A 288,358-nucleotide genomic window follows, 5' to 3' on the forward strand; every position below is an offset into this window, starting at 1 on the left:
AAAATCTACATATGATACTGAAACAAAAATTCTAATGACTCCTGTATCTCTAACACAATTTCATCTGATGTATCTCTAATGTAACACTAATGTATCTCTGACATAACATTATTATGAAAAATAATTTCATTTACTTTTTTTAAGAAAATAGCAGTTTATTCTTGTAATGAAGTAATCAGAACATCCACTATAAATTTTGCAAATAAAGAATTCACTTTTAGCAATATTTCTCCCCCATCTATTAGCAATATTTTAAGATGTTTACTTACTCTTCTTTTTGGTTTTTATAAAGCTTAATAGCTCACATGTTGTGGTATGTTGGGGTAGTGTCTAAGGTAGAGGACCTAGGCTTTATTCCCTAGTGCTTTATATTTTGTAATGTGCTGGAGTAACTTTTGTTTGCCATTCATATGGCAAAAACCAGTACATTATCTGTAAAGAATGTTCCATTTGCCTAGGGCAGCTCTTTGATGAGAATAATGGGGAACTGACTATGTACCCTAGGTAACTGATGGTAACAAGGACTTTTTCTGTTCTCTTTAGTGGAAATTTTTTGGTCAGATTGTAACTAACATCATATTTATAATATACAAGATCTCTTTTCTTTACTCACATATTTCTCTACTCATAGGAACCAGCAAATTCAACATGTTTCAAATTTTTAAAAGTATAGTTTCCACAGGTATGTTACTTAATTTAGAGAAAAATAAATGTAAGTCAGCAGACCACATATATAAAATTTATAGTAATTTTGAACAGGATTATATCTCTCCATTCCAAAGGGAAGTGTGAACTGAGGCAGGGCCATGATATGGACAAATGATGTAGACCTATGTATTTCCTTATTAGCTCTGTTATTCTTTATAGCATTCATGTTTTTGCCAAAATTCAACTTTATATTTAGGCTACTGATGGTACTTTCACCATCAGTATATTATTGAAACCATATACCGTGTAACATAGGATTTTTATTATTGAAACCATATACTGTGTAACATAAGAAATGACCCCTGGGGCACCTGGGTGTCTCAGTCAGTTAAGCATCCTATTTCAGCTCAGGTCATGATCTCACAGTTTGTGGGTTTGAGCCCTGCATGGGGCTCTGAGCTGATAGCACAAAGTCTGCTTGGGATTCCCTCTCTCTCTCTCTGCCCGTCCCCTGCTCTCTCTAAAAAATAAATAAACATTTTTTTTTAAAAAGGAAATGAGCCCCTATGTCTTCCATCTTACTGAAGGATATTGACATGTTTAAATAAATGCTTTTAGTATAGTAGCAAACACTGTGTTAGTGGGGTCTAATCATTCATAAATATTTTACTTGCTTACATGTTGACCCTTGAACATCAGGGATTTGGACCACAGGTCTACTATATATGAGTTTTTTAATAGTACAGTTCTGTAAATGTATTCTCTCTTCCTTAGGATTTTCTTAATAATATTTTCTTTTTTCTAAGCTTACTTTATTATAAGAATATAGCATATAATATATATAACCTAACAATATATTTTAATCAACTGTTTATGTTATTGGTAAAGACTTCTGTTTATGTTATTGATAAGACTATAAGTAAAGTTTCCAGGGAGTCAAAAGTTACACATCAGCATCCCTGATCCCCAGTGTTCAAGAGTCAACTGTGTTTTATTGTATATATAAACTTTACAAATATTTGACTTCCCAACTATTCAGATATTGTGTGATGTTGGCTTGCAGTTAAGCAAAGGCATCAGGTCCATTTGTTTTTTGTTTATTTACATTGTCATTAAAGTCCATAGTCTATTTAGAATCCCTGGGTTTTTACCAAATTTCCTTTTTCAGTTCCAGGATACATGCATTGCATTTAGTTACCTTGTCTCTTTAGACCACTTCTGAGTGGCAGTTTCTCATACTTTTCTTGTTTATGATGACTGTAACAGTTTTGAGGAACATTGGCCACATGTTTTATGGGATGGCATGCAATAGAAATGTATCCAATGTTTTTTCTCATGATAAGACTTGGTGTATGAGTTATTAGGAGAAAGACTACAGACAAGCCATTTTTCTAATATATCAATGCTACCTCTTGTCAACATGGTTTATGACTATTGATGTCCATAATCACGTACCAAGGTAGCGTCTGTCAGGTATTCTACCATAAGGCTATTCTCTCTTCCGTCTTCCAACCCTATACACTTTGGAAAGATGTCATGATGAATAGCTCAAATCAAAGGAGTGGGTATATATGCCCCCATCCCCTTGAGGGAGGAACATCTACTTAAATTATTTAGAATTCTGCATGGAGGATTAGTCTCTCCCCACACACACCAATTTATCAATTTAGTAAATTATTTATATCAGTAGAGAATAATAGTTATTTAATACTTTGAAGTTATAATCTAGTACTACTTTATTTATTTATTTATTTATTTATTTATTTATTTACTTACTTACTTACTTACTTATCTATCTATCTATCTAATGAATCTGGCTTTGTCCCTTAGGAGTTCTTTCAGTTGACTCCAGTATACTTTTGTTTTGGGTTTTATTTCTGGTCCTAGCCCTAGAATCAGTCCTTTCTTCAAGAGAATGGTATAAACCAAGATCTGGACACAAGTTTTTCTCCTTGTTAGTGGGGTGTCATTTCTTTTGGCGTCCTTAGCTAACAAAGCAATAACTCTATGGATTTGCACCAACTTTTGTATATAGAGATATCTAAACATATTTCCATATTTAACTCTCTATATTAAGTCAAGATGGAGTTGCTATTCATGTTTCTAACTCTTATCTATTACCAACCACATGAATCTTTTTGGCCTCCTTTCCTTACTTATCTGGAAACTTCTCTTTAAACAGTGAGGAACCTGGCTCCTAAGATTCAGGCTCTTAAATTTTTAGTCTGATGTATATGGGTGGAAGTATCACATTTGTTCACCTCGACTCCTGTTGGATGCAATTTTATCAAAAATTGAAAAAAAATCATTATGCACAAATCCTTTCCTTTTTGTTTTACAGATTCTACTCATTTCTAGAGTTATTTAGGTCACTACCTTTTCCCCTTTCCCATCAGTGAAGCTGATCCATATATTTGGAATACAGTTAGATTCTCCTGTCAGTCTGGCTCCCTTCTGGGGACACCCCAACTTCCTAAATGATTTTTTTTATATTTTGCATACATTAAGGTTCATTTTTTCTGCTATGAAGTTCTAAGGATACAGAAAAAAGCATAAGGTCTTTTATTCACCCTTACAGTATTGAACAGAATAATTGTACTGCTCTAAAACTCTCCTGGGCTTGACTTCAGCCTTCTACTCTGACCTCAAACACGGATTCTTTTGCTGTCTCTTACAGTTTTGTTTTTTTCCAGAACATCATTTGAATCTTACAAAATGCAATATTTTCTCTTTCTTTCTTTCTTTTCTTTCTTTCTTTCTTTCTTTCTTTCTTTCTTTCTTTCTTTCTTTCTCTCTATTTATTTATTTTTAAATATGAAATTTATTGTCAAATTGGTTTCCATACAACACCCAGTGCTCATCACAACAGGTGCCCTCCTCAGTACCCATAACCCACCCCCCATCAACCCTCAGTTTGTTATCAGTTTTTAAGAGTCTCTTATGTTTTGGATCCCTCCGTCTCTAACCTCTTTTTTTTCCCTTCCCCTCCCCCATGGGTTTCTGTTAAGTTTCTCACGATCCACATAAGAATGAAAACATATGGTATCTGTCTTTCACTGTATGACTTATTTCACGTAGCATAACACTCTCCAGTTCCATCCACGTTGCTACAAAGGCCATATTTCATTCTTTCTCATTGCCACGTAGTATTCCATTGTGTATATAAATCACAATTTCTTCATCCATTCATCAGTTGATGGACAGTTAGGCTCTTTCCATAATTTGGCTATTGTTGAAAGTGCTGCTATAAACATTGGGGTACCAGTGCCCCTATGCATCAGCACTCCTGTATCCCTTGGGTAAATTCCTAGCAGTGCTATTGCTGGGTCATAGGGTAGATCTATTTAATTTTTTGAGGAACCTCCACACTGTTTTCCAGAGCGGCTGCACCAGTTTGCATTCCCACCAACAGTTCAAGAGGGTTCCCATTTCTCCGCATCCTCACCAGCATCTATAGTCTCTTATAGATGCAAAAAATGCATCTTAAGAAATGCAGTCTCAAAAAATGCAATATTTTCATACTCTTCTTTTACTTAGTGTTGTGCATTTAATGGTTCTCTCTTAAACATTATGCTGTGCTCACTCCCTGCATTTTAATGGCTCATTTTTTAAATTGTTGAATAATATTCCATTGCATGGATGTACCACAGTTACTTATCAGTTCACCTTTTGGGGGACATCTTTTTTGCTTCCATTTTTTGGTGACTGTAAATAAAGCTGCTGTAAACATTTGTGTGCAGATTTTTGGGTGAACATGTTTTCAAATAAACTGCATAAATTAGTAAGGCTTGATTACTAGGTCATATGAAAAGAATATGTTTAACATTGTAAGATACTGCCAGCCTGTCTTCAAAAGTGGCTATAGCATTTTATATTTTTCTCCAAAACGAATCAGTGTTCCCCTTCCTCCATATTGTTAGCAGCATTTGGTCTTGTCCTTTTTTTTTTTAACTTTAAGTCACTTTATTTTTTTCCGTTTTTTTAAATTAACTTAATTTTTTTTTAACATTTATTTATTTTCAAGAGACAGAGACACAGTGCAAGGGGGGAGGTGCAGAGAGAGGGTGAGACACAGAATCCGAAGCAGGCTCCAGGCTCCAGGCTCCAAGCTGTCAGCGCAGAGCCTGACACAGGGCTCAAACCCACCAACATTGAGGTCATGACCTGAGCTGAAGTCAGACACTCAACCGACTGGGCCACCCCGTCACCCCTTAAATTAAAATTTTAATTTAAGTGTAGTTGACATACAATGTTTCATTAGTTTCAGTGTACAACATAGTGATTTAACAGGGTTTTTTAAAAATAATTTTTGTTATTGTGTTTACTTATTTTTGAGATAGAAACAGAGCCTGAGTAGGAAAGGGGCAGAGAAAGAGGGAGACACAGAATCCAAAGCAGGCTCCAGGCTCTGAGCTGTCAGCAGACAGCCTGACGCAGGGCTTGAACCCATGAACCGTGAGATCATGACCTGAGACGAAGTCGGACGCTTAACTGACAGCCACCCAGGTGCCCCAGTGATTTGACAGGTTTAAACATTATGCTGTGCTCACCACAAGTATAACTACCATCTGTCACCATACTCTGCTATTACAATGCCTTTGACTGCTTTCTCTATGCTGAACTTTTATTCTTGTGACTTACCCATTCTGTAACTGGAAACCTGTACCTCCCACCCCTCTTCACCCATTTTGTCCATCCCCCCATTGCCTCCCATCTGGCAACCATAAGTTAGTTCTCTGTATTTACAGGTCTTATTCTGGTTTTTGTTTGTTTGTTTATTCATTTTTTTTTTAGCTTCCACATATAAGGGAAATCATATAGTATTTGTCTTTCTCAGTCTGACTCATTAACACAATACCCTTTAGGTCTAGAAGAGAAGAACACAGGCAGAAATTTCTCTGACGTTGGCCACAGGAGCATTTTTCTAGATATGTCTCCTAAGGCAAGGAAGATAAAAACAAAAATGAACTATTAGGGCTACTTCAAAACAAAAAGCTTTTGCGTAGTGAAGAAAATTACTAATAAAGTGAAAAGGCAACCTACTGAATGGGAGAAGATCTTTGCAAATGATATATCCAATAAGGGGCTAATAACCACAATATAGACAGAATTTATACAACTTAACACCAAATCCCAAAGCAAAACAACCCAATTAGCACACAGACAGAGGACCTGAATTGACATTTTTCCAAAGAAAATGGCCAACAGACACATGAGAAAGTACTCAACATTGCTAATCATCAGATATTTCAGTCTCTTCAATACGTGCGTAGTAGTATCAGCCTGTTGTTTTAATCTGCATTCCCTAATAAATAATGATAAGCACCTTTTCATTTGATTGTTTACCATCTGTCATGAATATATCCCCTTGGGTGAAGTTTCTTTTCAGGTCTTCTGCCCACTTTAAATTGGGGCATTTCTTCCCTAGTACTAAGTTTTAAGAGCTCTTTGTATATTTGGATATAACCACTGTATCAGATGTGTTTTATAAATATTTTCTCCCAGTTTGTGTTTAGTTTTCTCATCCTGTTGATATTGCCTTTCACAGACATTTTTAATTTTACTTAACAGTTTATCAAATTTGCTTTTCTTTCACAGATCATGCTTTTGGTGTTTTATCTAAAAGCTCATTGTCAAACCCAAGGTTCCTAGACTTTCTTCCATGTTTTCTGTAAATTTTATAGTTTTGCATTTCATATTTAGGTCTATGGTACATTTTTCGCATAAATTTTATGAAACCTTTAAATTCTATCTGGATCCTTTTTTTTTTTTTTTTTTGATATAGATACCCAGCTGTTCCACTATAATTTGTTGAGAAGACTCCTATCTCTATTGAATTCCCTTTGCTCCTTTGTCAAAAATCTCTTGATTTTGTCAGATATCAGCCCAGTATATTTTTGTGTATATTTCTGGGCTATCTATTCTGTTCCATTGATTTATGTGTCTATTCCTTTACCAATAACATGGTCCCTTCATTAATGTAGAGTAATAGTAAGTCTTGAAGTCCGTAGTGTCAGTACTCCAACTTTCTTCTTCTTCAGCATAGTTTTGTTTTGTTTTGTTTTTGTTTTTGTTTTTGTTTTTGTTTTTGTTTTTGTTTTTGTTTTTGTTTTGGCTATTTGGGGTCTTTTCTTCTTTGATATCACCAGTTTTGTCAATATAAAAAATATAGGTTTCTGGGAGTTGGCTTAGGATTTAATTAAATATATAAATCTCATTGGGAATAATTGATACCTCAACGATACTGAGATTTCTAATCCATGAACACAGAATATCTATTTATTTAGATTTTCTTTATTTCTTTCATCAGAGTTTTATATTTTTCCACATGTGTATCCTGTTCATATTTTGTTAGATTTATACCTGATTATTTCATTTTAAGTACTGTTATAAATAGTATTGTGTTTTTAATTTCAAATTGCAGTTTTAATTGTTTGATATATAAGAAAGCAATTGATTTTCTATATTAACAAACTCTGACCTCATTACAATCATTTATTAATCATTTTTTAATCATTTATTAATTTTTTCTTGTCTTATTAATTATCTTAAGTTATTGTCTTCTTATACTAGGTAGTACTTTCAGTGTAAGAGTAGTGAGAGGAAACATCTTTGCCTTCTTAATTCTAGGAAAAAAAGCTGTCAGTTTTTCACCATCAAGTAAGATTGTAGCTGTAGGGTTTTTCTTGGTTTTTTGCTTGTTTGTTTGTTTGTTTTTGTAGACTTTTTCAAGTTGAGAACATTTCCGTCTAATTCTACTTTTCTGAAAATTTTCATCAAGAATAAAACAGTTTTCTGCATCAATTGATACAATCATGACTTTTCTTCTTTAGCTTATTCATGGGGTAGATTACATTACTGGAATATGTTTTACTTGATCAAGGTGTTTAATTCTTTTTATACATTATTGATTTTGATTTTTTAACATTTTGATCAGGGATTATATGTCTATGTATTTTTGTATCTATGAGAGAATTGATCGGTAGTTTAGGGTAATGCTTGCCTCACAGAACGTGTTAGGATGTGGTTCCTCTGGTTCTGTTTTCTGGCAGAGATTGTACAGCAATGTCATCATTTCTTTAAATTTTGTTGTCAGAAATCACTACTGAAACCACCTGGGCCTGATGTTTTCTTTCTTATAAACTTATGTAATTAATGATTCAGTTTCTTTAATAGGTATAAGTCTATTCAGATTATATATTTATCTGCTTGTGTGAGTATTGGTAGCTTGTGTCTTTCAAAAAATAGTTCCATTTTATTTGTTTTAAAACGATAGTCATGGAGGTTTTTTTTAAACATTTTTCTATTATTCTTTAGATGTTCATGGGATTAATAATGATGGTCTTGTTTTCATTTTTTAATGTTAGTAATTTGTTTTTGTTAGGAATTTTTGTCTTTGCTAGTCTAAATAAAGATTTATTCATTTGATTTATCTTTTAAAAAAGCTTTTGATATCATTGCTTTCTTTTATCATTTTTCTGTTTTCAGTTTCTTTGATTTCTGCTATTTTTTTTCTTCTTTAGGCTTAAATTATTATTCTTTCTCTATTTTTCTAAGATGGAAGATTTTGATTTTAGATTTTTCTATTTTAAATGTATTTAGTGCTATAAATTTTCCTCTAAGCACTGCTTTCACTGCATCTCACAAATTTGGACGTTTCATTTACATTTAGTTCAAATACTTTAAAAGTTTTCCTGAGTAGTATTTGATCAATATTTTATTAGAATTATATTGCTTAATTTCCAAATATTTTTGGGGGGGCATTTCTAACTATCTTACTGTTACTGATTTCTGGTTTAATTCTATTGTGTTCTGAGGAGAATCATACTTTGTATGATTTATATTCTTTTAAAACTATTCAGGTGTATTTGGGGGGGAATAGAATGTTGTTTTTCTTGGTTAGTGTTCTATATAGGTCTGAGAAGAATGTGTATCCTAAATTATGGAATGAAATCTTCCATACATGTCAATTAAATCAAGCCTATTGATACTTCTGTTCAGGTCAACTATATTCTTACTAGTTTTCTGCCCCCTTAACTTATCAACTATTAATGAGGGTATTGATGTCTCCAACTGTAGTAGTGGGTTTGTCTTTCATTCTTGTTCTATAAGTGTTTGTCTCACAGATTTTAACACCTTGTCTTTAGATGCATAAATGATAAGAACTTTTGTATCTTCTTGGATAACTGACCTCTTTATTATTATGAAATGTCTCTCCTTATCCCTGATAATTTTCTTTGCTCTGAAATTTGTTTCATCTTTATATAGTTACTCCAACTGTCTTCTTATTATTGTTATCAGGGTGTACCTTCTCTGTTTCTTTGCTTTTAACCTATCCATCTCTTTATGTTTAAAGTGAGTTCCTTGTAGAAAATACATAGCTGTACCTTATGGGATTTTTGAATTTCTATTATTCACTCTGACAATTTCTGTCTTTAAATTGGTATATTTATACAATGAACATTTAAAGTGATTACTGGGGCACCTGGATGGCTCAGTTGGTTAAGCATCTGACTCTTGGTTTCGGCTCAGATCATGATCTCATGGTTTATGAGTTCCACACCTCCATCAGGGTCAGTGTTGTCGGTTTGGGATTCTCTCTTCTTCCCTCTATGCTCCTCCTCCATTTGCACTCTCTCTCTCTCAAAATAAGTAAATAAACGTACAGTAATTTTAAAGTGGTCATTGATGCATTTGGTTTACTAACCACCATATTAGCACCTTATTTCTCTTACTTGTATGTATTCTTTTTCTCTCATTTTCTGCCTTCTCTACTTTTAGTTCCTGATTTTATATGATTCCATTTTTTTTTTCTCTTTCAGCATGTCAATTGCCTATTTATTTATTTATTTATTTATTTTGAATTAGGAGTTTTGTCAGGCTTTGCACTATGCATTCATAACTAATCTAAATCCTTTATCAAATAACACTACTACTCTTCACAATTTGTGCAAATACCTTATAACAAAGTAGCCCTAATTCTCCCCTCTCATCCCTTATAGCATTGCTGTCATTCATTTTACTTACCCATGTAGTATATTCACCTGATACATTGTTACTGGCTATTCCTTTGAGAAAGGAATCTTTAATTTGGTCTATTAATGAGAAAATATTTTATTTATCTTCATTTATTTCTTCTCTGACATTCTTTCTTTTTTATGTAGATCTGAATTTCTGACCTATATAATTCTCCTACTCCCTGAAGAAATTATTTTAATATTTCTTGTAGAGCAGGTCCAGTAGCCATACATTCCCTCAGTGTTTCATGTGAGAAAGTCTCTATTTCTCTTTCACTCTTGAGGGATAATTTCAGTAGATATGGAATTCTAGGTTAGTGGGGTTTTCTTTCAACACTGTATTTTATTTATTTTTAGCATTACATCCAGATCTCAATTAATAGAATTTTAAACTTAGCCTTTGAATATATTCAAATATATCTCATTTGCTTGGCTGATGCTGTTTCTCTGAGTGACTCTTTACCCGGAGTGATATGTGAATGGGTCAGCTCTGGAATCAGGGTAAATATTCAGGTCACTCAACTCCAGCCCAGCGTTCTTTTTTTTTTTCTTTGTAAACAGTATTTTATTGATAAGAAGACTTTTTTTTTTTTTTTAAGGGTGAAGACCAGATTAAATCATAACTCAAAAATCGCAATACAGGTTTTTTTTTTCTGTCATCACAATTAAGATATGAATAGTCCTACGTGGCTTCCAATTGTACCACATGTTTCTCTTCGCTGCCCATGAAGTTCAGTGCCATCTGAATCATAAGTTTCAGTATTCTTTTACATGTGAGTATCCAATTCTCCCAGCACCACTTCTCAAGACTACCTTTTCTCCATGGAGTATTCTTGGCTCCCTTATCAAATATTAGTTGACTGTATATACATGAGTTTGTTTATGGGCTCTCAACCCTGTTCCTTTCTTTTATGTATCTACTTTTATGTCAAAATCATATTGTTTCATAACTACAGTTTGTAGTATGGTTTGAGATTAGGAAGTGTGATTCCTCTGGTTTTGTTCTTTCTCAGAGTTGCTTTGGCTACTATTCAGGATTTTTTGTGTTTCCATACAAATTTTTGATTTTTTATTTCTTTGAAAAATGCCATTGCAATTTTGATATGATTGAATTGAATATGTAAATGGCTTTGGATAGTATGGGAATCCATTCTAACAATATTAATTCTTCTAATCTGTGAATGTAGATGTCCTTCCATTTGTGTAATCTTCAATTTCTTTTATCAAAGCCTTGTACCTTTCATTGTACAGGTCTTTCATTTCCTTGGATAAATGTGTTGATATTTGTGTGTGTGTTTTTCTTTATAATTTATTTTATTTTATTATATTTTTAAAATTTCCATCCAAGTTAGTTAGCATATAGTGCAACAATGATTTTAGGAGTAGATTCTTTAATGCCCCTTACCAATTTAGCCTACCCCCTCTCCCACAGCCCCACTAGTAACCCTCTGTTTGTTCTCCATATTTAAGAGTCTCTTATGTTTTGTCCCCTTCCCTGTTTATATATATACATATATTTTTTTTTTGCTTCTCTTCCCTTGTGTTCATCTGTTCTGTGTCTTAAAGTCATCATATGAGTGAAGTCATATGATATTTGTGTTTCTCTAATTTTGCTTAGCATAATACCCTGTAGTTCATTGACGTAGTTGCAAATGACAAGATTTCATTCTTTTTGATTGCTGAATAATACTCTAGTGTGTGTGTGTGTGTGTGTGTGTGTGTGTGTGTGTGTGTGTATCACATCTTCTTTATTCTTTATTCATTCATCCAACGATGGACATTTGGGTTCTTTCCATACTTCGGCTATTGTTGATAGTGATTCTATAAACATTGGGGTGCATGTGTCCCTTCAAAACAGCACACCTGTATCCCTTGGATAAATACCTAGTAGTGAAGTTGCTGGGTCGTAGGGTAGTTCTATTTTTAATTTTTTGAGGAATGTCCATACTGTTTTCCAGAGTGGCTGCACCAGTTTGCACTCCCACCAGCAGTGCAAGAGATCCTCTTTTTCCTCATCCTTGCCAACATCTGTTGTCTGACAGGTGTGAGGTGGTATCTCATTGTGGTTTTGATTTGTGTTTCCCAGATGATGAGTGATGTTGAGCATTTTTTCATGTGTCAGTTGGCCATCTGGATGTCTTCTTTGGAGAAGTGTCTATTCATGTCTTTTGCCCATTTGTTCACTGGATTCTTTGTTTTTTTGGGTGTTGAGTTTGATTAAGTTCTTTTTAGATTTTGGGTGCTAACTCTTTATTTGATATGTTGTTTGCAAATAACTTTTCCATTCTGTCGGTTGCCTTTAGTTTTGCTGATTTTTTCCTTCACTGTGCAGAAGGTTTTTATTTTGATGAGGTCCCAGTAGTTTATTTTTGCTTTTGTTTCCCTTGCCTCCAGAGACGTGTTGAGTAAGAGGTTGCTGCAGCCAAGATCAAAGAGGTTTTGCTTGCTTTCTCCTCGAGGATTTTGATGGCTCCCTGTCTTACATTTAGGTCTTTCATCCATTTTGCGTTTATTTTTGTGTATGGTGTAAGAAATTGGTCCAGGTTCATTCTTCTGCATGTCGCTGTCCAGTTTTCCCAGCACCACTTACTGGAGAGACTGTCTTTATTCCATTGGATATTCTTTCTTGCTTTGTCAAAGATTAGTTGTCCATACATCTGTGTGTCCATTTCTGGGTTCTCTATTCTGTTCCATTGATCTGTGTGCCTGTTTTTGTGCCACAGCCCAGTGTTTTTTATGGAACTTCTTTTCCTGTTGCCAGCTTACTAAACTGTTTTTGTTTATCATTTTCCCTTATCCTTAGCTCTTATATCTTGTGGTAATATAATACAATCACATTTATAACAATTGCATTTTCAATACATGTAAAAATAAACCATACAAGTAGAAAAGATATAGTTTTAACTGTGTAAACTATTTGCTTTGGTAATTGAAGTCATGAAGTACAGGATAAATTTACTTTTTGGAAAAAAATGCACCTTTCTAAAAATACATCTTTATTTTCAACTGTAAGCTTAGTAATTTTCATCAAGAATAAACCTAGTATGCTTCCCTCCTTTTGATGACTGGATTGACCTTTAAAATGCAGCAGTACATGACCATTCTAAGGCCATTCACTTTTCAAATGTTTGTCCTTTCCCTCTGTTGTTAAAATCATCCTTCCACCAAATTATTTTCATCTCATCAAAAATATGAAACAGGTGATGCTTACTCAAGACCTCTAGCTTAGAATGAAAATTTTGGAAAAACACTATATTATCTAATGTTCTGCAAAGAAGCATTCTCTGGGAAGGTCCCTGCATATTTGAAATAAAGTAATTAGTTGCTACCAGCTAGTGGGGTTCACTTGTTTTATTGTATATAATTTCTCATCTAGAAGTAGCCAATATTTACAGGTTTGTGGAAAAAAATGTACTAGTATTTCAGTCACAGTATGAGCAGATAAATACTCTTCTGCAGAATGCCAGGTATGAGTGGTTCTCAAAACTTGACTATATATTGGAATCATCTGGGGAGCTCTGAAAATATTGTTACCTGGATTCCAGCCCCAGTGATTCTGATTTAATTGGGCTGGACACTGGTTCCTGGGCATTGCAAATATTAAAAGCTCTCCAGGTAATTTTAATGTGCAGTCAAGTCAGAATCATTCTTTTCATACTGTTAACCAGCAATTGTAAATGTGCAGGTTTCCCTATAGCAAGCATAAAATATTTTTATTGCTTCTGTAACAAATTACTGCAAAATTAGTGAATTAAAACAATATAAACCTACTGTGCTATACTTCTGTTTACTGAAAGTCCAGTGCACACCTCACTGAGCTAAAGTCAAGATGTCAGTTGGTCTGCTTTTCTTTCAGAAGGCTCAAGGGAGGAGAATGTTTTCTTATTTTTCCACTTTAAGAGGCGACCCACAGTCACTGGCATGCGGCCCTTTTCTCCATCTTCTAAGCCAGTAATGAGGAGAAGAGGCAAGATGATTCCTTCTCAGATTGCTATTTCTCTGGTTCTTTGTGGCCTGGAGAGACTCTCCATGGTTAAGGACTCTTGTGATTAGATTGGGTCCCCTGGGATGTACTCTTCCCATCTCAACATAAAGTTTGCCATGTAAAGTAACATTCACAAAGTTCTAGCAATGGGATATGGTTGTGAGTCCCAAACTAAATCGGAGTCATTTAGGAGGCATTGGGGTGGTATCTTCTGATGTTGGACATACTGGCCCACTTGAAATATGTCTGTGTCCTTGCAAATCTGAGGCCCATGCTTTAAAGACTTGGAAAAATATTTCCAAAATAATGACAGTAAACCTACATTGAACTGAAAACTAAACCTGCTTAATAGGCTTTTCTGCTTCCTTGTTCCATGAATGAGTCAAGACTGGGATTCGAGTGTTGGTTTGAGTGATGATCCTGATCACTAAAGGGGAATACGTTTTTTCTACACCATCGAGGCGAGAGAAATATGGAAGAAAACAAATCATCTGAGCAGAAAGTGAATGAAAAAGAAGGGTACCGGTGATGTGATCTTAATCGGCCAATATCTGGGACCACTTGTTATTGCATTTCCTAGTTCCAGTGTTTATGGACATTCAGTAATAAACCTGGGGTCAGTCTAATAAATTATTTTTATACTAAATTATTTTTTAAATAGTTTGAGTAATTGACAACTATAAAATCTAACGTTTACAGACAATATTATGTATTAGATAGTGAATCCATGGCAAGGATGCCAGTCCCATCTGTTAGCACATTAGAAATACAGAGAAATGCACTATATTGCACACCTGAAACTAATATTACATTGTGTGTTAACTAACTGGCATTTAAATAAAAACTTTAAAAAATACAGAGAAATGAAGTCAGAATTTAACTAAACATCGTAGAAGGGTGGGGAAGGAGGGAAAAAAAAAGAAAAAAATGAGATAGGAGTTGAGATTATAGGTACAAGTTTCTAAGTGTCAGAAAAAGACCCATGATGGAGTTTACATAAGAATGGAATAAAGACATTGATTTTGACTCCAAGCAAGTGCTACCAACTACTGGGAAGTTTAGAGTGCTTTGGTGCAGTTACTACAACTTGCATTGCCACAGTGGTGCTACATTATAGGTTTTGCTCTAGTGTGGGTCACAAAGAGGAAGTTCACACAACTGTTCATCCAAATGGCAGCATTGTTAAGAATAAGAGGTGGTTCTATTAATAATTACACTGTTGTCATAGCATAAACTAAGATTGTCTCTGGCAAACCGGTGTACAAGGTCACCAGTTATTCAATTCAGAAGTTCATCAGAATTCTTTATTGAATACCTTCATATCTAAATAATCATGGCACTTGCAAAGGTAAATAACAGGTTACAACTATCTGGGGAAAACATAATTTCTAACAGAGGAACCAAGCAAGTGAACAGTAAACCAATAGGAAAGGCAGAAATTGATTGAAATTATAAGAAAATTGAAATTTTAGAGGGAATAAATAACAATTAATTTTAAAATTGATTTTTTATAACTGAAAACATTTTGATTCTAAAAAATTTTATTCTTCTGTATGGAAGAATACAGAAGGGAGGGAGACTATTAGAATGGTAAGGAGAGGGGTTAGAGGAGGTGTTAATTGGTAAGGTAGAGAGGTGAAAACATTGGATTTTGAAAGAAGTTGAGTATTTTGGTCATTTTTTATCTCCCATCACTTTTCACATGATGCCTTTTTAAATATAGCTACATGAAAATCCACATAGGAAATTCACACAAAATACTACACTTTTGTATAATTTCTCCATTCTTAATCTCACAACACCCCATCCTGTCTTGATTGCCTAAATAATTTCAGAATGACTATAATATGTTCCATTATGTACTCATGAAATCATTCAAAATGTTCCTCCTAACACCTCCTTGTTTAATACAGCTTCTTTTGAGCTTTTCTAGTACCTTTTGCAAGACTTTTTCCATATATGTGTGACTAGGGTAGAAAGTGTGGTACGCGTGCACACACACTCACACACACACACATACTTGAAAGTGGCATCCAAAAAGATTGTGAAATGATGATTATTTTTACATGGATTATTATGAATGAGAATAAGCTATAAAGTATTTGTATCCATCAAAATGCATTAACGATATGTTTGTAGGAATCACATCAACATTTGGTAATCTATATAGAAGAAATATTTTGAAATTTAAAATTTAAGAATAAATTGATGCTCTGATATGGATCCCTAAAGAAAATTGGGTATAGAACTAACGTCATTTATTTATTAAAGTGTATGTATGTATGTGTGTGTGTGTGTGTAGGTATATATATATATATATATATATATATATATATATATATATATTCATGACTATGAGCTGTCTGCTGTTCAGGATAAGATAGAATGTTAAGGGTCTATAAGTGAACAAAAAGAAAAAAATAAAATCTTTGACAATATTTTTCAAAGAGTTTATATTCTATTGTAAGAGATAGATATTAAACAGAAAATGTGATAAATTCAATTGATTTGGCAAGTGTTCTGGATAAGGAGAAACAATGGAACAAAGTGGGGAGGATTGAGAGTGTTGTCAGAAAGGGATTGCAAACCATTTATTCGCTTAAGGATAGGCATCTGAGAAGTTGACATGTGAGCAAAGACTTGAAAGAGCCAGAAGGTAGCTAGGAAGAGCGATTTTTAGAAGAGAAGAGAGCCAGTGCAGAGTTCTGTGCTAGGAGCCCTTATCGGATATTCCAGAGGGGGAAGGAAGCTTGTGAGCTGGGGCACAGCAGTAGGAGATGAGGTCAGAGAATTTTAAAAATAGGGAAAAAAATCCAGAAGGCCTTGTAGACCATTAAAAGGCTATTGACTTTTACCCTAAATAAAATGAAGAACCATGGAAAGTTGCTGAGCAGGGAAACATGACCCAGCCCACGGTCAGTAAGGTTCACTTTGACTATTTTATTGAGGACAGACTGCAGGCTGTAGGGGTGGAAGTAGGGAGACCTGTTAGGAGCGTGGCCATTGTGGCCACCATGCTGGCCCTCTCTAGTGCATCTATGTGTCCACTATATTTGCTCATTTGCACTCCCAGCCCAGGGCTTTTTCAATGAGTTCTGCAATGTCGCAATGCAGTGACTTTCTGCTTATTCTCCCCTTCTCTCTCTGCTCCTCATCTTTTCAGCTTTTCTTTCCCTTTGCTTTTACTCTCTTTGCATCCACTTCTTACCACCCCTGTGGCCTCTTATTCTCCTCTCCTTCCTCCCGCTCCCTCCCCACTGATTGCTTCCCTTCTTTCTTTCCTGTTCCAGGCATTTAAAAAGAGATCTGGCAGGGGCACCTGGGTGGCCTGTGCCCGTGGGTGTCTCAGTTAAGTGCCTGACTCTTGCTTTCAGCTCAGGTCATGATATCACAAGATCGAGCTCCATGTTCAGCTCTGTTCTGACAGCTTTCTGGCTACTTCTGTTTCTTGTTTGTGTGGGTATCTGTGAAATTATCTGCTACCTTTAATTAAGGGAGTTACATTATTTAAAAATAACAAAGCCCAATATATAACTGTTGTCTTATTTGATTATCCCATAGCTCCATAAGCACAATAAACCATAATGTATTGATCTTAATACTTCTATCTGATGATATGCTGACACACTGTAGTTGCTCATTTAAGTTGATGAACTAATGAAACCGATATTTTATTTAATTATGCCCATCTTGTTTCAAACAGCAAATTAAGGGCTTGTTCTCTACTTAAAATGATCTTGGTATTGTCAGCATGGTGATCATTTCATAGAGATATGAAAACACAACATTACCCTTATTATGTAGAACAAATTGGTGACAATTTAAAGAGCACCTACTGTAAAGTGATTTGGAGTTTACAATTCACTTTTGGAGTTTAGAATTCACAAGTCTTAGGCAGAAATATATTTAGTGAGACCGGGATGTTCATATCCCTTATTTGGTAATATAAACTCGTATGTAATCTAATTTAGGCCATTTTGGTAGACTCCTCTGAATAGATGTTTGGGTGTTTTTCTTAATCATATATTTTTTCACATTTCTTTTATTTTTAAAGTGTGTTTCTCCATGTCAGGTTTTTATTTATATTAATTTTTAGTGTCACCAGAAATATTTCTGTATTTTGTGGAAGCCTAAGTGTCTTTAACAAAACAAATGATTTCTTTGATCTCCCAGGGGAAGTTCTGTTTCCTTCTCATGTACTGTTATAGAATGCTGTCTGTGGCTTTTGTTGCCTTGTATCCAATGTAATTGTTCAACTTGGCATTGAGCTCCAAAGCCAAGATTATATTGGTTTTTAACTGAAGGCTAAGATGGTACAGAGTAACTGTTTTTGATATTTTTATAAAGAAAAATATATAACTAACAAACATAAGTAAGAAAATGACAATTTCCTGTATATATATATGTGTGTGTGTATATATATATATATATATATATATATATATATATATATGTATATATATGTATGTATGTATATATATATGTATGTATACACACACACACACACACACACACACACACTGTCAGGGAATTCTCATTATACAAACACACACACACACACACATACAAAAATATAAGCTAGCTGGAGTTTAAAAACTCAAGATTAGGGACACCTGGGTGGCTCAGTCGGTTAAGCGACAGACTCTTGATTTCGGCTCGGGTCATGATTTTGCGGTTCATGAGTTCGAGTCCCAAGTAGGGCTATGCATGACAGAAACACAAACAAAGCCTGTTTGATTTCTCTCTCTCTCTCTCTCTCTCTCTCTCTCTCTTTCTCTGACCCTCTTCCCTGCTCAAAACAACTAAATAAACTTAAAAAAAATAACCCTCAAGTTCATTGTCTGCCTATTATTTGCTCTGACTTTCTTCTTGAAGAATGGGGCTACCCTCTTTCTTGCATTAGTGCACATAAGGAATTCAGCTGTTAACAGCTGTGCAGTTAGTAGCCATGAGCCCTACTTCATGCCAATGGTATATAACTGGAATTTCCTGGGTGTGGCATTTGGCAAAGTTCTTGCTTCCCTGATAAAATGAGACAGACCTGTCTGTCCTGGCCCTTTGATTTAGCCCTCTTTATTTCTTCCTGCTTGGAATCTGGGGTGATGCTTAAAAGTAGAGCCATCATCTTGTGACACAAGGGAATGTGCTTTCCCATTAAATAAGGAATGGTTTATAAAGACTGCATCTCTGATGAAGTCATTAATCAGCTTCATCATCTACAGACCACCTGTGGGCTTCTTGCCCTGCAAGTGAAATTAACTCTTATTGAAGCTAATTTTGTAAGACTTTCCATTACTTGCAGGTAAGTATAACATTAACTGATACAACTCTCTTGCTGATTAGATTTTATAGTTTGTAGCTTCTATACTTTTTTTTTTAATGTTCTTAGTCTATAATAACAGGCTGTTTTTACTTTGCAAACAATGCAAAAGATGCATCTTCCAAAGGGTATAATACCCTTTATTAAAAAAAAAAAACAAAAGAAAATCTCACCTCCATTTTTTTTAGTAATGTGAAAAGAAAATATCAGGACCCACATTTCCAAGTTCAGCCAAAGTAGTTGGCTGTTCCTTTTGTTTTTCTTTTTTTAACAATTTTTTAATGTTTATTTATTTTTGAGAGACAGACACAGAGTATGAGTGGGGGAGGGGCAGAGAGAGGGAGACCCAGAACCTGAAGCAAGCTCCAGGCTCCGAGCTGTCAGCACAGACCCCGATGCAGGGCTCGAACCCATGAACTTTGAGATCATGACTTGAGCTGAAGTTGGGACTTTTAACTGAGTAAACCACCCAGTTGCCCCACTTCCTTCTATTTTTAACAAACATAATGCTAAAAAACATTCAAATAACACCTGTTTCCCAATTGTTGCTAAATGGTTCTTTGGTAATAAAAACAACTATCTTGGACCTCAGAGGTGGTGTGCCTCATTTGCAAGTGGGAAGGGCACAGAGAGGGAGAGCTCAGTCCATGGTCATGTCTCTGCGGGACAGATCACTGCAAGTGGGCCCAAGTAACTTCGTATAACTTGCTTAACACAGTGGCTCCTGTAGGGAAACTATTACAAGGCAAGGCAGGAGTTAAGGGCCCATAGAGTGGGATTTGACTGAAGATATCTACAATGTAATCCTTTCATGACTTGAACCTCTTTCAGTTCCTTACATTCTGTCCCTCCTTTCTCATCAAGTCCACTGAGGTGACATTTTGCTTTTGTTTCAAGTAGGCCCTATCTACTCTTAAACCTTATGTGATAAATTGCCTTGCCTATGTGCTTCAGGCTCCTGAGGTGAACTTGTCTCTTAGTTGCTCTCCCTAAATAAATAGAGTCCAGTCTCCTGACATGTAACTCTTGAAGTTTGGTGAAACAGGAAAAAAATATATATACATATATGTATATGTATGTGTGTGTGTGTATATAAAGAAATGGAAGTGATTTCTAATTTTTCTGGTTTCCAGTTGGATGTTAAATTGTGTTTTCCCATCCTCATAATGTCAAAGAACAGTTTCACTCAGATAAAACATAAAAAGCCAGATTATAGATGGAGTTTTAACAACAACAAAAAAATGTTCAGTTCAAAGTTATTTCTCCCAACAGATGCATCCTGAGGTACCTGGAAGTTTAAAATGATTATAAGATGAATGGTAACATGAGTGGGAAACTGAACCTTCTCGTTTCATTAGGGATGGTTTAATCTGTAATGCATAAAGTCAGCATCTCTAATCCCCTAACCCCTCACCTTGAAAGAGACATTGCATCAAGAAAGTGATCTTTTTTTTATATTAGTAAATTTTTAAATGACCATCGTGCTTGAATATACAACCATGCTCTGCTATAGTTAAGAAGATGTATGCTAGAAGCAGGATGTGGTCTATGTCTTGTATTTTCGGACTAATACAAGATTTTTACCAAAATCCCTATATACTCCCTAAAGATTGTAGTTTTAAAATGGATGTAATAAGTTTTTTGAGGGGATGTCAGTCATCGTACACTTTACTGTTTTAAATTTGCGGAGTGTCTCCTTTTATGTTCTGGGTTTATAGAAATGAATAATGTATGAGATGTCAGAGCCCTTGGAGATCAGCTAGTCTAACCCCCTCAGTACCCAGATGAGAATATTGAGACATCAAGACCCACATAACCGATTTTGGTGTCATGATGCCCTCTATCAAACGGAAAACAATTTCAAGCACCAGCCCTCCTCACCATACCTACCATAAATCACTGATATAGGAGTAAATTTGACAAAAGCCTTTGAATTACTGAATTAGGGAATGATATCCAGTAGGTCCCTTGGAGTTTTAAAGTTGCACAGATTTATATCCTCTATATAAAAACAGCAACATATATAAAGAAAATATTTTAAAAATATTTCTAATACCAAATTCCTTAAAATCACACACATATGTCAACACCTGAAAATAACATATAGTATACAGTATACAGTTAAAGCAGCCTGCATTTGATAGTATTAGTAAAATCATTTACTTAGATTTATCATTTATCATTAGATTTATCATTTATTTATGTAGATAATTTTTCAAAAGGAGATATTCCTATTTTTTGTTGGAGATTCTCTTTCTTCATGATATGTAGTTTAGTGTATTATCCATCCTTAATATATTATTCATTCTGTTTTTTATATATATTGCCTGAAAACATAACAGTAAAGTAGTTGGATATATGATCTGAGGTTAAAATGCTTAGTACATGGAAAAGTAAAGTTTTTTTTAAGGCTTTATGTCTTTTTAAAAAAAGCTCACAAATTGTGTTTTACAGTATAAGAGCTAAAAAGTCCTATTAATGACACTTGAAGTTTTATAGTAGCTGCTACTTGCCAGTGATCATTAAGTGAATAAAGCATCCATCAGTGGTATGGAAATCAGCCCTGTTCATAAATCATTCTACTCAATCTGTTACCAGAGGTGAGCTAAATGAACATTTTAGGAACATCTATAAAAATTTAAGACCAGGAGAGATGATTTTCTCAATCTATTTAGTAGTCAGTACTGATAGAAGTCTTCTAAGAAAAAAATTTGTCAATTTCTTCATTTTACGTAACATATGATCTAAACAAGTACATTTCTTCTTGAAAATGCCATGATTTTAATACAGACTAAATTTTCTTTGCCTAAACAGACTAGTTTTATGAGTGAGAAAAGTGTTCACTAGGGGAGGGAATGGCACACGCCTCTCTCTGTGCTTAAGTTACTTTTCCTTATTTGTGACTTCTACTCGACCCCAACCCCCATCCCTGGCACCCCAGTGCCCTCATACATTTTTGGTTTGTATAGAAGGTACTTCTTAGGTCCCCAGAAATTCCAGTTTACTTCTACCTCAGAACATGCTTTATAGGATTTTGAAATTGAGCTCCTCATGCTTGCCTGGTCTAAGTGGTACACATAATCTAGCTGTGCAGATTATGAGAGAAAGATGGCCTGACAGTGTGCTAGGTGGGCTTACACTTCCTACTGAGAAATTACAAGTCTCCTTGTGGTTTTGCTTGACTTTTCTGTCCCAAAACTTCTGGGCATCTTTCTTGACTTTACTTCAAAGACATTCTGAATAGAAACTGGACTAGTCCCAACCATTCTTAGATCATTTGCTTCAACTTTCCGAAGTGATATAATTTGTTTTCATTATTTTTACCAAGCAATCAAAACGTTTTTTTCCTTTTATTTTTCTTCTCCTATTTTCCATAATCTGTACCTTTTCCTCCCTCAACAAAATCCCACATGATCTTCACCTTTCCTGTCCACCAGACTTCAGAAGGAAGGATTCGATATCTTGTCATGAGTTCTTAGAGAGTAGAAATCACTGGGTCAGCTAGGTCCTTTCCAATTAACACTCCAAATTACATTTGTGAAGTGTGAGCTTCAGTGCTATGTTCTCTGCTGTCAGACCTGGTAAAAATATTCCATCAAAAATAGCCTCAGAGATTCACATGACCTTGGGTATCATTGAAGATGTAAATGCTTTATAAGGTGTTTAGAAAGAATTGACAAAATGCTTCTCTGACTAGAGCTGAAACCAGTAAATCATGATTTTATTTTATTTCATTCCCTTGTGTGATTTTTTTTTTTTTTTTTTACAAAGGCTGGGGTAGGAGGGAGGAAATAGCCCATTCCCAGGACAAGCAAGAAATGACAACTATGATGATCAGAAATGAATAAATAAATAAATAAATAAATAAATAAATAAATAAAATTTGGACCTGAAGAACCTCCATTTTATGAGAGTAGTTTGGAATCCCAATTTAAAAGTGAAATGTTTTCCTCACAAATAGGCAAAATGTTTTATGGAGTAATGAAGAGGAGTAGAGTGTCCTGTAGCTGCTGGATTGAATTACATTACTCTTGCTTTATTGCTTTGAGGAAGTATTAGCCAGATTTCTTCTGTATATCCTTGAAAAAGAAGGATTTTTTTTCTTACTACTATTGGGGGAAAATTAGAGAAGGAAAAATTAGTATGTGTCCAAACAGAATAAAAAAGCAATATGCCTGGATTTATTCAAATCGCACATATCTGTATATATTTGTAACACATTGTCAGATTGATCTGCATGTGATTTTCAGTGTGTTTCAGTCTTGTACCCCTCTGTGCCTTTGCAAGTGCTATTTTCTTTCTCACATTGCCTCTTTTCTTCTCTTTTTTATGCCCTGTGTGTTCTTTATTTTAGACACTGCATTCAAGTATTTTAACATCTGTGAAACCTTCCTTGCCTCTCTGTAATAAATATCCTGCACACTCCTTTTCCTATACTGCCATAGATTGTTATATAAATCTTGATCAAAGATTGTTTATTGTATACTCTAATACTTTTTAATGTATTCATCTCCCCACCCTGACACCAAGCTCCACGAGGCAAGACTATATCTCATTTTCTTTTATGTGTTTTATTTCTAGCACATAATACACATTTAATAAATACATTTTTGAATGTCTACATAGAGACATGCAATTCAATTGTATCATGTAACCTTTTATATGCAAATGTGTGTATACATATATACATATAAAAGGCATTAGAAAGAAGATGCTAAGATAGTGATATAAAAATACAATACAAAAGATATATAGAAACCTAAAAGGACAAAAGGAATACATGTAGATAATTTTAGATACATCATTGTTGCTTAACTAAAGCTTGTAAAAATCTATCACAATTCAGAGCAGAATGCTATAGTTTAGAAACATCACAGAATCAGGTTCACATTCTATTTCTTAGAAAATTACATTTCTCTACATCAGATCAAGGAACTAATACTTGGTTTTCCCACTCATACATTTGTTTTTTCAAATGCTCATACTATAATTTGTTACCACCATCTCTCTATTAACTTAGATAAAATACATGTGTCTAACAATCTCCCTAAGTAATCAAATCAGTAGGTAATATGACAAAGACCCAACTCAGTTACTTCTGGTCCACCCTTTTTTCCCCAAATTCCACTGTTTATTTTATATTTGGTTGCATGCTCTGCTCGCTCAATGTGCCTTTATCTGTTTCCTCTGATGTTCATAGTTACCATGGCTCGTCTTCTATTCCATAAGGTGTACACCTTATATAGAATACATACTACAGAGTTAATATGTAATACGCCATATTTCATTCTGAACCAGGAACAACCTTCCATCCTTGTTCCTGTGTAGCACCTAGCCCATTTATATTAATCTTAACAACTGTTGCTTTTTCTCTTTGTTCAAATGATTGTGAAGCAGAATATTTTAATGGAGATATATATTTATCAATTCTAATGGTTGTTCTCATTGTGTCTTGATGATAATTTTCTTTAGGGAAATCGTTTTCAGCTATTTTTTCCTGTGATATTTTTTTCTACTGATTCAGAGAATATAGATTGAGCACCTGCTCTGGTGTAGGCAGCATGCTAGGAACTAAGGAAATAGATATAAAAGTCCAATCCCTACACACCCAAAAGATTTGCCTTCCTGAGGGCCACAGGCAAGCAATTCTATGTTTAAAAAAAGAAGTATGATATCACCTAGGAGAGAATGTCAGTTAAGGCTTCCTAGGGGAGTTGATTATTTTATTATCATGGTGTTTTTACTTACAGAGCATCTTTTATCAGATGATGTTATTTTTAGTAGTGTTACAACTCTTTTTGTGAAGGACAAAAGCTAGTGGAAGAAACAGGAGTGTCTGAAAACTGTACCATTAAAATCAGATGCTCTTTCATGTTTTTAGTATCTGACTTTATCATTTAAATGTCTTCCAGGTAAATTCTAAGAGTTTTAGATAAATCATTGTTGAAAATTTTGAAAACCACTTTTATTTTATTTTTTATTTTTTTTTAAATTTTTTAACGTTTATTTATTTTTGAGACAGAGAGAGTCAGAGCATGAACAGGGGAGGGGCAGAGAGAGAGGGAGACACAGAATCTGAAACAGGCTCCAGGCTCTGAGCTGTCAGCACAGAGCCCGACGCGGGGCTCGAACTCACGGACCGCGAGATCATGACCCGAGCCGAAGTCAGACGCTTAACCGACCAAGCCACCCAGGCGCCCCAGAAAACCACTTTTAAAAACTCTGAACCACTGTATCTATAGCTATAGGTACAGTCATAGCCATCTAAAATATCTACGCACACATGTATCTACATGTACACTTACACAGTTTAAGTCTATGCAAAATATTATTGATTACAAAAAAGAAAACTAAATCAACATGTGCTTAGGTAAATGCATTGGCACTGTTGCACATTTATTTTTTATGAAGACCAAACGGTAAAACAGAAAACAAAGAAAAGCATGAGCACATGTGCTCATACACACACACTCACACACACACACATAGACACACACACACACACACAACTACACATGTACACACATACAGGTCGGTACCTAGATACTGGCCATGCATGAGTTTTGTTACTGATTTATAGAGATCATGTTCCAAAGCTGAAATGCTCTGAATACACTTGGCCTAGATCAGTTACTGTTTGATGGTAATTTGTGCAGTTTAATTTTGTATCATATGTTGGTTGAAATCAATGTTAAACAGATCAAAGGCCAAGGAAAATCTTGTATTGATATTGATGTTCTTTCCAATATATAAGAGACATGGGTAGCAATCTAAAACAATATAGAAAGATTACTGAAATATATAAATTCATATGGTCCTGAAAAAAGTCAAAATTTCAGGGTATATTGAGTGTGTTCTACAAGATAATTTGTCCTCTTTTCATATTGTGTTAATGACCAGCACTGTAAGATAAGCTAGTATAACCTATACTATACTGAGTGTAAAATATTTTAATTGCAACGTTCTGACTTATGGGTGTTGGTTGGGACATGCTTAATGGTGTTGTAAAGGAAATGTTTTGACACAGCTCCCATTTTTTCATTTTTGCCTCTAATCAGGAAAATAGTCTTCTCACAAATTGTTTCAGCACCTTAGCATTGTAATGCTTGCTATGAGAACAGAGGGTGGCCTAGTTGAAGAATGGAGTTCATTGAAGAGTTTACATTTAGAGGCAGATTTATGTCATAAAGCAGCCATTATGACTATTATAGTCAGTGATTGGAAGTTCTAGTTTGAGTCAATGTAAAGATAAAGTCTAAGACATAGAAAGAAGGGTCTGAAGTAATATGCTGATTTCTCAGACAGGCCACATGGGCAAAACTAGCATGAGAAACAAATCAATATCCAGAATGGATCAGAGTTATCAATAGGTACTTGAAATATACACTAGGGAGAAATAGCATTGATAAGAAATTGTCTATATGTAGTAATCTATAGCTATGGACAGTCAAATGTATAATAATGTTTCAATCAAATTCATGGATGTTTAACCAAACTTCATACTTACTGTGTAGTATTAAAATCTTTAGGCACACCTGGATGGCTCAGTTGGTTAATCATCCAACTTCAGCTCAGGTCATGATCTCAAGGTTCATGGATTTGAACCCCATGTCGGGCTCTGTGCTGACAGCTCAGAGCCTGGAACCTGCTTCAGATTCTGTGTCTCCCTCTCTCTCTGCCCCTCCCGACTCATGCTTCCTCTCTCTCTCTCTCTCTCTCTCTCTCTCTCTCCCCCCCTCTCTTTCTCTCTCTCTCTCTCTCTCTCTCTCTCTCTCTCAAAAATAAACAAACATTAACAAAATAAAATTAAGAAAATCTATAGAATGGATGGTACCCATTTTCTTTTTAGAATTAAGATTCTGGTGCTCATCTAAACAGGTAAGGAGAACATTTCAGAATTGTTTCTCAGTACAGCATTAGTTACAATTAAAGCAATGAACAAAGATTCGTGTTAAATATTCGAATCTTTTTTCCACAGTCTCTTGTGGCCAAGACTCTATTATATAGGAGAGAAAAAAACTTAACTTGAGGATTTAATATGACTAAGAAAGAGAGAAAAGCTAACTAGTCCGTATAGAAGGCCAAACTAGCACACCTGATTTAATTGCTCTGTAAACTAAGACAGCTAAGATAATTAGAAAAACATACATTCAAAATGCAAGATTAATGGTGAAAAAAATCACATTTTGTTGGCTTACAACTTGCTTAAATTTTGGCTGATAACTTACATGCAGTACTGGGAATACAAAAAATTTAGGTATGTTCCCTATTATGAATAGTTCTCACAATAATGTTCTTTTTGTTCTTTTTTTTTCTGACACTAATGTTCTTATATTTTTATATTCCATGCTATGTTAGAAAAAAAAACCGTGAAAGATTTTGAAATGGAGTAAAAGATTACCAGGTATTCTCTCTAATATTCCAAATTATCCATACCTTTCATTATATTTGAGCTATTTCAAAACTCTGTAAGTTGTAGAAAATTGATAGTAATGCCAATGATTAGTTTTCATAAAAATGAAAATGGATGTGTCCAATTGAGGTATGATTGGCCCTTCTCACATCAGTTTTGAATTTATAACCAACTTATTTCTTGTGAAACCATTCCTGATTTTCTATGTATGTGTGCTTACTTTGAATTATCTTTCAAACTAGTTTTAACAGTATAGTTTTAATTTTAACTAGTTTCTTACTAGGTAAATAAAGAGTTAAACACAATCTTTGAAATATATTCACTTTCTGTTTGACCAGAGTCATTATTTACCTTTTAAAAAATATATGGTATGAATAGATAATATCTAGGAGCTATTATGAAATATATGCATGACTTCAACAGATTATGAACAGCTACTATATGCCACAAAATTTTAAGATTTTATGATTTCATGGAGCTTATTTTCTAATGAGAGAGACAGATGATAAAAATGCAAAAATATAATATATTTTAATTTAGTAATAAGTTTAGTGAGGGAGAGTAAAGGAGGATAGGAGGAGAGCAAGTGTCAGTAAACATTATTAAAGACTTTGAAGTGGGAAAATAAAAAAGATTACTGAGTGTCCCATCTAGCGTATTCTTCCAAGTAATCTCTTCCTTTCATTGCCTTTGAGCTAATTTGCAACTCTAAAATGTCGAAAACTGGTAATAATAAAAATTGCATTCATAAAAATGCAAATAAATCATATGTGACACAGTTCTATTGATCATTGCCCCATGGGTAGACTGGTTTGGCATCTATTTATAAATTTATTTAAGAATTCCTTATTGCATATATATGCATGATTATTTAAATTCTCCTTTGAACTGCTTATAACATTTTGCTGATCCCTCCCTAATTAATGAATTAAATGTAATCTTTGACATGTTTTTATAGTTTATATTTTTATGAAAGTCTTTATAAAAGTATGAATGGAGGGCGGGATCATGGTTTGAGATATAGCTGAGTAAAGATTTACAAGAAATGGGTGTGGACTATGTGGATATCTATGGAAACAACATTTAAGGAAGAAGTTAGAAAGTAGAAAGACTCTAAAGTAGAAAAAAATAGGTATGCTTGAGAAGCATCAGGAAAGAGTCAGTTGGAAGAGATGTAAACCATAAAAAACAAAAGTAGGGAGATGGTTTTAGAGAGGTGAGCACCCGCTAGGCCAAGCTAGTCATTGTATACCAACATAAAGAATTGGCATTTTCTACCTGTGATAGGATGGAACAAAGGAAGGATTAGATCTTCCTTGCCTTTGAAAAAGATCACTGAGGAAAACTGTGCTGAAAATAGATTTCAGATAAGAATAGCGGAAGAAAAAAGACCCATAGGGACCTATGTTTGTATTTCACAAGAACTGTGGTTGTGTCTTAGACTAGGGTGGTAATACATGGAAAGAGGTGGTCTCATTTGTGGTATATTTTGAAAGAAGAGCCAATCGTGTCAAAAAATTGGATGGGGTATGAGAAGGAGAGAACAAAATGTGACAGTGTTTCCTAAGTGTTTAGACTGAGTCACCAGGTGAATGATGGTGATCTTTATCGATTAACAGAAGACCCACGAGGGAAAAAAATAGTTTGAGGGTAGCTTCAAGAGCTGTCCTGGCTATGTTCAATTTGGGATATGTGTTAAACTTCTGAGGACAGATGATAGGTAAGTAAATGCACACCTGAGCCTGGAGGCCTGGGCAATGACATCCAGGTTAGAAGGGGGAAAATGTGGTAATCAATAGCATGTACAAGTAGCATAAAGCCATGGGAATGAAAATGATGACTCAGAGAGTGAACACAGTGAAGAAAAAAGGGCAAAAGATATTGAGAAGGAGCTGACAGCAAAGGAGGACTGACAAGAGTGTGTAGTGCCCAGGATGCTGAGTGAAGCAGGTGTTTCAAGAAGGGGAAGGAAATCAATTTGTCATCACTGCTGAGAGGTCCAAACATATTGGCAAGATGAAAATTCTTGGCTGCAATTACAAGAGCTCTCCCTGGCTTAGTAGTGTTATTGGGATGGAAGCATAATGCAACTGACTTTTGAGAGGAGTTGGACAGGTTGGTAGACAACACTTTCAGTAAGTGTTGCTATAAATTGTACTAAATAAAGAGATAGGAGCTAGAGGGGATTCTATGAGAACTAAGAGTGTTTTTCTCCTCTACATGAGAAATATTGCAGTATGTTTATATGATGGTAAGGATAGTCACAGTGGATGCACTGATGACAGGAGGAGTAGAAGATAGCTGAACGATAAACTGGAGAGATAGAGGGTGGTAATTTTAGTGGGTACTTAAAACTGCTCGTATGAGACATAGTGCTGTCTCACATGGGAGCAGGTAGATGATAAACGGTGGAGGTAAATATTGCTAAAGGTGGTCAACTGAAGGAACTGAATCACTAAGGTGTTGGGTGGGTGATACAGTTGAAATTATGAGTCACTAAAAGTACAACAAAAATAGTGCTGGAGAGAGAACTGGATAATATAATTTTTGAGAAAGGAGGGGGAATGATTTGGAGATTAGCAGATAACCACAAAAGCATACAGTGTCTCAGTAGTATAGTGTGAACTCATGCCTTTTAGAAAGGAAATGGCATTTTGAAGAACAAGGAAGACACCTGGTCGACCCCAGGCTCCCTGGTAGGAGAAATGTTGGAATAATCTACACTGGAGGTGTTTGCAGGTAGGTTTCAGATTGAACAAAATGGTGAAGGCAGCAGAGTTTGGGGTATAGGATACAGTTCACTGATGACGCCTCACATACACTCTAGAGGGCATAGCAGAAGGGTTTGAAAAACCCAGAGGGTAGAGCCCCACAGATATTTAGTTCAGTGGCTAGAGACATAGGAATAAAGGCCCATTTGATGAGGGGCCATTATTGGTAGAATGTACATATGTCTGTTTCCATTTATGCCTGCGCCTATTCATTGTAGTTCTTGATAGTGTTTCCTCCACTTTCCGAAGTGGCCTCATTTGGAAGACAAAGTATAAGATTGCTGTACTTAGAAATGAGTGAGATACACAGGAATAAAAAACCTAATAAGATTTGTGCTGATACTCTTTTGGAAATAAGTGGTAATCAACTCTAATTATAGATTCCTTTTTGTAATTGGTCCTGTAAGTGGTTGATTTGCAGTGATTGAGCTGGAAGTGTCAACACCAGGGAAGGGGTGGTCCCAGCTAAAGCACATGGAGTGCTAGGGTGTCTCTTACGTGCTGCCATAGGTAATATGGGCATATCTGGTGAGGGCAAATCCTAGTGTTACTAGGATTTAGTGGAAAATGGACGATTGAATTAATATTAGCTTTTAAAACGATTTGTCTGTAAGATTCATTTTCAGAAGTGTTTCCGTATATAGTCTTCTACTTTATAGATGCAGATTATAATGGTATCCCCCCAAATTCATGTCTACCTAGAACCTTAGAATGCAATATCTTGGGGACATTCAGTGCTTGCGTATGTGCCCAGTCAGGAAGAGGTCTTATTGGATTCAGTGGGCCCTAAATCCAATGACACGTTCTTTAGAAGAGAAAATAGAGGGAGATTCAGAAAGAGAGACATGCAGAATAGAAAGCCACATAAAGACATAGAAAAGAAGGTTGTGTAAAGACAGACGCAGAGATTTAGCTTGATGGTGGTTACAAGCCAAGGAATGCAGGGATTTCTGGGAGTTGCCAGACGCCAGGAAAAGGCAAGGAAAGATTCTTCCCTAAAGCCTTCAGAGAGAACATGACCTTAAAGATGCCTTGACTTTGTACTTCTAGTCTTCAGAACCAAGAAAGAATAAATTTCTGTTGTTTAAAACCACCTGGTTTGGGACTCCTGTGAGGCTCACTCACTTAAGTCTCCAACTTCAGCTCAGGTCATAATCTCATGGCTCATGGTTTGTGGGTTTGAGCCCCATGTGATACTTTGTGCTGAGAGCTAAGAGCCTGGAGCCTGTTTCAGATTCTGTGTCTCCCTCTCTCTCTGACCCTCACCTGCTCATGCTCTGTCTCTCTCTCAAAAATAAATAAACATTAAGAAAATATATTTTTTTAGTTAAATAAACACATAAATAAATACATAAATAAAACCACCCAGTTTGTGGTAACTTGTTATGACAGTCATAGGAAACTAGTAGAAAGGCCATGAGCTATTTTTTAAAGCCAAATTATTTGAATTTGTATCCCTTTTTAGACATTGTTTTCATTTCAAGGAAAAAGACAACAGTCTTGTTTTCCTATCTTTAAAGAAATTGCCAAATGTTATTATGAATGTAGTTTCCTTATCACTGTGCTTATCTTCAGGAAAATGATGTATGGTGTAAATATGGCTTATGGCAAAGGGAATTCAGTATATTAATTAGGTTTCTTTCAGATGCACATTTAAATATTTTGTAATATTTATTTTTGAGAGAGAGAGACAGAGTGTGAGTCGGGGAGGGGCAGAGAGAGAGGGAGACACAGAATCCAAGGCAGGCTCCAGGCTCTGAGCTGTCAGCACAGAGCCCAACATGGGGTTCCAACCCATGAGCCATGAGATTATGACCTGAGCCGAAGTCAGAAGCTTAACTGACTCAGCCACTCAAGTGCCCCCAGATGCACAGTTAAAAGAAAGAAACTTTGAGGCACCTGGGTGGCTCAGCCGGTCAGGCTCTAGGTCTAGCAACTTAGGCTGAGGTCATGATCTCACCCTTCGTGAGTTCGAGACCCCATGTCCGGCTCTGTGCTGACATCTCAGAGCCTGGAACTTGCTTCAGATCTATGTCTCCCTCTCTTTCTCTGCCCCTCCCCTGCTGGCACTCTGTCTATCTCTCTCAAAAATTAATAAACATGAGAAAAAAATTTAAAGTAAGAAACTTACAGTCAGTAATGCTTATAGACACTAAATACTGTGGAATTTTAGATAAACTAAAAGCTAAATACTATAGAATAGAGATACTTTGTTACTCCAAACGTCAAACTGAATTATAGTATTTATAAGCCAATAAGTTTTGAAGCTCCAATCCCAAATTGAAAGCTATTCCTTAAGGTGTTATCCTAAGTAAGGATAAAAGAAAGGTTTCCTTTAATTACAAGAATATTTGCTTCTAAAAATCAGAGCATACTCACTTATCAGAGGGTGAAGTTCTTGGGGCTATAGTCAAGTATATTTGAGAGCTAAGGCCATTTAGTATGCTATGTGTCAATCAAATCAGGAGAAAACATAGAAATTTAAAATATGCCAATGCTAGAGGTAACATAATGTAGTTGTCAAGAAAAATTAGATTCCTGATGTGTTTCAGTCCCTTTAGCATGCAACCACATGTGTCTGAATTCAAAGGATATGACAAATTACTGAGGGTGGTAAGATTAAGCAAAATGGAAAAATAATTAATGACATATGAAATGTCAGAAAAGTCACCTTGCTAAAGGAGCAGCAAGGTGGGGGTTAGCATCAAAAGTATAAGGGAGGAAACTTTCCTCTACAGGGCATGCCCGTGCTTCCTTGGGCAATGACTTATTAATAGGACATGGAGTGGAAATAATTCTTAGAATATTCTTTGAAAATATAACTGCAATTTGTTTTTGGTCCCTTAACTCCATTTTGAGCTTCCTAATGTACAGCGATGAATAGAAACCAAGGGTCTGATGGTTAAGATTGTAATTTCTTTTTAGGTAGCAGATTTCTATGGCCTAACAAATTTCTTTATGTGAATATATATTTCATAAAATGGAATGTTCCCTTAAAAATTATAATTAAATTTGCAACAATGAGAAATAAAAGCGAGTAGACTCAATTCAACAATCACAAATGACTGATTGACTACATTTTGGATTGTAACCCAAAACAAATATTACGCAATAATTCTACTGAAAATGTATTGGACAGTAAATCATAGGGCACAGTTAGAGGAAGAAGTGATGAAGGGAACAGGGGAGCAATGGAGAAATTGAGAACTAATAAGATTCATCAAGCTCTGCATTCCCTAATTTTTGTCATCTAATACTAAATTAGTGTTTTAGGAAGTTTGCTCACATTCTTAAGAAAAACACCACCATATTTATGTGTCTGGGCATCCTTTCACACCCAGTTAAAGATGCAAATGAATTGTATTCTATATTAGAAGAAAGTCCTACAGCAATTCCTCTTAGCATATGTTGATACATTAAACAAACTACGTATTATTTTATAAATATCAACTTCCTCAGTAGTACAATGCTACAAACATTTTCTGTTTTTCTGTCCATGTTTTCCTCTACTTTTTAGTCATTATTTAATTGATGCAACAAATATTTCTTGAGCACTCACTAAGTGCATGGCATTCTTCTAGGCTCATGAAATATTAGTAAACAAAGCAAAGATTTCAGTCCTCTGTATCCTTGATTCCTGAGTCACCGCATGGAAAGGGCTCCATGGAGGGCAGCCTGATCTGCCTCAGACATGACCAACAAATAAACTTTATTGTGATATTTCAGGGTAGTTTATTATAATAACATAGTATAGCTCATTCTGGTTAATATAGGAATGAAAAATAATTTGTAATTCTACAATTTTAAAACATTCAAATTTTCATTTAAATTTGAGAAGGTAATAAAGATGTTCTAAGGCATCTCAGATGTTTGAATGTTTGGCAAACAGAAACCTGTATTGAAAATACTCAAATATGAAGTTTTAAAAACCAGTAATTCAGGTGTGAAAAAAGATATAGGATTAAAGGTTGATCTAATAATTTATGAAAGCATATTGTTGTTGTCCTAAAACCTCTGATTCCAAAACAAGAAATTATGTCCATAACAACTCAAAAAACAAAACTCAAATTTTTCAGTATGAAAGTTATAAGTGAAATGAGAGAATATTCTTGTAACTATATTGTTACACAGTATAAATATCAGTGGGTAAAATGACTATGTAAGTATTAAGAGATAACTGAGAGAAAAATAATATAGACCTAAGATAGAAGAAAACTTGACCTAATCAAGACAAAAAACAAAACAAAACAAAAGACAAACAACAAACACAACAAAAAAGCAAGGGAACAGAACCAAACATGTTCAAAGTGAGTTTTGATATATCAGTCCTTATATGAATACAGAAAAAACAAATTTATGTACTAAAAAGTCTTTCAAATTAATTTTAAGCTTCAACAATATGTTGTCAAAGATGAAAAAAAAGAACAAAATTTGATAAAAACTGAAAATTTAGAAAATAGTATAAAGGTGGACAATACAAAACAAAACAAATCTGGGTTTCTGATTGTATCATGTGTTATTATTTTATTCAGATAAAAAGGGAAAAATCAGGGAAGAATGAAATAGAACCTAGTAAAAGAAAGAACTAAATAAAACAAAATCATCATAAAAATAATTGTAATTAACAAAATATTATCTCATGTATAAAGCATCAAGAGACAAAGCTCCAGGGGAAATACAGATAAATTAAGAACTTTGAAATAGTTACAAATTTTTAACACAACATTCTCTGAAGCTAGTGGATGGAGAAGAAAAAAGGTGGGGACGTTAAAGATCTGAATAGCAGTATAACATTAAGACTTTATTTTTATTTAGAGTTCTACACCTGATAATATGCATACTTTTGAATATTCATGAAACATGTTAAAAGATCTTAATTTGATAAAATAAAAAATACATACAAATAGAAAAACTAGATAGTAAATCAAAAGAGACCAAAAAATCTGTGTTAGGAACCAACTATTATGATATAACTTGAGTTATCCAGGAAATTATAAAAGAAATTAACAAATGCAAGAATAATACATGAAATGTTAATGAAAAACATGTCAATGTAGGATACCGCTAAAACAGAATTAAACATAAATAAATAGTTTATGATCACAAATAATACTAGTTTTTTGTTTACTTTTTATTTTTTATTTTTTATTTTTTTTTTAACGTTTATTTATTTTTGAGACAGAGAGAGACAGAGCATGAACAGGGGAGGGGCAGAGAAAGAGGGAGACACAGAATCTGAAATGGGCTCCAGGCTCTGAGCTGTCAGCACAGAGCCCGACGCGGGGCTCGAACTCACGGACCGTGAGATCATGACCTGAGCCGAAGTCGGACGCTTAACCGACTGAGCCACCCAGGCGCCCCTTGTTTACTTTTTAAATAACATATGCTGAACTAAAGGATCTGGGGGAAAAAAGCAATAGAATAAAAATAAAGTAATTATGGGGTGCCTGGGTGGTTGGTTAAATGTCCAACTCTTGATTTCCACTCAGGTCATGATCTCAAGGTTTGCAAGTTTGCCCCCTTCCCCTGTCAGCTCCCTGCACACAGTTTGAAGCCTGCTTGGGATTCTCTCCCTCTCTCTGCTCCTCACCCTCCTCCCTGCTCCCTGTCTCCCAAAATAAAGAAATAAACTTTAAAAAAATAAAGACATGAGAAGAAAAAGCATTGGTATGATTTATATTATTAATTATTATTTATATTATCAATGAAATAAAGACCCTCCCAGCCCTGAAAAATAGTGAAGTTTAATAAACTGAAATGGATCTGTACAACAGATACTTCAGATACCTTAAATTCCAATACTGAAGAAGAGATGGTTAAATAGGAACAACACTCACAAAATATAAAATACGATTCATTTATTGAATCTCTGAAGAAGGAAATGCTAAACCACAAAGCCACTGGAAGAACATGGAGTAAGACTCCAGTAAGACTCTGAAAATATCTGGGAACAGGGATTCTACTGTTAACAGCATATTCTTAACTGTTAACATACTGTCTCCCTGTTTTTGTATGTTTAGCTTCTCTTATTTAGCATTAAATGATTTTTTGTTAAAGATAGGCTATTTTCTTTTACTTTTTTAAGAACCTATATAATCAATTATTTTTTTTCTCATTCAAGAATCACCTACCACCAATTAACTCTGCCCCCCCCAACCATTTTCCAGTTTGAAAACCTTAAAGACTGCTCATTTTAATAACCACTCCTTGATGACTATGTCCCAGGTTTTATCTGAGTTCATCAGATAAAAAAATAAAGGAGAAGTTCTCAGAAGAGACTGGATGGACGCTGGTCAGACAGTCCTCAAATGTCTGCTCTAGGGGTTTTCATTTTCTTCCATACAAATTAAATTGTGTGAATAAGAATGTTATTCTTTGTATGAAACCATTTTGAAATAGCTCTATCCACACAAGCCTCTCTTATGCTCATTTTAACTCATTCATCTTTTCAAATTGAATACCCATTAAAAATATAGTTTCCAAAGTATTTTAAATAACGATCACATTTTCTCTCTTTTTCATTGCTCTACAATCATTGAACCAATGTCGCCCTATAACCTGGGGGTTAACAGTCATAAGAATTTCCTCACAAAGATGTTTACCTGTGCTTGGTCACCCTTAGGAAATTTGTCCTGCTTCCATAATGGCTCTGGAATTATACAGTCGACACTTTCAAAGATGAAACAGTGCTTTCTAGCTAATTCTCTTCCATCTAAATGGTTCTGGGAACTCCATGGTCTCAAGTCCAGAAAGTTACGATACCCAGAAGCTTCAGTGTTTTTGGTATGACCTTTGACCTCTAAACTAAAGAAATGAAGAAAAACGAAATGGCAACAAAACTTTAAACCTGAGATCAGTTCAAATCCTAACACAGATTCACACGATAATTTGTTGACCTGATGTATCGCTGAAAGTGGATGCTCACTCTGTTTATGGTTATTCAACATGAGAATTCTAAAGACAACTGTAATGCACCATTAAATAAGAGAACAATTGTGGAAAAATTACAGCTGGTCCACTAATTTTCAAAAATTATATCTTAATCTAAGCAAAGTTGCTTTATATTGTTGATTGTGTGAAACTAAATTTTAAAAAGCAAAAATTTCAGGTAGGCACCGAAGTTGACTATGTGAAATAAAGTTTCAAATAAAAACTAAGTTTAAAACAAATGAAAATGAATGCCTAATTTTATCTCAGTCAACAAACTCAAATATCTTAAAAGCACCTAGACTTAAGGGTGCCTGGATGGCTCAGTTGGTTGAGAACCTGACTCTTGATTTTGGCTTAAGCCCCACCCACATCTGGCTCAGCACTGAGCCTGCTTAACATTCTCTCTCCCTCCCTCTGCCTCTCTCCCCAGCTAGCACTCTCTCTCTCTCTCTCTCAAATAATTAAAATGAAAAAAATAAAATAAAATAAAAAGCAGCTAGACATATACGTGAGGATCTTGTGACTGTAATGTCTAACAATGTCTAAGTGAAAGCCATGGTTCATTTTCGCAGTCTGGCCAGTTTAGGTAGCTTTCTTTCCTTCCCTCAGTCTTGATCCATAGTCCTCCAGAATCCATGATTTTCCATGGTAAGAAAAATCCTCCTAAAAGGATTGTTTAGAATATATGTGGCTATGCTTCTAAAATATATGTTGTTAAAATATAAAGGAAATAGTGGAAGAGTAAAATTCATCCTAGAGAAGTAGTAAGAACGAAAACAACAACACATTTCACACATTTTTGTTACTGCATTTTGTTACACACACTTTGATATCTGCAACCAGCTATCCCAAACTATGAGTTGACAAGCAAGCACAGGGTGAGGGATGGGCTGCAGGTGAAGAAGGACTAAAAAGGGAATAACATTTGGGGCACTATGAAGCTTACATGTAGGGGTTTTGCCTATTTCCTTCATGGGAACAATTGCAATGTGTGATTATATTTTTTTCATTTATTGGCTTAATGGCTTGTTGTCCACTATCCTACTAGAAATGTTAATGCTCCAGGGGGATAAGGACCACAGTACTTTCTGCACAGGCTGGATCGCAAAGGAAGGCAGTTGGTGAATCATTTCTGAATTCACATCTTTTGAATTCAGCTTATGCTGTGGTATATCTCTCTTAAGATGAAGCACATGGGACAGTTTTTCAACTTCATGGATTTACAAAACTAGTATGAAGATAGCACAGAGTTCTTGCATACCCCACATGCAATTTCCTCTATTACTATCTTACACTAATATGGTACAATTGTAACAATTAATGAACCAATATTGACACACTGTTGTCAACTAAAGTCCATATTTCATTAAAATTTGCCCAGTTTTCCCTCTTTTCCTTTTTATGTTCTTGGGATCCTATCCAGGGTAACATATTGCATTAATAGTCATATCTAGTAAGACTCCTCTTGGCTGAGACAGTTGGTCAGACTTCCTTCGACAATTTTGAGGAGTTCTAGTCAGATATTTTGTAGAATATGCTTAAATTTTGGTATGTTTGATGTTTTTTTCATGGTTAGTCTGGGACTATGGGTTTTTGAGGAGGAAGACCACAGAGATAAGTGCCATATTCTTTACATCACATCAAGGATGCATACTATCAATATAACATATTGGTGCTGATGTTAAACCTGATCACCTGGCTTGAAGTAGTGTTAGTCATGTTTTTCCACCGTTGGTTGTCTCTCTCTGTCTTTTTCTTTTTTTCTTTCTCTTTCCATACTGTAGTCTTTGGAAGGTGGTCACTATACACATCCTGTACTTAAGTAATGGAGAGCTTTGCTTCACCTCCTTGAAAGCAAAGTGTTGGCATAAATTATTCAGAATTTTTCTGCATCAGAGATTGGTCATTATTTACTTCTATATTTAATCATTTATATCTATCAGTATGGACTAATGGATTTTTTTTCCTTACTTTGGGTTTAAATGTCACACACACACACACACACACACACACACACACACACACACACACACACATATGTATTCTCCCTGTCCTGTCTCTGGAACTTTACATAGACTCTTGCTTTTGCCTAAATATCTTATGTACCCTCCCCAATAAACATATATTGCTGATTTCTCTGACCTTGGTTTTCACTTCCTCAGAGGTATTATCCTGATTGTAGGATTGCTGAAGAGCCTAAACTTCAAAATGAATTTGAATATCAAAATTTTAGAGTCAGAATTATTATTTGTGCTCTCTTGCAGTAAGATACATAGACCTGAAAAAAGTTTGGACCTTTTAGACTAAACTGACTTATAGGCCGTGGATAAATTCACAAAGGGCTAAGGGATTCAAATATAATGTAAGCAAATGTATACTTTTTCCAAAATAATTGAATATCAGCAACTAAATAGTGATATAATTTGTGGTTTTGAAATGCTCTGGTAGGTATATAGGCATCCCTAGGATAATAAATAAAAAAGTTTATAAATCACAAGTGTTTATATCCAGGAGATAGATCCTTTGGAAATTTAAATGAAACCTTCAGTCGGGGCCATAGAATATAAATATTCTCCAAAAATTTACTTTTCTTGCTGGGAAAAAAAATTCCCACATTATATTGAATTCTTAGTATAGTTGTAACCAACAACACTTTCTGGATATAATATCATTTTTAGAACCTCAATTGTTTGGCTTTTTTTTTTTTCTCTAAACAAGGTATGATTAACATCCTTATACCTACATTTTATGCAAAGCTTATACCTTTGTTTCAGAATTTTTAAAAATGCAATTTCTTGGGCAAAATATTTATTTATGCTTATGGTCACCATTGCCAAATTTTAAGCCAACAGTTTTCATCCCTATCCACGTTGTTTGATAATGTCCTCCACATTGAGCTATGTACTGATCTGAATTCTGAGACTTTAGAGTAAACACATTTTGGGGGTTTCATTCCAGCTTACAATGCCTACTTTCCCTATTTTCATACCTTGATTGGTCTCCTGACAGGTGTGATGGTACAGTTCACTAAGGCCACTATTGACACCTGACACAAGTTGGGCAAATGAAATTATCACCCTTGGACATTTGGAATTAGGATGAGGAAATTCTAATTTATTTTGGTATAGGTTTTTGAGGAAAGATGGGTAACCTACTTTTACCTGTTATGTATAAGAAGAAGAACAAGGAAAGGTCATGTTCTGGAAGAGATCTTGGAAGCACTGCACAGGGAGAAAGGCAGAGTCAAGTGCTGAAGAGTTCAGCCAATTTTTCAGTTTTCATTTTTAGTTCCTTGCTGAGGTTCTACTGCCATCTTATTGGAATCAGCCCCTAAATCCTTAAAATAAATTCCGCTTTTTTGTTTCTACCTGGTCAAGTTGGTTTGGATACTTGCATCCAGAGAATCCTTTTTTTTTTTTTTTTTAATTTATTTCTTCTTCAGAGAATCCCACTTAATATAGGCAACTAGTTCCTCCAATACCTGGACTGAATTTGTAGATTCCAGACCCTCATAAATAACCCAAGACATCTTTGCTTGTGTTTAAAATTCTGCCTTCTGAATATTACTGTGTACTCTTATGTGGTATTTTAAGACATGATTTTTGATCCAGGATGAAGAGCTATTTCTGATTCTCTTAAGTTGCAGTCTCCAGTTGACCTTGTCTTGTCCTTTGCTGCCCTCAGTGACTCTCTCCCCAAGCATTTGTACCTAAAACACACTAGACATGAAAGAGGTCTCCTTTTCACTGTCAAAACAAAGTTGATGTAAGTGCAATTGAATTTACATAATGGTAAAGTGCTATAAGAACTCAGATTATTTTTAGGAAAAGAAAAAAATGGAAAAAAGAAAAGATATATGACAGAATTCCTGAAAGCAAGAGAACTATGGGAATTAGCTTTTCCCATCAAAGGATTGAAAGTCCTTGAGTTTCATGATGTTCTTTTAATTTAATTTTCTTTAATTGAGTCTCTTTTATTGAGTTTAAAATTGAAAACAACTGATGAATTTGTTGGTGGATAAATATATGAAATTGCAAAGAATATACTGGTATTTATTTAATAATTTGAATTTTTCTGTGATCTAGTTTCATATCGCCAAAAAACAATACAACTATCTATGATAATATTGAAATGCTAATGGAATACCAATTTAGTAACTTAGATGTCATTAGAAGATAATCACCCACGTTTATTTAAAATCCTGTTTATAGGGGCACTTGGGTGGCTCAGTCAGTTGAGCCTCTGACTTTGGCTCAGGTCATGATCTCAACAGTTCTTGAGCCCCAAGTAGGGCTCTGTGCTGACAGCTTGGAGCCTGAAGCCTGCTTTGAATTCTGTGTCTCCCTCTCTCTCTGCCCCTCCCCGCTGACATTCAGTCTCTCTGTCTCTTAAAAAAAAATAATAAAATGCTGTTTATATGTTTACAGAGTATTTTATGTGGAATTCCTTAGAAAAATTAAATGATTTAATAAAACTAATGGGTCAGTTTCATTAAATGACAAAAATTTCTTATTCAAACATATTGTATCAAGTGCCCAAGAGTCTCAGCCAATTTTGGAATTTTCCAATATGGAGAGGCTATGTTGTTTAATTAACATGGAAATAAAAATTAATTAACTTGTGGTTTACTTGAAACATTCTAGCCAAATTGATTCCATGACATTTACCTTAAATCCTTTTCCTTTCCCTTCTAATATAAATGCTTGTTGAGGCATTTAGCCACTGGATAACTGTGTATCGTTCCGTGCAAAGCACTGTGTTGGTTAATTTAAGGGGGAAAAATCTGAAATCCACTTATCTGAATGCATGTTTATAAACAATGAGAAAATAGAGGAGAAACTGAGGGTTTCCTAAGGAGTCTGCAGATACATGGTTTTAAGAGGTAAGAGGAAGAATGACACAGCTGAGGGAAGATGGAGGCACATTTAGGGTTAGTTTAATGTCTGAAGGAAGGGCACCTTGGTAGGTCAGTCCATTGACTGACTCTTGATTTGGGCTCAGGTCATGATATGACAGTCACTATATCGAGCCCTGCATTGGGCTCCACACCAGAGCCTGCTTAGGATTCCCTCTCTTCCTCTCTCTCTGCCTCTCCCCTGCTCACGCTCTCTCTCTCTCAAAAATAAATAAACTATAAAAAAAAAGTATGAATGAGATTTCCAGGTAAAGATATGTGAGGAACTCCTGGTAGGATCAATGTTCCGAATGCAAGAAAATGCAGATAAATCAAGGATGACACCAAGAGCATCCTGTGAGTAATGTGTACAGTGATCACAAGGGATGCAAGAAGGAAAAAAAAAATAATGCAGATAAACAGACATTCTTTCATCCTAAGAATAGTCTGCAATTTATAACTCAAGTGTAAATAGATGTTTTAGACTAAGATTTGATAACGTATAAATGGCCCAGCCAAATCTGCCCCACAGCCCACTTTTATAAATAAACTTTTATGGGAGCACAGCACTGACTTAATTTACATATTGTTCATGGCTGGTTTGGCACTATAATGCCAAAGTTGAGTGGTTGCAACAGAGACAAAATGGCCTGCAAAGCTTAAAATATTTATAAACTGGCCTTTTACAGAAAAAGGTTCCTGAACACTGTCCTAGATTTCTGTGCAAATATTAATGATGGGGTTGGTATTAGTTGTCAAAATAGCTCCAAGATATGCTAAAGTTATGGCACATTGAATTCGCTGGAATAGTATCATAGATCCTTTGGCAAATTTTTTACTTTTTCCACACCTAATGTAAGGAATGATTTAGAAGAAGAATCACATAATTGTACCTAATGCATTCTCAATCCTATTTGAAGCCTGAAAAGATGTCTTCTAAATGAGAGAATGTTGAATTTTTTTTTTTCTTTCTGGACTTTAGAAATCACAGAAATGCTTTTTTTCCCCCAAGTAGTTATTTTCTGATGTTATTAATTCAAATATAATAAATGAATATGTGAAAAAACATAGCCTCCAGAACTGCTCCCTGTCTCTTCACTCACAACTTAGATTAAGACTGGTTTTGAACTCTGGATCCTCTAAGGTATAATTTGCACTGGTTGCTTTTACCTACTTTGAAAGTATATCCATTCCCCAGTGCCATCAACTCTCTTTTATCAGCAATTCTCACACTTCTGAAAGTGTTCATTCTCACCATGTGGCACTGAATCTTATATGTGTATCACATAGTTTGGGGGAAGCGAGCAGTGATGCCCTGGGGTTATTTTCTTTGTGATAGAGAGTTATAACTCTTCAGAGTCCATTTCCAAGGTGAACTTGGCTCCTGTGGTTATCCACCTGCTTCCTTTAGAAGTGCTTCTAAGTCATATGTATGATTGCTTCTGAATACTTCAGAAGACCACTGTGGTTCTGCAAAGAAGGGCTTGAAAACAAAACAAAACAAAAAGTGACTGGTATATCTATTTTTAGAAAATTTAAACACTGCATCTTTAGCAATGGATAGTAACATTAAAGAAAAAAAAAACAAATGAAAGTCAACTACAAGTATTTGGGAGTGATGTGATATTAGAGAGAAATCACTCTCTGAGAGCACAATTAAATGATCCCATTGTTGCACAAGATGAATGCTGGCAAAGGTTATTAGGCAAATATTGGAGCAATATACAATCTTCCTCAACTTATCATGGGGTTACATCCAATAAATCCATCATAAATTGAAAATATTGTGAATTGAAAATACCCGACCTACCAAGAATCATAGCCTAGCCCAACCCACCTTAAACACGCTCAGAACACTTACATTAGTCTACAGTTGAGCAAAATGATCTAATACAAAGGCTATTTTATAAAATAGTGTTGACTGTATCATGTAATTTATTGAATCTTATACTGAAAGTGAAAACAGAAGGTTGTATGGGTACAGGACAGTAATAAGTATATTTTTGTTTACCCTCGTGATGCTGCTGCCCTGCATCACGATAGAGTATCACACTGCATATTGGTGTCTGGGGAAAAGTTCAAAATTCAAATACTGAAGTATAGTTTCTACTGAATGTGCATTGATTTCACACCATTGTAACATCAAAAAAATCACAAACCATTATAAGTTGGGGCCCATTTGTGAATAGTATAATTGTATGAGAAGATATAAATTTTAGCAAAATGAATTCAACAATACATTAAAATTTCATACACCATGATCTAGTGGGATTTATTCCAAAGATGCAAGGGTAGTTCAACCTTTATAAGTCAGTGTCTTATACCACATTAACAAAATGAAAGATAAAAATTAAATGATCATCTCAATAGATGCAGAAAAAAAAACATTTGACAAACTTGAACATCCATTTATAATAAAAAAAACCTCTCAGTGAAGTGGGTACAGAGAGAACTTACATCAACATAATAAAGACCATATATGAGAAGCCCATAGCTAAACATCATACTTGACAGTAAAAAACTGAAAACCTTTCATACTTGACAATAAAAAGCTGAAAGCCTTCATCTAAAGCCAGGACCACAAGGATGCCCAGTCTTACCAAGTCTTATTCAAGATGGTAATAGAAGTCTTAGCCAGAGCAATTAGACAAGAAAAAATTTGAAAAAAATTCAAATTCAAAAGGAAGAAGTAAAACTGTCACTACTTGTTGATGACATTATATTATATTTGGAAAACCCTAAAGACATCATCAAAAAAATTTTTAAAAAATATTAGAACTTATTAATTCAATGAAGTTGCAGGATAAAGAATCAATCCACAAAAATCTGTTGCATTTCTATACACCAATAATCAAACTATCTGAAACAGAAATAAAGGAAACAATTCCGGGGGTGCCTGGGTGGCTCAGTCAATTAAGCATCTGACTCTTGATTTTGGCTCAGGTCATGAGCTCATAGTTTGTGAGATTGAATGCCACATTAGGCTCTGTGCTATCAGCACAGATTATTACTTGAGATTATCTCTCTCTCTCCTTCTCTTTCTGTCCTTACCCTGTTCTCTCTCTCTCTCTTTCTCTCTGTTTCTCTCCCTGTCTCCCTAAATAAATAAATAAATATTAAAAAACAGAAACAAAAACAAAAACCAATTCCATGTATGATTACATGCAGGAGGTTAAAATACCTAGTAATGAACTTAACCAAGATGGTAAAAGACCTATATATTGGAACTTCTTTAATGAAAGATATTGAAAACACAAGTAAATGGAAAGATATTTATGCTTATGAATTGGAATGATCACTATTGTTAAAATGTCTATACCATCCAAGGTGATTTACAGATTCAGTGCAGTCCCTATCAAAATTACAGTGACATTTTTCAAAACAATAGATAAGTAATTCTAAAATTTGTATAGCAACACACACACACACACACACACACACAACCTAAATAGCCAAAGCAATCTTGAGAAAGAACAATACTAGAGGTACCATGGTCCCTGATTTCAAACTATATTACAAAGTTATAGTAATTAAAACAGTATGGTATTGGCATAAAAAGAGACACATAGGTCAATAGAATAGAATAGAAAGCTTAGAACCAAACCCATGCATATATGGTTAAGTAATTTATGACAAAGGGGCCAAAAATATACAATGGGCAAAGAACTGTCTCTTCAATAAAACTGGACCACTGTCATATAGCATACACAAAAATTAACTCAAAATTAATTAAGTCTTGAAGGTAAGACATGAAAACTAGAAACTCCTACAAGAAAATACAGTCAGTAAGATCTTTGACATAGGTCTTGGAGATTATTTTATGTTTTTAAAATCTGACACCAAAAGCAAAAATAAGTGGGACTACATCATACTAAAACATCCTTCACACTGAAGGAAACTATCAACAAAATGAGAGGGCAGTCTGCTGATTGAGAAAAAATAATTTTTTTGCAAATCACTTATCTAATAAAGGGATAATGTCCAAAATATGTGCAGAACTCATACAACTCAATAGCCAAAACAAACAAACAAACAAACAAACAAACAAAAAACAATCTGATTTAAAAATGGACAGAAAACCTGAACAGACATTTTTCCACAGAAGATGTTCAGATGGCCCACAGGTACATGAAAAGACGTTCTGCATCATTAATCATCAGGGAAATAAAAATCAAAACTACAATGAGATATTACCTCACGCCAGTCAGAATGGCTTTTATCAAAGAGACAAGAAATGATGATGTAGACCAAAGGGAACCCTTGTGCACTGTAGGTGGGAATGTGTGTAGCCACTATGGAAAGAACTATGGAGGTTCTTCAAAAAATTACAAAAAATGCACAACTATCTTATGATCCAGCAATCCTCCTTCTGGGTATTTATCTAAAGAAAATGAAAATATGATTTAAAAGCATAAATGCAAAAGAAGATATATGCAACCCTGTGTTCATTGCTGCATTATTTACATAACCAAGTTATGAAAAAAACCTGTGTCTGTCAATGGAAGTGGATAAAGAAGACGTGGTACACACACACACACACACACACACACACAGGAATATTATTCAGTTATAAAAAATGAAATCTTGCCATTTGCAACAAAATAGATGGACCTCAAGGATATTATGTTAAGTGAAATCAGACAGAAAAACAAATACCATACGATCTCTCTTCTGTGTAGAATCCAATACAAACAGTTTTATAGATACAAGTTTGTGGTTGCTAGAGGTGGGAGGTGGGGGTTGGGAGAAATGGATAAAGAATTATTAAAAAGAAAAAATATATACACAATGAAAAAGAAAATATTGTGAATAATCTTAGTAAGAAATGTAAATATCTTAAGAAAATTAGGACTATGATATTTTATTAAAACATGAAAATGTTGAACAAATGATAAATGAAGAATATGGATGGAAAGTTTCAGCCATGTAAAGATGTAAACCGTTCTAAAACTAGCTTAGGACTTAGTTTTTAGAACTTGACAACACATTTCTCAAGTTCATCTGAAGAAAATAATTTATATGAGTACCCAAAAAAATGTTAAAGAAAAATAAGGACATTCTTCTTTGACAGGTAAGAAAACACACTAATGATAAAAAAAACCCAAAAACACTTAAAATCTAAAACAACTATAACCTTTATATTTTCTAAATGTATCAAAAGCTAAAATGTATCTCATAATTTAAAAAGTAATAATAAAGGGAATTAATGAATAGTCTAGAGAAAAGTTGGAATCCAGAATATAGAAATCAAAGATCCTGGAATGAATAAATACTAATAGATATATTAATACTAATACTAGGGTATAGTAGTTAAAAACCCTTTATGAAGAGGGTTATCAAATACTTAATATTAATTGTTTTTGCAATGCTTTGCAAAAAAAGTCACTAAAATTTTTCAGTAAACTATGCCATAGGACAGAAACCTGAAGACCTGAGGAATAGACAATGTATTAGCCATGTTTCAGTGTAGGAAATGGAAATTACTGCAGATATTTATAGCAGAAAGAAATTTAAGAGAGGTGCTTTCAAAATTTTCAGAATGGCTAGGGAAGTGGGATTCAGAGAGCTGCCGGAGTCCAGCTCCAGCAGGTCCGGGGGTTCCCGAAGGATGAATGGCATCAGTGAAAAAGTGAAAATAAAATAAAACAAAAATAAAAATGGACACAGACAACAGCAATGTGTTGGACTGGCCACTTTATTGTGGCAAACGTGGCATTATATTTGCTAGCAATTTCCTTATAGCGTGCATCATCTATGTTTTCTGGCGTTACCTAATTCTAAAATTGTTCCTTTGTGTAATCACCCTTTAAGGAATAACATGATTGTTTTCTCGTAATGTTCCCTCCTGCCCTTTGCTTATTGATTAATTTCTTTCATGTTTTCATTATGTATCTACGTTTATCTATAATCTATAAAGCATTTGCTTTGCTGTTTTCATGAAAGGTCATTTATCTCTCATACCTCAAGTGGAACAGTTACAGGGACATGACCTCTTAGTTGTTTCCCTGAACCATTTGTGGTTTTGAAGAACAAAAGTGTTCACCTCGGTGTGAGGTTCCAGGAGGGGGCCAAGAGGGCCTTAGGAACCCACGCCTTATGCATTCCCAGAGAGACAATGCACCTGGGAACTAATGAACCATTCTGTACCTTAACTGACTAGGTTCAATCATCATCTGGAATGCCTCCTGGGGGCCCAGTGGGCCTAGGGGTTGGAGTGACCTGTGCCCATAGATACACTCCTTAGTTACTGGAGTGGGGCTTTCAAATCCGTTTGTTCCTTCCTTGGCTGGGAAATGTATGAGGCTATCCTTCCTTTAGGTAGAGGAGTCTTTATAGGGGGTGGCAAGGGCTAAATGTAGGACCGCACAATTTCCTTGCAGAACCTTATTTCTTTCCCAATGGTTCTTTTCCCAGGGGGCCTGTCGAGGGCAATTCCCCAACAGACAGTTCCCCAGGTACTTTTATTAAGGCCAAATTACATAAAAGCAAGAGTACAAGAAGCTTCTCTGTTTGTGGGGCGCCTTGCAGTTCCGATCCATCCACCGCCCAGGCCCTGCCATCAGGCTGGTTGGATAGCTCGGCTTCAGGCAGAGAGCCACAATAAGATTTTTGCCTTGAGAATGGCCAGGATCCCAATTTTGCTCTGCTAGAAACTTTGCTGTTAATGTCACAAGTGCTCCACATTGATGAAGCTGGTGAGTAGACAACAGAATTTGGAAAATGGGCACTGCCAATATCTACATGCTCTGGAAGCCGCTAGTCTGCTGGTACCACAGCAGAGAGGTGGCATCAACCTCCACTTCCATCAGAACTCATGCTTTCTGATGGGTACAACCCAATTCACATTAAGGGACTAGAGAAAAATACAGATTTTTAGCTTAACCACTATGAACAGGAGAGTAAAATAGAGATCGAAAAAGCCTTTGCAATCATAAAAGACTAAGAAGTTGCTGAAGAAGGAATATGAATGGTACATTTTTATGAGAGAAAAAAAGTTTAATTTTAATTCTCAGTAAAGAAATATAAATTAAAACCAAAATGAATGTGCTGACAGCTCAGAGCTTGGAGCCTTCTTCAGATTCTGTGTCTCCCTCTCTGTCTGCCCCTTCACCGCTCATGCTCTGTCTCTCTGTCTCAAAAATAAATAAACATTTGGGGCGCCTGGGTGGCTCACTCAGTTAATTGTCTGACTTTAGCTCAGGTCATGATCTCACAGTTTGTGAGTTCGAGCCCCACGTTGGGCTCTGTGTTGACAACTTGGAGCCTGGAGCCTGCTTCGGATTCTGTGTCTCCCTCTCTCTCTCTGCCCCTACCCCACTTGTGCTCTGTCCCTCTCTGTTGCTCAAAAATGAAGAAATGTAAATAACATAAACAAACAAACATTAACAGAAACAAAATATTTTTCTTCTAATATTCTAGTGATGAGTTCTGAGAAGACTCCAGTGGGATGAAAATTCCCAGGCAGCAGAAAAGAAGTGCAAATAGATTCAACATACTGGGTGGCAATTTGGCAGTAGGGTATCTAGAGCCTTAGAAATGACCCCATCCTTTAATAATACAGTAATCTGCTTCTTGGAATCTAGCTTAGGAAATAACATGTCTCCAATTTATGATCCAGAATATCGGTAACAGAAAAAATAGGCAGCTATTTTTTGTGAGTGTGAAAAATAAGAAAATAACTAGTACCCAAAAGTGAATAGTTAAATAAGTTATATTACTTCTGAATAATTGGTTACAATAAAGCTTTGTAATGACATTGGAAAATGTTCAGGCTAAGTGAAATGAAGTAGGACACAAAAATATTTATAAAATATGGGCCTATTTACACGATTGACAAAGAAAGAAAAAAAGGATATGATTGTCTGCTTCTGTTCTCTAACATTTTTATTGACTTTTCATAAATGTCAGCATGAAAAATATAACATTTTTTAACTCACCAGTATTCCTACCATTGTTCATAGTGTAGAGTTTTATTTATTTATTTAACCATTGATAGTATAATAGATTGGGGAAAAGAAAAGCTTTGTGGACCAATAAAATCTTTAATTGGATGTAAACCAAAGCATTTATTTAATAGGAGATATGAACAGAAACATGAAAACAGCTAATTCATAATCAGCATAGACCATACTAATTCTCTTCTTTGTTCTCAGACATTGGTGTTTGCAAATCCTACAAGTTACCATCATAGTAAATTGTTACTTGCCTTTTCAAGAAATCACTAGGTGCCATGAACATTTTAGAGAAGCTGTATGATTTTAGTATTTTAATTTTATTTATGAACTTTTCTAGACAGACTAGAGAGGCTTTTCTTTCTCCCCGCCCCAGCTTTATTGAGGTATAATTGATAAATAGAATTATAAGATATATTTAAAGTGTACAGTGTGATGATATGACTTGAAACACAGTGAAAGGATTCCCACTCACCCCTCAAGTTAACATGTCTTCACCTATTTACAGCTTTTATTTATTTATTTTTTGTGAGGAAATTGAAGTTCTACTTAGACTTTTCTAGGAATTCTAGCTACTTTTGTAGATCTTTTTTTTTTTTTTTTTCTTCAAATAGGATACTGGCAAAGTTAGACATGGTGGTAGTAAGAAAAAGAAAAATCACTGAGTCTGAGTGATTTTTCAAAATTACAGTTAGGGTAGGTGGTGTGACATTCGCCTGTGTTACTCCTGGTACCTTAACTTTGATCTCTTTCTCGAAAAAAGAGAAAATAAAGACACACAGATCCAAGAATTCAGGAGGACTTCAACTTCCTGAATGCCAGAAAGAATGGTGATTTAGTGACTCTGGTATCAGTGGACTCCATTTGACCAGTAGGAGATTCTGATTTGTTGGAGACGGGCATGCTGTATCTGTGTGAACCAGCATCAGAAACTTTTATTTTGTCTGACAACATATTTTTATTTATTTTATGGATAAGAGCAGTCATCTCAGAATATATCTTAGTGGTATTGGAAATGTATTTTGTATCTTTGGGTTCTGACTGTCTGAAATGAGCTGGTTACCCAAAGTGGCCCCATCACACATCAGGGTGGGTAGGAAGATTTCCCCTCGTAGTGTGAGTTCTATAACCTCTGCCACAGATTCCTTTGGGGAGTGATAGATACTGGAAACTACGCATAAGAACCAAAGGGCAAGCCTATGTTTTTTTAGCAGTGAAATGCAGTGTCACAAGTGGGAATCAGGGCTATAGGTTCTTAGTAGGTCTTCAAAGTGAGTTCTAATGCTGTCCTATGATGAACTCGATAAGCAGACTCAGGGCAAGGGGAGCATGATGGCAGTATCAGTAATTGTAAAAATAAGGTCTTGGAGACACTGTTTCCTTTACAAAGAGGTTTAGAATAAAAAAAAAAATAGTAGATACTGAGTTTGCAAATGTGTTTTGTCGTGGGGCACATACCTCCGAGGTGTCTCTTGTATTTCTGCACAATTATTTTATCAAGAGGCATTGATAGTTCTGCTCCAAACTATCTTTTCAAAGATGTTTTTATAGCTAATAGCTTTCAAAGACAGAGACAGTATCTCCCTTTGGTGCAGAGGACAGATTTGTTACCTGAAGGGCATGATAAAGATAATGTCTCCCTTTGGAGACAGGTTTGCTAGAAGCTTCCAGAGATCTAGATTTCATAAACTCTGGGTCCCTGGTCCTAAACCACATCTTCTGCCCTACCCCTGTGGGACTTGGGGGCAAGGAGACCAATGTGAGTACGAGGCTCATGCTGCTGGGCCAAGAGTAATAAATACCTTTGCCTTTGACAACACCTGTGAAGCTGTGGCAAGCTGACTGGTTACCTTACATGCAGAGCAAAATTTTAGTCTCAGCAATTTATAGCTTTTAATTTGTGAAGATTGTTTTCTGATTGCAAAAACAGTGTTTTTTTTTTGTGCAAGGAATAAGTAGAAAAGATATGTAAGAAGAAAAAAATACATAATCTCCTTACCTAGGGAAGGATAATATTTTGATTTTAGCACAAATTTTAATATTTATCTATATGTACATATAAGTAATATTATATATACTTGTGATTAGCATAAATTGTATTTTGCCTGCTGCTTTTGTCTCCTAAAATTAGGTTGGATATTTCTATGTCATTAAATTTTTAAACATGATTTTGAAAATCTGCTTAAAAATCTCTTTTATTATAACTAAACTATTATTTACTCAATCATTCTCTTTTTGAATATTTAGGTAATTTAGAGCTTTTAGTTATTAAAAATAATAATTCTACAATGAACATCTTTTCATACTCATAGTGTGCTTCTCTTCTTTACATGTAAAAAAAAAAAAAAAATCCAGGGCTCCTGGATGGCTCAGTCAGTTAAGCATCTGACTCTTGATTTCGGCTCAGGTCATGATCTCACAGTCAGTCATGAGATGGAGCCCTGTGTCAGGCTCTGTGCTGACAGTGCAGAGCCTGGTTGGGATTCTCTCCCCTCTCTCTGTGCCCCCCAGCTCATGTGTGCGCTCTCTCTCTCTCTCTCTCTCTCTCAATATAGATAAGTAAACACTTTTTTTTTAAATTGGCAACATAAAACTGCTAGATCTCAGCAATTTTTCATTTAATATTTTTTTCATGTGTGCTTTGGTTCTCTCCGAGCTGAGCCAGAAATTCTACAGAATCAGAATGTGCACAGGAGGTGGTTTCTCTCATCCTTAACCTTGTTAGACTCTTAACTGGGTAAATGGCCTTTGTCTTTTACTTCTTTCTCATGCATTCTTCCAGAAGTTTTGATCTGTTTCATAGATTCCACTGAAGTTATACTTTTTACCTTTCAGTTACTGAGTCACACATCAGGGCGTGTGACTCCAAATTCTCTCCATTTCTCTGGCCTCTTCAGCAGATTTCACTTCATCCTTTCAAAATAAAGACACATGGATACAGGGTAGTAGATTTACTTCAGAGTTCTGTCAAAATCTATCTTTAGTTCTTGAGTTAGTTCTTAACATTATTAAATACCTGTCATTAATAGGTTGATTGTAGCACATTTTTCTCCTCATGGCTTTGGAAAGGGTAAGTGGCTTCTTATTCTAGGATTAGTGTCATAATGAATGTACTTTACCAAGTTAAATATTCATTCTAGATAATACCATCTTTAGGAAAAAAACAACCTGGAAAGTACTCTCACTTTGTATACCTGTCTGATGTCTGCCACATTCTTTAAGGTACTTCTGTTCCTTCTCTAAGAGAGTTGAGTTGTAATTTTACTAACTGGTGGTACAATATGATGGCTTAGGTATATACCCTAGAGGTGAAGTTTAGGCTCTAGTGGACAGGATCTAATTGTATAGTTGTATCAAATTCAAAACAATGGTCCCTTTGCCTCCTCCCAAATCAGTATGAAGGGCTGTAGGGTCATGTGGCTGACATCTCTGGGGGTAGCACACTGCTGTTCCATCAGCCACTTACACATAAAGTTTAAAGTAGATTTCCCTCTCTAAGAAGGGGTGAGCAGAAAGACAAAGCACCTATTCAGCTTTGCATTTGCATGCTCATATCTGAAAGGAATATAAATGAAGCAAATAATTCAACGATCACAAAAAGAAGTGAATAAAAGCTCTTCTCTTCTCCTGACACCAAAATCATTGTAAAAAAACCTAGCCTTCTGAAATTTCTGTTTGTGGCTTTGTTAAGAGAGTCTGAGTCCTTTTCAGGATTCTGGCTCAGGGAAGATAAATAGCAGAATCAAACAATCAAACAAGATAAATAAATAAAAATAAACAAATGAAAAACTCCTGAGTAAATCATGAGGCTCCAGATTGGGTAAAGCCTTTTTCTCCCAAAGGAATCTTTACTTCCAACATATACTTTACAAATAGAATTTTAAGATTTCTGGCCATTAAAATATAAGGAGCGATGATATTTCATTTTTTTATCCCAACACTCGAAAGACTCTTGCATGTACCAGATTAATGAATAAATGTGAGTTCTGAATCAAGGAATGATGAATGGATGATGGCTGTGTTTTCTTATGAAGATGCAAAATGTGGATGCATATGTCAAAACAAACATTTACACTGGGCAAAGTTAAATTGGCAAGGAAGGCTTTATTCAAGAATATTCCAATAGTGGAAAGAGGCCAGAACTCAGTCTGGCTCAGTTCCATTGAAACAAAAGTTGCAAGGTTGTGTTTTCTCTCTCTCTCTCTCTCTCTCTCTCTCTCTCTCTCTCTCTCTCTCTCCCTCCTCTCTCTCTCTCTCTCTCTCTCTCTCTCTCTTTCTCTCCGTTTTTAGCACTAAGGTGAGCTAGTACAGATAGAGGAGGTTGACTAATGGAATGTGTCCACCACATTGAATTTTTCCTGAGTTTGCAAATGATTTTCTGTGTGAGTAGCCTTGCTAACTGGCACCCACTGAACCTAGGCTCCTGCTTTCTTAACAGAGATGTATGATACAGGCTCTAATTTTTCTTGGTGATTACAGGAATTGCTTCCAGATACTTGACAATCTTGGGTCATAAAACTGGCAAGATGATTTAAAAAAAAAAAGATTTGCATATATCTCAAAGGGACAGGGAAATGATTCACAGTTACCAGTTTTCCAAAATAAATGCTCTACAAAAAGGGAAGTTCCTTTGGTCAGGAAGAAGCCTTGAGTTTAGTCAAACTGAGGAGAATGTTAAAAGCCACTTTGTCACATGCATCTTCTTAATTTGATAGAAATTGATTATGAGGGAAAAATTTCTTCCTGTCCAAATGTATGAGAACTGGTAACTATTTTTGTTATATGAGTATCCTGGGTGGGTCAAATATGAGAATTTCATTACATGCATTCAGTGAGAAAAAAAATACACCTCTTACTTTGTCACAGTGGGTTTGCTGGCAGAACACAGGTGTCATGAAAACCACTTGTAAACCTACACCAAAACGGGAAGGGAAAGGAATCATATCAACATCATTGTCATTAGACATGGAGACTTGGGCAAGTCTACCACTACTGGTCATCTGATCTATAAATGTGGTGGGCTTGACAAACTATCCAAAAATTCAAGAAGGAGGCTGCTGAAGTAAGAAAGGGCTCCTTCGAGCATGCCTGTGTCTTGGATAAACTGAAAGCTGAATGCAGCATCACCATTGATAGCTCTCTGTGGAAATTCAAGACTGGCCAAGTGTTTTGTGACCATCACTGATGCCCCAAGACACAGATACTTTCTATCAAAAATGTGATTACAGGCACCTCTAGGCTGGCTGTGCTGTCCTGATTGTTGCTGCTGGTGTTTGTGAATTTTAAGCCAGTATCTCCAAGAATGGGCAGACCCATGAGCATGCCCTTCTGGTTTACACACTCCGTGTGCAACAACTCATTGTTGGTGTTAACCAAATGGATTGCAGTGAGCCACTCTACTGCCAGAAAATATAAAAGGAATTCATTAAGGAAGTCAGCAGCTACATTAAGAAAATTGGTTACAACTGTCACACAGTAGTATTTGTGCCAGTTTCTGGTTGGAATGGTGACAACATGCTGGAGCTAAGTGCTAACTATGCTTTGGTCCAAGGGATAGAAAGTCACCTGTAAGGATGGCAGTGCTAGTGGAACCATGCTGCTTGAAGCTTTGAATTGCATTCTGTCACCAACTCATCCAACTGACAAGCCCTTGTGTCTGCCCCTCCAGGACATCTGCAAAATTGCATTGATATTGTCCCTGTGGGCTGAGTGGACACCGGTGTTCTTAAACCTAGAATGGTGGTCACCTTTATTACAACTGAAGTAAAGTCTGTTGAAAGCAACCATGGAGCTTTGAGTGAGGCTCTTTTGGGGACAGTGTGTGCTTCAGTGTCAAGAATGTATCTGTCGAAGATGTTTATTGTGGCAATGTAGCTGGTGACAGCAAAAATGACCCACCAATGAAGCAGCTGGCTTCATGGCTCAGGTGATTGTCCTGAACCGTCCGGGCCACATCAGTGCTGGATATGCACCCATGCCGGGTTGTCCTGCAGCTCACAAATCTTGCATGTTTGCTGAGCTGAAGGAGAAGATTGATCCTCGTTTTTGGAATAAGCTGGAAGATGGCCCCAAGTTCTTGAAATCTGGTGATGATGCCATCTTTGATATGGTTCCTGGCAAGCCTGTGCATGTTGAGAGCTTCTCTACCTGTCCTCCTCTGGGCTGTTTTACTGTTTGTGACATGAGATAGTCACTGTGGGTGTCATCAAAGCAGTGGACAACAAGGCAGCTGGAGCTGGCAAGGGCACCAAGCCTGCCTAGAGAGCTCAGAAGGTTAGATGAATGTTGTCTCCAATATCTGCTACCCCAGGCTTAATCAGTGGAGGGAGAAAGGTCTCAGAACTGTTTGTGTTAATTAGCCATTTAAGTTTAAAGTAAAAGACTGTGAATGATCACAGTATGTTATAGAGCCTTCAGAAGGAAAGGAGAAGGTTCTGTGGACCATTTGTTTGTGTGTGTGTGTGTGTGTGTGTGTGTGTGTGTGTGTGTGTGTGTGTCTATGTGGCCATTTTAAGTTATTAGGTTTTAAAATCAGTACCTTTTAATAGAAACAACTTGACCAAAATTCTTGGTCAAGACAGAATCTTGAGACCCATTAAAACAAAAGTTGAATGATAAAAAAAAGACAACTATTAAATAACAAATCACTTATGTGTTATTTAATAGAAAAAGAAGCTTAGTGCATGTGGTATTTCTCTGTCTTTAATCAGCTGGTATTAAATACTAATCCCTTAATCTTTGATTTATTTTTTTTATCCCATCACTTCTGTTGGATGATAGCCATGCTGGATTGTAGCCCCCGCTGATTCTCCATGCTACAAAATCTTTCCTCTGATTTGAAGCCTGAGGCATCAGAGGTAAGTGAGAAATGGGTTGTCATTTATGTCAAAACTCCTATCTTTGTCCCTGTTACATTTCACACTTTGTCAGTTCGTGTCTCAGGTCTTCTTGTCATGCATCTTGCATGGCTCTTCTGATTTTCTCTGTAACAAAAACCAACTTGTTCCTGCATCTTCTTCTTGGCCATAAATGTACATGCTTAACTATGTAGTGGATGGAGGTGAAACTAATATTTCTGATAGTCCTATATTGGTTATGCATTGTGCAGAATATAAGAGAAGTACTTGAAGAACAAATATACTTCCTAAGATTATGGCAGTCCATTGTATGGATGAGACTTCCATTTGAGTTCCGTGGAATTTTCTATGCACATGTGGAAATAATTAGCATATGGTTTTGTCTTAAAACTGTAATTGAGGGGTGCCTGGGTGGCTCAGTTGGTTGAGCATTCAACTTTGGCTCAGGTCATGATCTTGCAGTTTGTAAGTTCGAGCCCCGTGTGGGGCTCTGTGCTGACAGCTCAGAGCCTGGAGCCTGCTTCAGATTCTGTCTCCCTCTCTCTGACCCTCCCCGTTCATGCTCTCTCTCTGTCTCAAAAATAAATAAACATTAAAAAACAAAACACAAAACAAAAACCCCGTAATTGATATAGAGGGCGCCTGGGTGGCTCAGCTGGTTGAGTTTCCGACTCTTGATTTCAGCTCAGGTCATGATCTCATTTTTTGTGAGATCAAGCCCCGCATCAGGCTCTGTACTGGCAGCATGGAGCTTGCTTGGGAATATGTCTCTTTTTCTCTCTCTTCCCCTTCCCTGTTCATGTTCTTTCTCTCAAAAATAAAATATAACTTAAAAAAATTAAACTATAATTGATATGAATTTATAATTATTTTAAAATATAATGAGCACACTTTTTAAATAATTGTTTTAAATTTTTTGTTTGTTTATTTTGAAAGAGAGAGAGAGACAGAGCATAAGCAGGGGAGGGCCGAAAAAGGGGGAAAGAGAAAATCCAAACAGGCCCCATGCCATCAGTGCAGAGCCAGACGTGGGGCTCAATCTCATGAACCACGAGATCATGACCTGAGTGAAAATCAAGAGCTAGACACTTAACCGGTTGAGCAACCCAGGTGCCCCAATGAATACACTTTTAAATTTATGAGATAACATATTGTCAGTGAGCAAAGTTTATTTTTGAAAAGGAAAATTCTAAAGCCTCGGCTTTACCTTCTGTATAATAGAAGTAATGTTTTGAGGATACAATGTTGCATTAGAACAGAGTGGATGCCTTGCCCTGGGGCAATGCAAGAGCATATTAGAAACAGACCTAAGATGAAAGTTTATAAAGATAAGAATATTTATTTAAATGTAAACTTTTCAAGGTAATATCTTTAAAAAATTAAGAATGTAAGAAGATCTCTAAGAGTAAGTGCATTATTTTCAAATGTACTTAAATCATTAGTCAAGTGGCACTGTGTTTATTGCATGATTATGGGTTTCCTCAGAGGAAAAACAGCTTGCCTCCCTCCAATAAAAACATTCCAGGAAGACAATTGCTTCTGGCTTTGTTATAAATAATCCTGTGTTACTTGTCTCTTATAATTCTAAAACACAAGTAATTTTTCTTTAATATAACTACAAACATACAACCTTGATTAAATTGACTTGCATATACAAAGTTGAGCTTTGATATTTTATAGAAAGATTTTAAGGATAGTTCTATGTGGATACTGGAAGCTAATTGGAGATATGCATTACCAACTATAACATAAGTGGGAATTTTGATGGAGTCATAGGTGATACAATGTGGCCATAATTTCCTCAGAAGAGAACTGGGTCAGAAGAAATGCATCCCTCCTAACAAAGCTGAAAAGCATCTACCTGATAGGAATTCAAATAAGAACTAAACTATTGTATTACCTCCAAAATCAAATTTCTGTCAAATCACTTACAAACTGAGTTGAAATTAATTAGAATCTTTAATTTGCTCTATAGAAAAATTCATTCAATTTTATTCATTCTTCTACTCAACCAACCAACATAGAAATGAGTTGGAGTTCAAATAGTAGAATTATTAAGATATCATCATATGAAGTTAGAGAATTCTAAGTTTGAATTATAGTTCTGTATTCCATAAATCATGCTAATGTTTTTGTGATAATTAGGTGACAGAATTTATTGTCCACTGATAATCTGCTGAGATGTTCTGTTTTTGTTATGAGTAAGTCAAGGCTTGCACGTGACCGAGTGCCTCTAGGATGCAGCTCTGTGTTCAGTATTTCTTATGTTTTCCTAGGTCGCTGGGATCTATTCTACTCTCCCTTGGTGCCTGGTATTCCTAGTATTGTGATAACCCTTTATCACTTTCATGCTGTCTTTTGGAACATAGAAATTATGTTATTATCTCCACATCTTGCTAGAGTCATAGGGGAACCTCAATGAGATCAAACCAGGACCGTGGAGCCATTCCCACTATGGGGTACTTGCTTCCTTCCTGGGCTTTACTTGAGAGAGGCAGCGAATGTCCCCTGCCTTTGGATTTTAAAAATACTAATTTCTGTCATTACCTTCCTCTAAGCTTGAATCAGGATGAAAGAAGTATGGGGAAAGTAGATGTAGCTTGGGGGGACAGTCCCTTTCTAGAAACCTGTTAGCATTTATTCACTCCATATGTCTTCAAGTCTTAGGAGAAGAACTAGTAGAACTTTTTCACTAGTCCTCCAAGTCCTAGTTTAAAGAGCAAAAAATGGAGGAGCAAAACACGTTAATAAATTTGTTTATGACTGTGTCGCATGTAGCACAGAATTAATTCAGGAATCATTTTAACTGCTTAGTTATGAATTATTCATTTAGTGGAAAAATCACTGAAGATCAGGAGATACTGGTTAACTTAAGTTGTGCAGCTTGTGATTGATTTATTACAAGTGATTCTTAAAAAAATATTTAACTTCTCAGTAAAAACAGTATCAAGTAAAATTAGTAACTACTTTGAGGAATTACTGTAACCTAACATAATATTATTAATTTCAATAAAATCCTTTTTTTTTTTTTTTGGTTTGTTTACAACAAAACAGAGAGGTTTTAACATCTCTCTGTCTTTAAAAAACGGACATCCCACAGTAATTTTCAGTAACTTGCAAAGTTTATTTTTGTGGACCATTCTGAATCTCAGAAGACTTGGCTTTTTGGTATTTGATGAAATGAGTTCTTTCAAGTAGTCTTCCCTGGACGTTAGGCGGAAACATAGACATTTGTGTCAGAATAGCCAGGAAAAGGGGCAAGATAAAAAAAGAAAGAAAAGAAAGAAAGAAAGAGAAAGAAAGAAAGAAAGAAAGAAAGAAAGAAAGAAAGAAAGAAAGAAAGAGAGAAAGAAAGAAAGAAAGAAAGAAAGAAAGAAAGAAAGAAAGAAAGAAAGAAAATGAAGAGAGTATAGAGAACTCTGGAATAGAAGTTGTCTATGGCATTTTCCCATTCTGCTAGAGGTTCCTTGAAGTTAATTATGCCACCGATTAGATCACAAAGTGTCAGAACAATAATCACTCCCTCACCCCACACCTACTTAATCTACTTTGTTGAACTATATTATCCAAACTCTCACCCACTCCCACTTCTTCATTGAGTCGCCTCAAAGGTTGCATCTTTGAACACAAAGAACACATTACAAAATCAAGGGGTAGCATTAATATTAAGAGTTTCATGTGACAGGATTTTAAATTGACATTCTTCTCATCCCCAACCCCAAAAGAAGCTAACCATCTAGGCGCAAATTCTTAAGAATACAGCACACAATTATTTTTAAAACACCTAATACTTTGACATTTCTAATTTTAAAGTGGAAAGATGATTTGCTCCTCAAATATCAAACAATACGTCTTTCATTTTCTATGTATTGCTATTACAGGATTTTAAGATGTGATTCTGACTTGATATTGAATTCCCAGCCTTCTTTCTTGTTGTCTTCTGCTTGCATTATCATTTTTATGCTATATGATTTATCCCCCGGGGTTCCAAACATATTGCCACACAGAAAAACAATAGTCAAATCCAAAATCTTTTGAATCTTGGAACATGGCTCAGCACATTTTCTAAAACCTGAAGGCTTTATCATAGTAGATTTGGAAGTCAGTTTGTGAGACAGAAGAGTAATTATAGATGTACCTGTTTATTTATTCTTCCATTTATATAAGCCTCTCAAGGCCATCTTTAAGGTGCTAAGTAATTTGAAGTATGATGAAAGACAGGGAATGGCATCTTTTTATATGCGAGAATATCCTTGTCATAAAGTTATACAGACTTTGTGAAGTCAAGGTTAAAGCTAATTTAGTTAACATTAGGGAATGTAGCTTTCATTAAGTCTTGAATTTTCATTCATATCATCTTTCAAGTGGGACAGATAGCTGTGTGACAATTAGGCAAGCAAAATGTGTGTGTTTATGAGTGAGTTACTTATCAGAAGATACTAAGCATTTGTTTTATGAAGTACACATTGCTATCAAACTAACATTTAAGAAGAATAGTTTTATGAGTGTCTGTTTTTCAGCAATGATGTAAACAACATCTAATTTCTTTCAACCCAAGGGTCTGATTTATCAGCATTGCCCTAATTAGTTGTTGTTGTTGTTATTTTTCTTTAGTGGTGTTATTTGGTACAGCTTACCAGGAGCATTTAGAGAATGCTAACAAAGTCAGTGTATCCAGAATAGTCATTTTCAGGCATTTCTGTGTTAGGCAAAGCTTTCATGTATTTCCTGATAAAAATTGGTACTTATTCTGGTAAGACCACAAAACTGATTTGCTAAACCGACATTTACTACAAAGTTTTGACTCCAATGGGGAACATAGGTTGTAATGTTTATGTTCCTTTTTTCCTATCCTCATCCTCAACACAAAATGCTCCCAAATGAATTTCAGAATAATTCTGGAGGAAAATAGTTACATGGGGATTCTATAAGCCCCATGACATCCATCCATTAAACACACACACATACACACACACACAAAGTTTATACTTCTATCATGTTAAAAGAAATGGACTGAAAAGTATTTGCTTTCCTGAATTGTGTAAATTCTCAGCTTCAATTTTTATTTGTTCTTGAGACACAATTTGGAAAGTATTCAAGGCCTATAATTTTCTTCTAGAACACCTTCTTTAAACACATTGTCTCCATTTACTTTTATATTTGTAGAAGTAATATGTAAAGCAAAACAAAGAGTGGTATAAAGCAACTTTTTAAGAAAAAATTGAAAATAATTCTCTAATATTAGAGAATTCCATATGATCAAAGTTTCTTAATGATAATATAAATTAACCTTCATTTACAACTTATCTAAGATAAAGAAATTTACATTTAAAAGTTCTGAATTAAATCTTTCAGAAGACAGAAATATTAAAATTTAAGCAATGAAACTTTTGGATATTGCTAGCCATTGACATACTAAAAAGGCAGAGTATAAAATTTTGTTAAGTGTTTTTGGTCAGGAATTATAAATATGTACTTTTTACTTTCCAAATAAATGTGACACTGACACTGCAGAGTTTTTCATATAGGATGTCAAGAGTCTACTTGTTACAGATTTGATTCTAGTTAGAGTTTATATGATACATTGTAAAATAATTTGTTTCTGGTAAGCTTTGTTGTTGTTTTTTCCTTCTATACCACATATGCTGTAGGATAGGGGTTAAGGAATTTGTCCTAGTTGATTCTCATTTTCATATCCAAATTATTGCCACTACCCCCCTCACTCCACAAATAAATGAATAATGAGTTATTTGAATCCTGTGACATAAAATTATTGAGTCAACTGAACTCCCAGTCACTCTCCTTCAATCACTGAAGATTTTAATGCACGTGTCCCTGTCTTTACCTCAATCATTACTTTTGTCCTTATTCTTGTGGAGTTCACTATCCATATAAATCACTCACTTTCTCTGTTTTTATTAATATTTTTGCCTCCACTAATCTGATTTTCATTTTCACCCTAGTGACTATGCCCACAATACATGCTCCAAATATTTCCATTACCAACAACTATTCCATTTCCAGACTCAAAATTTTTCATTATCTTATTCTTTGACTACTCTCTGTCTTTAGGCCTTACTTCCTCAAATACACCAGTCTCATATTGTGATTCCACTACTCTCTGTTTGTCCCCCTGTAGTGTGTTTGTCCCCCTGTAGTGTGTTTTCTCACTCTTCTTCTTACCTAATTTAGAATCCAGTGTTCATCACTTTACCCCCTTCTTCACCAACCTTGCCCTGCCTACCCAAAAACCTATGAAATTCATGTATGTCTCCACATATGCATCCAAACAGTTGAATAGAACTGGAGGAAAGAAAAATAAATAAATAAATAAAAGAAACCCAGTGATTGCCATCTCTTTATTTAAGACCATAGTACATCTGAGGCCTAACTACATTTTGATTGTTTTTTTTTTTTTACCTTTGTATTATCCCAAAGAACTTCTCCAAGCCTCTCTCCTCAAAAATACAACACCCCTTCACCTATTTTAAATGTGTTTATACATGTGTTTCTTATTCCCTTGGTATACAATTCTAAGACTATCTTCCCATCTTTCTGTTATCTAAATCTAACAACTCACCATAATTTATACCTATATAATTTTTGATATTATTTTTTTTCTTGTTGTATTGCAATGAGAAACAATGCAAGTACAATGGCAAATAGAAGTAAGGACAGTGGTTATTCTTGTCTTGCTTCTAATTTTAAAAAAGGTAGAAGACTGTGTCTAATGTGTCTCCTCCGAGATTTTTATCTTGTATCGTCTTTGTGTAAATGTTGTCAACTCAATTAAGGGAATCACTTGCAGATGACTTATAGCCCTATCTGGCTGATTTATTTATTTTTCTTCTCCGAACCCCAGTCAGGTCCTACTTGAGTCAATCTTAATCATTGATTCATAACATATTCACTTCACTCATTCACATATGTTCTTCTTTTGTTTATTTAGCTACTTAATTATTATATCTCTTTCGATTCAGTAGGAACATAAGAGCCACAGCAAGCATTACGAAAATAAAGATTTTATATAGGACCTAGAGGTAACACCGATGTATGTAGAGTTGGGTGAGAGAATGTCTAGATGGCTGTGGCCAAAAGATCAGAAACCTCTTACTATGATTTTGATCTTAAGCACTCCAGCGACGAGAAAAACACACAGTTGGGGAAATCTGAGACTCTACTACAACAATTACAAAGGAGGTAATAGCTAGGTCTAAATAGCTGCCAACATTTGTAGAAGTTTCTGTATCTTTAGAAGTTAACGTGTCAATCACCACTTCTGACCATGACATCTGACAGCTACAAACAGTTTAGAATAATAACTCAACTTCATGAGTGCCTTCAAACTTTAGGCAGTTACCTCTGGTGAGGAAACTAACCAAGACACATATTGGGAAGGGAGTTCTGAAATATTAGCAAAAGTGATGATGCTACCTTGAAGCAAATAATTTATTATAATGCATCTCTTTGTCAATGCAGCATTCACACATACCCCTTATAAATATATGCAATTTCTGAATGAAGACACTAATTAAGCAAATTTTCAGTTTAACTGAATGGAACTCTGTCACATAAAACTAAAGACATGCCAACACTAATTTTCTCATGCCAACGTCTCTCCCCAAAAGGGGTAGACACAAAGTCCTATAGAATTTCTGGGTGATGTTTATTCTCTTTCCAGTGAAGTTACACTTTCCCTCTGATGTTCTTTAATTTAAATATGAGTTTGAGATTTAACGTCAAATAACACATACTAGAGTTAAGAGAAGAAAAAAATAATTATTTGATATATACAAATAATATCAAAGCAAAGAAGAAAATACATAAATAACATAGCAATTAATAAAGTGGTAGCAGAGGACAATTACAAGTTTCTTATTCCAAAATCCGTTGTATATCTGTATTCTGATTATGGTATCTCACTTCTTAGGGCAACTCATATGTCTTTATTGAAGTGTTTACACTATTAGTTGTCTCTGTTATATTTGGTTACTGTGGTTTTCAGCTAATTATAACCATAAGACTTAGGATACTTGGAGTATTCCCAGAAAAAATCTCATGGTTCCAGTCACATCCTGGGCTGCTTCTTTCTCCTTGTGGAGTAACAACCTAATTTCCTCATTACAGATAAGATTAATCAGCACAGCACAGTAATTCTTTTCTTTGTGCAGCTTCTGCTTCCAATCAGATGGGCCATGGGTTTTACTTGTTAGAAGTATTTCTTTCTTAGATTATAAAAGGTAATAAACAAAGCATATGGTTTCCTTGTTTTCTTTCCTGTGACTATGTATCATGGCTATGGTTTAAAAGATACCAAATATCAGAGCTTCTGGGTGGCTCAGTCAGTTAAGTGGCTGACTCTTAATTTCAGTTCAGGTCATGATTTCACAGTTGTGGGACCGAGCCCTTCATTGGGCTCTGTGCTGACAGTGCAGAGCCTGCTTGGGATTCTCTCTCTCTCTCTGCTCCCCTCCCATTCACATGCACGCGCTATGTGTGTGTGTGTGTGTGCGTGCATGTGCGTGTGTGTCTCAAAATAAATAAATGGACATTTTTTTTTACAAAGGTACTATATATCAGTTACTGATTCAGAGCATAAACACTACCTGGCAGAACACTACTGCAGTACCTCGAGGTGTGGTCATTCATTTGCTGCCCTGACAGTCTTCCAAAGGCCATCGAATCCTTCCATCAAGACAGCTGCTTCAGAGCAATGGGGAAAATACTAAGATCTAAGGACATTTTGAGCCTGAGGATATTGTTTTTGAATTTCTGTAAAATGTATTTCCTGGAGATAAGCATTGGTGTCTGGAATAGCATGACAAAAGTAAGGCATTTTGTTAACTCTCCAGATGATAGTTTGGGCAGATGCATTAGTAATACTGAACATGAGTTTTTATCTAGATATGTTCCTATTCCAGAAAGTGCAAACAGTTCCCCTTCAACCAGGTGGCTGCATGGTCTCCTGGGAAGTGATGCTGTATCAGTGTTATTATCTGCTGATGATAAATTGTGGTTATTACCTGCTGAAGACTGTGGTCTGATCAACTGTAGTTGATGGTAATATGCCATGTAGCTTTCTTTGCCCATGATAATTTCCATATTTGTCACAGTGAGTCCATTATTTAAAGGCAAGGGTGGCTAAGGAAAGAGGCTCACTGATATCAGCAGAATCAGTCATTTTTGCCACATGATTTTTGACAGTCCGTTGTACTGAAGATATTGTTGGTGAATACATTCACATTAGAATAAATATCCTCACACTTTATGCCATTGACACTTTTCAACTTTATTCTTTCAAATTTTTTAATCTCCAGACCAACTGCTAGACACTATTTATTAATCAGTGTATATCAGTATCTGTAGCCATTTCCCTTTAAGGTGAAGTGAACAATCATGTACTCTGCTTAAAGTTCTGCCACTTGGAGTTTTTCTCTTCACTACTGCCTTTCAGGACTATTCCCAAGTGGGACTATAGTGCTGTGTCCATTCACTTTTAAAGGGCTGAAATTCTCTATTAGGTCCCATATGGGCCTACCGAGTTCCCCTTCCCAACATTTCTACTGTCACAGACACTTTATGTACCATGTGACTGACAGAGTCATATGGCTGAAGTGACAAAGCAGCTTTTGGAGTAACCTGAATCTGTTGAAAAGTCTCCTTTTCCTCTTGGCCCTTTGCGGGTAATTCAGTAAATGTGTTTAAGGAGCATGCAATTGAAATACATGTTAACTCTGAAACCCAAAGATGCCCAGTAGTACCCGTGTTTCTCTTGGTAGTGGTAGGGGATGCCACATGCATCGATTTGTCCTTTCATTAGACCCTTGGTATTTCAGTGAAATGGCAAGTTCCTTAATTATGTAAAATTTTATTTCTACACTTTGGTACACATGTGTTTCACCAGTGCCTAACCCATATGATATCATCGACACAGAAGACAAACACTTTGTCCTATGGAATGAAAAATGGACAATGTTCCTGTAGACCACATTATGACAAAAGGCTGGAAAGTTGGTATAGTCCTACAGTAAGGCAGCAAGTAGTCTCATGGACAGGTGAGAGAAATCTGAATCTGGTGGTTTTTACAAAGATGTAGAACTAAGCCACTCATGAGACTTTGGTTAATACCAGATGAGGTTGGCAGAGAACCCACTTCTGGAATAGCAGATGTAAGAATTAACATCTGATTAAGTTCATGATAATCCACTATGGGTTTCCAAAGTGTCTGTCTTTTGTATAGGCCATTTAGAGGTATTAAAGAAAGATATAATAAAAGTCACTACTTTTGTAACTTTTTCTTAAGTTTATTTATTTATTTTGAGAGAGACAGAGACAGTGTGAGTGGAGGAGGGGCAGAGAGAGGGAGAAAGAGGTAATCCCAAGCAGGCTCTGCATTGTCAGTACAGAGGCCGATGCAGGGCTCAAACTCACAAACCATGAGATCATGACCTGAGCCAAAACCAAAAGTCAGACACTTAACCAACTGAGCCACCCAGGTTGCCCCCCCCCCCACAGCCCCGACATTTGTAACTTTTATGTTTAAAGGACACAAAGCTCTGAAATTCCTCCAGAATGTGTTATTGCTACCTTGCTAAATTGGTTACTAAACCAACATGGGGAATATTCAGGTGCTAAATATGTTGACTTCCACAGTATATTCTGGAACTTGGAAAATAACCATAGAATGAGCAATGGTATAACAAATTTCTTCCTCAAGACAACCTATTTTCTCCTGCATTCACAGGGCCCTGGATCTTTGAATTTGTTAAATCTGGGAATTTTGTGAGGGATCATGATTTTCTATTGCCATGATTCAAGTTCAACAGTCCAGCAGATATTTTCACTTATATAAATTAAGACTTAGTAAACTGCCCATTTTTTCAGACTTAGAAAATTCTCATAACCAAGGATTTTTATTGGTCAAACAATTCTGATAATGGCCCATTATGGTAACTTTGTTCATATTCTTTCTTTTTAGAGGATAATATGTGGCCTCTACCATTCTGGTATCTCATCATCCCCATTAATGTCAGGGAGCCCATTTCAGTGGAGGCATTTTCTGTTGTGACTCCTGGGCTACAGATTATAGACACAATAGGACCTTTAAAGGTGCTGTTACTGCCTGATTTGTATATTTCTAGAAATGTCTGTGAAAAAGGTATCCTCCTGGCCTTTGTATAGTATATAATGAGGAGGTAGGTTAGCAGAGAATCAATAATAAATCCATTCCAGCATTTCCATCTCCCCAAACCTTTTAATTATTATTACTTGTTTTTCCTACAAAATACTAAGGAAATTTTGACATCTCAACTTAATTCACTATATTCTACCATTGGTGTCCAGTCTTCAGAGTATCAACTGTCGGAGTCACTTCCAGCCACTTCAAAGTAACACACTAAATCTGGACTGTCGTGTTACCATAGTTTCAATAATAAATTTAACTCCATCCAAAATTGCATTCCTTCCAAAATGGTACAAAACTCTAAAAGTCCATTAAGTATATATTCTCTGAGGTTCCTGCATATATTATTTGGCAGAATCTTGCATATATTTTGGTGTTTTTGATATCTCCTCCTGGATCAAACTTAAATGTGGTTATACACTTAGAAGGCGCTAGCTGCATATGAGTGGGTCCTTAGGGAAATCAGCATTGTAGTGCAGGGCACCTATATCAAGAGATATAAATGAATGGACTCACTTCATACTTCACTGATAAAAAAGAAAATATCTCATAGAAATTTATTTTAGTATACTTAGTTTAAATGCCTTTGTATGTCATTTCTTCCATATATAGTTAGGTGACAACCTTTCTTTTGATGCATATATTGCATGATCACATTGGTTGACATAGACACGATCTTCAGAAACAATTAGTAGTGATTGTCCTCACTTATTAGTACATATGTGGTTTTATGTTTTAGTCTTTGAATGTGGTTTTTTAATCACACAAATAAACTCAAATAAACTCAAAAGTTTCAAAAAAGATAAAGGTGGTCACAGATTACAAGTGACAGTTTAAATTTTGTACAATACCTCTAATAAGCATAGTGATTTATATTTGATCCCCACAGTGAGCCTCTGTTTTAAACTCTAGTGTGGCACTTGGGGCAAGGACAACACTCTACGGTCCCAAAGTTTTAGCTATCTCATGTTTCACTCGTTTGTTTATGAATAGTAAAATTCTTCTCTTTCAGCACTTAAAAAAAAATAAAGTACATTTATTGACATATCTAGTGGCTTTATAATAAAAACTAAATGGCAACCTCTCCATTCCTTCCTCATGATCTTTTTCACCTTTGAATTTCCTGTGGTTATCCCTCTCAACAACCACAGTCTTCCATCACTGTCACTGACCGACCTTATGGCGTGCTGCTTATGGATTAATTTGCCACGCCATCTGTCTGATTTCCATAGTTTAAGTATTTCTACATCATATGCCCTGGCAGTAAACTGCATTCGTTCAGTCAGGAGCATTAGTTTAACATGTGAAAGATGCGGCAGTTTGTCTGGAAATTCCAGCTGGTGTAGTACAAACATCAGCACCAGGCAGATGATTTTTGATCCACATAGATGAAAGTAATTCTCTTTTTATTATACTTATTTATGCTTTCCTCTATCTTTTATTGCTCTATTACTACTATTCTTTGTTCTCTGTCATTGTTTGGGTTTTTCTCATAATGCCATTGTATGGCAAAACCTTTTATCTAGTGAAATTATTAGCTGGTACCTCTGATAGAAAGTCACTATTTGATGGACTGATAAATATGTGGCAAAAGATGTGAAAGCTTTGACTCAAACTCTCTTTACTGATAGCTTTGGATATTGAGATTTTCATGATAGACTAAGCAATTCAATGGATTTGGAGCTTTAGAAGCATTATTATTAAACACTGTTCTCAAATGCCAACTATTCTCTTTCTTTATCAAATTATTTTCAACATAAGGCCATTTATTCCATGGGGATATGGTTGAAACCCCAGAAAATTCACTGGTAGGCTAGTCACTATTCATCATCCTCAGAAATACGGATATTGGGAGCTGGGAAATTTTTGTTACAATGACATTGTCTTTTAATTCTGGAATGTTTAGAAGTTCCCCTGACATTTATCCGCTACATGTCAGAAGCACCAACATCCCACTATGACAAATAAAAACTTCTGAGTTATTGCCAATTGTCCATTAGCAGAGGGACAAAATCACCCCAACTGAGAGCTTGTGGTCCACAGGATTAAAAGCTGGTTTAAATGAATGTGAGAGAAGGTAACATTAAATGGGAAAGGGGTAGAGGAACATTGAAGAAAGATGGAGAGGTTGTATCCTTTTAGCTGAGTATAAAAATGTGAAAATGCACTGGGGATTCTTGTTGCATTTAACCAGTGACAGTTATTCTGTACATGAGATTTATAGGTACATGTTCATATATATATTCAGGATGATCCCTTTTGAGGACCAGATCTTTTCTTTCTTTCTTGTTTTTTCCTCCTGTCCATTATATGTCACACATCCTGTGCCCATATTCATTTAAATAACATCTGCCTACTTTCAAGTCCCATGGCCCACTGATTGTCCTGGTGCTACTGATTATAATTTCTCCTTTATCTTCTCTGAATGATTGTCTTTATATAATCTGCTTCCAACTTCACCCTCAGTAGCTGAAGAATCTACAATTGTATCCCCCAAATGGCTGGACTCCTAGAAGCTGCCGTTGGAATTTCCCTGAATGCCTATTAAAAATTCCAATAGTACTTGGTAATCAGCTAATGTTTTCTTAGTCTTATATAAAGTTGCATGTAAAAACTGTTGGCAAGGGCCCCAGTGCTCTTTATTACAAACAGTTGATGCAACCAAGCCAAGAATTCATTGTCTAGTGATTTTTACCAGATACATAGATGTTCTTCAGAAAACACAAAAATGAATATGCTTCCCACAAGACTGCCACATTTCACTGGATGTGTGTGATGCCGGCTGGGTGCCAGCTTTTACCAATCCATCAGATTTCCATGTACTTAATTTGTTCATGAACACCCATGTCCTAAAATGTCACATATAAAAAATTAAGTGTTTTTGAAAAAGTCTGTTGTAGTTAAATTTTGAAATCAACTTTCTGCTGCAATAATTTCTAAATGTTTCCTCCCTCATTTATTTTTGTAAGTATTTCCTCAGTTTCTGACTCATTTCAAACTTATTTATTTAATCCTGCTATATTTCACACACTTTTGGATACCGTGTAGTTAAATTTTGAACCAAAAAGGCATGCATCTTGCTGTCATAAAACTTTAGAGGGAAGATACAAATAAATGAGCATTACAGTACAGAATGTTGTGCAAGCTAGTAGTGGGAATATAAAGTGTCAGAGAAGTAGATGAGGGCAGAATAAACAAAACTGGGACAAGGACTAGCACTTCTTTTCCTTTCTTCCTTTTGCTTATATCTTATTTCAAAACAAAATTGATGTCTAAGCTTGGAAAGAAGGATAAATAGAGTGTAGCTAAATAAAGAAGTCACAGAACATCATTCTGTCTCCCAAGGATTAGCATACTCAAAGCCTTGAAAGTTATAAAGGGCATGATCCATTTTTAAAAATGAAGAACTTCTGGAGTGTCTGGTTGGCTTGGTCAGTTGAGCATCTGACTCTTGATTTCAGCTCAGATCATGATCTCATGGTCTTTGGGCTCAAGCCCCATGTCAGGCTCTGTGCTAACAGCATGGAGCCTGCTTAGGATTCTCTCTCTCTCCCTCTCTCTCTGCTTCTCCCCTGCTCACTCGCACACATTCTCTCTCTCTCTCTCTCTCAAAATAAACATTGTAAAATAATTAAAAAAAATAAAAAAATGAAAGAACTCATGTATGGGTAGAATTTAAAATGCATAGAAAGAAGTATAAGAAGGAGTTCACAGAAATGGATGAATCACCAAATTATGGAGACTTTTATGGAGAATTTGGATTTTACCTTAAGGAGGATGGTGAGCTGTGTAGCTGAAATGGGGACAGAATATTTTAGAACTATAACTCTGACTCTTCTTGATGGTGGATTGTGGAGCTGGGAAAACTAGAGGCAGGAAAACCACTAAAACTACTGTTTCAGTGCTCCTCATTTTAGAATGTGAGTTCCAAAACTCTTCTTGCATGAAGTTCTCAATTTCATGAAGTATGTTAACCTACTGACTGACTTTAAACCCTGTTTTCGTCAACTTTACACATGTTTTGGAGATCCTCATTTTTAAAGGTATTAAGTTTAAAGGCATATGTTTGCAAGGGTGTGAGGTCTTTCCCCCTAGCCCTGTCTTTTTCTCCCATCTGTGGGACGCTGTACCATAAGAGGAATTCTGGCCCATTTCCTGCCTCCCATGTTGTGTCTGCTCCTTGCTATGAACGTAAAAGTTGGCTCTGTAAGCAAGAGAGTCATATTCTGGAATTCTCTGCTGGAGAGCACATTTTCTCAGCTTTAATGCAAGTTCTCAAATACTAGCTTCAGTAGAAATGAACGTGGCATTTCCCTGATGCGTTATTTCTAGGTTTTCAGTCAGGCTCATTTACATTCTACTGGTTTCAAAACTCAGAGGGTGTACTTTCAGACCCCCCATGGTAATACTTTACAATAAAACCTAAGATAGAATCGTGTTGGATGTTAAGTGCTCAACTAATTGATTTTACTTTCATTTACAAACACACACACACAAATATCAAATGATTCTTTAAAATTAATCACATGACTGAACAGCTTTACTTACATCAACTACTCTCACAATTCCAGACTGTCCAACAGGGGAAAAAAAAATCACCAGACTTTTTTATTCTTATTTGTTTTGTAAATGTATGTGCAATTTAATATATTAAAAAATATAAAATGTTTATGAATCATTAAAATATACAGATTTGTGGATTGTGTTTTCCTTAATCATTTTCATGGAAACTTTTATTTGAATTTAATGTTCTATATGAATAGTCCAATGTTTTTCAGATGGAACAAAGTCACTTTTACTATCCAAATAAAATGGCAGGACTCTCACATAAATGCACTTAATCCTGAAAATGTAATTATGAGAACTTAATGAGAAGAAAGTCAAGTTAATTGCTTTACTGTTTCTTTCTTTCTTTCCTTTTTTTTTTCTTCTCCCCTGATGTCCTTGTGAGGCCTTATTTTGATATCGGTGACATTCAGTAAGAGACCAATTACTACAATTTTAAGCTGTTACTCATTTTTTTTAAAGCAAAAGCTTTGCTATTTAACTTCACTTTTTTTTCTGTTTGAAATAAAAGACCAACATTCTAAACTTGTTATTATATGTGATTTGAAGCTTAATCCATACTTATTTACTGCATTACAACTTGATAGATTCATGTTCTAACGTGTTGTGTTTCTTCTGTAAAAGGTATATGGAAAACAGCATTGGAGAAAATTGTGTTTCCTTTTATTTTTACAATTATGGTCTCCTTGCTGTGATTACTTGCTCCGCCTATGAATTAGGATGTCATCATGTGACTGTCAAACATTCTTTGCCATTACAATTAAAAATACATAACATATATGTTAAAGTCACAATGCAGACTTTCAAGTATCGTGACCAACCTTAAGATACTTAATAGAGAATTCATTGTTGTGCTATCCTTCTGCTCCTGGGGTGCTCTTTTCCTTCTTTTACTATAAGATGTTTATTTTCAAGTGCTCAGTGATCCACATTCACATTTGTCATGAACTATGATCCCAGGAGAACTTTCTAGTTTGACTCTTCACCATTTCATTCTGAGATAAAAGAAATAGAGCATACCTAGAATGTTTGGATCCCTTCTTTCTTTTGCCGTGAATACCCTTCTCCAAATCTCCTGTTCCAGGCTTGTTTTTACTCTTTTTTTTTTTTTTTTCATGTGTCAGCATAAATGTTAACACCTTTGTGAATTTGTACCAGAGTATCAGCCGTACACTTGCTTATGGTTTTTCTACTACATTTTCTACCTTGGTCGAATGATAATGCTTTCACAATACAATGGAATGAGTTCCTTGCAAGTGTGTATTTTCCAGACAGTTAACTTTGTAGGGTATGGATCGTTCTGTATTCAATTTTGAACTCAAATGAGTTGATATATAATATGCATAGACACTGTTTGTTGAAAAAAAAAAAGTACCTAGCTTTCTGCTACTTTCTACCAAATATCTGGTATCAGACATTTTGGGCCTCAGAAGGAATATACTACCATTCTCAAGGATATTTACATTTGAAACCATACCTCTAAACAAATTTAATGTTATAATCTTGTCTTAGAAATTAAGCATTCTTTATCATTGTCTTATAACTTTAACAGATTATTTGAAATGTCAATATTAAACCTGGAGTAACTTTATAATTGGTCCTTGTGAACAGCTCTCATTGACAGTAAATTTTTCCCTTCATGTTTAATCCTCTTATTACAGCTTTTAAATATGTTGTTTTATCATTTAACTCTGAGTAACAAACATTCCTGGGGCACCTGGGTGGCTCAGTCGGTTGTGTCTGACTTCAGCTCAGGTCATGATTTCACAGTCTGTGAGTTTGAGCCCTGCGTCAGGCTCTGGGCTGACAGCTCAGAGCCTGGAGCCTGCTTTGGGTTCCGTGTCTCCCTCTCTCTCTGCCCCTCCCCTGCTCATGCTCTGTCTCTCTCTGTCTCAAAAATAAATAAAAACATTTAAAAAATTAAAAAAAAAAACATTCCTTAAATCAAATGTTAACATTTTAAAGGCAAATGCCTGAAAAACCTGTTATTGTTTTTTTCCTCCAATGTTGTCACTGAAATAACTAATTCTTCTACTAGTTAAAATCAGTAGAAATCAGCAGTTGTCAGTTGCCATGCATTGGGCACCTTATGCAGCATGATGAGAAGAGGCACTCTCAAAACCAGAATCTTAACTTCTTGTGCAGTTGTCTGAACAATCAAATGGGGACAGAAATGGTGCATCTCTTGTGTGTTGTTAAGAATTAATTAAGCAAGGAAATGGATGCACTTTGCTTAAATGGTTAATTATTTGCAACTCTCTACCTCTATTATGACCATTATTTGGGTCTTAGTATTTTACTTTGTTAATTATTATTATTAAGTTAACATTTTACATTGAGAGGTTGAAGGCAAAAATTAGGCTGGAAACCACAGGATGAAATCATTTTTTAACCTATTCTTTTCTTGAGTAAACAATCTTACTTGAAAAGTTCAGTGGGAGGTATGTTCATTATAATTAAATGTGTGGTTTTAGTTTTCTAAAATATATTTTAATAATAACACTCACGAATATATATTTTAAATTTACATTACAGAAAATGAATATTTAAAAGAAATAACACAATATGCATTCCTACCATTTTTTAAAAATGTTTTATTAGGGCTCAGTTTATTTTCCATATATACATATATGTATATATATCGGAATTAATTATTCTGATTTTAATAGATTGGAATCATATATAGTGATTTTGCCTCGTATGAACTTTTGGAGAATTTATTTTTAATTTTTCAAATGGTTGCTTATATTTTTATCATATGGTTTAAATATAATCTATTCAGGTGGGGGTAAACATTTTATTATTATAAAGATTATGAGAGTGAGCATATCTGTGTAGGAGTGTGTATTTTTAATTTTTGCTTACGTTAAAGTAGAGAAAAATTATTTTTAAAAGGTTTTTTGGGGGAGTAGATTTTATATTGCTAAATTGCTCTTCAAATTATTGTTTATTTTACACTCCTGTTTTCACTGTCATAAGATGGGTATGCCTTTATATTCAGACACCGTCAAACATTTGATGCTACAAAAAGAGAGAGGAGGGGGATCTTTGGATCCTACAAATGGAAAGAACAATTTAAAATAATAGCAAATTAATTAAAATAAGAGCATCAACAAGCATGATACAGCAAGTATTATACAATGGTTTTATCAGAGAACAGATTATATGTGGAATAACCATTACCTCAGTGGAGAAAAACCACAGTCAATAGCTTCTTAGAGTAGATAAATTGAGAAAAGGGTCAAATTGTCCTCTGAATGCCAGTTACTATGGGACTTAGAAGTATCAGGTACCAAAGAGGGGCAAGGTTGAGGTAAAGATCAGGAAATGTTTGTGTTAACTGGGAGTTTCCATGTTGAAAAAAGTGGTTCCATCTTTTTCTTCTTCAGTTTTGCACACCTAGTAGCTGAGAGGGTATCCGTCAGGCAGAAGATGAGAAAGGTTATCTCTAGGAAGTCTGACTTGACCAGAGAGAGTACCTCTTTATGAAGATATTGGGTGCCCGAGTGAAATGGTTGCCTCCCAGAACAAGCTTTAAATAATGATGGAGCCCACCAGTTGACATAGCGCCAAGTAGATAACTTAGTCCTAATCCTTTAGTTTCTTAGAATGTTCATAGATAACCAAAATAAAGACCCACAGAGAAAAACCCAGTAACAGTCAGGTTCATATCAGGAAAAGGGAAACTGAAAAATGGGTTATGCAGGTTTTACCAGTACTGAAATGGCCAAAAGAAAACACTGATGTAATATAGGTAGCAATAACAGAAACAACGACCATTTCACAGGGCTGGAGTAAAAAGAAAGATGTTGGGTTTATGAATACCTAGAATTTTGGAGGAGGGACTCTGAAGACCGAAGAGAGCTGTTCTTAGTGGGTGTTAACTCTAGAGCTCAGGAAAAAAGGCTACTTTGAACTGCGACTCAGATCTCTGAAGAGGAAATGCTGTCTGGCTGCTACTGGTTTCTAGGAAGGAGCAGGATGAGGATGGGTCAAATATGTGAGGAAATAAATATAAAACAAACAGGAAACCTGGACAAACTGCATTTGCTAAAATGAGGAGACATTGTGAAGGTGATGCTGGAAAGGACATCCAAGGGTCATTGACAGTTTCTTCTTTGCTTTCGGGGTCAGTTCCCTCTAGCGCCCCATGGTGGTGGATCAAAGAACAAACCAGAGTCTAATCAGAAAAGTGTGTAAAGGGGAGGAGGTTCTGGAGCCGGTAGGGGGGGGAAAGAGCCTAATAAATGATATAAGAACTGGAGAAGCTGAAATAGAGCAAGGAATAGAAGGCTTTAAAAATGCTATTTATATTCACAGAGCAAAAAGAGAAAATGTGTCATATATATATATATATATATATATATATATATATATATATATATATATATATGTATGTATATGTATATGTATATATACATATATAGACAAGAAGATGCTGGTAAAGTTAGTGAAGGGAATGGAATTCACCACCCTAAAATATGTGTCTTTGGCATAAGGATTATTTTAGGTTGATTATTTTTAAGAAACAGCAGACATAGGAAAAGCTCTGTAACCAGTATCCCCCACTATGTATCAGGAGGAGAAGGATGACAATACCTAGACACTCTTACCAATGGGGAAGACAGTGGGCTTAACCTACATAATAACCTTACCTTTGGTTACAGAGCTGTACCTAGTAACCTCTTATAACTATACCCCCACATCTTTAGTTTTTAGCTGGAGATGATTTTTAAGGTGGTGGTTTGGGGCACTTAGGGGAGGCACTCAGGTTTCCTGGGTCTCTCCCATGTAAACAGGAGATATACATATTATAATATTTCTGTTTTTCTCCTGATAATCTGTCTTTTATTACTGGGAGCTCTCAGCCATGAGCCTGGAAGTTTAGAGAGAATATTATTTTCCTCTTCTGCATTACTATGTATAAACATTAGAATGTATATCCAAAAAACAAGACAGTATCAAAAAACAAAATGTGTACCTTGTACTCATCCTCCAAAATGCATTAACTTTTTTAATGATTAAGTTGAAGAATTTTCCAAGAAAGAATAATCAAGCAATGTAAGAAAAACAAGAAAAAGCAAGCAAACAAATAAAATGATAGGATTTGGGAAATAAATCCTGGAGACCGAAAATTAAATTGAGGCAATAAATTTGGGGTTGGAATTACCAAAGAAATAATAGTAGAAACTATCCCAAAATAAAGTATCAGTTCTTAGTAGTTTTCTGAAAGACGACTAGTTTTTCCATTCTTCTTCATATATTCCTTCTGACGTCCATTGTTGTTTAATCGGTGTTACTTCTATATATTTTATTAAACTTTTCTAATGAATACCTTGATATTCATTTAAACTGCCAGATCTTATCACATAATTTGTATATTCTATAATTCCCACCTTTTATATGATGTAATATAAATCATATCTGCTTTATTCTCCATTTTTCTCTGGCTTTATTGAGATATACTTGACCAAAAACTATATATGTTTAAGGCATGTGACTTGATGATTTCATATACATATATATTGGGAAATGATCACCACAATTCACTTTACTCTTAAGTATTTCTTCAAAACTTCATCTAGATTAATCTATGCCATCTAAATTATCTTGTATTCAGACAGTAGCTATCATTGAAATGACTTTGAAATATGGCTCACGTTTTAGAGTATCCCTTCCTGTTGTTTTTCTTCTAAATTTCATCCTAGCTTGACTTTGTGTTGTGACCTTGGGGGAAAACCATTAAATCTAAGCTTCATCCTTGAATGCAGAATATGAAATTGAAAATGGATCTCTACTCTTCCTTTAACCTAGAACATTCACATTTCTTTTGTTGGTGGATCATGTGTAGGTAACATTCTCAATGGAATGCAAAAATATATCCAGGAAAGTTAATAAAATATGGAATCAGAAATAACTAATAAAAGGCAAAGTGAATTATTCATAAAGTTTAACTCTGCAATGTACAGAGATGCGTCACTCCTAAATGAATGATTCCTTGTGACAGATTATTAATCTTAGCTCCTGTGGAAGGAAAGGAGTCTATTAATTGTTGGAACATGTTTAATCACGTTGGAAACTAAGTTATATGATAGATGCTGGAGAGGATGTGGAGAAACGGGAACCCTCTTGCACTGTTGGTGGGAATGCAAATTGGTGCAGCCACTCTGGAAAACAGTGTGGAGGTTCCTCAGAAAATTAAAAATGGACCTACCCTATGACCCAGCAGTAGCACTGCTAGGAATTTACCCAAGGGATACAGGAGTACTGATGCATAGGGGCACTTGTACCCCAATGTTTATAGCAGCACTCTCAACAATAGCCAAATTATGGAAAGAGCCTAAATGTCCATCAACTGATGAATGGATAAAGAAATTGTGGTTTATATACACAATGGAGTACTAGGTGGCAATGAGAAAGAATGAAGTATGGCCCTTTGTAGCAACGTGGATGGAACTGGAGAGTGTGATGCTAAGTGAAATAAGCCATACAGAGAAAGACAGATACCATATGTTTTCACTCTTATGTGGATCCTGAGAAACTTAACAGAAACCCATGGGGGAGGGGAAGGGAAAAAAAAAAAAAAAAGGTTAGAGTGGGAGAGAGCCAAAGCATAAGAGACTCTTAAAAACTGACAATAAACTGAGGGTTGATGGGGGGTGGGAGGGAGGAGAGGGTGGGTGATGGGTATTGAGGAGGGCACCTTTTGGGATGAGCACTGGGGGTTGTATGGAAACCAATTTGACAATAAATTTCACATATTGAAAAAAAAAGGAAACTAAGTTATATGAAAATCACCACATGTAAAAGTAACAACATATTTTAATAGAGAAATAGAATATATTTAAGTAAAAGATGTTATTATTGTGGCTCACTAAGATGGAAATGTTAATGATTCCATTGTATATTTACCTCTCATTTGAATTTTAGGACAAATATAGTTGTTTACACTGGGGAGTTGTTTTAGTCTCTTACATTGAAGCATATTTTCAACATAACTATTATTATAAATGGATAGCATTTCCCTTTTATAAGTGACAATACATTTTCTCCATCATTAAATATGACTTTGATTTTTTTTGAACAAAATTTCTATTGAAAATTTACTCCTATTTCTTCTTTCTTTATCACTTGGGAAAGAAAAGTAAGCAGGGAGGAGAGGAAAGGGAGGGAGGGAAGGAAGGAGAGAGGGAGAAAGAGAGTGAGAGAAACACCATGATGAGGAAAACTGGACATACATCTTTGGTCCAGGAACTTCAGTATTTTCAAAGGAAAGAAATTAAATTATTTCTTTTTTTTTTAATATATGAAATTTATTGTCAAATTGGTTTCCGTACAACACCCAGTGCTCATCCCAAAAGGTGCCCTCCTCAATACCCATCACCCACCCTCCCCTCCCTCCCACCCCCCATCAACCATCAGTTTGTTCTCAGTTTTTAAGAGTCTCTCATGCTTTGGTTCTCTCCCATTCTAACCTCTTTTTTTTCCCTTCCCCTCCCCCATGGGTTTCTGTTAAGTTTCTCAGGATCCACATAAGAGTGAAAACATATGGTATCTGTCTTTCTCTGTATGGCTTATTTCACTTAGCATCACACTCTCCAGTTCCATCCACGTTGCTACAAAGGGCCATACTTCATTCTTTCTCATTGCCACCTAGTACTCCATTGTGTATATAAACCACAATTTCTTTATCCATTCATCAGTTGATGGACATTTAGGCTCTTTCCATAATTTGGCTATTGTTGAGAGTGCTGCTATAAACATTGGGGTACAAGTGCCCCTATGCATCAGTACTCCTGTATCCCTTGGGTAAATTCCTAGTAGTGCTACTGCTGGGTCATAGGGTAGGTCTATTTTTAATTTTCTGAGGAACCTCCACACTGTTTTCCAGAGTGGCTGCACCAATTTGCATTCCCACCAACAGTGCAAGAGGGTTCCCGTTTCTCCACATCCTCTCCAGCATCTATAGTCTCCTGATTTCTTCATTTTGGCCACTCTGACTGGCGTGAGGTGATATCTGAGTGTGGTTTTGATTTGTATTTCCCTGATAAGGAGCGACATTGAACATCTTTTCATGTGCCTGTTGGCCATCCGGATGTCTCTTTAGAGAAGTGTCTATTCATGTTTTCTGCCCATTTCTTCACTGGGTTATTTGTTTTTCAGGTGTGGAGTTTGGTGAGCTCTTTATAGATTTTGATACTAGCCCTTTGTCCGATATGTCATTTGCAAATATCTTTTCCCATTCTGTTGGTTGCCTTCTAGTTTTGTTGGTTGTTTCCTTTGCTGTGCAGAAGCTTTTTATTTTCATAAGGTCCCAGTAGTTCATTTTTGCTTTTAGTTCCCTTGCCTTTGGGGATGTGTCGAGTAAGAGATTGCTACGACTGAGGTCAGAGAGGTCTTTTCCTGCTTTCTCCTCTAGGGTTTTGATGGTTTCCTGTCTCACATTCAGGTCCTTTATCCATTTTGAGTTTTTTTTTTTTTGTGAATAGTGTGAGAAAGTGGTCTAGTTTCAACCTTCTGCATGTTGCTGTCCAGTTCTCCCAGCACCATTTGTTAAAGAGACTGTCTTTTTTCCATTGGATCTTCTTTCCTGCTTTGTCAAAGATTAGTTGGCCATACGTTTGTGGGTCTAGTTCTGGGGTTTCTATTCTATTCCTTTGGTCTATGTGTCTGTTTTTATGCCAATACCATGCTGTCTTGATGATGACAGCTTTGTAGTAGAGGCTAAAGTCTGGGATTGTGATGCCTCCTGCTTTGGTCTTCTTCTTCAAAATTACTTTGGCTATTCGGGGCCTTTTGTGGTTCCATATGAATTTTAGGATTGCTTGTTCTAGTTTCGAGAAGAATGCTGGTGCAATTTTGATTGGGATTGCATTGAATGTGTAGATAGCTTTGGGTAGTATTGACATTTTGACAATATTTATTCTTCCAATCCATGAGCAGGAAATGTCTTTCCATTTCTTTATATCTTCTTCAATTACCTTCATAAGCTTTCTATAGTTTTCAGCATACAGATCTGTTACATCTTTGGTTAGGTTTATTCCTAGGTATTTTATGCTTCATGGTACAATTGTGAATGGGATCAGTTTCTTTATTTGTCTTTCTGTTGCTTCATTGTTAGTGTATAAGAATGCAACTGACTTCTGTACATTGATTTTGTACCCTGCAACTTTGCTGAATTCATGTATCAGTTCTAGCAGACTTTTGGTGGAGTCTGTAGGATTTTCCATGTATAATATGTCATCCGCAAAAAGCGAAAGCTTGACTTCATCTTTGCCAATTTTGATGCCTTTGATTTCCTTTTGTTGTCTGATTGCTGATGCTAGAACTTCCAACACTATGTTAAAAAACAGCGGTGAGAGTGGGCATCCCTGTCGTGTTCCTGATCTCAGGGAGAAAGCTCTCAGTTTTTCCCCATTGAGGATGATGTTAGCTGTGGGATTTTCATAAATGGCTTTTATGATCTTTAAGTATGTTCCTTCTATCCCGACTTTCGCAAGGGTTTTTATTAAGAAAGGGTGCTGGATTTTTCAAAGGCCTTTTCTGCATTGATTGACAGGATCATGTGGTTCTTATCTTTTCTTTTGTTAATGTGATGTATCACGTTGATCGATTTGCGAATGTTGAACCAGCCCTGCATCCCAGGAATGAATCCCACTTGATCATAGTGAATAATCCTTTTTATATGCCGTTGAATTCGATTTGCTAGTATCTTCTTGAGAATTTTTGCATCCATATTCATCAGGGATATTGGCCTGTAGTTCTCTTTTTTTACTGGGTCTCGGTCTGGTTTAGGAATCAAAGTAATACTGCCTTCATAGAATGAGTCTGGAAGTTTTCCTTCCCTTTCTATTTCTTGGAATAGCTTGAGAAGGATAGGTATTATCTCTGCTTTAAACGTCTGGTAGAACTCCCCTGGGAAGCCATCTGGTCCTGGACTCTTATTTGTTGGGAGATTTTTGATAACCGATTCAGTTTCTTCACTGGTTATGGGTCTGTTCAAGCTTTCTATTTCCTACTGATTGAGTTTTGGAAGAGTGTGGGTGTTTAGGAATTTGTCCATTTCTTCCAGGTTGTCCAATTTGTTGGCATATAATTTTTCATAGTATTCCCTGATAATTGTTTGTATCTCTGAGGGATTGGTTGTAATAATTCCATTTTCATTCATGATTTTATCTATTTGGGTCATCTCCCTTTTCTTTTTGAGAAGCCTGGCTAGAGGTTTGTCAATTTTGTTCATTTTTTCAAAAAACCAACTCTTGGTTTCGTTGATCTGCTCTATGTTTTTTTTAGATTCTATATTGTTTATTTCTGCTCTGATCTTTATTATTTCTCTTCTTCTGCTGGGTTTGGGGTGTCTTTGCTGTTCTGCTTCTATTTCCTTTAGGTGTGCTGTTAGATTTTGTATTTGGGATTTTTCTTGTTTCTTGAGATAGGCCTGGATTGCAATGTATTTTCCTCTCAGGACTGCCTTCGCTGCATCCCAAAGTGTTTGGATTGTTGTATTTTCATTTTCGTTTGTTTCCATATGTTTTTTTGATTTCTTCTCTAATTGCCTGGTTGACCCACTCATTCGTTAGTAGGGTGTTCTTTAACCTCCATGCTTTTGGAGGTTTTCCAGACTTTTTCCTGTGGTTGATTTCAAGCTTCATAGCATTGTGGTCTGAAAGTATGCATGGTATAATTTCAATTCTTGTATACTTATGAAGGGCTGTTTTGTGACCCAGTATATGATCTATCTTGGAGAATGTTCCATGTGCACTCGAGAAGAAAGTATATTCTGTTGTTTTGGGATGCAGAGTTCTAAATATATCTGTCAAGTCCATCTGATCCAATGTATCATTCAGGGCCCTTGTTTCTTTATTGACCGTGTGTCTAGATGATCTATTCATTTCTGTAAGTGGAGTGTGAAATTTCCCTGCAATGACCACATTCTTGTCAATAAGGTTGCTTATGTTTATGAGTAATTGTTTTTTATATATTTGGGACCTCCGGTATTCAGCGCATAGACATTTATAATTGTTACCTCTTCCTGATGTATAGACCCTGTAATTATTATATAATGCCCTTCTTCATCTCTTGTTATAGCCTTTAATTTAAAGTCTAGTTTGTCTGATATAAGTATGGCTACTCCAGCTTTCTTTTGGCTTCCAGTAGCAAGATAAATAGTTCTCCATCCCCTCACTCTCAATCTGAAGGTGTCCTCAGGTCTAAAATGAGTCTCTTGTAGACAGCAAATAGATGGGTCTTGTTTTTTTATCCATTCTGATACCCTATGTCTTTTGGTTGGCGCATTTAATCCATTTACATTCAGTGTTATTATAGAAAGATATGGGTTTAGAGTCGTTGTGATGTCTGTAGGTTTTATGCTTGTAGCGATGTCTCTGGTACTTTTCTCACAGGATCCCCCTTAGGATCTCTTGTAGGGCTGGTTTAGTGGTGACGAATTCCTTCAGTTTTTGTTTGTTTGGGAAGACCTTTATCTCTCCTTCTATTCTAAATGACAGACTTGCTGGATAAAGGATTCTTGGCTGCATATTTTTCCTGTTCAACACATTGAAGATCTCATGCCAATCCTTTCTGGCCTGCCAAGTTTCAAAAGAGAGATCAGTCACGAGTCTTATAGGTCTCCCTTTATATGTGAGGGCACATTTATCCCTTGCTGCTTTCAGAATTTTCTCTTTATCCTTGTTATTTTGCCAGTTTCACTATATGTCGTGCAGAAGATTGATTCAAGTTACATCTGAAGGGAGTCTCAGTGCCTCTTGGATTTCAGTGTTTTTTTCCTTCCCCAGATCCAGGAAGTTCTCAGCTATTATTTCTTCAAGTATACCTTCAGCACCTTTCCCTCTCTCTTCCTCCTCTGGAATACCAATTATGCATATATTATTTCTTTTTAGCGTATCACTTAGTTTTCTAATTTTCCCCTCATACTCCTGGATTTTTTTATCTCTCTTTTTCTCAGCTTCCTCTTTTTCCATAATTTTATCTTCTAGTTCACCTATTCTCTCCTATGCCTCTTCAATCTGAGCCGTGGTCCTTTCCATTTTATTTTGCATGTCATTTAAAGCATTTTTCAGCTCCTCCTGACTGTTCCTTAGTCCTTTGATCTCTGTAGCAAGAGATTCTCTGCTGTCCTCTATGGTTTTCAAGCCCAGCGATTAATTTTATGACTATTATTCTAAATTCACTTTCTGTTATATTATTTAAATCCTTTTTGATCAGTTCATTAGCTGTTGTCATTTCCTGGAGATTCTTTTGAGGGCAATTCTTCTGTTTGGTCATTTTTGGATAGTCCCTGGAGTAAATTAAATTATTCCTAATAATATATAATTTTATTGATCTTTAAAAATGTAAATATTTATTAACTTTCAGGTGGTCTTCTTCAAGAAGAAATATAAAGCATGACAGGTAGGATAAGGTGGTAGCCAAAGAAGAAAGTACTTTGCTCATTACATTTAGGATATGACTTAAGGAGGGGAGTTGTGGTTTGGAGAAGCTTCAGATTGGACTAAGGATATCAGTCAGGTAGAATTTTCTTGCTAATCAACAAGTGGACTGTGCATTCTTCATCTGTCCTTCATTTTTACAGAGACCACGGACTTTGCACTTTGGCCAAATCAGAACAAGTATCTCATTAGTGAAGAAGCAGACAACTCACTTCACACATGTTCTCTAACTGAAAGTTGATTACTTGCAATTTATTAAAAATATTAAACAAATAGAAGAAAACATGTTTCAGCTAATTAGTTAAAAAGAAATATGCTTAATGTGCAACTAAGGACTTTCCCCTTGAACCTGACACTGCCTTATGGTGCAAATCCACATTTGAAGTTGACTTAATTACCTGTCTTATTAAAATTAGAAAGCTGTATTTCAAGGTTATCAGTATTCAGCAACTACAGTTGCTACTGAGGTAAGAGAAAAATTCATTTGGTGTTTCCACGTGGGTTAGTAAAACTTTTAGTCTCAGTGAATTCAACATCTGCTTTTCTTTGATGTGAATGACAAATAATTGATACTATTTTTAAAAGAATATTTTTATAGTTTCTTTTATTCCTAAAATATCAACTAATATTTATTAGCACTCTGCTATATTATAAAAGTAATTTTAAAATAATCTTTACATAGTATACATTCTAGCTGGGAAGGCAATACACCCTGTAGGTGTATAGGAAAATAAAATTCTCCTTAAATTTGAAGCCAGGAAGATCTTCATGGAGTTAGCAATATTTGTTCTGTGTAGCAAACAAACTCAAAGCTTACGTCAGATGAATGACTGTAAAACAAATACAGGAATAAGTTCAATATATGTGATAGGAGAAGAACTAGGAAATAAATGCCTTGATGTATAGAGTCCAGTGAAAGATAATTTGAAAATTTTTCCATAAGATTCCTATTACATATGCATACACACACACACACACACACAAATATGCACACACATGGCAGTGTACATAACCAATGTAATAAAGTACTTTAAAGTGCTTACCAGAGTGTTTGGGTGGCTCAGTTGGTTGAGCATCTAACTGTTGATTTCAGTTCAGGTCATGATCCCAGGGTGGTAGGATCAAGACCTGTGTTAGGCTTCACACTGAGCTTAGAGCCTGCTTAAGATTCTCCCTCTCTTTCTCTCCCTTGCCCACTCTCTCTCCTAAAAATGAATGAATGAATGAATGAATGAATGAATGAATGAGTGAAAGAAATACTTCCTAACTGCATGGACTTAAAGCAGTTCGATAGTAAAACTCCATAAGGTTGCATCTGATGACAAAGGCATCAGTCCAGTCACTACACTGGTGAGAATTTGAAGTCATGTAATTAAAAATATAGTAGAAAAGGTGAATCCCTCATGGTCTAAGAAATGTATAGACTCTTGATTATAAAAATAATTTCAGTGCAGCATAAAATAATCCTAAAGTCATGTGTGTACAAGATAGAGTCTTATAAAAGAGAACCCCATTCTTTCATAAGATCATTAGTCTTCAGAAATATCACATGCATTTTTATGCAAGGAATCATTTAGAAATAAATTTATAATTCAATCTTTACTACTCTTTTTACGGTTGTTAAGAAAGGAAGTGGAGGCAAGTTGGAAGGACAAATCAGAGTACTAATAAGAAAAGAGACTTTAGGCAGGTAAATTCAACTAACATAATGTCACTGCCAAATAGTGTTCATAAAGTTTAAGCATTCCTTTACAACACCCATTATTTGTCACAAGTGCCTTCCTCAATGCCCATCACCTATCTAGCCCATCTCCCACCCACGTCCCTCCATCAAGTCTCAGTTTGTTCTTTATCATTAAAAGTCTCTTGTGGTTTGTTTCCCTTTCTTCTCTCCCCTCCCCTTCCCATATGTCCATCCCTTTTGTTTCTTAAATTCCACATACGAGTGATATCATGCATTTGTCTTACTCTGATTGAATTATTTTGCTTAGGATAATACATTTAGTTCCATCCGTGTTATTGCAAATGGCAAGATTTCATTTTTTTGATGGCTGAATAATATTCCATTGTATGTATATACCACATCTTCTTTATCCATTCATCAGTTGATAGACATTTGACTCTCTCCACAGTTTGACTATTCTTGGTAATTCTGCTGTAAACATTGGGTGATGTATGCCTTTGAATCTGTATTTTTGTATCCTTTGGGTAAATACCTAATTGTGCAATTGCTGGGTCATAGGGTAGTTCTATTTTTAGTTTTTTGAGGAACCTCCATACTCTTCTCCAGAGTAGCTGTACCAGTTTGCATTCCCACCAGCAGTGCAAGAGGGTTCCTCTTTCTCCACTTCCTTACCAACAGCTGTCGTTTCTTGTGTTGTTAATTTTAGCCATTCTGACAAGAGTGAAGTCATAGCTCATCATGGTTTTGATTTGTATTTCCCTGATAATGAGTGATGTTGAGCATCTTTTATGTGTCTGTTGGCCGTCTGGATGTCTCCTGTGGATAAGTGTCTATACATGTCTTCTGCCCATTTCTTAAATGGCTTGTTTGTTTTTTGGGTGTTGAGTTTGATACGTTCTGTATATATTTTGGATACTAACCCTTTATCACATATGTCGTTTGCAAATATCTACTTCCATTCAGTAGGCTGACTTTTAATTTTGTTTATTGTTTTCTCTGCTGCGTAGAAGAATTTTTATCTTGATGAGGTCCAAGTAGTCCATGTTTGCTTTCATGTCCTTTGCCTTCAGTGACGTGTCTAGTAAGAAGTTTCTGTGACTGAGGTCAAAGAGCTTGCTGCCCATTTTCTCCTCTAGAATTTTGATGGTTTCCTGTTTCACATTTAGGTCTTTCATCCATTTTGAATTTATCTTTGTGTGATGTATAAGAAAGCAGTCTAGTTTCATCCTCCTGCATGTCGCTATCCAGTTTCCCCAATACCAATTGTTGAAGTGACTATCTTTTTTCTACTAGATAGTCTTTCCTTCTTTGTCAAAGATGAGTTGACCATATAGTTGTGGATCTGGGTTTTCTATTCTGTTCCACTGATCTCTGTGTCTGTTTTTGTGCCAGTACGATACTGCGTTGATGACCTCAGGTTTGTAATATAGCTTGAAATCCAGAATTGTGATGCCTCCAGTTTTGTTTTTTTTCTTTTTCTTGGTAATTCTGCTGTATACAATTTTGTATACATTTTGTATACATGATACATTTTGTGTACATTGTGTACAATTGTATACATTTTCTATACAATTTTTCAAGATTGTATTGGCTATTCAGGGTCTTTTGTGGCTCCATACAAATTTTTAGATTGTTGGACCTAGCTCTGCAAAGAATGTTGATTGTATTTTGATAGGGATTGCATTAAATGCGTAGATTGCTTTGGCTAGTATAAATCTGCTTTCCCCTGACTCTTGTTTGTTGGGAGATTTTTTATTTTGACTCAATTTCTTTGCTGATTATGGGTCTGTTCAAATTTTCTATTTCTTCCTGTTTCAGTTTTGGTAATCTGTGAGTTTCTAGGAGTTTGTCCATTACTTCCAGATTGCCCAGTTTGTTTTGTTTGTTTCCTTTGTTTGTTTGTTTTCAAGTTTTTTTTAATATTTATTTATTTTTGAGAGACAGAGACAGAGTGTGAGTGGGGGAGGGTCAAAGAGAGAGGGAGACACAGAATCCGAAGCAGGATCCAGGCTCTGAGCTGTCAGCACAGAACCCAACGTGGGGCTCAGACCCACAAACTGTGAGATCATGATCTGAGCTGAAATCAGACACTCAACTGACTGAGCCATCCAGGTGCCCCTGCCCAATTTGTCGATATATAATTTTCATGGTATTCTCTTAATTGTATTTCTGTGGTGTTGGTTGTGATCTTTCCTCTTTCATTCATGATTTCATCTGTTTGAATCATTTCTCCTTTCTTTTTGAGAAGTCTGGTTAGGGCTTTATCAATTTTGTTTATTCTTTCAGATGCTCTAAGATTCATTGATCTGTTTTACTGGGTTTTTGTTGTTGTTGTTGTTTGTTTGTTTGTTTGTTTCTATATTGTTTATTTCTGCTCTAATCTTGGTTATTTCACCTCTTCTGCTGGCTTTAGGCTTTATTTGCTGTTCTATTTCTAGCTCCTTTACGTATAAGGTTAGATGGCATAATGGAAACTTTCTTGCTTCTTGAGATAGTCCTGAATTGGAATATACTTTCCTCTTAGGATTGCCTTTGCTGCATCCCAATGGGTTTGGACTGTTGTGTTTTCATTTTTATTCGCTTAGTACATTTTACTTCTTCTTTAATTTCCTGTTTAACCCATTCATTCTTTAGTATGATGTTCTTTAACCTCCATGTATTTGAGGGCTTTCCAAATTTGTCTTGTGTTGACTTCAAGCTTTATAGTGTTGTGATCTGAAAATATGCATGTTATGATCTCGATCTTTTTGTAGCTGTTGAGGGCTGATTTATGACCTAGTATGTGACCTTTTCTGGAGAATGTTCCATGTGCACTCGAGAAGAATATATATTCTGCTGCTTTAGGATGAAATGTTCTGAATATATCTGAATATAAATCCATCTGGTCCATTGTGTCATTGAAAGCCATTTTTTTTCCTTGTCAATTTTCTGTTTAAATGATCTGTCCATTGTTGTAAATGGGGTGTTGCAGTCCCCTACTATTATGGTATTATTATCAATGAGTTTCTGTGTGTTTGTTATTAATTGATTTATATATTTGGGTTCTTTCAAGTTGGGGGCATAAATATTTACAATTGTTAGGTATTTTCAATGAATAGACCCATTAATTATGATACAATGCCCTTCTTCATCTCTTGTTACAGTCTTTGTTTTAAAATCTAGTTTGTCTGGTATAAGTATGGCTACTCTGGCTTTCTTTTAACATCCATTAGCATGCTAGATACTTCTCCGTCTCCTCATTTTCAATCTGCAGGTGTCTTAGGTCTAAAATGAGTCTCCAATAGGCAACCTAGAGATGGATCTTGGCTTGCTGTTTTGTTGAGCTGTTTTGTTTTGTTGAATCCATTCTGATACTCTATGTCTTCTGATTGGAGCATTTGGTCCATTTACAGTCAGAATGATTATTGAAAGATATGAATTTAGTGCCATTGTGTTGCCTGTAGAGTTTTTCGTTGTTGTTGTTATGTTTGTTTGTTTTGTTGGGTTTTGGTTTGTTTCATTTTGTTTTGTTTTAGTGGTGTTCCTTGGCCCTTTGTAGTCTCTGTTGCTTTTGGTCTTCTTCTTTTTTTTTTTCCTGCACTCAAAATGTCTCCCTTAAAATTTCTTGCAGGGCTGATGTAGTTTTTGTCTGAAAACTCTTTATCTTTCCTCTTCTGAATGACAGCATTTCTGTGCAAAGAATTTTTGGCTGCATATTTTTCCCATTTAGTACATTGAATATTTATTGCCACTCCCTTCTGTCCTGCCAAGTTTCACTGGACAGGTCTGTGGCTAACCTTATGTGTCTACCCTTGTAGGTTAGGGACCTTTTGTCTGTAGCTGCTTTCACAATTCTCTCTTTGTCTTTGTATTTTGCTAGTTTCACTATGGTGGTGTCATGGTGTTGACCTGTTTTTGTTGATTTTGAAGGACGTTCTATGTTCCTCTTGAACTTGAATGCCTGTTTCCTCCCCAGATTAGGGAAGTTCTCAGCTATAATTTGTTCAAATAAACCTTTTTTTTTTTTTTTCTACTGCCCCTTGCACCTACTCTTCTTCTTCTGGGACTGCAGTAATATGGATATTGTTTTGTTTTATGAAATCACTGAGTTCACTAAATTTCCTCTTGTCATCTAATAGTTTTCTTTCCCTCTTCTTTTTAGCTTCATTATTTTTCATAATTTTATCTTCTATATGCCTATTATCTCCTCTGCATCTTCAGTCCTCATTGTGACTGTATCCAGTCAGTTTTGCATCTCAGCTGTAGCATTTTTTATTTCAACTTGCTAGTTTTTAGGTCTTTGATCTCTGCAACAAGCATTTCTCTGGTGTCTTCTATGCTTTTTTCAAGCCCAGCTAGTAGTCTTATGATTGTTGTTCTAAATTCTTTATCAGATATATTGCTTATATCTGTTTTCAGCAAGTGCCTGGATGTGATATCTTCTTGACCTTTCTTTTGGGGAGAATTCCTCTGTCTTGTCATTTTGACTAAGTTTCTGTCTTTGCCTTGTTTTGAAAGCTTGTTATGTTTCCTGCACTTGAGAGTACTGCTATATTAAAAAGGGGTCATACACTGTCTAGGGCCTGGCACTTCAGAAAGTGTTTCTGATGTATGCTGTGTGCACTCTGCTGTTGTGTTTTGGCTACACTTTCCCACTGGTCCGTCCTCTGCAGAGCTCCTCCTTGCTTGCAGTGGGGAATATTTGGACCTTTAAGTATGTGTGCTTTGATTTGTTCGTTAAAATAAGCCTGGAAAAAAAAGGTGGGGAGAAAAGCCTGATTCCAAAAAAAAAAAAAAAAAAAAAAAGAAAAAGAAGGGGAATGGTAACAACAACAATAACAAAAATCAGAGAATCAAAAAACTATAAGGCTGATTCCAAAGAAAAAGAAAGAAAAAAAAGCTAACAGAAGAAAAAAGAAAGAAAAAGAGTAAATAAGCCTGATCCAAAAGAGAGAGAAAAGGAAATGAAAAAAACAAAACAAAACAAAACAAAACATAAAACAAGAAACTATCAGCCTGATTTCAAAAGAGAAGAAGAAGAAGAAGAAGAAGAAGAAGAAGAAGAAGAAGAAGAAGAAGACCTAAAGTAAGCTTGATCCTATTTCCACCAGAACTGCAGGTGTCATTTTGAAGCAGTCGATTTTCAGCATGTGGGGTTCTGTCTGTGCTGGTCTTCTGGAGGAGAGACCCACTGCTTTGGCTCAGAGTCAGTCTTGCCCAGGTAAATAAGCAGTTGCCAGGATTTGGGGGGTGGGGCAGGTTTTGGTGTAAGTGGGTCCTCTCTCCACTGGGGGCTGCAGTGTTGCTCTCTCAAGTCCCACTGTGTTGGTGTTGGGGGGAAATTGGCACCACCCCGGTCTCTTGTCCCTGAACAAGAGACAGGTTTCACACCTCCGCTGTCCATCTTGCCATACACTTTGAAATGAGAAGTTTATATTTTATATGTTAACTCTTGCCTTGCCAAATACAATAATCTAATTTCCTATACACATATTTAAATAACAGAAAAAAAGGCTATGTGTATTCGTAATGTATCCTGTTAAGTATTATTATCATATGGAATTTGAATGCTGAGCTCTCCATTTTTGTGATATAATAACACACTGAATTTGGTAAATACATCTCCAAATGATGCAATTAGTCAATATCTGCTTCTCCCTAAATATTTCTTTTGAATATAATGCATCTTTACTTGTCATATACATATTTGGGATCCAGAAATGCAGCAGAATTGATGAAATTATACATTTAAACAAGAGAATCCATAAGTTGCTTTTTGGGATTTCATCCACTGAGGAAATCAAGAAAAAAAAAACATGCAAATTATTTAGACTTTTACCTCCACTCTTAATAAAGACTCAAAGAAGGATAAAAACCATAGCCCATGATTTCGCTTATTAAATTTTAGATGGCACAGGTGATAATTAGAGGGTTGGGACATTAAAGACGAATTGTATTAATAGAAGCAGATTGAGCAACTGAGGACAGATATGCTGACAGTTAATGCTTTTCACAAGCATTAACAAGACCGCAGTTTCTTTCATAAATGTCACCTGAGGGAACAGACTTCCATGAGAAGTAAGAAATGGTAGGGGGAACACTTTTCCTTTCTGTTAACCTTCTATGTAGCAACAAGAAATGATATTCCAAGGAGTGGCTGATTTATAACTACAGTGAATAGCTGTGTTATAGCTCATCCACAACCAAAGCATGCATATTCATAGATTTGACAGTGACAAATGCCTTTGCAAAGGCTCTGAAAAGACACAAAGAGTAGGTGATCTTCTCTATACCCATAAGCCATGGTAACAGTGACATTATATTCTATTCCAGAATCCTTGACTTGGCAACCTAACAGATGCAGGATATGGCACTTTATGTGTGTATGAATGTGTGTGTGTGTGTGTGTGTGTGTGTGTGTGTGTATGTTTTTCCTGAGGAATGCCATTTGATTTGATTTAATGTTTCTGACATTTTCTTCATCAAATTATAATCAGTAGAAAATTTGGTTGTGTAAAAAGTTCATAATCATCAAGGTGGAATGAGGAAATGAGCCCTTGCTTCATTCATAGAGAAAGTAAATATGTTTCAGGTGGATAGAGAATGCAAACTAGGTTACATTACACACCACCCCCCACCCCCCACCCGACACCGTATTTCAATACAGGTTATCTACCAGTGTTTTAATATTCCAAGGAGTAGGATGGAAAGACAGGTTGTCTTTTCTGTTAAAAAATGCTGCTGAAATAAACAGCACTGTATAGGTGGTTAGCAATAGAAAGCTATTTCAATTTTCTAAATAGAAGTGGTTTTTTTTTTTCGAAATAGAACTTTAAAAAATAAGCTCACACTAAGAATCAGAAGAAAATCCACTTGATGACAGAGTGGATAATGATATGATTTGCCTGTACAAGAGAGAACCATGTCAATATAGAAAATATATATTTTTAAATTGTGCTCTTCTTCCAGTTAATTTTATAAGTACTCATAGTAAAATGCAATAGGCAGAAAAGAAAGGGTGATTTTCTCCAATCTGTTCAACCCTGAAATTTCAACAGTGGGTGACAAATGGACTTTATTCACAACTCTTTGCTTGTTGGTAAGGGTAATCCACAGCATAGAGTGCTTCCAGATCAGATAATGTAACTTTATTGGTGCTGTACTTAGGGTATAAGAGTATGAATTTGGTAGAGTCAGAATGAAGGCTGTCTTATCACAATGTAGCAATACATAGGCATTTTAAATAAAGATAATATTGAATTTGAATGTTAACAATACACAAATTCCTCCTATCTTTCAGGTTCCTATTATGGAAGGTCGGGTTGATCTACTACCTGAAATGCAATTAGAGGTTTTAGTACTTCTCATATTAAGGCCAGAGTGTTACTTCAAATTACTTTCCTTTTAAATTTTTTTTTTCAACGTTTTTTATTTATTTTTGGGACAGAGAGAGACAGAGCATGAACAGGGGAGGGGCAGAGAGAGAGGGAGACACAGAATCGGAAACAGGCTCCAGGCTCCGAGCCATCAGGCCAGAGCCTGACGCGGGGCTCGAACTCACGGACCGCGAGATCGTGACCTGGCTGAAGTCGGACGCTTAACCGACTGCGCCACCCAGGCGCCCCTCAAATTACTTTCCTAAACACATTTGGGTATCTCATAAATTTCACAGACAGGGAAAATAGAAAAATTTTTATAAAGTGTAAACTCAACTGTCATTGATAATGAAATTATTTCCTTTGAAGTTCCTGCCTATAAAGTTGTCTTGGGCAGAGAAATAAAAATAACAGGGACTCTGGCTCACTATATGTTATTATTATTCCAATATTTATTAAGCTTCCCAGATTTACCAGACTGTACAGGAAACAAAGTAGGCTGCACAATCCTCACAAGAGAGAGATAGAAAAATGCAGAGGCTTGAAAATAAGCAATTGCAAGTCAAGAGTATAGAACAATATATGAGGGAAAAAAAGAATTAAAATCTTATAATCATCAAAATTATATCATCAAAATGCATATCTTCTACTGAATGCCTTTGATGATCTAGCTCCTTGTGTAGTTTATGAGACTATAGAGTTAAGTTTGGCAGTTTCTATTCTCAATAGCTTGTGATAGGTAAACATAATATGTAAACATAATAAAATGGATTTATTGACAGAAATCTCTAAAGGAATATAGAAGTGAGTATGACTGACGTTATCCAAGACAATCAAAGATGGCATCCTACAGAAGATGAGATCATACAGAACTAATTGTGAGAATGTGTTTACCATCAGGAAAGGGCTATGGATACAGAGGGTACATCACAACGTAATGGTACAGCAAAGTATGTTTTAACAGATACTCATATTTCAGTATTCTGGGAGAAAAAAGTGTTACAGAGAGAAAATAAATATAAGATTTCAGGGATAATATTATACAGTATGAAAGTATCCTTCATTAGACTATGGCAGCCTCAGTAATTGCATTAAAAAAATCTAATATACTTAAAGAGATGATAACATTTTAGATGGATGGATATATGAATGCATAAGTTGAACAATGAATAGGCAGATACATGGATATTTATAAATAAACAAATAGAGGGAAAATTGTATGTTATCAATTAGTTAATGATGAGTAATTGAAATTGTTTAAGGATGGCAGAGATATGAACAGACATGCTCATATATTTGGGAAGGGTCGCTCTGTTTATCTGTGAGGGATAAGTAAAAGGGGGGGTAGATAAGACCTCAGCCAAGAACATAAAAATTAAAGCCATAGAAATAATTTCGGGGTAGAGATCACAGAAGCCTAAACATAAAGTGGCATAGAGAAGACATGTGTAGGACCTTGAGGATGTACAATGTGCTGGAACTGGAGTGAAAAATGAGGGCTAATGGGGAAAAGGCTGACCAGCCAATTTCTGGCTTGAGAAATTAGGAAATAAGAAATTAGGAAATAAGGAAATTAGGAAATAAATTTGCATTAACAAATATTAAGAATAAGAACAGGTATGTTTGGGAGCATAACAAAACACAAACATGTTAGATGATCTCATTTAATCCTAACTGTGGTCCTATGCCTCTTTTATAAATAGGGGAGGCTAGTGCCCTCCAGGGTCCAGGCTTAGACAGTAATAGAAAAGTGATTTGAAGGCTGTTCGATCTAGCTCCACATCTGCATTCTTTTCATAATGTGTTGTATGATGCACAGAGAATAGTTACAATATTTATAATTTAGAATTTCTTTATAATTTGTAACTTTATTATAAAAATTTAGCATAAATATCGAAAAGTATATAAAACCTGTGGGTGCACTTAAAGGAGTTATTACGTGGTAAATACTCAGAGGATAACCTGGTTTGTAGTAGATTATTGCCAATACCTTAGAAGCCCAATGTCTGCCTTTTCCAAATCACATGCTCCCCATCCAAAGTAAGGTAACCACCATCCTGACTTTTGTGAAAATAATACAATTACATTATTTATTATTGCCTGTTTTTTAACTTTCATGCATTAAATCATGCCTGCTTACTTCATTTATTATTACTAAGCCTGTAGGATTCATCTGTGTTATTGTATGAAATTCTATGTTATGAACATAAGCAACAGTCTACCGCTGATTGATATTTGGATTACTGTGGATGCCTTGTGTATTTCTTGTAGCAGAAATATGCAACACATACTAAGTTTATACTTAAGAATGAGATTACTGAGTGAAGGATGCATGCATATTTAATTTTATTAGGGGTTGTCTTAGTAGTTTCCACAGTAGCGTACAAATTTCTACCCCTAACAATTGCCAAGGAAGTATTTGTTGATCTGTGATCTCACTAGCAGTTGTTAGCTTATGCTTTTAAATTTTATTTTGCCTAAATAAAAATTTGGCTAAAAATAGTATCTCATTTTAATTTTATTTTGGGTATGCCTGAAACTGATATATTGGCACATCTTTTAATATCTTCATAGACCACTTAAGTTTCCTTTTTGTTGAGGAGCTTATGTGAGCTTTTTACCCTCTTTATTTTTATTTTTTGTTTTGAGTTACCTCTTTTTTTCTTACTGGTTCTTAGGACTTTGAGTATTTTAGATACTGATAGTTCTGTGTTCTGCAAATACTGTCTTTCAGTTCATAGCTTATCTTTTTCAGCATTTTTATTGGAGCATTTACTGAACACAGTTTCTTAATTTTGATATGGTTAAATTTATCAATTATTTTGTTTTTACTAGTGTTTTTCTTAAAGCTTGGTTTAAGAATTTCTTCTTTACTAGAAAACATTTACTGGAGAAGATATTCTTTACATTTTCAAAGATTTTAAGATTTCTCCATTGACATTTTGGTCTTGCATCCAGTTGAAATTGTACACTGTAAGGAAGGAATTTCATTTCCTTATAGACATTTTTTCCCACCTAAATAAGCAATTTTCCTTGCAGTATTTATTGAAAACTCTAACTCTTGTTGATCTGCAACTCCCATTTTTATGTATTTCCATATTTGGATGGTGACTTTGTGACTTCTTGATATTTAATATTTTTATTCGCTGGTTTCCAAAAATTGCTTTAAGTGTCCTTTATAATTGCTTATTTGATAAATGAGTTATTTATTTTACCTTATTAGACCTGGGAATTTTTTACTTATATTTCATTATTTGCTTCTTTTTTTTTTTTTGAATTGGGATAAGATTATGGAGTATAGTATTTTATCCTTTGATATTTGTTATCACAGGTTGTGAATTTTGTGGTCCTATTCATATAAACTTTCTATATGTGTGAAATAAGCATATTCTGAAATTGTTGTTTCTGAGATTCTATGAACTTGCATTTTTCGGTTTTGTCAACAATTTTGCTCAAATTTTTTGTTTATTGCTTTTTTAAAAAATTTTAAAATATTTATTTATTTTTGAGAGAGAGACAGAGCCTAAGCAGGGGAGGAACAGAGAGAGGGAGACACAGGATCCGAAGCAGGCTCCAGGCTCCAAGATGTCAATACAGAGCCCGACAGGGGGCTCAAACCCACAAACTGTGAGATCATGACCCGAGCGGAAGTTGGACACTTAACTGACTGAGCCATCCAGGCACCCCTGTTTATTGCTTATTTTATAGATTTATTCCACCAATTACTGAGAAAGTTACATGAAAGTATCATTTTTTGTCTCTCTTTCTGCCAGTAATTCCATTAATTTTTACTGTACGTGTTCTGGAGCTATTTATCAGATGCACACAAATCTACAAGTATAATATATTCTTGTTTAATTAACCATGTTGAAGTAATCCTCATTACACTTAAATTTTTTTTTGGTGTTTATTTATTTTTGAGAGACAGAGACAGAGAGTAAGAGGGGAGGAGCAGAGAGAGAGAGAGAAAGACATAGAATCTGAAGAGGCTCCAGGCTCTGAGCTGTCAGCACAGAGCCCCACGTGGGGTCGAACTCACCAGCTGTGAGATCATGACCTGAGCCAAAGTCAGATGCTTAACTGACTGAGCCACCCAGCTGCCCCAGTCCTCATTATACTTTTAACTGCTTTTATATGAAAGTCTGTTTTACCTGGCATTATTATAGCTATATCTACTATGTTTAGTTTAAATTTGTCTAGTATTTTTGTTTGCTTTTATTCTTTTAATTTTATCCTTTATAGGTCCTTATGCTTTTAATGAGTCATTTGTAAGCAGTGTAGCATTAGATTTTATTTACTCTCTTTTCCTTTCTTTTAAATCTGTCTTGATGCCTTTACAAGATTACTTGTCCATTTTTATCACACGTAATTAGTTACTGCATTTGAATTTCGTATTTACCATCTTATTTTACATTATTTGGTTTATCTCTAATGTTTCTTTTATCTCCTTTCTGGCCTTCACTTAAAAAAATTGATTATATATTTTTTCTTACTCCATTTTTCTTCTGTTGTTTAATATCAACAGTTTGTACAAAATCAAATTTGTAAGTATTAGATAAAATAAGCTTGCATTTATTGAAAAATATAATGTTTATTAAAATTCAGTCAAGGACAATAAGTTTTCATTTACTAGAAAACTTCTATCTCTTAAATGTGTCTTTCTTTTTACATGGAATACAGACATGACTATGGGCGAGTTACTAGAGACCATAGGTATAAAGACAAAAGTCATATGTTAAGAAAAGCTTTGAAATGCCTGTGTCTTTGATAGCAACATGGAACTCTGTGTCAGGCATAGGACTGTCTTTTTAGAAATTCTTACTAGGTAGGAAAATAAAACTCCCACTTATTCAGCAAAAAGCATGTAGCTGATGCTACTCCTAACTGATATGTGAAGGAATGCATTTGCTTACTGAATTAACACTATTAACATTACATATTCAATTTTAAGTTTTAAGTTTCCTTTGTTTTGTTTTCTAAATGAACAAATTATAACAACACTAAATTTGGAATCAGAGAACTTATAATCACATAGTGCCACCACACAATCTTGAGTAAGCCCTGATATCTGCTGTAGAGTATATTACTGTCTGAATAATTCCTGCCTATGACTCTTGGTTCTTTCCTACTGAACCATGGTCTGTGGGTAGATTAAAAGTGCTCACCACTGACAACAAATGTGGTCATATGATTTGTTTTTTTCAATGCAAAATAAGAGGAAATGGTATATACTCTTTCTCTAAAAGAACTTTAAGAAGCATCACTTACTTCTGTCGATGCTTTTCTTTTCCCCCACTAACATGACAAAAGCAATGTTCTTGCAGCTTGTTTCTTAGAATTAAAGAGTCAAAGTCACACACTTGATTAACCAGTAATCTAAGAGACATAAGATTTGGATGCTGTTTGTTATCACAGCATGACTTTGCTTTACACAGACTGATACAACCTCTAAACCCTGCTTTGTTCAAGGACAACAATAATGCCTGATGTTCTTCTTCCCAGAACTGTGGTTAGGGCCTAATGAAATAAGATAAGCAACAACATATTGTGAGCTCCAAAATACTGTTAAAATGTTAGGCAACATCATCTTCTGCATATCTTATTTCATTCTCAAGGCATCATTATGCAAATTTGCACAACTAATTTATAGATAAAAAGTTATGCCAGCAAGATATGAGACATCCCTAACCTTTTGAGTTTTCACATTTCTGCTTACATTACCCATCTGTTGCTGAATGTTGTCTACTATTTCCATTGGGCCCTTAACATATTAACCATAGTCATTTAAAATTCCCTCTCAGATAATTCCAACATCTGTGTCCTATCTCTGAGTTTGGTTCTAACTCTCCCTTTGTTTCTTTAATGTTTTTTCTTACAATTTGGTATGCCTCTTCACTTTTTGCTGATAGCTGGACTTACTGTGTCAGATAATAGAAACTGAGGTAAGTAGGACTTTAATGTGAGAATTTATGTGAACCTATGAGTTGAGCTATGTTCAAATATTTGTTGTAGCTGTAGGTCCGAGCCTACAGTAGTAGGTAGTAGTAAGTAGTAGGTCTACTTCCTCTAGTGTCTGTTTTTGTTTCTGCTCTTGACTTCGGGTTTTGCTAGGTACTCTTCCAGGGAGAGAGTCTATGCCTTGCAGCTCTTTATTGGCAATCCACTGTTATTAGACAGAAGCCTTATTTGTGTATGCTCAGGTATTGAGGAGAGGAAGCATCCTATAATATGATGATTATATCATTATTTTCAGTGGGTTTTGTCTTTGGCTTGTGACAGCATAAGTGTTTTTCTTCACTAGTAAAGCATTTCTTTCTTCACTCTGATAAGACAGAAAGATTGCAGGAGGCTGAGGTGTGGGCAGTTCCCTCTCCAGCCTGGATGAGGCTTTGATGAAGAGTTTCACCCTGGAGAGCAGACCTTTGTTATGGAGAAGGCTTTGAGCATATTTCACAAAGATTGTCACTCCCCCTTTTTTCTTCTCCTGCCATGACCTAAGGAGATTTTTCTCTGATCTTCATTCTGAGAACCTAGTAAGGATCCTTGAAGGTAAAGCCCATGGAAAGATAGTGCCTTCCTAATACTGTGCCCCAGAAGTTTCTCAGTCTCAGGGTCCTCAACATTCAGCCTCCAGCAATTTTAATTACCTAGAAGTGTTCCTATAAGTTTATGGCTCCTTCAGCTTCTGTTCTGGTTAAGCAAATCATGAGACAGACCCTGGATTTTCCCCTCTTCAGATTTTAGGGCGACAGTTTGCCTTGAAGGCTTAGTTCTTGATGAATCTAAGGAAAATCATTGGTTTTCAGTTTCTTCATCTTTTTCTTAAGAGGATGGAATGATAACGTCAAAGTTCTTGATAGGGTATAGCTGAAACCAGAAGTCTGTCTCTAAACTTTGGAAGTCCTTCATTTTTCTCAGGTGTCCTAGGTGGCCATTTGGAACCCTTTTCTTTACTTGCCGTAGTTTGCCTGATTCTTAGATGAGAATGTTTGTTATTTCTCCATTTGAGCCATTTAGCAAATTTTCTGAATATTTGGGTACAAATTTGTAATATACCTGTCCCATGTTACACTTTGCTTGCATTTAGAAGGATCATATTGGCATATCAAAACTTGGAAGTATAATTAGCTTTATATTAATTGTGAAAGCATAAAATATACTAGTTTTCATTTAGAAATGGCAGTTTTGCCTTTATTTGTTTTTTGACATTTTTGTGTAGAAATAGAATTTTCCATACATACCATGTACATGTTATGGAACTGGAAAGCTTAACAATAATACTTTTACAAAGTAGCATCCAAGTTAGTTCATTTCCGTGACTCAGCTGCAGGTAAAGATTCTCTTCTCCCCTACTGACGAAAGTAACTTACCAGTAGAGCTGAAAGCAGTATAGATATTTTCTGGAAATGTCCCTTCCCTGGATTCTTCTCCCTACTTTTTTAAATGTACCATCACTTCAGTCCAGCTATGAAATATTGATTTAAATTGTCACTCCCCTCATAAATACAACTTGTTTTTGCGCTTGTCTCATTCCATCTTATTGTTTCAGGGAAAATGCCCTACCTTATAGTTAGTCAATAAATATTCTTACCTGTTGAATTAAAAATAAAAAAGCAAGCAAACAACTCAAGTCTCTGAAACACACTCATAGAGTTTTGTTGTTTTTATGGGGTTTTTTTGTTGTTTTGTTGTTTTGTTTTTGTTTTGTTTTGTTTTTGAGAGAGAGAGTGAACAAGCACACAAGCAAGCAGGGGAGGGGCAGAGGGAGAGGAAGAGAGGGAATCCCAAGTAGGTTCCATGCTCAATGCAAATGCTCGAGAAGTGGGGCTTGATCCTACAACCCAGGGATCATGACCTGAGCAAAAATCGAGTCCAGCACTCAGCCAACTAAGCCACCCAGGTGCCCCATTTTTGTTTTGTAAGTTTTGCTCTTCTTATTGAAAAATTAAATTTTGATATCTTCCTTTGGATTCATGTAATTTGATCCTCTTGGATGTGCTGGCAATAATACATACTGAATAGTGATATTGAGGATCCTAAATGATATAAGGGGTATTTCTTTAATATAGTTCAGTTTATAGAAGCCACTAGCTATATGTATGTTTAAATTTAAATTACTTAAAATTAAATAACATTATAAATGAATCCCCCATGTTTCTTGACACATTCCAAGTGCTCATGTCACTATAGCTGCCATCTTGGACAGTCTAGAGAATATTTCCATTGTCACATAAATTGAACATCACTGCTCTGGATGAACCAGTCGATCTATAAACCAGTTGATAAACCAGTGGTTTGAGTGCATTTCCCTTGCTAAATTCATCTGTTACTTTGGTCATAATTTTTTTGATGTTTTTATTTTATTTTATTTTTGAGAGAGAGAGAGACACAGAGCATGAGCATGAGCAGGGGAGGGGGAAGGGGAGAGAGAGAGAGAGGGAGACACAGAATCTGAAGGAGGCTCCAGGTTCTGAGTTGTCAGCACAGAGACTGATGTGGGGTTCTGTGGGGTCTTATAATTTACATGAAGAACTCAGGCCCATTTTCTGGAAAAATGAATTATCAGAACTTCCATTTGAAAAGGAAAGAATGTGAAGAAAACAAATCTCTTGTCTTTGACAAGTCCCAACAAACAGAATATATATGTTATAGCCATAGGACAAAGTTATTTTATTTTATTAAAAAATTAATGTTTATTTTTATGACACACAGAGAGAGAGAGAGAGAGAGAGAGAGAGAGAATTAGTGGGGGAGGGGCCGAGAGTAAGGGAGACATGGAATCTGAAGCAGGGTCCAGGCTCTGAGCTGTCAGCACAGAGCCCAGCACAGGGCTCTAACTCATGAATTATGAGATCACGACCTGAGCCTTAGTCAGACACTCAACCAACTGAGCCACACAGGTGACCCAGGACAAAGTTATTTTAAATTGTGTATGAATCTCTAGCACTTTCTATAGGGAATTTCAAGAATCCCACAAAAATAAATGAATAAATAAATAAATTAATTAATTAAAAAAACACATGAGAAAAGATAAGATTCTGTGTAAGTGCATTAAGTTTTCAATTTTTCTTGCATCAGAATTTAAGAAGTTATGCTTATTATGTTAATAATTACACAAATCTAACATTTTGCCATTATTTTGAGACACATAATATTGCGTAAATGGCTATGAAGTCAAGCATGATTAAAAACTTTTACTGTGAATAGTAAAGTGAAAAGCTATTATTTTACTCATGTGTTTCAAACTGGAAGACTACAAATGGAATCTAAATTCACCATTAGACTTCTCCTTAATGATTTGAAAGGAGGATTTAGAATTAGAAGTAGAATAATATCTTCACCAGTGATTAGCCAGTATGAAGTTTAGCCAAATGCACTAGTAGAAACAGAATATAGAATAAAGATCAACTCAAAGTTGTAAATGAAGAAAAAGTGTCATTATACAAATCCTGTAATAGCAGAATTTATGACCAAAGTAACTGGGATGCCTGAGTGGGTCAGTCGGTTAAGCGTCTGACTTCTGCTCAGGTCATGATCTCACGGTCCAGGAGTTTGAGTCCTGCATCCATCTCTGTGCTGACAGCTCAGAGCCTGGAGCCTGCTTCAGATTCTCTCTCTCTCTCTCTCTCTCTCTCTCTGCCCCTCCCCTGCGCACGCTCTCTCTCTCTCTCTCAAAAATAAAATAAAATAAAAACATTAAAAAAAATTATGACCAAAATAACAGATGAATTTAGCAAGGGAAATGCACTCAAACCACTGTTAAAAAGTTGGTGAAGTTAAAAGTGAAACTCTAAAAGTATTGTTTCACTGAAAACAATGATAAGTAATGCCAAAAGGCATAAAATGAGGTGAAGCAATTTTCTCTAGAAGAAATTGTGTGTGTGTATGTACACTGAACAAGTATAAATGAAAAGGAAGTACATGAAATCAGGGAAACACTATATTGTAAAGTAATATTAGCAGAACCAGAGCCTTAGAAAATCAAATTGAGAATAATATAAACAGATGAGAAATGAATAAAAAGGGTAATTGAATTCAAGATAACAGGAAATAAAAGAAAACAATTATAATTGGACACACAAGCACACAAGGACTAGTGCGTGCTTTAAAATGATACGAATTAGATTTGAGATGATGAAAATGTAATCCATAATGACCAAAATGAAGTGAAAGAGAATGTAAAATTATGTTGTGGTATCATAGTATCATAAGTGAATCAAAATAATATTAACTAAGATAAAGACACGGAAATGAAGTAAATTGGGCAATGAACCAATGCAGAAAACTTTAAAAGGAAGGGAAGGGAGGGGTTTGAACAGAATACATGAGGATGAATCCATATTGAAGTAACTGAAATTCATGATATTTTTTAGAATTACGTATATAGATAGTGTGTTGTGTCTAAATGGCAACTGTGATGCTAAAACCGTGTCTGATGGCAATAAAATCAGAATAAAATATCATTTACACCAGAATAAACTATTCTCAGAATTACATTGCTAAATATAAAATGTAATAAATGAAACACAAGAAAGAAGAGCATTCCATTTAGGGGTGCCTGGGTGGCTCAGTTGGTTAAGCATCCAACTTCGGCTCAGGTCATGATCTCACAGTTTGTGGGTTCGAGCCTCGTGTCAAGCTGTGTGCTGACAGCTCAGAGCCTGGAGCCTGCTTCAGATTCTGTGTCTCCCCCTTTCTCTCTCTGCCCCTCACCTGCTCATGCTGTCTGTCTGTCTGTCTCTCTCTCTCTCAAAAATAAACATTAATTTTTTTTAAAAAAAGGTAGAGAATTCCATTTAAAATTATTTGTGTTGGCATAGTCAAAGGCTCACTTGGATTGAATACAGTAAATTGCCTTGGGAAAATATGAATTATTGTATTAACATATTTACTAGAGCAATTTAGTAAAACAAGGAAAATTGTGGTAAGCCATAGAGACTGAGGTTTTAGGATTTTATAGAGATATTGTATAGCTGAAAATATAAATTTTGTTTTATTTTTCAGGCAAGTACATATATTTTTGGTTAATCTGAATTAGTTTTAAATTCACAATATGTTAATTTTCCCTTTACAGTGTAAACCAAAAACAGAAAAGAAAGAAAGGAGAGAAGTAATAAGGAAGAAAAGGAGAGAGAAAAAAATGGAGGGAGGCAAAGAAGAAGGAAGGAAAGAAGGGAGGGAGAAAGGAAGAAGGGAGAGAGGGAAGGAGGAAGTTAATTTCCTTTCTAAAGTAAAATATATCCTTCCAAGAGCTTTGTTAAAGGTATCAGTGTACTTAGTATCCACTGTCAAATCTGTCAGAATATTATGTTTTAAATTTAAATCTGCACCCCTCATACCCCTCCCCCTGAGATATCCCTCCTGGATTCTTCTGACCACTTTCTAGACTTTTCACATGGCCACATTACTAAGACTGTCCTTTGCCTCTGTTCTGTGAATTCGTTTACATATTTCCTCTGTTGGATGCCCTAGTTTTTAGCCACACTAATTCACCTTTTAGTCTCCCTCTGTTTGTTGTTGTGTTGTTGTTGTTGAACATCCTCTAGTACTTTCCTGAGAGTGTCTACACAGGAAATCATTTTTGACATTTATGATACTTATCTTCTGAAATATATTCTCCCACAAATTATTTTTTGTACTCGTAAACTAAGCTCACATTAAGTTTGCATATTGAGTAATGAAATGTAGGCCATTTTTAAAAAAATTATTCTTTACTTTTGATTCTGCCTTTAATCTCTGGATTGCAAGAATACTGAGAAATCTCATGGTAATGGTCTATCAGTTAAAAAAAACAAAAGACTTGCAAGAGAGGAAGGGGATTACTTTGAAAACTACCTTGACTTTTTTTTGAAGTTGTTGCTAAATAGGGTGTAAGAATAATATTAATAATAATATGGGGTACTGTTGATTAAGTGATGTGATGTGATAGGCACTGCCCATACTGTTTTCTGTATATCACTACTTCTCGCTCACTTAGTCTCTCTATGAAAACTACAAATAATTCCAAGCAACTTCTCAAAGTGACCCACTATCACCAGAAGCAACCTTAAATTTGGTCAGGATTGACGTGGACGTGTGGCTAGTAGTAGGGAGTCTGGCTAACATCAGTACAAAACCAATAGAAACATGGTTTGCTACAGGAGAGTGAATAAATTGGCTTATAAAATCAATAGTTATCAGAGAAGTTTAGGATAGTCACAGGAATGTGGCTTCAGCCCTAAAGTTAAAAGTAAAATGAAGATCTTATACACAACTTCCTTTAAAAAATGGGCTTTACAGGGGTGCCTGGGTGGCTCAGTCAGTTAAGCCTCCGACTTCAGCTAAGGCCATGATCTCCTGGTTTGTGGGTTCAAGACCTGCACTGTGCTTGCTCTGTACTGACAGCTCAGAGCCTGGAACCTGCTTTAGATTCTGTGTCTCCGTCTCTCTCTCTCTGCCCCTCCCCTGCTCACACTCTGTGTGTGTCTCTCTCTCAAAAACAAATAAACATTAAAATTTTTTTAAAAAATATCTATATAGAGCCTTAGCCATATTAAAACTAGAAGGAATCTTAGGGTTGGGCTCTCATTTTATACATTTGAGGAAAATAAAGTCCAGATTGAGTTAAGGAACTTGTTAGAGACGAAATCTGACTCTAGGATCTATTTTTTTCCAATAAATATTAACAAGGAACACATCTATGATATATTTAACAGATGGCTTTACCTACAAGTGCAAACTACTGATTGCTATTCAGAACAGCGAACAACCTAAGACAAATTTTTCTGCTCTTTACATCAATGAGACTGTGAAACTGCTTGCTTTGAATCACATTCTGTTGCTGCTTTTCCCCATGATACAGCAAAGCAGTCAGACCATATTTCAGCAGCAAACACAGTGGAAGGAATGAAAAATAAACCTTGATGAAGTCGTTGACGTGGATGTCTCTTTTCCTACTCTATTTGAATGATTCCACTGATGCTGACTCCAGTAAAATGAAACCTTCAGTTCCAGGCTTTACTGATAACTCCTAACAAAATAGTGCTGCAAGAGAAAAATGAAAACAGTAACAAGAGTCTCAGACCCTGTTGTTATAGCCTTGATCTATCATGGGAGGTGGGGCTGCATGTAAACCATTAGCTAATGTTTTTTTTTTTCCCCACTTATTAGCAAAAGATGAAGGATGTGGATATATCATGAAAAACAATGAATTATGATGATCACTTTAGTAGCTCTGGATATCCTAATAATCTCAAAGAATTTCTTCTCTATCGTAGGATGCTACCAATTTCAGATCATCTTAGTTTCTCTCTCTCTCTCTCTCTCTCTCTCTCTCTCTCTCTCTCTCGGAACATATTAAATTAATCCTCTAAATAAAGATGCTTGGGGAGGTCCACTTAAAGCCAGAGATAACCCTGTTGCTTTTCCCAGTTCTTGTACTTCTGTGGGTTTTCTACTTTACAGGTAGTTGATGCTGATATCATGTATTTATGATTGCTCATGTTATACAAGTCAAGCTTGTCTTTGAATGCATATCTCAAATGTTACTGATAAACATCAAGGACACTAAAGCAACCTTAAAACAAAGGTGGTTAATATTAGATAAATAGTGGAATATAGTCAGCCTCATTTCAAAATAACTGAGAAAGTCCCTTTGGATTAATAACTCTTAGATTTGGAACATTCTTTTAGAGGCATGTGCCTGCAATTAGAGTTTCTGTTGGCAGGTAGATTTCCAGATTCTATAGGTGGATTATAAAATCTCTTGGTATAGACACAGATGGACAAGGGGACTGGGGTCCAAGATAAACACTCAAAAGTGCATGTTGACTTTTTTTTTCAAACATGAATTGTATATGTATACATGCACACATGAACACACACATAATGGAATATTAATCAGCCATAAAAAAGCATAAAATCTTGCCACTTGTGACAACACGGATGGACCTAGAAGGTATTATCCTAAGTGAAATAAATTGGACAAAGAAAAATACCATATTGTTTCACTTATATACGGAACCTTAAAAAACAAACAACAACAAAAAAACAAGCAAAACAAAACAGAAGCAGACTCATAGATACAAGAAACAAACTGTTGGTTACCAGCGTGGAGAAAGGTAGGGGCAAGAGAAATAGATGAAGGGGATTAGGAAGTACAAACTTCCAACTATAAAATAAATACGTTATGTGGATGTAAATTACAACATGAGGAATATAGTCAATAATATTGTAATAACATTGCGTGGTGATGGATGGTAATTAGACTTATGAGGATCATTTCATAATGTATAAAATTTCAAATCACTATGATGATGTACGGTTGAAACTAATAGGATATTGTATGTCAATTATACTTCAATAAAAAATCACTTCAGGCATGCATTTACAATGGAGTATTTCCTAATTATTTTGAAATGATTCTGACTAAATTCTGCTATTTGTCTAATATTGACTACTATTTCTTTTGTCTTAAGGTTGCTTTAGTATGCTTGCTATTTATCAGGAACATCTGGAGTATGCATTCAAGGACAATCTTGAGTATTATAAATGTATGACACTGGCATCAATTACTTATTAACTAGAAGAGAAAGCTCACAGAGGTATAAGAATTGATAGGCAGTCAGAAGACTTGAGTATGAAATCCATCTCTCATACTTTTCTGCTACATTTTCCCCACTAAGAATATAAAGCTCTTTTAGCCTCGATAACTTTACTTTTGAAATGTTGGTAACTATTCTACCTGGCATGTTTGGATAAGCAAAATGTCTATAAATATATATTCAATGCATAAAAAGTGCCACAGAGATGTAAATGTATTATTATAGACCAAATACCAGGGATATTTTTCCTTATTTCATGGGTTTATGGAGAATATGTAATATAGTACACATTATTTCTAAGTGTTTTCCTTTTTAGAACAAGGGACAGCTACTCCAGCAAGCTGCCATTATAATTTCTTATTTGCACGGAAAAATAGCATCTGAAATGTGTCTGATGTTACCTCTATTAACTATTGTAAAATTAGAAAATACATGTTATTAGGTGTGGGACTTTTTCAATTGCCTTGTGTGCCTAAGATCTCCTTCATGTCTCTGCTTCTTTCTTACTCCCAATATTTCTATAAATTCTGGGGTAACTTCACTGTCGGTAGTTGTCTGTAAACAGGAGCCACTTTGAACGTAACAGGGTATTTAAAATGGTATCTTTTTCTCAACCATGAAACTTTAAACAATATAACTTTAACCATATAAACTTCAAACAATAACTACTAAGGTTTTTGTCATTTAATATCTTAATGAAATAACCCATGCCCTATCCCATGTGCCTTGAGTCATTCTGAACATTTTGGGAAATGTCTCTGATCCAGTTCTAAATTCTAACTGTGGTTCTATTATATTTATTCATTACATAAATATTTACAGGATTCCTAACATGTCCAATTGTTGTTATGGCCCTTAGAAACAGCACTTAATCAGACAATTCTCTGCCTTCTTGAAACTTATTCTAAGTGAGAATATGAACAATGTATGAATGTTAATGAAATCAATTTTTGAAAATGGAAGAATGTAGATATTGTAACACTGAACACATTTGACATATAGAACCAAAACCAAAACCAAACCAAATTCAACAAATAACAGCTCTGGACAACAAAATCCAGGCAAAGGTATATGAATAATAAAGATCTTAATAATAAAGCCACCAAGATAAAGAGATAACTGCCGAGGGTTTAATCCATATAAATGTAAAACTGAAATTAAGCAACTGGGGAATTATGGTTAGGAAAACACACTCAAACAGAGCACAGCAAAATTACTAACACAAAGTGAGTGGTTTGTGAAGAAGGGGAAGTTACACGTGTAATATCTAAACTTTAAAACTGCAGTTAGGGTTGCCTGGGTGGCTTAGTCGGTTAAGCATCCGACTTTGGCTCAGGTCATGATTTCATGGTTCATGAGTTGGAGCTCTGCATTGGGCTCTGTGCTGATGGTGTGGCACTTGCTTCTGATCCTCTGTCCCCATCTCTCTCTGCCTCTCTCCCACTCATTCTCTCTCTCCCTCTCTCCCAAAAGTAAATAACCTTAAAAAAATCTTATAATGTAAAATCCAGGATGACAGCCATATCTTTAGGAAAATTTCTTAAAATCTCAGATGACATTCAAATTCATTAAATGTTCTTCATCTTTGACTAAATTTGTATATGTTTAAGTTTGATAATATCTAAAATGTAGTATGTAGCATGATTGTACTTTTCTTTTTTAAAAATGTTCACTTATTTTTGAGAAATGGTGGGTGCAGGCAGAGAGGGAGAGAGAGAATCCCAAGCAGGCTTCCTCCTTCCAGCGAAAAGCTCCATGCAGGGCTTGAACACATGAACCAGGAGATCATGCCCTGTGCAGAAATCAAGAGTTGATCGCTTAACTGACTGAGCCACCCAGATGCCCCTGACTATACTTTTCTAAAATTATTTCTGTGGTATGAATTTAAGTATTTATGTATCTATCTATTGTCTATCTATCTACCTATCATCTGTTTCTCTGTATTATATATTCATAGGGTGGTGATTATCAGAAAATATTAGTTGTGTTTATTTTTATGAGTGGGTTTTTCTGTAGAATTAAGTACTATTTGCACATAACCTGGGAGTGTATTTGAAGTTCATAATTATGAATTTATAGTAACAAATTGTGACTTATCCAGTAGCTCTTGCTATTGAAATATATACATAAAGAGTGTAAAATAGTTGCATCTTGGTTTGGTATTTTGCTAGATGGGTATGAGAATTAAAAGTATCAAGTCTGGGGGCGCCTGGGTGGCTCAGTCGGTTAAGCGTCCGACTTCGGCTCAGGTCACGATCTCACAGTCTGTGAGTTCGAGCCCCGCGTCGGGCTCTGGGCTGATGGCTCAGAGCCTGGAGCCTGCTTCCGATTCTGTGTCTCCCTCTCTCTGCCCCTCCCCCATTCATGCTCTGTCTCTCTCTGTCTCAAAAATAAAAATAAAAATAAAACGTTAAAAAAAAATTAAAAAAAAAAGTATCAAGTCTGGGTGGTACAGTCAATTGGGTGTCTGACTCTTGATCTTGGCTCAGGTCATGATTTCATAGTTCGTGAGTTCGAGCCCCGCATCAGGCTCTGTGCTGATTGGCGCAGACCCTGCTTGGGATTCTGTCTGCTTGGGATTCTGTCTGCCCCACCCCTACTTGTGCTCGAAATAAATAAATAAACTAAAAAAAAAATAATAAACAAACAAAAAAAAATATCAAGGTGAGCTGTAGTATTGGCAAAAATCTTCATGAAATAACAAGCTGTGGGATCTGAGCTGGGAAAATAAGTATAGAAAGGTGAAGAATCGTGGAATACAAAGAAGAGACTTCAGAAGACTGAGTTCTGTACATATGGACTAACAGTCACCATGTGTGGAAGAAATACAGTGTGTGGTGAAAGCATCATGTGACTTAATCAGTGATTATGGAAGTTACAAAAATTCAGATAATGACAAGATCCAGGACGAGGACAAAATAAAACGTAACTCATCTGGAATGATGAAGAAAGCAATCGCTGATGATGTGCGAAGGAGGAGCAAGAATACAGTTTGAGATGACCTCATTAGAAGGTGAAGTCAGTAAAGATAATGGGTGTACTTAGTGGGGAGAGGAAGTAGAACAGCCTCTTACATGTTCAATGAAACAATACTGTGAAGAAGTTACAGGAGGTGTCTTACCATCTCAAATTCACAGATAAGCAAGTTGAGTTTCAAAGCAGCTATGTAACTTATTCTGAGTAACTTGCTTCTAAACTAGCTAACCCAGGATGAAAGCTCTCATTTTCTAATTTCTACTATCTCATATATCCAGGAAGCTTAGAAATTCAGTACTTTCTTAGACTTATTATGTGAAAAAGGTCTTTATATATTTAAAAAATTAATTACATATGTATAAGGGGCTGTCACTCCCATAGGGTGATACAGGCTGTTGGATGGATTGGAGAGCAAATATAGCATATTTTCTTCTCTGTGGCTCTTTGTGCTCCGTATCCCATAAAATAGAACAATGGATTCAAAGTTAACTTTATAAAGTTATATTTTAAATGTAGTCACAAAGTAAGTAAGGGCTGTTTAAGATTACAGTGTAATCTCTCTTAGGTTCAGAACAAGCAACAGGGCTCTGAAAGCTAGGAGAATAGAACAAGGACTTTGAATACATGTATCGGCCTTATACTTATAGAGGTGTGGAGTTGAGCAGAGAGCTTATGAAACATTGTGGCAACACATTAGAACAAAATTTTTTCTACAATTTGTAAAAAATACAACATCTGTGAAGTGCAGTAAAGCAAGGCACAATAAAATGAGGCATACCTGTAATATTCACTGTAAATTCTGCAGATTAATAGAGATGAAAGAATTATAGAAAGGGAGAATTAAGATTAACAACTAACATTTATTAAGCCTACTATTTAACAAGCCTTATGGTGCCAGGCACCATTGTAACCACTTCATCAGTTGTTACCTTATTTAATTTTCAACCATTGTAAGATGTAGCTATTATCCCACAGATGAAGAAATTGAAGCTTAGATGATTAAGGAGCTTCTGCAGTTACACAGGCAGGAAGAGTCAGAATCAGACCATCAGATTATATGTGTGCACAACTAAACACGGAGTAATCCTATGGACTAGAAGCTTTATACCAGTATGACATGATTTCATCTTTTTCAACTCCCAGCAAGTTAGATATTACAATTTTCATTTTACATTTGGAGAACTGGAGGCCTGCAAAACTAACAGGTTAAGTCAGAGTTCAGGATAGACAGAAAATGTCATTGTTGCCACCTTTATGGACTAGGTGATATCATGGTTCATTTAAATTTTAGCATTAGTCACAGAAATTAAGCATAGTCATATATCAGGAGATTGTTCTATCAAATCCTTCTGGAATGCACATGCAATTTGCATTAGAAAATACTATTGTCAGGGGCGACTGGGTGGATCAGTCGGTTAAATGTCCAACTTTGGCTCAGGTCATGATCTCGCAGTCCATGAGTTAGAACTCTGCTTTTGGTTCTGGGCTGACAGCTCAGAGCCTGGAGTCTGTTTTGGATTCTGTGTCCCCCCTCGCTCACTACTCCTCCCCCGCTAGTGCTCTGTCTTGCTCTGACTCTCCAAAATAAATAAATGTTAAAAAACGTTAGGAAAATAATATTGTCAGTTCAAGTTAGGTCTCTGGATAGTGTTGTAGTTGCTGCATGTTTACACGGAGTTTGACAGTATACATCAAAGATAATAGTAAGATAAATGGATGCAAAGGATTACTTCATTTTGGGGCTAGTAGAAGTAAAATAGAATGTCAGAATAATTTGCATTATTAAACAGCAGGAATCTCACTTAACCACATCCAGAATAAAAAAATAGGCTGAGTATAGAAAAAAATGAATGTTCATGTTTTAATTATTGTTTAGGTTTATAGGTTATATGTGTAAAAAGGAAAAGAAGGGGCGCCTGGGTGGCTCAGTCGGTTGAGCCTCCGACTTCAGCTCAGGTCATGATCTCGCAGTCTGTAGGTTCAAGCCCATGTCGGGTTCTGTGTTGACAGCTCGGAACCTGGAGCTTGCCTCCGATTCTGTGTCTGCCTCTCTCTCTGCCCTTCCCCCGCTCATGCTCTGTCTGTCTCTCTGTGTCAAAAATAAATAAACATTTAAAAAAAAAAAAAGGAAAAGATGAAAAGTAATTCACTGCTACGCTGTTAACTGTGTTAGCCGCCTGCCTAAAGTATCACTCAGATACAATGAAGGACTGGGGTAAAAGTTAATAGCAGATCTGGTTTTCAGAATTGATAGAATTTTACCATTAGATTTTAAGATTTGAGCTGAGAGATTCCAAATGCAATGGGAATATGCCTTCACTTTTCTCTGCCTTAAAAAAATGCACTAAACATCCACAACAGAGGCACAGATGATTAGCAACTTCCTGCAAGGTTTAGAAGGAAAGGTAAGAAGTTCGATATCTGAGCATTTGGACTTTTCAAGGAAAGAAATATCACCTTCAGAAATGGCCCACCAAATCTAATAACAGGTTGTTTTTGTGTGTGTGTGTGTGTGTGTGTGTGTGTGTGTGTGTTTTCTTATCTCCCAACTCCATCACAGCTGCTGCATTTTTAGTCTTTTTCCATGTCGATTCAGCCAAACATCTTTTTTCCCCATTATTTTCTTGTTCTTTCTTTTCTTTTTTTAACAACAAAAACGCCAACAGAGTGCATTTCATTGTAATCTGTGTAAAAGGCAACACATGCCTTTTAAATCATTTTTCAAAATTAATGTTGCTTTAGTTAACGTTCTCCGATGAGAGCTCAGAGGTTTGGTGCGTTCTCTATGTTTCCTTTAGAACCGCCGAGAGGGTGAGAAACATAAGCTTGGTACTTAGGAGACAAAGCGGATTCTGCAGCTGAAGCATTTCCCAGTTATGATGGCTACAGCCACATTTGTCTATGTAAAAGCAAACGATCTAACTCATCACATCTGCTCCCTATTTATCTTCAAGTCACATTTGCTGACTTTACCAACAAAAACAAGTTGTGCTTTTATCCTTGGAGTTGGCATAGCAGAGTTTGATACAGACCAGGAAGACTCTGAGAGTGTTGCTTTGTCTCTTCCCTCCTAGATCATCAGCAACATCATCACATAAATCCAACTGCTACTCTTCATTGTGAGGACTTAGAGGCCGGGAAAGCAGGGAAAGTTGCATTTTAAATGACATTCTGCTTTTGAGGATTATTACTATTTTTTAAGAGATCGCCATTACTCCTGAAACTTCTGATAAATTACAATGATACATATAGTTAAATAACTCTGGGGCATGGCTTGCCTTTCATCATCTCTAATATGTAAAATGTCAAATTAAAGAAAACATGACTCTGAGGGGTATTCCTAGATAATTACTCTGAGATCAAAAATAACAACAAAGAATTTCCTAAGGGGGTTTCTTTGTACACATTTTCTCTGAAACAGAATTGCTAAAAATACTACTACTTAAGTGGGGAAAATGGTATATTGATTTGGTAGAATCTTCTGTTTTTTGAAATAGTGTTTATTTTCATTCCTACCATTATTCTTTAAATTATTAATATTCATATTTCAGTTTTATAGAGTGCACCCTGTTTAAATTGTACAAATGCACACATAATTTTAATTGAATTTTCAAACCAATATTGAAAGGTAAATATTATTTTCTGTGTATGTTATGGAAAAATATCAGGCTTATAAGGTAAAGTATGGAGACCAAGATTATATAGTTAGTGGTAAAGCTGGCCTTTTGCTTTCAGGTTTCTGAATTGAAGTTAGTGTTCTTTTCGTCTTTGTCAGAATTTTTCAGGTTTAATTTTGTACAGTTACCTTTTATGCCCACTGTTATGAAATAGTGCTATCAAGTGAAAATATCATTGTGTTTTGTTTGTTCTGTTGAGAAAAAAGAAATTAGGTCCTACATTTAATTTAGGAAAATAATTTTTTAAACATCTTAATATAATTAGATTCAACCTAAAATATTTTATTTGGGGGGATTTTATGATTATGGTATATGATATGATACCAATGATATCAAATAGAATGTATGATATAGCAAAGCAGTGGATAAAGTCTGCAGCTACTACAATACGAATGGGTAAACTTCAAAAGTGTGGGCTTTCTTGTTATTTCTCTAGTTTTTCTTTCAAGAGTGGGTCTTTTCAGTTTTATATACAAAGGGCTATGCTATAGTCTAAGAAACTGATAAAATACAAACTCCATTGATGTAAGCAATAATATGACATGTAAGTAATAATCAGAAAGCCAACTAACTCATTTCTATCTTGTTTCATCCTATACACACACAAAAAAAGAAGCTTGCTCCTGTGCCTAAAATCTATTCTTTTTACTTTTTTTTGTATTTTGTATGTCTTCATCTTTAACCTACTTTATTTTAGTACTTAGCATATTTTGGGAATATATATATACATATGTAAAATGTTAATTTATTTTTGAGAAGGGAGAGGGGCAGAGAGATAGGGGGACAGAAGATCCAAAGTAGGCTCTGTACTGACAGTTGAGAGTCCGATGTGGGACTCAAACTTATAAACTGTAACATCATGACATGAGCTGAAGTCAGACACTTAACCAACTGAGCAACCCAGGCACCCTCTTTGTGTGTGTGTGTGTGTGTGTGTGTGTGTGTATTAAAGTTTGTTTATTTATTTATTATAATGTTTATTATTTTGAGAGAGAGAGCAAGCAGGGGAGGGGGCCGAGAGAGAAGGAGACAGAATCTGAAGTAGGCTCCAGGCTCTAAGCTGTCAGCACAGAGCCCGATGGCGGGCTTGAACTGTTAGATTGTGACCTGAGCCAAAGTCAGATGATCAGCAACTGAACCACCCAGGTGTCCCATTTATTTATTTGTTTATTTTGAAAGACACAGAGAGAGCATGAGCAGGGGACGGTCAGAGAGAGAGGGAGAGGGGGAGAATCCCAAGCAGGATCTACCCAAAGTACAGAGAGCCCCATGTGGGGCTCCAGCTCATGAAACTGTGAGATCATGACCTGAGCCGAAATCAAGAGTCAAACACTTAATTGACTGAGCCACCCAGGTGATCCTATCATTATATTTTTAAAGTGAATGACCAAACATATAAAGTTGAATGGGTGTATAGGTGGAATGTCAGAGTTTGTATACTATCTTAATTTATGTTAGGTTTGTTTGTTCTCTTGGGTAAATGGTCAACAGGGAGTGTCTAAGCAGACTTTTTTATAAAAGTCCATTATTAGGATTAATTGCCTCATTTTGTATAATTATAAGCATATATAATTATAGAAATGACATAATTATAATATGGTTTTTCATTTAATTATGTGAAAGTAACTCAAAATATGTCTGTTAGCCATCTGGATGTCTTCTTTGGAAAAGTGTCAAAATAGGTGTAATGCAAAATTTGACTCAAAATACTATCATTGAACAATAGCTAGAACCATACAATTTATTATCCATATGTGGACATTTCTGGGAGTGGAAGCTTGTTCTTAAAATAAATAAAATAATATAAATTTTGAAAAAAAAAAAACTATTGAACAACAAAATATTTTTATTATGTTGATGGCTTTCTAGAAGTTATTTTCAAAATTATTTTCCACATAATACATGCATTTAAAATATAACATCTATATATTATAATATCATAAACAAAAATTACTGATTATTTGGATTTTGTAAATAGGTAAAATATTATTATTTTATTAAGTTTATTTATTGATTTTGAGAGAGAGACAGACAGACAGAGAGAGAGAGAGAGAGAGAGAGAGAGTGAGTTTGAACAGGGGAGAGGCAGAGAGAGAGAATCCCAAGCAGGATCTGTTCTATCAGTAGAGAGCCTGATGTGGGGTTTGATCTCACAATCTCATTAACCGAGAGATCATGCATGACCAGAGCTGAGATCAAGAGTCAGACACTTAACATAATGAGCCACGCAGGTACCCCAGCAAAATATTATTTATTTTTTCTCATAATTAAAATAGGTTTAATTATTATCTCTATCCTTTTTTTTAAGCTGTGTAATCTAGCACTGAATCACTGGTATTTTTCTTAAGAATATCATTTTTAGTTTCTATTATTAAATTTTAAAGTTATGAAAAGGTGAATATTATAGCTAACCAGTTTGAAATGCTTGGTACTCAACTGCTTCTCCTCTGTAGACGATAATATTTTGACTTAAGGAAATATTCCTTCAGAGCACTCCTTCAGAGGAGTGCTCCTCTTCAGAGGTCCTCCTTCAGAGGTCTTTCTACCCTCAACACTAACACAAATGTAAGATATATACGTTCCAATTTATTTGCATTTTGGAATGTGCATGTATATTATACACACACATATTATTATATATACATAGACATAAAATTATAAACTTTGTCAAATACAGTTCCTATTTAAATATATTGTTGCATCCAATTATGATTATTTTTCCTTTCTCCCTTAGAGCTAGATTTGGCTTAGTGAGCAAGTTCTGGCAAATGAAATATAAGCAGAAGGGTTTTTTGTTTGTGATTTCCAAAAGAGATTCCTTAAAGAGAGAGAGCACATGATTCCTCATCTTTATTCTTTTTGCTGTCATTTCACAAGTCACAGTTAACTATGAGATGGCTTCTAGGGTAGCAGTGTATGATATTAAAAGGAGATGTCCTGGTTAATATCATTGACCTGCCATGCCAACCCCTGATTGCCAATTACATATGAGAGAGAAATAAAATTTCATTTTGTTCATTTTGGAGTTTTCTAATACATGTAGTCAAACCTGATTTTTATTTACATACTCACAAAACAAATTCATAAATCCCCTTTCTCAAATAAAAAGAAAACAAGGTTAAACAAAATACATATATACACAGGAATAAAGTGGTGCAAGTAAGAACGGAAGTGGATCATTGGTGTCAAGTTTTCACAAATAAAAACCTGTTATTTTGGCTGAAGCAGTAGTGACAGGAGGTTCACCACCATTGGTTCCAGGTTGGCAACTAATAGCCAAATCTTATTCTGATAGTTGGACACATAAAGAAGTCAAGTACAACCCCAACTGCCTGATCTAGCAAGTTCAACTTTACTCTCACCTCTTTCATATTCTAGTATTGAGCTGGCTCTGTACCTACAGTAAGATCAGGATGGGACTCAAATTCCTGTATGTATCTTCTTGTGCAACTGAGCAGAGAAATACCAATTTCTTTCTGGTTTGGTAACCCTAACAAAGTTATGTCCTAAAAATGCTTGAGATCATTGCCAATAGTCAACTGTTCTTATCTCAAATGCTTACTTCTTAATGACTTGAGAAGAAAAAAGAGGGAAAGACTGCAAGTAGAAGGGAGTGAGCAATAGGGGAGGAAAGGAAAAGTAGGAGGAGAGGTAGACTGTAGACCTTAAGAAAGTGCAAGGTTTTAGCTGTTAGAAGTCTAATGAAGTTCACAATTGATTCTGTTACAGTAAAACCTTGGGTTGCAAGTACCTTGTGCTGCGAGTGTTCCGCAAGATGAGCAAACATTTCTAATAAATTTTAACTTGATACATGAGTGATGTCTTGCAATACGAATAGTTCTGTGACACTGAACGGCACATGATCACATCTGAGCCAATGGTTCTTGAAGTGTGCTTTGGTATACAAGTGCTTTGGACCACAAGCATGTTTCCAGAATGAATTTTGCTCACAAACGTTTTATTGTATTTCAAAACCACTGGTTTGGTTTCTCCTTACTTCCTGAGTGAGGAATGTAACTGTAAGTACATATTCTACAGAATATAATGTAGTGATAAGCAGGAGGAAATACTATAATAGATTTTAATTCAGAGTTTACTTTGAATTGAAAGCTTTGCGATATACTAGGAATGTGGCTTCTTACATGTGATCTGTTTTCTCAGCTATAGGATGCACATAAGAGTAAAGTGAAGCACCAATAAATTGATTTCTTTCCTTCTTTTTTTTTTATTTTTGGGGGCAAAAATCACACTGTGATGGACAAACTCTGAGTATAGAGCTATAAAAACTCAAAAAACATAAATAAATGGAATCACATTATATATTGACATTTATAACTCTCTCTGGGGTTGAATGAACAACTGAGAACATAACAAAAAATCTCATAAGACTATTGAGAAATAATCAAAAATAATTTTATAAATTGTGTAAGATTTACCAAAATGTCCATTGTCATTTTTACTTGTTATTCTTTATCAATCACTCTTGCTATATCTCAGGCAATTTTATTTACTAAAAGTTCTCTTTTATAGCAAATCATTGTAATATATTCATGCAGGTGTTAGCAGGCTATTAAGGGAATGTTTAAGTCATTTACAACTGTCTTTCAATGTTTTATAATTTTTTTTTGAAATTATCAATATATGGTATTGATAAATGGCCTATTTCTATTTGGAAAAAATGTGATATGTATAGTAATCAAGGAAGTCAAAGCCTGAAATGAAATTAATACAAAATATCTGTATCTTTAAAATAGCTATCAGTCCTTTTTCTCATGAGAGAATGTTATGCTTTTATGTGTGTGCTTGAAACTTAAATAGTTGAAATAATTTTATGGTAAAATAAAAGCACGCAACACCTAAACAATTTCAAGTCACCGTATTCAGTGCTGTTCATTTTGTCTCTGTAAGACAAATCTTCTGAGAAAGATCTGGCTTCTTCTGGGATCTGTAAATGAGACTTTAGAATGTGATTAATAATATAAAAGTAGTTTATATTATGCTGAATATTTTAAAATTCTGATAAGAACTCCTTTTTTAATTAATGTTTTTGCACAGCCATAATTCAGCCATTTGGAACACTGGGATTAAACGAAAAAGTATTACAGAAACTCTCTGTACTTTCTTGCACATGCCAGAATGGTTAAAATAAAAATGACAAAGCCAAGTGTCGGTGAGGATGCGGAACAAAGAAAACTCTCATTTCTTGCTGCGTAGTCTATGAATTGTTACGTTCTCTGATACAAAATTCAGAAACAAACTCTATGCTATTAGAAGACAGTACAGGGATTACACTGGGGGTAAGAGACAAAGGAACTTTTTGGAAGAGCCTTATGGCACACTTCTAGGTTGTTGGTATGTTCTATTTTTTGAGCCCAGTGGTAATTGTACAAATATGCTCACTTGGGGTGATTTATTTAAAGGCATATTTATGATTTCTACACTTATTTAAATATATAATATCTCTTCATAGGAAAGAGTATTAAAATGATTTTCTGATGGTCACTATGTTGTTATTTACAAATATTTAGGAAATGATTTTTTACTTGTTATTTTGAAATAGTTTTATATGTATAGAATCTTATAGATTATTACAAGATCATACGGAGAATTTCCCTATATCATTCTCCCAGAGTCCCTAACATTAATATATTTGAAACTATAATGTGATCATTAGAACCATAAAATCAATATTTATACAACCATATTACTTAAACTACTGACCCTATTCACATTTTAGTAGTTTTTCTACTAACGTCTTTTTTTGCTGATGTCTTATTGACTTTATATTTTTTTCTGTTAATGTTCTTCTTTGTCTCCAAGATTTAATTGAGATACAGTGCACTTAATTACCAAGTATTCTGTGTTTCCTCTACTCTAGGAAAGCTTCTCTGTTCTTTTTGTCTTTCACGACTATCACACTCTTTTGAACAGTACTGGTCAGATGTGTAGAAAAATGGGTTTGTCTGATTTTCTCATGATTAGATTGAATACCATAAAGTATTATGCCCTTCTCTGTGCATTTTATCAAGGGGGACATAATGTCAATATATCTTACTCCTGCTGGTATTAACCTTGATCACTTGAAGTGGTGACTGCTGGCTTAAGTCTTCACCATAAAGTTGCCATTTTTTTTCTTTGTAATTAATATGTATTTCAGAGGAGATGCTAGGAATACGCAAGTGTTGCTTTTCAAATTTTTTTAATGTTTATTTTTGAGACAGAGACAGACATGAACAGGGGAGGGGCAGAGAGAGAGGGAGACACAGAATCTGAAACAGGCTCCAGGCTCTGAGCTGTCAGCACAGAGCCCGACGCGGGGCTCAGACTCACAAACCTTAAGATCATGACCTGAGCCGGTCAGATGCTTAACCAACTGAGCCACCCAGACACCCCACAAGTGTTGCTTTTCTATTAGAACTTTCGCCTATAAATTTGAACTTCCATGTATCTTACCTCCATTGATCCTGCCAGATCAATCTTGCCTATAACAATTACTTTGGTGTTGGTCTAATGGTGATTTTGTAGTTCCTTCAATATTATGAGATTTCAAAAGGAGATAGAAAAAAAAAACATGGAAAAATAATATGTGTTAGGTTTTATTTCGATGGAAATACACACTCCATATATTGCTAACTTTATTTACCTGTGAGTTCAAAATATGGTGCTTTTATTTTTAGGCCCGTCTGCCTTTTTATGGCATGAACCCCATGTTACTCATTACTAGAAATGAATCACCTCCAACTGATTTGTAGATATATCAGAGGGTCCAATGGCACATTGCTATATATTGCCCTAGAACAAGCCATCTATCCTTTGTCCTACTTTTTACATTTCTACATCTGGAAACCCCGCTGTGTTGGCTAAATGATGATCCTCGTGAAATCGCCTTTCATTTGAACAGGCGATTTATCTACTGATAAATGTATTTCAATATTAGCATACACCTTCCAAAGTATGAGAATGGGTTTCTGTTACTAGCGACTGAAATGCAAAAGAGTAAACAGGCTGTCGTGAGTGGATCTTGAATAGTTTTGTTGTCAAAGAGAGGATAAGAAAAGAAATGACTTTAAGATGCAAAGCAATTCAATTTGATTTTGAGACATCTGTGATATAAGGGAAACTGTGGTTAGAGTATGTGATAATAGGTTCGGTGTAATGTGCACTGGGCTCTGTATTTAAAGCCTTTTATCCTTGTATATCTATGGCTCTCTGTGCTGAGGACATGCAAGATTGAGGAAAAAAGGTCAGAGATGAATAAAAGACTAGCATAGGGTTATTTTCCCCGTGAGTCATCTTAATTCTTTTTATAGTTCCTTAGCACCTAGTGTTTTCTAACAAGAGGTAGAATCTGTAGAAAAATATAAAGTATATGGATAGAGGGCAGTGCCAAGCCACCTTCATGTACATTTGAATTTTACACCACCTCAGAACCATAAGTACCGCCATTATATCCAAACCCAATTCCAGAGCTTCTAGACTCACCTTTTCAGTAAGTAGATGTCTATTCAAGTTGCCTTTGAAGAATTTGTGGGCAAGTACTAAGCATGCCTTATAAATGTTATGTGTAGTCAAGATTAACAAATGATGAAATATACAAAGGACTAAATTTTCTTTAACAGGAGAAACCTGAGGTGGCTAAGGCCACCACTGGCTAGAATTTGGCTTGCTGGAAATGTGAGCCAGGCAAGGGCTTAGGGTGTTACTGGTCCATGGGTTGAAATGCATGGAGCTAAGGAAGACATTTGAAAAGCAGCAGTCCTGGGGTGCCTGGGTGGCTCAGTCAGTTAAGCATTCAACTCTTGACTTCAGCTCGGGTCATGAACTCAGCATTTGGCTCATGGAATCCAGCTCTGTACTGGGCTCTGCAGTGACAGTGCGGAGCCTGCTTGGGGATTCTGTCTTTCCTTCTTTCTCTTTGCCCTTCTCCCGCTTTCTCTCTCTCAAAATAAATAAATAAACATTTAAAAATAATAAAAACTAATAAGAAGCAGTAACCCAAATTAAATGTCAATGAGGATGATCTAGGCACAAATGCACCTTGCAAGGAGAGGGGGAGAATAATAAGTTAAACTCAAATAGTTAAAAAATGTTTGCCTCTGAAGAACAAAGCTGGCATGAGGGTGTGTCAGGGGACTTTGATTTTCAGTATGAAGACTTTTTTGGTGCTTTTTGATATTTTTAACCTTGACTTTGAAAATATTTGCTATTTTAAATATTTTTAAAAAATCAATATGTATTTATGTTTGCATATGTATTTGACATTACAAATCAATAAGGAATTAAATTTGATTACTTAATTTGAGTTATTAGAATATAGTTACCGTTCTCTTTTGAGATAGAGAAGTATAGAATACAATAGCATGAGGTTTGAACCCAAAGGACACAGGTTCAAGTTCAAATTCTGTCATCAACCAGCTCTCGATATATACTATCTCTGTGGATGATAAGAGACTGCCATGCTGTCATTGGACAATACAGCATCATTGAGTGGATCAAATGCGATAATGTGGATTTTGTTTTTTGGAAAGTGTAGTAAGTATTGTGAATTATCATTCTAGCCAGTACCCCACAGATATTTTTAAGTTATGCAAATGTTAAGTTATGATGACAACCATTGCTGGAAGTCATTATGCTATCTCTTGCTAGGTTCATTCATGCTGCCTATGTGACTGATTTCCAGATTGTCCTTTTCTTGAATAAAACCATTAATTCTGTGCTGCTTTATTTTCAAGGTTTTAACTTTTTCAGAATATGGTACTAGCCCATAATACATGCTTATCTTCTTTTTTTAATAGTAATTATTGTTTATATGCTAATACATTTAGGTCAGTTTCTTGGAATTTGCAAATGACGCCTACTATTTTTAGTTTCTGGAAAATCTCTGTAAAACACCCAAAATATACGGTATCTTTTTCCTTAAACATTTAAAAGCCTAATATTGTATCAAAATCCAATAAAAGGCTTATAATGGTATGCCACACTTTACCTTCCAAAAAAGTCTCTCTTCTGCCAATGAAATGATTAGCTGCCTTTATAGAAAATGTGATTTGCTTGTCCATGATTTGGTTTGCAAATCCAGGTTGGCATGCATAGTTCATATCCCTCGCTTATCAGAATTCACATAGAAGTAGCATATTGATAAGTGTTCAATTTAAATTTTACACATTGCTAACTAAAATTACATAAAAATGACACAGAATGGAATAGTACACCCTGGATCCTATGAAGAAGAGTGAGAAGCAAATAAATCTCCAATTCCTGACTTTGTTATAATCTACAGGCGTCTGGGCAAAATAGGCACAATGAGACCACTTGAAATCTTAGTAAATTAAACCTACCACACCACAAGGTGTATACTTTCCATGTTCTTAGGAATTCTGGCATTGAAGAGGTAAGCTCAAGTGTCACAAATATCCTAGGCATTTTTTAAGAACCTTTCTTCCCTCCCATAGTTTTTGGCATAATAAGAACCAAGGAATTGGAAAGTAGGAAATTGTTTATGGACTTTGAAATGAGAAGACCATTTTACTTTAGAAAAGTATGGCTGACCTGACACTAGAATCTCAAAAACAAAACCAAAAAATAGAAAATAAAATTAAAGAACTCCTCTTTCATATTTATTGTGATAGCTATCTATCTATCTAGATCTCTCTGTCTAGATAAATGCCATATCTTACTGACAACTTATATTTCCTTTAGATTTTAGAAATATGTTTTATTCACCATCATATACAATTAAAATTTGTCATTAGATAAGTTTTTGACACTAGAAAATGTTATTAGATACAAGATAACACAAAAATTACCTAGAATTAAAATATTTTAGCTCAAATTTCGTATCTGTTCATAATTACTGTGTAACTTTGCATGAATCAGTTAACTTGTCTGTTTCCTCATGTCTGTAATGAGAAAGTTGGAGGAGATGAATCTTGGGATATCTCCAAGTATCAGTATGTATCCTTGCTTGGGTAAAAAATATGTCTCTTTTACTACAATTATGGCATAAGTAATGAATATCTCACCTCTGTTGTAACAATCTTCCATACTAAGTGGTATGTCTGTTACAACAAAGCATAATAAGGAAAGCAACTTCAAGGACATATTAATTGCAAAATTAGGTGCCTAAAAGATTATGTGATAAACCTTATGCTTTTGGCATATATAGGAACATCTAACTCAGAATCCATACAATATATTACAGATCATAGTTTCAAGATTTATAATCTGGCTTGTGTGTGTAGAGAAGATTAGAAGAAATAATTGATCATGAAGAACAAAGACTGAAATATGCAGGTGTATCAGTACAACAGAAATAAGAGCATACGGTCAAAGAAAAGACAGGAGTAAAAGAAAAGTAGGCAAAAGGAATCAAAGAGCTCAGTGAATATGGAGATATTAACCATATTAAGAAACAAAAAAACAGGCTTTCACAAAAGACTGGAAGAATTCCAAAGGGGGTTCATTAAGTCAAATATACTCTATATAAGAAAGCAGGGAAATGCTTAATACCTTTTAGCAACTTTAAGATGGTTAAATTTTTTAAATTTATGGTACTTAATTCAAAACCAAAGAAATAAATCCCTGCTGTAAGAGTTGCTGCAGCCCTCAAGTAATTCATAGACCAGTTGAGGAGAAAAATAAGTGAACAATTAAAATGCAATATGATAATTCTTTAATAGAGGTGATATGATATTAGTTGTTATATATTTTGTGCTTATGTTGTGGTGGCGCCTCTGTGTTCATTGTTTTATGCATTATATCAACCTCTGAGCAGCCTTATAAAATGGATGCAATTTTTTAAATTATAGATGTAAGGATACTTAGGCTGAAAAAGGATAAATATCCTGCCAAATGTCATGCAAGTGGTCATAGTTAAAGTAGGCTTTGTTCTTTTTTCTTTCAAATCCAACAGTCCTTGTATCTAGGAAGGTCACCCATTTATGATTCAAGAAGCAGAGAATACACAGATTTAAGAAAAATTCTCTTCCAGAAAGCACCCTCCAAATTTTGACTACTTACATTATGTGAATATATAATGGTTTGCAATAGTGAACTCTGTTATACTCTGAAATTGACAACTTACTAATGTTTCAGACAACTGTATAAATCATAAGGGAAAGACTAACTGTGTGTGTATGTTTGTAGGAAGTTTGTAATTTGAGGATGTGTGTATCTATAAAAATTTAAAAATTTACCCAGATTAAAAAACCTACATTTCTTTATGAAAGGCTTCAATATGATTACCTTTAATAATTAATATTCCAGGTTTTCTTCAAAATGTTTTGTTTACTCAATTGCCTGAATGCTTAGTGTGTTTGTTTCCAGCCCCATTTGTATTTAGACTGTCCCTAACCTACTATCTAAATATACTTTCTAAGTGTAATTGTTCTTTTTTAAACTTTTTTTAAAGTGTATTTACCTATTTTTGAGGCGGGGGCGGCAGGAAAGGTGGGAAGGGGCAGAGAGAGAGAGGGAAACGTGGAATCTGAAGCAGGCTCCAGGCTCTGAGGTGTCAGCACAGAGCCTAATGTGGGGCTCAAACCCACCAACCATGAGGTCATGAACTGAGCTGAAGTTGGACACTTAACTGACTGAGCTACCTAAGTGCCCCTATAATTCTTTTTTTTTTTTTCCTTCAGTTTATTTGCTTTTGAGAGAAAGAGAGAGCGAGTGAGCATGAGCAGGGATGGGGCAGAGAGAGGGAGACAAAGGATCTGAAGCAGGCCCTGTGCTGACAGCAGAGAGCCTGATGCAGGGCTTGAACTCACAGTCGGATCATGAGAACATGACCCAAGCCAAAGTTGGACACTTAACTAACTGAGCCTCTCAGGTGCCTCCAGTGTAATTCTTCATGGCACTTGGGTCTGTCTCAAATAGTACATATCACAATTTGCAGTTATGAACTTATACATTTAATTGACAGTTTCTTTTTTCATACTTGATACTATAAGCTACATGGGGACTGGTTTGTTCCCTTCTGCATTCATGGATTCTCTGCATTCTTCTACTCAATTTACCACGAAATTCATGCATAACAATATTTGTTGAATGAAAGAATGCTGAATATATGAGTGAATGAATAATTGAGTTAAATGCTCAGCAAATTAAGAATTCTAAGTTTTGTAGGCAAGGCAGAACAAAATCCAACTCCAGAAAGCTCTTTGTAACAGAGAATTCTCAGCAATGTGTGAAGTAGAGATGATTGATTTTTGTGCTTTTCTAAACCCTGGTGTTCTTAACCTCAGTGTTACAATGGCAAAGGGGCAGCTGCTCAAAACCCAGAAGAGATGGCAACTAGTGGAGTAGAAGAAATTAAATGCATTTTTGGATCTGCCCCAAACTCTGAAGAGACCTCTCTTAGCCCCTTAGAGATAATTGGTCATAGCAAGGATTATAACTGTAATTAAGCAACAGTATCACCAAAAGACAATCCCAATATAGCTCATTGATGAAATAGCTGCACCATCAGATGCACATGCATGCTAGCTCAGGTCAGCTTGTATGTTACGGGGGTTCCAGTCTGGAGACTTGAGTTCAAGTTCCACAGCTATTCTATAGCTACTTGTATGACCTTGAGAAACTGACTTAACCTTAGCAGACTTCTGTTTCTTTTTCTGTACAATTGAGATTAGATGGACTGCAAATTTCTTTTTTATCTTAAAAAAACACTCAGATGCTATTTTCCCCCCTAAACATAACTACCATATTCAGTTAAAATCTGTTATAACACATTGATCTCCTAACAAGGTTGGCTCCTGCTACTTATCTGGCTGGAACATCCTTACCTCAAGCACTAACATTATAAAGGGATTTATATACAGTATTATTCCTGAGAACTGTGCCTTTGGCAGAGGCAAATAAAAATTGCAAAGCAAAATTAGGTTTATGCATATTTTTTCTGGAAAAGAACACCTTTCTTCTCCTGTATCCCACCTTTTAAAATTTCAATTTTTGCCTCCACTAGCCAAAGGAAACTAAACATTGTGCAATTAATTATTCAGTGAAAATGCAAGTGTTGAATAGAAAAATCTGGACAGTGCTGTGATTTCATAAAATGTAAGCTGTTGGGGTTTTTTTCCCCTTAAAGTAATATGGGTTTAAACTTAGGATGGTATCTGTTTGTTGCATTTGAACAGCTGTAAAAGACAAACGTAAGCTGAATTAAAGGGTGTTTTATCATAAACACATTAACAAAAACATTCCCTGTACCTGGATGAATCAATAAGACATCAAATTTAAACTATTTTCAAGCACTTCATGTTAAGTTGCTCAGAGTATGGTCATGTGCCTTTCTTTTTCACCCCCTCTCAAATTGATCTCATCTACTCGTGAATACATAATCTCTTTAACTAATGTTCCTCAACTTTATATCCCAGTTACAAAGATAGGCAACTCTACTGGCTATTCTTGTTGGTGTTTTAGAGTCAGTCCAAAATTCAGTGGACTGTGAAATGACTTCCATTCCTATTGGCTCAGCCGTAAACTTTCCAACCTTGGGAAATAAGACACCATATCTGAACTGCATATGCCTGAAATCTAGAAATTGTTAGAATTAAATGCAAAATGGAGACTGGACTTGAGAATTCCCTGAGAAGACAAAACCATCTGAGCCACATAAGCAAAGCTAAATCTAGCTTGTTTCATGAATGCAGGCAGAACTTAACTTAGGTTGCCTCTTGTAAATGCCTCTTATAAATCATAAAAGAAACTTGAGTCATCTTCCTAAAAATATTAAAAGATAATCCCTGTTAAGCAATCCTCTGCCATCTACAGAAACTAACCAATCACTGTAAAGGTTAAATATCTTCATTTTCACCTTGTAAACCATCCTGTCACCTCATACCGGTGAGTTTCACATCACTTCTAAATTGCTAAACTCCTAGTTTGCAAACTGTTGTTACATGCACAATAAACTCTTAGTAAATACTCTTTATTGATATGGTGTTTGTTTAAAGTTTATTTATTTTAGTGATCTCTACAACCAATGTGGGACTCAAACCCACTACCCTGACATCTAGAGTCCTGTGCTCTTCGGGCTGAGCCAGCAGGTGCCCCAATATAGTGGTTTTGCTTTTGTTTTTTTTTTTTTTTTTTTTTCAAATGTAGCATTTTAATTAATTAATTAATTACATTATTTTCCTTATTTTTACATCCAATCCAGCAGCAAAGCTTACGAATTCACTTTCTTAAGCAGGTCTTCAATGGGTCTTCCTCTTTGCACCTCCACTATCCAATATCATAATCCAAGCCAGCATTTTCTCACAATTGAATGTCTCTTATCTAAATCTCACCCTAATCTGCTTGCCATGTGGTAGGAAGACTGAGTTTTTGAACATCTAAATGTGCCACTTCCTATTTAAATATTTCCTGGGTCAACCAGTGCAATAAGTAGAAGTATGAAACTTCATTCCTAAACCTTCAGGTTGGCTGGCCCTTTGAGCCATGACCCATTATATTTTCAACCTCATGTTGCATAATTTCCATCCTCACTCACAGCCTTATTGGTCTTATTTTTTTTTCTTCCAGTTTCTGAAGTATATTAAACTCTTTCCTAGCTCAGCACTTGTTTGTTTGATATTATATCTGCTTAGAATGATTTCCCCACTCCCTTCCCTGTTAGCCTGATTTGCTCTTTTTTCTTTGTCCGCTTAAATGTTACTTTTACTATTAGTGAGCCCCTACCTGAATCACATTTGCCTAATTCAGGCCATTACTTTTTTCCTTTGTTGTTGTTTTTAATTTTTTTAATTTTATTTTTTTTTAATTTACATCCAAATTAGTTAGTATATAGTGAAACAATGATTTCAGGAGTAGATTCCTTAATGCCCCTTACCCATTTAGCCCATCCCCCTCCCACAATACCTCCAGTAAACTCTCTGTTTGTTCTCCATATTTAAGAATCTCTTGTGTTTTGTCCCCCTCCTGGTTTTTATATTATTTTTGCTTCTCTTCCCTTATGTTCATCTGTTCTGTGTCTTGAGGTCTTCATCTGAGTAAAGTCATATGATATTTGTCTTTCTCTGACTGACTAATTTCACTTAGCATAATACCCTCTAGTTCCATCCACAGAGTTGCAAATGGCAAGATTTCACTCTTTTTGACTGCTGAGTAATACTCCATTGTATGTGTGTGTGTGTGTGTGTGGAATGGATATGTATATATCCATACATATACATATATATATACATACAGTGTATACAATATATATCCATACATATACATATATATATATATATATATATATACATACAATGTATACAATATATATCCATACATATACATATATATATATACACACACACATACAGTGTATACAATATATATCCATACATATACATATATATATACATACAATGTATACAATATATATCCATATATATATATATATATATATATATATACACAATGGAGTATTACTCAGCAATCAAAAAGAGTGAAATCTTACCATTTCACTCATATATGTATGTATATATATATATATATATATATATATATATATATATATACACACCACATCTTCTTTATCCATTCATGCATTGAAGGACATTTGGGCTCTTTCCATACTTTGGCTATTGCTGGTAGTGCTGCTATAAACATTGGGGTGTATGTCCCTTCAAAACAGCATACCTGTATCCCTTGGATAAATACCTTGTAGTGCAATTGCTGGGTCATAGGGTAGTCCAATTTTTAACTTTTTGAGGAACCTCCATACTGTTTTTCAGAGAAGCTGCACCAGCTTGCATTCCTACCAGCAATGCAAAAGAGATCCTCTTTCTCCACATCCTCGCCAACATCTGTTATTGCCTCAGTTGTTAATGTCAGCCATTTTGGCAGGTGTAAGGTGGTATCTCCTTGTGGTTTTGATTTGTATTTCCCTTATGATGAATGATGTGGAGCATTTTTTCATGTCGGTTGGCCATCTGGATGTCTTCTTTGGAGAAGTGTGTATTCATGTCTTTTGCCCATTTCTTCACTGGATTATTTGTTTTTTGGGTGTTGAGTTTGATAAGTTCTTTACAGATTTAGATACTAACCTTTTATCTGATATGTTGTTTGAAATATCTTCTCCCATTCCATTGGTTCCCTTTTAGTTTTGCTGATTGTTTCCTTTGCTGTGCAGAAGCTTTTTATTTTGATGAAGTCCCAATAGTTCATTTTTGCTTTTGTTTCCCTTGCCTCTGGAGATGTGTTGAGTAAGAAGTTGCTGCTGCTGAGGTCAAAGAGGTTTTTGCCTGCTTTCTCCTCAAGGATTTTGATAGCTTCCTATCTTGTGTTTAGGTCTTTCATCCATTTTGAGTTTATTTTTGTATATGGTGTAAGAAATGGTCCATGTTTATTCTTCTGCATGTTGCTGTCCAGTTTTCCCAGCACCACTTGCTAAAAAGACTGTCTTTATTCCATTGGATATACTTTCCTGCTTTGTCAAAGATTAGTTGGTCATACGTTTGTGGGTCCACTTCTGGGTTCTCTATTCTGTTCCATTGATCTGAGTTTCTGTTTTTATGCCAGTACCATACTGTCTTAATGATTACAGCTTTGTAATATAGCTTGAAGTCTGGGATTGTGATGCCTCCTGCTTTGGTATTATTTTCAAAATTGATTTGGCTATTCAGGGTCTTTTCTGGTTCCATACAAATTTTGGTATTATTTTTCTAGCTCTGTGAAGAAGGCTGGTGTTATTTTGATAGGGATTGCATTGAATATGTAGATTGCTTTGGGTAGTATAGACATTTTAACAATATTTTTCTTCCTATCCAGGACCATGGAATCTTTTTTCCATTTTTTTTTTTGTGTCTTCTTCGATTTCTTTCATAAGCTTTCTATAGTTTTCAGTGTATAGATTTTTCATCTCTTTGGTTAGATTTATTCCTAAGTATTTAATGATTTTTTGTGCAATTGTAAAGGGGATCGATTCCTTGATTTCTCTTTCTGTTGCTTCATTGTTGGTGTATAGGAATGCAACCAATTTCGGTGCATTGATTTTATATCCTGCAACGTTGTTGAATTCATGAATCAGTTCTAGCAGTTTTTTGGTGGAATCTTTTGGGTTTTTCATGTAGAGTATCATGTCATATGTGAAGAGTGAAAGTTTGACCTCCTCCTGGCTGATTTGGATGCCTTTTATTTCTTTGTGTTGTCTGACTGCAGAGGCTGAGACTTCCAAAACTATGTTGAATAACAGTGGCAAGAATGGGCATCCCTATCTTGTTCCTGACCTTAGGGGGAAAGCTCTCAGTTTTTCCCCATTGAGGATGATATTAGAGTTGGGTGTTTCATATATGGCTTTTATGATCTTGAGGTATGCTCCTTCTATCCCTACTTTCTTGAGGGTTTTTATCAAGAAAGGATGCTGTATTTTGTTAACTGCTTTCTCTGCATCTATTGAGAGGATCATACGGTTTTGTCCTTTCTTTTATTGATGTGATGAATCACAATGATTTTTTTTGCAGATATTTAACCAGCCCTGCATCCCAGGTATAAATCCAACTTGGTCGTGGTGAATAACTTTTTAATTTACTGTTGGATCCAGTTGGCTAATATCTTGTTGGGGATTTTTGCATCCATGTTCATCAAGGAAATTGGTCTATAGTTCTCCTTTCTAGTGTGGTCTCTGTCTGGTTTTGGAATCAAGGTAATGCTGGCTTCATAGAAAGGGTTTGGAAGTTTTCCTTCCATTTCTATTTTGTGGAACAGCTTCAAGAGAATAGATGTTTACTCTTCCTTAAATATTTGGTAGAATTCCCCTGGAAAGCCATCTCGCCGTGGCCTCTTGTTTTTTGGCAGATTTTTGATTATTAATTTGATTTCTTTACTGGTTATGGGTCTGTTCAAATTTTCCATTTCTTCCTGTTTCAGTTTTGGTAGTGTATATGTTTCTAGGAATTTTTCCATTTCTTCCAGATTGCCCATTTTATTGACATATAATTGCTCATAATATTATCTTATTATTGTTTTTATTTGTGCTCTGTTGGTTGTGATCTCTCCTCTTTCATTCTTGATTTTATTTATTTGGGTCCTTTCCTTTTTCTTTTTGATCAAACTAGCTAGTGGTTTATCAGTTTTGTTAATTCTTTCAAAGAACCAGCTTCTGGTTTCATTGATCTGTTCTGTTTTTTTGGTTTCGATAGTATTAAATTCTGCTCTAATCTTTATTATTTCCTGTCTTCTACTGGTTTTGGGTTTTATTTACTGTTCTTTATCCAGCTCTTTAAGGCATAAGGATGGGTTGTGTATCTGAGATCTTTCTTCCTTCTTTAGGAAGGCCTGGATTGCTATATACTCTCCTCTTATGACCCCTTTTGCTGCATCCCAGAGGTTTTGGGTTATGGTGTTATCATTTTCATTGGCTTCCATGAACTTTTTAATTTCCTCTTTAACTTCTTGGTTAGCCCATTCATTCTTTAGTAGGATGTTATTTAAAAGTCTCCAAGTATTTGTTGCCTTTCCAAATTTTTTCTTGTGGTTGATTTCGAGTTTCATAGTGTTGTGGTCTGAAAATATGCATGGTATGATCTCAATCTTTTTGTACTTGTTGAGGGCTGCTTTGTGTCCCAGTATGTGAGCTACTCTGGAGAATGTTCCATGTGCACTGGAGAAGAATGTATATTCTGCTGCCTTAGTATGGAATGTTCTGAAAATATCTGTTAAGTCCATCTGGTCCAGTGGGTCATTCAAAGCCATTGTTTCCTTGTTGATTTTCTGATTGGATGATCTGTCCATTGCTGTGAATGGGGTGTTGAAGTCCCCTATTATTATAGTATTATTATCAATGCGTTTCTTTTTGTTTATGATTAATTGAATTATATATTTGAATGCTTTCACATTTGGCGCATAAATGTTTACAATTGTTAGGTCTTCTTGGTGTATAGACACCTTAATTATGATATAATGCCCTTCTTCATCTTTTGATACACTCTTTATTTTAAAGTCTAGGTTATCTGATATTAGTATGGCTATTCCAGCTTTCTTTTGTCCATTAGCATGATAGATGGTTCTCCATCACCTTACTTTCAATTTGAAGGTTTCTTTAGGTCTAAAGTGGGTCTCTTGTAAACAGCATATAGATAAATGGTATTTTCTTATCCATTCTGTTACCATATGTCTTTTTTAAAATTTTTTTAATGTGTATTTATTTTTGAAGGAGAGAGAGACAGAGTGTGAGTGGAGGAGGGGCAGAGAGAGAGAGGGAGACACAGAATCTGAAGCAGCTGTCAGCACAGAGCCCGACACAGGGCTCAAACTCACATACCACCAGATCATGACCTGAGCAGAACTCGGACACTTAACTGCCTGAGCCATCCAGGCGCCCCTACCCTATGTCTTTTGATTGGCACATTTAGTCCATTGACGTTTAGAGTGAGTACTGAAAGATACGAATTCATTGCCAGAATGTTGCTTGTAGAGTTGGAGTTTCTGGTGGTGTTCTCTGGTCCTTTCTAGTCTTTGTACTTTTGCTCTTTGTTTGTTTGTTTTCATCTTTTTTCCCCTCAGTGAGTTCCCCTTAAGATTTCTTGGAGGGCTGGTTTAATGGTCACAAACTCTTTCAATTCTTGGCTGTATATTTTTCTGATTCAGCACATTGAATATATCCTGCCACTCTTTCTGACCTGCCAAGTTTCTGTGGATAGGTCTGCTGTAAACCTGATCTGTCTTCTCTTGTATGTTAAGGACTTTTATTTTTTTCTCTTGCTGCTTCCATGATTATATCTTTTCCTGAATATTTTGTGAATTTGACTATTATATGCCTTGTTGATGGTTGGTTTTTGTTGAATCTAATGGGAGTCCTCTGTGCTTCCTGGATTTTGATGCCTGTGTCTTTCCCCAGGTTAGGAAGGTTTTCCATGGAAGGTTTTCCATGATTTGCTCACATACCCCTATTTCTCTCTCTTCCTCTTATGGGACCCCTATGATTCTGATATTCCTTTTTAATGAGTCACTGATTTCTCTAATTCTTAAATTGTGCTCTTTTGCCTTAATCTTCCTCTTTTTTTCTGCTTCATTATTCTCCATAAGTGTGTCTTCTATATCGCTGATTCTCTGTTCTGCCTCATCCATCCTTGCCGCCGTGGCAACCATTCGTTATTGTAGCTCAGTTATAACATTTTTTATTACATCCTGACTAGCTTTTACTTCTTTTATCTCCGCAGAAAGGGATGCTAGTCTATTTTCGACTCCAGCTAGTATTCTTATTATCATGATTCTAAATTCTGGTTCAGACATCTTGCTTGTATCTGTGTTGGTTAAGTCCCTGGCTGCTGTTATTTCCTGCCTTTTCTTTTGGGATGAATTCCTTTGTTTTGTCATTTTGAAGGGACAAAAGAAATTAATGAGGTAAAAAAATTTAAAAATTAAAATTAAAAAAGTAGAATTAAAAAAATTAAAATTAAAAAATTAAAAACATACACACAAAAAAAGTTGAATAAATGATGCTAGATCCTAGGTGTGTTTTGGTCTGGGTGTTGAAAGAGGCTTGATAGATTAGAGAAAAAACGGGAAAGAAAAAAAAAGGAAATCCTTTGAAAATTGGAAAAAATGAATACACGGAAGTAGACTAAAATGAAACGTGGAAGTAAAATAGAATTTGAAAAAATTTACACAAAAGTAAAAAATATAGTAGAAAAAAATAAAGAAAAATATTTTTAATAAAAACTGAAAATGAAAATGAATTTTTTCTCTTTCTGTATTCAAGAAAAAGAAAAGAAGTGAAAAAGAGAAAAAAGAAAAAGGAAAAAAAGAACAAGAAAGAAGGAAAATTGAATAGATGGACTGGCAAAGAGACTGAAATACATCTGAAATTACTGTTTTCCCCTAGAAGTCAATCTATGAAGCGCTTTATAGTCCATAAACTAAGCAGGAGGAGAGACTTGTGTTCCTTAAGAGCGAGGTTCACCCAGTTGGGCAGGGGTCAGTGTAACAGCCCTGTTCTCCACTAGATGGCACTGCTTAGCTTACTGGGGCGGATCGTGGCACTCGTAGGTGCACATGTGCATGCGCGGGACTGGTGAAAATGGTGTCACCTAGCTACCCAGTCTCTAGTATCAGAGCTCTGTTCTCCCCGAACAGCAATCACGCACCCGTCCTTTGTCTTCAGCTTCCATCCACTCCCCACTTTTACACAGTCTGTGAACAAGCCCCAGGCAGCACCTCCCTCTTGAGTTTTGTCTCAGATATGGCTGTTTTTCCTGACCCCTTACTTCTGAAGGACTGTGGCTTTGACCTGTTCTGCCCCTCTGCAGGAGGGTCTCACCAAAAAATGGCCAGGTGCCGGCCACACCCAGGAATGTTTGCGGGACCGTGCTACTGCCAATGGCCAGAGACTGCGGTCAGGTGCCAGCCCACCCCAGAAAAAGTTTGCGAGCAGTGTAGCAACAGCATTTCAGGGATTATGGAAAATCACAACACACATCTGGCACCAGGCTTCACCCTTAATGGCCTTGTTCTAGTACCAGTGAATGTGGTTTTTCTCTGGGGTCCACTGGGGCCTTGCCTTTGGGGGACCCACACAGCCTCTACCAGGTGTCCTCTCAACAGGGGAACTGCCTCTCCCCATGTGGCCTGAAGAACCCTGGACTCCACTCTGCTCCTGGGGATTTGCCCTTCCCACCAGAGCACCACCGGGTATCAAGCTGCAGGGTTTCAGACTCCGTGCCCCCCATGTTTACAGTCTTAATGGAATTTAAACCCTCTCCTTTCTCCTTTCTCCATTTTTAGTTCAGTCCCCATGGCTGTTTCCACTTTTCCACTTTCTCTCCAGCTGCTTTTGGTGGGGTTGCTTTTCCCGTATTCTCCACCCCCATCTCCATCCTCTGTCGGCATGCAAAAGTTGCTGCCTACCCTCTGCGGCTTCTCTTTCCACCAGTTCACCTCTCCACATTGCGTACCTGCTGAATTCTGTGGTTCAGGTTGTGCAGATTGTTGTGTTGATCCTCAAATCGGTTTTCTAGGTGTGCAGGATGGTTTAGTGTTGGTCTGGCTGGATTTCATGGACGCGAGACACACAAAAACTTCCGTGCTGTTCCACCATCTTGGTTCCTCTCCCAATTCAAGCCATTATTGTCTCTTCTGGTGCTTTGTTTTCTTCTTTGTAACATTTATGAAATCTGTAATCATTATATCAATAATCACATTCATTCATCATCTATTTTTGTCTTTAGAATGTAAACTTTCCACGGTTAGCTTGTATTTGTTTTAGTCATTTTTGTAGCTCTGATGCTAAACTCATTGCCTATTTGGAAGTTGCACGCTCCCAAATATATATATTTGAAGGTTGAAAAAAATTAATGGATCTTGCAAAGGGTATGGAGTATTATTCATCTTGAGGTGAAGTTCCTGTGATGTTTTTTATCTGAATATGTGGGGTTAGAGAACAGCGAGAGAAGAGATCTACACAGAAGGTGTATGAAAAAAAAACAAAAAAAAAACCAATTGGATTTACAAATGAGAGAGCTGCTCTTTTACACCCTAGAAGACAGAGGGCTAGGTGGTGCCTTGCAATACCATCAAGCTATTTGCCAACCTCAGGTCCATGCCCAGTTAAAAATGAAAAACTGACCTCTCCTCTGAAACATGCCGGCAACTGCAATCATTTTTCACAGACTGTGCTTTCAAAATTAGATGCCAGTAATAACAGCGGAGAGAGGAAAATGACAAGGAAGACACATCAGTTTCCTCATCAGTACAAACAGAATAAAATTATTTACTGTTTGTAGTGTCAGAAGAAATTTCCTTGTAAGTTTCCATGTACACATTTTTACTGACAGCACAACAATATCAACATTATTTCCATGAAGAGTAGAAAATGAAAGTAGATATTACACACACAAGGCATTGGAATTTAGAAAATAAACTGGCTCAAGGAGTTGATGGCTATCAACAGTTCACATGCCTTTTGGAGAGGATTCACTCTATGAAAAGAGGCTTATCTAGATTGCAAAATCTTTTTATACTGTTCCCGGAAATGAAAGTGTTTGACCACCCCTGGGTAGATCTTTGCCTCTAGCTTGCTTTCAGTCATCCTCTGCACTCACCGCCTCCATTTCTCTGAAGCCTCTGTGAATAGAAAAATGGCAGGAGTTGATTTCACTATTTTCACACCTAGTATGGAACTGTGAGGTGTTTTGCATTTTCAGAGCGATTGATTTATAACCTCCTGCTACAGGTGATTGTCTAAGAACTCAGGGCTTTGAGTCTAACTCCAGCACATTCACATTAACCTGATCTCTACTTCAGAGAAGGGCTATGCTTTTTTCCCTAGCCACAGTGCTGAAACTGTAAGAAATGTAAGTTTGGATTTGGGTGTGAAAGTGCACGTCTATATGTGTTTGAATATACAGAGGAGCAGTGAGAGGAAGCAAGAATTATCACATATTATCCAGATACGTCATTTCCTCTATTCATTAAGGTGACTCTAAGAAATAGGTCTTATTATTTCCTTAGAAAATTGAAGTGTAGGGGGGCTGGGGTGACTCAGTCAGTTTAGAGTTTGACTCTTGATTTCAGCTCAGGTCATGATCTCACAGCTCATGAGTTCAAGCCCCTTGTCAGGTTGTGAAGTGACAGTGCTGAACCTGCTTGGGATTTTCTCTCTCTCTCTCTCTCTCTCTTTCTCTCTCTGCCTTTCCCCTGCTCCTACACTCTCTCTCAAAAATAAATAAACTTAGGGGTGTCTGGGTGGCTCAGTCTGTTAAGCATCCGACTTTGGCTCAGGTCATGATCTCACAGTTTGTGGGTTTGAGCTCCGCATCAGGCTCTGTCTTGACAGTTCAGAGCCCGGATCCTGCTTCAGATTCTGTGTCTCCCTTTCTCCCTGCCTCTCCCCTGCTTATACCTTGTCTGTCTGTCTCTCTCAAAAGTAAATGAACATTTAAAAAATAATAAAAAATAAATAAACTTAAAATTTAAAAAGAAAACTGAAGTATAAATTGAAGGACATTGTATACTTACATAATACTTGTACTACCCTTACCTGATTATAAAAATTTTCTGTTTTAAATAAAGTTGTATTCTATATTAAAAATTAATTTCAAGTTTGAATTTTCATGTTCCAGAAAACCACTGGCATATTAAGTACTTTTATTACAATGATAGGATTTAAGATACTTGCTTCTCTTTCAAAATCTAATTTTTTTTCTATTCATTTTTAAAAAAAAGAATAAATGACATTTTTTCCCAAGCAATTACTGAAGGAAACCTTGGCTGTTTCCAGTGGTTGACAATTGCAAATAAACCTGCTATCAACATTCAATGGACAACTTTTCAACTCATTTGGGTAAATATCAAGGAATGTGCTTATTGGATCATAAGATAAGAGTATGTTTACTTTTGTAAGAAACTGCCAAACTGTCTTCCAAAGTGGCTGTATGATTTTACATTCCCGTCAGCTATTGGATAGATATTGTCAGAATTTTGGCCTTTACCTGTTGTAATAGGTATACAATGGTATCTCATTATTGATTCTATTTGCAAATCCTTCACATATGCTTATTTGCCATCTAAATATCTTCATCAGTGAAGTGTCCAGGTATTTTATCTAATTTTAATTGGTTTCTTTGTCTTTATTTTAAAATTTTAATTTTTTTTAATGTTTTATTTATTTTTGAGACAGAGAGAGACAGAGCATGAGCAGGGGAGGGTCAGAGAGAGAGGGAGACACAGAATCCGAAGCAGGCTCCAGGCTCTGAGCTGTCAGCACAGAGCCCGACGTGGGGCTCGAACCCACAAACTGTGAGATCATGACCTGAGCTGAAGTCGGACGCTTAACCGACTGAGCCACCCAGGCGCCCCTTTATTTTAAAATTTTAAGATTAATTAGTATATTTGGAATACAAGTCCTTTATCAGATGTGTGTTTTACAAAGATTTTCTCCCAGCCTGTAACTTGTCTTTTCATTCTCTTAACCACGACTTTCACAGACGAGAGGTTTCTAATTACAGTAAAACCTTGGTGTTCGAGCATAATTCATTCCAGAAACATGCTTGTAATCCAAAGCACTTGTATACCAAAGCAAATTTCCCCATAAGAAATCATGGAAACTCAGATGATTCATTCCGTAACCCAAAAATATTCATATAAAAATGATTACAATACTGTAATATAATATAAAATAATAAAGAAAATACAAAAATGTAAAGAAAAAATAAACTAACCTTGAACTAACCTTTGAACACCTTCATGGCTGGTGTGTAGGAGACAAGAGAGAGGAGGGTTATTGTGTGGGACGACTTTCACTATCACTAACATGCTGACTACAGTACAGTGTTAATAAACCCTTTTCATATACTGTATTTAATGTAATCGGCAATAAGGCAGTAGAGGAAAGGGTATATATCTGCAGGCAGCCTGACCTAGAATGTAGCAAAGCATTCCTAAGCTTACTCTTGTATGGAAAAGCAAAGGACGGTCCACAGGTACTTTGAAGTACCTGTCAAGGTTCTGAAAAATCACCGAATTCTTCCAAACACTGTGGCCTGAGACTGAGCATCCTAACATGGGAGATGATCACCCATAATCCTGCAGCAAAAGAGAGAGAGAGAAGAGAAAGAGAGAAGAACCATTGGCTCACTTGTGATCATGTGACATTCGGCATCACCTACTACTAGTATTGCAAGGCATCACTCATTTATCATGTTAAAATTTATTAGAAATGTTTGCTCCTCTTGTGGAACACTCTCAGAACAAGTTACTCTCAATCCAAGGTTTTACTGTATAATAAAGTCCAACTTATTTTTTTTTCTCTCATGGGTCATGGCTTTGATATTGTGCCTAAAAGTTAATTACCAAACCCAAGGTCACCTAAATTTCCTCTTACATTATATTCTGGAATTTTATAGTTTTACATTCAGAGTTAATTTTGTGAAGAGTGTAAGGTCAACATCTAGCTTCTTTTTTTTGTTTTGTTTTGTTTTTCATATGAATGTCCAGTTGTTTCAGCAGCATTTATTGAGAAGATTACCCATGCTGTGCTGGATTGCTTTTGCTCCTTTGTCAAAGATCAGTTGACTATATTTGTGTGGGTTTACTTCTGGGTTCTATATTCCGACCCATTGACTTTCCTGTTTGGTCAACAACACCACATTGTTTTGATTACTGTAGATTTACAGTTAAGTCTTGAATTTGGGTAATACCAGTCCTCTGTTCTTTAATATCCTGTTGGCTATCCTGGGTCTTTTGCTTTTCCATATAAATTTTAGGATCAGTTTAGTAACTTGCTATTTCTTTTTTATTATTAGGAATGCATTGAATCTATAGACCAAGGTGGTAAAAACTGACATGTTCACGATATTGTTATTTCCTATCCATGAACATGGAATCCCTCCCCCATTTACATAGTTCTCCCTTTTTTCCTTCATCAAAGTTTTGATTTTCCTTAGATAGATTTTTATGTATTTCATTTGATTTTTATGTAAGCTTTTCATTTTGGAGTGTTCATGTAAGTGGTATTGTGGGATTTTTTTTTAATTTCAAATTCCAATTGTTCATTGATGATAATCAGGAAGTAATTTTTTTATATGTTAACTGTATATCCTACAACCTTCCTTTATTACATATTAGTTTCCTTTATTACATATTAGTTTCCAAAGTGTGTTTTTGGGTTTGTTTGTTTGTTTTTTTTTTTTGGTTTTGTTTTGTTTTGTTTTCATTCCTTGGGATTTTCTAAATAGGCAGTCATGTTATCTGCTGATGAGACATTTTATTTCTTCCCTTCTAGTCAGTGTAACTTTTATTTCCTTTCTTTTCATATTGACTTAGAATTCTCAGTACTAAGTTGAATAGGAGTGGTTAGAGGGATGGCTCCTGTTTTTCCAATCTTAGAAGAGCATCTAGTTTCTCACCATTAAGTATCATGTTAGCATGGTTTTGTTTTTTGTTGTTACCGATGTCCTGTAATACATAGTTGAGGAAGTTTGCCACTCTTGCTAGTTTGTTGAGATTTTTGTCTTGAATGGATATTGGATTTTTTCAAATGCCTTTTCTGTATCTATTAATATTATTTTAAGATTTTTCTATAGAGCCTGTTGATGTGCTGGATTACATTCATTGATTTTCAAATGTTGAACCAGCTTTGCATATCTGGAATAAATCCTACATGGTCATATAATTATTTTTATACACTGTGGGGCTCAATTATGCTAATATTTTTTGACGATTTTTGCATCTATATCCATGAGAGATATTGGTCTGTAGTTTTAATTTATTATAACATTTTTCCTTCTTTGGGTATTAAAGTAACACAGGCTTTATAGAATGAGTTCCCTCTGCCTCTATTTTCTGGAAAAAAAATTGATATCACCTTCCTTTAATGATAAAATTCACCTTTGAAATCATATGGGTCTGGTGCTTTGTGTTTGGGCACGTCATTATGTACGGATTCCTATTGTTACAAATACATGTTTTTGAAATGTATCATGCTTTCCAAACCTTTTCAAATAGGAAAGAAATTATAATGGAATTTTAAAATGTGAAAAAAAAATCATTATTCTTGAATTTGTTAGGAATAAACATATCCCCCACGAAAAAACAAAAATACCTTTTGCATAAAACAAATACTATGACACATACAAATACATATATGCATATAAATCACCCCAAACTGGACACTCTGATTCAAACCTCTCAATACTTTCTCATTACTTATCGGATCAACACAGTGTGCTTTTCATGGCTTTTAAGTTCCCGTATTATTTGCTTTCTGTCACCTTCTTAAATTCCACTATGGGTCGTCTATCTCTCTCTCAAACCCCATGCTAGCCATCTTCCTATCTCTCAAATGTATCACTTCTCTCCTACAGGACATTTAAAAATGTAAGTCGATAGGAGTTCTGCACATGGAATGCAGTCTCCCTGTCCTTCTGACTCGCATATACTTCTGTTCATTGATATTCTTTGTTTTCCTTCGGTAACATTTCTCATGCCCTTGTCAGGCTCCTTTGTTAAATCCTCCTACACAACTGACTGCCTTCCTTCACAGCATTTTCTACCATCTGTACTTCTATATATCTATGGCTAGTAGATTAATATTTGTGTATCCTACCAAAGAATAGGACTTTAGGAGAATATGAAGAATATTTCTTTTATTAGTTGTCTATGCTCAGGATCTTGTGCAGCACATAGAACAGAATAGGCATTTAATGAATAATTGTTAAATGGAAACTTGAGTGAAAAAATAAAGTTCTATCTCATGGAGGGCTTTATGCAGAGACACTGATGATATTAATCAGTAGAAGCTTTCATATTTGTATCATAGTAATGTTGCCTTCTTAATATCAAAATTTTCATAAATAGCGAAGCTTCCAAGTCCACAAATGTATCTGTAGAAAATTTAACACCTGATGATGTTGAAAAGTAGTGCTTATTAATAAAGCAAAAAATTGTATGTTGTGTGTGTATGAGGATGTGCCTAAATTTAGTTATTATTACCCTTTCCTTGAATTTCCTATTTCTTCCTCTGAAAGTTTTAGTTCTTTTGAGGAATATTTTGAATCACTTGCTAGTGGAGTAGAGGTAAAAATGCAGCTTCATCTGAAGGGGGCAACAATCAAAATCCCTTTTTGTTAAAGGCCAAAAAATGAAATAAAATTTATGAGGCGTGCATCAGTAGAAAAGTGAATTGTAATAGACACAAAGAATTCAATATAGTCTCATTCAATATTAAGCTGCAGTGTTTCTCCCATTGTGTCGAGCTTTAAGATAATACCATAATGGATTAAACCTGCTCTATAGGTTTTCTTGGCAGAGGCTGATATAAAACAGACAGTAAAAGCATTTTCAGAATTGCAGTGATGTTTGTTAAGCACTCTTAGATTCATCGTAGAGTATTTTTCTTTTCTAAATCATACAGTGCAGTTGGCTGAATCAGTAAATTTAAAATGAGAAAGAAATAGATAGTGGTTTGCCACAGCTGTTCTCATCAACCTGATATATCCACTATGGATATGGTATCAGTGGACTAAATCAAGAAGAAAAAATAACAGGGGAATGCTGATTGCTTAATGAATACGCAAAAAAAACAAAAAAAAAAACAAAAAAAAAAAAAAACAAAAAAACAACATATAGATACACTATAAAATCTGTCAAAATATGTATCTATTCTGAAGTTATAGAAAAAAAATACGTTCTTGAAAGACTGAATAACTTCCTAATCAATTGTGAGTTTTTGGTTTTTGTTTTTTGTTTTTTTTGTTTTGTTTTGTTTTGTTTTGTTTTGTTTTACCATGTTAGTTGATTCAGCCTTATGTTACCTGTTGTTTTTAATGCTAAGGCTTCAAAAATCATGATCCTGTACTCAATAGGTATTTTGAATGAATTGTCTTTCATTCATCTGGAGAGGAAAATTCAGGGAAAGTTAAATCAGACTGGTTCTACAAAATTCTGTGGAGAGTCTAGCAAAGCTAAAATATACATATGTATCTATGTATTTTTCTTTTTTTGTAGGGCAGCAAGATACCAGCTGCTAAATGAGGTACAGTGCTGGTACTGTCCTTTTAACTTGTTAACACTTCCTATGTGTTAAATGACTAATTAATTATGTTGTAAATCTAAGAATCCACAGAAAGTCTTTTCATAGTTAAAAAAATAATATTGGGAAGTTACAGTCCATTTGCTCTAAAGGGGAATTGTTGGTGGAAAATCATTATATCAGTTGTTGTACAGCCCATTTCAGTTTAGTAAGTATAATCATTCTCATTTAGCAGACTAAGAAACAATATCAGAATTAATAGATATGTTGTCCAAAAATGCATTGCTCATGATAGATCTAAGTGAATTTAGCCTCTCGACAACAATAATACAGGCTCTTTTCAAAGACCCAGTGGATCTTGCATGGAATGAAATCCTGCCAACAGGCTATGAGTCATGTTCAAACATTCAATAACATACCACACATTGTCAAGGTTGATAAAATGATCACTTTGAGTAACCGCAGAGATGAGAGCCAAATGCCATTTGTGTTATATCCAGGTTTCCATTATTGGGTGGTGCATTATTGGAGGGCAGGTTACAGTAATCACTCTTGAGAATGTGTAGTGTATTAATATCTTCTGCACAGTTTACCAAATAGACCTCACAAAACATTTTCTGGAGTTGATGTAACTATCTCCATTTATAGATGAGAAAACTAATATTTGGAATGTTTGAGTAACCAGTTCATTCATACTATTAAGTAATAGAGTAGGAATTAGTACTCATACGTATCTAACTTCAAAGCTTAAACTAATTACTATATGTCTTGCTATCATGCATCTCATTTATTATTCCTTTTCTTTTTTCTTTTTCTTTCAGTAGTGTGAAGATAGTCACTACCTCAATAGACCCTGACAGCATATTTAATGTGATTTATTTTCACCATTCCACTAAGAAAAATGTATCAGAATTGCAAAGACAAGACATAGTAAGTTCAGAGGATTGTAAAAAAGTTCAAGTGTAGAAATTTTGTAGTGTAGTAAGTTCAATTGCCCAGAACAAAAACAACAAAAAATCCAATATAGTATATTTAAACCAAACACAATAATTATGCAGATTTTAATCCTATGGTTTTGTCAGTTCAATGGGTAAGATTGGATACAGAGACCTAAAAGTGACATAGGTAAAAAAAATATGGATAGCTTCACCCTAGGCCAGTTCTACATGGTTTATCACAGTTAATTCTAAGCATAATGATATGAACACGTATGTTTTAATACATATATTTAAAATATTGCCTAGGTGTTTTTAAAATTACTTCTCCACTGAGAACTTCTGTTTTATATTCTTTATGTTTAAAAGTTTGAGCCCCTGTTGCTCAAACAGTTATTGTACCATATTTTAATATATAGTTAGTTGTTGGCAGTTTTATAACTCACTCATGCCCCCAGACTAATTTAGTTGGTTTAGAAATATGTTCCTTTCTCTGCAACACTACAATCTTCAGGCTACCCTACCCTGTCTTTTCACTCCTCCATGTGTAATGTTGATAGACATGGTGGAAATGACTTCTCTAAACTATAGATGCCTTCAAAATAATTTTTTAATAAAATAAATTATATATAGATGGCTTAATATTTGAGACAGGTTTCATAATAGCAGATAAGTGACACAGATACCCCCTATCATGGCCACTGATGGGAATTCTAAGTGTTTGTCTTTTTTTTCCCACTAGTATCTGTCTTGTAAGCATTCTTCTAGCTCACATTTTTGATATTTATATTAAAATCAAAAAACAAGTAAAAAACAAAACAAGATGAATCTTTGAAGAAAGGAAAAACATGAATATTAAATATATTCTCTTTGGCTATCTCTTTGGAACCCACGTGGTCATTCTTTATATGTGTCTCTCCACTTCTGCTACCATTAGTCTCTAAATTCCTTGAAACAAGGAGCCATGACCAACTTTTCTCTTTCTCTTCCAGCTCCTCCTCCTTCTCTTTGTCCCAATACCCTGCATACTTTGTATCAATAATTGGTTTTAAGTAAATGTTTGTTTGTTAACTAAATAAAAAAAAAAAAGCTTAGTACAGGGAAGCAAGTTTCCTAGAATTAGATGTATATTTTAAATTGGAAGTTTCCTTAGATCCTATCTCAGCTAGGAAAGAAAATTAGTGTTGCTTAGATTGCCTATTTTAATTGATTTGTAGTGAATACTTGGCTCAGAACATTTGGAAACACTGTAAGACTATCTCTGTTCTCAGAGGGAAAATCTTTTGAAGTTGGCGGAACTGCAGTTTTTGCTCTGAAATTCCAAACTCTCATTTTACAAGGGAAGAAATGGAGATCCACTTGGGTTAAATGAGTTGTCCAAAGTCTCCCAGCCAGTTAGGAACAGTCCTTTTATGGAAACTCAGCTCCCCTAATTACTGATATAATATCTTTTTTTTTTTTTTTCTTATTTAGAGAGAGAGAGAACAGGGAGAAGGGTAGAGGGAAAAAGAGAGAGAATCTTAATCAGGCTCTACACTCAGTGCAGAGCTTGACATGGGGCTCTATCCAATGACCTTGGGATCATGACCTGAGCCACAATCAAGAGTTGGATGCTCAGCTGACTGAGCCACCCAGGAGGCCCTCTTATATAATATTTAAATTATAATATAACATTAGTTTCCTATATTTATTAATCAAAATGGATTTATTTGAAATCTTTCTCTCTCTTTTTTTTTTTTTTTTTGTTAAAATCTTCTCCTCTTGATGACAGCTTCACACTTCCATTTCGAATTCTCATAATTTAGTCCCAAAGTTATATGGAGACCAAAATTAAAAGGGATTTAATTTACCAGAAAAAAACAGCATGTACCTACAATAACATTTCTTTTTTTTTTTTTTTTCAACGTTTTTTATTTATTTTTGGGACAGAGAGAGACAGAGCATGAACGGGGGAGGGGCAGAGAGAGAGGGAGACACAGAATCGGAAACAGGCTCCAGGCTCCGAGCCATCAGCCCAGAGCCATCAGCCCAGAGCCATCAGCCCAGAGCCTGACGTGGGGCTCGAACTCACGGACCGCGAGATCGTGACCTGGCTGAAGTCGGACGCTTAACCGACTGCGCCACCCAGGCGCCCCAACATTTCTACCCTGTAAGGATGGCTACTTTATTTGGAAAAGTAGTATTGATTAAATAATTAAATTCTGAATATGGGAAAAGATGGTAACATAATATCCAGTTTCATCCTTTTCAGTGTACAGAAAATATTGGACACAGTGTGTTATAAACTACAATTTTTAAAAATCTCTTTTAGAAAACACTCCTACATGGCTATATTCTTAACTACATGGGACTTCATTAAAATGGCATGAAGATGAAAGTTTTATACCCCTTGTTTTAAATGTTTCCTTCCTAGAACAATGGATTTTTAAAAAACATTCATTGTGAATAATCACCTAACAGATATTCCAAACTTCAAACACCAGAGACCTTCTAAACCATCCACATTGCTTTGGGAGATGGAATTCAAATATCCAAGTTGGAGGGGTGCCTGGGTGTTTCAGTTGGTTAAGCACTCAGTTCTTGATTTTGGCTCAAGTTATGATCTCATGGTTCCTGGACAGAGCCCCCGCTTTAAGCTCTTAGCACAGAGCTTGCCGGGGATTCTCTCTCCCTCTTTCTCTCTGCCCCTCCCCTACTCCCTTGCACATTCCTGCTTGCTCATGCTCTCCGCTCTCGCGCTCTAGCTCTCTGTCTCTCTGTCAGTCTCTCACAAATAAAAATAAACATTTAAAAGAGAAAAGTCCAAATTGGATTATGTTATCTCCTAAATTGAAATATTCTGAATGTAGATCATTATTCATTAGCACCAACAAGAAAATAAGTTTTAAAAACTTCAAATTATTTTTTCATTGCCTTCAGCATTTCTTCTTAGTCTTTTCTTTTAACTTTGTTTTTGTTGGTGTTGTTATTTTATTTTTTCTCGAGTAAAAATGAATCCAATCTTTCTATCCCCATAAGACTGACCCATGGCCATAGTTTTTGAATTTTTGGCTATTACATGTAATATATATTATATTTGTGTGTATATAACATACAGTTCGGCATTATCTACTGTATCTAACCCAATTTCATAAGTTATGAAAGCACACAAAATTTTCCACTTATCTGGGAGAAGAGTGTGATGATCAATGCATTAGCATGGCATGAAATTGCATTTCTATCCAGTCCTTCCTATCCTGACTTTTCTTCACATCCTTCAACTTCTCCATCTTAACCTCTCCTACTCACTATTTCCTAAAACTTTTTGATCCAGTCACACAGAATTTTGTTCTTATATTTTAAACCTCCATCTCTTATCCAAGTTGCCTTTAGTTCAGAAATATCCTTGTACCTCTTTGTGTATATGTGTGTGGTAAAACATGAAATCTACTCTGTTAGTATTTTTTTTAATTTTACCATGACAAAAATACATAGTATGAAATATACCTCCGTAAATATTTTAAAATGTACAATACAGTATTGCTAACTATAGACATAACATTTTATAGGAGATCTTTATAAATATCCATTGTGTATGAATGGAACTTTAACGGCAACTGTCCTTTTCTCCTTTCCCCAGCCCATCGCAATAACTATTATACTAAATTCTTTGAATTTAACTATTTTAGATACTTCAGATAAGTGGAATCATGCAGAATTTTCCTTCTGTGACTGGCTTATTTCACTCAGCATAATGTCTTCCAGGTGCATCCATGTTGATGCATATTGTATAGTTTCATTCTTTTTTTTTCAGTTTTTAATTCATTAGTTAACACACAGTGTTATATTAGTACCAAGTATACCATATGGTGATTAAACAGTTCCATATATCACCCAGTGCTCTTCATGATGAATGCACTCCTTAATCCCTATCACCTATTTAATCCTTCCACACCCTCCTAGTTTTCTTCTCTTTAAAGGCTGAATAATATTCCATTGTATGCATGTACTACATTTTATTTATCCATTCATCTGTTGATGGACATTAATGCAGTTTCCATGTCTTGGCTATTGCAAATAATTCTGTAATGAACATGGGAGTTCTTTTATCTCTTCAAATCCTAATTTCAATTCTTTTGGATAAATATCCAGAATTAAGGTTGCTAGATTACATGGTAGTCCTATTTTTTTTTAATTTTTTGAAAAACCTCTATTCTGTTTTCCATAATAAATGCACCATTTTGCATTCCCATCAGTTACGTGCAAGAGTTACAATATCCCCACATCTTTAACATGTGTCATTTTTTGTTTTGATTTTTATAATACTATCCTAACAGGTATAAGATGATATCTCATTCTAATTTTGATTTACATTTCTCTGATGATTAGTGACATTAAGCACTTTTTTGGTACCTCTTGGCCATTTGTATGTCTTCTTTGGAGAAATTTCCATTTAAATTCTTAGCTCATTTTTCAATCAAGTTATTGTACACATTTTTTTTTTTTTGCTATTGAGTTGTATGAGTTTTTTTGTATATTTTAGAAACTCACTACTTACTAGATAGATGATTTGCAATATTTTCCCCCACCCTATAGGTTTCCTTTTCATTTGGTGATTTGTTTTTTTCTGTGCAGAAGCTTTTTAGTTTGAAGTACTCCTGCTTGTTTATTTTTGCTTTTGTTGCCTATGATTTTGGTGTCATACCAAAGAAATAATTGCTGAAGCCAACATTTTCTTCTAGGATTTGTGAAGTTTCAGTTCTTTAAATATTTAATGTGTTGTAAGTTGATTCTTATGTGTATAAGGATCCTATTTTATTCTTTTGCATGTGGATATCCAGTTTTCCCAGTACCATCTGTTGAAGAGACTAACCTTTCTCCATTGTGTATTCTTACCGTCCTTTTAGAGGTGAAATTTACCATATAGGTGTGGGCTTATTTCTTGGATCCCTTATTCTGTTCCATTGGTGTGTATATCTGTCTTTATGTCAGTATCATACTATTTTAATATTGTAGCTTTGTAATATATTTTGAGATCAGGAAGTGAGATGAATTCCACTCTGTTCTTAAGATTGTTTTGGATATTTGAGTTCTTCTGTGGTTTCCTATGAATTTTAGGATTGATTTTTCTATTTCTCTTAGAAATGCCATTGGGATTTTGATAATAATTGCATTTAAAAGAAGAATTACATTGAACCTAGATTGCTTTGGGTAGCATGGACATTTTAGCAATTTTTAAGTCTGCCAATTCAGGAACACAGGATGTCTTTCACTTTTTGGTGATTCTTAATTTCTTTCATCAGTGTGTTATGACTTTCAGTGTACATGTCTTTGTTACCCCCTTAATTTAAGTATATTTCTAAGTATTTTATTCTTTTTGATGCCATATTAAATGGGATTATTTTCTTAATTTCCCTTTTAGATAGTTTTTTGTTAGTGTATAGACATACAACCGGTTTTTGTATCCTGCAACTTTACTGAATGTATTAGTTTTAACGTGTGTGGTGTGTGTGTGTGTGTGTGTGTGTGTGTGTGTGTGTGTGTAGTTGTAGGGTTTTCAACAGAGAAGATCATGTCATTTGCAAAAACATAGATGACTTTATTTCTTCCTTCCTGATATAAATGTCTTTTATTTATTTTCTTGCCTAATTGCTCTGGCTTGAACTTCAGTGCTATGGTGATGACAAGTGGCAAAGTGGGCATCCTATTTTTTTTTTTTTGTCCTGATCTTATAGGATAAGCTTTCAGCTTTTCACTCTTGAGTATGTTGTTAACTATGGACTTCCTATATATAGTTCATATTATGTTGAAGTAATTTCCTTCTATCCCTGTTGAGAATTTTTAATCATGAAAGGATGTTGAATTTTGTTACTTTCTTTGCATCTGTTGAGATGATCATAGGATTTTTATCTTTTATTCTGTTAATGTGGTATATCACATTAAGTGATTTTCATGTGAAAACATCCTTTCATCCTCAGTATAAATCTCCCTTGGTGGTGGTATATGATCCTTTTACTCTGCTATTGAATTTGTCCTGCTGGTATTTTATTAAAGATTCTTGCATCTGTGCTCATCAAGAATAATGGACTGTAGTTGTCTTTTTTTATGGTGTATTCATCTGGCTTTGGTATCAGGGTAATGCGGGGCTCATAAAATGAGTTTGGAAGTGTTCCTCCCTCTTCTGTTTTAGAAGAGTTTAAAAAGGATTGGCATCAATTCTTCAATGTTTGGTAGATTTCACCAGTGAAGCCATCTGGTCCCGGGCTTTTCTTTGTTCGGAGGTTTCTGATTACAGCTTTAATCTCTTTGTTATTTACAGGCCTGTTCAAATTTTCTGTCGGTCATAATTCAGTCTTTGCAGGTTGTATCTTTCTAGAATGTATTCATTTCCTCTAGGCTGTCCAGTTTGTTGGAGTATGATTATCCATTGTAGTCTCTTACGGTCCTTTTTATTTTTGTGCTGTCATTTGTAGTGCCTCTTCTTTCACTTCTGATTTATTTATTTGAGTCTGCTTTCTCTTTACTTTGTCTAGTGAAGGTTTTGTCCATTTTGTTTATCTTTTCAGAAACCAACTTAGATTTCGTTGATTTTTCTCTCTGGTTTCACGATTCTCTATTCAGTTATTTCTGCCTTAATCTTTATTATTTCTTTCCTTCTGCTAAACTTGAACTTAGTTTGTACTCCTTTTTCTAGTTCCTTGATGTGTAAAATTGTGTTGTTTATTTGAGATATTCTTTTTTAAGGCAAGCATTTATAATAGCTATAATCATCCTTTTGCAGCTTGCCATTAGTTTTGTATTTTAATATTAATTTGTTTAATATTTATTTTCATATTCAAATTATATTTTCATCTTCATACTTCAATATATTTTTTTAAATTCCCTTTTTAGTTTCTCTGTGATCCAGTGTTTGTTTAAGAGTATGTTGTTTAATTTCTATACATTTGTGAATTTTTCAGTTTTCTACTGTTACTGACAATAGACGTGAGAAGAGTCTATTCTGCTGCTTTCGGGTAGAATGATCTGTGGAATGTTAGGTCCATTTGTCTATAGTTCTGTTTCCCTATTGATTTTCTGTGTACGTGCTCTATCCATTGCTGAGAGTAGGTATTACTGTTATTATATGGCTGTCTATTTATTTCTTCAGGTCTGTCAGTGCTTGTTTTATATAATGAAGTGCTCTGATATTCAGTGCCTATATATTTATGATTTTATGTCTTTCTGGTGAATTGAACTTATTATCATTATATAGCATCCTTCTTTGTCTCCTGAGACTGTTTTTGACTTAATATCTATTTTGTATGATACAATCATAGCCACCCTTTAGGATTCCATTTGCATGGCATATCTTTTTCCATTCCTTCAGGTTTAGCCTGTGTATGCCTTTAAGTTTAAACTAAATTTCTTATAAATAGCATATAGTTGGCTCTTTTCCTTTTTTTTCCCTTCAGCCACTCTATGCCTTATGATTAGAGAGCCTAATCCATTTATACTTAAAGTAGTTATTGGTAGGTAAGTATCTGTTATTGTCATTTTGTTAATCATTTTCTATCTTAAAGTTCTTTTCTTGTCTCACTGTTTTCCTTTCTAATTTGGTGATTCTTTTACCAACATGGTTTGGCCTTTTTCTTTTCTTTCTTTTTTTTTTTAATTATCCTCTTTTATGATGATAAAAACTCAAATTCGATTGCATAAAAAGTTTTACATTTACTTCTCTATCATACTTTGTTATTGATTATATCTTTTTTGTACTCATTACAATTACAATGTATTAGAATTTGTTGTACAATACATATTAAATAGTAAAATTTACAAATTTTTATATTATGTATTCATTAAAATGTTTTTATAGTTATAGTTATTCTTAACACATTTGTCTTTTCACTTTTATGCTAAAATTAAAGGTGACTTACATACTACCAATACAGTATTAGAGTATTCTGTATTTGTCTATTATTTACTCTTCCCAGTAACTTCTATACTGTTTAGGATCTTTTCATTTCAACTTGAGGAATACTACTTTGAATGTGCTATCCCATGCCTGCAAGGTTTCTGCTGAAAAATTCACTGATAGTCTTATGATGGCTCCCTTGTACCTGATGATTAGTTTTCTCTTGCTGGTTTCAAAATTCTTTCTCTTTGACGTTTAATAATTTTATTATATTGTAGCTGAGTATAAATTCCTTTTGTTAATCTTTTTAAGGGATCCTCTGGAATTCATGAATCTGGATGTCCTTTTCCCTCCCCAGATTTGAGACATTTTGGTCATTATTTTTTAATTAAGGTTTCTGCCCTGCTCTCTCTTTTCTCTTTCTGGGACTCACATATGCACATATTAATTTGCTTGATGATGTCCTGTAATTCTGTTAGGCTTTTTTCATATTTGTTATTCATTTTGCTTCTCTAACTGGACAATTTCAAATGATTTATCTTCATATTGGCTGATTTTCCCTTTTGCTTGATCAAGTATGTTGTTAAAACCCTCTGAAGAATTTTTCAGTTATATTCTTCTGGTCCACAATTTGTTTTTATTTGTTTTTGGTTGTTTGTTTGTTATACTTTCTCTTTCTTTGTTAGTATTGTCATTTTGTTCATGTATAATTTTCTGGATTTTGTTTAGTTGTTTATCTGTGTTCTCTTCTAGTTCATTAAACTTCTTTGAGACAATTATTTTGAATTATTTATCAGGGAATTTATACATCTCCATTTCTTTAGGCTCAATTCTTAGAGATTTATTTTATTTCTTTTATCATGTCATCTTTTCCTTTTCTTCATGTTTCTTGAAGCATTGCATTCATGCCTAGACATTTGAAGAAACAGTCATGCTTCCCAATCTTTAAGGACTGGCTTTGGCAGGGTAAGATCTTTCCTAATTAGCCTGTCTGGAGATGCTGAGAGTCTTTCAGACATTTTCTATGAATTTGCCTTCTCTGAATTTTTGCATATAGATTCCTAATGAGTGGATTAACAGCTTGGGTCAGTTTGGACTGACAAGGGTAAAGTGAAGTTGCCCTTCCTATTCATTTTCTTGGTTTTGTGCTTATCTAGGATACTGCATTTTCTTAACTTGATTAACTTAACTTTTCATAAATGTATTTTGTTTTGTATATGGCTTTTAAATAGTTATTTCTGTGGGGGTAATGATAAATGGGACTTCCTGTTCCACCATCTTACATCTCACTAATGTCACTCCTCTCTCTCTCTAATTTAGCCTATCATTTCCCTAAATTGTAACTATTCCTGTTTGAGTCTGCCTCCTGCTTAAGAGTTTGAAATACTTATTCTTCACCTATCACAATTTCTAGCCTGGCACAGAACTAAAATTTCTTTTTGGAAAAATAAACTTCTTCTTTCCAGCTGGGCTTACTATATACCATTTTGCCAGTTTGCTTTTAAGTATGAAAAGGAATCCCATTGTGGACACTTATAATGAGCAGGCTCAAATTATCATAAGGCCAAGATAACAGATTTTTTACACAACCTCAGAAAGAAAACTAAATTTGTCAGAGCATCATCTTTCTCATAAGATAGATTCAGATATTGTCACTGTGTGAGTAGATATCACCACCTAGATCGGGGGCAGGGGATGCAGAGAAGCCTCCTATCTTTCGTACTAGAGTAGGAAGGAATAAGCAGGCCTTTGTAAAACAATCATGTAGAATAGACCTCTGGAAGAAGGCATCCACACTCAGCTTCAAGCCTGACTGTTACAGAAAATGGTTGGCAATTTCAGTGCAAGGTTGTAGGTGACCAACCTCTGAGCCAAATTTCCCTTGTATCCTTGGAATAACAGGGCCATAATAGCAGAAAATACTTTGTTCCCAGACTGAAACAAAGATGTGCCATCAGAACACAATGTTTATATGCCAGTGTTCCTTAGGCATATAAATAATATCCCTGAGATGCAGAAAGTATTGTTACTTTTACTGATGGAAATTTAATCCTGTTTGATTGCCGACTCATCCCAGATTCAACACTTCCCCCTTAGTTATCTTCATTCAGGCATAGTCAGTTGGGACATGAGCTTGAAAGTGCAATAGCAAATGGGGGAACATGAAGATAAAATCCACATGGGAAGAAGAAAACATAGCACTTTCCCATATCACTATCCAGACCATTGAACCATGGCATCAGCATTGTTATGCTTACTTTTGGACACTTCATTTCATAGGCAGAAGATACCATGTTGTCCACGTTCTGGTTTCCAAAGCTTCCAAACCAGATATGCTCTGATCAGTATTCTAGATTAAAATTTAGAAAATCATAACATACACTTTGGGCTCTACAAAATTTTGTTTTACTATAGACCCAAGCACTTTCCTTTTGACATGAAAATGTTGTGCTTCCATTCCTTGTAAGAGACTTCAGTGACCATGCATAATGGAAAAGGTGGGTCAGCTGGTTGCCTTTCATAAAGCAATAGCACCTCCAAGGCTTCAAAATGTTTGCTTTATAAACTACCCTCAACCTGTCACTTACAATTTCTGTTTTCATTATAAATAAGCAGCAAAATGTGCAGACTGCCTGTGTTGCAGTAAAACACAGCTGTTTCCATTTGCTTTCCCATCAGTTTCATTTTCACATCATTCTGCAGTAGAATTGAATTGAATCATTTCATCTCTGGTACAAGGAGTGTTCTGCAGTTTAGTAACCAGTCAGCCTGTAATCTTTAATTTCACTTCCTTTTGTTTCCCAATAGCCTAGAGTTTGGTTTCCTAGGACTTTGGTTTCAAACTGTGGCATTCTTTTTTTTTTTTTTATTTTTTTATTTTTTTATTTTTGGGACCGAGAGAGACAGAGCATGAACGGGGGAGGGGCAGAGAGAGAGGGAGACACAGAATCGGAAACAGGCTCCAGGCTCCGAGCCATCGGCCCAGAGCCTGACGCGGGGCTCGAACTCACGGACTGCGAGATCGTGACCTGGCTGAAGTCGGACGCTTAACCGACTGCGCCACCCAGGCGCCCCCCAACTGTGGCATTCTTAATACGGTATGTGCTGGGCTTGGATGCTAATAAACAACTGACCACACCTCGCTCCTCCACAAAATTAAAAGAACTTTGGCTAATTCTGAGTATCAAAATGTAGTAAGTCTTTCAATTTCAGGTAGTTGGGGAAGAGATTGTGATTTTTCATCACTGGGAAAAATGCAGTTTGCATGTGAATTATTCAGGTTATGAAAGACAAATATTACATGTGAATTGTATGTACCACAACAAAAGAAAACCTGGCTATTATTATTTAATAATAGCTATCATGTTCACGGTATGTATTTTTCAGAGGTTGACAACATATTGTATCACTTAATTTTTTCAACTGTACTGATTAAGGCAGGTAATATTATTAACTCCTTCTTCTAAACTATATTAGAAAGGTAATTAATATTATCTCAAAGTCACCTAATCAAGTGGGTAGAACATTGAACATACCTTCTTGATTGAGTGAATAGAGACATCAATTAATAAGTCTTAGAGCTGTAATTCCAATCCATATACAGTACTCCTTTCCCAAAGAGCACATTTTCTTACCCATGCTTATATCACCAGTTTTTGGAGTGAGCTTCTGCCCCATACAAAGTTGGCTATGTTTTGTGAACTCTCATTTAGGTTCTGTGCTGTTTCTTCACCTGGTATCTGTATTCATACTGACAGTATGAAATTCTCTAGCATTCTCAGGTGAACTCCCAACAACAAATATGGACCCTGTCACTTACTATTCGTGGATGCCCTTGATCTTACACTTGCTAGGAGGACACTAGCAATCATTGGTTCTCAGGGGTTGACAGATAGTTAAAAAAATAAGGCCATAGGACATGAGTCATACTCCCAGGAAAACTGATAATTGGGTGAGAGCTCTGTGTATAATAAGATCCTCCGGTTTATGTATTAGACTGATGGCTTGTGAGGACTTCAATTTTACTACATCTTGGGAGTATTAAATATTGCTGTACATGGGAATATTGTAGTATTCTTACTCAGCCCAACTGTGCCAGAGTCCAGCTCCAGCAGGTCCAGGGGTTCCCGAAGGATGAACGGTGTCGGTGAAAAAGTGAAAATAAAACAAAAATAAAAAAAAAACAAAAAATAAAAATGGACACAGACAACAGCAGTGTGTTGAACTGGCCAATTTATTGTAGCAAACGTGGCATTATATATGCTAGTGATTTCCTTGTAGCATACATCATCTATGTTTTTCTAACATCACCTAGTTTTAAAAATGTTCCTACATGTTTAAGAAATAACATGGCGATTTTCTCATAAAGTTCCCACATACCCTTTGATTATTGATTAATTTCTTACCTTATTCCATTATACATCTGCGTTTATCTATAATCTACAAAGCATTTGCTTTGCTGTTCTCGTGAAAGGCCCTCCATTTCTCGATGCCTCAAGTGGAACAGTTACAAGGACATGACCTCCTAACCACATGAAGAACAATGTGTTTGCCTCAGTCTGAGGTGCCGGGAAGGGGCCAATAGGGCCTTAGAAACCCATGCCTCACACGTTCTCAGAGAGACAATGCTCCTAGGAACTAATGAACCATTCTGTACCTTAACCGACTAGGTTCAGTCATCATCTGGAATGCCTCCAGGGGGCCAGGTGGGCCTAGGGGTTGAAGTCATCTGTGCCCAGAGATACACTCCTTAGTTGCTGGAGTGAGGCTTTCAGATCCATATATGTCTCCTTTACAGGCCCTCTTTGCTGGCAAATGTATGAGGCTATCCTTCCTGTAAGTAGAGGAATCTCCATAGGGAATAGCTAAACGTAAGGCCACACAATTTCTTGCGGAACCTCGTTTTCTTCCCTAATGGTTCTTTTCCCAGGAGGCCTACCGAGGACAATTCCCTAACAGACAATACCCGAGGTACTTTAATAAAGCCAAATTACCTAAAAGCGGGAGTACAAGAAGCTTCACTGTCGGTAGGCCGCCTTGCAGTCACCAATCCATCCACAGCCAGGGCCTTGCCACTCAGGCTGGGATAGCTTGCCTTCCAGCACAACTGAGGCAAAGTTTTTTTTGGGGGGGACAATCTTCTTGCTTAGAAACCATTGCTCTTGGTTCCCTCCACTTTCTCCCTGTCCTTCCTTGGCTTCCCATTCGCAATATTCCTCATATCAAATATTTATTGCATTCTTCTACATTTTTTGTTACACTAACACTTAAAGGCATATCAGCAAAAGGCCAATTGCCCATGAAAACCATACAAATAATACTGAACTGAAAATTCATAATGCCTTTTTGAGATTAGAGATTCAAAGCTTTCCTTTTTTTTAATTTTTTAACGTTTTATTTATTTTTGAGAGAGAGAGAGAGACAGAGACAGAGAGACAGAGTATGAGTGGGGGAGGGACAGAGAAAGAGGGAGACAGAATCCAAAGCAGGCTCCAGACTCCAAGCTGTCAACACAGAGCCCGATGCAGAGCTCAAGCTCACGAACCATGAGATCATGACCTGAGCCAAAGTCGGACGCTTAACCAACTGAGCCATCCAGGCGCCCCGAGACTGCAAACTTTCCTAAATTTGGAAAGATGATCCATGTCTATGGTCTCTCTCAAAGAAAATCATAATCTCTTCCTTCCTACAAATAAATGAGCCAAATGATATCTTCTAGTAGAAAGTTTCTATATCCACATAAGAAGAGAGTTTTCATATATTCCTTGTCCCCACATATACACAGCCTTACCCACTGTCAACATCCTGTACAAAGGTGGTACATTCATTACAATCAGTGAACCTGCATCAATTCATCATTATTACTCAAAGTCCACAGTTTACATTAAAGTTCATTTTTGGTACATTGTATGAGTTTTGACAAATGTATCTTGACATATATCCACAATTACAATGTCATATAGAATTGGCAACCACCCAGTCTTTTTACGGTCTCCATAGTTTTGCCTTTTCTAGAATATCATATAGTTGGAATCATAGAGCATATAGTCTTTTCAGATTGGCTTCTTTCACTTACGGAGATGCATGAATGTTTCCTCATGTCTTTTCATGGCTTGATAGCTCATTGCTTTTTAGCATTGAATGGTTTTCAAGTGTCTGGACATACCATGGTTTATTTATCCATTTACCTACTGAAGTATATATATCTTGGTGGATTCTGAGTTTGGGCAATTACAAATAAAGGTGCTATAAACATTTGTGTGTAGCTTTTTGTATGGACGTAGTTTTCAGCTCATTTAGGTACATACCGAGGAGCAGGATTGCTGGATTTTTTGATACGTGTATGTTTAGTTTTATAGGAAACTGCCGAGCTGTCTTCCAAAATGTGTGTACTAAACAAACAAACAAAGCCCAGTGTGTCTGTACCATGTCACTATATTCCGTATTCCAGCCATCAGTGAATGAAAGTTCTTATTGCTCCACATCTTAATCTGCATTTGGTATTGCCAGTGTTTTTTTTGTTTTTTGTTTGTTTGTTGTCTATTCTAATAGGTGTGTAATACAATCTCATTGTTGTTCTAATTTTCAAATCCTTAATAATGTATAGTGTAGAATATTTTTCATATGCTTGTTTGTCACCAGTATATCTTCCTTGGTGGGCTATTCAAATATTTTGCCCATTTTTTAAAACTGAGTTGTTTGTTTTCCTTTTGTTGAGACTTGTTTGTATATTCTGGATAGCAGTCCTTTGTTAGATATGTCTCTTGCAAATATTTTTTCCCAGGTTTGTGGCTTGTCTTCTTATTTTCGTGACAGTGTCTTGTACAGAGCAGAAGTTCTTAATATTAATGATGTCCAGCTTAATCAATTACTTATTTCATAAATCATGACCTCAGTGTGTATTTAAAAATTATTTGCCAAACCCAAGGTAACCTATATTTTCTCCTGTTATATCCTGCAAGTTTTATAGTTTTGCATTTTGCATTTAGGTCTATGGAATTTTGAGTCAATTTTATGAAAGGTGTAAAGTCCATGTCCAGATTTTTTTTTTTTTTTTGCAACAGGTGTCCAGTTGTTCCAAAACCATTTGTTGAAAAGTCTATCTTTTCTCCATTGCATGGCCTTCTTTTTAAAAAATCAGTTGGCTGTATTATGTGGTTCTATTTCTGGGCTCTTTATTCTATTCCATTAATCTCATTCCAGGAGTGTTAATGCTTATCTCATACAACGTTAATGGCAAATATATAAGATAGCCATTGTTACACTCATTTTGTAGATGAGAAAAAGTAGGTTTTTCAAGGCTAATGACTTTGCTCAGTGTCTGACCCATCTGCATTCAAATTCAGCTCCACATTGCTCTATTGTTTCTTCTCATTCCATGAAATCAAATATAATATTTATACATAAGAGTTTGGAGTTTGGGTAGAATACACACACGCACACAAAAATGATAAGTAGAGTAAGTTCAACATTATTTAATACTAGCACAGTTGTTCTTCCTTTCTCTCTTATTTTTTGGTGCTCCTTTAGGCTCTCTTATTTTAAATCTTTATTTGGGTCTGGATCAACACAAAAGGTTAAGAATTTTAATACATACCCTGAGTATTTAAATCATAAAACTATTCACACCTGAACTTGTTCTATATTTAGGGTGAAGATTGTGTGAATAACTTGACTTATTTGCACATTAGAATGTTTTTATACCCTGGTCTTAGGCATGAGCCTAAATAAAGATATTAATGCTCTTTTAAAAAATCGTGAAAAATATAAGACCAGTTATTTGCTTTTGTAAAGCTTTTTTAAAAGCCACAACATCAAGGAAGGAAGAAAAGTTAGTTCAAAGGAACCCAGTTTGCAAAAAAGGGATTGCATGTGATTTTCCTTCTGGTCTATTTTTAAGGTATTCAGTGTATATACCGTCACTGGGGATACTGCTTGACAGATGAATCTGTCACTAAGAAAAAAGATAATCATGTTTTTTAAAACTATCCTAAGAGAAATCAGAAAACTCTTTGCAAGTAATGGGAATTTATCTGAAATAAGATCTAGTAGAGACCCATTAATATTTTTTGAGATAAATTTCTTTATTTCCTTATCCTAAATTGCATAGCAATAGAGGTTTAAAGGACATGCTATTTATTTGCAAATAGTATTTTCCCCAGTGTGATGGGAGTAATCTCAACAGGAAAAATGGTGTTAATGGCTTAGAAAAAATGTCAAATGGTGAGATGGCTTTATTATTCACACTCTATCTTATATGAATTGGAGACTATAATGATCGCAGAGAAATTAAGACATTTAATAATCATTTAATTGACATTTAAAAAAATTTCTTACTTCAGCAGATACTAAATTACCTTCTCTTTTGTGTTATTTGCAGGTCTATTTCAGCTTATTTAGAAATATTACAAGTGAATCAAGGGCTAAATACATCAACATAGAAATTATTGTTGACTACTAAACTTGAATAGAATATTAATGATCTTAATTGAAGTCTTTTACTTTCTTTAAAATTCTTCTTAAGTGTGATTGTAGTTTGAAAAGTGATTGTAAAATAGTGTACTAGAATTTTGAAGTGATTTTCTCAAGTGTCTCTGACACTATATTTACTCTCCTTTGAAATAAATGGATACTTTTCCTTCCTTGCTAATGTTGAGAATTCCACTTGGAATTTAAAGCAGTTTTGATGGCCTTCTTAAAATAAATATGCATTCTTTTAGAAAAAATTGTTATTCTTTCTTACTTCCTTCTGGTCACTGTAAAGGAAAGAATTCTCTGAGTTTTCTCTGTCAAGATACAGAATATAGCAGCTTTATTTTCATTGAAATTATTCTTATTTAACAATATAATAGTAGTACTAGTAATAATTTATTACATGATTATTTTGTTTCAGACCTTTTACTAAGCCCCTTTGATATGGATTATTTTCTTCATTGCTTGGTTTTGCAATTTTTTTTAAGTCATCCTACCAGAAAATATACTTATTTATAAGTGTGTGTAGGTTACTATATAAGAAAACAATAATAGCAAAATATTTTGTGAGAATTCACTTAAATGTACATTATTTTTTGAATACATTTTTTTAAACCTTAAAATATATGTATAAAGTTAAAAATTCAATAGTGCTAAAAAAAGCACATAGAACATTCATGGGCAAATAATGGACCTGAAGTAGGTTGTATCCACGCAACATGGAGCTATCGTGGATTATTCCAATACAGATTATGAGGACTGACTGGATTTTGAAATAATATACTTTTATGTGTTGGGATAGTTGATTTTATGTGTTCACTTGACTGGAATTAGTGATGTTCAGATAGCTAGTAAAGGATTATTTCTGGTATGTCTGTGAAGATGTTTCTGGAAGAGATTAGGATTTGAATTGGTAGACTAAGTAAAACAGAAAGGTGGAAGAAGACTCTATTTGCTCTCTGTGTAAACTGGAACATCCACCTTCCCCTGTTCTACAACATCAGCCCTCCTGGTTTTTAGACCTTCACCTTGGATCTGGACTTATACCTTTGGGCTCCCCTGGTCCTCTGGCCTCTGGACTCAGAATGAATTATACCACTGGTTCTCCAGCTTCCAGACAACAGATCATGGAACTTTTTGCCCTCCGTAATGAACAGGCCTGAGTAGGCTCTGAAGGCATAAGTTAGTAACATGAAAAAGTGGCCCAAATGTCTGTGGTCACCGCTCCTGCTTTTCTCTCCCAGACTGCACCTATTGTCTTATGGGAAATTCCCTGTGATCATTTGACAGAGGAAGTGAAGGCCTGTTTATTGGTGGTTCTGTAGAACATGTAGGCATCACCCAAAAGTGGACAGCTGTCCGTATCCCACTACAACCCTTCTCTGGGGCATTCCTGAAGGACAGTGATGAAAGAAATTCTCCCAGTGGGCAGAACTTTGGGACCTGAACCTGGTTTACTTTGCTTGGAAGGAGAAATGGCCAGATCCACGGTCACATACTGATTAAAATGCTGTAGCCAATGGTTTGGCTGATGGCCAGGGGCTTGCAAGGAACATGTTTAGAAAATTGGTGATAAAGAAATGTGGGTAAGAGATATGCAGATAGACCTCTCTGAATGGGCAAAACACATGAAGATATTTCTGTCTTATGGCACTGTTCACCAGAGGATGACCTTAGTAGAAGAGGGCTTTCATAACCTAGTAGGTAGGATGACCTGTTTTATGGATACCAGTCCTTCTTCAACTATCCCTGTCATCACCCAATGTGTTCATGAACAAAGATGCCATAGAGACAGGGATGGAAGTTATACATGGACTCAGCAATCTGGACTTCTACTTAACAAGACTGAGATGGCTGCAACCACCACTGAATGTCCAATCTACTAGAAGCAGAGATAAATATTCAGCCCCCCAATATGGCATCATTCTCTTGGATGATCAGACAGCTATCTGCTGGCAAGTCGATTAGATTGGACAGCTTCCAACATAGAAGAGGCAACATTTGTCCTTACTAGAATAGACACTTACTCTGGATATGGTTTTGCCTTCCTTTCATGCAATACTTTTGTCAAAACTACGATCTGTGACTTACAGAATGTCTTATTCATTGTTATGGTTTTCTACATTGCATTCTTTGTAATAGAGAACTCACTTCATAGAAAAAAAAATACAGCATGGATTTATGCTTTATGGATTCATTTGTAGCCTTGTTCTCCAATATCTTGAAGCAGCTGGCTTGACAGAATGGTGAAATGGCTTCCGAAAACTTGGTTACAGTATGAATTAGGTGGTAATAGCTTGAAGGGCTGGAGCAGGGTTTTCCAGAAGGCTGTATATGCTCTAGATCAGCATCCAGCATGGTGCTGTTTCTCTGGTAGTTGAGATTTATGGTTTAAGAGATGAAGATGGAAGTGGTACCATTCACCGTTACCCTGGTGATCCACTGGCACAATTTGTGCTTCCTATTTTTGTGACTTTATGCTTTGCAACCAAGAGTCCTTAGCTGCAGTGGGAAGAATGTTTCTACACAACAATGATTTTATTGAACTGGAATTTAGGACTGTCATCCAGCTACTTCCTCCTGCCTCTTAATCAACAGGCAAATAAAGGGAGTTACAGTGTTTTGACTAAGGTGAGTGATCCTGAGCACCAAGAGGAAATTGAAAAACTACTCCATAATGAGGGTAAGGAAGGGTATGTCTGGAATTTGGGAGAGCCCTTCGGTAATCTCTTTGTGTTACATGCCCTGTGATTAAGGCTAATGAGAAACTATAATGATGCAATCCAGACCCTTCAGGGAGGAGAGTTTGGGTCATCCTACCAGTTAAAGGACAATGACCAGTTTAAATGCTTGCTGAAGGCAAAGGGATAACAGAATGAGTAGCAGAAATTAGTGATAAATACCATCTATGACCATGTGATCAATTGCCAGAAAAAAAAAGGACTATAATTGTCATGAGTATTTCTTCCTTATTTTCTTTATGAATACATTTGCATGTTTATATGTAAATATAATAAGCAAACTTATTTGTTCTCTTATTTCTCTTATTATCTTACCATGTAACATAAGAATACTTGACTTTATATCAGTATTAAGTATTGGTAATTTTTCATCATCATTTTTAAGTTAGGAGATATTAAAAGAAAAGTAAACATCAGTTAGGGACTTAACCTCCTCTTCTGGGGAAATGTGTTGTCAGTTGTATGCAGCACAGTTGTATCATCTTAAGTGAAATTATGACCTTGTTATTGTATTTATTTGAAGATTAAATATAGTTTAAGGAGATACATAGGAAGACAAGGGGAGGACATGAGACAGAAAGGTTTTGTGTCAACTTGACTGAGCTAACATATGAACAGATAGCTGGCAAACATTATTTCTGGGTGTATCTGTGAGGTGTATCTGGAAGAGATTAGCATTTGAGTTTTGTAAGCTGAATAAAGGAGATCAACCTCACCAATGCAAGTTGACATCACCCCATCATTTGAGGCCCTACAGTGAACAAAAAAGTAAAGGAAAGGCAAGTCTGCTCTCTGCTTGAGCTGGAATATCTATCTTCTGCACTCAGACATCAATGTTTCTGGGTTTTGGGGTTTAAACACTTGGCCTAGGGGGGTCTGGGTGGCTCAGTCAGTTAGGCATCTGACTCTTGATTTTGGCTCATATCATGATCTCATGGTTCGTGAGTTCGAGCCCTGTGTCAGACTCTCTGCGGACAATGTGGAGTCTGTTTGAATTCTCTATCTTCCCCTCTCCCTGCCCCGTCCCCATCAAAAATAAATAAGTAAACTTAAAAAAAAAAAAAAAAGAAAAAAGATTTGGCCTAAAACTTACACTCTTGGACTCCTGATTCTTGGGCCTTTGGACTCCATCTGGAAGTTATATCATTGGCTCCTCTGGTTCTCAGGCCTTTGGACTTGGACTAAATTTCACCACTGGCTTTCCTCCTTCTCCAGGTTGCAGATCTTGGAACTTCTTGGAATTCCTATAATAAATTCCTATATATATTTTTTTCATCTATAGATGAAATATATATATATATATATATATCTTTTCAAAAGCCTACACCCTTTGAAGAATGAAAAGCATCACAGAAGACAAGTAATATTAGAGAAGGCATTATGTGTATGATCAAATTGTCTGTATCGTACATTACCTATACCTTTACGCTAGAATATAGGTCATTTATTGGGAGTAAACTAGAAATGGAAATAGAGACTAACTGGAAGTGATGAATGTATATGAAAAAATTATCTATCTATAGGTATCTATATGTATAGATCTAGATATATATTTGGCTTTATTTCTTTGGAAAGCCCTAATAAATGTGTGTAGTAGGATTTGAAAGATGGTCAAGCCATCACTCAATATCTGAAATAAAAAGCCAAAGCTGACTTTATTGTTTGCTTTAATAAGAGAGAGCTATGCTGGTCAGGCGTACAAGGTCATATATTAGGTCATCCTTATACAAGGATTCAGGGAAGCATGGTGCTTAGCGATTGGCTAACTTTACTTCTAGACGTGTAAGTAGGCAAACATAATTTGTAGAATTATGATGCTATAGAAGGATGACACTGTTGTTAACTGGTTGAAATTCAGGGACATATTTTTAAGAGATAGTTCATTGTTGATTGGCTGACTTTGAAAAGCAAGCAGCCAAAATTAATTGGTTGGATTAATGTTTGTTGAAGTGGTTGTATTTGTCAGGGTTCAAAAAGAGAAGCATAATGGGAATGTGTATACATCAGTATATACAGATTTATACCCATATCTGTCTACTCTTTCGTCCTTCCTTCCTTCCTTCCTTCCCGATTCTGCTTTGTAAGTGGAAGTCTCTCTTTATCTCTAGGGAATGCCTAAGCCCTCTTTTGAGAAATTCTGATTCAGTCATTCCCACCCAAAATAATCTCTCAAGTTTATTGTCTATTGATTACAGATTTTTTCTTTTGTTAAATTTTTTATGTTAATTCCAGTATAGTTAACATAAAGTGTAATATTAAATGATTATGGATTTTAATTATATCTGCAAAATCTCTTCATGGCAACACCTGGATTAGTGTTTGATTGGATAAGGGGGAAAAGTTGTGTGTGTGGTATAAAATATCCATTTCTTCTCTTCCATCCTCCAACTTTTGTGAGATACTATCTCTTATAGCCCACCCTATCCAAAAACATACTAGGAAGGGAATTTGGGGGATCTATCCAAGATGAACCACCATAAAGTTATCACACAAATTTTCTGTGACCAGAGAGAAAATCTTTTCATTTGTGGGAACTTTTGTTATTCTTATCAATCTTTTCCACTATTTCCTTTCTCTAATTGTCCCCTTTCCTTATACCTCACAACTTTTTTATACTTCACTTACTGCATCCAGGAATGTATGTGGCATAGAATAAAGTCAAAGGAAAATCACTTTGTTCCTGGTCTTTCTTTTCAAAACCCTAGGCCCTTTGGAAAATGAAAGCATCACAGAAGACACAAGTAATATTATAGAACATATCATATGTATGATTAGACTTCATTACTGTCTATTACCTCTAACTTCAGGCTAGAATGTAGATTATTTGTTGGGGGTAAACTAGAGATGGAAATAGAGACTAAGTGGAAGTGATGGATGTGTAAGCAAGGTAACTACAGGACAGAAGGCATGCTGGGTAATGCACTGAAGAGCTGGCCTGACCCTGTATGAGTTTAAGATGAAGGCGAAGTTCTACCTTCAGTTTAGGTAATGCTATACAGAAGAACTGACACATCTGGGATGGGAAAGCACTCTATTGTGTATGTCTTTAGGTAGATATGGTTGCTTAGAATCAAAGATATTTCCTATTCCTGGTTGAGACAAGTAGATGACCCACATCTACCTGAACAGCACAGAAGTAGCAGAGGATATTCTTGGACCTGAAGGAATATCTCAGGTGTGACCTTTGTGGACCTAGGTCTGAAGTCTGTATAGATTAAAGATATCCTACTGGAAGCTTTAGTTAATTGCTGACTTCAAGAACTGCACCCAACCTACAGCCCCAAATCAAATTAAAAAGTATAAACTTAGATACAATCTCCTGGAAAAGTGTGGGAATAACTCTCAAAATGATTAATACCAAATTTCTTCCACCCTGGTAGAGAGGTGGCTCAAAATAGAAATTAGTAGAATTTATAGAAAATAAACATATAAATTAAAATTCAAATACATGAAATCCCTTTGGTTTTTATATTTAATAATGATCAAGTTCTGAATTGTAACTGTAATTACCATCCCAGTATTTTCAATACTTTCTATTTGGTGCTTGAACTGGGGCTTTGATCTTGCTCTTTCCCTCTTTGGCTCTAATACAGTCATTGGGCTTCAAAAAACTGCCTAAAAAAGCCCCCTTGCTCCCACCTTTTTTGAAGAATTTACTTCTTATGGATCATAAGAATAAGAATTTAAAACTTTAAGCCCTCCTACATTCTGCTGGTCAATGAATATGTACTACAGTATGTAATAATACCTAAGTCATTCCTCCACTCTGAACCCAATCCAATTCTATTATTTGATTTTGGAAATGGATTTTGAACATGGGCCTGTTTGACTAATCAGATGATCATTTTCCTATTCTTTTCTATTTAAATGCTGAGTGGCAGAGCTGTATTTGGGAGGGCAATGATTTCATTACACCAACCAGGGGAACTGCCATTCCAGCAAAACAACAAAAGCCAAGTTGGCTAAGGGAAAATGTTCCCTATCACACTGAAGGAGCCACAAGAGAAATACCAACAAATGTCACCTCAGACACAATGACTACAGGATTACAGAAATCTAATTAGCTATTTCATTAACTGAGTCTTGTCTGTGGAGATGGCAAACAATGAGGACGCAGAAGCATCCATTCATTGGAAGTATACGGAACTGTCAAGGAGATTGTTCAATAATTTGTTCTCTGTATTTCTTCAGGTAGTGGAGGTGGGGCTAGCAAGGTTGAGTGACTGATTTAAAAAGATGCATTTCAGAGGGTTTTTAAAAACAGACCACTTCCAGGGAGCTAAATCTGCTGTTGTGGATAATATTGACACTAATGCTTTAGAAATTTCATTTCTTTATTCCAAACAAGCTAATTAGGTAAATTTATAGACATGATATACCAAAGATCGCATCTGACAAAAAACATGAAAAAGATGCTATTGGCACAATTGCATTTTCATACAGCCCTTATACTGTCTATGGATTATAGGTTAAAACTCTTGGAAGGCAAGTGCCTGATCTTATTAGTTCTTATATCCATAGGTTTTAGTGTCCCATACATTTGAAAAGTAACAAATAAGTGAATGAAACAATTTTTAAAAGGAACAAAGGATTTTAACTTCAAAATAACAAAGCAGAAAAAAAAAAAATAAAGCAGAATGAATCTAAGAGAAATGGAAAGAAAGTGATGTTCCTGTTACAATTTGGTTGAAACAAATTACCTGGTCTTCAATTTAATTTCCTAGTAAAATGTTAAGAATTGACATTGGATTTTGATGAGGTTGTTATTGTAGATAAAACCACTGAAACAGATAGCGGTCCAGCTTCTGTCAATTGTATCTTTATATACTTTAGGGCTGGCCAATGTATCCTTAATGGATACTGCACATTAGCAAAGCACACAGTGCATGATTATCCAGTTACCACTTCCCTGGTGTCATTGGCAACTGTTGCTTTGTGGCTTGGCCTCTCTTACTTAATAGTTCAAAAGTTGACATTGGTTAATGGTAAGATCTTAAGGCTTTACCCAAGCTGCCTTCCAGGCATGGCTTCCAATACTTCAGAGAAGCAGATAGATGTATTGTTCCTACAGAGAGATGCATAAAGAAAAGTGAGTGAACATTCTTTTTATTAACAAACAAAGCAAAGCAAAGCAAAACAAAACAAAACAACAAAACCTGGTAGGCAAAAGGCTATGGGAAGAAAAGGAAGACCCAGACAGAATGTGAAGGATGTTGGGACTGGTCCTTTAAGATAACTGAATAGTCAGCAGAAGGGAGTCTTAAGTAGTCTAATGTTATTTATATAATTGGAAACATACCACTCTCAGTACATTAAAGAGCAATTTGTTCCATAAAGTTGTGAGGACATTCTGAATTTTAGAACAACTTGATGTTCACGTGGATGCCAGGGTTCTGATTACACTTTATTTCAAGGCTGAATCTACATATAAAAGTATGTGAGCTGTTTCAGTTCTGCCAAGACAGCAATTATGAAATGAGATGTTCAGACAAGCACGTTGGCTACTTTATTCATAGGATGTTGTATAGCCCAGCTGATTGACTTTGGGGGGCAGTAGTTCAAGCATCATGAACATAATGCAAAGTTTCTTCTCTTTAAGAACTAAACTTTTAGTTTCCCATCCTGTGTTTGCGTTTCAGAATATAACATAGGAAAGAACAAAAGGCCAAACTTCTAACCAATGAATAAGCACTTACATCTCTATGAACTATCACTTTCCAGTTGAAGAGGTTGTGATACAACCCCCCAAATTCAAGACAGTGATACTTAAAAAGATCATCTGCAGAAAAATAAAATTCAGCAAGAATCACCAATGGTAATTCATGACATTTAATTTTTTTCCAGATATATTGAATTTGTTCAAAAACTAATTTTCTACCCAAAGTAGGCACCAGAGCAAGCAAACCTAATAATAGAATATTGGTTTAGAATACTAAACAATGAGATTAATGAAGTAATGCATTGTATTGGAGAAAACTACATTAAAAAAACCCTAAATAACAAAATTGGTTACATTAAGTATAAAAACTAAAGAAAAATAATTCTTTAAAGAAATATTTAAGAAAAAGAAACCTTTAAGGCTTCTTCTTTGCTCTTTATAGATTTTCAGGCGAAAATGTCATTTCAAAAGCTGAATTTGTGTTGGTTTCTTTAAAAAGGGCTAATGCCACTTCATTGACTAGGATTAACACTAACCTCCCTTAGTTAAGTGGAGTTGGCTGTTTGTTTGAACTGAGGTCTCCTGGATATTTTACTGACATCAGTGTTGATCAGTAAAAGATAATGAGCTCATAAATGTAAATATTATATTTCTTAGTGAAAATAGAGCTAAGACAATATATTCCCTCAATTTCAATTCTTATGTGAAACTAAAACACTTTTAAAAAATCCTAGTCATATGAACTGAAGCCTATTATGTCTCCAGCATATACAGTTTTAATTTCTTAATCTGTAAAGCAAGGCTAATAATAATACTCATTCTTTAAAATATTATACAAATGCTGGTGAGAATTAATAATGAATTTGGAAATAATCATCCTTAAGAAAATGATAAGCTTTTCTATATTACTCACATAAGTAGGAGAGACTCTGTTAACCAAAGTCTAGCTGAAAAATAAGAGCTCTTCTAGAAAACCAACTGATGCTCATAGCACACTGCACACTGGAACTTATGGCAAGTTACATGCTGATTACCCTTTAGAGCGATGGTTCTCAAACCGTGGTCTGGGAAGCTTCAGAGATCCTTAACATACGTCCAGGGTTTCTGTGAGGTCAAACTATTTTCATAATAATACTAAGACATTAATGACATTTTTTCGTGGTGTCAGCATTTACACTGAGGTTACAAAAGCAAACTTGGTGAAAAGTGCCATAGAAAGAATCAAGGCCATGACGCCAGGGTGCACTAGTGATCACTGTGCCCTTTACCATCACACACGAACCATAAAAACCATGCCAGGACAAGGGCAAGAATGTCCTTGATGAAATAATGAATAATAACTTTATTAAATTTCCATCCTTTAGTACACGTTTATTTTGTATTCTGTGTTACCAAACGGGAAGCACTTCTGCTTAAAACCGGAGTAAATTGTCTCTAGGGACGCTTTTATAGTTGGTCGAGTTGTGCTCATTAGCTGCTCTTTTTCATGCAACATCATTTTTACTTGACGGTGTCTGACAGATGAACTACGATATCAAGATGGGCCTTTTTGGATTTTCCCCCCAAAAGGCACAAAGTAAGGTTATCACTGTATGGAAAGGTAGACAATTTGTTACCAATCATAGAATATTATAATTTCAAGTGAGAATTAGGATTTGGGAAGACTTATATCTGTTATGTGAGATTGACAGCTCAGTTAAAAATGTATCTGCTGATAACTGTGGGCTTTTAAACAATGCAACTTTTGGTTTAATGAATTGGATCAACATTTGAAAGTTTTGCATAATTCAGTGAACCAGTGTTTTTCAATTGATGAATTCATGTTGGTACAAATCTATTCAAGAGTAAGAGATCTATTCAATAGATTTGAATGTGATATAGTAAGAAAAGTTCATGGATGTGAGCTGAAACTCCACATTGCAACTGACATTAAGAAACTGTCTCTTGGGGTGCCTGGGTGGCTCAGTGGTTAAGTTTCTGACTCCTGGTTTCAGCTCAGGTCATGATCTCATGGTTTGTGAGTTCAAGCCCCACGTCAGGCTCTGCACTGACAGGGTTGAGCCTGCTTGGGTTCTCACTCCCTCTCTCTCTGCCCCTCCTCTGCTCACTCTCTCTCAAAATAAATTTAAAAAAACATTAAAAAAAAAAAAAAGAAACTGTCCCTTGGTGTGTTTTCCTATAACATGAAAAATATATACAAAATTATTTTAACAGGTTTTCAAGTACTTTCTAACTGTATATCTATTTATGAAGCTGGATTTTTTTTTAAACAAATTTCAGCCAAAGTAGCACAGCACAATACATTGCATGCATAGGCAAATATGAAAATCTAGCTATCTTCTGTTAAGTAAGTCCTTAAAGAAATTTAAAAAAAAGAAAGAAATTAAAGAATACCCCTCTTTTCACTAATTATTTTTGTTTTAAAAATGCAACTATTTTTCATAATGTCAGTTATTTATGTTAATCATGAATGGGTATATTATTTTAGGTAAATCAATTAGTGCTTCAGAAATTCTCAGTTTTGATTTCATATCAGATAATATTGCTAGATATAACCACATAAAACAAGTTCTTTGGGATCCTTAGTCAATTTTAAGACTGTAATGGGTCTTGAGGCCAAAAGGTATGAAAACTGAAAACTGCAATTCTAGTACATGTATGTACTTTTGTTCCCCCCCCCCCAAAAAAAAAACAAAAAACTTCACTAATTTATTTTTGTTTTGAAGTTTATTTACTTATTTAGAGAGAGAGAGGGCAGGAGGGGGACAGAGAGAGAGAGAGAGAGAGGATCCCAAGTAGGGTCCACGCTATCACCACAGAGCCCAATGTGGGGCTCGAACTCACAAACCATGAGATCATGACTGGAGCCAAAATCAAGAGTTGGACACTTAGCTGACTGAGCACCCTAAATTTTATTAATTTCTAAACAAGTTAATGTCTGTTGTACTTTTCACTGTAATCCAATAATTGATAAAACATTATTCACAATGTTGAATTATATGTATCAAAAGTTTTAATTTCTTTTGTTTCTATGAAGACCAAGTTAAAAGTAAAGACCTTTTTTAAAGAGCTTATAAATTAGATGTGGGTGAAGTAAATGTAAAATAAAATACTAAGGGAAATATTGTAAAGATTTGGAAGGATTCTGTCCATAGTTTGTAACATCCTTAAATCCTTGCTACCTTTTGAAAAAAAATAAAATTAATAATCTTAAGAAAAATTACAAATATATACCAGGTAAGAAAGTGAAGTAAAACTCAAGTCAGAAGTACCATGTGCGTTGGAAAGGTCTTGTTCCCACAATGAAAACTACTGTCTAGGGCTCCCAGGTGGCTCAGTCAGTAAAGCCTCCAACTTTGGCTCAGGTCATGACTTCACAGTTTGTGGGTAAGAGCTCCACGATGGGCTCTGTGCTGATGCTCAGAGCTTGGAGCCTGCTTTATATTCTGTGTCTCCCTCTGTCTCTGCCCCTCACCCGTCTCTCAAAAATGAATAAAAACGTTAAAAATTTTTAAAAATACCGTCTAATCAAAAACTCTCTGTATTGTAACTAATAAGATATTTGAAGTATATATGCATTGCTTTTAGTGGTATATTTTGACCACTTTTGAAATTAATTGACCAAGGGGCGCCTGGGTGGCTCAGTCGGTTGGGCGGCCGACTTCGGCTCAGGTCAGGATCTCATGATCCGTGAGTTCGAGCCCCGCTCCGGCTCTGTGCTGACCGCTCGGAGCCTGCGGCCTGTTTCAGATTCAGTGTCTCCCTCTCTCTGACCCTCCCCCGTTCATGCTCTGTCTCTCTCTGTCTCAAAAATAAATAAACATTAAAAAAAATTTTTTAAAAAAAAGAAATTAATTGACCAAATACTAGTTGTGCTAATACTAGTATTGAGCTTTTAGTTTTGTTACAGTTTACAGAATTCATTACTTTTCTATAAATCTAGTTTCTTCCATCAATTTATACCAACCTCATTGACAGATGGTTTACATAAAATAAATTCAATTCATTTTTAGTATATATTTGTTAAGTTTTTGATAGTTATTCCCTGGTGTAACTATCCGCCCATCTTGAAATAGAACATATCTATTACCTAAGAATAATCCTTTACGTATAAATCCCTTTTAATCCCACCACATAGGTGGGATTACGTATAAATCCCTTTTAATCCCACCACATAGCATCTGATTTCTGATTCTAATCTGACATTAGGTTAATTTTACCTTATAGTGAATTCAGTACAAATAGAATTATGCAATATGTACTATTTTATGTCTCACTACTTTCGTTCAGCAAATCCTTTTGTATAATTAGTAGTTTATCCTTTTTAATGCTGGATAGTATACATTGTATGAATACCTGTTGATTCGTTTACTCGTTTACCTTTTGGTAAACAGTTGAGTACCTTCAGTTTCGATCTACTAAGAATAAAGCTGCTACAAACATTCATGAACACATATTTTTATGCACATATTTTTTCCTTTTCTCTTGGGCATACCTGGGAGTGAAATTGTTGGATCTCTGATAAATGTATCATTAACATAAAGAAAACTGGTGAACTTTGAAACAAAATGATTGTACAATTGTATACTCCCACAGGCAGTGAGTAAGAGTTCTAGTTACTCAATATTCTTGCCTAAATTTAATGCTAACAACTTTTTTTTTTTTTGTATATTTTCTTTTATGTAAGTACTCTTATCTTTTTGGGGTTTTAATCACCATCTCCCTGATAATTAATGATGTTGAGCATCTTTTCACGACTTCTTAGGCATTCTTATATTTTAAAATCCTGTAACCATTATTATTATTTTCTTATTATTATTAAGTTTTAAAACTTCTTCACTTATATATTATGGATGTGTCTTTGTTATGTATCTATCATATATGCATTTGTATTTTTGTGGTTTTCCTTTTAATTTTATTAATAGCATTTTATTAATGACATTTTATTCACCACATCCTGTAAAGACCAGAGTTTTACTTTGATGAAGTCCAAGTTATTATTGCTTTCATTATTTTTATGCTTGTTTTATTATATTCTTTAAGAAATCTTTGCCTATCCCACACTTATAGAACTCTTTTCTTATATTTTCTTGTAAAAGTCATATTGCTTTACTTTTTTGCATTTAGGTTCATGATCTATTTTGTGTTAAGTTCTTGATATACTATGCTATATCATAGTATAATAATTAAAATAGCTTGATATAATATATAATATAATGTAATGTAATATAATATAATATAATATAATTAATATAATACAATTTGATTTGAGTTACCTTGGCACCATTATTCATTGGCCATCTCTGTGAAGAATTCTCTCTGGGTGCTCCATTCTTTTCTATTATTCAGTATATCTATCTTTATATCAAATAACTTGGAGGCAGAGACCAAAAATACATTTCTTATTATGTAACAGCATTAATGTGGATTACGTTAAGTCTATAGATCAAGTTAGGAATAATAGACATCTTACTACTGAGTCATCATTTTGTCAAAAACTTTTTTTCTTTTTTTCTTTTTTTAATGTTTATTTTGAGAGAGAGAGAGAGAGAGCAAATTAGGGAGGGGCAGAGAGAGACAGGGAGAGAGAGAATAACAAGTAGGCTTTGTGCTATCAGCACAGAACCCAAACAGGGCTCCATCTCATGAACCGTGAGATCATGACCTGAGCTGAAATCAAGAGTCCGACATTTAACCAACTTAGCCACCCAGGCACCCATCAATTTGTCAAAAACATTTCTATATCTTTTGAAATATCATGTACTGTTTCTCCTTTATATTTTTGATATGGTAAACAACATGGATTGATATATGAATTTAAAATCAATTTTGCATATCAGGAATACACCCCATTAGTCATGGCACATTCATTTTTATGTATAGATGATTACATTTTTACAAAAGAATTTTGTATCTATTTTCTTGAAGAATATTGGTTTTTGGCTTTCATATATATTTTGTGGTTTTGTTGTCAAGCTTGTAGTTGTAGAATATGCTTTGTGTATTTCAAGCATTTCAGTTTTTTGAAACTTGTTTTATGGCTCACAATATGACCTTCCCTGTTGAATGTTCATATGCACTTGTAAAGATTAGTTATTAGGCCCTTTTTAGGTATAAGTTATCTCAAGTTACTTGATAGGGTTTTTCAAGTGTTGTATATTCTTACAGACATTTGGTGTGCTTGCTATTCGCTCTGTCAACCAATGGAAGCAAATGTTAAAATTGCCGGCTGTGGTTCTTTTTTTTTTTTTTTTCCTCAATTTTGCTCTGTGCACTTTGAAGCTTTGTTACTAGATGCTTACACATTTAAAATTGTTAAATATTCTTGCAAATTGATCCTTTATCATTATAAAATATTTCTCTTTATCATTATGATCCCTCCTTATCTTTATCTTATGGTACATATATTTTTTTATTCTTTTCCTCATGTTCTTTTATTATTTTTCTTTGACATCACAGATATCTGCATAAAGCATCAGTGCAGGACTTTTAATCAAAGCAGGTGGTGATTCATTAATTCAGCTGAAGGTCTTTGTGGATATCTGATGACCAAGAAAGTATACCTCTCTGATTGAAGTTATCATTACGTTTCCTGATGTACACAGCTGTCCAGAAGCAGTTAAAATTCTTGTATCCTATGTTAAAGGTGTTCTTTGGTGGTGTCTAAGAGCATTGTTCTGTCCATAACTGCATGGTGACATTTAAGGTTTTTCATCTTTAGTTAGTTGTTTGAACAATTGTTTTGGTAAACGCTTTTGTCACTACTGCTAGTTAGCTTTGAGCCAAAGCTTAATTTTCATTTCCTATTTTATCCATTGTTAATTTACCCTTTCTTGATTTATTTTAAATATTCATAGTAATTACCTTACGTTTAAAACAAGGCAATATCCTGTGTTTTCTGTTTTCCAATTCCCTAAGCTTCAGTAACAGTTTTAGTAACCTTTGCTCAGTCACACTTTCCAAAGTATTTTTAAGTCTTTAGCTCACTCTATGAAAGCATTTGCTTTAATTTACAGTTGTTTCTGTTTTCCTGACTGATTAAAGACTGATATTATATTTGCTACTAGAAATAGTTTTAGAAAATATATCCCTAATAATGGCAATCTAAGATTAGTTTTGTAATTAATGAGAACATATCATACTAGTAGTCAGTTCTATGCAATGGAAACAAAGGAACTTATTACACACAATTGCTTAGAATGGCATACCTATTGAGATGATGTTTGGGAGACCAAGGTGCTGATCCAACAGAATATTAGTCTAGAAATGAGACCAAATGCCAACAGACTGAATGGTTGCTCTAACTTCACTAAAGATATTGCAGATACAAAATAACAATTTTAGAGCTTAAAAATCTTGGCTCCATACCCGTTAGAGACCCAGCAAACTTATAGAACTACTCTAAAATAACTGCTTATCATATAGAAACAGTGTTCATTATCTGTAAGCCGTGAGCAAATAGTTCTGTTGCTTAAATTAGAAAATAAGTTAAATTAACAATTTCATTAAGTATGATATGTGAAAGTAAGACTATGCAATGAGAAAGAGTGGAATTCAGTACATTGTAATGGGGATATTTGAGTGAATGAAGATGAATGAAAAATCATAAACTCACAAATACATTGAGACTCCCTTGCTAGCTGGGCAGCCTTTCATTATACCTTTGAGCCTCTATGTTTGTAGAGACTATAATGTTTTCATCTGAGGAAAAGGCTTTTTAAGAGGATACTGTTCTCCACAAGGTCCACAACAAAACCCAGACACATAACTAGAGTCAGACAGCAGCAGTCAGAATACCCCATGCAGATAAGAACAAAGTCTGGATTCCATGAATATAGCATGAACACTGAAAGAACTGAAAGATTGTGTGTGTGTGTGTGTGTGTGTGTGTGTGTGCATGCACATACATACATATATACATACATACAGAGGTAGAGAGTGAGAGAGAAAGAGAGACCTGGGGAATGTTTTTAGGGATTGATTGAATAAATTTTAAGGTTTTAAATCAAAGAATAAGAGACATCACATTGAATTGAACCAAATTAATCAATGTGGGTACAACTTATCAGATAGTCTGGATTCACTGTGTTAGCTTGAGCAACTGTCAATGGCTTTAGTAATTTATTTGTTGGTTGACTATAAAGTGGACTCAGTGGCAGCCTATAATAAATTCTGCTCTGTCTCACCCATCGGATAAATGTCTGAGTTCAAATGTTGTACTTTTCAATTTCTTGCATTCCTGTTTAATTCTATAGATTTCAGTCCTCTTGTGAGATTCTTCAATTAGCGTCTTTCTCCCTGTTTTTCTCCATTTCTTGAATACAACAATCATAAATGTCTAAAGTCCTTGTCAGTTCATTCAATATATGTACCATTTATAGGGCACTTTCTATTTTCCCTTATATTTTGATTTTTTTTCTTGACTTTTGATCAAGGTGTTTCTAGTTTTGTTTTGTTTTTTAAACATAATTATTTTTAAAGGAATCCTAGATACTGAGTATGAAAAGTATAACAGTGTTGCCAGGATTTTTTATCACAAAACCTGAGATTTGTTGTCTTGCCACATCGAAAAATGAAGAGGTGGGCACAAAATGAGCAGAAGACAAAAGTTTATTAGAATATAAGATTAGAAAGGAAGACTAGTAGGGAAGCTCTCTTTACAGAGAGGGGACATTGGAAAGTAAATGCCTGAGGACTATAGGCAAGGGTCCTTGTTGTATAAGGTTCTGGTCAGCCCTCCCCCTAACTTCCCCCTTATTCCTTCTCAGATTCTACTCTTAATGGCTTGACAGCTCTAGGTGCTGGGTTGTCCATTCCTGACTGGTTTACAATGTATGAGGGGTGGTCTATGGCCATACTTAGTTCTCTTCAAATTCCTGAGGGGAGTAGGTGGGGTCTGTTAACATTCTTGAGAGGAATCTTATGCCTGAGGGGCTTGCTGTAGTCAGACACTCCCAGCATCATTCAGAAATCAGTGTTTTTCCCCACCCAGGGACTTGAGGCCCTAATCTTTCCCTCTCAGCCTACTGAATCCTATCTTCTCCTATCATAACAAATGATTTAACTTCCTCTAAAAAGAATTTACGTTACTGGTCATTAGCAAAATGTAGTAGTGGACAATTCAAGCAAGAGCTATGCTACATCAGGCTCAGTTTACTCAGTTTACCCTTGTAATACTCTGGCACTGCAGGGTTTCCAACCAACAGTCTGATGTCTCTGGCAGGGTTCTTCTTCCCAATAGATCCTAAACTCTAATTCAGTATTGTATTTACATTTGATAAATGTCCAAAGCTGAAAACCTATCATGTACTTGTGGTTTCTCTGTCCTCATAATTCCCTGGGAAGTTTCTTCAGGTTTTACAATTCTCAGAATTACCAGCAAGTGTCCTTAAGGGTAGAAGATTCTGTGGTCTATTCACCCCCTGTGAGATTCTGAGTTTCTGAGATTCTCCACATTCTAGTGCCTTAAGCCCTTTAGTTGCCTCTGAAGCTTTCCACTGCCCTCAAGTAGATAATTTGTGTAATTTTTATGTAAATTTTCTAGTTGTTCCATGAAGATGCACTGGTCTGCTATCTAAAACTTCCTAACCGAAAATGGAGTTTGAAAATATTTATTTAATTTCAATATATCTAAAGGGAATATTAAGTGAATTAAAATAAATATGTATCAAAAAGATGAATATAGTGACTAGTCCATTTTATGCTTCTTTTGCAGGGAGAAAGTGAGCATGTTTAAGTGTAAGAGACAGCTACATCATGTTTGATGAAAGCACAATATTGTTCTTGTATTGTTCAAGAGTTAATTGGAGTTAGACCCAGTACAGATGACCATAGGAGACGACACCTCTACTTACTTTGTTCTCCATAGTAATTAATTTCCTTTTGTTTGTTGAACTTCCTTTTTTTTTTTTTTTTTTTTTTTTTGCACGCATCAGTATCTTAGGTGCTAGAAACTATATTACTCAGACTTTGTTAGCAGTAGATTCAAACTTCGGTTATACTAGTAAAAGGTGCTCACAGAATAAGAGAAAAATAGAAGAGAATCAAATATGGTTATTTGCTGGTGTATGCACTTCAGGACATGATAAACATTATGTTTTGATGGAAGCATTTGGGTATCTTCTTCTTTTTTTTTCCCCTTCTTGAAAATTACACAATTGTTCTGAGAGGACCAGAGATCATTGGCTGTAGTTTTTTGAATGTCTTGTATTAATTTGCTAGGGTTGCCATAACAAAGTACTCGAGACAGGATGTCTTAAACAAAAGAAATTTATTTTCTCACAGTTCTGATGGCTTGGAAGTCCAAGATCAAGGTTTGGTCAGGTTCCTATCCCCCAAGGCCTCTCTCCTTGACTTGCAAATGCCCACCTCACTGGGTTCTCACAGGGCCTTTCTTCTGGGATGCACATCCCTGGTATCTCTCTCTCTTTGTGCCCAGATTTCTTCCAATAAGGACAGCTGTCAGATCATTGTAGAACCCACCCTAAAGGCCTAATTTCAATTTAAACAAATCCATAGGCCCTTCCTCCAATGCAGCCACATTTTAAGGTACTGGTTCAGTGTATGAATTTGGGTGGGATACTACTCAGCCCATAACTGGGTTTCTGATAATCAGAATGCTACCAGAAGCTTTACTGACCTGGAAATCCAAATCCTTCTCACACTTTTGTAAAGTTTTATTCCTTCTTTTAGCTGTCTTCCAATTGAAAACACTTAGGTGTTTTGTTTTGTTTTGTTTTGTTTTGTTTTACTTAACCTTGTCTGACAGTGAATCAAATATATCTTTATTTGAGGTAAAGAACTCTTAATCAAGAAAACAATTTAGGAATTATCTAGATTAGTGTTAGCAAACATTTTGTCCAAGTTAGTCTTAAGTTTTATGGGCCAAGAAGCAAAATCAAGGATATCATTTAAATGTTTACATATTTACATAGCCATTTAAAATAAACAATTTAAGAATGTAAAAAACATTCTAAGTTTGTGGGCAAGATTGGGTTCCTAGACCATATAGTTTCCTAGTCCTTGATCTAAATTATTTATTTTTTTCTAGATACAAAATTCTGAAGCCCAAAGGGGGGTAAAAAACAAAGTGTTCAAATCACATGTGAACTATTGGGAAAACACATTAATAACCAAACATTGATCAGTTTGCACACTGCTTCTTGGTTGAATCCTTTGTCTTCTCAAAGAAAGAGTATTAGATAATAGCCACTATTTCCACATTAATTTCCTTATTAAGCTGTGTAGTCTCTGACTTCCGGTTCTGTATTTTAGCTAAGACTGAATCCAATAATAGGAGATTTATAATTCTCTATATTCACACTCATACAAGATTATGACAGGAGTGGAGAAGCTAAGGTAAAATGTTGAAATAAATGTTTTCATTATGTGAATTAAGAACTTATTTTTAAAGAAAAGTATTTGTTGGAAAGATGATAGTTTTCATCACTTGTGGTGTTTGTTTTGCTCAATAAATTACATCAACATGAAAATCTAAAAAAATTTGACAACTTAGATTTAAAAGACCTTTTGCATATACAGGCCATTGTGTCAATGTTTCCATCTTCAAAAGGTAGACATAATTAACAGGATTTTTTTGTTTTGTTTTATTCTTAAAAATTCTAAAGGTTCAGATTTGATTCTTTGTGTCTTGGGGGGAAAGTCATATTCTTTTACACTTAAAAATAAATATTAGATAAAATTTTCTACTATATTTTAAACATCTGTAAACATGCACTGCATATATAAGCTGAGAAAGACTAGATAACTCGCTAAATCATGTTTTCTATGTGAAATACATTATTTACTAGTGGGTTTCCAAGGTTACATTCCTTAAATTCCCAAAGATTTAGTTTTATTTATTTTTAAAATTGGAGTATGATGGCAACTACACTGATTTTTTTAAAAAGGTCATCCTGTGAGATTGCATATGTATTATACATATTATATATATAAACATTTTGGGGATGATCATATTTTCTACTATGTAGAAAGTGCTTCCTGAAGGTTGACTATTTCCTATGTTTATTTTTGATTCTACCATTTACACAATGCATGGTTGATAGGTAGAAGAGAGACAGTCAGACAATGAGAAGATAGAAGGTTATATACCTAATATCTCAGTACAGAAAACCTATTAAGTGAACACCATTAGAGAAAAGGTAATAGACCTATTTTATAATATAAATTTGTGGGTTTTTTAATTGAGTAAGGAAAAAGAAAAAATTTTAGGTGCTTCTCTTTGATATCAAGTTAGATTAGCTGTTTGAGCTGTTTTTGTAAAAGAGAAACTCATAATCATTACATCTGCTTTTAATAGAGTAATAAACAATCCCTCCTGTCAATAATCCATGATCCAAGAAAAAAGAAATATGTTAAAATAATAAGGAAAAAATAGGTGTACAGATTATATGACTGAACATGAAGAATATGTAGAAAATCTTCAATAGAATATGCATAAACATATTTATAAATAAGTTAGGCAAGGTAGAACAACATGAAGGTAGTGAAAAAAACCTAGTATTTCCATATAATAATAAATAAGAAGCAGATAAAAATCATATTATATAAAACCAGTTATAAAAGCACCAAAATATATCACATAGGTAGGAATTAATTTAACAAACATTGCACAAGACTTCTGGTTGGGGAAAAATATTGAGAATAATTCAATAAGATAGATGGGTAGATACCAAATAATACATGATCATGAGTTGCAGGTTTGACTTGTATAAACATTTCACTTCTTTCTGAATTTGTTGATAAACAAAATGCAATCTTAATAATTCCCAACACTTTAGTTTTTCATTTGTAAAAGTTGATGAGCTGATTCATAAAATACACATTGAAATGTATGAAGGTTCAGGAATAGATAAGATACCTTTTAAGAAGAACACCTTTGGAATATCTGGTCTAATAGTTAGCAGGAATTATTTTAAAAGGTTTAACAATTATGATAATGTGATATGGCTACTAGGTTAGATAAATACACAGACCAGAATAGAAAGTTCAGAAATAGACTCACTCATTTTTAGAAATTTGATATACAGTAATGTGGCAATCCAGAGCACTGTATTAAGAAGAAAAAAATCAAGATGCTGTGTAGGTAGCAACACATGAAAAAATAAACAAACTTGACCCCTACAATACATGAAAGTAGAGCCCAGATTGATTTTAAATTTAAATATGAAGGGAAAAAACTATAAGATTTTTAAACAATTTTATAAGAAAATGTTAACTCCTTAGAGTATGGAAATAATTAAACAAGAGTAAGAAAGCACTGTTCATATGGGAAAAATTAATAAAGCAGACAGTATAAAAAATCTTGTACTTCTCTTGATACCTTTTCTCTTTTTTTAATTTTTTTTTTAATGTTTATTTTTGAGAGAGAGAGACAGAGCTCAAGCGGTGGGGGGTGGGGGTGGTGGCAGAGAGAGGGAGACACAGAACCTGATGCAGGCTCTAGACTCTGAGCTGTCAGCACAGAGCCTGACATGGGGCTGGAGCACATGGACCATGAGATCATGACCTGAGCTGAAGTCAGATGCTCAACTGACTAAGCCACTCAGGTGCCTCAGATACCTTTTTATCTAATAAGGATGTTTTAGTTACATTTTGGAAGTTAGTTCTGATCTTTTAGAGATGGAAGCTTATATTTTTAGCAGTAAAAAAAAAAAAAAAGGATATATATATAGATAGATACACACGCACACATATATATACACATATATATACACACACATATATATATATTTTATCTATATCTATATCTAATATATATATCTTGGAAAAATTCAATTGTGTGTGAAAGTGGATGGGATAGAGATGAAACTAGATTGTCCGTAGAGTAATAATTCTTGAAATTGGATAATGATAGACATACGTTCATTATGTTCACTTTGCCAATTTTCTCTTAAGTGCTTGAAAATTTTCACAATAAAATACTTAAATCAACAAAGTAGGAAAAATCATTTGCCATGCATATAGTTGCCAATGAGCTATGTCCTGAATTGGTAAAGAACCCCTAGAAATCAATAGGACAAAAAGGTAACAGAACAGTGGCTAAGAGATTTGAGCAGACACTGGACAAAAGACATTCAGATTTCCAATGACATAGGAAAGGGGATCAGCATCAGTAGTCATAAAGGAAATTTAAATTAAAATTGTAGTGATATACCACTGCACACCCACCAAATGGCTAAAATTAAAGCAAACAAATAAACAAAAGATTGACAATACAAACTGCTGTGGTTTCTATTTCTCTACTGAGACAGCACAAACACAAAAGATGTGGCACAAAAAGAACTCTTAGATATTAAAGTATAAATTATTACCAACAATCCTAGAGGTCCCAATCAGGCTTCATAGGCCCACAGACGGGAAAGGTGCCATGAGGCAAATTACAGAAGATCTTCACTAGACAGAAAGCCAGAATTCCAAATGCAGTGACTGTGTAATTTTCCCCTGTGGAGGAACTCTCCTTGCATCAAGAAATAGAGATCATCTTGACCAGTGGTGCCATGTTTTAAAAATTATCTACCTTCAAAATAATCCCTTTGGAAAACTCAAGAAACTTGAATATTTCAATTTAACTTTTAACAACCCTGAAAAAATTAAGAATTTGGAAAGACTGAAGGGTCTACAAAATTTACCTTGAATGTGAATTTCACTGGAGAGCTGATCAACAGAAAAACCCTGCAGCACAGCATCTATCTGAAGGAGCTCTTTTGCATGTATAACCCAAGTGCTGACTTTGAAGGATACAGGAAGATGTTGGTGGCAATTCTTCAGCAATTAAAATGTGGGTTGATAAATAAAGGAAGTTCAGAAAAGATTCAGGAATTGCAGAAGTATTCAGTAATTGGGCAGGAAAGGCATATTGTCTCAAATGTGCCCAAGATAGAAACATGTGGCTCAGAAGAGACTTCAAAAATAGCATAAAAATAGACAAGAAGAAAAGTTACCCGGTTTTGCCAGATATTGATACACAGATATCACTACTGTCCTATCATCTTTAAAGAACAAAGACCACCAGATGCTAGAAATAGAAGAAATGGAACTCAATCAAAAGAAGTCAGATGAAAGCAAAGAAGACCTAGCATTCTGGTGTAACCTCTGAGTTTCCTTCTTCGTCTACATTGGAAACTCTTAGACAGATGGAAAAATAATGGAAAGACCAAGAAAAATTATGTGCTACAAGCAAGAAAGGGCAACCACCAGAACTTTGATCAATGAAGATGGAAAATCCCTGAAAATAAATGAACCCCACACTTAACTTCTCTGTGAAAGATGATGAAAGACATAACCAGATCATCCTGAATCTTGCTGTCTATAGGTAAATGTGATTGATGTCGATGTTCAATCACCCTATGTGTGAATAATGGCTAAAGGAAAGTCATTTCAGCTTGCACTTTCTACAGAAGTCAAACTTTAAAGCAGCTCTGCTAGAAAATCTCAGACAACAGGGTGTTTGGGAATCATGCCCAAACAGAAGTAATTACAGGTGGCAGAAAAGCACCCAGGTCTGTGAAAAATACCTTGAACATCAGCAGAGAGCAAACAAAAGAAGCAAACAAACAGAAATTAGAAGTAGATTCTGACAAACACACAGTCCCTATATGGCTAATATAGTTCAAAAAGAAAAACATTCACCCAGAAGTGTTGGATCTGAACAAAAATTATATCGGTTGATGAAGATCCACATTTGGCAGATAACCCTGGAATGCCTCCATTGATTTGAAACATCAGGCTGCATTGTCATAGACTATGACCCATAACACTTAGTTTTACTTAGTTTAAAGAGTGTGTGTGTAACACATATTTATGGAGTAAAGAGAGTTATTTATCAGTATTACTACTCTAAAGTTTTCACTCTCCTATACTTTGTGTATTATTACTTAAACAGTTTAAAGTTAAAAGGAGACCTAAGTATCTTATAGCTGATTATTTGTTTATATAAAGTCTTGGCTAGGGAAAATACTCAAAAAATTACTGTTAGGGCACCTGGTGGCTCAATCAGTCAGACTTCAGTTCGGGTCATGATCTCATGGTTCATGAGTTTGAGTCCCACATGGGGCTCTCTGCTGCCAGCACAGAGCCCACTTCGGATCCTCTGTCCCCTTCTCTCTCTGCCCCTCCCCTGCTTGCACGCACTCACGCACATTCTCTCTTTCTGTCTCTCTCAACATAAATAGATAAACTTGAAAAAAATTACTACCAATACTTTGCAGGACACTTTGGAATCATCTACTGTATTTGAACTTATACATTTCCCATGATCCAGCAATTCTACTTTTTGTGTGTACCTGAGAGAAAAGCATAACAGAAAAGTTATAGAAGAACTGTACAACAATACGCTATTTCCATAGGATAAATAAGGAAAAATTAAAACATAAATATTATATAAAAATAAATCTACATAATGTAAAATCTGTTTGTCATGTATCTATCTATCCATATATCTAAGAGTCCTTCTATATATAAAAGTTCATTTACAACTGTTAAGTTTATCTACACTGTTAAAATTTAGGACATTAAGTACCTATAGGAAGAAGAAGGGCTAGTGAATGAAGTAAGACCAGGGCACCGGTTGCATCTGTGATGCTGGCAATGTTTTATTCATTGCCCTTTTTTGAGATCTCACAAATATCCATGTTTTGATAACTTATGGGTGTTTACATTTAAGGTTTGTGGGTTTTTGGATGTGTGTGGTATACTTGCATATATGCTTGGAAAAAGGAAATTAGCTTAAAGTGAAATATTTGGTAATGCATTTGGTGAGTGTTCAGTGTATGTGAAATGTCAAGAAATAAAAATAAGCAGTGATCGGTCTTTAAGTTGTCACTGTTACCTGGAGAATGACAGCAGAAATCTTTAGATGCCAATTTGCCTGGATTCCAATGGACTCTTGGAGTTCTTTCAGTTTGGGGCTTTAATAATTCATTCATAAGATCTAGAGCTTTGCTTAATATCTAAGAGAGTTATTGTACATAAATCATAAAGCAGCTTTGTAATGTTTTCCTTAGCAATTTATGCTAAGACAATGCAGACCGACTCTTTATAGACAAATTGTTCCAATGTTTATCCCATGTGTATCTCAAAACATTCTTTGATTTTATTAATGTCTCTTCTTAAGATCCAAAATCCCTGATCTAAACCAACTGATTATTTTACTTCAATGAATATTCGTCTTTAAAATTTATTGGTAGCACTTACCACTTGATACTCTTTTGAAATCTAATCATTGACTCTAATTTTTGAGCCCCTACTTGTCATTAGGTAAGCCTGATTTGTCTGTGGCAATCTAGTGCCCAATATTCATGAGGAAAAAAAAAAGCACCTATTTTTTTTTTTAATTCAATGTTGAATGGTGTCTAATTGGATTGGAATCAGGTTGATAATATTCTTAAAACCCTAAAGTTACAGTCTTTAATAATAAAGATTTTAAAATCCCAACCACTGACTTAACAACCAATGCAAAAAATGTCTCAGTTTTGCTGGGAAAAACAGTTTTCCTTTAATATTCGTAAAGCAAAAGGATGCCGTTTTTGTTTGTTTGTTTGTTTGTTTTTCAATACACTTTTTAAAGAATTTGAGGAGAGGACTTATCACTAACATGCTGGTGTCACTGGTGCTGCAGCTCACACCTAGAAAAGAATGGAACTATCATCTCCTTCTTCCTTAAAAAAACAAAACAAAACAAACCCTCCCATCCTAGATGTGCCGTTTTTAAAGAAGAAAAGTAGCTTACTACGTGTAAGTTCAATGTTCAATGTCTACTTAGGGAAAATAATGTAAAACGTGAAGGATTAATTATATTACTGCTAAACACTTTCAGAGTCTTCTGTAAACTGAAAACTATAAAGGGCTTTAATAAAAGGCTGTCACATGGATTATACATATATATAGGACAAATGGGTGTGAGTGTGTATATATATACATTATGCATCATCAAGAATTCCATATAGATTATGGCAAATACTTCTGATTTTAGCTTAGCAAAGTATGCATTGCTACCTTTCTGAAGATAAAAAATTTGAGACCCAGGGGCGCCTGGGTGGCTCAGCTGGTTAAGTGTCTGACTTTGGCTCAGGTCACGATCTCAGTGTTTATGTGTTCAAGCCCCATTGGGCTCTGTCCTGACAGCTCAGAGCGTGGAGCCTGCTTTGGGTTCTGTGTCTCCCTCTCTCTCTCTGTCCCTCCTCTACTCACACTCTAGCTCTCTCTCACAAAAATAAATAAATATTAAAAAAAAAAAAAATTGAGACCCGGATGGGTAGTGTGTGTCCAAGATTCTCCAGCTAGATGCCAGTTGGGTCTGGTACCTAGTATATGCTTGAAACTGCACTGTGGGGTTACATGCAGTCTTTATCTAATTACATATTCTTTAACCTCACACACACACATACACATACAAGTCCATTAATATTCCAGTTTTATTGACGAGAAAACAAAGACTTTCAAAAGATACATCACTTTAGAAACTTAGAGTGAATTTTTGAGGCTGTAGATTTGTGATAAGACAGATCTGAGTTTGCATTTCTATTTCCATCACCAGGTACTTAAACTCATATAAGTTTATTACTTGAAAAGTATGACAGTAAATTTTAATCACTAGGACATTTTGTGATTATAAAATTAAGATAAAATAAAATAAAATAAAATATAAATAATGAGGTAGCAGAATACATGACAGAGTGTTTAATAAATGCTGTTTATTAAAGAATAATAATCCTTCATGCTTCCAATCAGAATAAAACACTACCACGTAGGAGCATTTGGGATATGGGTATTTTAAGTACTTGTTAATATATTATTTATTTTCTGTAAAAATGTTTTCTTCTTTCCTTATTGCTTTAGCCAAAGTACATGTACAACTGTGGAGTTACATTTAAAAATTTTTATTCAGAAGACAAGAGAATGGGGCATCTGGGTGGCTCAGTTAAGCCTTTCGCTCAGGTCATGATCTCATGGTTCGTGAGTTCAAGCCCTGTGTTGGGCTCTGTGCTAACAGCTCATAGCCTGGAGCTTGCTTCAGGTTCTGTGTCTCTCTTTCTCTCTGCCCCTCTCCTGCTCTCTCTCATTTCTCTCTGTTTCTCTTTCAAAAATAAATCCAAAAACCTTAAAAAAATTAAAAAGAAGACAAGGGAACATATTCTGTAATTGAGTGATACTTTAAACTCTATTAACTATTTAAACTCTGTTAAGAAGAAAGCAATAATGGTTAAACAGTTTTAATTCATTCATATTTCAATAATCACTGTCATAATTTTGAAAACAAATCGATTTTACCAGAAAAGATCATAACATTTTAAGAAATATTTGAGAATAATAATAAAAAGTAAAGTAATATCTGAATGAGAGACTCATATTTTCTTAAATATGTGCACTCTATGCACATATACTTGCAGAGATACAGTAAATGCTTATTTATTTCAAAGGTTATTTCTTTTTTTCTTTTTATTTATGGATTTTAATGTTTATTTTTGAGAGAGAGAGAGAGAGAGAGAGAGAGAGAGAGAGAGAGAAGTGGGGGAGGGGCAGAGGAAGAGGGAGACAGAATCTGAAGCAGGCTCCAGGCTCTAAGCCATTAGCACAGAGCCCAAAACAGGGCTCGATCAAGCAAACCTTGAGATCATGACTTAAGCTGAAATCAAGACTCAGCTGCTTAACCACCTGAGCCACGTGGGCAACCCCTCAAAATTTTTTTTTAAGAAAAACTGGGGTACCTTGATGGCTCTGCACTGAGTGTGGGGCCTGCTTAACATTCTGTCTCCCTCCTTCTCTGCCCTTCCCCACCGTCTCTCAAGAAATAAATAAATAAAATAAAGTGGGGGTTTTTTTGATACTTATGAGTTGTCATAGTTTTTCATGTCCTGCAGTTGTTCATTATGCACTCTTCTCATTTCTTCTCCTTGAGAAGTACCTCTTTTACAACTTCTAATATTTTTAAAGCTACATGTTGTTTTTTGTTTGTTTGTTTAATGCTTCTTTTTTTTTTCCAAGTTTTTATTTAAATTCCAGTTAGCTAACATACAATGTAATCTTAGTTTCAGGTATAGAATTCAGTGATTCATTACCTGCATATAACACCCAGTGCTCATCCCAATAATTGCCGTCCTAAATGCCCATCACTCCACCCCACCTCCCCTCCAGCAACCCTCAGTTTGTTTTCTGTGTTTAAGAGTCTCTTTTGGTTTGCCTCCATCTCTTTTTTTGCCTCCATCTGTTTTTATCTAAGAAAACAAACAGATGAACATAGGGGAAGGGAAGGAAAAATAAGATAAAAACGTAAGTTCTTATTGGGTCTTTAGCCTGACTGCTTTTGGATTGGAACTTGATACCATTAGCTCTCTTGGTTCTCAGGCTTTTGAACTCAGACTGGGAAATACATGATTGGTTTTCCTGGGTGTCCAGCTGGCTCACTATAGATCTTGGGATTTCTCACCCTCCATAATCCTTTGAGATAATTATATATATATATATACACACACATATATATACACATATATATATACACATATATGTATATATATATATATACACACACACACAAATATATATGCAACCACACATGTATGTACATACACATACATATATATAAATACATACACATGCATACATATTTATATATACATACACATATGTGTATATGTGTGTATATATACATATATACATATATATAATACACAAAATATGTATATTTATAAATACATAAATTGTATATATAAAACATATATGTATATCTTATTGATACTATTTCTCTGGGGAAGCCTGACCAATACTGTGATTGTGTCAAAATTTATCTTATTATCTTATTCTTCCAATTATATATACACTGGCTTAGTTATAAAACTCTTCTGGTACTTTATTAAATATATTCTCTACATATATATTCTCTGTATATATGAAAATATTCTTCATATAAATGTACATATTCTTTAGATAAATTATATTGTATTTTGATGTATATAAAATTATATAAATATGTATTTATATACATGAAACAGCCTGGCATAAAGTAGGTAGTCAATAAGCATTTTTGAATATTTTAAGTAACTCATGCACATAAGCTTTTCCATGATACTAAAATTGTCCTTGTTTGTATCTTTTATATTAAAAAAAATGAATAAAGAAAGAATATTTGGCTTATTTTGGAAGAGATCTCAGCCAGTTCTCAGAGAATAGCTAGAAGCATTCAACTTCATTTTAGAGATAAGGAAAAAGATGATGCTGGGTACCTTGCCCAAGGTCACAAGTCTATTGTGGAGTAGAGTAGAGATCAGTATCCAGATGGTCTAAGGTAGCTCCATGCTCCCTTTGATTACACCATGCTGCCTCTCAATTTTACAAGTTCAAGATCTCAGAGGGTTTCTATTTGCTCATTTGTTTTGTTTCTTTCTCAGTCACTATCATAGGATTTGGGGCCATGGCAACAGCTGCTACACTGATGCTCCTTGCTTGCCAGTTCTCTGGGATGGCTGGCCATGTAAATGATGGTTGATTATCCTGTTGGCACGGTTTTGTGCTTCTAACATCTCTGCCATATGGTCGTGTTTTCCCATTGGAAAATCTGACTAGTTTGTAAACTTTTTCCTCAAGAGCAAAGACCATGACTCCTACTTCTTTGAAAATTTATTTTGGTCTGGGTATAGTACACATGAGAGCAAGAGCTTGATAAACAAAATGGGGATTCAGGCCCTTCCTCTTATTTTCCTGTGTAGTTAGGACATATGATTTCTCTATTAGTTTTCTATTACTGCTGTACCACAAACTTAGTAGCTTAATGCAATGCAAATATATTATCTGACGGTTCGCAGGTCAGAAGACTTAAATGGATCACACCAGGCTAAAATGAAGGGATCAGCATGGCCGAATTCCTCTCTGGAAACTCTAGCGGAGAATCCATGTTTTTGTCTTTACAGCTTCTAGCTGCCATATTCCTTTGCTCTTCTCTCTTCAAGCCAGCAATGGTAGATTGAGTCTTTCTCATATCACATCACTGTGACGCTCTGTTCCATCACCTGTCTCCTACTCTCACTCAGACTCTTCTCCCTCTGTCATTTACAGAGGACCCTGGTAATGATATTGGGTCCACCTGGATAAACCATGATACTCTTCTTATTTTAAGTTGATCTGTTTAGCAACCTTAACTCCATCTGTAACCTTAACTCACCTTATCCATGTAGCATAACATACCAAAAGTTCTGGGGATTAGCGTATGGATGTCTCTAGAGGTCTGTTCTGTCTACCACATTTCCTTTTTTGTTACTTGGCTATTATTTCCTTACATGTGTCTTCATTATCCAAATGTGCACCTTTTGAGTATAATGTTCTACCCTACCCATTTTTTTACACATTGATCCTAATATAAATCCTACAATGTAGACGAGGTTAAATACATATCGGATGAAAAAGTGGAAGCGTGAAAAAATATGATGCTTAAAAATGTCCTACTTAGAAACAGAAATATATATTCTATATGTGAATACTGCTTTATTAATTCAACAGACATTTTGAGTTGTTACCATATACCAAGAGCTATTCTAGGCACTCTGAGAAATCAGCAGCAGAGATCCTTGAATTTAGATTCTAGCTGTTGGTGAAAGTCAACAAATAATTAACAGAAAAAATAGAAAATTCATGGTATGTAAGAAGGTAATGGATGCTGTTAAACTGGAGTATGGAAAAATGAGTCTATATGTCCACACAAAAACTTGCACATAAATGTTCACAGCATCATTTCTCATAATAGCCAATATAGTGGAAACAACCCAAATTCCATCAAGTGGTGAATGGATGAAAAGAAATGTAGTCTATAGGGCTGGGTTTGGAAATAGAAAATGACTGTAAGTGGACACAAGGTTTCTTTTTGGGTTATAAAATTTTTTTTAAATTAAATTGTGGTTATGGTTGCACACATGTAAATATGCTAAAAATTACTGAATTATAAACTTATAGCACAGACATTTTATGGTTTTTAATTACATCTCAATAAACCTGTTAATTAAAACAATAAAAGGAAATGAACAAAGGTAATAGTGATCTGGAGGGTTGCCTGGGTCCAGCTGTAATTTTCATTAAGGTGTTCAACACAGTTGGGCCTCATGATGAAAGAGACATTTGATCAAAGACTATATGGAAGTGATCAAAGTGCAGATGTATGGGGGACATGGGCCCTAGCCCAAGACAAAAACCTGGGAAATGTCTCTGACACAGGAGGGTAAGTGGTATGTTGTATGGATAGCAAGAAAGCAAGTATGACAGAAGCAGAATAACTTGAGCAGGTGAAACTAAGTTAGATAAACGGTGGGTTCTCTAGGCCACTGTAAGGTTTTTGACTTCACCTTGAGTGAAATGAGAGAAAATGGAAGATTTTGAGCATAAGAGTGAGATGTTTTCACTTAGATTTTAAAATGATCCTCATGGCCACTTTGTAGATAATTATTGCAGAAGGACAAATGTGGACACAAGAATAGCAGAAATGTCAGGGAGGAGGCTCCTATGGTGATCTTATTAAGAGAAGTTTAATGACTACAACTGGAGAAGTAGAAGTAATGTGGTTACACGTGATCTAAATTTGTGTGTGTGTGGTGGGTGGCGGGTAATGCTAAAGAAGAGTTTTCCTTAACTTTGTAAAAATAATATGATACCTTTCTTAAAGAAATCTAAGAAGCTGGATGTAATTTTGCCAGTCTACTATAGACTTTGAGATATCCTAGTTGTCTGTCATTGGGAAATTCCCTTACCTTGACTTGTTCTTGGTGTATAAAGCAGTAAAGGTGCACACTTACAGAATCATTGTAATGATAAGGAAATAAAATAGATATGAAAACAAAATTTTATCAACCTTGGTAAAATGTAATTTAGTTTTGCTAGAGATCAAACAATGAATGAGGTTTTAAGGACTATATGAAGAAAAAAACAAAATAAAACAAAGACTTTTAGATCTAAAATAGTAATTATATAAGATCTAGTGTAAGAAAAATAAACTAATGTCTGGTTTTCACTTAAAAGGATGGTCCAAATTTACATATTAAAATTAGTTTAAATTTTCAAAGAGTCATTTATTTCATTATTTTCTTTGGAGAAAAACTAGAGAAAGATTAGTAGGTCCCTATATCAGAAAAATGTGAATTACTTGTTAACATTTTTTGAAAAAAATGATTTCAAACTTTAAATGTAAATATTATTTTTAATGAACAATGCACTATAGGAAGCATATGAAAAAATTCCCCTTCGAATCACCCTGATAATATTCTGGAAAAGAAAAGGAGTTTTTCTCATTACATGTGAGTTTTATGTGTATGTATATGCATGTTAATACCTCAAAATGGGTGTATTCAATCTTTTAAATTGTTTTGTACAAGTTATTAGTTCATACATCATTATCCATTTTATATTTGACAATAGAGAACAAAAAAAAGGTGGAAAGAACCAGGGAGATATCTAGTATATTAGTATCACCTTTTGTCCCAATTATTAACCTTACCTCAATAATAAAATATTTTCTATGATCTATAGGTAGCAAATATTCAATGAACATTTGTCCAAATAAACTATTGAAAATATCATAGTGTTGGGATGAGCACTGGGTGTTGTATATAACCAATGAATCATGGGAATCTACTCCCCAAGCCAAGAGCACACTGTATGCACTGTATGCTAGCTAACTGGACAATAAATTGTATTTTAAAAAAAGAAGAAGAAAAAAGAAAATATCATAGTCTTTCAAAAAATATTTTTGAAAAAGATTCATGGTCAAAAAATCTTGCTTACCTTGATCACATTTATAAATTTATTTTCAGACCCTACAGTGTTGTTTTGATTCAAGTATAGCCATTTTGTGATGATGTTTTAAAATTTAAAGTTAAACTTAAGCCAACAGGCTAGAATGATACTATATACTTGATAGTTTGCACTCAGGATGTAAATATGAAAAATAGCTCAGGATCATTTTCCAATTACACTGGTGTTTTGTAACATTGCATTTGGATTTAATAACCATAGTTACCTTACATGGAAGTGACAGCTTTGGGGACGAATTTGTTTATAATGCATACTAGTCTATATTAAGTTGCCTCATAAAAAGAGTTACTGAGTTCATCAATAAGAAAGGATATTTTTCCTGATTTCTCTTTCCTCCTGTAATGTGACTGGACATGCAGTATTGATGATGTAACCAGCTAGGTGAACAATAGATAAGGACATAATTCACTGTGTGAATATAAACTCATAAAACTATTTAAAAAGAAAAACCCATTGTTCTTTCCCAAGCTGTAGAAGAACCTTGGTTTATGGTAACAGATGGTTTTAGTTCTCTGTTAAGTTGCAAGTATACATTTAGGCAAAGTTATGGAAAAGTCTGATGGCAGTATTCCCCAAATAAGTCTTCAAACAGATATAATCAGGGGCAGAAGGCAGGTTAACTGTCTAGTGTCACACACACAAAACAACAAACAACAACAACAACAACAGGAATCTAGATTACTGTCAAAGAAAGCCAGTTCATATGAAAGTGTTCCATTATAGGGCAGTAAGACACTGTGTACCCAGAACAGAGTAAAATACTGCTTAACTTCAAATTGTTTTTATTAATCAAGTATGTGGAGAGCTGCAGTAAATGTGCCAAAATTCCAGTGTTTCAACACAAGAGAAAAGTGTTTTTTTACTCACAGAATCAAATAATATGGTGGTGTGGTATGCCCATTCTACTGGATCTCCTGGGCATCTCCATTTAGTGGTGATTCCAGGGCCCTGCATTTTCCTGTCTCCTGGCCCCCTCGTCCCCTTGGGTTTTGATGTGCTGTGATGGATTTTCTGCATTCAGACAGCAGAAGGGAAGAAGAAAGCATAAAGGAGCTGAGGAATTTGTTTAGATGCCTGATCCAGAAGGAAAATACATCACTTCTGCTCACATTCTATTGATGAGAGCTCAGTCACAGGACCCTTGTAACTGCAAGGAAGGCCAGGAAATTAGGTCTAGATCTGGGTCCAGTGTCAAAGACAGTGATTTTATTGGTGCCTCTGCTACATGATTTAAATCTCTAAGGTGAAAAGAAGAGGCAGCAAACAAAATGTGAGTTCAGGAATACAGGTCCTCCTGGATTTGCAATGGGGTTACCTCCCCAATAAACCAGGAATACAGATCTTTCTGGATTTACAATGGGGTTACCTCCTCAATAAACCCATCATAAATTGAAAATATATGCCTAACCTACAGAACATCATAGCTTAGTCTTGCCCCCCCCCTTAACTATGAAGAGAACTCATACCTTAACTTCTAGTTGGGCAAAATCACCTAACACAAAGTCTACTTTATGATAAAGTATTGAATATCTCAAGTCATTTACTGAACATTGTACTGAAAAAACAAAGAAACAAAACAGAATGGTTGTCTGGGTCCAAAATGGCTGTACATGTATTGGTTGTTTACTCTTGTGATCTCATGGATGACTGGAAGTTAAGGCTCACTGCCACTGCCCAGGACCATGAGAGAGGATCATCCTGCATATCACTAGCCTGGGGAAATATCAAAATTCAAAGTTAAAGGTATGATTTCTACAGCATGCCTATCCCTTTTGCACCATCACAAAGTCAAAAAATCATAAATTGAACTATCATAAGTCAGGGGGAAATTCTGTAAAAAAAAGATCAGAATGTTTATGAAAATTGCTATCCTCATAAATCATGCCCAAGTCCACGGTGTTGTCAATAGAGAGAATATGTATATATTTATACAGGATAATATTAGAATCTATGTTTTAACAAAGTTCCCTGCTGATTCATAGGCAAATTAAAGTTTGAGCAGTACTGCTCTGTATAATGTCTCACTTGAAAAATTTATAAGGTACCTTAACATTAAAAAAAAAAGTTTGACAATTTGTACTGCAAATAACCTTTCTAACTTTCATTATAATTGTTGATAATCTGAATATCCCCATCGAACTTGACCATGATCACTACTTAACAAAACATCCATCAGCATCCCACAGGAGGCTAATTTTCTGTGAAACTTAGATAGGAAGATGGATTTAAATGCACAAAACGGGGAAGACCTAAGTCAGAAATTTTGATGTTAGCTTTTTTAAAATTGTTTATTTATTTATTTTGAGAGAGAGTAAGAAAGATCACAAGTCGGGTAGAAGCAGAGAGAGAGAGAGAGAGTCCCAAGCTCTGGGATGCTTAACTGACTAAGTCACCCAGGTGCCCCTAAGTGTTAGCTTTTAGTCAGTGTCTCCTCTGTAAACCACCTCTGAAACAGAAGATTCATTCCTGTATTCCCAGTTAGGTAGCCTGATTCTGACATGAAGCATTTTAGTTGTCTATTCATTCATTAATTCCATATACTATTTTTCAGACTCTTATTGAGGGTCAGCAAAAGCAAGAGCTATCAAGGATTTCAGCAGAGGAAGAGGACAAATAAACTAAAATACGATGTGAATATAAAATATTTATAATGAGTAGCATGTATCCATTTAGATAGATTGTAAGTGAATTTGCCTTAAAAGGGATCTCGTTTGTTGTAAACTCTGCAAACTCTATCAAAACATTGTGATATTAGAATTAGCCCATTGAAAACTGAGGTCCTCGTTGATATACTGCATTAGCTCTGAATTGTATTCTATCTTAAAGAAAAAAAATAGATTTAGAGTCAGGATACCTAAGTTTGAGTCTTGGTTTTTATTATTTTTTAAAGTTTATGTATTTCTATTGAGAGAGCGAGAGAGAGTGGGGGATAGGGCAGAGAGAGAAGGAGAAAGAGAGAATCATAGGCAGTTTCCACAGTGTCGGCACGGAGTCCAAAGTGGGGTTTGAACTCACGAACAATGGGATCATGACCTGATGAAATCAAGAGTTGGACCCTTACTGATTCACTGATCGACCTATGTGCCCCAAGTCTTAGTTCTTTAATTCTATAATCCTATGGGGATTTTAAACATAGCTTTCCATTGAGAGGTGGAGTTTCCTTGAATCCTCGTGGGCTTGTTACTACTTTCTTCAAAAGAAAATGGTAGAGATGAGGCTATATGTCATCCATGGCTTAATCAGAAAAGGTCATGCAACTTCACTTGATTCAATTGGGAGGGTTGCACTGAAAAAAGCCAGTCAGTACCTAAGTCTGAGTACTCAGAGACTATCATGTCAGAGAGACCATTATCAAAGCACCAGTCAACAGCCACAGCTGAGCTCCAAGCCAAAAATTAGCATTAACTGCCAGCTCTGCCAGTGGGCCATTCTGGAAGTCCAGTCTAGTTGTATCTTCAGAGGACTACAGCCCACCTGGGATTTGACTATAATCACATGAGAGATTCTGAACAAAAACTGCCCAGCTCAGCTCTTCCCAAATTCCTGACCCATAAAACTGTAGGCAAAATAAAGTGGTTGCTGGCTTCAGCCACAAAATAATTCATTTATTATGCAGCCATAAGAACTATAACAGTGCTCTTGGGTGAGTCACTTTTTCTCTTTAACTCTTAAGCCTTACATCTCTAATGGGAATATCATGTATTTTTAGTACTGTTGCAAAGCTCGAAAGATGTTATAAATCTTGGAATACTGAGCAAATACTTGTAGTTTGACTTTGTTCATTTATTTATATGTTTACTCAACACATTTATTGAATGCCTACTATATATCAAGTCTGTGCGGGAGGCTAGGGGTGTAACTGTTAATAAGATACAGTTCCTACAGTCAAGGAACTCAGTTTCAGATGGAGGAAGTGGTCAAGGAACCAGGCAATGAACTGTGATAAAGCCACTGCATAGATAAATGCACGACACCTAGTCCTATGAGGACTATGAGGACATCTAGTAGGAGCTTGTTCCTACTATCCTGGAGGCAGTACAGACAGTGGTCAGCATTTGAGATTAAATGTGTGGAAGTCAGGGAAAACATGAGAGGGAAGATCATCACATAAGAGAAGCAGAGCATCTGGCTTAGCTCTGCAGTGAGTGGTAGATGCTAAAAGAAGAATGTGATCTCTGTATAGAGGGAAAGGGTTTCTTGTGACCTATCTAAATCATGGTGGAGGGGTGCCTGGGTGGCTCAGTTGGTTAAGTGTCTGACTTCAGCTCAGGTCATGATCTCATATTTTGTGAGTTCAAGCCCCGCATCAGACTCTGTGCTGATAGCTCAGAGCCTGGAGCCTGTTTCGATTCTGTGTCTCCCTCTTGCTCTCTGCTCCTTCCCCGCTCATGCTGTCTCTCTGTCTCTGTCTCTCTCTCTCTCTCTCTCTCTTTGTATCTCTCTCTCTCTCACAAAAATAATAAAATAAACATTAAAAAGTTTAAAATAAAATAAAATAAAATTTAAATCATGGTGGAAATAGACACTTTTGAGGCACGAGGGAGGCACTATAGGGTCTGTCTGCCATGCATCTTCTGGCCACACAAGAATAAAAAGAAACAAATAATCAGAGCAACATACTCAAATTACTGCTACCTTGGACAATCTTTTGTTACTTTGGATGAGCAAAGCAGGAGACAAGGCTAAGATACAAGATTTCATCAGAAACTTGTCATTCTGCTCAATGTGGGATAGAAAATGGTGATAATAAGAGGCAACAGTGAAAGATAGGCTCCAAAATCTTTGCTAAGCCCTTCTTTCCATGTCAGGCTTACACAGGGATTTGCCTGCATCCCATGGCCTGATGGTTGTCCTGTGGCCAGTGGTTATTCCTTGATTGTCAGATGACCATAATTATTCTTACGAAGTGTATGTGTGCCTCTGTCTCTGTATGATGTGTGTGTTTGCAGATCAGAAGGAATCTTGGCATCAGAAGAGGCACTTTCCCATTCATTATTTAAGTAGACCCACTTAACAACTTCATGATGTAAGCAGAATAAGCAGAGTGTCATATAACCAATGTGTAAGGTCGCATATCCGGGATGACACAATCAGATCTTGGTTCTCTATGCTGAGTGCGCTTCCCCTATACCTTTGAAACAATATGATGACAACACTTACAGTGGTGACTGGTGGTGGTTTAACAGTGAGGTTTTCAGAGCAATCAAGGCTTCAGGCATATGAAGAGAGGGAAGAGGGTTTTGTTTGGAATACCTCACTTTCCCCTTCATTATAAAAAGTCCATTAAAAAAAGAATTAGCCTATAATGATACCATTTTTTTCTTATATTTCTTCCACCAAAATTTTAATTATTATTTTCCTTCACACCCTTTTGCCTATATATTAACTTCCCATTTCTTTGATTTTAAGAAAATAAACTCTTTAAATGTAACAAAGCAGAAATGAGTTAAACATGAAGCTATAGATACATTTAAAGAGGGAGAGAGGCAGTATGTCTCAAACTGAAGTGAAAACTAACCAAAACTATAATGTGAGAGTTTGATGACTATACCTTACATATTTCAGAGGCGTGAAGTATAGGTATAGTTATGAGGGGAATAATCTTGGCTGAAAAACCATAAGCTGAGTGTATCATCCAGCTTTTATTTCTGTTGATCCTGTTCTGGGGCACTATAATGTTTTTTTTTTTAAATATGAAATTAATTGTCAAATTGGTTTCCATATAACACCCAGTGCTCATCCCAACAGGTGCCCTCAATGCCCATCACCCACTTTCCCCCCCCCACTCCCCCCCCAACAACCCTCAGTTTATTCTCAGTATTTGAGAGTCTCTTATGGTTTGCCTCCTTCCCTCTCTGTAACTTTTTCCCCCCTTCTCCTCCCCCCTGGTCTTCTGTTGAGTTTCTTAGGATCCACATATGAGTGAAAACATATGGTATCTGTCTTTCTCTGCCTGACTTATTTCACTTAACATAACACTCTCCAGTTCCATCCACGTTGCTACAAAAGGCCAGAGTTCATTCTTTCTCATTGCCACATGGTATTCCATTGTATATATAAACCACAACTTCTTTATCCATTCATCAGGTGATGGACATTTAGGCTCTTTCCATAATTTGGCTATTGTTGAAAGTGCTGCTATAAACATTGGGGTACACATGCCCCTATGCATCAGCACTCCTATATCCCTTGGGTAAATTCCTAGCAGTGCTATTGCGGGGTCACAAGCTAGATCTATCTTTAATTTTTTAAGGAACCTCCACACTGTTTTTCAGAGCAGCTGCACCAGTTTGCATTCCCACCAACAGTGCAAGAGGGTTCCCGTTTTTCCACATCCTCTCCAGGATGTATATAGTCTCTTGATTTGTTCATTTTAGCCATTCTGACCGGCGTGAGGTGACATCTCAGTGTGGTTTGATTTGTAATTTCCTGATGAAGAGTGACCTTGAGCATGTTTTCTTGTGCCTGTTGGCCATCTGGATGTCTTCTTTAGAAAAGTGTCTATTCATGTCTGCTGCCCATTTCTTCACTGGATTATTTGTTTTTTGGTTGTGGAGTTTGATGAGTTCTTTATAGATTTTGGATACTAACCCTTTGTCCGATATGTCATTTAGAGATATCTTTTCCCATTCTGTGGGTTTCCTTTTAATTTTGCTGATTGTTTCCTTTGCAGTGCAGAAGCTTTTTATCTTGATGAGGTCCCAATAATTCATTTTGATTTTAATTCCCTGGCCTTTGGAGATGTGTGAAGTAAGAAATTGCTGTGGCTGAGGTCAGAGAGGTTTTTTTCCTGGTTTCTTCTCTAGGGTTTTGATGGTTTCCTGTCTCACATTCAGGTCCTTCCTCCATTTTGAGTTTATTTTTGTGAATGGTGTAAGAAAGTGGTCTAGTTTCATTCTTCTGCATGTTGCTGTCCAGTTCTCCCAGCACCATTTGTTAAAGAGACTTTTTTCCATTGGATATTCTTTCCTGCTTTGTCAAAGATTAGTTGGCCATACATTTGTGGGTGCAATTCTGGAGTATTTATTCTATTCCATTGGTCTGTGTGTCTTTTTTTGTGCCAATACCATGCTGTCTTGATGATTACAGCTTTGTGGTAGAGGGTTAAGTCTGGGATTGTGACGCCTCCCACTTCTGTTTTCTTCTTCGATATTGCTTTGACTATTTGGGGTCTTTTGTGATTCCATACAAATTTTAGGATTGCTTGTTCTAGTTTCGAGAAGAATGCTGGTGCAATTTTGATTGAGATTGCATTGAATGTATAGATTGCTTTGGGTAGTATTGACATTTTAACAATATTTATTCTTCTAATCCATGAGCATGGAATGCTTTTCCATTTCTTTGTATCTTTTTCAATTTCCTTCATAAGCTTTCTATAGTTTTCAGCATACAGATCTTTTACATCTTTGGTTAGGTTTATTCCTAGGTATTTTATGCTTCTTGGTGCAATTGTGTATGGGATCAGTTTCTTTGTCTTTCTGTTGCTTACTTATCAGTATATAAGAATGCAACCAATTTCTGTATATTGATTTTGTATACTGCGACTTTGCTGAATTCATGTATCAATTCTAGCAGACTTTTGGTTGAGTCTTTCGGGTTTTCCATGTATAGTATCATGTCATCTGAAAAAAGTGAAAGCTTGACTTCATCTTTGCCAGTTTTGATGCCTTTAATTTCCTTTTGTTGTCTCATTGCTGATGCTAGAACTTCCAACACTGTTAAACAACAGCGGTGAGAATGGACATCCCTGTCGTGTTCCTGATATCAGGGGGAAAGCTCTCAGTTTTTCCCCATTGAGTATGATGTTAGCTGTGGGTTTTTCATAAATGGCTTTTATGCTGTTTAAGTATGTTCCTTCTATCCCGACTTTCTCGAGGGTTTTTATTACAATTTTGTCAAATGCTTTTTCTGCATTGATTGACAGGATCATATGGTTCTTATCTATTCTATTAATGTAATGTATCACATTGATTTGTGAATATTGAACCAGCCCTGCATCCCAGGAATGAATCCCACTTGATCATGGTGAATAATTCTTTTTATATGCTGTTGAATTCAATTTCCTAGGATCTTGTTGAGAATTTTTGCATCCATATTCATCAGGGATGTTATCCTGTAGTTCTCTTTTTTTGCTGGGTTTCTGTCTGGTTTGGGAATCAAAGTAATGCTGGCTTCATAAAACGAGTCTGGAAATTTTCCTTCGCTTTCTATTTTTTGGGACAGCTTGAGAAGAATAGGTATTATCTATGCTTTAAATTTCTGGTAGAATTCCCCAGGGAAGCCATCTGGTCCTGGACTCTTATTTGTTGGGAGATTTTTGATAACTGATTCAACTTCTTCACTGGTTATGGGTCTGTTCAAATTTGCTATTTCTTCCTGTTTGAGTTTTGGAAGTGTGTGGGTGCTTAGGAATTTGTCCATTTCTTCCAGGTTGTCCAGTTTGTTGGCATATAGTATTTCATAGTATTCCCTGATAATTGCTTGTATTTCTGAGGGACTGATTCTAATAATTCTGTTTTCATTCGTGAATTTATCTGTTTGGGTCTTCTCCCTTTTCTTTTTGAGAAGCCTGGCTATAGGTTTATCAATTTTGCTTATTTTTTTCAAAAAACCAACTCATGGTTTCATTGATCTGCTCTACTGTTTTTTTATAGATTCTGTATTGTTTATTTCTGCTCTGATCTTTATTACTTCTCTTCTTCTGCTGGGTTTGCATGTCTTTACTGTTCTGCTTCTTTTTCCTTTAGGTGTGCTGTTAGATTTTGTATTTGGGATTTTTCTTGAGATAGGCCTATTTTCCTCTCAGGACTGCCTTCGCTACATCCCAAAGCTTTTGATTGTTGTATTTTTGTTTTCATTTGTTTCCATATAGTTTTTAATTTTTTCTCTAATTGTCTGGTTGACCCATTCATTCTTTAGTAGGGTGTTCTTTAACCTCCATGCTTTTGGAGGTTTTCCAGACTTTTTCCTGTGGTTGATTTCAAGTTTCATAGCATTCTGGTCTGAAAGTGTGCCTGGTATGATCTAAATTCTTTTACACTTATTAAGGGCTGTTTTGTGACCTAGTATGTGATCTATCTTGGAGAATGTTTCATGTGCATTTAAGAAGAAAGTATATTCTGTTGCTTTGGGATGCAGAATTCTAAATATATCTGTCAAATCCATCTGATCCAATATATTATTCAGGGCCCTTGTTTCTTTATTTATTCTCTGTCTAGATGTTCTATCCATTGCTATAAGTGGAGTATTAAAGTCTCCTGCAGTTACCACATTCTTATCAATAAGGTTGCTTATGTTTGTGATTAATTGTTTTATATATTTGGCGTTTCCATATTCGATGCATAGACACTTACAATTGTTAGCTCTTCCTGATGGATAGACCCTGTAATTATTATATAATGCCCTTCTTCATCTGTTGTTACAGCCTTTAATTTACAGTCTAATTTGTCTGATATAAGTATGGCTACTCCAGCTTTCTTTTGACTTCCAGTAGCATGATAGATAGTTCTCTATCCCCTCACTTTCAATGTGAAGGTGTCCTCAGATCTAAAATGAGTCTCTTGTAGACAGTAAATATTTTTTTTTATCCTTATTATTTTTTTTTATCCATTCTGATACCTGTGTCTTTTGGCTGGAGCATTTAGTCCATTTACATTCAGTGTTACTATTGAAAGATGTGGGTTTAGAGTCATTGTGATATCTGTAGGTTTCATGCTTGTAGTGATGTCTCTGGTACTTTGTGGTCCTTGCAACATTTCGCTCACAGAGTCCCCCTTAAGATCTCTTGTATGGCTGACTTAGTGGTGATGAATTCCTTCAGTTTTTGTTTGTTTGGGAAAACCTTTATCTCTCCTTCTATTCTGAATGACAGACTTGCTGGATAAAAGATTCTTGGCTGCATATTTTTTCTGTTCATCACATTGAAGATTTCCTGCCATTCCTTTCTGGCCTCCCAAGTTTCAGTAGATAGGTCTGCTACTGCCGTTCTGTGTCTATCTTTGTATGTTAGGGCCTGTTTATCCATAGCTGCTTTCAGAATGCTCTCTTTATCATTGTATTTTGCCAGTCTCACTATGATATGTCATGCAGAAGATTGATTCAAGTTACATCTGAAGGGAGTTCTCTGTGCCTCTTGGATTTCAATGCCTGTTTCCTTCCTCAGATCAGGGAAGTTCTCAGCTATAATTTGTTCAAGTACACCTTCAGCCCCTTTCTATTCTTCTTCTTTTGGAATTCCTATGATATGGATATTGTTCTGTTTGATTGCATCACTTAGTTCTCTAATTCTCCCCTCATACTCCTGGATTTTTTTTTTATCTTTTTCTCAGCTTCCTCTTTTTCCATAATTTTATCTTCTAATTCACCTATTCTTTTCTCTGCCTCTTCAATCCACACCGTGGCCCCCTCCATTTTATTTTGTACCTCATTTATAGCATTTTTTAATTCATCATGACTATTTTTTAGCCCTTTGATCTCTGTAGCAATAGATTCTCTGCTGTCCTCTATGCTTTTTTCAAGCCCAGCGATTAATTTTATGACCATTATTCTAAATTCTTGTTCCATTATGTTGCTTACATGTTTTGATCAATTTGTTAGCTGTTGTTACTTCCTGAAATTTCTCTTGAGTAGAATTCTTCGGTTTTGTCATTTTGGTTAGTTTTCTGTCCCTTATGTGTTTTAAAAGCTTGTGTGCTGTGCACCTGAAAGCACTGCTATATTAAAGGAGGGTCATACAGTGTCCAGGGCCTGGCCCTTCAGGAGGTGTTTTTTTCGGGGATTGTTACTTGTTCTCTGTTGTTGTGACTTTGGTTATTTTATTACCCTACTCATAGTAATATTTTGGACCCACTACCATGTGTGCTTTGATTTGTTCCTTGGAGTAGCCCCGTAAAGGAAAACAGATAGACAAACAGGAGACAAAACCACGCAAACACACAAACAAATAAACAAAAGCCAAACCTTAAGTCTAAAAACAACCCCAAAACTCTGACTACCAGGAAAGAAGAGGGTGGAGGCGGTGCTGATGGAAGGGCACATACAAAGAGAGAAATGGCAGGAGCTGGGGGTGGGGGTGGGGAGAAAAAATAAACACTGATTAGGCAGTGAGACTAAAAGGCTTAATCCAGAGAGAGAGAAAGGAAAATAAAGAAGGAGGCGGGGAAAACAAAACGAAGATAAAATTACCCATACAGAGAAACTATATGGCTAGGTTCTTCCAGAGAGAGAGAAAGGAGTGTAAAGAAGGAGGTGTAGAACATGTATCAAGACAATGGATTAAATATGTCTGTTTAGACAGACCAATCACCAGAGTAATCAGCCTAGGGGTGGGAAGAGATAAGGAGACGAAATGGGGGTGGGGGAGGGAAGAGAATATATCTGTTTATCCAGAATTGACCTAGAGTTAATCCAGGCAATGCTGCATCCCTTGTCAGGAGGAGCTGTCCAGAGAGTCTGTGCTGGTCTGGTGCATACACAGTTACCCAGTGCAAAGGGGTGTGGTTTGATGTTTTCTGAACCCACCTCCACTATGGGCCCGGGAGTGAGCCCTGAGGCCCCACCTTGGTGGTGGTGGTGGTCGGGGCAAATCGTGATCCCCCCGTGTCTTCTCCACAGAGCCGGACCCAGTGGACTCAGTTTGAGTTGTCCTCACTGTGCCACAGGTGCAGATTGGGGGGGTGGGGGGGCTTCTCTCTCTGCCAACTCCCCTGACCCTGCCCTTGGCTAGGATTCAAAATCCCACTCCATGTGCTCTGGACCTGGGGATGCGCCTCTCAGTGCCGCAATTTGTGGTCCCGGCTGGCTTTGTCTGTGCCATAGCACTTCAGGCAGGACCGCCTTCTACTGTGGACTGAGAGTAGCCGCCCTCGCCCCCGCAAACCCCAGGGTGGCGGATGCAGGCAGTCTTTGTCTTTTTCCATAGCACTCCAGGGAGACAGCTGCCTTTTCCTCCTGCAGGCTGTGCCCTCAAGGCCCAGCCACTGCTCCCAGGGGGTGGCGGATGCAGGCAGGTTCCGTGTATTGCACAGCCCTCCAGGGAGGGAACCACTTTCTCTAGCTGCGGACTGAGATTCTGACCAGATTCTAACCCAGGCCTGGCTCCTCTCCTCCCCAGCTGCACGAATAGGGAGTTGGCTCCAGTCCAAAGAAAGCCCTGCAGTTAGAGATCAGATCCCACTCAGTCTCAGTCCGAGGTCTTTCTCCTGTCCAGATAAGGTCCTGCACTTCCCTAGCCGCTCTTTCTCTTCCCTTTGTCTCTCCACAGAAGGGGGTCCCTCCCCTCTGTGCCCATGCAGCCTTTTTTTAATCTCCCCCATTTCACAGTTACCCACCTATCTTCTTTCCAGCTTTCCCATTTTCTTCCTAATAGATTCAATCTCTTTTCCTCCCAGGCTCTGGTGTTCAAAGTCCTTTGGCTTCTACACTTCTTTATTTGAGAGACAGGGGACGTATGTATTCCCCCCTACTTCTCTGCCCTGTTGACTCTCATCCCTATAATTTTCTTGAAGAGCTGTTTTGATAAACAAGTTAATCCTGTTCTTAAAGATTAATAAGGACATTTAATTCATTTTAAATTTGCTCTATTGTCTTTAATAGCCATATAAAATGGGGGGTGGGAAAGGTTGTGGCTTAATTTTCCATCCGCACGATGTGGCTTAACTAACTACAACTTAATGAGTAAAATGGGTGTGATATCCCAAATGACACTGTCTTCAGAGAAAGCAAGTGCAATGAGGTGAGGCCTCAAACACAGGTGTTTTTTTCTCATACACTAAGGGAACTGAAACATTTCTTATAATCAACTGTTAAATACCTAAGTTTAGATCCTGCATTATTAATATTTTATTTTTAATCAACTTTATTCAGGTACAGTTGAAAAAAAGTAAAACACATCTTTTTCTTTTTTAAAGCATTTTTTTTTAAGTTTATTTATTTTTGAGATAGAGAGCGAGACAGAGCATGAACGGGGGAGGGGCAGAGAGAGACGGAGACACAGAATCGGAAGCAGGCTCCAGGCTCTGAGCCATCAGCAAAGAGCCCCACGCGGGGCTCGAACTCACGGACCGTGAGTTCGTGACCTGAGCTGAAGTCGCACGCTTAACAGACTGAGCCACCCAGGCACCCCTAAAATACATCTGTTTTTAAGAATGTTGACAAATTTATACGCTTGGATAACAACTGCCACACATGAAGATATAGAACATTTCTCCCACATTAAAAGTTTTTCCATGGGGCGCCTGGGCAGCTCAGTCAGTTAAGCATCGGACTCTTGATTTGGGCTCAGGTCATGATTTCACCATCATAAGATGGAGCTCCAAGTTCGCTCCATACTGGCAGTGGACCCTGTGTAAGAGTCTCCTCCCTCTGCCCCTCCTCTGCTCACTTCAAGTGTGTACTCTCTCTCTCTCTCTCTCTCTCTCAAAAAGAAAAGTTTATCTGTGAATTTCCCACTCAGGGTCCATCCCCTTCCCTGCAAATCATGTCCTGTCCTGGCAACCATCTACTTTATGTCCTTATGAATTTGATTTGTATCTGGTTTCTTTTGGTCATCCTAATGATATTGGGATCCGTCCATATAGTTGCACATATTATAGTCCATTTCTTTTTGGATGGACATAATATTCATATATGGATATACCACAATTTGTTTAGCCTTTCTCTTGTTAGTGCATATAGATTTTCTATGTTCTAGATTTTGGTTATCATGAAAAAAGGTGTTGTACATTTGTATATAGGTCTTCACGGGGACACGTTTTGTTTCTCTTGGGTAAACACTTAGGAATAGAATTCCTGGTAATTATGTGTCTAATTTTATAAGAAACTGTCAAACTGTTTTAAAAAGTGATGGAACTATTTTTCATTCCCACAAGTGGTATATAAGGATCCGGTTGTACCACAACGCCTCTCAGTTTTGCCATGCTTTTTCCATTTCAGCAATTCTAGTGCGTGCTTTCTGGTATTATTCCGTGGTTTTAATTTGCGTTTATTTGATGACTACTGGGGTTGAACATCGTTTCAAGTACTTATTTGCTCATTCTTTGGTTTAGTCTTTGTTCAAATAATTTTCCTATTTTTGTCTAGTTGTTTGTCTTATTATTGAGTTGTAAGGATATGCTATATATTCAGGATATTGTCCATCAGATTTATGTGCTGCGAAAGTCCCCCACCTCCATTTTGTGGTTTAAATTGTTGGGTTTCTTTGCAGCGTTTCACAAAGTGTACAAGTTATCAATTTGGGTGAAATTGTAACTCCAATTTCACCCAAATTGGTGTAAAGTATTTGTTCTTTTGGTGCTCTAAGTAGTTTGGGCTAACCCAAGGTCACTTGTATATCCCGGTAGGTTTTTTTCTAGACTTTGCTAGTTTTAACTTTCACATTTAGGTTTATGATTCAATAAATTGAAGTTTATTGAAACAATTTTGTGATTGGTGTGAGTTGGATAACACATTGTTCAAGTGTCATTGTTTGAAAAGACTATTGTTCCCCCATTAAATTACCTTAAACTATTTGTCACAAATAAATTGACTTTCTAGATAGAAAGAGAGAGAGAGAGAGAAGGAAGGAAGGAAGGAAGGAAGGAAGGAAGGAAGGAAGGAAGGAAGGAAGGAAAAGGATAGGGAAGAAGGGAAGGGAAGGAAAGGAAGGGAAAGGGAGGAAAGGAACGAAGGAAGGAAGGAAAGAAAAGAAAGAAGGTAGATAATGTTGAATTTATAAATCACCTTGGGGAGAATTGATATCTTATAATATTTTGGTATTGTAATATATAAACTCAGCACATTCCTCCATATATTTAGGCTTTCTTTAAATTCTCCCAGATATCATGTGCAGTTTTCAATGTGTAGTTTTCCAGGTATTCTCTTAAACTTACCTATATTTCATTTTTTATATCATTGCATACAGTGTTTGTGCTGTTGTAAATGACATCATCTTTTCTTTTTCTGCTTCAGCTTCCTCATGATTATTGATTACTGTATATAAATAATACTGATTCTCAAAATTTTGACCTTGTATTCTGAAGTGTTAAGTACATGTTTTCGTTCTGATAGGATTTTTGTAGTTTCCTTAATATTTTCTGCATAAAAAATCCTATCACTTACAAATAAAAAAGGTTTTATTTTTCCCCAGTTTTTATACATTTTGTCTATTTTTGCAATCCAGGACCTACCATAAATTTTGAAGAGAAGTGGTTGATAGTGACATGCAAACATTCATATTGTCTGTTTGTTGTATCAGTTAATGAAGACAGTTTTGAAATCTCAAATCATTACATAGTTTTTTTTTCCTTCTTTCTCCTTCAGTTTCATATTTTTTATTGCATGTATATTGACTCTCTGTTATTAGATACATCCACATTTAGAATTGTAATATTCTTTGTTGAATTGACTCTTTATCATTATGAAGTGTCTCTTTACCACTTACTTACAATGGTCCTTATTCCTGAAGTCTACTTCAATATTAATATACACAATCCAGTTTTTCTTAATTAGTTTTTCTTAATTAGCATGGCATGTGTTTTCCAACTTTATTTTCATCCTATATATGTATTTTATAAAATGTTTCTTGTAGACAGCATATAAATAGATTGTGCTTTGTTACCAATACACTTTGGTTCAAGTTTACCACTTAAATTAAAATTTGTTCATTTATTTATACTATCTGCTCTATTTCTCTTTTTCTTCTTTCCTGCTTTATTTGCTTAATTTTTTGCCCTTAATTAATATATACTTCCTCTTACTTCTGGGACTGCAATGGCATTTATTTTAGTCCCATTAATATTGGCTCACAGGTCATTGATATGCAGTTTAATTTTTTACACTCTTTGCATTTTATTTCAAATAATTTCCCTTGCTCTATATTCAAGTTCACTAATTTTTACTTTTGCTATTTCTACTCAGTTGTTAAATCTCACTTGGCATATATTTTTGTTTGTTTTAAATATGTATTTTATATCTCTAGATATTCTGTTTGGGTCTGTTTTAATAAATTCCATTTAACTCTTCACTGTGTTCACATTTTCATTGAACATTTGAAATATGCTTGTGTATGCACAATTTTAATGTTCATATTTGATAGTTCTGTAAGTGCTACAGGGAATTGAATGATTCCCAGACCTGTGGAAGTTCAGAAATTTATTCAACTTACAGCTCTTCTCTAACTATTATTTTCTTCACATTTTTTTCTTATCCAACTTGTGTCCTTTCTGACATACATGTATATTGACTTCCGGTTCAAGACTCCTCTCTGAAATAGTTCACCTGTCTTTTCCTTGCTGACCTATCTATGTACCCTTGTCTTAATGAGTCTTCTGGTCTCTGCTTAGCTTCCCCATGTTTTGCTGAAGCTGGAAAGTGCTTTCAGGCAATAAGCTAGAGAAATTGTAGGGTTTACCTCATTTGTGGGTTTTCCCTTTGAGATTGTTTTCTTGCAATGGCTGTTATCCAATGTCCCCAAATAGCCGTTTCATATATTTTGTTCAGTTGTTTATTTGTTAGAGCAGGAGGGCACTTATCATTACAGATTATCTTTCATGAATATAAATGGAAATCTCCCCACTTTATGTTAAATGCAACAAATTGGTAGGATGAAATTAATGTGCACTTTACTAATGTTTCTAATTCATATGACACGTATTAAATGCATCTAATAAAACCAAATAACATATAACAATATACTTGAAATATTGAGATAGACATGTAGTGAGGCAAAACACTCTGAATTACCCAAATTAATTGTCAAATGTTTTTTGATTCTAACCCTAATAACCCTATTTTTTACTACTAGCTATTGGCCAGATTTAATTTTTGAACATCACATGCTTTGGTTCTTTTCTGAAGTGCTCTTGTCTGAGATAAGACTATAAGGTTTGACCTTGGATAGCTCAGAATCAGCCATGAGATTGATATAGCAAGGGGAATGTGGGCAGAAGTGCCCTGTACTATTTCTGGGGAGGAGCTATGTTGCTTTCTTTTCTTTCTCCTTATTTACCAGCTCATTCCATGTAGGAGTTGTTCTGTCAGAGATCCCAACTGAAGATGATGTGGAGTAGTCTCTAGCTAACCCAAGATGAGTATGCAATTCAAAGAAGAAATAAATTTCAGTTGTTTTCAGCCACTCATATTTTGTGATCCTTAGTTACGTCAACATAATTTAGCCTATTTTAGCTGATGCATCATGCAGATTTAATCAACCTAACAAGTTCGTTACTCTCAAGTTCATCAGTTATAAATTATAAATACTATCTATAGTATACAAGGTAAAATATTATTGTAATAATCTACTTCATGTGTAGATTCGAGAACAATTGCTAATTAAAGACATTACATAAATATGAAGAAACCTCCTAAGCCATATTTAGTTCCAACATATTGAATTTTAATCTATGCTTTTAACTTTGTGAGAATATAAATTTAATTATAAAAGACCTTGCTATTTAATGGACTATAATTTCTTCCTAGTAAGTTCCTTAAATTTTTAAAGCAATGTTTTCTTTCAGACTTTTAGCTCCAAATACCTATCATCTGTCAACCATAAGATACACTGAATAATTATTCCTTTTATACTTTTTGTCTAGTGTATTTACTGAAGTTTTCTGTGCCTTTTCAAAAACTATAAACCCTATTTTAAAAAAAAAGATTGTTCAGTTCTTTGATGTTTTATTCTCTAGCCATCTTATACTGCAAAATAAATTCAAATTTAATTATTCCCTTAAAAGATGTAAAATTTAATTCACTTTAACCCTCTAGTACATTTTGTAGCCCTTAACAAACCATTTGCTTCTCTTTTTGAAAAGTTGTGTTTTTGGGTTTTTTTGCCTGATGCATTTAATCCCAAACTGTCTTTTGAGAGACAGGGATAAGCCTTAGCAGGGATGAGCCTTCTGGGTAAATTACTATATTCTGAACAGTCACATTTTCTACCTATAATACAAAGATTCCCTGAAGTAATAGAAACCACTAGCATGACTTTTTGACAAGAGAGATAAATACTGGGACATTTATTTCGTCGTCCCAGTTCCTTATTTTGATCTCCAGTGTCTTTTATCATCACATCCTACACATGTCAGTCCTTCACAAATCCTTGTAGCTTTAAAGAAAGGAAGAGTGTTTTCACTTCATGTTCAAATCCATTCAAGGTTTATTTAGGAATTCCTTTGTGTTCTATCTAATCATGCTTTTTGGAATAAAAGGGGCTTGTGCTGAAACTGTGTTATGGACAGAACATAAGAAAAACACTTTTAGAAATATATCCTTTGGACTAATGTCTTGTACAACCTCTTAAATAGGCAGTGACCATAAGACATTTTAGAGCATTCAATATACCAGGCATTATGACTCCCCAAATAGGAGGGACAGTATGCACTAGTTTCTGAAATCATTTGACCATGGTGTCATTTTATTTATAGAAATCTTGCAGAATGTCACTCCCTAGATATTCTTTTACAAACCAAGGAATAGAAAAATGAAACCATGTTTCTTAAAGAAGATAGTACTAGTCCACCATCAAATAGGGTTCTTTCTTACCTGAGAGGAACATCCTCTTTAAGAGATTGTTACTGCAGGAGTGAGGTGTGATTAGACCTGACATTTGAAGATCCAGTAAGATTTATGTAATATTCTCTGTCTGAACTCTAGCAAACCATTCAAAAGCTATATCCTTGCAGCTTGCCCTGAATTAAGCTATTTCATCCCACCCTTGTCACACAATGAAAAAGAAATCACCCCACTTGCTTCAAAAAGTATTTACCTGAAATAGTGATGTTTATTTCATTTCTCAGAACAGAGTTATGTTTTCTTAAATCTTTGTTGAAAGCCCTAGCATCAAACCAATGGTTAACATAGTTTTCTTTCTGTATGCAAACCTGGCATCTAGTATTTTCCTTTTATTATTCACATCAGATAAACAAAAAAATCCCATCAGTTTATAACTTCTGCCTAAAATATCTCTGGCTTATCAAGCAATTGAGATAAATGAGTTTCATTCTCTTTCTTCTGAGCCAGGTGGGTGGACATTTATAGTATTGTTCTTCCTTTCAGACACAATTTATTAAAGAGGCACACCCAAATCAGAACCAAAAACATAATAATAAAAAGTTTTTCTGACTCTTTATTTTATCTTTTCCTTGGTTTATGTTATAAGCCAATGTAATAATACTGGTTTTGACTTTGGGAATTGAAAGTGTCTGATACAAAATATTTATTTGTTATCTTTTCTGCCTTGACAAAGCCAACATTTAATAGCTTTCTTGAAGTGAGTGCAACATCAAAGCCCATGTGCTTTTCCCAAATTCATCTTTATTCAGGCATTGTTGGGCATTTCCTAGCCTTTCAGCAACCACAAATGTTAGACTTTTTTCCCCCTCTTTTGCAGTCATGTCACTGTTTTCTCCATCCCTCTGAAGTTGTGTGCTTTTGCACCCTTTGTCAAACATTAACAAAGGAAAATTGCTAAACTTTCAAAGGAGGTGGAAGTCTAAGGTCTGGTTCATATTCCATTACATTATTTTGACCTCTTGCCACCAATTCCTTCTGTAGTTTGCTTGACATACATATGTATACTGTATACATACATACATGCACACATACATACATATATACACACATACATAATGAAAATGGAGGGGAAACTGATTCCTGGTTCAAACTAAGCATTTGCTACTAACTAGTGAAGAATTTGTAAAATGAATAGGGAGTAGTTATCCCCCCCTTACTCCATGCTTTAGTGAGTACGTACTTGTCTACTTATTTATTCCTAATGTTCCCTTTGCATCAAATGGCAGCAGTTTTCAGAAAGTTGTTTTTCTGTTTTATGCCAGGCAATGAATCAGTCACTCTGCCCCATCATTGATATTCAGAGCATCCATTTTTACAGAATGGGAAATTAGGACCCAGAGAAGTCATAGGACTTCTCTAACCTCTACATGAATTGGTATCATATTTTTTACACTGAAGAATATATTATTTCCACTTAATTCTATTCCTTTATAAAAGAGAAAGTGATATATATAGCACCAGTTTTTCATGACTCATCTGCTAAGGAAAACTATGTTGGCAGTGGAATTTCTTCTCTTCAGTCTAAAATTAATGAGTCAAATGGCCCATTAGACTGTCCTGGGATTGCTAATCACTTGACTCCTAGGGTGTGAAAACACATACTGCCCCTAACCAAGCTGAGTGAAGACTCATTGATTCATCTGTGAAAGAGGTGCTGTCAGGGAGTTGTCCAATTTCATGGATTTGTGTTTTATTTTAGGCAAATTATGCTCAGAAACTGAGATTGTCTTTGCCAATAATTTATTTAGCACAGGTTCACTGCAGGAATTATAATTTATTATAATATATTTCACAAACCAATAGCATACAGTATAACATCACTTAATAAGTTAGTGAAGAAGTAACATACTCCAAACCAGTGACAGATTGATTATACTGTTCCAAACCAAAGAGAAATGAAAGAAATAAAGTCCAAATTCAACTGAGGTATACCTTTCTAGGAGTTCATATTCAGAAGCGTTAGCTTAGTCAATTAAAAGCTGATGTCTACAACTACCAGCCCAAAGCAAAAGTCCCTTTTTGCTACAGCACGTTGCCAGAAGAATGGAGGGGCTGGCGTTAGCAGGCAAGATGACTTCCTTCATAGGGCCACTTTGTGATTTTCTGCACTGCTGGCATAGTAGGCTGGCACAGCAGGAATTAATGCCCAAGGTAATCAGAGACCTTTTTAATCATCAAAGGGTAGCCTTGCACAGACTGAACACTCTTGGTAAGTCCTCACAAATTCTTGGTATTTATTTTTTTTACATTTATGTATTTATCTTAGAGAGAGAGAGAGAGAGAGAGAGAGAGCGCGCACATGAGCAGGGCTGAGGCAGAGAGAGAGAGAGGGAGAGAATCCTAAGTAGACTCCGCTCTCAGTGCAGAGCCCCACGAAGGGCTCAATCTCATGACCACAAGATCACAACCTGAGCTGATACCAAGTTGGACACTTAACTGACTGAGCCACCCAAGTGCCCCACAAATTCTTGATATTTAAAGTTTAAGTGTCCATTACATTATAGCTACTCTTCCCTATGTTTATCAATAAGTACCCAGTGGTGACTGTCAACAGTTGAGCTACTGAGTGCTTATCACCAATAACAGATGTCAATGACAGCATGCTGACACAGCCTCCTGAATGTAAACAAATTCACCCCTCGATTAAAGAAAAAACTTTAAGTGATAACCAAATCACATCCACTTCGTGTAGATCAAAACAACTTCACTTAGGTCACAAACATGTGGATTTGAAATCGTAACACAAACAATGTAGAAACTATGGAGTAATATCCCAAATCTTTGTTTTGTCATTTTTGGGTTTTGGCTGTTGTATTATTAAATCTTGTGCAGATAAGGTAAAGGAATTTAAAAAAAAAAAAAGGAAATTATTAGCCATTATCAAAGCCTATAGCAAGCCATGAATATCATATCTAACCTTTCTTTTTACACACAAGAAAACCATTTATGAGGTTGGGAAGTAATCATATCCCAATGACCCCACCTGAGACTACCATCACATTAAGGATTAGAGTTGCAACATATGAATTTGGGGTGCACCTTCAGACCATAGAAACCTAAGAAACAGAGACAAAGATACAGGGAAGAAGGAGAGGTAAGAGAGAGTGAGTGAGAGAAAGAGAGAGATTTATTTCAAGGAATTGATTCAAGTGATTGTGAGGAGTCTGCTGAATCCAGAATCTTCAGGGTAGGTCAGCTGTCTGGAGAGCCAGGGGAAAGCTGTTGTTGCAGTGTGAGTCCAAAGGCAGACTGGAGTCTGAATTCCCTCTTCTGGGAAGGACATCAGTCTTCTATTCTTTTAAAAGCATCCATTGGTTGGATGAGGCCATTGCATCATGGAGAGTAATTTTCTTTAGTCATAATCTACCTATTTAAATATTAACCTCATTCAAAAAATATCTTCACAGCAACCTCTAGACTAGTGTTTGACCAAAGACCTAGCCAATCTGATGCATAAAACTAACCACCACAATTCCACTGAGTCAGGAACATGGCAGGGATTCCACTGTGTCCACGATAATTTACATCATATTGTATGTTAACCAATATGATCATATAAGAGAAAACAGAGATATATAGTAATAATTGAAAAATGAATACGACTGTCTCTGTCTATCATAAGTATGCATATCTGGTAGAGTCGAAAGAATTAATGATGAAAGTAACACATGATACAGACATTTAGTAAGGCAGAAGAACATAAAATTAATATGCAAAATACATGTTTTGTTTATACAACAATAATTATATACTGAGTTGAACAAAAATTGAAGTAAAGATATATAAAAACATTTAGTAATAGATTCATATGAGATATACAAAACCCATAGGATAAGTCTTTTAAGCATAACTTTTCCTAACTTTACTTAAACAAGACCCAGAATAGTAAGCAGTGAGAAACAGGCTTTTAGTATTATTTTTCCCTAAAATTAAGAAAAACATCTGAGTCAAAAAAAAAAATCCTGTGGGCAAAATGAATAAGTAATAACATGGCCATATTATTTATTATCTAATTGGGAAACTATTGATATTAAAATTTCATGTTACTGATAATTATGGTGAATAACAGGCATAAAACAGAATGTGTGGTGGCTTGACTTTTAAAAATAAGTTAGTATCACACTCACACCATACTGAAACACTAGAAATAGGAACAAAAAAGACCACGTGAGTCAGATTTTATATCAAAGAAAATTAACCTTCAAGTAAAAAGACTACTAAAAAATTATTTTTAAAACAGAAGAGCTTGGGGAATATTTTTCATAAGTCATTGTTAAAGAAACTCCCAGAGGACAAATTTGAAGTTAACAAAATACAACAGAGGAAACCTTTTTTAAAAAGTACTAGTGATATACAATGGGTATATTTACTTTTTTAAGTTTATTTATTTATTTTGAGAGACAGAGGCAGAGCAAGAGATCACGGGGGAGAGACAGAGAGACAGGGAGAGAGAGAATCCCAAGCAGCTCAGAGCCTGACGCTGGGCCTGAACTCCAGAACTATGAGATCATGACCTGAGCCGACATTGAGAGTCAGATGCTTAAAGTTAATCGACTGAGCCACCCAGGTGCCTCAACAATGGATATCTTTAGAGGTAAATCTAAGGCATCAAGTAATGTGTATAAGGTTGGCAAGACAGAATACAAACATTATGTTATGTGGTCTAAATGGAGGAATAATATAACTTACAAAATTCAAGATGTCAAGAGAGAGATGGTGTGAAATAGAATAGTTCAAAAATTATCTCCTCTCTAGTAACTGAAAATTAAGGTTCTTTTAAGCTGAAAGAAAAAAATCTAGGGAAAATCTGAATATTGAATTAGTAGAAAGGTAAAACCTAAGAAAAATAGTGATATTTTAAAATAGTGAGTGGGGGAGAAATTAGAGGAGAAGAACATCTATAAAAGTATTATAGATTATATTTGGATACAGGGTGGGGAAAATACAAATTGTAAGTTGTCCAAAGAAAGGGGAAAGAGAACATTTTACTATATTAAATGTAAAATTAAATGATTCCAGTAAAGTAGGAAGGATTGAAGAAAATATAGCATTGCATGCTATTTTAAGAATTATCAACTTTAAGAGATTGATACTAAGCAGAAATCATAGAGAGCAGATATGGTAGAGTGCCCTCAAGAGCTTGAAGATACTTAGGATGTTGAAAGGACAGCAACAGCACTTGGCTGACACAAAGTCCTTTATTAGGACCAGTAAGTCCTCCTGCTGAGCCATCAGATATTTTTGAGAGACAGGTATATACTTGTGCGGTAAGGCAGAGGGTTTCCAATACATCTAAAATTGACTTATGATTCCAAATTTGATCCCATTTGTATCCATGAGCTGAAAGATTTGTAGATCTAGAAGTATTTCACTTAAATACCTAATGCTAGATGTATATTACACATATATATTAATTGTGTGTGTGCATATATATATATATATATACACACACACACACATTTATGAGTACTTATATAATTAGACATACAGGCACAGGGGGAGAATTCAAGGTCACTCACATATTAATTGAGGAACAGCTTCAGTCTATACCTAGAAAGTTGTATTTCTAAGCTATATTTTTATGCATCATATAATAAAGTTGCTATTAGATTCTAATTTCTTTTTTTTTAATTTTTTTAACGTTTATTTATTTTTGAGACAGAGAGAGACAGAGCATGAACGGGGGAGGGGCAGAGAGAGAGGGAGACACAGAATCGGAAGCAGGCTCCAGGCTCTGAGCCATCAGCCCAGAGCCTGACGCGGGGCTCAAACCCATGGACCACGAGATCGTGACCTGAGCTGAAGTCGGATGCCCAACCGACTGAGCCACCCAGGTGCCCCAGATTCTAATTTCAAAGCTACTGATTTGAGATGGAATCCTGAAATTCCATTATCTGTGTGATAGCAGTGACTAAGGACTTTTAGGGCCTCAGTTCTTTCCTATACATAGGTACTAATAATACTAATAATGCTAATAACTACTTCAATGTGATGATTAACTGAAATCATATATAGAAAACTATGAAGCAAACATACTTGACACATAATTGGTGTTCACTATCTGGCTATTTAATGTACCTATAATTTAATGTTAAAGGTACTGAAGATTAAAATTGTTGCTTTAATACTATTTCAGCTTCTTTCACCTAGAAAAACACTTAATTCTTTGGCCTGTATCCTATGATTTAAGGCATTCTGTAACCCATCGGCAACTTACCAAACATTATACATGTAATAAATAACTGTCCTCTGTAGATTCAACCCAATATGGTAGTAAAAAAAAAATGTCACATTGTGTCCTGTTTTCTGCACACCTCCTATCAAAAGCATCTTTTTGTTTTACTGTGTTTAACCAGCTGTGGAAATATGAGTGACTATTTAGCAACTTTGGTCTTGCTTTATCACTCTTCAGGTCTTTTGTTTCAATCATCTGACCTAGTGGTAGCTGTTAGGTTACAGTTGCTGAATGATTCCCCATTGTGAAAAGCCTTCATAGAAACCCAAAGTGAAATGTTGTCAGCTGGATTGATTATGAAAATTTTACAATTTTGAAAAGATTAAAAAGAGCATGCCTTGTCTAAAGCAAATGTGTGAATGAAATATCTGGTTTGGCCAATCAGTTCTACCTCAGTAATCAGTAGAAGCAGGCAAGAAAGCAACCTCATCTTATTAATAATAAAGTAGGCGAAATTTAATATGAAGCCAATTTTATTAGCAATTATAATCTAGCTATAATATTAGGAAAAATAATGAAATTATAATATTTCATGTAATGTGGAAAAGGTAAGCAGTTATTAAATTGCTGTTGGAGAATGCAAACTCATGAACTCTTTATAGAAAACAACTTAGCAACATGTAACAGTCTGTATCAAAATGATTTTACATATTTATATTTTTAATCAAGCAGTTTCCCTTCTATGTATTCTAAGAAAAAAAACTGCATATAGATAAATAGGCAAACACCTTCCTATAAAATTTATTTATATTAATCAAATGTGAAGAAATTAATATTCAAAAAATAAGGAAAAGTTAAATATATGTCTCTAAACTTCTAGCTTTCAACAAGTACTTTCCATCAGATTCACCCTCTTCCTATAATAACTAGAAACTTTGGGGAAGAATCATGGGGCACTTGGGTGGTTCAGCTGGTTAAGCATCCTACTTCTGCTCAGGTCATGATCTCAAGGTTTATAGGTTTGAATGCCACATTGGGCTCTGTGCTGACAGCTCAGAGCCTGGAACCTGCTTCAGATTCTGTGTCTTCCTCTCTCTCTGCCCTCCCCCACTGGTGCTCTGTCTCTCTCTGTCTCTCAAAAATGAAAAAACAAATTATATATATATATATATATATATATAGATATATATAGATATATATATATGTGTGTGTGTGTACATATATACATGTATATATGTATACATACATGTATATGTATACATGTATATATACATGTATGTATACATGTATACATATATACATACATATACATATATATATGTGTGTGTGTATATATATATATATATATATATATATATAAACTTTGGGGAAGAATCAAACAAATTGTTTGAAGGCACTGGAATGCACACAAAAGGAGACAAAAGCAGTAAGTGAAGCACCTCTTAAAATGAAGGAAACACAAGGGGTGAGATCTGCATTTATCTCACCTCTCCCTGAAGGAACTCTACAGTCCACGAGTCTAATGAGGAATAGAGCTCAAGATGAAAGAGGCAAACTTAGTGGACTGAGGACTGGGAGGTCAGAGTTTTCACATGCATGAAAATGTCAGGAGAGTAATGGAAACTCTAAAATAATGTGTAAAATTAAAATTGTGTAATGTGTAAAATAAAAATTCCAAACCTGAGGGTGCCTGACTAGTTCAGTGAGTAGAGCATACAACTCTCGATCTTGGGGTTGTGAATCTGAGCCCCACGTTGGGATTAGCATTTACCTTAAGAAATTGAGCACCTTTAAAAGGACTTCTAAACCTGAAAAATTCAATAATCAAAAATTTAATTGGAAGGATTTGATAGTGGATTGGACAATGCAGAAAGAAGGTCTATGAACTCAAGGACAGGACAATAGAAATTACCCAAGTTGATTTAGAAATTGTGGGTTGGAAATACTGAGAGCTCTAAAACCATGGTCATGGTATTAAACCATCAAGCATATGTCGGAACAAAATACTGGATGAATATTAGAGAAAGACTAGGACAGTCAACGTTAAAGAAACAATGGCTAATAGTACTATATATTCCATAAAATATTAAATATAAATATATAGTATTAAATCCACAGATTCAGGAAGCTCAGCAAACATTAATTAGGATTAATACAGAGAATTTGACATGATAGTCAAAATCCTGAAATACAGGGATGCCTGGGTGGCTCATCCAGTTGAGCATCTAACTCCTGATTTCAGCTCAGGTCATGATCTCATGATCCTGAGATCGAACCTCATGTCGGGCTCTGCACTGAGTGTGGAGCTTGCTTAAGATTCTCTCTGTCTCTCTGTCTGCCCCTCTTCCCCACTTGTGCTCTCTCTCTCTAAAATAATTTTTTAAAAAAAAGCTTAAGTACAAAATAATGATAAAATCTTGAAATCAACTAGAGCACAATGACATTACTCATGTATGGAAATGATGATAAAATATTGGGTATTGGTAGTGAAAAATATTTGTAAAATTCTTGCCTTAAGGAATTTTGAAGACAGACCATGTACTTAATATACTTGGAAACCATGGTAAGATGATTCCCAGGTGGGGCATTGAAAGTGTCAGAGACAGGACATTCGGGTTAAAGAAGAAAATGATCCTCATCCGAGTCCTCCCATCTAATCTTCTTCCTGCTCTTCAAAATTTGGAGATCCAGTAATATTTTTAAAATTTAAAAGGTCTCAGCCCCCTCTCATCCATGTTAATGGTGCTTTGCTAGTATGACACTCTTATAATATGGTGTTTCTGCTTCTCAAATAATAGTTTACTCCATTTAACAAACAAACAAAAAAGTTGTCCCCTCAATTCTCTTGAGACAACTTATATCTCTATTGAACATAGCAGGATGCTGTGAGGATTCCTTTGAGATTTTTAGAAGTGTGTGTGTGTGTGTGTGTGTGTGTGTCTTAACTCTTAAGTCTTTAGAGTTCTTAAGAAACACTTATCTCCACAGGCTTCATTTGATCTTTGCCATTAAGCCTCTTTTCATTTATCAAACCTGAGTATTAATTTTTAACACTCAGTAATTTGGAACCCTTTATCACTGGAACCTTTTTTTCTCTGAGAGAGAAGGTATTTAGAAATCACTGTCTAGGTGTTGGGTATGTTCCTTGTTGCCAGGGGGTCGGTGTTTTGGGATCTTCTCAGCAGTTAGAGCTGAGATGAGCTGGTAAAAGCAGGGAGACCATGACTCTTGGAACACAGTCTATGTTAACTATGGTATTTGTACTGAATGCAATGGGGAATCACAAAAAAGTTTTAGGTAGAGTAGTAGACTAATCTATTTTGTATATTAGAAAAATTACTCTGGCAATACTGTCATGGGCATATAAAATGCACAAAATATATAAATTCTTTAAATATACTGTAACCAAAACATAGGTATTCTTGTAGTAAGTTCCACATATGTGCCATGTACAGCTTCAAAAGGAACATAGTTTATATATATTTAAGTTCTCTAATATGACTAAATCTTTAAATATATTATTATATTGAAGTAAATGGAGAATAATAATATGGTATATGTTTATAATATCTTTATAAATAAAGGCTCAATGTAAATCACACACCAACACACACACACACATATTAATTTTGTGAGTTTGAGGAGTGGTGATTGGCCCTACGTGCAAAACAGCAGAGAGGATAGTTACGTTCAAGAAACTGGTAGCTTCAGGGTGCTTGGGTAACTCAGTCAGTTAAGCATCTGACTCCTGATCTCAGCTCAGGTCATGAGTTCAGGCCCCAAGTTGTTCTCCATGCTGGACGTGAAGCCTCCTGAAAAAAAAAGAGAAAGAAAGAAAGAAAGAAAGAAAGAAAGAAAGAAAGAAAGAAAGAAAGAAAGAAAGAAAGAAAGAAAGAAAGAAAGAAAGAAAAAAGAAACTGGTATCCACTCATGAAATGCTGAAGAAATAGTTTTCAGAGAATTGGCTGCCCTTTGAGTGAGGTGCTTAAACACATTCATCTACAGGATCAGTTGTTGAACGCTGAAAAGCTAACACAGTAAATCACAGCTACTTTTCTTCATTTTTATGATTGAGATTGTTTGTTCATCTTCCCTAAATTATATTAGAGGCAATAAAAATTGATTCTAAGTAAAGTCATTATCCTTTTAAATGAGAATTACATAGCTCAGGCATTAAGATATTTGCAAGACAAAGCAATTTTTTTTAAAAAGGTTCACTTTTTACTAAATAAAGCTAAAAGAGAAATTATAGATATCCTCAAAACTTCAATATGTTAACATCTCCCTAGAAGTGAATAAGTACAGGGGGTATATGGAACTTATTTTTTTATAATAATTTTTGCTAATTCTTGAATACTTATAAAAGTAGTTATAAATATTTAATGCTTATAAAAATAGAAAGAAAATAAATAATTTGTACTTACCAATTCAAATAAGAAATGGAACAATAAAATTTACCTAGAGAAAAAACTACTGTTCTGATTTGTACATATAATCCATAAATAACAACTCTTATACTAATAAACATTTAAGGAATAAAGGATTTCACTATTGCACACACAATTCCAAAGTGGGCTGCATTTCCAATCCTGAGCTTAGAATCTATAATCTTTTATAACCGGCTACAAATAAACCTGCCCATCTGCCCAAATTTTGCCAAGAAAATTATATATATAGAATATAGAAAGAGAGAGAGAAAGAAACACTATTTTATCTTCCAAGGCTATTTGCTGTACAGACATCCTTGAAAAGATCAACCAGAACAAAAGGCTGTCAGTGCCTCTGATCCCAGGACGTGCAGAAATGTGAGTGACATATGCTATATGGTCTCCTAGTACATAAGAAGTACTCACCAGTGGTCATTACTGGTTTCACTATAATATCAAGCATGAGATTTATTTATGGAAATCCACTTCTTCTGAGATATTAAGCATGCTGAAATATCATCGGTTGTTTTGTTTCTATATTATCATTTAAGGTTGAGATTATTAACCCAATTTAAAACATGGCCAAACACTGTACAAAATTAATTTCGAGTTACACAACAAAACTTAATACACATTTTTCTGTTTTCTGAATGTGCATTTGTTTAAACGAGGTCCTTTTGCTAACAGCTTAACCCAAGATGTGTCTTAACTCTGAAGACCTTTGAGTATAACCTCAAAATGACAGAATTAAGGCATATAATATTAAAGCAAAGCCACAAAGATTTATAAAATAACCGTCCTTTATTCACATAATATTACTAAATGGTTAGCTCAAAGAGTTCTACCTTTATTATTTTAACCAGGTTTTCAGAAAGCAGGAGGCGTAAACTTACCTATATCAAATTCAGCCTCGTTAAAACAATCTCAGTTACTCAAACTAAATGCTCAGAATGTGGGGTTTAAATAAAACTAGAATCAGACAATTCTTTTCTGACCATATATGCATTATTATATTTGAGCCCTCTTTTTTTCTCTGGTTAAATCACCCTTTTAAAGCTTTTTATTCTTAGGGCACCTGGATGGCTCAGTTGGTTGAGCATCCAACTTTGGCTCAGGTCATGATGTCATGGCTAGTGAGTTCAAGCCCCATGTTGGGCTCTTTGCTGACAGCTCAGAGCCTGGAGCTGATTCAGATTCTCTGTTTCCCTCTCTCTCTGCTCCTCCCCTACTCTCTCTCTCTAAATAAATAAATAAATAAATAAATAAATAAATAAACAAATAAACAAACACTAAAACAAACAAAGCAAACAAACAAAAAAAACACAACTTTTTATTCTTTCAGCCTCCCCCCTGGCCCCAATCAATGGATTTATTGACATCAGTTAACTAGCTACTCAGTCCTTGGGGCTGTCTTTGCATATCCCCATTCTTTATACCCATACAATCAGTTATGAAGCAAACTTTTCACCTTATGAAGAACAGTTTGCTAGATATCCTGAGGAGATTTTGAGTGCTATCTCTGAATGGATCACCCTAAAGATGACACAGTATTCATTAATGATGTAAGAGCTAAGGAAGTGGTAGAAATGGTTGATGGTATCATATACTTTTTAGTTAGCCATGTGATATCTCCACAGGGAAAAGTAATGGGGTTGGAAATGCAGAAAGCCTGGGTTTTAGCTTGAACTTCTTGTGGTGGCTTTAGTTGGGTAAGTCTCTTAAATTCTTAAGAAGAAGGGTATGTTAAGAATGCCTGGATGGCTCAAGTCAGTTGAGCATCCGATTTCGGCTCCAGTCATGATCTCACAGTTCATGAGTTTGAGCCTTGCATCAGACTCCATGCTGAAAGTGTGAAACCTGCCTGGGATTCTCTCTCTCTCCCTCTCCTTCTGCCCCTCCCCCATGTGGTCTCTCTTTTTCTCTCCCTTTCTCTCTCTCTCTGTCTCTCAAAATAAATAAACTTGAAGAAGAAGTAGAAGGAGGAGAAGGAGAAGAAGAAAGTTATGTTATAAATTATGTGTCTTAGTCAGCTTGGGCTACTATATCAAAAGACCATAAACTGGGTGACTTATAAACAACAAATACATATTTCTTACATTTGTTGAGGCTGGGAAGTACATGATCAAAGCACCGGCAGATTTGGTATCTGGTGGGATCCTGCTTCCTCGTTCCCAGATAGCTGTCATATCACTGGGTCCTCACGTTGCAGACAGGGAGAGGAAGCTCTTTAGAGTGTCTTGTATAAGGGCACTAATCTCATTTGAATGTTCTACCCTCATATCTAATCAGCTCCCAAAGACCCCACCTTCAAATATCATTACACTGGGGATTAGAGTCCAACATTTGTACTGGACTAAGGTTGTGAGAAAGTGTTTGACCCTCAGAATGATAAACCCAATAAGTGCTGGACTTGCTTTGTGAAGAGGCAGTGCATGAACAAGAATCTTTCATGACCTGGACAGTAAAAGGAGCCTGGGCAGACACAGTTTCCATAGCCATGGGCAACATTCTACAGTTCTTTGTCTTTATTTGTTCAAGTTTTATATAGAAGACAAAAGAGAGTGTCTTCACTTAAAGAGCTCTTTATCAAGAATTTGGGTCGAGGAAGGAAATGTTCAACTAAAAACAGATAAGATGGGAAAAAAAGAATAATAAAGTTATAAAAGAAAATCCTAAAATCAATGAGTATACAACATTATAAACATGAGAGATAATAATCCAGCTACATCAATAATCACTATAAACATGACCTGACTAAATACACCAATTAAAAGACAGAAATCATTAGAGTGGATTAGAACATAGTACACAACTATGTTTTTCTGCAAGAAACACATATAAATATAAATATTATACAAATATAAATATATAACATATAACATATTAACATATAAATATAAATGTATATTTAAATATAAAGAGTGACCTAGGTTAAAAGTAAAGAGAGGGAGGAGGACATACTATGTTACAACTAATAATAATAATTGTAAGAATAATAATATCTGGAATAGCCTTTTTAATTTCAGACAAAGCAGACTTCAGAACAAGAAAGCTTATCAGAAATAAAGAGGGTCATTTCATAATGATAAAGGAGTCAATTCTCCAAGATAACGCAAAAATCTTCCATGTGTATGTACCTAACAAGAAAGCATGAAAATACAGGAGGCAAAAACTGACAGACCTGAAAGGAAATATAGACAAATCTACCATTACAGAGACACAAAATCCACACTGTTAGTAATTACTATATCATGTAGTCAGAAAATTGATAAAGATATAAATTACATGAACAGAACCATCAATTAAATTGATCTAATTGCCATTTATACAATACCCCTTCCGACTATAGAAAAATACACATGCTTCTTAAAATTGTATGGAGTGTCCCTCAAACTAGACTACATAATGGGTCATTCAGCACACTTTAACACATTTAAATGAATGATGTTTAGGGTTGAAAAGACATGTTGAAGCTCTAACCCCTGGAGCCTATGAGTTTGACTTTATTTGGATATAGTGATTTGCAGATGCAACCAAATCAAGATAAGAATACTAGGGTGAGCCCTAATCTAATACAACCAGTATCCTTATAAGAAGGGTACAAGATAGAGCCATATAGGGAGTAAACAGCCATGTGAAGATGAAAGCAGAGATGGGAGTTATGTAACCACAAGCCAAAAGACACCAGGGGCTACTGGAAGCTTGAAGATGCAAGGAAGACTCCTCCCCTGAGTTTTCAGCGGAAGCATGGCTTGATTTTGAACTTCTAAGTCCCCAAAACTGTGAATGAATAAATTTTGTTGTTTTCAGCCACTCAGTTTGTGGTACTTTGTTATAGCCTTCCTAGGAAACATATGCAAATAGAAATTACACAAAGTGTGTTCTCTGATCACAATGGAATTAAACTAGAAATTAGTAAGAGAAAGAGTGCCAGAATATACATAAATATCTGGAAATTAAATAGTATATTTCTAAATAACCCAAGGATCAAAGAAGAATTCTCAACAGAAATTTAAAAATACATATTTTGAACCAAATGAAAAGGAATACACAATTTATCAGAATCTGTGTAATGAAATAAAAGCATTGCTTATAGAGAAATCTGTTCCTTTAAATGCATACTTAAGAAAATAAAGATGAAATACATAAATTGATACCTAAGTTTCCATCAGAGGAAACTAGAAAAAGAAGGGCAATTTAAGCCGAAAGTAAGTGGGAAGAACAAGATACTGAAATTAGAGGAGAAATCAACAAAATTTAAAACAAGAGAACCATAGAGAAAATTAACGACTCAAACTAGTTCTTGGAGAAGATCAATAAAATTGATGTATCTGTACTCAAGTTACTCATTTGGGAAAAGAAGAGAGACAGAGTGAGAAAATCAGGAGAGACAGAAAGAAGAAAACAAAACACAGATTATCAGAAATTAAAGGATGACCTCACAGACATTAGAACAACAATAGAGGAATGTTTTCTACAAATATATTTCCACACATTGGTAATTTAGATGAAATGGAACAATTCTTGAAGGACACACACTATCAAAACTCAAACAAGGGAAAATAGATAACCAGAAAGTTCTTACATAGTTCTGTTATAGTAATTGAATAAAATATTAATAACCTTTCAATAAAGAAAGTACAAGGCACAGATGGCTTGACTGACAAATTCCACTAAATATTTAAATAAGAAATCATCCTAATTGTCCAAACTTTGTTCCAGAAAATAGAAGCAACTGGAATGCTTCTTACCTCGTTCTTATGAAGCCAGCATTACACTAGTCCAAAATCAAATTTAAAACATTTCAAAAGAGAAACTCTAAAGACCAATATCCCTCATAAACATAGTTGCATAAATTATCAACCAATATTACCATAACAAATCCAATAATATAGATAAATAATTATATACCATAACCAAGTTGGTTATTCTAGGTATGTAAGGCAGGTTTAACATTCAAAAATCAATTAATGCAGTCTACCATATCATGAAGGTAAAAAAGCATTTACATATATTGTTTTTAATTTTAATTCCAGTATAATTATCAGACAATGCTATGTTAGTTTCAGGTTTCAATGTAGTGATTCAACAATTCCATACATTACTCAGTCCTCATCATGGTAAGTGTACTCTTCAGTTCCACATGTTTTTGAGTTTTATATCAAGTTGACAATTAATTGTGTCTTGAATTTTTTTCATTCAACATTATGTTCATGAGATTCATCATGCTTCTGCTCAAAGTTGTACTTCATTTTCATTCTACTTCTGATGGATATTAAGTTTGAAATTTTCATAGACACAGCTGCTACAGAAATTATGCATTTGGCTTCTTTGATGAGTAAATTGCTAAACCTTCATCTTCATTGGATAATGTCAAATTATTTTTTAAAGCACTGTACCAATTTATACACCCATCCATAATGTATAAGTGTTTTCATTGGTCTGTGTCAATAGTACTTATTTATTTTTATTTATTTGTTTTTACTAATTGTGAGTTATTAAAAATTATGTCTGGTTTTAATTTTCCCTATGATCTCTAAGAGAGTATAGTTTTGTAGTTTAAAAGAAGATAAAAAAAAAGTATGATTATATAAATTCACACTTACAAAGCACTTGAAAAAGATCCATCATCTGTTTATTATTAAAAACTCTCAGAAAGCTAGGAATACATAGGAAATTCCCCCACTTGTTTAAGAACATGCACAAAACAAAACACCGAACAGCTAAAATCATAATTACTTGTGAGAAAATGAAGGCTTTTCCTCTAGGAGTAGGAACCAGGCAAAGCTATTTACTCTTATTCAACATCGTAGTGGAAGTCCTAGTTAATATAATAAGAAAAGCAGATGAAAGGTATACACATTAGTATGGAAGAAATAAAGTGATCTTTGTTTGCAGAAGGCATGATTGTTTATGGTAAAAATGCAGTATGTTATAATCATTTTGGAAGAGAGCTTGATGGTTTCTTGCAAAGGTATGTAGTCTTACAAGATGATCCAGCAATCATTCTCCTACATATTACCCAATTTATTTAAAAAGTTAAGTTCATACAAACACCGGGACATGAATGTTGTATCGGTTTTATTCATAGCTGCCCCAAACTGAAAGCTACTTAGATGTCCTTCAGTAGGTTCATGAATAAATGAATGAAATGTAGTACATCTATGCAATGGAACATTATTTATCACTAGAAAATAAATATGCCATCAACCCATGAATAGACATGAATCTTCGTGTCCATTGCTAAGCGGAAGGAGCCTATCTGAAAAGGCTATATATTGTATCATTTTATTTATATGGAATCTGTAAAAAGAAAACAGTGGAGATGTTTTCTGGTTACCAGAAATAACTGGTTACCAGAGGTTTAGGAGTGTGGAGGTTGTAAGGTTTAAAATGTGAAGGTTGAAAATGTGAAGCAGAGAAGATTGGGGGGATTTGTGAAAGTAACTTGACAAAGAACTAGAGAGAACTTGACAACACAAAGAGTGTACATCCAAATATGCAAATTCAGGGGCACCTGACTGGCTCAGTCTGCTAAGCATCCTGATTTCGGCTCAGGTCATGATCTCACAGTTAGTGAGTTCGAGCCCCATGTCAGGCTCTGTGCTGACAGTGTGGAGCCTGCTTGGGATTCTCTCTCTCTTCCTCCCACTCTGCCTCTGTTCCTCCTTCTTTCCCTCTTCCTCCCCCCATGCACATGTGTGTGTGCTCTGTGTCCCTCTCTCTCTCAAAATAAATAAATAACATTAAAAAAAGTAAAGTTATAAAAATATGCAAATTGAAAGAAAAAATTATGTAGGAGGTTAGGGAGTCCCAGGCTAGAATATAGACTGTGACAAAGAAAATCTAATTTGTTAGAAATATATGAGGCTGTCTCGCTGAAAGAGGTGGGGGAAACAAGTTGCTGATCCTAAGTAACTTTAGAAATGAGACCAAAAGTAAACACAATGTATATATTTAATATTCTCTGTTTTATGAAGGTGTTTCCCATGGGGTTACTAGCTGTCATGCTGGTGAGGTCATCAAAAACAAAATAATGTAAGAAACTGTCATAGCCAAAAGGAGCTGAAGAAGACAGGACAACCAAAAATGATATTATATTCTAGCATGGATCCTGTGCTAGAATAAAGGACAACAGATAAAAACTAAAAACAAAAATATGAATAATGTATGGACTTTAGTTAATAATAATGTATCAGTATTGGTTCATGCACTATGACAAATGTACCACAGTAATGTCAGATGTTAATAAGGGAAACTGGGTGACAGATATATGGAAACATTCTCTGAACGTCTTTGCGATTTTTCTGTATATCTGAAACTATTCTGGAATAAAAATTCTGTTTAAAACAGCATTAGAGTCAGCTCAGTCTAATGGACTTCTTGTTTAATTAACACTGCACTATATATCTGTTGGAATTAGAGGTCAACCAAGAAGAGGCTGTAAAGCAGCTATTAGTGTTTATTTGTGGTTAGGGATTGTAATTGTGGAGGCACAGAGTTGCCTGAAATTCAAAGGTAAAACCCATAAGGTTACATAATTTGTTTGAGATAATTATGATTGGTGCTGACAGTGTTAAACTATCTGATACAGGATTGGCTATTCAGCTAACAGATGTCACGTTATCTCCATTTCAGTGCAGAGTAGAAGGATGTGTTCTAGGAGGTGATCAAGGGGTGCATTTGACAAGTTGTAACTGACAGAAGTCAAGAGTTCCTGATGTTTTGAGAATTGAAAATGGAGGTGTGTATAAGCCCTGCTTCCTCAGTGTCCTCAACCTGTGTGAATGAAGGTGTGAATGCTTCAATTCTGGAATCTCCTTTCACAGACAATGCATAAGATTAGGTCTTAGAGATGCTCTATTCCAGTCCTTTCATGATTTAGATGAAAAATGAATCTAACACAAATATTCAAAGCTCTTGAGCCATTTTTCAAAATCTTCTGTGATCATGTTGGGTTTCTGTGACCCCTCTGTTGGAAGCAGTACTCTTTTAGGATTTTTCCAGTAATTAAAAGGGACATGTATGATAACTTGACAAAAACTGTGTGCAACACATGCTGAGATTCATGTTTTGGTCTATTTCATGAGCCTTTAACACATTATATATGTTATATACCCAGATGTGTGTGACTAGACACATATCAGTTATAGAGGAATAATGTATATATGAAAAAATATGCAAAACAGAGATTTTGCATATAATGTTCAGTTACAATATACTCTGGTTGTATGTGAATATACAGCATACATAGATAATAGCTGAGATGTTGTTTATTCTTATAAAATAATGAGATTTTGCCTTAGAAATTAAGTACTTATTATATGCAACAGGCAATACTATCAATTTTGAGAAACATTACTTGTGTTCTAAAGTTGGTCGTTAAGCCTTCCAACTAAACTCTCATTTCACTTCTCCAGCCACCCCGGGATCCTTAACATGGTGAATTCATTGTTCTGCTATAGATCACCCAATCATAAAGTAATTTGAGAGACTAATGAGATCTGAGAAAATAATTTCACGTGTGCAGACTTCTCAGGAGGATGTAAGGGTTGCAAGGTAGAGAAACTGAAGCAGTATTGAAGTAAATACAATTGTTTATATTTACTCCCAAGAGGAAAAAGTTATCCAAGAATTTTTCAGAACTATACAGCTAATAGAGAATGGTGTGGCAGTTTATGCCCACATAGCTTGGTTATAAGTACACTGGCCCTTTAGTTTTTCAGAGAGATAATTCCTTAAGTTATCCATCGCAGAATTCTCCTTATATATTTTGAAACATTACACATAGCACTAAGAAGGGATTTAAATCATATCCTCAATCCCAACTGTTTTATAAAAATAACTGCATTGATGTGTTTTGCCTATCCTTTCAGAATATTTTTTCCACATTTAAACATGCATACATGCAAGTACGTATGCACAGAAACACACAGCTGTGTTTAATAGAAAGATTAAGTGTTGACTTTGAGTGATAGTTTTTTAAAATAAGGCACAGCATACCATATATTTTTCCTAAACTGCTGTTTCAGATAAAGTTTTTATTTTAGAATTGAGTATGTACCAACATACCTTACTGCTAGGAATTAATAGAGTCATACAGTATCCCTGATTTTAGGATTATAGAATGCACAGACCTTGGTGAAAATGCCAGCCAACATGAATTGCATACAAGGCCAGCAATCAAAATCTTTATTTACCCCTTTAAGATATCTCTAGACACAAATTGTTTCCCAAAACCATTTCTCAGGGTATGGGTGTTCCTTAAAACTACCTCAAATTATTTGAGTCTTTTCTCCTGAATTCTCTTAAGGCAAAGGGAAAACCAGAGTCTAATTTATAACTCTGAAGACCGAGGGCTAATTTATAACTCTGAAGTTCACTGGAGATTTTAAGAGACAGCAGTCTCAGCTCACTGGCTACTGAATGAAAGGTCCTTTTTTATTTTTTAGAAACAAACATTATATTACAGTCGTGTTTAGCCCAGCTGGGGAAGCCTAATGTAGCTTGAAATAAGTTTTGTTATGAAGTAGTGATTCTGAGTTGGAATGCCTAGTCTTGCTGGCCAGGGGTGTTTACAGAGCCTAGCACCATCTTGGGATAAAAAATTTGAAATGAAGGCATGCATTGTAAGGGATTATAAATAACCAGTTTAGCTGCAACTACAGGGCTTGGTTTAATTTGTTTGTGGCTCTGTTTCTGTGCAGTACTTTCCCTTCTCAGTATTAACTTGAGCTTCTTTGGTTTCCATAGTGATACCCCCAGGGAATTTCTCTTCTACTTCGTGTTTGGCTTACGGTTGTTGATTTCTGGCCTTAGCCTGTGTCATAAACCCATTTTATGCTGAATATCACTGAAAGGTATTAGAGAATCTATTTGAAGAATCAGTTTGTCAGTCTTCTCTTTTTCCCAAACTGGATAAGACTTGAGCTTCTAAAATGTAGCAATTCTCCTAAAAGAATCAGAATAAATCCTTAAGAAAAAACAGTTTCAGATACTTTTCAAATAAGTGCTAAGAAAAAAGTACATTGAGGCTGACATCTTTAAATCACCTCAGAAGCAATGAAAAAACAATCTATAATGATTAGCTAAACTTTTAGATTATTGATTACTGATGACCTTACTATATAATTTAAAACACTGTTTTGTTTTTTCTTAATGGTGTTAATAAGTTTTAGAGACAAAAAAATAGTATATAGACTATTTTGTGAGGCATTATGGGAACTGCATGGAATGGAATGGAAGTTAACAGTTTGGTATTTAGTCCTAGGACTTAGTCAGAAGCTCTGTGACCTTGAGCAAAATAGTTCATTGTTCTGGGTAAATACTTTAACAGCATTTTAATGAATGCTCTAAGCATATTACATGTATTACACCTGCACTATTATTTTTCCCTGTTTTTTTTTAAATGTTTATTTTTGAGAGAGAGAGAGAGAGAGCAAGGGAGGGGCAGGAGAGAGGGAGACACAGAATCCACAGCAGGCTCCAGGCTCCAAGCTATCAGCACAGAGCCCAACGTGGGGCTCGAACCCACGAACCCCAAGTTCATGATCTGAGCCGAAGTCGGAGGCTCAACTGACTCAGCCACCCAGGCACCCCTTCCCTATTTTTAGATGAGGAAATTGAAGCACAGGGTCTGACATAAACAGGATTACACAATTAGTAGGAAAATTAATCATATTATTCAGCTTTTATACAAGTCTAAAACTAGGGCCTGCTCTCTTAACCAAGACGGTATATGTCATTTGAACCAAATAATCTACACATATAGAAAAGTAGACTGAGGTTAAGTAACTCCACTGAGGGACACTTAGCTAGTTGGTCACATCATTTAGACCTGTCATTTGTATAGTTTCAGAATTTGTATGGACACTTTTATCCTTGAATGGTTTTCATTCTGAAGATTTTTTCAAATAATCAACTGAAAGGTACTGTTTGTCAAACTATTCATAATGCTGTATAATGGGTATATACACACCCATTTTTCAAAATATATAAAGACATATAAATATAAGTAAAATATGTATCAAAATTAATTTTGCAACGTATGTATCTGTGTATGTGTTATCCATACACAGAGCACATAAAACATTTCATTTATTTTTTAAAGTTTATTATTTGGAGAGAGAGACAGAGAGCACATGAGTAGGGGAGAGTCAGGCAGAGATGGAGAGAGAGAATCCCAAGCAGGCCCCGTGCTGTCAGCCCAGAGTCCCACATGGGGCTCTGACTCACTAACTGTGAGATCATGACCTCAGCTGAAATCAAGAGTCGGGTGCCTAACCGACTAAGCCACCCAGGCACCCCAATAAAACATATTTTATACATGGAAAATAATATTTTAGAGTTTGTTAAACCTATTGTTTTCAGACTATATTAAATCAAAAATAAAAGGATGCCATGCAACCAGTCAGGGGTTTTTATAAATAGTTTCTTCCTTATTCGGTGCAGGGCTGAGCAATATCCAAAAATCATGGCCTTGCTTCCAGACATTTGTGGACCTTTTAATCTGCTGAATGGTTGTCAGGGCATCTCTCATTGAGTGACCAAGAACAGATGATAAAGGCTTCATGATTATTCTTCAAAGCTAAGATAATAATGTTCAGATTAAGAGGTACTGAAAAGTAAGCAATGGTCTATCCCTCTTTATCTTTTTCTCAAAATAGAAAGTGAGAGTCTATGGTAACCTACAAACATAATTTTAATTTCCCTGATTTTGGACATTGAAAGTCTGGTTTCTTCTTATTATTAAATAGTGAATTATTTAAATATCCAAATGATTAAATTATGAAGGAGAGTATGAATAATTTCTAAAGAAATGTGCCAAAAGCACAAGATATTTGGAGTTCTAATGTTCACTGTATTTGGAGATAAGCAGGCTATTTTGGTAGATGTCTACTGATTACAGTATAACTTTAATAATATTAATATTAATGGTACTAATTACATAACAGAAATTGTATGAACTTTTAAAACCATTTACAGAACATTATACTATGTACTAAGCACTCATAAACTCTTAACATCTAATTTGTAATTAATCCTCATGCATCCTATTTGTTATATTATTATCCCTGTCTGAACAATGGTAGTGTGTACTTGGCATTCTAACAAAATTCTAATATTGAATTTCTAGCGATTGCACACACACTATGAATTAGGCATATTATTACCACTGTTTTCAAAATGAGAAAAGCAAAGCATAGAAAGATTAAGTTATATGCCTAAAGTCATATAGCGAGTAAGTGATGGAACCATGATGGAAGCCAGGCAGTCTGACTACAGAGGCTACGGCATTATGCACTGAACCCCAGAGCTCAGGACTGTCAACAGACACGAGTTCCCAGGCTATTTATGTCACCTCATAAGATGTTTATACTATTACATTTTGGGTTAGAAAATCTTGGGCTTAAAGTAAAATTGTTTGCCCAAGTATCTCCCAAAAAATTGCCCGCAAAATGTAGATAGTGATAGAAATTTATGATTGTTTTCATTTTGTTTGCTTTTTGCATTTCCAAATTCTCAACAATGAACATAGTTAACTTTGCAATAAAACCAATCATTAAAGTATATTCAAATGTCATAGAGCTATGGCAAAAATCTAACAAATAAAATAAATAGGTAAAATATACCACAGTTAAAGTTTGTATCCTTGCAATCATATTTTAATGATAATTTTTATAATACGTAAATTGCTGTGTAATTCATACCAACCAAGCTCTGACTGTGTATGTCTTAATGGAATGTTAAAATACTAACTTTACAGATTTAATGTTTGACGTGCTGTTTAATTTTATTATGAAAATTACTTGATCTAATGCATTTTGCAGGTTTTTTTGATCATAATTGACATCTCATGTTATAAAAGTTATCAAGAAAATGGTATCTTTAAATTTTATACCCCATTACATATACAACCATTATTTAAACGCTGCTAAAACAAAAATTCTTACTATAGACAATAATTTTCATATATTTATAATCTATCACTTTTGACAAAGTTATGTTTCATGTAAGTGACTGTGCCATATATACATCTTAAGAACGTATTTTGATCTCAATAATGATTAAAAGACTGAGTGTCAATAATTTTCTTCCACCATGAAACCCTAGTGGTATCTTTCCCTTATTGATTAATGATGCATATATTAACTATTCCATTTTCCCTAATTACTTAACTGTGGATAGGGGAAAATCTCAAAGTACACATTCCTTCAGTTCAGTTCAGTTAGTATGGTTGTTTTTATTTTTAGCTAACTGAAGTACTTTTTAACTTCAATATGTGGCAAGACTTACATGTCAATTAAATCAGCATTCTCTCTACCATCCTGGGGTTCTGTCTGTACTGCATCCTGCAAGGTTGTGGCAGGGATCTGACTTGGATGGTCCATGTCTCTCTCCCCTTTCTGGTACCTAATATTTGTCCCTATTATGTCTCCATGTTTTGGTCTGTAGATGTTACTACTTCATCCCTCTCTGCCTCACCTCTATGTCTCTCCAGGCCAGTTCATTTTTTTCAAGTGGTTCATGTGTTTCTCTTTGGCTACTAGGAACTTAGAGAACTTAGAGTAGGAACTTCCCAACACTTACACAACATGTGAGAAATTATTGCACTACTTTCTGATTACTTTTGGGAAAAGTAGGATTTCTGTGAGCCCCATTTTCAAGTTCCTCTGCCTAAACGTATTACTTAGCCATTTTTAAAAACTTTTTTTAATGTTTATTTATTTTTGAGAGTGACAGACAGAGCACGAGCAGAGGAGGGGAAGAGAGAGAGGGAGACAAAGGATCCAAAGCAGGCTCCAGGCTCTGAGCTGTCAACACAGAGCCCGATGCAGGGCTAGAACTCACAGAGACTCTTTCACAGTCCTGGGACACACATGCAGAGATATCCTATCTCCTTTAGTTTTTGTTCCTTCAATTCAATCTAGAGATTTTGCATGTCATATTAACTTTGGGCCAGTAGTAATAATTATCACCATGAAATATGGCTGAAATAATGCAGCATATATATGAAATGAATGATTTATTTAACTAAGAGATAAACATATAATACTTTATATTCTTTCCCATTTAATAAACATCTTAAGTGTTTTTTAATGTAGCATTACCAAAAGCATAGCAAGGATGAGACTAAGTTTAAGATGATGTGGATAAGATGAAATCATATGAAAATGTGTTTTCTTGATTAATAATCCATACATTTTTAATTTCTTTTGAATCAATGTATTAATCAATGTAATATACCAACCTTGAAATTTGAGTGATTTAACATATATAAATTTTTCTTCTCATTACATCACAAACTAGTGACTGTGTTCCTAATGAGATGCCAGGGTCCCTCAGTATGAAATAGTGAAACTCCCAAGATGTTTAAGGCTAAAAAGGAAGAATAGCTTCCTATCTGATAAAGTAGATAAAAGAATGACAACTAGAATTCATTATGAAATGAATCAATTGAAATGTATGAAATGAAAGCCATTATACTTATTGAATGATTTAAGTTATATTTATAAAATAAGAGCTTCTGAGCTTAGTTATAACCCATGAGAGGGAACTAAGGATCATGTGTGCCACAATGGATAAAAAGAATCATCCAGTACTGGATAGTGCATGGTTTTAAACACAGCATATGTACCCAGATTTCTGTAATATGCTCTGTTTCTAAGTTTCAAGACTATTTTCTCTTATGCCTAAGTGGGAGAAAAATGCAGTGAACAGCTGAAGAAGTAATCAAAATTCCCTTTACATGATTAAACCAAAAAACAGAATCCATTATTTATAAGTCTTTATAGATGGAAACTAAAAGGGAATATGATCACTAAAGGAATGGAGTGGATGAATATCAAATGCTCCAATCCCTAATCATTAATATGTGAGAGAATCCTTTGAGGCAGGATAAAAATGGAGACAGATCAAAATAAAATAAAATTACTGTCCTAAAACACAAAAGATTGAGTGAGGGTGAATGAAAAATGGATTCAATTAAATTTAAGCTGTATTTCAAGTGGGCATTCAAGAAATAAGCCTTTTTATATTGTTATAAAATATAATGATGTTTGAAGTTCTATCTATCTGATGTGTATAACTATAAACACCCAACTGTATATGTGTGTACACACATATATATACATGTGCACATATTCCATTTATACATTACATGTGATTTAGTTACTGCAATTACTATTAAATTTAGCTAATATGCACCATATTATTATTTTTGTCTGTGTAGGCTTGTCTGTTTTGTTTCTTTGCTTTTGCTTTCCTGCCTTCTTTACAGTATCAAACATTTCTATGATTTTTTTTTACTTTTTTTGTTGTTATGCAAGCTTTTACTATACTTTTAATGGTTACCCTACAGATTAGCATGTACATTCTTGACTTACTGTTGTCTAATACAAATAATTTAGTTTCCCATCTCTAGTCTGCACAAATATTAGAGCCCTTAAAATGTATAAACCACTATTTTTGAATCATTTTGTCATCCATTTTAATTTTATTTGCATCATTTAATTTTTTAAAAGACATTACAATTGTGTTGTACAGACAAGTTACATGTGTACATCGGTTTAATGTTTATATTGTTCTTTATTACCTCTACATACCCATTACTATTTGAAATGAGTTTCTATCTTACTCAGAACTGTTGGCAGCAAATCGTCTTCTTATTGGTTTATCTGAAAATATCTTTATCCTTACTTTTTGGTGGATATGTTCTATAGGTATACAATTCTAGGTTGGTAGTTACAGTCTCTGAGCAATTTAAAAATATCATTACATTTCTTTTTGTCTTTCTTCATGTCCATTGAAATGTCATCTGCCAATCTTATTCTTTAATTTATTGAAGCAATATGTCTTGTTTTCTCTAGGGCCTTTTCAGTTTCTTTCCCCTTGTTTTTGATTTTCTCCATTTATTCTATAATGTGCTTAAAAAATGTTGCCTTTGGATTTATCCTGTTTGTGCTTTGCTATGTTCATTGCATCTGTGGATTGATATTTTCTCTTTTCTTCTACAAACATCTACCACATGCTTCTTAAACTCTGGTCTATGCTTTTCTTTTTATTGCATTGCTATTTTCCCTCTCTCTCTCTCTCGCTCTTACTCTCTCCATGTATCTATGTTTCATTTTGTGTATTTTCTATAAGTCTGTGTTTAATTTTAATTATTCAGTGTTCTTCTGTGTCCAACATGTTTAAACACATGTATTAATATATTAATCTCAGATATTGCATTTTTTCAATTCCAGAAATTTCTTTTTATTATTTTTCAAAATTAAAATCTCTAGTGAAATTCAAAATCTTTACATTGACCTTCTCCTTTGTTCTTATACTATGTTTAGCATGATCATCAATGTGAAAGTCTCCTTCTCCAGTATCTAAATCATATGTTCTTTGCTTCTATTGATTGCAAATCATGTATCTCTGTCTCTTTACATGTGTATTGTCTTTTATTGTACATTGAGCATTGTGTAACAACAACAACAACAACAACAAACTATAGTGGCATTAAGTGAGGTTATCTTTTCTGGTAAGCAAATCAGGAGATTTTAGCAACCCCGATCTAATCAGGACCTAACTTGAAACTCTAAATTGCAGGCTTAATACAACTCACACTATGTAGAATTTCCCCCATCTAGCATTTCATCCATGAGCATGATGGGTTACAGACTTTTCAGCCCTGAAAACCTGTGAGAAACCCAACCCAGAGACTCCAGCCCAGACTATCACTGCAAACAAGAGAAAAAATTGGGAAAAAAAAAAAATTCAGTGGATATTCATGGTGTGGTTGATGTGGACCCACTTCCAGCAGGATCTCATGTCCTGTGCACTGGGACTCTATGAATTTCACTCCACTCTTTAGAAGCTTTTAAACTCTATCCCCTTTTCCCCATAAAGCCCTGAACTCACCACAGGTTTAGGAATTGTTTGAGGCCTCTGTGGTTTTCAACTTTTCACTCTAGCCCCAAATGTCTGCTGTTTTTAGTTTTAGTTTTAGTTTCAGTTTCAGTTTCTGTTTCTGTTTCTGTTTCTGTTTCTGTTTTTGTTTCTGTTTCTGTTTCTGTTTTTGTTTTTGTTTTCGTTTTTGTTTTCGTTTTCGTTTTCCTTCCAGAAGAAGCTTTCCACCTGAAAAGACCAAATTCTTACCCCACAGTAATTTGGAAAATGTCCTCAGGAAAAAAAACAAAGCCTACAGACCATTAGCCAAACTTGAAATAATTTCCATTCTCTGAATTTTATTTGTTCTAATGCTCATCCATTCCTCAGCTCTTTAACATCATTAATCATGAAACTTTTGTGATTTTTTTTTTTTTGTTCTTCCAGTTAGTTGCTGCAAGATTCTTGGCTTGATGAAAATTACTTCTAAGACCGTATACTATTTTTACTTGAAATAATTCTGTCTGTACTGTTGGTGTGGTATTTTGTAAACACAGATTGGATTTTGCTAACTGGAAGATACATTCAGTTTTACTTTCTTTTACATTAAAATGTATATGTATTTTAGCACAAATATTTTCACTGATTTTACCACTGGCCCTCACCTACCAAACCTTTTTAGCCTTAGACTGGAAGTTACACCATTGGCTCCTCTGATTCTCAGGTCTTCAGACTCAGACTAAGTAATACCATCAACTTTCCTGGTTCTCCAGTTTTCAGACAGCAGATTGTGGGATTTCTCAGCCTCCATAATCCTGTGAGCCAAGACCTATAATAAATCTCCTCTTGTATATATAGATCTATCTATATATATCCCATTGGTTCTGTTTCTCTGGAGAACCCTGACTAGTATACTCTACAACTCAATATATTTTAAATTTTCAAAATAAAAAGTGTAATCACTTGAATGTTCTATAATTTAATTTTTTGCCTCCTACATTGACTTTGTAAGCATAAATTTTAATGATATACTATTTGAATTCCCTTAATTAAATCTTCAAAGCTAAAGTTTTTTGTACTCCATTTCTTGAACACTTAAGCTTAAGATCTCTAATGGATTTTGAATTAGAATTAAAAAGAGAATTCCTTACAAGGAAGACTTCTTACAAAACTACTGCAATAGGGATGAGAGGCCAGAACTGAATCTAAACTCAACTCCACTGAAACAAAGTGAGTTTTTAAGAGCTGGAGTGGGGGGTGTGGGCATCACAAGCTGCCATGTTTGTTATTTGGCCTTACCCAAAAGAGAAGTAAAGTTTCTTGTATCATATCTTCATGAAAGAAGGTAGATGTACAACATGAATGAGGGAACCCTCTGAAGTCAGGTTCCTACCCTCCCACAGAGACTGAGAAATAGGGGTGTTATCTTCTTTGATGATTACATTTCAAAGAGATGGCTCTCGGGCCCTAGAGAATGACAGTCCTTGTTGTAAAACTGGCAAAAGGATTTTTTTTTTCAATTTACATCTCAAAGTGGAAGAGAAAGAATTTGCAATTATAAGTTTCTTAAAGTAAATGCTCTAAGGAAATGGAGATCAAGGGCCTAGAGGCAGGAGGAAGTCTGCCCAAAATTTGGTTAAACTGAAGGAAACTTTAAAATCATCTTGGTCCCTATTCTAGTCAAACTGAGATATGAGATTATTTTAGCCACAGATAATTTTCTATGTCCCTTCATAATTTTTATACTTAATCTGCATTGCTACTAAATATTTTTCCATTGTGTATTGGTAGCATCACTAAAAACAACAACAACAACAACAATTCCTTACTCCTAGACAGTTTGCTTGATTTTTGTCCTTTGTTTAAAAATTAAAAAATAAAACATCCTAGATGTGCATTGAACTCTCATCAATTTCTGAAGAGAATTCACCCTTGTAAGTAGTCCTGCTTAATGTATACCTCCATACTTTGGAACCTGTACAAAATGATCCACATCTAACTTCTGGGTGATTGGATAGAAGGAATCTGACTGAAAAGAATTTCATCCATAGGCTCTAAGGAAACAAGGATTTCTTAATCTAGAGTAGTGATGGAGTGCTCCAAATGGATTCCTCTCATGAATTAGAATTGGGAGTGAAATGGTGTTGACACTTAATTGTGAGGCTCTATTTCACACTCAAAAGTTAAGGAAGCCATTTTGAGTTGTGAGAGAAATTCTAGCAGATTCAGAAAAAGTACATGGGGGTAAAATACCAGAAAGGAGGAGAAAAATTAGAAAGGAAGCTTGGTGTTATGCTTTTGCATGTTTGATTTTATGTTATTTTATTTTATCTATTTTTTTTAGATTTAATTTATATTTAAAAATAATTTTATTCCATTTTATTGCTAGTGCAAGTTTACCTATTCAATAAAGCAACTTCTTGCCCAAACTCCTACTGTGTCATAATTTAAGTAGTATATTCTACTCTTTGCAAACCTAAGAGTCATAAATGTGACATCAGTTTAGAACAGGTTTCCCCCCATGTTTTGTATCATTTGACCATGAAAAAAGGGCTTAAAATGTGCTTTAAACAAAATTAGATATTTTCCCACAAAATGTTTACTAATCTTTTTTTTTTAGAAAGGTAAAAATGAAGTTAATGGTGAACTATATGTCTGACTAAAAATAATTCTTAGTTTACCTTGATTATTTTAATAACAATAAATAAATTTCCCAAAGTCTATAACTATATGTTAGTCTATATGTTTAGTGAGAGACTTGCTTAAAATTAAAGGCACTTTCCAAGTTTACTATTTTTATAAATAATAATATGATTTATTTTCATAGCTAGTTCATACAGCAGCATGCACTCTTAATAATTATGGCTTTCATCTGGAGCAGAAAAGTATATTAAATTTAACATATATTTAGAGTGCATCAAATGACAGTGAGTATCTCAAGTATATCAAATTTTATTTGACTTGTACAAATTTTATTTACAGAGGAGATTGGAAGCAAATTTTAAACTCATTGGAAAAATAGAAACTCATTTCCAGATTGATCGGAAAGAATGAATGTAAATTATATGCTCCCAGGGATATAATCCCATATGTAGTTCTCAAAATTTTATTGCAGTTAAAGACATAAAGCATATTCCTAAAGTTAAATGGTCTTCTACAACTCTTATCCTTGAAGATGAAGTTTCTCATGGTTTTAATTTGGGAATGAGATGAGCCCCCTCAAAGAACATTGTCAAATTCACAGTGATGGGCCCTGGCAACCTGTCGTCTTTAGTTGTACCTCAGAATTCTACTTCCACTAATTTAACGATGTGTTTGAAGGGAGGTACACTTTCAAAATTGGCAGGACGTCAGGCAGGTTTGAAAATAACTCTTATTAGCACAGACAGCCTAAGCTGGCCAGCAGGTGTTGTTATCAGTGTCCTGCGATTTTGCCATGTTTATTGGATTATTACTAAGAGATGGGGCTAAACAAAATTTAACATTGCAGATTTCAGCATCTCCTTTTAAAACACTTAATTGAGAGGGTCTGAAGGTTCATAGAAACAAATGTGCTCTTGCTAACAATCTCCTTACAATACAGTCATTAGTGTTCTAGGGATACAAATTCTGCCTGATTCATGTTTGTTCTCCCACCAAACGGTGGAAATGACAGTCAATAGGTGATTAGAAAATCACATTTGGAGTACAAAAAGCACACGGCCTGAAATCTCCAGTTTCACGGTCTTTGCAGTGAAAACTGTTCCATAGTCAAGGTCATGACTAAAGTCAAGTACTTGAGGTGCTAGTGATTGATTCTAAAGAGGTTTCTAGTTTTTCTACTGACTTTTTTATGACTTGACAACTCATACAAAAGTATCAAATGAACCAATTTGGCCTTTATCCAAGTACCTCCACTTATTTCTCTGCATAACAAGCCTTCTTTATTAAACAACCTCTACAGTATTGAGTTGTTAGCAATAGGAACAAATCAAAAAAAAATTTTTTTTTTTGCATATGTGTATACTGGAAGTCATAGCCATGTCTGGAAAAGGCTGATCTTCTAAATCATTTTGTTTTTTCCCTCCTATTAAATAATATGAAGAACAGTGTTCCTGGCATTTTTCCAAACGAGGTGAAATGTCGGTAATAAAGAATTGGAGCCTCTTTCAAGTATTTAAACTGAGGTAAAGTTTTGTTAAGTTCATAGCTATAAATGATCATAATTGATATCCCTTATTGAGGTGTTACATGAGAGAAAATGAATAAAATTAATTGAATTATATTTCACAATTATCATAAGGATTAGGATTAATTATCAATATTATAGAGAGGTAACTATTTTTAGAAAGATTAAATAACTTCTCAATGTCACACAATTGGCAAAATATATAATGTTGATTCTAAGCTTTAACTGACTTGAAAACTCTTGATCTCATTCACTGTGCTATGCTCTGTGTGTCCAGATATATTGGGAAAATGAAAGGGAGGTGTGGTATGATGGACAGTGCTGATATTAGATTTCAACAAAATTAGAACAAGTAGATACTAGCATATTCTCTCATTTTCTTTTCTTTTCTTTTCTTTTCTTTTCTTTTCTTTTCTTTTCTTTTCTTTTCTTTTTTTAATGTTTATATTTGAGAGAGAGAGAGAGGGAGACAGTGCAAGCTGGGGAGGGGCAGAGAGCAAGGGAGACTGAATCTGAAGCAGGCTCCAAGCTGTCAGCACAGAGCCCCATGTGGGGCTTGCACTCACAAGCCATGAGATCATAACCTGAGCCAAAGTTGGTCATTTAACCGACTGAGCCACCCAGGTGCCCCTCTCATTTTCTATTCTATCTTAAAAGTCAGATATGGTGTCAAGGGATAGAAGCTTAGATATTAGAATTTGAAAATGGAATTGTTCTTTAGAATCAACCATAATAAATGTCTTTTCACAGATAAACTAATGATCAGGTAAGGTTATGACCAGCTGATAAACACTGAGTTTTGGTTTGTGTTATATAATTTATAAATGAGATATGTGAAAAGAGTTTTCTGAGAAAGAAGAGGTAAGAAAGATAATTTCTTTAATACACGATGTCTAAATTTCCTCAAGTGTGTATGAATGATCATATTCTAACAGGAAACATAAAAATAGTATCTGCTCTTGGACTAGCTATCCCACATTAACTAACTATAAATTTGGACAAAACATATAAAACAAATGTTTTCAGGTATTGGACAACAGAATGTACAAGATTATAATCTCAGAGAAAAAGGAGACAAGTTAGGTCATCATCCTACCCAGATTGCTCCGACATTCTACCAGGTAGCATTCTCTACACCATAGCTTGGGAACAAGGATACTTAAGTAGCTAATATTGGTAACCCTGAACTGAGAAGAAAAACTGGTACTTTTAAGTTTGTGGGACAGAATAACAACAACAACAACAAATACCAGAGCCGTGCAGAAAAGGAGTTCCTGAAGTCCAACCAGAAAATTTTTTAAATCTTTACTTAAACATTAACATACACATACATAGGATAAGACTGTATGTAGGGTTAGGTAAAGTACAATTACCAAGATGATAAATTGAGATTCCATATACTGTACAACTTTGAGATTGGATTTATGATACTAAGTATGGGGATAACTCACTGAATTTATTATGGGCATTAAGTAGGGAACAAATTAAATAAACCTTATTTCTGGATGTGTTTCAGGATGAGATTAGCATTGGAACTGGTGGACTGAGTAGAGGAAATTGCCCTTTCTGGTGTGTTGGGTATCGTCTAAACCACTGAGGGCCTGAATAGAACAAAAGGCAGAGGAAAGAGGATTTTGCCCCTTTTTTCCTACCTCCTCCATGCTGCACTAGTATATCTTATCTCATCTTCTGCCCTTGCACTGGAATTTAAGTAATTATATCTCTCAATTCCCAGGCCTTCAGACTTGGACTGAACTACTCCACTACCTTTCCTGAGTCTCCAATTTGCAGACAGCAGATTATGTAATTTCTTAGTTTACACAATCAGGTGAACCAATTTCTCATAATATCCCTCACTTCAGTAGATCTATCTATATCTATCTATCTATCTACCTATCTATCTGTCATCATCTATCATCTCTCCAGTTGGTTCTATTTACTTGGAGAACCCTGATTAATCAATACAACAGTTTTATTCATAATTACCCAGACTTGGAAACAACCAAGGTGTCCTTCAGTAGGAGAATGGACAAAAGGACTGTGGTACATCTAGACAATGGAATATTATTCAGCACAGAAAAGGATGAGTTATCAAGCAATGAAAAGATATAGATGAAACTTAAATGCATATTACTAAGTGAAAGAAGCCAATCTGTTTGATTCCAATTATGTGACATTGTGGAAAGGGCAAAACCATGGAGACCATAAAATGATTTGTGGTTACTAGTGATTAGGGTAAAGAGAGAAATGAATAGGTGGGGCACAGAGGGTTTTTTTTAGAGCAATGAAACTACTTTGTATGATACTATAGTTACAGATACATTTGTCTAAACCCATAGAATGTGCAAAACCAAGAGTGAAACCTAATGCAAACTATGGACTTTGGGTGATAATTTTGAGTTCATAAAGGGTTATCAGCTATAACAAATGTTTTACTCTGATGGAAGATACTGATAATGGAGGAGACTGTATACATGTGGGGACAGGGTATATACGAGAAATTTCTGTACCTTCTCAATTTTGTTGGGAACCTAAAACTACTTTAAAACTTGTCAAATAGATAAACAGATACATAGATAAATATTTAAAAATGTGTCTGAATTCCCAATTCTCTGTAGGCACCTTGGGGTCAGGACATATACTGCTCTCAAGTCTGAAACTGCTGTTTTGTCTGACTTCATGTTTGGCACATAGCTAGCTAGCATCTGGCAATTGTTTGTGAACTGATTCAATGATGAATTCTGCGCTCCTGAAAACAGGATAGGAGAAAGCTAAATCAAAGACAGCAGTGTGGAATGGATTTCAGGAAGAGATGCAAGTAGGGGACAAGTTGTGAGCAAGACCATGAGTGCAATAAGATGAATATATCCCTAAATCTTATTTTCTCCTAAAATCTCACAAGGTAAAAACACTCTCTTCCATTGGATTCACCGAAACCACACTCCCCTGATTTTCCTACCATAATTATGGACACTTCTTAGTTATTTCTCTTTAGACTTTAAATATTTAGATTCTTCAATACTCGTTCCTAGGCCCTCTCTTTTTTTTTTTTTAATTTTTTTAATGTTTATTTATTTTTGAGACAGAGAGAGACAGAGCATGAACGGGGGAGGGTCAGAGAGAGAGGGAGACACAGAATCTGAAACAGGCTCCAGGCTCTGAGCCATCAGCACAGAGCCCGACGGGGGGCTCAAACTCACAGACCGTGAGATCATGACCTGAGCCAAAGTCGGACGCTTAACCGACTGAGCCACCCAGGCGCCCCGGCCCTCTCTTCTTAAGTTCTTCACTCAGTTTTCCCAGCCATGGCCAAGGTTTCATTCTTAATTAGTTCCTCGTTTTCCCCTCTAGCTACTAAAGTATTCTCTGCACTTCAGCCAAAACAGTCTTCTTAAATTTCAACTTTGGTTGTTTTACACCCTTTTAAAAATGTTTAATAACTTCCATTTGTCCTTTGCATGAAGATAAAGGTAATGACAATTGTCAGACTAGTCTAGCATCATCTCTCTTTTCAACCTCATTTGTTTCCACTCCCTGCCCCACCTCTGTGCCAACACTTCCTATTCCGTTGCTATCGGACTCTCCTTTTATCATGTACATCTTTATAAATTTCCTTAAGAGAATGTATCACAGGTTGGTATTTTTAAAAAGTCTGGGAATTTGGTTTAAAAAAAAAAACTTAACCTTCTTTGACTACGACTTCACTGCAATAAATATGATAATGTGCATGCAATTTGGGTCTTCAAGAAAGAGTAAATTACACAGTGAAATGAAAACATTTTGGAATATTATAAAATGGATTAAAATGACCAATGTAATTCTGGGGTATAGTGCCTGTGATTGAAATTCTTAGTTTTTAGCTTTATAAAAAACTCTAATGGTTTTTATTTTCCCCTCAATCTGCTCAACACCATTATACGACATGAACTAAATATTAAATTATTAGAGATGAAACAGATCGTCTCCTTTACACCTGCAAGCAATGACCCTTCCTTCCTGCCCAGTGAATGTCACTTGTAATAGTTAGAAACCCGCTGCTGTTTTCTCATTAAAGTATTCCTCAACCAGGAACTTTTTGGAAGTGCATAGGAGGTCTCTATGGGAGCCAACAGGAGAGCTTTTAATTGGCTTTCAAGAATTACAATAAACAGCCTTTAAGATATTTCAGATACTAAAGAAAAATGCTAAAGACATTTAGAAAAAGCTTTGAATTTAAAGTCAGACCTGAATTTCTTAGCTAGACGAATACATTGATAGGTGTTGCCTTGCAAAGAAAAGTACCAGCAGAATCTATAAACAAGGCATCTCCTTTCCTTTCAAGAGGTAATTAGGCAATTCTCAAGTAATGCTATGAAAGCAAAACCTAGCATAAGGTAAGTGTTCAATCATGTTTGAATAAATACAACATGGACATTCTTATTTCTATTTCTCTCACTCGCACTTTGCCATTCACAGATAGCCTGGGTGATTTGATTTCAACAAAGCACCCATTGAATGTATTGAATGTTACAATAGGGACAGTATTGTTCTCCCTGCCCCTACCCCTGGACAAATGGCTTTACATATGGTGGTGCTGCTGCTCTCAACAGACTCAACAGAAACCCTGTTCAGATTTTAAATGGCACAAGGTCTTTCTGGTTCAAGATACGTGTAAAAATGCATTTCATGCATATTAAGGGTTATATTAATAGTAACTGTGATACTAATATTTGTAAATCAGTTTATAATTTTTTACTAGTTCTCAGACATAACCGCCCATACTTTGATTTATTCCCAGTGATACCGGAATAGAACTTCACAATTCTTTGAAGCCATAGTCTCTCTAGACAATTTCTTTTATCTCTCAATGAAGGAAATAAGATTAATTTTACCAGATGTATTCTTTAGAAAGCTTATGAGTCATTATGAACCCTGAATCTCTGATATGCTATTTAATGTTTTCTGAACTATATCTTTGGTAATTTATGCCTAGGATTGAGGTTAAAATCGCCAGCCTAATGAGTTCAGTGTGTCCTTGTGCACGAGAGAGTTTTATATGCTCAAGTCTTAGGCATTTCTGAACATTGGTTTTGCTAACATTTTGCTGAATCAGCTATAATGAATCAATGAGAGAACTCTGTAAAGAGATTTTTGAGATGAATGATATATGCAGTATGGGAGAGGGGCCATCTCAGATGCCAGGGCAAGAAATTAGTAAAATGTTTTCTCTTTTGAATGTTTTAATTATTCCTGCAGAAGGGTCATTGTTGTTATCACCGATATAATGTTCAAGGGCTAATCAAAATTACTAGAAAGGGGTGGATAAAGATTCCCACATTTCACCATTATTAACCTTTCTTTTTTCTACCCCTTGAGAAATCACATAGTTTACTGAGTGCTGTTTTACTATTGATTATTATCACTGCAATAAAATTGTCTTTTCAGATTCAGGCTCAAAAAATGAACTAGATGTTTCTTTTTCTTACTGTGTATTTTCAACTCTCATATAGGATGCTTTCTTTTGCCTGACCCCCACTGGCATTCAACCAGTGGCCTGGGCTAGACCTTAACAACTATCTCCTATGTCATGTCACCCTAAGGGCAATAAAAATATTTTAATTTTTTAATCCAAAATAATCATATTGGTAGGCACTGCTTTGACAGCTAATAAATTAGCAAACACCTCAAACCATTACATTTCATACCATGTGACCCTAATGACAAGAAAGGTCCAAGAGCAATGAGTAGAAAGGGGTTTACAGCAATTTGTATGGATTCCAATCTGTAGTATTTTCTATTTGACTGTGTATTTAAAAAAAAAAGTATGAAATCAAGAAATTAAAAAAATCATATGTAATTGCATGTAATCATTTACTTTAAGAAAATTGTTAAGATAACTCTAGAATGGAACATACAAATACCCCCATTACTATTTAAATATTTTGTAGAAAAACACACACATTATATATGAAGAAAGAGAGAGATTTATTACATTTTTATCCATTCCATGCTGCAAAAATACCCTTATTCTTTTACATTTTTAAGGGGCACACTCTAAGAATAGTGGTAAAGTTGGGACCTTTCTTCCCTTCAGTGTGATCTCTTTGTGACAAGGGTTTTCTGGGGATGTAATGTGTGAAATATTTAAGATTTTAAGTATTTTTTTTGTTTAATCTGACACTGTTTTAAGCATAGGCAAAGGATTTAAATCATTTGAATGAAATTGTCTGTATCTAATACACTACATCTTTCCTATAAAAGTCTCATTTTTGTTCACTTAATATGCCCAGCCTGTAACTAGGCTGCACTTGGTATCTGTGAAATGTCATTTCTTGTCAATTTTGGTTTCTTTTCCAGAGGAGAAACGACTATTTTCTTATCCTAGGGCTAGATGCCATTTTGACATATTTTTAATGTAAATGCCATTTATCTACTCCCGTATATTTGAAAATAAGAAATTATGGAAGAAAGCCTCTCCAAACATCCCACTCCATCACACTCCTATTCCTAAAGCCCACCTTGCACTCTCTACTCTTCCAGAAATTACCCTTTAAAACTGAATTCCAGTTTCAACTAATACATTCATGTAGCATTCTCTCATTGTATGTTTGGCTTGTTTATTTTTGTCAATTGGTAAAACCTGACATTGTACTATAATTGCTATATATTTCCTAATGTGCTCCTCCAAAATTTTCTTTTTCTTTGCTTATCTTGTCTTTCCATTTCTTTGCTTATCTCAGGTATGCTTTGATACCTCTTTTCTGCACTGATGTGTGGATAATTGTACTAGACTTAAAAAGACCACGTCATGTAATTTTTGTTATAGATGCTAGTTATCTAATATATTTATAGTAATGAAAGCCTACGATTCGTGATGCCATTTTCATAATGGTTTTCTGAAAGTTAATCTCAGGTTCTAGTTGACAACACAGATAACGGAAAATCACATTTTTTTTTCAGGCAGTGATATAAGCAATTCAAGATAAGGAATCATTTGCTTGGCATGGCCTCTTTTCGTCTTCTACTCATTTCTCTTTGCCCATCACTATTTCTCAAAGTCACCTCTGAAAACACCATCCCTCATTGCTTGCCTGTCTTCTGTTTATTTTTGCATTGTTGAATGTCAAAAAGATTTCCATCTTACTATGAGGACATCAGCTTTGTGATTGTGCCTTCACTTTATAATCCATTGTGTACTTACAAAGTACACACATGTAAGTAAACGTGTTATTTCTTAATTTCCCTACCTAATCTGTAAAGATTTGATTGATTTAGCCATCCTCTATAATTCTGACATCCTACTATTATGCTTGGATACTAAAGGAATCTTCAGTTATTCCCTTGAATGGCATGCTATAGACAAATAAAACCCAGAAATTTAGTTACTTCCAAAATTACTTCCAAAAAATGTCCTAAACCATCTTCTAATAGCATTTACTGTTCTTCTCCTTCTCCTCTTCCTCTACCTCCTCCTCCCTCACCCCTTCATCTTCTACTTCTTCATATTCCTTAAATAGCATTTACTTCTTTCTGTTACCAAAAAATCTACTGTAACCTAGCTGGATCTTTATTCCTCATATCTTCAGCATTCAAGACACTAAGTATGAACATCAACCACCCTTCCATTTTTAACATCAAATATAAAAGGTTATGTGGTTTCATCTCCTTTGACACCAGTGTATTCTAAAATAAATTAACTTTTTGTCAGATTTTCTCTAATACTCTTTCTCTACACAAACCATAATAAATTAAGCAGCAATTCGATCCTCTTTGTTCTATTACCAAAGGGAAATTAAAATAATATTTCTCAAAAATGTAGCACAAGTGATTTTATTAGATTTTGTTTGTTTGTTTTACAGCAAACAAATAAACATTTGCCAAAATTTACTTCAGAAACTACAGATTACAGTGCTGTGAAATGTATAGGAATTTGCTATCAAACTAACTTGATCTTGACTCCAAGGTTCCCCTCTTTACAGTTTCATAAAGTGAACAAGACACTTTTACTCTTCCCTGCTTTAAGTGCCAGTGTTAACATGTAAAAAATGAAAATAAAATTGATTTATTATGAGCTATTATGAGAATTAAGTGAAAAAAATGCAAGCAATTACACTTAATATATGGTAGGAAGGGAAAATGTAAGTTTTCCTTTCTTTTATCTTCTACTTTGTTTCTTTTCATCATATTCTGGACATTTTGTACCTAGTTTTATTTTGTAATCATGGAAAAAATAGGGAATAAGAAATCAAATAAAAAATGGGAAATAGAATAGCATTTCTTTATAAAATAGATTATTTTAAAGACTTTGTATTTGAAATTCAGTGTAGAAAATATTGAAATCATTAAAACATTCACCACAAGTCATGAATAAGAGATAAAACTTTTGCCATTTAATATCTCTCTTGAAGGATTCCAAGACTCAACAGATTGCTCCTAGTCAAATATGAATTTTCAAATTTCTGGAAACATCAAAAGCTAACTATTTTATAGAGTAACAATGTATTGAATATCTCACAAAAGAATATACTTTGAGATCAAGAATTGCAAAAGATACTGTAGGAAAATTCTAACATTTAATCATTTACTATTGCTTATTTTGAAGGCAACAAACCATATGTTATTTGTAAAAGCACTTCAATAATTAAACCTTGAATTTTTATTTTATTTTATTTTATCTTAATTTTTCTTTAAATTTAAATTTCAGGTTGTTGTTGATTTAGAGAAAGTAAAAAAATGCAAAGTCACCTTTGCCAAAAGGCAGTTTTTTCAGGGTTCTTTTTAGTTATTTCAGTCTTGCTTCGTTGGCTCCAATTTGATGAATTCACAGCCTGAGATATTTGGCTGGAGTCTGCTTTAGATGGTATTTCAGAATTCTTTCACCTAAGTTCTTTCTTTAACCTATTTAGCAGCATGCTATCCAAAACTGTCTGTAGGGGAAATAATTATGAGTTTTGATCTCTGCAAGAGCTTTCTATTTTTATTTTTCGTCTATTGTGGATATGTTATGTATGTGTTTTCTTAACTTTGGAAGTTCACCCAACTCATCATCAAGGCCATCCTCAGACTTACTAACAGTAAATTATTAATGTAAGTATAAACCCAAAGCAGTATTATATTTTTACCTTTTTAACAGAGTTATTTAATTTAATATAATAATTTAAGAATTATAATTATAATTATATATAATTATATACTATATAATCTTATAATAATTTAAGAATTATTTAATCATTGAAAATAATTAAATATAATAAAACTTGTAAAATGTAATTATCAATAAATGCCAATGTTATATAATTTCTTTTTTTAAATTACGTTAGTCCTATGTATACAGAACAATTGACTTTACTGATAATAATATAAGAAGTCTAGCTAGGGAAATGACAGCTGAAGATTTTCTGAGGACTTCATCTGTCCTGCTTAGAATTACCTAAAAAAAAAATCATAGCATAAAGACCTACCAGGCCTCAAAAAATAGCAATTTAGGTTTCCAAAGGCCTTTAGAAATCTAATACCAGGATTAAAATAAAAGAACAGAGAGAGCTCTACAAGGTATCCTAGTTACTATTAAATAGCTGGCAAATTTTATTACAAACACCTTGAGGGAAATAGGAATCTACATACTGATTAGAGAAAACACACAAAATCAAACAGCTCTTCAATATTTGCTTGTGGCTCAAGAAAGACAATGGGCTTTAAGCAATCAAACTTGCTTTGTCTTCATAGTTCAAGATAATAAAACCAATACAAACACAAACCAGGTTGCAGTAAAATCCTTGAGGGCTATCTGAGCCGTTTGCACTGAGAACTCAAGAACTAAGCAGAGACCCAGCAAGGACCAACAAAATCTTGAAAGACTAGTAAGTGATAGCCTGTTAGGTTTATGGCAGAATTTCCTCTTTTTTTTTTTTTTTTTTTTTTTAATGTTTATTTATTTTTGAGACAGAGAGAGACACAGCATGAACGGGGGAGGGGCAGAGAGAGAGGGAGACACAGAATCGGAAGCAAGCTCCAGGCTCTGAGCCATCAGCCCAGAGCCCGACGCGGGGCTCGAACTCATGGACCGCGAGATCATGACCTGAGCTGAAGTCAGACGCTTGACCGACTGAGCCACCCAGGCGCCCCAGAATTTCCTCTTTCTGACAATCAAGTGATATAAATGGTATTGGAGTGAGACCTGCCCTCACACTAAGGGCCAGGGACTTAGAAAATTTTCCAAAGAATTAGCCAGCCAGATCAGTTACTCTTTCCTTGAATTAAGCTCACACTTCTCTGTATTTCAAAAACTCTTTAATATACTTTTGGCATCCACCACTACATTAAACACATAAATTGTTTCTTTGACTAAATCAAACCATGTATTATATAATCCAAACATTAAGTTAATGTTGGGCCCTGTTTTGTCCTGTTGTAATAAAGATGTCAAAAGTCTTTGTTTGAAAAAGAGTTTTCAGTATGGTATGAACATTTCTTCTGTTACATTTTCAATATGTCTATTGTTTTTTTTTCACCATCTTCTATTTTTTCAGTTCCCTTTCCTGCTTTGTGTTTCCCCTGCTTTAGTAAATATTTTAGTAACTTTCAAAGAGGGTCAATCGGTTGATAACTTCTTGGGCCTCACTTTTATTAGTTCCTCTCACATAATTTTAAGTAACATTTTTGGTGAAGCCATATGAAAAAATGCACATATCATAAAAAATTCTATTTTCCCACAGAACCACTATGCATATGAAGAAAAAGAATATTTGAGCATTCATGCTTCCTTCTAGTTATAATATTACCTACGGCAATCATTTCCTTGACATGTAAGACTGTGTGGTAGTTTTTGTAATACATGATATAAAAAAATGGAATTTATATAAATAAAATGATAAACATACAATTTTTTTGCCTGGAGTTTCTTGCTCAACATGTTTCTGTAGTTTCCTCTAGTGTATTTAAATATATGTATAAACAGAAGATATTTCCCATGTGATAGGGTCTTTTCTTTCTACTATTTTGATTTGCAAATTTGTGAGATGTGTGTGTGCGTGTGTGTGTGTGTTTATGTGTGTGTGTGTGTTTGACCTTAAGGTTGTAAACATTGAACGTTCAACATACAACATTAACATTGTAAACATTTGAATTTTTTTTACTTTTTTCCATTCCTTCTCCATTGAACAGTACCTGTAATATTATCCTAGATCCTTAGGGAAGAAAATACAATGTTGTTATTGACTTGGTAACAAAAGAAATATACAAGATTCAGTTCAGGAGGATGAGATGATTAATGTAACAAAAGTGATAACCCACAGCAGCAGTAATATGTTTATTGCTTATTCTGCACAGAGACTCCAGTAAATGTATGGTATATATCATTTTCAGCTTCACAAATATTTATGAAGTGTGCTTCTTTTCCAATTTATTGATGAGTAAACTGAGCTTTAGAATTCGACCTAACCGAATTGTGAAATGTCAGAGCCAAAATCTAGGTTCATTCCTCTGTATTTTGTTTTCCCTCTTACTTTAACATTTGTTCAGAACTAAGAAGATCATGCCTGTCAAGGCACAGAAAAACTTTCGAGTGTCCTCTCCTGTATATAATGGATGGATTTAATCTTTTAGGTCCCTTTTAAGTTTTGATATCTTCTCTTTTTTAGAAAGAAGCCATTTTATGTAATTAACATGACTTAATTCCCCTCTACATATAAATTGTCAAAATGTAGCTTTACTGCTTCTTTATATTTTCCTTGATTTTTTAATATAATAATTAGGGTTATTTTGGTCAAATCACCCTGGTCTCTACTAGAATTTTGCATTGTCCAAATTTATTACAAGAAAATTAACACTCTTTTTAAAAAAAAATTTTAATGTTTATTTTTGAGAGACAGAGACAGAGCATGAGCAGGGGAGGGACAGAGAGAGAAGCAGATACAGAATCTGAGGCAGGCTCCAGGTTCTGAGTTGTCAGCACAGAGCCTGACACGGGGCTCAAACTCATGAGCTGTGAGATCATGACCTGGGCCGAAGTCTGACGCTTAACTGACTGAGCCACCCAGGCACCCCAAGAAAACTGGTACTCTTAAAGAGAATCAGATAAACTTTTCCCAAATGTTCCCTCCGCTTGCCTTAGAAAGTGTATTGAGACATAGGTTTTAATTAAAAGGATGTTTCCAAAAGCTGTTAGCTTGTGAAATTTATAAGCCAAATGTATCATTTTAGGAAAATGAGGCATAATTGAAATGTGAACCTAACAACAGCAGATTTAAAATCAAGTGTGAGGGATGCCTGGGTGGCTCAGTAATGCTTGATTTGGGCTCAGGTCATGATCCCAGTGTCATGGGATCAAGCTCAGTGTGGAGCCTGCTTGGGATTCTCTCTCTCTCTCCCACTCTCTTTCTTCCCCTTCCCTGCTGCTCATTCTCTCTCTCTCTCTCTCTGAAAATAAATAACCTTTAAAAAGATATAAAAAATAAAATCAAGTGTGAAATATAGTTTTATTCACAGCTTAAATAGATGTGTCACTTGGAAGTTAAATAGCATTTCATCAATACTTTTCTGTCCTGATCACTCTGTGTACTTTTAATGGCCCTAGATAATGATAAGTATGAAGTCTGAAGCACACATATCTTCTTCTGATAACAGAAAAGGGGTAGAATATGCTATTTTTATATATCTACAAAGTTCTATACTCATTATATATATTGAGCTATCTATAAATCAGTTTTCTCCTCAGTAAAGTCATAGGTTAGACAAAAAGTTATTATTTTTTTCCCTGTGTCATGGCATTTGGCCAAATAACTCTAATAACTCTTAGAGGAAGAGAAGGAATGAAAGTTAAGATTTTGACATGGGCTTTTATTGTCTACCAAATTAATGAGTAAGAATGGCTTGATAATGTATTTATTTCCTCTTCTCCACCACAATATCTTGATCTTTGATCAATTGTAGATGGTTGACAGGGAAGAGGAGACCTACAAAAAGGTTTCTAGAACATAGCATTCAGCACAGTCCTATGTTCACTGAGAACATGCATATCCCAAGAGAACTGCGCAAATCTACATTAGCCATCCCATTGTGCACCATCATGAATATGACCTATCCTGTAAGAAACAACTGTAATGTGAAGTGAAAGGAACGTGTGTGTGTGTGTGTGTGTGTGTATGAAGTCAAGTATCAGGAGACATCTTGAGTCACATCTTATTCCCTAGAATAAAAGCTATAGAGTAAAAAATTATAAAAGGAGATGAATAATTTAAAACCAATGATTATTTACTAATGAGTAGGTGTTGTATTTGTTATAGTGGAAACTTTGATGTAAATGGAGAATTCCTCTCCAAACCCACAATTTTCTGCTCCAGAGCCTGGGATCATTTATGGTGTGAGAGTGTGTAAACGGAAGAAAAATGCCTACTACATAATAATAAAAATAATATTAATAAAATGTGGATAATAATATGACAATGAGGATAATTATGGCGATGATGGAATGGCAATTTAAACTTCTTATACAATATATATCAGGAACTATACCTATTGCTTTACATGGGCCATTTAATTTCATGACTAGCTAATCATCTATCAAATGGGAATAATAACATGATAGACTTAGGGTTGTTGGGACATTTGTACATGTAAAACACTTATGAGAATGCCTGGAATATGTACTTATTTAATTATTATTGTTATTGTTGTTGTTAATTTTATTGAAGTTATCTGCCATATCACAAGATATAAGAATCACTACTTTAATTTTATTGATGAGGGTAAGAGATCTTCAGTAATCCCTCTCGGTGAAATTGGAGAATAGTGACATAACTCTTTCTCACTCTGATCCTAAAGTTCATGCTCCTTTACTGCGCTACACTATCTCCTTTGATAACAGAAAAGGGGTGGAATATGCTATTTGTATATATCTACAAAACTCTTATTATATATATTGAGCTGTCTGTAAATCAGTTTTCTCCTATGTAAAGTCATGGGTTAGACAACAAGTTATTATTTTTTCCCTGTGTCATGGCATTTGGCCAAATAACTCTAATTAGTCAAAGCTCATATCATATGCATGCTTTTAAGCAGCTTAAAGCTACCTCTATAAACTCTTAGCAGTGCAAGTATTTTTGTCAAAGATCTTCACTTGATCCATCTGTACCGCCTTGAAACACTGTGCAACAGTGCAGGGAAAGAGGAATATAGCTCACTTCTCTGGGAATCACTCAAGCAACTTGTAATAGATGTACAAATTGGGTAATTTTCACCCATTCGATGTAAAGAAAGGAAAAAAAAATTAAGGAGAATTGTTGCCACTTGGCATTCATTTCTTTCTTGAGCTGAGAGCAGTGGGATAAGATTCTCACTCAATTTTTTTTTAATATAGAACCCAAATTAGACTTAAAAAGAAAAGTGCTTCTTTTCTCTGTGGGTAGCTTCTCAATTTTGTTGACACTTGTTGTCCCTTTTTCTATTAAGTCACTCATCAGTTGGTAAACTGGGGCTTATTACTCACAATATCAAGTGAGAACAGAAACCCAAAGCCATCAGCTATGAACCTGAACATACCAATGTACCAAGTGACTTTGCTGAACCTTGCCCCACAGGCAAAGGGAGGCTGAGTAAAAGAGCACACAGATGGCATCATGGTTCCTAATTTATTTTCCTTTTTGCCTATTCTAAATAATTTTAAGGTACCTCAAATCACCCTGGGTCTGAGAGCATACTTATTATCTCATTTCCAATTTGAAATAAAAAGGAAGGTAGAGATTAAACTCTGGAGAGCTCAGACAAAGAACCATGGTCAGGTACCAACCTATGATATAAGTAAAGATGTTCATTATTACATGGAAACTGGATGGCACTCTTAACTTTTCTATAAAGCAAATTTCTGTTCACACAATTAATTCAATATCCTAGCTGTTAAATGTAAAAGTCAATGATAATGGTTTTGATCAGATGACAAGTGCAAGATCTGCCATGCAGAAGACTTGAGTAGGAATAAATACAAAAAAGACCATATCTTTCAAAAGGAAGAAATTATTTTTCTGGAAGTAGTGAGTGTCAAAACCATCTTTTTATCCCAGCCTAAACCAGTATAAAAGCCACATTACCCTCTTTTGTCACTGTCCTCATCATATATCCATCATTCTTTTTCCAGATACAAACACAAACAAAAAAATGTTTTGTATATTAATGGATGCCTTTGACATTGAGAAAAGAAATGATCGAAGTGTGATATGCATTATGATTCTGGATCCTAACTCAGAAAGCCATTAAATACTACATTCATGTGTGCAACAAACATTTTTGAATGTCTCTATGCCAGACAATGTTCTAGGGTCCCATCATATATTACCAAGGAAAATGAGAAAAGATAATGATCACACTAGAAGTAGGACATAGAGACTTCTAATAATAAGCATAATAAATAAATTATATCATATTTTGGTATGGGAAAACTACCATAGGAAAAATAGAATCAAGACTGTGTCAGCACTCTGAAACTAGAGGTTAACCACAAGAAAACATTTGGAAATACCACAAATGCATGGAGGTTAAATAACATACTGCTACTAAACAATGAACGAGTCCACAAGTAAATCAAAGAAGAAATAAAAAATGTATGTGGAAACAAATGAAAAGGAAACATAATGGTCCAAAACATTTGAGATGCAGCAAAGCAGTTCTAAGAGGGACGTTTATAGAAATACAGACCTACCTCGAAAAGCAAGAAAAAATCTCAAATAAATAACTTTATCTTACACATAAGGGAGCTAGACAAAGAACAACAGCAGCAACAACAAAACAAAAATACTAAAACCAGCAGAGGGAAGGAAATAATAAAGATTAGAGCAGAAATAAATGATATAGAAACTAAAAACAAGCAAACACACAAACAAAAACAACAACAAAAATCCACAATATAACACATTAATGAAACCAGGAGGTGGTTCTTTGAAAAAAATCAATAAAATTGTAAACTTCTATCCAGACTTCTGAAGTAAAGGACTCAAATAAATAAAATTATAAACGAGAGGGTGGAAATAACAATCAACACCACAGAAATACAAAATATTTTAAGAGAATATTATGAAAAACCATATGCCAACAGATTTGACAGCCTTGAAGAAATGGCTATATAAATTCCTAAAAGCATATAAAGTACCAAAACTGAAAAAGAAATAGCAAAATTTGAACAGACCAGTAACCAGCAGAGAAGTTAAATCAATAATCAAAAAACTCCCAACAAACAAAATTCTAGGACCAGATGGCTTCACAGGTAGTTTTACCAAAAATTTAAAGCAGAGTTAATACCTATTCTTGTCAAACTATTTTGAAAAAAATAAAAAAGGAAAGAAAACTTCCATATTTATTCTATGATGCCAGCATTATCATGATAGCAAAACTGGGTAAAGTCACCACTAAAAAAGAGAACTACAGGCCAATATCTCTGTTTAACATAGATACAAAAATCCTCAATAAAGTACTAGCAAACCTAATTCAACAATACATGTAAGAAATTCACCATGATAAAGTGGGATTTATTCTTTGGTTGCAAGAGTAGTTCAATATTCACAAATCAGTGAATGTGATACATCAAATCACATCAATAAAAGAAAGGATAAGAAGAGCCATATGATCATTTCAATAGACACATGAAAAGCATTTGGCAAAGTGTAACATCTATTCATGATAAAAACCCTTAACAAAGTAGGTTTAGAGAGAGACTATACCTCAACATAATAAATGTCATATATGAAAACCCCATAGCTAACTTCATCTTCAGTGGGGAAATACTGAGAGCTTTTCCCCTAAGGTTAGGAATAAGACAGGGATGTCCACTTTCACCACTTTTATTCAACATAGTACTGGAAGTCCTAGCCACAGCAGTCAGACAAAAAAAAAAGAGAAAAAGAAAAAAAATTTTAGAAGGCATCCAAATTTGTATGAAACAAGTATCTTTCATTATTTCCAGATGACATGATACTATATACAGAAAACCTGCAATATTCTACCAAAAAACTACTAGAACTGATAAATGTATTCTGTAAAGTCTTTGGATATAAAGCCAACATACAGAAATCTGTTGTATTTCTAGACACTAATAATGAAGCAGCAGAAAGAAATTAAAACTGCACTAAAAATAAAAAAGATGCTTCACCAAAGAGGTGAAAGACTTGTACTCTGAATACAACAAAACACTGATGAAAGAAGTTGAAGAGGACACAAAGAAATGGAGAGACATTCCATGCTCATGGATAGGAAGAACAAATATTATTAAAATGTCTATTCTACTCAAATCCATCTACACATTTAATGCAATCCCTATCAAAATGCCAACAGCATTTTTCACAAATCTCTGGAGGTTGCACAATTCCAGACTTCAAGTTATATTACAAATTTTAGTGATCAAAACAGTATGGTATTGGCACAAAAATGGGCACATAGATCAATGGCACAGAATAGAAAATCCAGAAATAAACCCACAACTCTATGGTCAATTAAACTTTGACAAAGCAAGAAAGAATATCCAATGATAAAAAGACAGTCTCTTCAACAAATGGTGTTGGGAAAACTGGACAGCAACATGCAAAAGAAAGAAACTGCATCACTTTATTACATCATGCACAAAAATAAATTAAAATGGGTGAAAGACCTAAATGTGAGACCTGAAACCGTAAAAATCCTAGAAGAGAACACAGGCAGTAACCCCTTGGACATTGGCTGCAGCAAGATTTTTCTAGATATGTCTCCTGAGGCAAGGGAAACAAAAGCAAAAATAAACTATTGGGATTACATCAAAATAAAAAGCTTCTGCACAGTGAAGAAAACTATTAACAAACCTAAAAGGAAACCTATGGAATAGGTGAAGATATTTTCAAATAACATATCTGATAAAGGGTTAGTATCAAAAATATATAAAGAACTTATAAAACTCAAAACCCCAAAAAACAAATAATCTAGTTAAAAAATGGGTAGAAGACATGAATAGACATTTCTCCAGAGAAGACATCCATCCAGATGGCCAACAGACACATGAAAAGATGTTCTTCCTTACTTACCAGTAGGGAAATAAAAATCAAAACTATAATGTAATATCACTTCACACCCGTCAGAAGGGCTAAAATCATCAACACAAGAAACAACAAGTGTTGGCGAAGATGTGGAGTAAAAGGAACCTTCTTTTGCTGTTGATGGGAATGCAAACTGGTACAGCCACTATGGAAAACAATAGGAGGTTCCTTAAAAAGTTAGAAATAGAACTACCCTATGATCCAACAATCACACTACTGGGTATTTATTCAAAGAGTACAAAAACACTAATTCAAAGGGATACGTGCACTCCTATGTTTATAGCAGCATTATTTACAATAGTCAAGATATGGAAGAAGCTCAAGTGTCCATCAATAAATGAATGGATAAAGATGTGGTATGTGTGTGTACATACACACACACACACACACACACACACACTGGAATATTATTCAGCGATTAAAAAGAATGAAATCTTGCTATTTGCAATGGTATGACTAGAACTAGAGAGTAAAATGCTAAGCGGAGTAAGTCGGAGAAAGACAAATACCATATGAGTTCACTCATATGCGGAATTTAAGAAAAAAAAAAACAAATGAGGTGCTGCCTGGTTAAGCATCTGACTCTTGATTTCAGCTCAGATCATAATCTCATGGTTTGTGGGTTCAAGCACTACATTGGGCTCTGTGCTGACACCTTGGAGCCTGGAACCTGCTTCAGATTCTGTGTCTCCTTCTCTCTCTGCCCCTCCCCAACTCACACTCTATCTCTGTCTCTCTGTCTCTCCCTCTCAAAACTAAATAAACATTTTTTAAAAATTAAAAAATCACTCTGGATGCTGTGTGTGAGGGAATGGATGATAATAGTGGAATCTAGGAAACTTGCAAAGAAGTTAGTGATGGAAAGTCAAAATCATAATTGATTGTGGGGGCACATGGTGGCTCAGTCAGTTAAGTGCCCAACTCTTGATTTTGGCTCAGGTCATTATTTCCTGGTTTGTAAGCCCTGAGTTGAGGTTGTGCTGTCAAAACAGAGCCTATTTGGGATTCTCTCTGTATGTCCCTCCCCCTGCTCATGCTCTCTCTCTCTCTCTCTCTCTCTCTCAAAATAAATAAATAAGCACTGTTTAAAAAAAAAGAATTTATTTTGAAGGAAGAGCCAATATTAGTTTCCCAGACATTAGATATGAGAGATAAGAGAAATATAATTCCAGGGTTGTTGATGGGAGCAAATATAAAGATGAGTTGCCATTGGATGATTTGGGAAGGCTGAGGGTAGACAAGTTTTAAAGGGAAGCAAATTAAGAGTTAAATTTTGAATGCATTAAATTTGAAATGCCTGGTTGACATTCAGTGGAAAAATCAAGTAGGCAGTTTGATACATATGACTTTGAAGTTTAGGAAGGGGCTGTGATACGTAAGAAGTTTTCAGCACATAGATGGTATTTTCATATGGGATAATGAATTATGTCAGCAGGAGAGTGAGTAAAGATGGACAAGATACCAAACACTAAGCTCTGTGATACTGCAATTTAAGATGTTAGGGGGAAGTGGGGGAACCAGAAAAGGTAACTCACAATAAGCAGTCCAGGTGAAGGAGGTAAATCAAACCTGGATGCTGCTGACCTGTGTGCCAAGGAAAGACAGAATATCAAGACAGTGGTAGTGAGAAATTATGTCACATGATACTCATCAGTCAACTAAGATAAGGATTGTGAATGGACTAAACACCCAGGAAGACCTTTTTACTCTATGAACTCTAATAAACAAAATAAAACAAAAACCTGACCACCAATTGCTTTATGCCAAAGTAACATATGGAAAAGAAATATGGAAAATTTAAAATTGTTGACTTCACAATGTGTGGGTTATTTTTCCTTATTCTTCATACTAAATTTTCTTCATTATCATTATAGTAATTTTGATAAGAGGAAAGTATATTTATATGCTTCCAGTGAGCACCAAGTTGAAATGCCCATGGTCATGCATCCATCTTTGCTAACCATACTTTCTTGCTTCAATGTCTCTTCTTTTTTCAGGATATTTTCCTAATCTTTTACCAGCACTCATGATGCCCTCCATGATTCTAGCCACTCAAATCTCACTGCTGCCTGTGTCACATTTTATGGATGAAGACACAAAAACACTACATTTTGTTGGCTGAGGTTGCCTTGCTCTTTCTCTAAATTCTAGGCCTTCACAAAAACTGATGCTGTCGCTCAGCTTAATAACTAGCTCCCTGTTAGTCAGCATTTTTGTTATCACTTCTCCCGGAAGACTCCTTTGAACTGCAAAATTAGCTTAGGCTTCCTCACATGTTCAAATCTAGAGAGACCCTTCCTTCTCCAGGAATCCTTGCAGGTGGCAGCATTTCTTCCAAAATTCTCCAAATATGAACATTCTGATGGCATTTCATTTACCAGAATATGGAGCTAGCTACTCAACCATCTTCCTATGGGAAAATAGCATCTTTGCCTTCAGATAATGTCAATTCAGTGGCTGCTTTTAGGGAGACTCAGAGTAACTCACTCTTCTAAAGGAAAGTGTAGAGGTGACTCTACTGAGAACTTTTTTCCACCTCTCTCATTAGGGACAATGAAAGGAAAAACCATGGCCACTCCACTAAGAACAGCCGTGCACCGCCACCAATGAAATCAAGAAAGAGCTGTCAATCCTGTCGGTATCTGGGCCAGGTAAGACGTCCCGTGTTTGGTGTTTTCTGCCCAAAACAATGCAGATGGGTTTACAGAAGAGATTCCCTTCTATTAGAACCTCCAATCATACCCATTTCATTCAGTTTAAATATGACAACAAAAGGGTATATTTTTTTCTTGTTCATCATTACATCTTGAGACATTAGCACCCTGCATTAAATGCAGAAGGAACTCAACAGATACCTCTTGAGTGAATGACTCTCTAAGCGATGTATCTGGAATGCTGTTAAGCCCATCCATTTCAAAAAAAGTTTATAGACCAACCTAATTTCACATTCAGGTTATATAATTCATGTTGCTGATCACATCTAGGCCAGGGAGGAGCACTGCTGTCCATGATGGTGGAGTTCTGGCATCAGGAATACCTCAGTGTGCCACCCTGGGACTGCTCTTAAGTGAAATGAACATTGCAAGTAGGCAGGTTTGCATTGTGCTCGCAGTGCTGCACAGGGAAAAATTACACAGCCCATTACCAGCCAAGTCTAGGTGCCTGCTGAAGTTGTTGTGGCCTCTTTCTTTCTTTAGCAGAAATACACAATAAAACTAGTATTGCCCCTTTTTAAAATCTCAGGGAACAAGTGTATGTGAAATTGTCTCTCAACTACCTTTGGGAAAATCAGCAGTATTAATTTTCTTATCTGTATATAGGTAACTATAATTTGAAATGTTTATGCAGGAGTCTTAGAACCTGGACTTTGAGAATAAACATTCATTTGTAAATAAGAAGTGTTTCAGTGATACAGATGTACTTATTATTTCAGTTATAATTAAATCAGAATTTAGAACTGTGTTACTGAAGAATACTGGAAACCTTAAAAGCATTCAAATTTAATGTATATTCAGTTTGATTTATGTAAAACTTAGGAATTATACATTCTACATGTTGAGTGATCACCATTTTTATTTTTAAAATATTTTAAATGTTTATTAATATTTTTTAACGTTTATTTGTTATTGAGAGACAGGGAGAGACAGAGCATGAGCATAGGAGGGCAGAGAGAGGGGGAGACACAGAATCCAAAGCAGGCTCCAGGTTCAGAGCTGTCAGCACAGAGCTCCACACTGGGCTCGAACTCACAAACCACGAGATCGTGACCTGAGTGGAAGTCTGATGCTCAACCAACGGAGCCACCCAGGCGTCCCTTAAATGTTTGTTTATTTTTGAGAGAGAGACAGAGCATGAACGGGGGAGGGACAGAGAGAGAGGGAGACACAGAATCTGAAGCATGTTCTAGGCTCTGAACTGTCAGCACAGAGCCCAATGCTGGGCTTGAACCCACGAACCGTGAGATCATGACCTGAGCTGAAGTCAGATGCTTAACCAACTAAGCCACCCAGGTGCACCCCCATTTTTATTTTTAAAGGAAAAAAATCCTGTCTACCTTAAGAAAAAAAGGCTAACAGTAAATACAATAGCATACATATTTTGACCTTGGGTAACAATTGTGGAACTATAGTTATTTTTATGGCTGTAGAACTATAGTTATTTTTATCCATCTTTTTGTGTTTATTTATTTATTTTCCAATGTGTTTATAATGAAAATGCATTACTTTCAATGTTACTGCAAAAATGTCCTGAAGTTGACATTTGAGGAATCTTCACTTTGAATTGTTTAAGATGTTGCAAAGTTTTTATTAGTGATTTTAAGAGACTATCGCCCTTTCTGCCTTCAAGCAGTAATTTTTAAAGAAAGTAATTATATACAAATAAAGAATGTAATTAAGTAGATTTAAAAAAAAAGACATCTTGCTTTCACTTCTATCTCTGTATAAGACTGAATACCAAAATGTCTCTATGAGTTAACATAAATTGCTACAAATTTCACAAATGCCTTTTCTCATTATCTTTCTGAAACATCTGTCAATATTTATCTGATAACAGACTAAGCAATCAGCCTCAGTAAATAAAATATCAGATCCAAATACATATATCCTTTCAGCAATTAAGGCGGTTCATAGGAATAGGATATTAGCATAACAATAATGTCAGATATTCCACTTATACTGATTTTTCCTTCACAAAAATTAATAGGTGTAAAGTTGGCAGAAAAGGAATGAATGATATTCCTTAGGTTCCCCTCTACCTGCCATTGTCCAACCACTGCATTGTTGATATCTGTGAGATGCTTAAGTAGAAGCAAATGCCAGAATAAATAGGGCTCCAGCTTATAAAAGTAAGACCAAAGTCAAGGTCACTTGCTGTTAATCAACTAAAGCAAAGCTGTTGTTCACATGGAAGAAGAAATTGCTAAAATTGACTCTCTGCTTTGTTGCTAGTTATTAAGTGGGTTACACAGCCTAATAGCCTTTGACTTACTAGTTAAATAAACTTGAGAAGGTTACTTGAATTCTTTGGAGCACATGAAAAGCATCTATAGAATGGGGTTATATAATCTATTTCATCTATACTGGGATGAGAATTTTGAGATAAAATATGTAAATTACTCTGCATAATATGCAGCACTAAATAGACTTTCAATGCAAGTTAGATCATTTATGAGTAGTTAGAGAAACTTAAACAAATGGAAGCCACTCAGTAAATAATCAGGTTCCTAAAAGTAATAGTTTTTTGTTGATATTATAAGACAATGATTATTTTAATCAAATTATGAAAGACTTCATCATTTCGGACACATCTGTAGATAACACGCAGCTGTGAATTTTGACATGTTCACTTTAGCCCTGGCTATGTGACGTGAAATTTCTGAAATATTTTTTTTTCTTTTCATTTTTTTAACGTTTATTTATATTTGAGAGAAAGAGAAACAGTGTGAGCAGGGGATGGGCAGAGAGAGAGGGAGACACAGAATCCAAAGCAGGCCCCAGGCTTTGAGCTATCAGCACAGAGCCCGACGTGGGGCTCGAACCCCCGAACTGTGAGATCGTGACTTGACCTGAAGTCGGACGCTTAATCAACTGAGAGACCCAGGTGCCCCTGTTTTCCTTTCCTAGGTAGGAAAAAAAAAATACATATATAAATATATGTATGTAATAATTGTATTTCTTTTTTCCACCACATGGAAAAACAGGTTGGTGGGGGGCAGAATACAAAAGGCAATGCAGTGAAAAGAGAATGGCTTTACTATAAAATAATGTGATAAAATTCTACCTACCAGCTTGTATTATTCTTTTGAGTATCCAAACTTTATCTGACAATTAGGGATAATAGTACCAACTTCAAACAGTTTTTGAGAAGATTAAGTAAACTAGTGGATGGCAACCTGTCATAGCTTATATGATAAAACACTGTATATAATGTCTCTGTAAATATGATGCAGTAGATTCAACTCAAGGCCATTTCTTGAAAGAACTTGTGTAAAATATAATGTCAGTTTTGTCTATACGCTACTTTTTGCAAAGAACACAAAAACTTTTTAGGTTGTTAAATATGAAAGTCCTTTCTGACACATACTAGATGATGAAATGGTTAATAGTTACAAAGAAAAAAGACTAAATTTAGTATCATGTTTAAAAATCAAGAATATTAGAAATTTTTTTCCAACTTGTTGCTTTGGTATCATCAATTGCATATAAATACGACAAGTTAAAAAAAGACCATGACTTATACTAAGTCATAGCTTTTTACATGTGAATAATATATAAGTAACTATCATTGACATATATAGAGTAAGATTATGAACTTGGATTCTAAACTCTGAGGTCATATTCTATCCATCTATTAACTATGTTTGATTTCTTCATATTTTCTCAAATATATGATGAAGCTCTTGTCTAGTTCCCATTATCCTGAATCCTTTACCTCCCAAAAGTCAGGAAGCAGCAGTTATATGAAACCAACTATTAGACTGTTAGTCTCAGGCAGAGAACCACAACACAGGATTGAGTTGTAAATTCTTCATAGACTAGTCATCAGTTTGGGATAACTGTAAAATTTAGATTTACTGCATGTATAATTATCAGATGTACATGTATGTCAGATTATTCAGTTTGTTGGAGCCTAAGAAACAATTTTTTGAAAAAGTAAGAATACTAGAATCAGTTCATTAGGAGAAGTTGAATACAGACTCAGAATGACATCAATTCATTAATCACATTTAATGGCTATGTCAAATTTAACATCACATCAGAAATACTGACTAATACATGTTTTAATAACTTGGAGTCTTATGGTTTTATTTATTTATTTATCCATTTGTTTCTCTGTTTTCTTTTGAGCTAGAGAGGGAGGGGAGGGACAGAAGGAAAAAGAGAGATCTTAAGTGGGTTCCACACTCAGCATGGAGCCTGCTGCAGGGCTCGACCTCATGACCATGACCTGAGCCAAAATCAAGAGTTGGACACTTAATTGACTGAGCCACTCAGGTGCCCCAATAACTTGTAATCTCATTAAAACACAGATTCTTCCTCAATAGGTCTGGGTCCTACATGTCCAGCGAATGCCCAGGTAGTGAGTGTCCAAGTCGTTGGCCTCAGAAAACCCTTTGAATAGGATGACTCTAGCCTAGTGCTGTCTAATAGCACTCTCTGTGATGGTGGATCTGTTTTATATTTGTAACACATTTGTCCAATATGGTAGCCACTAGCACATATGGCCATTAACCTCTTGAAAAGCATCTCATGTGACTGAAGAACTAAACTTAAATTTATTTTAATCTAAATTTAAATAGCCAGGTGGCATTGGTGGTTATTAATTACTGGGCAGCATGGGTCTAAATAATTCAAGTAATTTGTCTTGATGATATAAGACACCGTATTCAAGGCAATAAAATTATCATCCAAAATGGCAGCTCAGGGTCATACTTATTGACTTAGTGTTGATTTGTGTATATCAGTCCTTCAAATGTGTCACAACAAGTGCAACAACCAAAAAGGTAAGACAGTATTGGAAGTCAGTACGGGGTAGTGATTAGCTTCCATGGTTTCAAATCTATGCCACTTCCTACCTGTGTGATCTTGAGTATTTAACTACTTTGTGCCTCAGATTCCTCATTTGTGAAAGGGGATAATAAGAGTAATGTTGTGACAGTTTAATCAGTTAATATTTGTAAAACATGACAACAGTGTCTGACACAAGCCTGTACAACATGGTTGTTTTTATAAATCAAACTCTAGACTTGATACAAAAATATTAGTTTCAGAGAAATTAAACATCTAAATGTCAAAGCTAATTTGTTTTAATTTCACGTAATTTATAAACTGTAGATGTATAGATCTTAAATGTATACTTAGATAAATTTTGATAAATATGTCACCCCAGAAAGTTCCTTCATGCCTGTCCCCAGACTAAATCTCCTAATAACTACAAACTTTATCTCTATTACTAGAAATTAGTTTTCAACATTCTAGAAGTACATATTAATGAAATTATATGTACTCATTCTTGCTTTTGTAACTCCAAAGAATATTTTTAAGTTCTACCCACTGCTGAGTGGTACCCCATTGTATGACTATGCCACAATCTGTGTATCCGTTCTCCTGTTGATGTACAGGTGAGATGTTTGGTTAATAATGAATAAAGCTGCTATAATCATTTAGTACAAGCCTTTTATAGACATTAATTTGCATTTCCTTTGGATAAATACCTACAAGTTGAATTGCTGGGTTATAGGGAGAGATATGTTTAACTAAGTTGTAGATAAGGCCAAAGTGTTTGTCAAAGTGTTGGGTGACAATTTTCCACAGATGTCTGAACATGTTTTGAAAGCAGAGGTACTGACTACTTTTGTTCTGGACTACTCTGTTAATATTGCATATTGAAAAGCCTTGGAAAATAGAACTAGCCTCCACCTCTGGAGCAAAGGGTAGGTTTGCTTCCTGTCCATTATAACAAAGAAACTGCCCCCTCCAGAGCATTGTTTAAGATTCAGGTTCCCTAAGCTCAGGGTTTCTCTCCTCTAATATAACCTGCATGTGCAGGTGTCACCTGACTCTTTTCATCACTCTGTGTGGGAATTGAGGTTTAGAAAATTGGCACAAGCGCTAATACTCTGGCTCATTGCTCTGACTTGTGTTTTCTTCTAGCGTCCATGAAGCCAAGGCAGGCTTAGTTGTGACCTTGTAGGTAGGGCAGAGTCTCAAACACTTCACAGTTCTTGGTAGTTTGGTACCAGGGATTAGATGTTGATGAGACACAGATTTCTGGAAAAGAAAAATGAAGTGTTTTATGAGGTGTGAGGGAGGCACATTGCAACCAGCAGCAAACGCGTTGATCAAATTGTATGGTTATCAAGTGTGTTTAAATAAGGAGACATTGGTGAGATGTTTGCAGGCTGTGTATCGGAAAGTAGGTTAAAGACAGCTGTCTAAACGGTGCCCTGATTGCTGCTAACCCTCCTGCAGGTAGGGTGACTTCTCACCAAGCTGGCAGTCATGCTCAAGTCCATCCATTGTATTGGCAGAGATTTGTACAGATGGTGGAGACCCTCACCCGCCCACCTCTGCTTCAGGACATATTTATAAAGACACATACCCGCACCGTTAGTGGAAGGAGGGCTATTTGCAGCTTCTCTGGGCATGAACCAGGGCAGTTACTAAATTTTCGGCTAGTTCCTTGCAAGTTTGGGGAGTAGGGGGTTTGAGGCACCTGCTGCTTGGTCAGGAAAAATGGTAGCAGCTGGGCCTCTTCTGCAGGTTACCATGCCAACCGTAGAGCCGCCCACACATGAACTGTGAAAGTCTGAGAGATTTTGCTCATTTGTTTCTGCGTTGGGTCCTGGCTGCTATAACAAAGCTTTGACCCTCTCAGATTTCCCCGAGACAGGAATAAAAACAAGCAGACAGACAAAAACCTTTGGGAAACCATAAACGAGGCATTGACAAGTATCAACGCTTAAACTTCCCTAGATTGGATTTATAAGACTGATAAAATGACCCATTGGCAAATGGACCAATTTAATATTATTTGTGGTTCCACCGCTCATATACTATTTCTATTGTTTCACATGCTTGTACTGTGAATGCTTATACAGTCAGGGGGGGATTTACTTGTTCAGAGACTGTGGCATGTAGAAAACTGGTAGTGAGGGACATAAGTCAATCTGTCTCCTTGTCCTCATGCAGCTGATATAAGGGAAGCAATACAGTATCTGAGGAAGAGAAAGAGAAATCACAGTCTCGATTAAGGACTTTATGCATCACAGGTAGTAGGAGATTCAAGACTACAGTACTACGCCCTGTGCCATCAGTTGTAAAGCCAACAGGAGTTGGAATCTAACGCAACAAAGCCAATTGGATTCCATTCTTGCTCCTGTATTCCCAATTTTTGTAGATATTATGATTATTATAATACTGTTATATTATTTTGTAGATATTGATTGCAGGAACTAATGGCACTTGTTATAATGCCTTCAACATTGCCAACACTTTTCTTCTATCCCAAAGGCACCCAAGAACCAAGACTAATTTGCATTCATGTCGCAAAGCCTCTAATATACATTTACATTACTCTGCAGGGTTATCTAAACTTCTGTCATTCCCCACCTGTGGTCAGGATTTGGCATGAATGTCTCTACATTCTGATGTGCAAAGCTTTCACTATATGGGTGATTCCCTGTTCATTGGCAAGCTAGAAATGTCACGTCCAAAGGTCCTGACTGCAGTGCTTTCACACCTCCATCAGCAGGAGTGAGTGATAAACTGACAAAAATTCAGGGACCCACTTACCGAGTGAAGACTCTTGGCACTATGTGGGTAGGGTCACAAATCTCAGTTTCTCTGGCATTCAGGGAAAATTGCTTCTCTTTATTCAACAATATTACTGAAAAGACGACTCAAGATCTTATTGACTTTTAGGTTTTGGAGACAGTATGCCTCACATGGGCATTCTACTTGGTTGCTTATATTGGCTAACCTCAAATCAGCATCCTTCGAGTGGGGACCAAACCAAAGGCTTCATTGGAAACTGTTTAACAAGCTGTTTACATGCTGTTTACATTTGGAGCCCCACAATCCAAATGATCACTTTGAGCAACATGTTTCCATGGCATATGATTTTGCCAATGGGAACCTTTGGCAAAGGATGTCATCCTTTATCCTGAGATTTTCTTTGTGTTTCTGACTCATCACTTCCCTGACTCTGCTATAGGGTGCATCCCTTTTGGAAACTAGTTATTAGATGGCTACTGTGCTTTTGTTGACATGAATGTTTGATGCAAGAGGCCTCATGACTCTTTAGCCTGATAATCCCCTTTTGGCATGTCCCCTTTTGGAAGAGTCCACTAAAACTCACTTGGAAAGTGGAAATGGCATATTCATGAGTACAGTTGTGTTTTGGCCCCTTCAGCATCTTGGCTTTTTACATGAAGAAGTTGCAGCTATCCCTTTTGGGGGAGCTTTGTCCTCCTTTCTACTGCCTAAAGCAAATCTGCTGGCTCAGTGGGGCCCTGGGTTCACAGAGGCTCTACTAAATGCCTGAGCCTGTTTTCATGAATGCTTCATCTAAACTGGAATGCAGTGGCATCCACTGGGATATTGCACCTGTTCAAATTCAGCACCAGCTATGCAGAACTGAAAGTGGACATATGGTCGCTCTGCTCGGTAGACAGAACTCAAGGTCATATATCTGACCAGTTCTCCCCTTGATGAACCTTGTTATGTTTTTACCTACTCTTGGACTGTCGCTAATTGCTTAGCTGTTTTGTTTGCCACTTGAAAATCTTCAGACTAGCAAATTAGAAACACTACGCTTTACATGCCTTTATTATTTTTTTATCATTATTACTTTAACATTAATTTTCTTCTGTAGTTAGTACTTTATGAGTTCTAAGAAATTTTTGCTTACTCCCAAATTGTGAAGATATTATCTTATTTTCTTTTAGAAACCATATAGCTTTAGCTTTTATGTTTACCTCTATCACACATCTCAAAATAATTGTCTTACAGTGTAAGACATTACATAGGGGCCAAAATTTCTGTTTTTATTTATTTTTTTTAATATGATGTCATCTCAACACTATTGGTTGAAGAGACTTCCTTTGTCTATTTAATTGCTGTTATGACCTTGACGAAGGCCAAGTAACAGTTGAGTTTTTAAAGAATGTGTTATTAGATTTTTGTAAGTAGGATTTCTTCATCAAGATACAGAAGAATTAAGCACAAAAAGAAAATACTCTTAAAAAGTAAACTTAAAACTTCCATTTGTCAAAAAGGCATTAAAGAAAATATAATGATAAACCATTAATTAGGGAAGACAGTTGTGTCACATAGAACTGATATAGCTAAAGATAGAGATAAATATCTGTATCCTCAATATCCTCAATAATAAGAATGATAAAAAAACTCAATAGAAATGTACTCAGATATTAGCAAGCCATTTATACTTGAAACAATATTAATGGCCAATGAATATATGGGATGTTTATATTAATTACCATTTTATATCCATTCAATTGGAAAACTTAATGAAAAATATTAGGAAGCATATGGATTTCTTAAAAACTGATGGTTGATTCAAGCAATTTAGAAAACAGTGTGTCATTCTTTTAAATTTAAATATTCAAATATCCTCTGACCTTGTTTTGCTTCCAAGTATATATACAAAGACATTTTGGTATTTGTGTCCTGTGAGATATATATAAAAATATGCATAGCATCATAATTCATAATAGCAATAAATATGGAAATGGCAGAAATGTCTTTTGACAGGAGAAATAATAAATTGTGATACATTCTCAATAGAATATTATACAGCAGTGAATATTATTGAGTTAATGCTCCATGTAAAATATGAATTTTAATGTCATAATGCAATATAAAAAAAAAAAAAAAACAAGCAGGTTTACAGGAGCACCTGGGTGGCTCAGTAGGTTAAGTGTCAGATGTCAGGTCAGGTCATGATCTCATGGTTCATGAGTTCAAGCCCCGCATCGGACTCTGTGCTGACAGCTCAGAGCCGGGATCCTACTTTGGATTCTGTCTCTCTGGCCCTCCCCAGCTCATGCTTTGTCTGTCTCTCTCTTTCAAAAATAAACATTTGAAAAAATTTTTAAAAAGCAGTTTACATAAGAGTACATATTCTTTAAAAAGCAAGACCAAGAAATATATGTGTATACTAAAAATACATTAAAAAGCAAGCTAACATTAAACAAATTAACTATACCTTACCACTTGGTGGTGACAAGTGGAAAACAAAAAGGCATAAATATCTAGATTCAAGTTGTTGGTAATGTTTTAACTTGACACACAGTAATTTCACCAAAATCAGTGCTCGCTTCGGCAGCACATATACTAAAATTAGAACAATACAGAGAAAATTAGCATGGCCTCTGTGCACCAATATCCATTATATTATTAAAAATAATTATATAGGGGCACCTGGGTGGCTCAGTCAGTTGAGTGTCTGACTTTGGCTCAGGTCATAATCCCACAGTTTGTGGGTTCAAGCCCCGCATCGGGCTCTGTGCTGACAGCTCAGAGCCTGGAACCTGCTTCGGATTCTGTGTCTCCCTTTCTCTCTGCCTTGCACTTAGTCTGTGTCTCTGTCTCTCAAAAATAAATAAACATTAAAAAATAAATAATAATTAGATAAATATATATTTAACATCACAGTGTATATATTCAAGTTAACATTTGAATAAATATACATATAAATTAAAAATTGAAAAGGTATGCATGTGATTTAATTATAACAATGTTTTATGGTCTGAAGGTAATAATTAATTGAAATCTGTGTACATGCTCCCTCTATGAAAACATAAAAAAGTAGAAACCAAAACAAGCATGTTGTGAATACAAAGGTTGAAGCCACTGTGAAAGGCAGTCAAATTCTAATCCTTCTATCATATGCATTCTGTGTTCTTCGTTACTGAAACGTTTAGAGTGACCTGTAAATGACCTGCATGTTGAACATCAATGGGAGTATGGTTACTAAGTTTCTGCAACTAATCTTTAAAACAGCATGTATGCTACAAGGCTTTGCATTGTACTTCCATGTAGGTCATCCCTTTTATGAAACACTCTACCACAGCATGGCCAAGACTTCCATGGGAGTAAAGAATATTTTTATTTTATCGGTCAGAGTATACTCTTCTTAATCCTGGCTCTTTGAACACCATGAATCTCCCCATGCTCGACACACATGATTTTAGACATTAGTACATCATAATTATGCTTTTAGATCTCAAACTTGTCAATGATGCTGTTGCTTTTGACCTGTGAGAGAAGCAAGGGCGCCAGAGAGGATAATAGCAACATAGAAGTAGGTGCCTTGTGTTGTTTCTATTTGTAGCACCTCCTGACTAGTAAATAACAGGAAAAAAGATGAATATCCAAATAGATAGTGACAACTTGATCAAAGGAAGAAAAAAATTAAGTCACGTACAACAGGCTTAATCAGGTTAATTAGAATCTGGGTTGCATCTTGGACCTGGGAATACTCATCAACAGGCTGTCATCTGAAGAAAGATTATTCTCACTTAGTCTAAGGAGCATGGCAGGTGTGTCGTGTGCGGCTAGATTCTCACATCAGCTCTCTGGGAAGAAGGTCTCTCGCAGAGCTGCAATTTAGCAGGCTGCCATGGCACCCGCTGAAAAATGTCTGGTGTTCCTGTTATACCAATGTCCAGAAGCATCATTATGTGGTGGAAATGTTGTTGGCGGTGCACAGGATGGAGGAGGGGAGAGGTAAACAAGGAGAAAAGGGGGAAATGGTAGGGAGGAGGAAAGTAGAAGAAGGAAAGGAGAGAAGAAATGAGGGAGGCTAAAGATCAATGAGAGTAAAGAAAGTAAAGGAAAACAACACTGTGGAAGGAGTTTAATCAACATCAAAACAAATACAAAGATGACAATGATTTTCAAATACAACACTAGCCTCACTTTGGGAAATGCAATCTAGTTAAGGGACTTTTCTCTTGATAGAATTTAAATCCAAAATTTTTCCTTAGATTCTTTTTTTTTCTTTGTTCCCCCCCCTTCACTTTCTCTTTCCCTTCAGTCCTTCTCCAAATCTCCTCCTCTTCTTCCTCCTCCTTCTACTAAATAGGTGCATTATTTACAAGAAGTGTCTCTAAACCAAAAACACTTCCTTAAGCTTCAAAAACCACACATTTCAACTTGCCACAGAGAAATGATAGAAAAAATGCAATGGCATGAAATACACTGATTTATTTTGCAAACATCATGTCTCCCTTTGGAGGATAGAAAGTGGTTCAATTTCTGTGCCTGTCTCACCTTAAGACGCATAATAAGTGCAAGAATAAAATAAAGTCTTGAAGGGGGACATGTGACTTATAAAAATATAGAAAAGGCAATAGAAAACCATGTTTCAGTCGTATTGATTGAGCATAAGAGGCAGAATGAGAAAAAAAATATTTTTGCCTTGAGAAGCACTGAGGGTATTTTTTCTTACTGTGGGTTTTGACATTGTCCATCTCTGAATTATTTGATTTATTTTTACTTTTAATTTGGTTAGATATTTACAGGTTTATTCTCTTCCACTAACATGAAATGCACTCAACAAATACACATACACCTAATAGATGGGAGGCCCATGGCAGAAAGTTTTTTTGTTTTTGTTTTTTTACTTCTAGTTTCCTACTTGTATGTCATATAATAGATATATACACACACTAGTTTTCACAAATTAGACTTAGAAGTCCAGTGTACCTCCCAAATAGCTCAGCTTACTCTTACAGTATAAAACAAAGTTGTTGTTTTTTTTTTAAACCATAGAGCTTTGAACTAAAAACTAAAGTATTTTTTTAATGTTTGTTTATTTTGAGAGAGTGAGTAGGAGAGGGGCAGAGAGACAGGGAGAGGGAGAATCCCAAGCAGGCTCCATGCTGTTAGCACAGAGCTAGACGCAGGGCTCAAACTCATGAACAGTGAGATCATGACTTGAGCAGAAATAGAGAGTCTGACACTTAACCAACTGAGCCATCCAGGTGCCCCTAAAATCCTTTAAGTCATAAACAGTAGATGCCTGTTTTAATTAAAACTTGTAAATTAATAAGATTAACCATTTTAATATTCAAATGTAATAAACGTTTTTTGATAAATTTGTTTTCTTTCTCATCTCTTTTTAGTGCCTTGTTTCACACTCTCTAGATACCCTCTCTGGATACACTTTTAATTTTTTTTAAGTATTTTAAGTACATTTTTCTGATACTTCAGAAATACTTTAGAAAGTTAATTTCTAAATATGATGCTTAAATATGTGTTTACTGTTTTTTTTTCAGTTTTAGACATTCTCCCTAAATGTCTTTCTTCACTAGTATTTTTTAGAATTTAGCTCTTTTATTTCCACTCCCATATTATATCTCTTCTCTCAATCTCTCCTATATAGTCATATTACATATTTTGGTAAACTAAATATTCTGGGTTTTATTAAATATATTAAATTAAAAAATTTATCAAGTATTTATTAGACTTATTGAAACAGACATTTACAAATGAGTTGAATATTATGGTTGTCATTTCCCTTATAAGTCTCCACTTACTTGTCTTTTGTTATTCATTTACTTAAATTTTTTATATCTCCTTAGCAATTTCCCTAAGCACTCCAATAAATCTGAAAAAAAAATCAGAATATGGTTGATTATACAATTGAATAGGTGACTTTCCTGCTTATTTAATCGATGTCATTCCACATAGAATTCACAGTTCACCAGTTCCAACCTCTATGCCCATTGCAAAGATGTAGCAAAAGCTATTGCACTTATAAAATGAGAATAATGGTATAACAAAAGGAATAATAAGAGGATATGAATGGTATGAGGACAGATATGAAGCGTTCAACAGAGGAATTGCAATGTAAGAATTCTTAAATATGGTTTTAAGCATCATCTTTAGAAATGAAATTACTGAGGTATCAGAAATAAAGTTACTAAAGTATACCAGAAGATAAACATGAAATGAAAACTAGTAAGGAATCAATGAGCATCTTCCCTAGATTATGTATTAAACAACTTGCTGGTTTATTACTTCATGTAGTCACTGGCAGAAACCAACAGAATGGATGTGAAGAAGCCTTCATTGTAATGAAACATAGCTTGAAGTATGTCACTTTTTTTTATATCTTTGATGATTTCCTGTTTTCTTTTTACATATAGAACTAAAGCTTCTCATGGAGTTTGCAATTTAGATTGGGAGACACACACGTTATCACGCTGTGTGAAGTACTATAATAGTACAAAGTACCCAAAGTGCTTTGGGGGCAGAAATGAAAAACAGTTATCCTCAGTCTGAAAACATGGGTGGATGTGGATAGACAAAGAGAGACGGGTTTCCTGAATGGGTCAATCCCTATGTTAGAATCTAAAGAATGAACAGCAGTTGTCCTGGTGGAACACAGTGAGGGAAGGTTTTTCTAGGCATCGATGTTTCCATCTGCACCTCTCACTGAGGTGCAGTGGTGAATGAGGGTATCGGATGTATCTGTGGAAAGATGCTGAAAAATCAGTGGGGCTCATGACAAGTTTGGACAATATAAACTGTCACATAATTGATAAAAATTGTTTATTTGATGAATGTGACCAGATCAAGAATGTGTGACTAATGTGATGCCAGGAGATTGGCAGGAAAATAAGACATCTACCCTAGGAAAGAGGTGGGAAATGACTTTCCATCACTTTCAGAAATATGACATGCTTCTCAAGATGCTGAATTCTCATTATCCACCTGACAGTCTTCCAGCACTAATGCACCTGTTGGAAGAACGTGGATGAGGACTTGTTCTAAGGACAAAAAGAGACTGTCACTTATCCAAGAGAAGCTAAACAAATGGTCTGAAGCCATTAGACAAGGTTGTGCATTCCTATTTAAATACTTTCTGGAGACAGACTGCATTTTTACAAAATATACAGAAGAATGCCTTATTCTTTGTATAAGAAAGAATAGATGTTCTATTTTACAGTGATATAAAACAAATAATGTAAGATTTTAGGAAAGCTCATGGAGACTGCAACATTGTAATTCATTACCTACATGCTTGGGACTTTGTAAAATTAGAAATAATGACACAGAAGGTTGTGTAAATGGGAAAATCTTCCACTAGATTGTTTTGTATATTCCCTACATGTTTGACCTAAGCACTGACTTAGCCAGAATATCAGAAATAACATTTCATAATGAACTCAAAAACGGGCTAAGAAGTAGAAAAGTTATATTAGTTACCATTCCTGGTTAAGAATGACTTTGAAGAGATGTTTATACCTGACTGGATGAAAGGTGAATGTTCTGACCTGCAGAGAGATTAGAGATGTGGTCAAGAATAGACAAAAGGAATTCCAATGCCAAAAAAATAAATAAATATAAAACAAAACAAAACAAAACAAAACAAAAAACCCAAATTCAATACAAAGTGGGCACACAGAAAATCATTACAAGTAAAAACAAAAGGCACAGCTATTAATGTACTGAGTTGCAAAATAAATATAAGATTATGCACCCAAACCTGCCATCATCAAGAGCACTATCAGCTGTCAGGTGGCTAGAAGCAGAAAGGTCAAATAATTATATTTCTTCATAAAATGAGATTTCAAGTGCACTTGGAATTCACAGTGGAGCATCCTCAATCAATAACAATATCAAATTTTAGGACAGGTGCAAAAGAAGCAATTCCATAATTACAGTGTAAGTGATATAATTGTTTCAAATAGTTCAATAGTCTTTGTCAAGTGAGAACAGGAAAGATAACATTTTCTTAGAGTAGAAACTAGGATATATGAAGAACTTTCCAAGTGTGTAAATCACAATAAGATTCAGACAGTACAGAGAGTTCAAGAAAAATTCCATGTTGCTTTGAATGCTTTGGTTTTTGTTTGTTTTAAGAACACCCCTGGGGTTGGAATGCTAATTTTACCCCAACTCTAAAAAAGTAAAATACACAATATTCCAAATTTATAAATGCTAAGCTAGTGTAGACTTCTTCACCAAAAGAAATGCCCTTTTTTTAAGGTTTTATTTAAATTCTAGTGAGTTCACATACAGTGTAATATAAGTTTCAGGTGTACCTTTCAGTGATTCATCATTTACATACATCATCCAGTGCTTTTTGTAAAGAAACATCTTCATTTAAAGGCACTCAAGGGTACATTTGAATAGCAGATACTTAGTGAATTTTTGTATTTATGTCTAGAGATCTTATCATTGGCAGAAAGACTTGGGGAAGGAATCAATATTTTTTGTCTTTCACATGCCTATAATTTTAGGCACATTTTCCTTATAACATTTTGAAGAGATGATCACCATTTCCTTGTTTTATACATAAGGACCTGAACACAGATTAGTAAAACTAAGAGCAGTAAATAGATAACAAAGGATGCTCTAGATTCAGGAGACCTGGGTTTCTTCACGGTTCTGTCACACTCTAGCTGTGTAAACTTGTGCAAGTTACTTAATGTTTTTCTGTGACCGAGTTTTCTCAGGACAGTGGCACCTAGCTTTCAACGTTGAGGTAAATTTAATTTATAGAAACTGCCTAAAACTGTGCCAGACATTAGTTTCTAATAAACATTGGCTAATTTTTTAAACTTTTCTAAAGGTCTCACAGCTAGGGAGTACCAGGGCTGAAAGTCAAAGCCCAATTTGTCTAACACTGAAGTCTGTTTTCTTTCCATGTTTACACACTGCCTCCCTCTCCAGTGGGGCAAAAAGGAGGAGAAATTAGGAGGTCTTTGAAGAGAGAGAGCACGAAGTAAATGGTGAACAGTATTGTGTATTTTTTTGTATATGTTTATGAGGCCAGTAAAGAAACAAAAATAGTAACGAGTAATGTGAAGGGGCATTTAATTGATGGAATAAGAGATGTTTTACATATTTTAGTTTGTTTGTATGGCAGGCATTTTAGCCTCATCCTTCTCACATGGATTCATTGATATCTTTCTTAGACACACGGAGTGATAGCAAGTTTCTGTGCCATTTCAGACACAGTATGAAAATATATGGGTGTATCACTTGTCCTTACATTGATCTTGCTTTTGACCCAGGGTCCAGTATGCCAGGAATGAGGTCCTTGTCCTTAGGTGTCCTCTGAATTTCTGGATGATTCTGCAATCCCTTGCTGAACTGATGTAAAATGCATTGAAAAAAACACTGAACTTCAACTGGTCTCCTGCTTTAATCCCTTTGTCCACTCTAGAGGTGGAAATTCTTCCCAAGCTCCATTCTTTATTTATGTTCTGCCTGGGATCCTCGTATCTTGCTCATCCCTCTCCTAAAATGTTACCTAGAGTTTCATCCAAACCCCCGACCTTACTGAGGGTCTACAATAGATAGGCAGCTTCAGCCTAATTTAATGCTTTTACTTGGCTTATCTTCAATATTCCTCCTCAATCTAGATTTTCACTGCTCTGCCCCCACCTGTCATATTAGACCTCCCTACACTGGACTCCCTGTTCCTGAGCCCATTTGATCACCAAGCAGTGGAATGCCCCTATGACAGCCAAGAGCCTATTTCTACACTCATCCATTAGCATTAATTATGATTTTTCATAAATATATAAAGTATAAACATTGCATAAAAAGATAAAAATATCATTTATATTTATTATATCACATATATATAATTATCAGCATCATTTCCCATTATAACACTAGACTTAGAAGCCTGTAATAAAGATGGGATGTAATGTGAACAGAGAGGTTAATATCACATGTAAGATGTCACCATATAATCCATTTTAGCTGCCTGTGTGTTTCCCAATCCCTTCTGCTTCCTTCCACAATAAATAGTCTTGTTATTGCCATAGGTTTAAAACTGCCACAGTAGAGAGATACAGCAAAATTCTAGCCCACCTGTGGGAATAAGCTTAGGAATTCCCTGAGCTTGCACTGATGGGTTAACAAGGCATAAAGAATTAGAAAGCCACAGGATGAACACACCCAAGTTTGGGTAAACAAGATTAGGTAAATAAGGTTAGGTAAACAGGGCAAAGGCCCCCAGTATAGGTAAAGAGGGGCAGAGGTCCTGATATAGGACAAAGGTAGAAGAATAGGGAAGCTCAGGTGAAAATATCCAAGATTAGGTAAACAAGATTAGGTATTCAGAGCAGAAACATCCCCAAACTTAGCACAATAGCAGAAAGCTGCTTTCACAGGAAGGAAGGACCAGATTAGATAAACAGGTAAACAGGGCACAGACCACAGCAGGGGGAAGTTGCCCAGAGTGGAGCTAATGAGCAAAGAAAGGTGCCCTGTTGACCCTGAGGTACCTTGCTCTGTCTTTCTTGTCCCCCAGGCCAGTTTAGATAAACAGAGGTGGTGCCTCACATCTGCTGTAAATGACCTTCCCCCAGGCACCAGGATTTTGTTTTGTATTGACCCAAACCCCTAACACCGCATATCTCCAAAACCCCCTTTCCCTCATGCCCATGAGTTAATGTTCACAATTTCATTGTCTCTTTGTGCATGACCATCACTGCATTTGTGAGCCTTCTGATCTTAATAAAAACGGAGCCAGGACCCTTACTCGGGGCTATCATCTCCTCCTGGACATTAGCCCCTCTCGCATTTTTAATCCTGCATCCCACTTTCTTACTGGATGAGAATGAACTCCTGACCCAGAGTCTACGGCACCCACCTCCCCTGCTACTTAAACTGTCAGCTAAATTCCAAGTTTTCTAGTTATTTTATTCATAGCAAAACCTCATGCTTTACTCCTTATTTGGTTACCACATTCCAAAGCAAGGTTTTTAACATCCACAAGGTTGGAAAATAGCCTGTATATTTGTGATCTATGAAAAGTGGACATAGGAATCAATACGATAAAATTAATTTGAGATCTGACTTCAGTGAAGTCACTAACGTTTTAAGGAAATTTCCTTGAAGAGGGAGGATTGAAGATTCTGTCTTGGAAAAGAAATAAAGATTGCTAAATATTGTCATTGGAACATGAGTTTTATACATTAGGCTATCTTTCTTCAGAGTGTCATTTAAATAATAATACAAATAATCCCTATGTCCAATTCAGTTGTGGATGTGTTCACCATAAAACCAACATTCCTCCCAGATTTTCTTCCTTAAAAAGATAGTGTCATGTTGTTTTTTTCAAGCTTTTATTTTAATTCCAGTTAGTTAACATATAGTGTTATATTAGTTTCAAGTGTACAATATAGTGACTCAACATTTCCATGCATCACCTGGTACTCATCACAAGTGTCATATTGCTTTAAACAATTTTTAGAGACACACTTAATATTCTCAGAAATATTTTGTCCTGAAAATGTTCATTAGTTACCTGTATTATAAACTGGAAGCAAGAAAATGTGAATGATTTTTTTTCAAAATGTTGGCTTGACCATGGCATTCAAAGCCTCCCAGAGACTGACTCCTCCACCCTGCCCCACAGACTACCTTTGAAAAGGGTCATATCTCTTTTTTTTCCCTAGAGCTATGATAATCACCTTAATGTTCATCAGGCTCTTATGTTGAATTTTTTTAGGACACATTTAACACTTCCCACAAACTATTTTTTGTAGCCATCATTGGAGTTTATGTTATAGACTCATATTCCTAGATATGACAGTTTTTTTTCCAGTCTTGTTAGAATAAACGTGGGAAATGAGGCTTGAAGAGGTCAATTTACCTGTTTAATTTCACACAGTTTGTGAGAAACTCGGAACAAGAAACTTTCCTTGAGATTAATAGTCCATTTCTACTGCTGGTGATGAGACTGCTCTGTCTTCTGGTGTCACCCCAAGTGGATTATAACGTATCACCTTTGTTTATTTGGGTTTTCCATGAGCCTTGCTCATTTAATGCATTTGTGTCAATTAGTGATCGATTGAACTGCGTACATACAATTTGTGGAACAGCTGTAAAATCCACTTGCATTGTGATTTTGAATTTGACATACTTTCTGTAAATACTGAGGTAACATTTTCTAGGCCTACAGATACAAAGAAATGGAATTGCTTCAGAATTCTATTTATAGCTTGATCACATGTTTTCCCAAGACAACTGGGAGCTATAAAATAAATTGAACAAGTATAGACGTAAAACATTGAGTAAGTTTCTGGTTTCCTAAGACCTAGGGGATGTCGTAGCACAAAACTGTTCTGTTTTCTAATATAAAAATACAATACTCTGAAAGGAAAATTTGTGGGGCTTCTTATACCTTTCTTTGTTCAGACCTAATCGCATTACAAAATGAGCATCTGGCTATTGAAATTGCAGTCTGCAAATATACAGCCAGGCTTTTTTCCACTCAGACTTTTTCATAACCATTTGATAGTACGTTGTTCTTTCTGCAGGAATTCTTATTAGGTACGAGGGATGTATCAAATAATAAAAACTCAATATGGAATCTCTCTATCATTTTATATTTTCAAAAATGGTATTCCTTCACAACCTCAAGAGAGAGATACTAGTTTATAGATGTCAATGGCTTATGCAGTGGAAGCCTCTGTGAGTGAGGTAGTGTCTATGTGTACAGGACGATACTAAGATTCAGCTCCCTTAAATCAAGTAGTTACCTGCATGTAACCCGAGTATATCACCTAATACTGTTCCACAAATCAATGTAAAAACCAAATAAAACTAAAATTTGGGTAGGATAAACAAAATTTTGGCTTTAAACATTTTTTTCTTTTAGTTCACCTTATAAATGTGTGCCAGACAGCCAATATCGTAATTCAAACATCGACATTTTTGCAAAAGATAATCATCAGATTATTTTTTTTGAATAACAGAAAAATGGGAGATAGGGAAACTTGACAGTGAAATTTTCACCTGCAAATTTCACAGATCCAAGGGCTTTAGACAATTTAAAGGTATAAGGTAAATGTGAAAATCTCTCTCTCCATTTATTGTTTTTTCATTTTTCCCCCCCTCTGGAATTTTTGAAGTTTATATAAAACACTTACTAACTATGAAAATCTGTCACTATTTGTAAGCAATTAATTTGGAGCGATTTTATTAGGAAAATATTGATGCATTACCTATTTTTACAGAGGCTCATTTTATAGGAAATAAAAACTTGTCAATTCACGTGCCATCCTTTTGGCATAGGTGTATAGATGTAGATATATAAATACCATGAATTTCCAATTTTCTGGGATTTCTGGGTGTAACATCTGTTCCTAAAGGCTTTGAGATGGAATTATAGTGTTCATTAAAAATAAAATGTCTGGGGTGCCTGGGTGGCTCAGTCAGTTGTGCGTCCGACTTCGGCTCAGGTCATAATCTCACGGGTTCGTGAGTTTGAGCCCCGTGTGGAGCTCTGTGCAGACAGCTCAGAGCCTGGAGCCTGCTTTGGATTCTGTGTCTCCCTCTCTCTTTGCCCCTCCCCCACTCAAGCTCTGTCTCTGTCTCTCTCAAAAATAAATAAACATTGCAAAAAAATAAATTAATTAATTTAAAAAAATGTCAGATTTATGTTGAACATTTACTTAATCCTCTTACAAATTAGGAATGATTTAGCTCTAATTAACCAAATATCTAAAGAACAATGGTTTATCCATACAAGTGATTCAGTATCTAATCTAATTATATGATTTATTTTCTAAACTAATTAGACAATTCATTATCTAATATAAAAGCATCTGAAATATCAGATCACTTGGTCAATCACTCTTTGAACATTTGAACCTTGTTCTAATATTTGATCTAGTGTCTACTGGCCATAGAGAAATGATACATACTTACATAACTGTATGAAAAGGCAGGAAGCAGCGAGAAATTCAAGGGAAAGGGGGAGAGACAGAGAAGGGAGAAAAGAAAGGGGAGGGCATATGATGTCTTTTTGTATGTTTTCTCTTTTACCAAAGAAAAATAAATACATTTTACAGAAGTTTTCCCTTATACCCCATTGGCCATAAGTGTGCAATGGATACTTTAAGGGCTAGGAAGAATGGAGCCACAAGTTTTGTTTTTTTCTTGCTATTATTTTGTGAAGGGAGCACAGGAGAAGCATTTTGGGGAATGCTATTGGTTACAAACCAAAGGTTTCTGCCAAGAACATTTTCAGTGGAAAGTATTTCTAAAGCCCGTACCAATTTTGTGAAAGTTCTTTCTTATAATGTCATTGTTTAGTATTTGGATAATGTACACTGAAAGTTATCTTCCGATGTATTTTTAGCATACAATAATATTTTAGGGAGTTTTCTTATAGGCGGCATTAAAGTAAACATTTTCACCAAAGTTCAAATTTAGGTTGTCTGAACTTTATATTTTAAATTTAGAAAGATCTGCGGTTTTTTAAAGACATTTTTCTCTACCAAATTTGATTGAAATTACCGATTTCTTAATAAGGAAAAATAAAAATCTAACATTACCATGACTGGCTTAGCACCTACAATCAAAACATATGAGTTTTGTAAGTAGCATTAATTCTTACCAAGATTGATTACTAATTAGTACATTTTACTAATTCTT

The 288,358-nt window shown here is 35.3% G+C and overlaps 3 pseudogenes; all 3 read left to right on the forward strand.

Annotated features, from left to right (window-relative positions):
* The first annotated feature begins 18,815 nt into the window (after positions 1–18,815).
* LOC102972739 lies at positions 18,816–56,212 on the forward strand (annotated as a pseudogene).
* A 7,656-nt stretch (positions 56,213–63,868) lies between these two features.
* On the forward strand, positions 63,869–186,124 carry LOC102973016 (annotated as a pseudogene).
* A 90,126-nt stretch (positions 186,125–276,250) lies between these two features.
* Positions 276,251–276,351, forward strand: LOC122231572 (annotated as a pseudogene).
* Positions 276,352–288,358: the final 12,007 nt, after the last annotated feature.

The sequence above is a fragment of the Panthera tigris genome, chromosome D1 (assembly GCF_018350195.1).
Source record: "Panthera tigris isolate Pti1 chromosome D1, P.tigris_Pti1_mat1.1, whole genome shotgun sequence".
Lineage (NCBI taxonomy): Eukaryota > Metazoa > Chordata > Mammalia > Carnivora > Felidae > Panthera > Panthera tigris.